Here is a 288,358-nt window from a genome sequence, read left to right as displayed (position 1 = left end):
TTTAGAATGTTTATTTCTACATAGAGTTGAATGAAGGGAGAAATAAAAATGTGAGTATCAATATGTATATTCGTGAACGAGCTTGTACACAAATATAAATACGTACATACAATGAATCATGGTGGTCAATTAATTTTAACTGACATCCACCATTTATTTTAACTGACATCCACCATTTATTTTGTGTACGTTTTTATATGCGTATAGTGTACAAGCTTGTTTATCTATACAAATTTTAATATACGCATATATTGCCAAGGCATTCAAATTAAAAATTAGAATTTATGGATCAATGTTTCGAGACTACAAAAGAAAAAAGAAAAACAATATCGATTCGTTATTTCCTAAACAATTTAATCCAAAAAAGAATTTTAGGCATGGCTGTCTTTAATTTCTCAAGGGAAAAATCTCTGGACGTGTTTCCTTCTTCGAACTACCGATTCTATTGGAAAATTCTTACTCTCTGTCCTTCTTGGTCCCTACCCTAGTTCGAAAATTCTTGTAACGACGAAGATGTCCAAGAAATTCGAGATTTCCTCGGACGCTTGTCCGGTTAACAGGAAGACACTGAATCCCTCCTCCCGCACCCTTCCTTTATTTCAACGAAGTTGATTCAAAGTTTTCAACCTGGCGAGGACGCCGTTTCTAATTCCTGTATTCGCGTTAACCTGCGAGCGTAATTCAATTTCTTTCGAATTTCAATCGGACCGATCACTGACAATCGAGAACCCGTCCAAAGTTTCGAGAGCGCGGCGAGATCGATTTTCCGCTGGACCAACGCGCGCGGCGGCAAACGCTTCGAGGGATCGAGCACCGGAATACAGGGTGGAGAGCGTTTGAAATTAATCGGTTAGACATTTGGATAGAAAAAATTATTTAAGTAGACACGAATGATATTGTGTGTCGATTGTAAAATATTTTTATCAATTTTGTTTTTTTCAATTCGTTGGTAACGCACACGAATTAAAAATTAGGCATTTAGAACTAATCAACTAGGCAGTTTAAAAGGAAAAAATTAGTTAAACAAACTCTAAGAATACTCATTGTAAATTGCAAAAGATTTCAATCATTCCCTTCATATTGTTATTGAAGTCGCTATATCAAGACATTCAAATTAAGAATTTAATTTATAAATAAAGCTTTTGAAACTAAGAACTGAAACTGAATCAATTTTATTTATTTTTTTTTTTTTTGGAAAGATGAATGCCAATCGATTAAAAATCAGTAGAGCTTCGGCTGTGGTATAGTGCAAGGCATCGAACGTTCCCTGTTATTTATGGGTTAAGTGGCGACAGTTTTATACAATTGTATAAAGATAGTATATGTGGCACACAGCGTATGATAGACGATATTTGTGCCGCTCCGATCTGCTTCGGCGTTTACTATATTGTTTTCGTGCGAAGCTATTCAAGGAATTATCTTTCATGATAATTATTTCACGTTTAACTAATCTCTTCATTCTAAATATATATTTATTCGAAACGTAAATGCATAAATAGCAAATGTTTATGCACTTCGAAATCAATTCGATAAAATACAAGTTGCACTTTCATACAAATTTCAATTTTTAATGCAAGTATGTAAAAATAAAAATTTGTACAAATATCCAGAGGCCACTTATAAATATAAAAATTACGTGGCACGGCGCAAATTAAATAAAGGATATAGGCATATCCTGGAATTCAGCATAGGAATTGGAGCGCGGGACGATTAGGCGACTAATAATTTGGACGTTACAGGTCGGTCTGTACAGTTACTAGAGACAGGAGCGAAGCTATGTCGAACTGCCGGTTATTATCCCAAATAATCGAATAGATTAGCTTGTGTTACGGTCGAGTAACTGGTTTTCGTGATGGACCGGTAATTAACCTCGCGTGTGTGAGCCTGCACGTGTGTATATATATACGAGTGATTTAGACGTCAGTTTCCAGGAACCAGGAACTTATCAATCGCGTAAAACATCCCAATGGTAACGTTCTATTGCTCTATCGTGCAGACGAAGTGTGAAAGTTTGTTTTGATAAATTACGAGCAAGTGAAAAATAACAATTGACTCTTTAATTAATCAATCCGACCAAGTGGTCGCACGACCCTCTTTAGGAAATTATATTTTAAACGAGTACTTCTGTCCGAGAAGACGGAAGATTGCATATTATGCGGTGGAAAAGGAAAAATGCTCCTCGTGATGTTTTAATCTTATTAAGAAACACTCGTTGGGGAAAGTTTACTGTCGTCGATGGCGAACGCATCGAAAAGGAAACTGGGTGCTTAAAAGCACAACTGTCTGAAACGAGCGAGGCAGATTTTATTACTTGGTATAAAAGCAATAATTCAAAGCGATACGAATTACCAGCACATCTAGTAACTGATAGTACTAATAACACTATCACAGAACTATGATAACGAGAATCAGGTGTCATCGTCACCATCGTCTCTAGAGTAATGTCACTACACTAGCATTTCCAACGCGATTGAAAATCGTGGCAGTAGATGAAGTTCATCTCCAAGCATATTTTCTCTAGAAAGAGGTCTGAGTACGTAAATGTACGTTTCGATTAAGCTAAACTGTCCAAGCCTCTCCACAAGAGCTATCTCTCATCGCATGGTCCGATAACTGGCGTCGGCCAGAATTAGAACAAAGTAATCTTGTTCGTTATTAATTTTTTGGCGATTCGTGAGATCTTCGACGGAGTATTAGCTTCTAATAAACGATCATGGCTTCCAGTGGTAGGGATTCTACGCTAGCAGAAGAAGAAAAGCTTTTGCGTCAAAGGACTTACATGAAGCTATCGCATCACGTCAGCTAGATATAATTGTCTCTTTGGAGCACCGGACGTGGAAATAATGGAATTTTGAGGCTTAATAGCAATGCTGAAGAGTAATTAGAACAAGCTAAATGACATCCAAGCTAAATATGGCTAAGGTAACATCGGCAGTGGTCACCTTTAACCCGTTCCCGTCTATGGTATCGTTTTCGACATGAAACAGTTCCAGAAAATCGCACTTTAAGAAAACGTCCCCAAAACGGTATTCGTTTGAAATTCTAGACCGGAATACTCCCTCGAACCTTTAAAATAAATTTTCACCGGTAATTTCATTCTTTAATTTCATTTTTGCGTTAAAACAGCGCGTGGTTTCGGGCTTCTCTTTTAATTTAATTTCTCATCGTGCGTCGATTTATCGCCGCGACGCATACTGCCGATCGAAAATTACAACAGATCGGCGCCGACCGAGTGCGTTTCTACAATGAACCCGCGATAACGATTTCAGCTCTTTGGCGCCGGTCACGGCGATAATTCGTTGCCATTTTAACTGGCAATCGCGTAATTGCTTCTAATTTTACGCATTTTTATCGGCTATCGCAAACGCGCCGATTCGTTTTCTATCGTCGACGAAGAGCGAGCCGTGCCGCGGCATGGGACGCTCGCGTGATTTATGGGTCATTTCACGTCGGATCGATCGCTTTTGTCCTCGATGTCAGGGATTTCGTTCGAATCGTAATATGTCGTGGCCAACGCGAAAATAGAGGGGGTTTAATTCATCGTTTTGCTGTTTTCGAAGTCGTTAAAAGTCCACGAGCCCTCGAACATTCACGAATCCTGAAGAAATTTTATTCGAATTATTATTATAATTAATAGTACCGATAGTTCCCACTGTAGTAGTTTTCTAAAGCAAAAAATCTTTGCTAAGATTTTATTTTGCATCCGTGGCATACTTGTAACAAAGTCGCGTTGGAGAATCCGAAGTCTCTGCTAATGAACGAAGAAAAAGGATTATCGGGCCGAATTCGCACGAATCGCAGACAACGCAGGGTCAAAGCTCGAATCGCGTCGCATCCGATAGAAACGAAATGGGCGTAGACCTATCCCGGAATTCGTCGCTGCGAACGCCGTTCCCCTTGTCGGTCCCCGTTTCGGTGCTTCCCCCTTGGAATTATTGTAAATTATTGTAAATTATAGTCGCCTCGTCAGTGCGCGATCCCATTTCGTTTCGCGAAGGACAACGTCCAGTAAAACAGTGGTTAACGAGAGTGTTCGAAAGGGTTCCACCTCGCTTAGGGCTAAGGTTGAACGGAATCCCATAACGCAGTAAGGAGACGAGATTAATTTTTCTTTAACACGTTGATCGCCATGTCGTCGTATATGGTGTGCTTTTCATTCGAGAATTAAACAAATTAATTCTAAAAGTCAATGTAAAAGGAACTGAATTTAAATAAAGATCACGAAGTTTGATAAAGATACAAAAATAAATACTACGATAAACGTTTGATTCTGTAGTCATCGATAGTTTAAATAGTATTTAATATTTATTCGCCTGGCAGTCAACGTGTTAACTCTAGGATTACCGAAAACGGTAATTTTGATCCATTCCAGAATTTCACAAGGAAGTTTACAGAAACCGTTTACATTTTCCGCCTAACCACTGCTTTCTAGCCCCCTCTATGAACCCCCTGTGCAAACTCTTTATTCACATTCCAACCCTTCGCTAATTAATTCCACTAAATCAACCCCACATCATTTCAGTAACAGAAATCTGATAAATCTCCGTAAACCTAGGGTTAAAAATCCTTTCGTCCGTCCTTCGCGGGAAGGAAATCCCGTTTCCGTACTCAAATCGCGAAAGAAACGGTGGAAAGCCCTGACAACGGCTGAGATAATGATTCAAGCACAATCTTCGCGACAGCTAAAAGCTATTTAATGATCGCGGTGGCCGTCGGAGTTAGGCGCGCGATTACCATGCAAACCCCATTTCCGATTGCATTGGAATGCTTCTGAACCGCGGGGAATTCTCTTTGTGAACCGTCTACCTAAGTACAAGCTGCTATCGCCGAGCGATTACTTTTGGGGTCTCTTGCACGACGACGCTTGCATTCCGCTTAATAGTCCTATCTTTCTACGAATCAGTGTCATTCTGGAAATTTCTGATGCAACCGTTTCGCGGTAACACTTGACGAGGCTTTTTTTTTGTTTGGGGTTATATACATTGATTATTTAATGATACTTCAGCGATCTTCAGCTACATTAGGATTATGCAACCTGTACTTTTCTGCTAATCTGTTTATTTCTAGAAATTTCAAGTACAGTAGCTTCGTTATTTATACTTGACAAATATAATAGCTTTGTTATATTTATAGTTGACGAGTTTCTATTTTTGGTCTGGCTTGTATTTTATTCGCTGAATTTTATGATTATGCAACGTGTATTTCTCTGCCAATCTGCTTTATTTCTTCAATGAGCCTAAGGAGCTCGGGTACCTCGGGTTCGCCAAACCCGTACTGCATCTGTACCTTGGTCACAAAGCTTCCTGACCAGGCACGGACGCAGCCCCTGAGGGCTTACATCTTTCTGCAAATCTGTATATTTCTAGAAATTCCCGATGCAACAGCTTCGTCATTTAAATTTGACTAGATAGAATAAGAATAGCATTCCACGCAGCCACGATGTCATTTTCATAGAACCCCTCATTTCTGATCGCCTTATATTCAGATTATTTGCTGATATTCTATACGCGGATCTCCACCTCCTATCTTCAGCAATTGATTACGTTTTTCCTAAAGGCAGCTCGCGAAGCATGAAAATCTTTTCGACATCGTACCGCGCGTGACACGCTTAAAATTTCAATTACGATTAAAAGCTCAGATAACGAGGTATCTCCGCCATCGCCACGACGTTTCCCTTACATTTTCTTTTCCCAGTATAAGGGAAAAACTTTACGGCAAATGAATACTTTCGCGATCCATACGCGTTTATAAATTTTCTATGCGAAATCATTCCGTCCCCGAAGCTTTTACGCGCTCGTAGCTTCCTTTAGTATCATACAACCGAAGATGTATTTCGAAATGTCACGGCGTCGTGTACTCGTTAACGCACACGGCTATATGTCTCGCGAGTACGCGTTATGAACGATTTTTTTTCTCGCCACGGTTGGACAGGGTAGAATGGAATGTTGTTGTCGAGCTAGAAGGCAGAGGTTTACGGTTTACGGGTCGTTGGCAGCGTAACGCAAAAATTTGTATCAACAAGGAAATTTGAACGGAGAAATTTGATTAAATACGCAGGAAGATCGTGCTCAAGTTGAACAATTTCGCACCAAACTTTCGTCGTCCAAGTTGCCGAAGAACTTCAAACTTTCAAATGTCAACGGTAGGCGGCAGATGAATTCGAGCAGGGCTCGCGAACAATCGTCGAACTCCTGTATTCGAGTATTCCAACAATTCGGACGCTGGAATACTCGAATACTGTTCGTGTAGTATGTAGCATATTGTGCTTGGATAGTGTTTGAATATTATTTAAATTCTATTACTCGATTCACGATAGTGATGTATTATGGGTGCATGATGGTATTGGATTAGGTGATGTATGATAGTGATGTACGATGGAGATGTTTGATAACGATGTATGGTGATATGGTGATGTAAGGATGAGAATACTGTTTTATATAAAAATGACGATGATGTTGATAGTAGAACATGTATGATAATGATGTACGATGATGGTAAAGGTATCATGATGTATGATGATGCATACAAAATTTGGACTTGTACGAAGTAATATAAATCCACGCAATATTCGATCGCGTAACGAGTTTCATTTTCGCGAAACACGCTTTTTCTTTTACTTATTCGCGGTCATGAAACGTCGCTATCACTTCCCTCCTACGGTTTCTTCGACGACCAGTCGTGAGGGAAATAATAACAAAGTCACGAAGCAGCAAATAACATTCGAGAAGCCGACAATATTGAATTCTGCGCTCGCGATAGTGGGAAATCTATTATGCTATCCCGTTGGAATTTTGAAATTATTACATGTATGAGTATATACATACGCGCGCGCGCGCGCGTGTGTGTGTGTGTGCTTGCGCCTGTGTTCACGTGAGGTGAAAGTATGCGGGTGGTAGAACAACAATTTTCACTGGGGGACGATGGAAGTATTTCTTTGATGCGCACGTTAGGCGCGCCATGTGGAAAGGGAAAAGTTGATGAGCACGTTAACGTCAACAATTATAGAGCAGTACCGCGTTATTTTACGGAATCAGATAACACTAATGGAAACCGAAGTCGTACGTTCTAACGTGCCGGTGCAATTTCTTTTTTCCCATTCGTGGAATCATTCGTAGGCGCGTTTCCACCCGAAAGAAATTGCATCAGGCTAATCAAATTATGGAATTGAGAGGAACTGTTCTTTTTTTTTTTTTATTAGCGCCTAGGGAATTTTTGACGATTTTTCCGCGGATTTTTGCTCGAAAATACGTGAACGCTTTTTTAAATCTAACAACTGGACTGCGGATATTTACGCAAATTCATATTTTTACAGATTCATATAAAGAATTGAGATTTAAGTAAAGGTATATTTCGCGTAACATATATTTTATTGTTGATAGTCTGTATATTTTTGCATTCGTGGCACATCCCCGTACGATGCGTAAACATCCGTAGTCTACTAATAACTCTCCGAAAAATGTAATTCATAAATTTCGCTGATTTCGCCTACTTTATTTTGTACCGTAATCAAAATATATTTAATACTTGAATTTCGTGTGCATATCTACGTTGCACGGTTGCAACAATTATGAGATTATTAATTTTATATTATATTGTTTAATAAACAAATATTAATCTGCGGTTGCGTTATTTAAAAACTTGAAAAAGAATAGTGTAACGCGGTAACTGAACACAACGCGATAGTTATTATTTAAAAGACAATGGAGTACGATAATTCGTACAAGATAATAAAACAATAAGTGAAATTAAATTGTCACTCACGTAAGTCGCGATGCTCACTTCACACTTTCGCACACCGATCCGTCCTTGCCTATGTTTCGCGTGGGACTGATTTCAGCAATTCCAAACTAACGCGATCTCCCCTCTCCTCGCTATCGAGGGTCAGCCATCTGCGAGAGTAAAATTTGAAAAGACGTTCATGTTTACTGCTCGCAACGACCTACGCGTTTGTGTATGTATACAAGATTCTCTCGAATTTTCGAGTTGCCTGCTCCAATTTGTTTACAATTTACCATACACGGTGCTTCGTTTAAATCGAAATGGTTAGATATCATTTCGTTTTCTACTTCATGTTTTCATGTTTTCAGACCTATTATGAATAAATATAATGGTGTACAGTGGAACCACGCTTGAGAAGGCGTGAACATCGCATAGAATGTTCTTTTACGAAGACTTTGTTTGAGGATGTTTCAGTGGAACTTTGCGTGGAACAGTCTACGGCAAAATTCCCAAAATTTTTCAGATAACTTGAGATGAACCTCGAATGCCACGGATACCAACCTTTCCGAGTGGCATGCACACAAGCAAACGCATTGACCACCTTTTTAGTTCAGTCACTCTAAAATATTATACGAACATTTCCATCAAACACAGTTACTGCAAATATTTGTGTCAAGTCATACTTTCAAAAATTATTAACCAATATTCTTGTTCTTCGTCAATGGATATAAATATGGAAATTTGCATAAACATCGTCAATCTATTCATAAACGATCCCAAAGTCGGAGTGTTTTACATAAATATTCTGCAAAACAGATTTAAATAATGAAACCCTCGGAAGATAAATGATCCCTCAGCCTGTCGAAAGTTTTCATTTCTCAACGTGTACCGTGGTTACGATAAAAAAGAAACTAATCTTCTCTTTTTTTTTTTTTAATTAAAACAAAGTTAAGCTCCCGCCTTCGGGGGAGGGAGGGGGGGCGGAGGCGGGATTTTCTTCGCGACGTGTAATCTTCGGGACGGGGCTTAACAATTTTCGGTGGGGGCGATACCTCGTCAAAATTGGGGGTGAAATTACGCCGAGTGAATTTTCACAAGCCCGACAATTTGCATTGAATTTGCATGATAAGTTACGTTAAACGCAAGGCGTTAGAGTGTAATGACGTCTCGCGAAAAGGACACCTTTGGAAGTTCTCCTTGGAGATCGATTCCAACGCTTTCCTTCTGCGTTACACACCGTTACCCAAATTCACGTCGTCTTGTAACTTGGTATCGTTGGATTCGCAGGGGTGAGGGAAGCACTTTGACAGGGATTTGTCTATTGAGGAAATTCGTCTATGTTAAATGATAAATTTGATGCTTCCAAAGAAATGTTTCATTATAAATATATACATGAATTATATTTATGTATAACAGTTATTCGTATATAAATTCACGTACATATTTAGATATCATAATTATTCACGTAGACGTTTATAATGAAAAATGTATCGTATTAAATACGTTCAATAGACATATAGACAATTGTATTTCTCCTCTATTTAGCTAGAATAATTCTGAACATTTTTAAATTTCTTTCTTCGATAACCCTGGTTAGAATAATCCCCGAATGGAATAACTCTTTAAATGTATAAATTTCTTCCTCTTCCATTATCCCTTTGTGTTAAGATCTATTTCCCAATAAGCATTCGTTTACGCATTAACGCGAAATGTAGAACGAGCGGTAATGGTTGAGCGTCGAACGAACGAGCGAAGAACTACGCAATCAGTTGAACGAATCGCGCGCACAAAAGACTGTTAATTTAATGTCGATTGTATTCTGAAATCCGTTTTGAACGTATAATTGCGCCTGAATCGTTAAACTTGTACGCCCTCCGGGTGATATTCGAATCATCCGCGAACGTTGTCAAAGTCCTTTACCCTCGACGAGCCGACGCGGTATTAATTTTACAAAATTTTATTTCGGGTAAACCAAGCAGTTCCTCCAATTAATACTAATTATTTCATATAATTTAATAACTTCACAGAATCGTCATATCGATGGCTGTACATTCGCGTACGTTCCACAAAAAGAATGAAACGGAAGAGTGAAATAGGAAGATAAATACATACACAGGTGCAACTTTAAACGCGAATAGCGTCCCCGTGTCGCAGGCCACGGCGATAAAGGAAGCATATGGTTTTTCTACCTCACTTAGCCGTAAATAGGATTAAGTCCAAGAAACTAGAAGCTGTTGCCACCTTTACTGCAAAGCGTCGCATCCAATTACTCTTCGCTTAGGCTAACACGTTTCAAACCAAGGCTCTCGTGGCCACCGGCACCAAAAATGCTCTGGAAACAGTGGCCACGTATGAATACTGTGTAACGACCCTATCCGCGTGATCAAAACGCCTTTAATTAACATACGATACCTTCGTACGCGTTTGCAAAGCGTATGGAAACACGCCCTTTTCCAAGTACGTAAATAAAACAGTTTATCAAGCGCGCATCTGGCGTTCCGTGATTTTATGAACGAATGCTCGGGGTGCGAAAGTAATCCGTTTGACGAATGTCCAATAGTATCGTTATTAATACCAAAGCGTTTATTTGCGTCGAGGATAAATCACGACGATCCTCGGCCAGGTTGAATCTCTGAAGGCGCGAAGATAAAAAGAATCAGTGTCGAACAGATTTATATCCTTAGGTTGGAAGGACACTGATATTTTTCCAAGTTCAATTTCTTTGTGTTACATGTTTTCAAAGATACGTATTTCAAGAATGTTGAGCTGATGGTAAATGAAAATTCATGAATTCCGTTTAAATTCCTTTGATGCTTGACATTTCATTTTACAATTTTATATTTATCATTTTACATTTTACAATTCATTTCTTTACTTCTTTAGTGAAAAGCACTGCCACTCATACATGCGTGACGTGGCGACCAACGCGTTAATAAATAAAACTCAAGACTTTTATAAAAAAAAAAGGAATGTACCAGCTTGTAAAACGATAGAAAAAATGTACAAATCAATGGCGAACATTTCGTTACATGAAATAATGTTTTGAAAAAGTTCTGAGTATTTGTATCATATTTCCAAAAGCCTAATGCTTAATATTTGATGAAAAAGCTTCCAATGGACTCCAATCTCCCCCATTTCAAGAGTCGCGTCGAGCTACTAACATTTACGAACGCCGACTGAAGTGAGTTTACCTGGGCGACGCGATAAATTAACCTGCCTCGCAGCTTCCCCATTCACTGTCCATCGCGAGCTCGAGAGTTTTCTTTGGTTCGCTTAAATTTCGCGAGGTAGTACAGCGTCTTCGAATTCAGTTTCCCTTCCGCGAATAATTCGAGTCGCTGCAGGATCTTCTCACCCCTGCCATTTTCCCACCATTTTTAGACACTCGATCCGTTTGGAAAAGCTAACACGGCGTGAAATTGTACCTATGTTCATTTGCCGCGACGAGACGAACGGAACTAGACGAATAGAAGCGAACGTGAAAACGACAGAGAGGAGATCACGGTTTACCGAAGCGGAAACCGCACTTCGCCAGGGTCCATTTTGGTTTCTGTGGGATTATTATCTATGGGAAATGTAAATAAATAAACAGGCCACGGATCGTGTCAACAACGATACGCTGGGCAAAGTTAAAAACAACGATGCGCGTTGTACAACAAAAATATTCGGAGAATGGCCATGTTTGGCGTTGACGCTATTCACAGGTGGTGAAATAGGAATTTTTGCACACTTGGAATACAGTAGCGTGCGAATGTCTTAGGTCACTACGCGAAGCTTGTATCGCGCTTTAATAAATTTTTACATGCACTGGTATACTATATGTAAGCGTAACAGAATTGTAAAAAATTATTTAAAAGATTTAGAAAAATTAATTTTTAATTAAAATGCTTTCATTTGAAATCATACGGTGCAATGGTTGCTGAATTGTCTGAGAGGGGATGAATGTAAAAAACATTTTCTACCGAATGGATAGACCAAGAAATTTAATGAACTACATATTAATTAAAGTCCTTCGCTATTATGTGTTCGTCAAAAAATTCCGTTTCACCAAAGGGGTCCTTGGAGAGACGAAGTTTTCGAAACACTGATACAGATAATGGACTGACGAGAATGATGAGGAACATCCGTGAAGCACCACCCTTCCCTCCCCTTGGATTTTAATGAAACTTTGCAAGTATTATAGAGCGGCAGAGGACGGAACTACCCTTCGAAGTTACGATATTCTGATGCCATCTTCAGAACTATTCGATATACTAGGAAGACTTTCGAACAAGTTGGGTACGGTTTTCGAAGGAAAATAATATGGTGCGTCGGTACAAGAGGACCGATGAGAGCTCTTTACAGCTAATTTTAATTGCCACGCAGGCAAAACGGGGGCGAGTGTGAACAAAAAAAGAACGAGAAAAAAGACGAAAGACGTGGAAAGTGTTTAATGTCCCGTAGTGTCGCGAACCGTTTCTTTCGGTAAATTAAATTCAGTCACGTGCGAGGGCTGGTAACGGCGAGCCACCCTGTGTACTTACTGTTAAATTAAATCGCAAGATTGCGTGTTCAGGGGATAGATTATGAATGGGGATCTTTTCGGCGCGACGCACAATATGACGACTGCATATAACTGTTAGAAACAAGATTCGTAACTAATTCATTTTTAACCTACGACCCCTACTATTTTCTTCAGGAGAATATAAAAGCGTCCACGCCGATGCATACAAAAATGTACAGTTTTATTCGAAAAAATAGAGGTGACTTCGATTGTTTATCGAATGAAAATGTCTCTCCAATTTTTACTATTTCGGTACTCCGATTTTCCTTTCCAAAACAGAGTTTTGGCTAAAGTAACCAGCCTTGTACAATCTACCAAGCAAGAGCGACTCAACAAGTGTCCAAACGGCAAAACGCGCGCGTTGATCTCGAGGGGCAACGGCATCGTCTTTTAAATTTCCGTCGCATCTGCCGAACGAAAATTATGAATGTTGATAAAAAAAAAAAAGAGGTAATAAGGACGCGTGGAACATTGGGTACCAAACGGTACAATATGTCTGCATTATACAGTATCGGCGTGAAAACGAGGATCCAGCAAGTGCCCACGTCCTGATTGCGCTTTAACAGGGTAGCATTTGAATAACCGTACCATTTTTCTGAAGGGTACGCTACACTGAGCAATTTGCTCAATTTTTTTCCCTCTGATTTGCATGTTCACGCACGCAGATCGTCCTCGTTAAGGATATCGTGCTGGGAACTATTTCTTAATAATTTAACGAATCTGTCTAACTTGGGAGTAAAGGTAAATAAAAGTTTCAGACTACGTTTAATAACGTAATTTTGTCATAAATGAATTTTGAATTTTTGTCAATATTTTGAGGGCTCCAAACTAGGGGTGGACTTTTTAACGAACTTGGGTTCGCACTTCTTTCAAAACGTTAACAATTGCAAGCAGAATTCCATCGGTATTAATTAAGTTCGTTATGGTAACGAGCTTCGTGCATTATTTAATACGAAATCGAAATAAATATTATCCCCTTGCAGTGCTGAATTAATCCGTGGTAGGAAAATTCTATATGCTGCATTAAATTCATAATTTATTTTTTGATAATTACGCTTTTGAATACTACAAGTAGAATTCATTAAATAAGGAAAGAATTTGAAAAAAAAAAAAAAAAAAAAAAATAAACGTATTTTTTTCAATATGAGAATTTGAAAAGGTTAATGGTAACCAGAAAACATCTTAATGCGTACAATTAAAATGTAATTAGTTTTCCATGAAAATTTTGCAAATTTCTGAAATTTGAAAATGTGTGTTTCGAGGCGTTGTTTCCCGATTTTTTAAAGCGTTCCTAACGCGTGACGACGCACTCGGTTATTGAAAATGGAATCATATTGCGTGCAATCGCATTCTGTTTGATTGCATAAATACGTTTGATTTAATTAATTACTCGTTATACGGACGCTCGCGATGAAACCCGTTGGTTCTGTTGCTACAAGAACAACGCCAGTTACGCAATTACCAAACATTAGTGGAGCTTTAAAAATTTTATTGTCGCGATTAATTAAAATTCTCCTTATAACGATAATAACAAACTTGGCGCTTAAATGTTACTGTTTAATCTACATCATCGAATATTCGAATATATCAATATTATCCCTCCAAACCAAATTTGAAAGAAACGAAGAGGGTACGCGTCACCGAAACGCCGTTTTCTTTAAACAAGTCGCTTGTTTAATCTATTTTGGCGAGTGACACGATGCTGCCAGAGTAGGCGATGCCTCGTTCTTTTTCATAAGAACTAATAACAGCATCCGAGGAAACGTATTTCCCCCGACGGAGTTGCAACGATTAAACGTTACGACGTCGGGGCGGGAGAGAGAAAAATACAGTCGAAGGGGGAAACGAACAAAATTAATTCTCGTTTAGCAACTGAGACCCGTTTTGCCGAGAGAAATTAAATATTTGCTGGAACTCCGCGGACAGCGGATTTCCTTTCTAGACGAGGAATTTTCCAGCGAATTCCTCAGATTCGGCACTCTCGACGGAGGGAGGGGCGGGGTGGTGTTCGCGAACGATATTCTTCTACAAAAAGAATTTTGTTTTTTAACTTCTTGAGGGACGAATTTCACATGGATTCTTTTTTTAATTCGTTTCAATATTCTCTAAGCGAATCGAATCTAATATCCCTGGAGAGTTTAAATGGTATGACAAACATTTTATGGTCGACAATAAAAAAAAAAAAAAAAAAAAACCGAGACAAATACCTTGCCCGTTTCGACTTAATACCAAGTTCCTTATTTGCGCAACCGTCAAAATGATGTAGTAGGAATCGTTTGTTCTTCGGGGAAGACTTCCCAGAGTGGAAAGTAACTGCTAAAACTTTTTACGGGGAAGATATGAGCGCAACGCGTCTGGTAGAGAAATATAACGATTATCATAATATTTCACGGTTTGTACGGTGGATTATATTTGAGTTTGCAGGGCTACCGATGTTATTACTTGGAGCTCCCTTATGTATCGTCGTATGTCTGCCTCATCCGGGCTTCGGAATCCTCAACCACTCGAAATGAACCCCAATTGTCTTTCTTTTCCGTGCTCTCGGGAAGATATCTCGTCGCGATACACCCACGATACGGATATATCACCGGTAGAGTGTGTTTATAATTAATTTGCATAAATATCCACGGTGACAAATTTAATAAAGAGACACGAGCGATGGGAATTAACGTCTACTTAATTGGAACATTTAATAAATGAACATTTAACGGAAATATTTCGCAGATGCGACGTTTATTATCAGGAGCAATAAAGATTTTAATAAATGAACATCAATCGTAGAAGTGACAGCAGGAGGAAAGGAGCAAATCAATTACCGCGGACAGAAATCAAATTTAATAATCGCTAATTTGCAAAATAAATGAAATAAAAAGAACATGGCGGCGCGTATCGTTTTCATTGCCGAACGGTCAGCAGGAGTTAATTGCGACAGGCGCGTATGAGCATATACCGATAATACACAACCCGTTTCATCAAACATTGATGGGATGTACCTTTCTCGTGTCAGCTTTGACGTGATTGCATTTAACGTGGAAATAGCGATTCGAGAACGGAAGATAGACTGACGGAGGAGAGTTCTTTGAATCTCTCTTTTTCATTAAAATACACATACATTTATCGAAGTCTATGTTTAGTTGATATCTTTTTCTGTTTCGTATCTTAACGACACAATTCCTTCGCAACGCGACGTCAATTTTCTGATTGTTATTGGACTAATAGATAAATATTTATTTAAGTCTCTATGTTCAGTTGAGGTAATCCCGTTGCATCGTTCGATGTCAGTGTCATTGCCAGCGTCAGCTGATCGATCAATCAATATCTTGGCATTATTCATGTTAGTAATTACCATTTTTATACGTTCGTCAAGAATATCAGTCGAACGACGTCGCGCCCGTAGGTGTCTATTAATCAGTACCGGTACTTCGATCAAAACAGCGTTAATTCAACGCTTGAGCATTTTCTTGAGAAAGAAAATACGCGATGAAAATGAAGATTAAGAAATTAAAAGGCGAGAATAAATACGTGACCGAATAAATACGTCGCGGGCGACATTTTAATCTCGTCTGGTAAATTGCAAATGCAAATTCGCGTTCAATGCCTGCGCACACGCGTCTCGGGTTTTCATGTGAACACTGAGATGATCTAGAAGTAATAATAACGTAACTCAACCTATTCGTTGAATTAATTTCGCTGTTTATTAAGTGTATGCATAAGTCTTACGTGCTGAATTACTTTACTAACCGAGTGGAATTCATATATTTTTAAAGAAACTAGAAATGATGTTACTAGAAAATTGAATGACTTCAATTAAAGCCGACGTGAATAACTTGAGGCGTTTCTCTCTGGTGCCAAACAGTCGTCATTCAGGGTCAGATGCATTATCGATAAATCAATATTGCAAATTAATCCTTCTGGCCCTTCCACAAGCGATAGATTTCCGGTAATTCGACCCTACCTCACCTTACAGTGACCGCCATACTGACCGCCGTTAACTATTCTAGGAGTGCACGATTCGGAAATGCGCTCTGCGTGACGCAAACCCGAAATATTCGATAGCAGAAAATAATATTTAGCTGTAGAAATTAATTCTGTGGCTGTAACTGAAAATTCTTGACGACGTGAACGAGTGCTTTTTAAATTGTAGGAAAGAGTTGCAATCTCTAGTACGGGAAAAATGCGAAATTAGAAAATGAAAGTTTAAAGAAATATTACATACAACGGTAAAAAATTCATAATGAGAAAATGAATCCGCTCCCACGTGTACGGAACAACTCACGAGAGAAAAGTTGATTAAACTAATTCCATTAAAATGCAAAGTTCAAGTGGTTTCTGAAACTTTTGGTTAATCTCTGCCGAAATTGAGAAGTCGGTAATCATTCGAAATTAACTTTCGCCAAGGTGCTCCGACGACGACCACGGGTTTATCATATGACGTCGACCGCGAAAAATTGCTTGATACATGTGAGTAGGAGGGGGCGTGATTTGCATACAGAACGAAATCCGCGCTACTTTTGTCATTTTTCAATTAAAGTTTCCGTACTACGTGTAGATCGCGATAAATACGAATCGACTTGCGCAGTCTCGTTAATAAATACGTCACGAGTACAAAATTCGCACAATTTTTACGACGCTCGTCATTCGATACGCGCGACCAACACGAACACTCGATACCTGGGTACAAAATCGTAAACGGAAAAGACTATACAATTTTTATATATTTTTTGTTTATTTTTATTCTACGATTCTAGTGAAATAAAGTGTTTTCCTGTATTTTTAAACAGTATTGGATGAATTTTTGGTACTATGCTTTTAGGGATGTGGAAAGTGATGAATATGTCATGACTGCAAAAACTGTCTTGATAAAACTATACAGAAAACTGGATGTTGCTTCTCGAAAGTCGACAGATATTCATTTTGATACTTATACTCCCTCGAATTTATTAGCCGTTGAAATTAAGTCTGTGCCTTTACATTCGATCATTTATAAGTGTAATTTCCTAACGTGTTGCAAGCGTAATTTTATATTTTTTTCTCGTAGACAACATTGCAACTCTTTTCTAAAATTAAAAAGAGGACGCCCGTTCGCATCATCAATAACCTTTTAGAATCAGGTCTTCGAGATGTCCAATTAATTATTGGAACGACCGTTGGATAGTCGGTCGCAAGTGACAGAGCTCTAATCTCGCTGAAAAAGCAGTCGTAAAACGTGAACGCGGTATTAGCGTCGGCATTAGATAGCGCGAATTTGCATTTAAAGGATTGCAGGATATCGTCGGAAGTACCAATCGCATTCGTGGATGTTTCGACACGTATGGAACATAGTAACGCGCGCACCGACAATTTTCTCCTACCTCCCTCGTTAATGGCCGCCCATCTTTCCAATATCCAACTCAACAGCCAAAAGCGAACCCGACTTATACTTTCGGTGATTCTATCCAGTGGCTATCAATTTTATTCCGAGCAGAGATTCGAGTCACGAGGCATTAATTTCATCTATATATCTTTCCTCCCCCGCAAAATGGCGTCCAAGGGGCGCGTGGCCCTTCTGCCCTCAACGCGAGATTCTCTGGAAGTTTCGTTAACGCGCGGCGAAACAGAGTCAATGTTTGAAGGTTCGAATTGGTGTTAACGAAGCAGACAAGAAGCGCTCGCGAAGTTGGGTTTGTTTTAAAGTTAAGCAAAACTGTACATTTAGGTTAATCGGGGCTTGTGTAACTTATCGCGCGCATCGGCCGAGCAATCAACGATAAAGCAGCTTTTACGTGTGCTCTAGCCGTGAACTATTGTCGCGGTCGCGATGGCGGACGTAATTTTCTTCGTTTTTTCCGCCTCGCTGGTGTTAATCAACTTTCCACGGCGAGGTCGGCTTTTAATACGAGAGTTTTTAGGAGGACTTAAGGCTACCGTTGCCGGATCATGGGAAAAGAGTGCACTGGGGCGCTATTTAAGATCGACGGGGACGAATACGTCACTGTACTTTCTGACACATCGTGGTTTCGAGGATCACTTGGCAAAGTAGTGAAGTAATTGGAAAAAAATATGGAAATACTGTCTGGAAAGTCCATGCCGATTTTTGGTAGACGGTACAGGTCTGAATATATCGGAATGGCTGAAAACAAATAATACGTGTACATTCCTTAACAGGTGAAAAGGTCGTGGAACAAAATGGTACATACATAATTCAATAAATATAAATCAAAATTCAAATATGCATTTGAATTTTTCTTAAAAATAGGCATGAACTTTCCGGACAAGTCAATAGTATAACTTCTACAACCGCACATTTTCGTGTATTTTGTTAGACAACGAAGACATTCGGATGATTTCAAATTTTACCCCATTTTCAGTTACTTCGTATTCGCCGTCAAGCCTTCATCCCATTCCCATCGCTTCTTTCATTTTCACTTTACACTCCCCACCCTTTCAATTTCTCATTATTTTCATCCACTTTCCGGCATTGTCAACTAGCACCCCACGCAGCCTTTAAAACATTTTTAACCGCGGTAATAGCACACCCCCGCGACCCACGCGACAGCAAAGCGCAAATTGAATCCCACCGAGATATGAGTGTTGCACGTGCCTGCGCGTCGTTCCCTCCGTGATTACAGAGACGTTCTCCATCGGCTAGCGAAGTTACAGACGTTTCCTACATTTACAAAGGTACAAAGGAGCCCCCCCCTCGAAATTCCTTTGTAACGTTCGATTAATTACCGATAGAACCTTAACGCGTTTCTCGGCGTTCCTATTTCCCGTCTGGCTGCAAATAATTTCACGCCTGTTGCCTCGCGGAATATTTTCCCCTGTTCCCAAGGCTTTCTTCCACTCTCGATGTCGTCACCGTCGACGCAATTAAGGTCTCGGCTCGCAGACGAGTTTAAGGTTTACTTTAAAACGGGAACGGCAGGGTCACGAAGCCCGCGGTGATATACACCCGGGAGCTTTAAAATTGCATACCTCGACGTTTAAGGGGTGGGTGTACTTTCGTGATAACGAAAAAAATTGATTTTTTATCTCGCGAAGGAGCGAAGCGTTCCGATCGAGACGAAAATTTTTTAAGACTTTGTCTCTAATCAAACGTATATAGAAATTTATAAGTAAATTATCATACGGTAGAAACTGCGGCGTGGAAATTAATTCTGTGCCTTTACATTCAATCGTTTATAGGTATACGGTATAAACATAGCAAGGAATCGCACAGATTCCAAGGGAAGATTAAAAGTTGTGTGATTTTTCTTTATAAATAAATGGTAAGTTTACCTTAGAAAGCAACAGAATTAATTTCTACAAAATGTTATTTTAATATTCTACGTTATTAGCATAAATTATTCTAAACTTTCGATTGTTATGAAGTAAATTGTTAGGTCTAATTATCGAGTAAAGATGATCGTGGTCACACGTTTCGATCAAGTGTCATTAGTTATCCTTAATCGGAAATAGGATCAGACGGATATCACGCGTGTGTATGTATGAAAACGATAAACTTTAGAACAAACTCAATCATAAGTTGTCCTCTAGCCTATGCACTCGCCCTGTCATCGAAACAGGCTTTGTTACCGTCTTGTGTCTACAACCGACATCACTATCGTTTTCATTCTCCCGTTAAAGGATCGTAATTCTATCGATAATGTCGATACTCCTGCTGTTCCCAGAATAACATCAGGCTTTAGCGCTCGAGACGATTCTAAACGCGACAAACATGTCTGGAATTACGTACACCTATGACGAGGGAAAGTCGAAAGCTTTCTCAATTTTCTAAGGAACATTGAAATAATATAACACTCGTAGAGTAAAGTGTTGCACTCGAGAAAAAAAGTTCTCTGAAACGTGGAATAACTAAAGTAATATTAAAATAATATTTTGTTTCGATTGCACACGAGTAACCTAACGAAGACTTAACGAAGACCTAATCAAATATATATTTTCCTAATCAAAGCCATTTTCTCCTCTGAACGCGCAACGGTACGGTTGATTCGTAATTTTCTTTGTTCCGTTCCCGCAGTAATGGCTGATCCTATTTCCGCTCGTTTCGCCATTGATTAAAATTTCCTTTTTTAACGTTCGCCAATTACAAAGCATCCACGGGAAAGAAATACGGTGATAAAGAAGGAGAGGCCAGGAATCGACCGTCGGGTTCGCGAGGGCGACGAGGCGGGCGTAATTGGAAAGCCGGCGTGACGGCAACCCTAAATTACCATGCGCAAATTAAGCCCGTAGTGTTAATGAACCCGCTGATGACGACGTCACCGACGACATCGACGGCGATCGTCGACGTCTGTATCGACAGGTCGACCCACATTCATTCACTGTCGAACTTGACCTTACTCGTTGGTTGTTCGTGCTGGACGTTCTTCAACTAAATAAGCGGTTCCCCAAAATGGAAATGATCTTTCTAAGGATTTCAATTTCTAACTCCTTAAGCGGAGAAGCCACATCAGGAGATCAATTACAAAGCATTTTTCATCATTTCTACTTTTGAACAGAAAAATTTTCTTCGATTTATTTTAACTTTGAGAATATTTTTGGTGTGTTTTAAACTACATTTGGTAATTTTTTCGATTCATTTCGGTTATCCGAAACCGTCAGAAAGGTTGAAAATTGAATTTTGTTGAGAGTGTTTAAAGAAAATATATCAATTTTCAGCATTCTTAGTGGAGTACAAAGAAGCGGATATCATCTTCGAGTAAGCTGATAAATCTGAGACGAAGAAGAGTAGTGTAGTTAGTGTACCTTGCAAGGGGAAGGGTTATAATGGCACTTCCATCAGAGAAGAGTACCAAACGAACAGATACCCCCAGACCGGATGTTAACAGTGCAAACAGGCGTGGTTCTAAATAGCTTCCTCATCTCTGAAATTTAGCTTCTCGCGAATCACTATCCGACGCAAAAACCAAAGTGTAGCCTACGTGTCGTTTCGACGGCGAACCAAAAATTCCGGAACAGTTCCCTATCACTGTTTCGATAAAAATTCTGAATACATCTTTCGTGTAGCCGTTCCTTTGCGTCGCGCGTTATTAACCTCAATATCGCGCGGGATAAATTCCAAAACAGGCTGACTCTATTAAGCAGTGTGGTCTCCTTAATATTAAAATAGATGTGGGAGACTAATATGATCCGATATGATGCCATATTGTTTCAAGAATATCGTCATTTATGATAATATCACCCTACATCGCGAACATTGAAATAAAATTTTAATACCTCGTCTGACGTACCAGAGCACGTTTTTACATAATATATGTGGAAAGCGAATTTCGAAATGTTTTATTCAATATGAAAGTTCTTTTACGTAGAAAAATGCAACGGCCGAATCGAGCATGTTATTAATTAACCGGGATATCAAAGGGTCTTGTAGAAGGGCTTTTAGGATTTTGTTTTTTAACAAAAATACCAATTTTCCTTCGGGAATTTAATTTTTAAGTTTAGAGTCTCAACGCCCCGTTTACTTTACAAAAGAATCCAAGAGTATGGCCTATACTAACTACTCGTCTTTCCTATGTTTCAGGTAAATTCAACACTCGTGATTGTCACAACGATGACAATTATCAAAATCTTGGTATCTCTTTTGTTAATCACCGTCACGTGCGGACTACCTGTAACGTACACTAGATACGATGAAAGGGAAGTGTCCCGCGAACGGCCGCCATTTTTATTACTGGTCAACCATGAAGTGCCAGAACTAGAGGTATGGTAATTTTTAAAACGCTTCCCGCGTTTCTACCCCAACTAACCGGGAGGAATAATTCTATCGAGGGAGGATAAACTTCCGAATAATAAAGCAGAGTATCGCTACGTTGCACGCGAGAGTGAGGTCTCCGCGCAGAGACCTCACTCTCGCAAGTTATAACAGGTTACGCGACTTTGTGTGCGTACTTCGGTTCCTCGTACGACTATAAATGCCATTACATGGCTGGCGAAGATTCACCACGTATCGATCCAGGTATTGGCTCGATGTAAAGCCATTTCAGACATTTCATCGCGGATACAATTCAATTCACGCACGTGTGAATCGAGAACGTATCTCACCTGAGTCACACACGGGACAATCAAACGTCAGCGCTGGATCTCCCTTCCGTTTTATTTACCACCGTATAAACGGATTATTGGAAACCCATCGATTTTGCGCACCGAAAATGATTACGTTAGCCACGTAAATGCGACTCTGCATGGTTACTCGTTTTTCGTTTGGGTCGAAAAATCGATTTTTCTTTTGTTGCTCGCGGTCTTTAAAATACTTCTACCAAATTATACGTGAAAATTTCAAAATTGACAAAATTAAATTTAAGGAGATCTTGCATATACATGTATAAAGAAACGTACCATGTTTCGATAGTTTATGTCAAGTACTTGGACTACAATAAAATGATGGATGTGAAAAGTTAACTCTTTTTTCTTTTCAACAGAGACAGTTTTCATGAATTATTTGCAGCCACAGTGCTTTGCACAAACTTTTGAAATTTAATAGGTTTGTTTGTACATTTATTTACAAGATTATATTAAATCTACAACACATTTTCTGTAATATACTGTGGCTTTATGAGACTTTGTTACTATCCTTTACAAAACGTATTTATATACTTTTGTACTCTTTTGCATTTGATATTCTCATCACTCTATTTTCTCTTATCAATGTCCCTACAAGCTCGGGTGCCTCGGGTTCGCCAAATCCGTACTGTAGCTGCGCTCAAAAAGCACAGCTACAGCCCCTGAGGGTTTGAATCAATGAAAAATGATTTTGTTCCATTCGTTACGAACGTGATTACGGTATAAACTAGAATGAAAGGTATTAAAAGAAAATTAAAAGAAAAATTTCTACCTTTTGTAACCCAACACAAAAAAATAGTATTTTTTTACATATCAAAAAATATTCTATTCTAATAATATCAATTTTCATTTCTTTCCAAATAATTTCAAGACAGAAAAATCCATCTTACGACCCAGAAAAAAAGACTAACCCTTTAATATATTTTCTTCGTGACCTAGGTCTTCTGGTTGGGACACGATCAGGTTCTCCCATATACCTCGTGAATCGTAACGAAAGGACGACTAATTGAAAACATAATTAGAACTTCATTTAGGAACGATTTCGTGCATTCTAATCAGCCACGATGGTGACTGATGTATATATGCACAGCCAGGAACAATGAAGGAAAATTAATAGCGACAACTGAACGATTCCAGTGGCGCATATAAATGTCGCGTTACCACTATCTGCGGTACCATTTCGACTATTATCTGCTCCCTGGTCATAATTAAAACGATCTCGGAAGACGGTCACCAACTGCAGGGAAAATATTCTTAATAAACCCTCTGCTTCCCAAAAGATAAATACAGTCAGTACCATAAGTGTTCGTACCTTCTATTAAAGTGTCTAAATTAATTGACAGATTCGATGGTTTCAAATAAATGTTCCATTATAAGTACGTATATATTTATCACGAAACATTTATTTGAAGCCATAAAGCCTATAATTTAATTTAGAAAAATGTCTTCAATAGACGTCGAGAGCACAAGTACTCATGGGACTGAGTGTATGTCAATGCGTGGGTGTTGCCACAAAAAAGAAAGTCAGTAATAAATTGAATGAAAAGACCTTATTTACAAAATTGCATAGGATGCAACACGAGATAATGCCAACAGTGGGGAAATTTTAATTGCTGCACTTGAAATTCATACATGTAACGCTCACAGAATCCTCCCGCGCGAGTCGTTTCGCCAGTCGGCGAGTTAATATTCATACGCGATACAGATCTCTTCGACTTTTAAGCAATTCTTATAATCCAGCGCGTAAATTACTTGCGAGAAACGCGTGTAAAATTCCAAGCATGGCTGAACACAAAGAATTCCGAACTGCCGGTGGGTGTATCTCTTTCAGAACGAGCTTCGAGACTTTTTCTTCATATTCTTGAGCCCGTGTTCCGTAAAAGTGGCAATAAAATGAGGGAAATATCGCGTAGGGGATAGACCGGGCAACCTGAGCGTTGCACATATGAGGACCGTTTCCGTTGTTTTCTTCCCTTCATTTTTTTTTTCTTTTTTACTCTTTCTATCTTTCGCCTCGCAAGTATGCATTTGCAGCTTGGGAAGCGTTTTAACCGAGCGTGTAATTTTTCTTTTTACAATGTACCATTCTTTGCCACTTTTTCCCTGATCGATGGAGAACGGGGGACGTATCGCGATAATGATGTAGCGATAAGAAAAGATATATATATATTTATTAATTATTAATTTTGATTCAGCAACCTTGAAATGGACTAGGCTTACGACTTTACTTTTATTGAACTTATTCGATAAGGAAAGATAGGCTTTCGATTACTTGACTATAAAATAATTGCATAAGTTTCGAGCTGCGATGAGCATAATTAGATTCGAACAATCGATAATGAACGATATCGACTCATAGTAATTTTGAAACACCAGTTTTGAACTAATTTTCAAATTTGTTCGATATAATTCGATAGAAATAGATTAGAAATATCTTGAAGATCTTATCGAGAGCAACAAAATCTATTTTTTACTCCCGCCCCTTCCCCACAAAAAAAAAGTCCACACGTTTAATATTAAAATAGCAAATATTTTCGCGTAAAAGAAAGTTATGTTGCATGAAAACACCCACTTTGCTCCATTCTCGGTAAAGTTATTGGAACTTTGTCTCCTAAATGAGACAAAACAGAAATTAAGTACTCCATAAAAGTGGAGACTGAGATCGTATAAGAATACATACGCTTTTACATCAGACGAAGTCAATCCACTAGCTTCACGAACCAGTTTTGAGATAATTGATTTTGATCTGTCGAAGTAGCTGTAACAGAAGAAAAATTCTCTCTGTAAAAATAATCACGAAAAACGCTTAATATTTGTCCTGATAATATATATGTACTACCTTGAAATGACACAAGTTCTGCATCTTGTAGAATGAAATGTTCGACTCGGGTAACGATCCTGGATCGACGGTGGTACGAACGAAGCGCATCGGATCCTTGTCGATCGTCAACTCTTTGGACGTGTTACGACAACGAGTACTTCTTGAGCTGGCTCGACGCAAAGCGATGCAGGCTCAGCGGCAGGTCGACGCAAATCGGCGCTATTTGGAGACCATCGGGAAGAGATCGTTGCCGCTGTACGCAGCCGGCTTGTCGAAACCGATCGACTCCAGATCGAGAAATGGTATCGAATACGCGATCGAACAGGATGGAAAGAATCACGACGCAAGTTTATCGCCGGACAGGATGCCCGAAAAGGTCGAAGATTGGTTGCAAACGAACGACGCTGCAAGGCAAGACGATCAACCGCGAAGGGTGACTATTTCTATCATGTTTCTTTCTATTACGTCTATTATTATATATAATATCTATTCTTATCTAGTATTATATATAATATGCAAGATGGTCACGTAATAGTGGCGGGATTAGTTTTTGTTCGCTAACATAACTTAAGAATATTTACATTTTTATACTTGTTTTCAGGTGGAGGCGAACGAACTGCGTCTACTCTAATCTACTCAGAAAATTAAATCACCGCTGTCGCTATTACGGTTTTTTATCTAACGAGCCAATTACGATATAGTTTATCTATTATTCGTCATATTCCTCAGGTTTTACCATATACCCCATGTATACATTTTGTGTCGTGCAGAGTCAACAGTTTAATATCGTTTTCACCCGTCAACCCTGCAAATTACTCACGTGTCGAGTAAAAATCAAATATAGCGCGCATCAAGTTCCCGCCCGCGTAGATCAAGAAATTTAATAAACAGAATGTTTCAGTATTTTTTTTTTTTTTAAGTATGAATCGTTTTAACTAGTTTAATTAAACGATATCCAGAAAAGGAAAGAAATAGAAATACGATGAAGAATAAATTTCGTTGTTCAGAATTTAGCGAGCAAAGAGACACGGTAATTAGTCCAGGCTGTTCGTCCTCTACTCATTTTCTATTTTTTCCTTTTTCGATAACGCAAACTCACGAAACAGAACAGTATTATATGTTGTGATTTATTTCTGTCTAATCGATAACCATCATGCAAAGCGTTTAGCATTCAACTATGGATGCGTGTAATTTAACATAAATGTTTTTTCGTATTGATGTTAAGTTTTAAGAATATAATAACGAAGACATTGTAAGGCATGCCATTGTAATTATTTAAAGGTGAAAATATTCCAACTTCAAGATCAAGCAGAAAAACATAAAAAATAATGATATGGAATTTTAGCTACCGACTGTACAGTAACATTTCTGAAACAACTACGTTCGCGTATGATATTTTATCGATCGTTTTTAGCAGAAATTAAGTGTTATTTGCAGAATATCGGTTTGAAGAATTACAAATTTTATGTAATGTAACTACTTCGGTATATAGTTTTCGTTTAATCAAATTAAACTTTACTTGTGAAAACAATAAATGTTTCAAATATATGTCTATACCCGAGCTTCTTTTAAATCAATTGTTTTTTCTTCTGTTGGATATTGTTTTCATTTATGTTAATACTATTACGAATGCATTCCTTGATTTCTATAATAATCTTAAAAGACACGTGATAATGGAATTGACTGTATCTTAGTCGGTATACCAAAGAAATATTGTATTATGAGCAAGTACTCAAAATAGTCAGTCAAAGGTTCCTTTTGTATGTGTATAAATTAATATATACATGCTGTGTTTAAAACGCTGTTCTCTAAGAATTAGGTATATAGCTGCGTAATACATCGAAGCGTAACTAGTTTTATGATTATTTCAATTTTGGTCTTAAGTAAGCGTTTTTGTCATGTTCAACGTGTAAGACAAATAAATACCATCGGACCGTAATATACTACAATGAAAATTTAATCAAAACAGAACATTTTTTTTTATTTTACTTCAAAAACTAATTATATTTAAGTTTATATTTACCCGTTTCGTTTAGTTTTTCCAATTATTTGTCCACTTGTACACTGGACATTCATTTACAAATGATTTCTAAAACTATTTTAGGAACGCGTGAGAAACATAACGATGTATGTAGTAATGAAACACATGTTAACGCTTCTGATGTTTACGTTACTATTAGAACATAGGTATAACTATACATACTATTACTATTATTATTATTTACACAATATATTTACTTGTATTATACAACTTGTGACTAGAAGAAAAATGTATATGAATCCTAAAAATACTGTGCATAATGTAGATGTAAGTTATTTATTTAAAGAAATAGAACAATATTGTTATTTATGTACTTTAATTAAAAAATTTTTTTTTTATTTCGATGACTTGAATTGCACAATATGTAGTTGAAATGAAATAAATTTCATTTAAGATAGATTCGATGTACATTCTAATCTAACCTCTCTTATTAAAGTATAATAAGAATAAGTCATGGTACTGTACTGTTCTTTAAAAAAGTTTATTTTTTTTTTTTTACTTATTACCGATGTTTATATAATACTTAGTATTATTATTTTATTTTATTATTACAATTACAACATATACCCCATTCACTTCTCGTGAATGAATATTGTATTTTACTTTTTTCTCTGGAAATATAATGTCTGTCGAATTGTTTCACTGTACAACGCGTCACAACTGAAAATACTAATGTACAATAATTTTTTTTTTTCTGAATTTTTCAATAAAACGTCGGGAAGAAATTTAAAGAAAAGCAACATTTTTCAATTTACATTTATCATTGAAATTCTTTTGACTCGTATTCCAGTCCTGTACATAAATAATTAATGCTCTTTCAAACAATATTCAGCATACACAAATTGCTGAGAGAACTGTATAACGTGGCTAGTATTTTGGATAGCAAAAAGTTGTACCATAGTAAAAAAACTGAGGATAACTTAGAACCGTGATTAGTTCTTGAAACGAAACATAATCTATTATTTAATTGCGATCACAGTTTACGTAGGTCAAGAACAAACACGCTGCCATCGGATGCAGAAGCACCAACTTTATCCCCTCGACTGTTCCAACACACTTCGAAAATTCCCCCAGTACCTTTGTAACTGTGCACCAACTGACCACTCTGCATACATAAACGTAAGGTAAAAGGTTCTGTAATTATTGTAAATATTATAGGGAAATATAAGTATGATTGCCTTACCTGAGTGGACCAAATATGAACACATTTGTCGAAACTTCCACTAGCAAGAAATTTACCATCTGGACTAAACGCTACGCTATACACCGGCTCTGTGTGTTTTGTAAGTGTATGTATACATGCACCTCTTTCAACATCCCATAACCTTACGGTTGAGTCAAATGATGCACTAGCTAAAGTTAAGTTCATGTTTGGGTTATGAGTTCCAGGTCCAGTTGGTGACCATTTAATTGTATATATTTCTTTGCTATGAGCTTGAAGATCATGTACCCATGTATCATGTTTCATAGACCAAATTTTAAGACTCATGTCATCCGAACAACTAGCTAGCAAATTGCCTTGAGGGTCCCATTTAATAGCATTTACCTCATTCTACAATTGACAAAATAAGTAAAACTTATGTTTTTATAAAAAGCTGAATATTTAGTTATGTATTACTATTTACATACTGTATGTCCTTGGAAGCTCTTGATTGGTTTATCAACATTCAGTTTGCATACATGAATACACTGATCTGTGGAACAACTAGCAAATGATGTATTTGTTTGCCAATCAACATCCAATGCTGGTGCACAATGAAAACTGAACTGTTGGGTACACTGTCCACTTTCCGCGTCCCATATGATTGTTGTTTTATCAACACCTGCACTTAATATATAGTTTCCACGTTTATTCCACTTTAACGCGAAAATCGGACCTTTATGTTGACCTAATGTAGATGCTAATCTACCATCTGTTGTCCAAATTCGTGCATAACCATCATAACTTCCAGTTGCTAATAAAGTACCATCACACTAAAAACGATGACAAGTTTGTATTATCCTTCATTTTAGCATGTTCACTATGGCGTGAAGAATAAAATCTTAAGGTGTTCTATAAAGTGAATTAGCATACCTTCCAGTCTAACGAAGTAACATCTTTGTTGCTTGGTACTTCGGTACCACCTTTCTGTATGCAATGACGAAGAACTAATTGATTTGGTGCTTGAGAGTTATCAGACATATCCCAAATACGAGCCGTGCTATCTCCCGATCCAGATGCCAAAAGATCAGTCGTTGGATTCCAAGCACATATAAAAACTTCTGATTCATGTCCACGTAATTTTGTAGCTTTACTTGCTGGGATTTCAACCAAACCAGCATTAGTACCTCCACCTGAACCTTGTTGTTGTTCATCTACCTCCATTTCCGTTCTATCTCCTCCCCTCTCATTTGTGCTTACACCTTCATTGGAGGTAACAACTACAAATAGGTTAACAGTTATTAAATTAAGCAGTTTCTTCTCCTTTGTATAATTATATATGATAATAATATTGTTCGCTTCTAGATCACAGACATGTTATATATTTAATACTGAGCTTTATTCTACTATACCAGGGCATATTATAATATTGATGAAATACATTTCTAAGTTAATAAAAAATGTTAAGCCTTATAAAGCTTAAACAGAACTGGTATAATAAAAAAAAGTTCAGCATGTAACAAATCCATGAACTAAAGCAGTCCTTTAATTTACCTGGTATGGTAAGGAGGTCTATCAAATTTAATTACTTTCACAGACCAGGGTGTACCAGGATATACAAATAATTAGTAGTTTTAGCATGTACACTTGAGGGCATTAACTGACAATTGCAATTTGAAATATGAAAGAATTTCAATGACATTTGGCTAAGTTACAGCAATTTATATTTTAATAAATTGTAAATATAAAAAATGTTCATCTCGTTATTTTCTATGGACAACTAAACTGCTTGATCCTACTTCTTGAAGGTGTGTATATATATATATGCCTTTACAGTCAAAAGGTTAATTTACTATCAAGTATGAGTAACAGAGGACATTCAGTTGACAATCTGTATTGTTATCAATCTTAATTCTTCTTTTTAGCACTTATGGATTATTCTTTACCCACTAATATAAACTGAGCATACTGTGCTACTTCTTGGTATAAATAGGTTAACATAAGAAGTAATTTTACCTTCTTCTCCATTTGTATCCTGCACTTCCGTTTTCACCTGTTGTTTTTGCTGATTAATTTGATTCTGCCTTGATGCAACAACATCTGGCATAACAGCATCGATAAGAGATAAGGATTCCACCATTCTTTGCTCTGTGCCATCTTCACCTATCGATATCTCTGCTTCTGTATATTGTAGTCCTTTTTGAAGTATTGATAAAAGTGCAGCTGGTGGTACTAATGCTCCATTTATATTACTTTGTGATATATGTGATTCTATACCAAATGTGTATGCAGAATGTTGAAATCCTGCAAAAACCAAAAAAAGACCATACATTAATATTACTTTGATCGAAAACCTAAGCAAATGGACAAAATAATTTTAAAATATCGTCAATTTAGGTAAATAATAGCGGGAATAAATGTTAATTTACATTCGAATAATTATTTTTTCCCATTTCATTTAACCTATATTTCGTAATAAATCACAGGTTAATAATGAATTCATTAATTCCGATAACTGTTCTAATGAGAGTGTATTCATTATGTAAGAAATAGGTGTACATAAACAGTAGGAATTCAAACTTTGTTGCAATTAATCAAGAAGAGGTTATGAAACGCTTCGAGCACATACCGGATTCTTGAAGGTATCGGTAAACCAAGAAATTGACTTCATCGCTAGAGAAGCTCATCGTTCTTAACCTTCGCACACTAGCACAACATATTTATAGGAAGTTGTGCCGAAAAATCGTGTTTATTCACGTCGGACGCTAGATTTGCCGCGTCGAGGGCGCCGCAGAAAGGAACACAGACACACGCATTATACTCAAGTAACTCAAGGCATTACCATTGGCCATGGAATACGAACAGTGGCGTTACCAACTTTGGCACATGAATCTAAAGTATACAGGGTGTCCTAAAAATGTTGTAACACCTTGAAAGAGGTGGTTCGGGAGGTGATTTGAAACAACTTTTTCCTTAGCGAAAATGTTGTCCGAGGCTTCGTTGAGGAGATATTAACGGAAAACACTGACCAATCAGAGTGCGAGGATGCCGGTGGAGCGGCCGCGGTAGCGTATGAGCGAACCCGGCTTAGCGCATAGCCTACGCTCGACCAGTATCCGCGTGCTCTGATCGGTCGGGGTTTTCCGTTAACATCTCCTCAACGAAGCCTCGGACAACATTTTCGCTAAGGAAAAAGTTGTTTCAAATCACCCCCCGAACCACCCCTTTCAAGGTGTTACAACATTTTTGAGACACCCTGTAGAGCTCAGTTTCGGGCTGTGTAGTTAAATTGTAAGACAAAAGGGGAAACAAGCTATAAGCAATTTTCGGCCATCTTGGTATGGTCATCAGATGACTCGCTGTAATGGCGCAGATGAGTTTATCCCTCGTATTTTACTCATGGTATTTTTTCACTGTTTGCAAACTTTTGAAGAACAAAAATTATTTGGATATTAATACTTTCTTTATGTGATTATATTTGTCAGTTCAGAACTGGTTGTTAAAACACAAATATGTACATATAGCTCGATAATATTTTGTTTAAATCTACCGCGAAATATTACGTTAAAATTACCGCTGCCATAGATGGCAGCAGTAATTGATCAGACAAAGATGGACGAAATACCCTGTATCTATATATCTAGCTTACATATATATATCTTTTAAGTCTATGCTCTAACATGACTTAGTTTAGAAACAAAAAAAAAAAGATGATTTGACCGAAAAATCATGAAGTATTCTTGTACGTATTAATCGTGCAAACAATTAATACACGTACTTGTACGAGAATATAATCATGATCTAACATAGACAGAATAAAATTATATACAATGCTTTGTCGAATAGAATACCAGTACTATACAGCGAACATTACGCGATTGCTTTTAAAAGTGTCGAGTATTCCAACAATGTCCATCATTTACAGAAATATGTCATTACGTCTACATCAATTAACTGTACTAGCAAGAAGTTCATTGCTTCATAAAGGTTTGTATTGTAGTGCTTGCAGATTCAATGTATGTACCCATAAATATTCCTTAAACACGATTAGGTTGAAGAGGTTAATGATATGAGGTTAATCTTAATTTAGAAAAAAAGTTAATCTTTACGTGCCAAAACTTTAACGTTGATTTCATTCGTGTAATCTCTATATTATTTCTACAATTATCTCTGTACTCACGCAATCATTCTCCATTTACTTCCATGATAATAATGCTATCACATTTTCTTAATAATTTTGAACCACGTAATAGTATGATGTTTTCACCAGTTTTCACTGTTCGAGTTTAGTAAACGAACTATTTATCATTTTATTTGATAATGCGTTTCCTGCCATTAATTTGTATAACTTGAACCAACTTATTTGGTTTATTTGGTTTTTATTATATTATACTATAATATTAGTTCTATCCTCGATATATTATTATATATGTTTAAATTATTTGTATTTTCCTGCATTAAAAATATTGTTTTGATTACATACTCCCCCCCCCCCCCCTCCCATAATTCTCTCTTACTCTGTTGGGGGCCTACTGGTCTCCCTATAGCTCGGGTATCTCGGGATTGCTAAACCCGTACTGTAGCTTAAAAAACACCGCTACAGCCCCTGAAGGCAAGATGAATAAAAAAAATCGACAAACAAGGAGCTTTTAAGTGCCCCAAATTAAAGATTCCCTAGTTTCATGGTAGATTCGCCCCTGCTTCATAGAGTAGAAGCTTCACGTTATTATAATAGCATAATTATCAAATCCGCTCGCCGAAGAATCTGATTGGTTAACCCAAGGTCACGAAGTGTGATCGTCCATGTCTCAAAGGAACAAGCGATGTGCCGCTTCTGTTCTCTTTGCGGTATAGTTGCATAGTTGTGAGGAAAGCGCGGCAAGACGGATCGCGTTGTTTTTTGTATTATCGGAATCGTTGTTTGATTCCACATTATTTGTCACTTGTTATAAGATTCGATTAGAAGAATGACTGTGGAGATCGACAAGGAAGAATTAAAAAAACGTTTGACACCGATACAGTGGCACGTGACGCAAGAAAAAGGCACGGAAAGGTACGTCTGACGTAAATTTAATATGGAACTGGATGTGTATCAAATTATTTTATAAGTCACATATACTGACGTATACGACACTGCCTTTTAAATGAATTCGTTTTTCGTTAAATGTAAAAGATTCTTTTGCATCTACTAAATACGATTCTATACGTGTAAACAACACTGCGGTTGTATACGAATATTTGCAAAATCAATAATGAATAAATTACCAATTACTTATTTTTGCTCAATGTGTGATACATTATTTATCGATGTTATATTTTTGTACTCTGTAATCACGCGTACATGATCGCGATTATGTATAATTATGATCAGCTGATTTGATTTTCCGAGTTTTGGTCTTTTGTTTTTAATGGTTCTTGCGTTCAAATACTGTAGTATTAAAGTTTTGATCGAGCAGATTAAAATGAATTATAATACTCGTGGTTCAATTTTCCAAAAATATAGTTGGTATAGAGGATACTGGTATGCTTTTAGTCGATGTGAGACCAAAATAACTTTTTCAAGAGCATATGTTGGCTTGACTTTGCGTCATGACCGAGTGGTTTAAAAATAAATCATAGGTGTTCATATTTAACTTCCTACTCTGCATGCTTCCTGACGCATCTAACCACTTATGTTTTCTTCCACAGACCATTTAGTGGTTGCTACAACAAATTCTATGACAAAGGCACATATACATGCATAATCTGTGATCAAGAATTATTCTCTTCTGACACAAAATATGACAGTGGCTGTGGTTGGCCTGCATTCAACGAAGTATTGGAACAGGGACGAGTCAAGTTAACCAAAGATACCTCACATGGTAAGCAAATGTATAAATTTTACTTTAACCAACAAATTTTTTTAGAATTATGCTCGTATTTCTAGTACCAATAACACAGTATTTATTACATTTATAGTTTTAAATTTGTTAAAAGTATCTGCTTAAATGGTACATAAATAAACTCTTCATTATAAAATTTAATTTGTATGTGATGATAACAAATGATATCTTGAATTTAAGAGATTTATTTATTTACCATTTTCATATATTCTTCATTTTTTCTTACATTCATACTGTCACAAAACCTTTCCTGAACTTTTATTTCTGCTGTTCCTAAGCCTTCCATAGTTAATAGATACTTTAATTTGAACTATTCTTTATTATATTTTACAAGTTACATTTTCAGCTATTACAAAATGTTTTATTGTAAAACATTTTATTACTTTCTGAAAATTGTTATCATCAATATAATCTTAATACGCACAAATAAAATAATTAGCACAAGTGTATGATTATTATCATTATAATTTTATTCTATTTATGTTATTGTATAAGGAAGGCAATATTCCTTGTATCCTCTACCATGCATGCTAATGCTTAGAGTGTGATTGTGTTAGACTCACATTGTCTATTGTGTGAAACTAAGGTCATAGTTCTACATTAAAAAACCATTTTTTCTCTATTATGTATGAAAGAAAAGGAAATTAACATATCTTGCTATTTCATCATATTATAGTTTTTAACATATAGCTTCTGCTTTATGTAATGTTATAGTTTTAATAAAATTACTACTATTATAATTTTGAGCTTAAATTATATTTTATGTAGTATTGTGAATTATTAAAAATTTTCTGTTTTATATAAATTGGTTAATTATGACATACTACTGGATGCTGAATATTACATGCATTACTTAATATTATAAATTAGTTAAATAATACTGCATATTATTTATAAACAAAAAGATCCCAGTAATGGTATAAGAAAATAATTTGTACAGAATGTATGATTTCCATATTTTACATAATTGAGAAGGAAATTTGATAGATATCTTTCACTTAATTTGATAAAATTATTTAGCTCAGAGGTTTTGATATTTATTGTAATCAATCTACTGCTTTTAATAATATCAATTTACTTTTTTGGTGCTGCTATTACTGGAAAGCATTTAAAGTGCACACAGACAGGTGTTTGTCTGCGTTTAATCACACTCTATTATTCTATTTCCTTTGTCTTCCTATTGCTCCGCTACCACCACTTCACTCTCACCATTGACACACGAAAACTGCGTCGACAATTGACGCACAGTTGGTGGAAATCTACTACTGCTGATCGCAAACCCAGATATGGTGCGGACTGAAGTGACCTGTTCGAAGTGCGGTTCACATTTGGGACACGTATTTAACGATGGACCGAAGCCCACAAGGAAGCGTTTTTGTATCAACTCTGCATCCATAAACTTTCATGCAGCAGGAGAAGAAAAGAAGTCAACATCATAAAACTAGCAGAAAAAAGATTTAAATAAGAACTTTGAAAAGTCCAATTTAATATATATTAAAAGAAGTTTATATTTCTTAACAAATACTGTCTCCATATGATATTTTGAATTACACTTTGCTACTATTATAGAAACATTTTGTTATTCTTTAACAAAATATATGCAATCTTGAGTAATAAGAGATACATTTATGATAAATATTACTACTAATATTGTAAAATGTACTCTATATTTATTATAAATAACTCCTATTTGGCTCCATGAATGTTAGAGTTATTTCCATTTGTTAGAGGTCAAGATTAGCTCTATAAAAAACAAATATCTGTATTTATACATACTACAGTGATAAATCATATATTAATTTTTGCAACATTGTCATTTTAGGGTAGATCCAATTCTGTAAATACACCCTAAATGAATAGAAAAACTATGCAATTAATGTAATAATTACACAAAATAATTTATAAAAGCATTCAGTTAGTTTTGCATATTACATACAATGGGCATATTATGTAAATAATGATTAATATTTATTTGTTTCAATATATGGAGTAATGTAAGAAATTTGTTATTTGCGTATAACAGTTAATTACTTAAAACGAAGATGCAAATACTATATCAAATTTACGTAAACTTCTCATTACCTATAAAATAGTATTTTGCTACTTAATGCTAAAGATAAGGAGGGAGAATCGCGTTAGAACAACTTTTTGTTATAAAATGTTTCCTTATATTGTAACGTTTCAAAACAAACTAAAAGGTGTTACAGTACAATATATATGCAAATTCTAGGCATTATTTTTACAATAATTCATTATCCATTTCCTGCTTTCCCTCATTTTTAAATTCGACACTGTTAAGTTAATTAGCTTTCCTGAGAAACCAGATTTTTACCAATATTCTCCTGCGACAATAAATGTCAAATTTCATACAAAGAGGATAACGGTAAAATGGAATATTTTTCATTCAAACTTGGAAGCTGAAAACTTTAATAAAATACGTAAATAATATAACGGCTTCGCCGCTAGGCCTGATGTTTTTATATTGAGATCTCAAAGCATTTTCAAAAACATCGTAAACAAAATTATGAAAACGGGTATACATGCTTAACCTGGTTTATGTAGGAACCTATTTTATAGTTTTAAACCGACAATAATACGTTTCTTATGGGAATACATAAATGCACTTGGAACGGTAATCGAGACGTAGATGCAAAAACAATTTACGCTTGTCCACATTTTTCAAAGAGTTTTCATTGAAGCAGTATATCGTTATGATGTTTCTCGATATTAAAATAATAACAATTACGTCAATTTTGCGAATAGCGCTTAGTTTATTATGATAAGGCATACTGATACAACTTTTGTACTTGTGTTTATTCGACAAATAATTAACGAACCTCGTTTAGAATACCCATATGCCTAATCATTATCTGTATACACTTGCGTAATATTTAAAAAAAAATATGGACAAGTGATCTTGCACCCACGATTTGCCTCGATTTGCGAATAAAAGTAAATCTTATAGATAACTGCTGTAGTTGAAATATGCTTAATTATCTGCCGCAGTAATACGATGACGTAAAATGGACGTTACTTTTTTTCTTAAAAGATATTTGTGAAAATGCAGGACCTCGTTCAGTATTTCTGATCGAGTTAACGTCAATTTTGACCCTGGATCGCACATTCTTTTTACACAAACATATTTTTGTATTAATACTAGACGTGCAATTATTTTTGTTCTCTATACCTCCTAACATTGCTTACAATTCCCAAATAATTTAGAGCGCATGCTGAAATGGAATAATGCAAGAGCTCTTATTCTTACTATCGAGACACGTATCATACGATTATATATTATAATCCCTGATTCTTTACAGGTAAACATATTTACCCTTCAGCATGCAATTCCAAATTCAGGCGTAAGCGTGATACAAACTGAGCCGCTTCGTCTGTCAAGTATAATTAGACATTATTATAAAAAAAAAACTAATCAGGCTTTTTAATAATATTACGAAAACAATAAACTCAGTAAATAACGAATACATTATTATATATATGACTTTTTATTACCAAATAATGTATGCTTTCCTTTTTTTTTTTTGTTTTATATGCAATATATCATTAACTTCTTCAATATCTAGTATACTCTCACATGGCGTCCTTTAGCAGTACTTTACAACAAAGTTCTATATATAATGAAGATGAAAAGAATAAAAATGACAAGTTTGAAAAACTGCGTTCCTTAAACTAAAACGTTCAAGGTTTCCGTTTCAGTAATATAATATGTTTAAGGTATAATACAATTAGGAAAGACATTAATTATTAGGTTTAATGTAGTACAACCATATAGAAATCTTGTCTTATACAATCGTTAACGTAAATTCATGTATACTTTTCTGTTACTTTGTATGTATTTTGTATACTGTTTCTGCTAGTTTTTAAACAAAATATTAAATTATTCCGTTAAATGGTTCAAGATTATAAGGAATCTAGCGCGAGTTTTTTCACGTCTCTAAACATGACAAGACAGGCACTTTATAGTGTCACAAAATGCTCCTATATCTGAACCTTGTTTTAAAATTTCGTCGCTTATCCGTTCACTTCCTACAAGACACGTCAAAAGACATTTTATCATTTGACCTGTATCGGAGAACACACGCAACTGGACATACGTCCATAGAAAGATGTTTTTCTTTTACAACTAATATATTTTTATAACAGGATCAATGTCTCGACGTGTCTCATCGGTGATGCAAATGAGAAAAAGTACTTATCTTGTATACTTACAATTACAAATGAATAGCATTAAATAAGATTCGCGTGTATTAAATTGATCATAAACTTTGCTATCTGTGAAATCAATTTATCGTATTTATATACATTTTAACGTAATGCAAGGATTGCAATATCCGAATACTAAAAATATCTGTTAAAACATTAACTTGATGCAACGTAATGATGTCCCCTAACATTCAATGACAAGAACGCGATTCTTGAGAACGTTTAAAACAAGTTAGGCTATCGCTTACACATCTACGTCATACTGACAGACCAAAGACTGAAAACATATTGCTCTGCTCTCCATAACTTCATTCGAAAAATATAAGTCTGACATGAAGACCAATTTTCTTTTTTCTACGATTTCTTGTTAAACCATAATAATGTATTAGAATAGGTCCTATGTACTTGTTCACATTTGTTTATGGTATTATCTAATAAGGTTTTCACTATAAATAATGTATGTTTTTTTAGCTAACTCTGATCTTCAATTTTAGAGTCAGTAATACTAGTTTTATATCTTTAGAAAATAACTGACAGTCGTTTGAGAATCCTCGATGACAGTTCCACATTGGTACAAGAGCTCTTCAGGCAACAAACCACCCCATACAATTTACTCTTTTTCTCTTTGAAGACTATTTAAATAAGACATGGTGAGCTCTACACGACCAATAAAAACTCGTCGAGGATCGCAAGATTTCTGCCGTCAGATCGTTCACAGTTCTTCTGATTAACTTTGTTTCCTCGCAACATGCGAGAATCGAGCAATTTAAAAACTTTGAAACCATTTCTCGATACTTCCCAAGGTATCGGATAAGTTCTATCTATCTATGATCTATATATATAAATATGTATATATGTATATATTCTATATATGTGTGTGTATGTGTGTGTGTGTATGTGTGTATATATATACATATTTATATATTTATATATATGTTTATATATATTTATATATGTTTATTTATTATTTATTATATATTATTAAATTATTGTGCCGTTCCGTTTTGGGAGGGTGATTCATTTTTTTATTTGCAAACTTGTGTTTTCTGATCATATTGCATGGCCAGAAACGCCAATAAGAATTCTGCCGCTAATGACCTTTAGCAGCTTCCTTTGCCGCCATTATTAAGGGTGTTAAGGAAGCAAGTGGCCTTGCTAATTTCAGAAAAGGATGCTGCAATTCATCATAAAAAGTACACGTTTGATTAAAATTTAGTTCATTTGTTAATTCAAGCCTGGCGTATAAAAAGTGAATTACTGTATTTGCATAATGCGTGTATATTGTTCGTATTACCTTGAGTAATTCCGAAGCTGCCGATCGTTTCTCCACCTCAACTTCTAAACACTGATCTAGGAAATCTTGAAAAATTGGCGATAACTTGTCCTTCTCTTTAATTTCGGGTTTTCCATTTGTTGCAATCAAATACAAAGCTCGTAATGGATTTTCGTTTAAATATGGCGGTTCCCCTTCTATCATTTCAATAGCCATTATACCCAACGACCAAATGTCAACCTACATATTAAAATTTAATTATAAATATCACAGTATGATAAATTCTACCTTGTCTCCCGTTTGTCAAATACATTTACCTTTGGGCCGTATTGTTTTCTCGTAACTACTTCAGGTGCCATCCAATATGGTGTACCGACCATAGTAGTTCGTTTACTTTGTTCCGGTGAAATTTGTGCACAAAATCCAAAATCTGTTAGCTTCACTCCGCCGTCCAAACCGAGCAAAATGTTATCAGATTTAATATCTCTGTGTATAACTTGATTACAATGAAGGAACTCCAAAGCTTGTAGGACTTCTCTACACACTGCTGCTATTTGACCCTCATCCATACAAGTCTCAGTCACAACATCCGTCAAACTACCACCAGGTAAATATTCCATAACTACCCACAATTCTTCTCCTACAAGATAACTATCCAAGTAATTTACAACGTTCGGATGTTTGTTCTCCCGCATAACTAATATTTCGTTTATTATTAATTCTTTCTTGGGTTGTTGCGAAAGATTCATTTGTTTTATTGCAACTTCCATCCCTGTTGATGTCTCGATTGCTGTGTACACTGTTCCCGAAGCACTGAAACGTAAACATACAAAATAGTTATACAGCGTGAGTTGTTAACTATTGTCACCTGAAGTAAACTTGTTATCTATTGATTTCTGAAGAAATTGTTTCATATAAAATACATTGAATTCGATGACATTTATTAATAATTATTGTTCCACGTATTTACGTTTCCATGGTTTGTAAAAGGTGATTCATAACTAGATAACATTCTTTGAACAAAACCAATCATGATGTTACAACGCTCATTCATAAAATTCTACTCGTTTGTGATATAGATAAAAATTATAATGATAGTAGTATACATATCTCACTTGTTCGGGTAATATGAGATTCTTATGAACTCTGGAAAGATTAACGACTACAGATGCTAAAATTGCAACTTTTATTGCTTCTCCAATGAACCAGTATCGTATCAGTTGTTTCTATATTCATGTGTCGTATTTTCTTATCGCGTATACTATTTTGTAATACTGATTCAGAGTCACAGACCTGACAGTTTATGATTTCAAATGACCTTGACATCTACACAGTATGCATGATTTCTTTACAAACACAAGTATTTAACAATTATTAAGACTCTAGTAAATAATCATTTTATTATAGGTTATTAAATTTGTTTCTTTGTCGGCAACAACGTACTGCTAAGAAAAAAATTTTTAATTTCAAGGTCACCTCGACATCTCGAGAAACACAAAAGATAACAGTAGTTATTGACTCACCCTGTATATCTCAAGAAAATTTTTCTAAGCAAAGTTTATAATATAACTTGTCGCTTACCCTTGTCCAATTTTTTCCATTTTTGTATATTTTCTATTAGGATCTCCTACGCTTACAATTGTTCTTAGTTTTTCTAATATCTCGTCATCCGACATCTTTTTCTTTCTAGCTTTATCGCTTTGCGCTGGTCTCGTTTGATCGGTTGTCGTTGATGTAGGAGTTGCTTGATTTTTGTTTCTGTCCAATTGCGATTGGTGTGGTTGTTGCGGTGTACCATTTCGTTGAGGCGAGCCTAACGTTGTTGTTAATGGTGGAGGCGGTTCTTCTTCTATAGGCTTTGTATACTATTGGAAAGAATTGTACGTTCTTGACACACGAATGAATGTATACTTATACTCTGTGTATATAGGTGGTTACTTACAATTGATTTTGTACGTTCTGGTCTAGCAGAAATTGGCGGTGGCGGAGGTTCATCCTCTTGTTCGGAACTAGTTGCACAAGCATCCGTTGGCGTGCTACTTGGACTACTGCTACTTACTCTGTAACGTTATTGTTTCTCAGCAGACATTTAAATGCAAATCTAGTCGATTCAGGTAAAAAGTGTAAAAGACTCACCTGCTGAGCGAATGCTGAGAATGAGAACTTCCAGAAGCTTGTGACATTGCTTGACCACGAATATTTCCTACTCCCGTCCCAACACTTATACCCATGCTTCGAGGACTACTTGCTCTTTCAATGGGAGCTAAAAATCATGTTTCCAAATGTACATTTATAATAAATTATAGTACCGAAAATATAAGCTCATTTTTACGTAAGTATTTTCAACTAACCGACTACTCCAACCATTTTTGTTGTTGTCATATACTTGGAACCTTTCGTTTCTTTACTACTACTGTCATACCAGTTCAAAACGTCTAACACGGCTTGTGGGTTCTTCTTCTGTTCCTGTTTACTGATATTACTAGACATAAGCAGCCTCGCCCAAGCCTCTGGCATTCCCTAGGATAAAAAGTTATGTTTCAAAATGATCGTTGTTAACGATATACGTATATGTTTAAGGAGGAAATAAGTGATACAGGGTATATTATTCGCAAGGATATAATTCTCGAAGTTTTTAAATCTAAGAGAACATCGTGCAAATGTAAAATATTTGAGAATTCAATTGATGTATGGAAGAAATAGTAAGATTTTAAGCAGTCGAACCAATGTGATATTTTATTTCGCAAGAAAGCAATAATATTAAATGCAACGTTGACTAAAGCATATATTGGTCTACTGAAGCAGCTATGCCTGTAGTCTATAATAAATCCTAAATTTCGAGTAAAAAAAATATAACTTAATTCCATTAACCGCAACAAAAACATACAGTTAAATCATGTGTATGTATAAGAATAAATGCAGGCAAACTATTTTTGTGGTCATTTGAAGTTACTTACTTTTAATGGCAGCTTGAAAGAAATACGTGTCTAGTTAGTTTTTCATGTGAAAAAATAATAGGTATAAGAAGCATCGGACAAATTACCAAATTACTTTTCCACAATGTCCATACACATGTGAACAGGTGATTAAAATTTCATTTCTTTTAGGTACGGAAAATCCATCTAAATTTTTCTCTTTAAATAAATGAAGGTTACTGCCACTAATATTTACAAATACATTACTAGTTCATTGCATGATTTTATGTATTTTAAAAATAAAGAATTTTTTAAATAGAATAATATATATACATATATTAGAAATATATAAATATTTTGTATGAATTCTAATACTACACTGTTCTCCATTTTTGTTGTTTCTCTTTCTATTAGTTAATAAACTGTAAAATAAATGTTCGTTATTAAATGCTGATAAATATTAATTCAGTATTATACTATAAAGAATAAAGATTGTATTCAAATTTTAATTAAAGGTGCATTATCCATAAGAACTACAGTCTTCCATGAAAATTAGTAAAATGTATGCAATGTATTGTAATATATTGGCACAAAGGAGTATTCATTTCTATTGTAATGCTTGTTTGGATACTCCGTACCATTGTATAATAGCAAAGCAGGAAGCGAGTGCATTTTGAACGATAGTAACAAATTGCAAAAAGCAAAAAACTTACCGTAAATTCACCGGTAACCGCATCAAATCCAACGTGTACCGTATGTTCAAAATTGGTGGGGTAACTGATGTTGGGTTTATCTTTGTTCTCTTTTACCTTCATTTTGCTTTTTAATGTTTTTTTCTTACGTTCATCAGAATCAGGTTCTTTAGGCAATGGACGCATGTCCACTGGCAAATTAGGTGCCGATTCACCTCTGAAACATTAAATTTATTATTACTTAAGTACATTATCAAATATGATAAAGTATTTCATCCTTATAACAATTATGAACTGATTTGTACTTTAATTATTTTGATTAGGTATTTATTTACTAAATTAAGATGATAAGACTTTATATCAATAAAATGTATGATTATTCTTTATAATTTTATAGTTGAAAATGAGTCTTTATTTTCATTAAATATATACAAAATACTAATCTTTAGTTCTATATTGATAATATTTATGTGTAAATAACATATATTTTGTTGAGGCATGTTAGTTTAGTTGTATAGAGACATAAAAGGGTGGTCTCCCACAACAGAATGTCATCGCATCTGAACTGTAGAATTTTATTTTTAGCAACTACTAAATTAGTGTCTGTTCCTCTATTTTAGGGGAGACACGTATCTCTGCATATTGCAAAGAAAATAATAAGAATATAGACAGTGTAATAAATTCATATCAGTCTCAATATTGTAGAAAAGATAACAGAAATTTCCTCTAATATCATATTGATAACTTAGAATCTGCACAATGTAAAAACAAATCTATATTAGCAAAAGAACTATCCTTCTTAAAGAATTATTATTACCATGCTCACAAAATAAGTATAAATAATAGTTTCAGATTAGTGATGTCTTTATTATAGACACACATGTTTCAAATAATATATACACATCCCTTTTCAGATGCCTAAATATCACAAGTCTTTAGCCTCATAATTTTACTTCATTTATACAAGTTCCTTCTATACTTAAGCATCTGAAGACAGTTGCAAATAATGATTATTATGTGTTTTTTTTTTTTATAATAAGAATATCATCATTCCAGAGTTACTACTATTATTTATGTTATAAAATTCAAGATACCATGACTATAGGAAACAGTTGTAGTAATGTATTACCACTGTCAAATTATGTTGCATACAAGAAATGAAATTACATATACTTGAATTACCTGTTCGAAGTAAGTCGCACAGGAGGTGCGGGAGGTTTGTCTTCTTCATCTGACATGTTGTCCCTACTCTTGTCTCTTTGTTGCCAGTCTACTCTAAGTTGCTGCGTTTCAATACTTTTAAACGGATATCCACTTAACTCTACGTCCTCCTGCCACGGTCCTGCTCAGTCGTTGTGACGTTACTCGAAAATTTCAAAAGACTAAGGGCTCTCTTAAATCACAGTATATACAGAATTCTTCACGTTGACAAGACCGCCAAGTTCTCTCTTGAAAACATGAGAACCTAAGATCCATTCACTTCTGTTATCAGGAGAAGAGGTGGATTTTTTTCAGTCTGGTGGACGTTGTATGACCGATGTTTCTAATACCGGCTCTGTATCACGAGCACGGATAGAAAGACTTTCGACGCCCGGTGGAGGACATGAAAACGAAACGGAGCAGGAATGCCCCTCCTCGTGGATGACAGTTTCGAACGGCTAATCGGTACTAGTCGCTTAAGGTCTTGTTCAATTGCAAACCAGCGTCCTCGATTGGGTCAATGTCGTGAGTATAGGGTGTACTCGAAAACGGGGGACAGACGAGCGCCTCCGACGCGTGATTCACGCACGGGTGCAGAGACACCGCGCCGCATCCGCGAATCTCTACCTCTCTTTCTCGCTCTCGATTCACTTGTGTCGGCCTCCCTTAGTGTCGGGATTTCTCTTTCGTTCTCGCGACGGTTTCCACTCCTCCCTTTTTCTGTCTTCTATGCACTCCCCCGAAAGAAAAAAAAATACGATTATATATCGTGTATGTATATATACATATATACATAAATATATATGTAAATGTATATAAATATGTATATATATATATGTATATGAATATATATATATATATATGTATGGCGCCGCTTTATCCACACGTCCGTGATGTGCCGCGAATCGGGCACGGCGGAGGCGGAACCACGCGGCGCTCTTAAGTCTTATCAATGACACCTCATTTCGAACATATAATCGACGCCCGATGTCGACGAATCACTCCCAGTACTTCACCACGACTTTTTCAGATTGATAAGGAGGTCTGAATCACCACCGCCGCCGCCGCGGTTCTCTACCACTGCACAGTACTTTCCACTGAGAAACACACAGCCACAGTGATTTGTCCCGTCAAAGGAGAAAGTCCCTAGCTTCGGCACCAATCAAGGTTTTTCTTTCTTCGGACAATCGTTTCGATTGGTGCTCGAACTGGGAACTTTCTCCTCTTATGGCACGATCACCGGTTTTCATGGAACACCGTTCACTCGACCCCCCACTATTGTTCTCTTTCCTTTCTCTCTCTTTCACTTTACACTCAGGTCGTCACCTCTCTTTCCTTCCTTTATACTTTATCTTTCGCTTCGTATACTTACAAGGTCCGATCATTAGTGAGCACACATGTACATCGGTCGGACATGAACGAATGTGCATATGTGTTGTATAAATGTACACATGGTTTAAAAAAAAAAGTTAGAATAATATAGGTTCGAGCCGGTGGTAATACTGCACCGAATCAATTACAGGTCAGCCAACATATTAAAAGTGAGAATGTACAACTTCACGTTGGAACTTCATGATAATTTCATCGAAATCAATCAAAATTGAAATCTTTATTGAATTGTATCATTTGTTAAGGAATAAATGTCGAATATTTGTGTTTGTAATGTATTATTTCCTTTTTCTTTATTTCGAATGTATTTAGACCTGTGATTAACCTTCCAAACCACGTAAAGATTTTAAGATTTTTAACCTCTTTGACTAATGATACAGATTTTCACATTACCTTAGTTGTTACTTTACATATTCAAATATTACATATATACTGAACAACATTGCATAAGTACACATTCTGTTGTCGTATGAACATTAATATTTACAATTCGGTACTTAAATTTCACGTGAAAGAGTATCTCTGTTGCACCATAAACAATCATAAGAAATTCTGAATGCTAAAACTTCGGCTGCTATTTCTATAAATTGTTTGTTTCACGATCAAATTAATTTAAATACTATGTGTTACAACATTTTACTATAATTTATTAAATTTTGTTATTATCCATGCTGAATAGTATTGTCAATAAACTCCTACCTCTTCAATATGGTGCATAGTAATTAATATGAAATATCATTTCTTTGTGCTATACATTTTGTATGTGACAATCTAGTAATAATATAAATGTATTTGTATAACATTTGAGTCTGCTATCATTCAGTAAACTTCGCGTAATCAACATTCTAATTTATCTAATCTTTCAATGGCGCTGTAGTGGCCAGCGGTGACCAGTAGTGACAATCAGTGACAATAAGTGTGAAGTTAGCTACTAGCAGTTCATATTTCCATAGTAAAAAGTGGAGAGTATCGTAATTTCTATATCGTAAGACTGTTTACTATCAAGGAAATCGTTGGAAGTCGTCGTCTACCTTTGAAACGACCAATGTTTTTTTTTGTATAATTAATTTTCTGATTGCATTTAGTACCGTATATCGTTTGAAAAAATACTGTTGTGTTTTAATTGTATGTTACAAAGTCGCACCTATAATCGTGATTCATCGAACAGTTTCGAATAACCTCGATATGAAATTTGACATTTGACCACGCATTTGACGTATGTTTATGATATAATGCCATCGTGAAATTAATGGATCTTGAACCGTGCGACTATATTATACTGAACTATGATTTGTTACAGACCACAGGGCCCATCAACCATTCGTTACTAGAGAACGATTAATCTAAATAAACTTTAGGTTTAGTATTACCAGTTCAAGATGAAGAAAAAGGTCCATAAATCTTTTATTTATACAAAATTGTAGCATATACTTTTTTTGATTAAAGGAGTATAATATGTTAAATATTTCTTAGGTTCTGTTAATGGGTAAGAGTGGTTCAGGGAAAACGAGTATGCGTAGCATTATTTTTGCTAATTATATTGCACGTGATACTCGTCGTCTGGGAGCAACAAGTAAGCAATAATAATAATTCATTGTTTTAATTGTTTCAGTCAATAAATGCTCATTTGTTTGTATTTATTGCAGTCGATGTTGAACATAGTCACGTTCGATTCCTTGGTAATCTGGTGCTAAACCTCTGGGATTGTGGTGGTCAAGAAGCATTCATGGAAAATTATTTTGCATCACAGCGTGATAATATATTCAGGAATGTAGAAGTTTTGATCTATGTTTTTGATGTAGAATCAAGAGAATTAGATAAAGACATGCATTATTATCAGAGTTGTTTAGAAGCCATATTGCAAAATAGTCCAGAAGCGAAAATATTCTGTCTAGTACATAAAATGGATTTGGTGCAAGAAGATCAACGAGATCTGATATTTAGGGAGAGAGAAGAGGATCTGAAACGACTTAGTTTGCCCCTTGAATGTACTTGTTTTAGAACTAGTATATGGGATGAAACATTATATAGGTACATCTTCATAATTGTACAGTGATTATAATTTATAAAATTTTAGGATTTCATGTGTATTGTTACATTTAGAGCATGGTCTTCGATTGTATATATGTTGATTCCTAATGTGAAAGAACTTGAACAAAGTTTGAAACAATTTACAAACATTATTGATGCCGATGAAGTACTTTTGTTTGAAAGAGCAACATTTCTAGTAATTAGTTATTGCCAAAGACAACATCATAGAGATGTACACCGATTTGAGAAAGTTTCTAACATAATAAAACAATTCAAGCTGAGTTGCAGGTAAGACTAGTTGGATAAGAATACAAATTATAAAGACATTAATTTGGACATATGTATAAAAAATCATATTTTTTTAGTAAACTGGCGGCGCAATTTCAAAGTATGGAAGTTAGAAATACGAATTTTGCGGCTTTCATCGACGTATTTACCTCCAATACTTATGTAATGGTTATTATGTCAGATCCCGCAATCCGTAAGTATTTATAATTAAATCTTTTTCTAACAAGTACTAGAATATCTGTTCGCCTTGTTTCAGCGTCAGCGGCAACGTTAATCAATATTCGTAACGCGCGAAAACATTTTGAAAAGCTGGAGCGTGCTAGTCAAAGCTCAGCCTTAAGTAGATAGAAATCAATTCGACCCAGGCGCGTTGTCACCCGGGTCCAAGGTGTTAATCATTGTTGAATCTAAGAGTCATTTCGAAATGAAGTCACTAGAATGAGAGTACAATTGCACGAGAATTGACCAAACTGTATCGATAAATTTGTCAACGAACATTTTATATGGTAATTGTCAACATAAGAATAATGTTTTCAGACCTGTATTGGGTGCTAAAAACGGAACTTCAAAAGCACTCACTGTTTCGTTGGTATAAAATTTAAACGGAACATATGAAAAGATTTTACGTTATTGATATCGTATTCAGTCAACACTTTATATTATTCAATAAGGGAAAACGCTCTCGTTCTTGGCTCTTAGATCATGCATGGTTTCCTGGGTAAGGAATTTTCCTGGTTCCATGTTATTATACGTCTCATTTCTGTACAGCAATTATTCTGGCCTGTTTCAAAGATATATATATTTTCTTACGTTATATTCGATTAATATAATAAGCCATAACGATCATACTTTATTACAGCAAAAATTAACGTAACTGAACGTCATTATATCTCTGAATTTATATAAACGATAATATGGGTCGTACGCTATACTTTGTAAGAAATTTCGATTGCCCAATATCTTTTGACATAAACGAGCAAACATTAAATTTGTATGAATTTATTTACAGCTATATTTATGAATAATATTAGGCAACAAATGTGGAATAATAACTATGCTTAAGTATGTATCATTAAACTGTATTTTTTAAATGTACAAATAAAAGAAAGAATAAATACAGATTTGTGTCTAATGAAATGGGGACTCAAATGGGAACCAAATTGTGGGAGATTGATCTAAATTTTACTAAAACGAGTTCTATTAAACTTCAAGCGAGTTTAAATTTTCCGCCACTTATTCGATAATGGCGGAGTTATGTATTCGTCATTTCATGTTGACAAAGTGTAGTTGGACAGGGACTCAGTTGGACAGTTCCCAAACGTTACCATGGATAGAATAATTAAAGGGATAATGAAATACAGAAAATGCCATAGAGAAGGAATGGTGAAACAATTTCAACAAGTTCGAGACCATCCTGAGGTATGTTAAAACCATTTTGTTTAATTCTTTGTTGGTACTTTCGTGTATAACCGTGTTTATTTCTTCGTGACGATACTAAAGGATCTTAATTATTATTTTAATTGAAATTAATTTGAATTATTATTAAAAATATATGGTGAAAATGAAAACGTTTTCATTCATGAAATTTATTGGACAACGAATACCTTTTTTATCATAGTACTTTTTACTTAAAATAACACGTTTGTTCGACTGCGACCCATGCTATGTCCTTGATCCAAAGAAACATTGATAAGAGAAAAAAAAAACACGTGTATTTGAAATCTTGTAGAAGCACATGGCAGCAACGGTATATCATCAATTGTTCTAAATCGAATAATTCAATTTATGTTTAATAATGTATCGCACTGTCGAACAATGTTTCCATAAAATATTTCTAATATTTCTTAAAGATTTTCCATTTTTCCAATAAAAAATAATTTCCTAATTTGTAGACTGTTTCTTCGTTTTTTCTGTCCATGATCGCGAATTATTCAAATGCGTTAATATAAATATAAATCGATGCTTACCGAATGCTTTTCTTTATTATTTACGCGGCAATTTAAAATAAATGCTCATTCGAATCTGCAGATAGCGTTTGTTTTGCTCGATTCGATAGCGTGAACGAATAATTTTGCGGCGTAAAAACGTGTCAAGAATTGTTATAACTGGTTTTTCTGTAATTATAAACGAAAATATTCCAAATTTTTTGCCCGAACTGCAAGCTATGTATTTCCAAATAAAAGAATTCTAAAATCCTCTTTGTTGTCTCGTTATTTCATAATAATTTTGTGACTTACTGTACATACACTCTTTTTCTATTATAATTTATGAAAACACATTTAAACATTTTCGAAAACAAGAGACAAGATTGTCGATCGGAATAATCGTATGTTTTCCATTCTCTTGTCTTATTAATTATAGAAATATAAATTGTGTATGCGCCAATAAATGTAATAGTTCCCAATAAATAATAATTGTCGAAAGTACAATACCAAAGTGCAATTTAAAAACTTGTCATATTAACAATATTTATCGCGCAATATAAATAATTACTGCCGTTACTCTTATCACAGCCAAAGGCAGTATTCTTTACCTGCATGGACTCCCGGATGATCCCAACTAGATTTACGGAAACGAACGTTGGGGACATGTTTGTCGGTACGAGATTTCACTATGGCATCATTCAATCGAATATGAAGCCTGACTTTTTTGGCATTTTTACGTCGCGATATATTTCACTATAATCGCATCAACCATCAATGTTCATTATAAAAGAGAAAAAAAAATAGTTATTCTCGAATAAGTACTTCGGTTGTGAGAAGTTTCGCTAACTGAATAACGCGATTTTACAATATATGCAATGTCGTATATTACAATATATAAGGTGTCTCACATAAAGTGTTACTAGCTGATTTAAAAAAAAAAAAAAAGGTCAGCAGAGTCGTCTTATTTTATTTTTTCTTTCTCGCATGTGAGACTTAACACTTTACCGATCGATAGTGCGTGGGCATATAATCAAATTTAATATTATTTTATACTTTTACGAAATTGGTATTGTAGAATGTTAATTTTGTCTATTAGAATCGTTTTCAGATGATTATTTGTATGATATTTTATAATTATCATATAATGATGGGAGTAATAGATAACAAAGTATTAGCTATCATGGGAAAATGGGTTACCATTAGAAAATAAGTTACCATGAGAAAACAGACTACCAATCGGTAAAATCTTAAGGATTATTTCTAAGTTCAATATTTTGTTGAAAACGCAGCATCTGTTCGGAAAAGTTTTCTTTGGTGCTTTTCTATAATTCTGTATCTAGAATCATCACTTTTTCTATTGAAACGGGAATTACACAATCTCTAATAAAAACCGTCACGTGACATACGTGGTGCCACCGTTGGCGCCATATTTGTGATATCGAAGAGGGGATTGGCATCTCCTTTATGTTTTAAACATGAAACAGCATTATGAATTATTATATGTCTGGAGATCGTTTAAAAATAAATAAAGTTTATTGGAAACATTTTTATTTATTTGGCATAATTAAAGAAAAATTACACTGAATATTCTCCGATAGAAAAACTGCTATGAGACCGAATCGAACACGTTAAAGTCAACTTTTCATTCGTCAGAAATGAATATTTAAAATATTATCTATGCAGCTGTAATGTTTATCTTTTCGTTTATTATATTTCAAGCATGTTACAACAGCATGCATATTAAGGTAATATGCATTTATGAAAAGACAAACTGCCTTAACAGTATTAAAAAAAAAAGTTGAGAACTATTCTAAGTACACGCACATTATTTTATATGCGAAATAAAATGTGCGTAAACCGACTGTTTCAAACAAATGTTGCACCTTTCAAAACAATTATAAAGAAAAAAACGCAATTATTATATGCTGTTTCTATTAAACACATGAAGGAGCGCTCGATTACGATGTCTGAAAACGAAAAGAGAGTCTGATATATAAACCAAAAATTGTTTGTCACAATAATTAACGAGAAATCAGCTTGTAACGATTTACACGAGACTCACGGTAGAATAAACTTTCGTGTATGCAGTCGCAAATTTTTCTATTTGTCGTCATTTTCGAACGACGGCATATATTTTATTTTTTTTTATTTTTCAGTGAGAAACGCCGGTAACGTCGTACCTCATTCTCAACATTTTCCGGACGAGTTGACAATGTGCGAGCCTGCAGCTTTAGAGCTTGGCTGCGTGGTGAACGACATAAGGCACGTTATAGTGTGCGGACACAGCGATTGCAAAGCTATGAATTTGTTGTATGCCCTGCGGGACGAGGAATTTGCATCTAAGGTTTGACAATTTTTACCGTTTTTGTTTGATGCCGAGTGCTCGATACTTGACATTCACAGTTGGTATCGTTTGAGACTTTCGCCAACGTTGCAGCTCTAGTTTAGCGATTGACATCAGGATCAGTGCATCTTTAAACGCTTGGAGAAATCGGCTGCAATGTCGGCAAAAGAATACTTGTTTGTCAAATTTTCAAAAGATTTTTCTTTGACTTCTAGGCGAACAGAAGGATATCGCCATTGAGAGCATGGTTGTGCGCCCATGCCAGCAGCAGCTTAGCGAAGTTTCAACAGCTCGAAATCACTGGCTTCCGCCAGCCAATAATCTTTCAAGCTGAGACACCGATGAGGAAGTTCGTAGCTTACATTGACCCCGAAGATAAATTTTCTATCGAAGACAAATTGTCTCAAGTTAGTAAAACTGTGACCACGAACATTGCCTTAACTATTTGCAATAGACTGTACTGTACTGTTCTAGATGTACTGTAGAAATAGCTAATTACAGAAACATCTTTCAATTCCAGGTGAATACATTGCAACAACTACAAAACGTAGCCTCGTACGGGTTTTTGAAGAAGCGACTGGAAAGGCACGATCTGCACATTCACGCCCTGTGGTTCGACATTTACACAGGCGACATTTATTATTTCAGCAGAGCGAACAAAAGATTCGTCGAAATAAGCGAATTGACGGAAACGCCTTTGCTCGCTGAAATTAAAAGATACTATTCCTAAGTTCCATTACTCTTGAGCGGTGCAATCTCTGGAGATGAAAAATCTCATAATTCTGCGGATTAAGACTGAGCAGTTCGAATACGACGAATCTTTGAAGAATGTTGAAACGTATTTTAGCCGTGGTTTCGATACTCGTTCAACTGAAGACCATATAATGTACCTGGATGTGAAAGTAGTAAATTCCCTTCCCCCACCCCCCACCCCCTACCCGTCCCCCTACCGCCCCTGCTTTATTAAGATTGGTATTACAAACTTGTTTGCACAAAATAAACTACGACGATATTGTCGGAAGTATTTACAATAAGATTAGTCGGTCTAAGTTTATATCTTTATTTATACACAAATGGGAGCGAAGCGTGTGTCCACTGGCGTACAACGCTTAGAACCTAGACATTTCTTACTATGTATTTAGAGATAACTTTAAATGAAATGTTATTTTTGAAACTGTATAAACGTTATGATATTTTATGTACTGTTATACACTATAAAAAGTTTATTCGGAATATATATATATATATATTTTTAGCGATTTTACACGACTCTTTATATAGCTGATCGTAGGAATAATACGAAACATATATTTTTCGTTTCCTTGGAATTCTACGTTTCGTTTCGTTTCGTTTAACGATTCGCTGGATACCCCGACGATTTTGATCGGTATACTTTGCGCGTGAATCGCGTAAAATTGAAGCCGCAGAATAAGTGGCGGAGGACGTACCGTACCGACGGATGGACGGTTTCGTGGCCAGGCGAACTAGAGCATGCCACTCCCGAAAGAGAAAGCAAAACAACGAACCAAGGTGTAGAATTAGGATGATGATAAGTATGGTATCGGACGTTCGAGTCAATCTATTGACGCAACCTACGACAGGTATTCGCACCTGTCGCGGCTATTTTTATGATAATCTATTCCTGAATTGCGGATTAAGAGGAAGCGACTTTCACGACAATAAAGCATGAATTCATTCGATTGATGGAATTATTTTCAATTGCTTTGCAATTCTGTTAAAATAACATCATCGAATTGTAGTTCTTCGTGTTCTTTTAGTACGGCGAATGCTAAATTTTCTAATCTAAGCGTAGAAGGTGTTTCTAAAATTTAGAGCAGAATCATTTGAATAGATTTTTGTAACTGGGATTACTTGAAGTGGACGAAGCCCATCTAACTGTTTGCCAGAGTAAACGAAGAATCCACGTCTAACTATTCTTAATTAGGAAACAACGACGATGTATTAGGTTGTCCCAAGAGTTTCTTTATTAATAAGTAATACATGCACAATAGTTTATGTTTTATGTTACATTACGGAATTGTGCAACGATTCATTTTGCTCCGTTATTGTTACACATAATTATCTATAGAATTAGATTGTCTATTTATATAAACACTGCCACGCAAAATAATTGAGTGTAACAAGAAAAAGAAACTTTCGGGACAACCTAATAGTTTTGTTTGCTAATTCGGTGAATTAGGATGGAAATTCCCAATTTCTCCTTTCAGTTCCATAATTCAATGGCTTATGGTAGCGTGTCTGGCAACGTCTACGAGCAATCTTGCATCTGCCACGTTGCGAGCCACTCGCGTATTCATGACGTCTCTACTGGCGAAAAATGGTTCAAGCAGCTCGCGCTTTTCAGTGTGTTTCACGGTAAAAGTGAAGAGGATTCGCTTCTCTGTCTAGGCGAATCGTTGAGTTGGGCCGGTTAGGCCGGTCTAAGAACTGTGACGAACGCTGGCATAGTTGCCCCGCGAACTGGTAGCTGCGAGATCAAAGAGACGGAACAAAACGACAGGACAGACAGTTCATTCGGATCATGATAGGCTGAGAGTCACGGTGCAAGTAATAAAAATCGAGCTGTATGATTTCACACACACACTGGTAAAACAATGTGTGTATTTCTTTATTTGTTTATATCACAGTGATTTTTAGTCATGCGACTTTTTGTGATCCTCGATCTTTGCTGTAGTTCCGTAAACATTTACTTTTATAAGTAATAATACTGTGATAAATAATGGAATGTTGCATAAAATTATGTAATCAACCATGATTTTACACAATTCTATTTCGGTATCATTAGAATTGTAAATACAATAATTAACAAGAAGACTGTATACAACGTTTAACGATTAGTATGGAAAGGATCAGCAACGCGAGTGCTTTACTTGATATACAGCTCCAAAATCCTGTTCCGTTTTTATTAGTGGGATTATTCTCTCTCGAAACGAACAGCGTATTACGAGGTGTACTATCATTTTGTCGCGCACTGTACTCGGTCTCCAGAGACGTTCAGTCTTTCTTCTCTTTCCGTTGGGTATCTCGCACCCTACGAATCGTGGTGGCACACTGGCCTGGATCACTCCGCGGTATCTATGACGGTGGAAGCAAGTATGTGCCTTAAATACACCGTAGGATTCACATTAAAAAGTAAAATCGCGCAACTTCTTTTACATCGTTCGACGTAAGTGGGATTTAAGGAGAGAAATTTTTACCGAACGATTACACGTTTACCAGGAAGAACGAATGCGTCATAGAGGATCCTCCGATCGCAAGGATTCGGAGAAATTGTCGCTACCGTAAACGTAATCGGCGTGCATGACCCATTATCGCGCCGGCGTTCCACTTGCAGAACATTCGCTGAAATATTTTTTTTATAGGCGCATTAAACTTAATTCGAATGCATTTCGAGACCTCGATAAAAGGTACTGTAAAATGGGGTAACAGAAACAATTTTTTTAAACGCTCACATCGGGGGGTCTTACGATTCGTCTGTACTATTAAATAATTACACAATGTTCAATCCAATAAAGATTATCAAAAAATAAGATGCTGTTTCCATTTACTCAGAAAACTGAGGCGAATAAAAGCACTACTTTAAAAGAAGGAAAAGGAGACTAGAAGCGTTTCAGTAAATGTTGAGGACGAATAGAAACATCGATAAATTTTCATCGATTCATACCAATGAAACATAATGAAACGAACGAATCATAAGTAATCCTGCAACTTCAAATAATACAAATTAAGCAACTAAAACAATATATTTTGAAGTTAAGTCTCTGTTCACCCTATTTACTGTACGTGTTCTTTAGAAACTTTAAAAATTGTCTATCGATTTAATAAATTTGAGTGCTTCAGGTCCGTCTAGCGCCGTTTGACAATAATTGGTCTACGTTAGACCGCCTTCGTCCAAAGACGGAAGTCGCAACAAGCGTTTTGAAGCGTGCACGCCGCGAAGCTTCCGTGAAAACGGTGTGTCACCTTTTGAATTAGATTCGGTTGCGAAATTCGGGTGCACGGTAGCTGACCGAGTCCGTTTACCTGTCCCGTCAAAAGGTAAACGTTGTTTCCGTGGGATTCGGGTACAGTTCGCGCAGTTTTGTGGCCAAGGGGTCGAGTTTTGGAGCCCGACAGAGCCACGGGGGGTGCGGCTCAGGTGAACCAGGAAGTCCAAAGAGGAACGATCCGTCTTTCAACCCCTCTGTTTACCGCAATTCTTCGACGCGCCGTTTCCGCGTTCGCCTCGGCTTTTGTTCCGCAACCAGTGGAACGAGTTTCACCGAAAATATTGTGCCCGTCGAAAAATGTGCGAAAATCAGGGAAGATACGCCCCCCCCCCTTCCCGCCCCGGCATTCATTTTGCCTAACGTAATAACAACGGTGAACGGGCTTTCAAAAGAGGCTTTGTTTTTCGATCAAATGCAAATGGTATTATATAGTAAATAATATTATTCGACTATAGTCGATACACAGTGTTATGATTCTATTGGGTTGTTCAGAAAGTTCGTGGCAATTTTTAAGAAAAATTCAAAGGCACATTTGAATTTTGATATATATTTATTGAATTATATAAGTACCATTTTGTTCCGCGATCTTTTAAGGGATACACCCATGTTAAATGTTTTCAACCATTCCAATATAAACAGACGGTGTACTACCTACCAAAAATCGGCATGGACTTTCCAGACAGTCCAATATTAAATCTTCGATGTGTTTGCATAATTACGATTAAACGTGGAAAGTGATGTATCCATCACGACCAAAGCCTCTTTTGGAAACCATTTGTACGAGTAATTGTAGGATCTCCGCAGTACGCCTTTCCCCTTTAAAAGAGTTTCAATTTTTGATGGTGGTACGGTAACGATGTCACGATTTCGCACGATCTCATTTCTTTTTCTCTTCTTTTCGTTTTAGACTGACCGAAGAAAAAGAGCGCGCGGCCAGTGGTGTGCGTCCAGCCATAACACGCTACAGCCCCCGGCGGCATTACTACTTCGTTACGCTCGTGTATTTTTCTGAAACCTTATTCTTATGGCTGTTTCCCCGCAAGAGGAAGACCCGTCGACCGTGGAAAAGTTAACGACGTCTTATCCGCGTAATTAATTAACGCGAGGAAATTCGTACGGCGAATTATCCAATCCCGTCTACGAAAGTAATTACTCTATACATTGGAATTTTTAACTCAATCAGCAATTATATATTGTATATTCGTACCATCGGAATTCCAGTTCAAACTAACTCAGTCGGATTGTCCCTAAACATTGGAGTAAAAGCATTGGTAACAAATGACCAACATCAGAAAAAAGTTAGTTGGTAGTCTCAGGCCGATCGCACACGGGCGCAACTTATCGGTTTCAAACCACTCTGAAACTAGTTGCGTGTGACCATGGATTTAGGTAAAACAAAATAAGTGGATTTAGGTAAAAGAAAGAGCGCAAACGGTTTGCAACACTAATTTCAAATCGGTTGCGGCCGTGTGCGTTCTGCCTCAGCGTTAAGGAAATAAATAACGAAGGAGCAGGTGACAGAATCTAATTTGATAGTTCGTAGGCGTGAGTTTGACATGCCTGGTGTAAGCTAATAAGTCAGCGTAAAGGGGCCCGACCGGCGCTACATTCGGATAACCCTGCGTTATTAATTCGTGGAACGTCGGAGAAAGGGCGAAGGGAAAGAGGGAGAGAGAGAGAGAGAGGTTTTTCGTACGTGTTGCGCCACGATTATACAGTTAAACGTTAGGCTAACGGTCGTGCTCAGAATTTCGGGCATTTGAAGCCGCGGAATGGTCACGCACGCGGTAGTACGAGCCCCGATGACGGGACCTACACCTTGACATTCGACTGACGAATAGAGGAAATTGTGTCAAACTCGCACCACTCGTGACTTCCTCGACCTAAATCCATCGTCGCGCATTAACGGACTCAGCGCGAGGAAACGACGAAACGGAGAGGCAATAGATCAGTGGTGGCCAAACCATGTCGCGATAGGAGCCATCGATCGCCTATTATCCGTTCCCAAGGGTTCAGAAGAGCCATGCGCAGGATCACTATTGTTTGTACGGTTTATTCTTTAATAGACTTTAGAATAAATGCGGGTCTAGAATAAATTAGGGGATGCCACAAGTTCATGGCACTTGTTCCGCTATTCAAATTTATGTGTGAAACGTATCTTCGAGTGTTATGAAAAAAATGGACTAATTCTCTTCTCCAACTAGGGATGTTAGTAGTCTCGTAAGGCTCAAATGGCCTCGCAAGAGCTCGGATTCGTCAAACCCGTACTGTAGCTGGGACCAAGCACAGCTACAGCTTCTGTGGACTTGTTCGCCATTGCGATTGTACGCGTATCGTCATCGTTTATCTCCTCCTCTCCATACCTCGCTCTCTTAATTTCATTAGAGACGCGCGAAGAAGTTCACGGGACCGTGTGCGGGTTCTTGTGTTCCGGGATGTATTTACAGCGTTACATGCCGTTTATCTGGGACTCACTTTTACTCGAGCACGAAACACGAGGCTCGAAAATGAGCACACCGCGCGCGAGGATTCTGTTCGATCGGATCGGCGCCGGAAACGAGCAAAATTCTCGTTCGGATGAAAATGTCCTACAACGAATGGAAAACAAAACGACGAGTTCGATAAAAATTCCGACTTCAAACTTCCTGCAAACCTTTTAAATTACCTTAAAGTATCCGAATCGTTCTTATTTTTCTGAATCAATATCACTCGTTTGTGAGGTAATGATATTTGAAATCCGAGCCCGAGAACCGACATTATTAATTTTCTTTTAATATGTAGAACGTCCTTGATAAGTCCTTGCGGCGAGGAACGTTGCAGTCCGTCGAAGGACTCGCTGGTCGTCTCGCTTCGGTTCGCGTGGAGAAATAATCCTCGTATTTGTGTAGATTAGCCGTTGACCAATTCACGCCTAGCGCGGTGTGTCGAATGTCCCCCAATGATATCGTCTATTTTTGCGCTGGGGCTCGCAGAACGTAACGGTGGCGTAGCCACGGCGTAATTATAAAATGTTGCAACGACGGGAGCCGGTGCAACGAACTCACGAATGTGCCATAATTCTGCCGGCGAACAGTCCAATTGTTATGAAACATCTTTCCATACGTATCGCGAACGGTTACCGGCACCGAACGATCCTATTCGTCGAAGACGATATAGCATTTTATCGGGGACTACCTCTGAATTGTTCGGGAGGATAAATGGTTAAACGCTTGGAAAGACATATCGCGTTATAGCTTAATAATATCTCTAATCGAAGGGAGTGCTACATGTCGACTCTAAAATTAAGTCGAGGTTACTTGACCCATGTACTCCTGTCGAAAACAACGCGTTTAACAAAGGGATTAAGTCATGTCCCGAGACTTTGGCAATTAAGGGAAAGACGTTAATCGGGTTTCGTCAATTCGCGGTGCTTTCACCTGTGCACGCGTCCAACACGCGAAACCGACATAAGGGGACGGTAGTTCGAGTGATTAACAGGCATCCGCGTGATTCGCAGGGGATCTTTTTGCGTTCGTCCATAAATGTATCTCGGGCGACCGAGCGAGCATATTTTGCGTCGTGGCGCAACGCGTGGCTACACGACGTTATGTAAAATCCGAGCAAAAATCGCGGCCGCGATGAAAAAGCGTCGTTCAGCCGTTGGCTCGGGTACCCCGAGGATACCTACTTGCCTACGCTACCGAGGAATTGGGCATCGACCTGGCCGATTAGTCACGATCGTTCGTTCGTGCCTTCTCGAGTCACCGCTTCTTTTTTCTTTCCTATCGCGGCGCGAATTCGTTGTTGCAACACCGTTTCGTACTCGCGCATCGCGCCTTCAACGAGACTTTAAACTTTACACGCTGATAGATAGAGATAGATAGGGTACCACGGTGTTTTTTCTCTTTTTAATTGCGCTACTCTATTTATAATACCTCGATGATGGAAACTCAATGTTTTTAATTTGAGCCACACTCGACTAAATTGTAGAGAATTAAACCAACTGGAATGGAATATCGATGAAACAAATATGAATCACGTTTTTCATCTCAACGCACCATCAACTTCGAGGGATACTTCGATAGATATCATCGTACCTCTTAATAAGGAAGACTGGTTTTGCTTCCTCTGCAATGGAACCTCGTATAGAAAACATGATCCAGTGCATAAAATGAGCATTCCGAGTCCATGAAAGTTGCGGAGGAAATTTACGACTGTCCGCCAGCTGAAACGTGTACAATGAACATGAATACGTGATTCCATAATTCTCGACAATGTTCAGAATTTCTTCCGTTTCCCATTCATGAGATCTGTTGACGTTAAGCACAATAAACAGCACGTGTCTGTTGTTAGAAATCTAACAGATTGTACATACATACGATAATCATATAAAATAGTAAAAGTTAAAAGTTATCTCTCTTGATCTATACGGCCACAAAAATCGGTGCGATTTTAGATAAAAGAACAGCCTTGAAGCTTTGAAGAACAGCCTTGCTAGCGAATTGTTAGTCTAGCGATTTCGTATTCTGCTTCCTAAACGGAAAACCAAACTCAGCGTCTAGAAGAGAGCGCGCGTCAGCGTTTGTATCGCGGAGACTTCGATGCGGGCATAGGGCATGACTCTCGACGGTGTGTGCCAGGCGATGTGTGCCACACAATAATGAGCTAGATAATTCTCAGGCACGAATTCAGGAAGATTCAAACACGAATGCAGACACTTCTATCGAGACGTTTCTACTTATCTAGGTGCACAGAAGAACCTTGGAATATCGCGGAACGAAGGGACGCGAGGCAAGAAGGCATTAGCACAATATGGCGATCGATCAAAGGCGATGGGAAGAGAGGTCACCGCCGCCTGCTTCCCCGCAGCCCCAATTTCTCCTTATCAAGGATCGGAGTGGTTTTCTCCGTGGGTCGCGGATGTAAAAGATACGGGGACTGGCGGACGCGTGTGGTGCGTAGGTCGTCGGTGCGTGAGCGTGCAAGTTCAAGAACAATGGCACTTCACGATCTGTATAATGTAGGTACGATTTTGTCCAAGCAACGTTGTGTTGCCGGCGCTCATTGTGGTGTCGGCGGCGGCGGTGGCGGCGGACAGCTCTCGTGCCACTGACCCACAAACACACTTACCTATGTTATACTATGCTGCTATATACGCCGTTCTGTCGCTGTTGGCTTTAATGCCCGTACACAACGCCTGCAAAGCCACCGGCGGCCATGGTGGTGGTGCTCGTGTACGTCGTCCTTGGAAGATTTACTCGACGGGCGTGATTCGTATTCCCGATGCCAAGCTTCGTGAATTTTTCATTCGTGCCCCGTGGCTCCGCGGGCCGAGAGCAACTCCTCGTCGAAGGGAGCACGGTGTAATTGTATGCTAAATAACCGTAGAGTGGATCACGATCGCGTTTACGGGCTGTCTCTCTGTGTGGCTCGACCCCATCCGAAAGAGATTAGAATTAGAACCACGGAGCGAGCAATATTTTACCGGATGTGACACGAAGTACCAGTTTTACGCGGACTGGGCTGGTAACGTGGCTAGGTGGACGTGTTAGTCCAACGTTAGCTTGAGCGTTTTAATTATTCGCACGTTTTTCGACTGATAAGTCGACGAAGTGGCAAGTGGAGTCCTTTACACGCACTCCTCTTGTTAGAATTTCGAAAAGAAAAGAGATCAGAGCATAAACATCCATATTGAAATATGAAAAGCTCCGCATTTCTTCGCACCATGGAATATGTAAGACGTACACACTCCTCTCGTTAGAATTTGAAAAAGAGAAGACATCAGAGCATAAAAATCCGTAAGCTTTTCTCGGTTTAGCATCTGTCTAGCTCCGCCTTTCATCGGCGCGAGAGAGGAGAAGTCACGTCAGACGAGTAGCAAAGAGGCTACAGATCCTAAACGTTGCGGACTCGGGAGAGGGAACCCCGCAGGAAATTATATACCGCGAAAAACAAGAGTCCATGAAAATTGCGGGTATCCGCGTAACTGTGCTCGCGGAGACACGGACGCGTGTAATCCGTGTCTACGTACGCCCGCGTTTTACTCTCCATCTCGATTGGCCCACTTGGTAAACAGGACAAAACTGGAAGAGCAAGGCTGGTCCTGTACGGTCTCGTTGCGACGGGGAAGGAGGCGAGGCCGATCCGCTCGACTTTTTGCCATCGTCACGAGTCAGAGACGAGGATCGCCGACGTGGAAGGAGGCAGGAAGCAACGGGACGGAAGAGGAAATCCACGTTAAAATCGTGAGCAGTTCGTTATCGCCGCCACGGCCACGAGTACCGCGACCCACTCTTGGTTTCTGATGGCAAACAAACTGGAAACGGTATTCGTTCTGGTACTTCTTGGTAGATCTCCGGATCTCTGTTCTCCAACGGAGTGGACAGCTGAGAATAAAAGCTTTGGGCTGTCTTCATGGTGGATCGGTTCCTATAGAATCTCTGCGAGAACAGGAACGATCCCATAAATATTCGTACCATCACATCCTACCAAACACTAGACGATCATTCCTTCCTCTTCATCCACACCAACGTACCAATTGCACCCATCCGAACCACCCAAAATCCTATTTCTAGATCCTGGTACACAGTCCAGCCCAGCTCGACGGTGTTTCGTTCCACTTCGATCTAAGATCGGGATTAATAACCGAACGGGTGGGGGGGGGGGGGTGGCGGCTCTCCCTTCTCCCTTCTTTTGTGCACGGAATTTAGGACACTTTTTGTCCGACGGTTACCCGATAAAAAAAAAAAAAAGTATTTTACGCGAAACTAAGCAGCCGTCGGGGTTATTTTTACGATCCCGTCACGAGCTACGGCCGCATACCAGAATCGCGGCTCCTAGTTCGTCCACGGGTTTTTCGTTCTGTCGTCGTTGAACCCAACTGGGTCACATTTCCTTCGCTGCGGCTAGGGCAGTAGACGAGCCCGGACCTTTACCTAGTTACACTTTTGAGAATTGAGGGCTCCGACTCCGCGGGCCCGTTCGCCCAAATTTCTCCCACCCCTCCGACCTCGGCGATTCTATATACCCAAATCCGGAACCTCGTTTTCGTGTACGACGCGGGGGCCCCCCGTCCCGTCCCCTCCTTCCATCGCGCTCGCTACGGAATGTCCTCATTTTTTTTGGGGCCTCGGGGTCTCCGAGGACCGCGTGACTTCCTCAACGTAATAACCGGGAGCCCGCGATGTAGCCCCCACGTGATCGTCAGATCCGTCTTCTCGAATTCCGTGTACGTGTTCTGGCACAACTGTTTCTTTTTTTTTCTTTTTTAAATATATCCTCCGTGGGTTAACCCTGAGCAATCATGAGCGAAACGCGTTGCACGAGTGATTGGAAGCTCATGGTAAAGGGCCTTTGTTATATCACAATTGTATCGTTCCGTTTCGATCGATTTCAGGGGAGTCCGAGTGGCTGGCAGCGACTACGTACTTATACTTTATTTTATTTTTTTTATCGTTATCCTTGTTATGTACGGTCTAAAAAGGTTATCTTTTGCTTATGGGATGCTTTGTATAAAAACACAAAGTACCGATTAACCAGAGAATGTTATAACAATATCTGCGGAACTCTACAATAATAATTAGAAACCAACTCTGCTAGCTAACGAAATCCCCAAGGTTGAACGAAATTGTTCCAACCTGAAGCCTTACGAGACAATTGCTCCCCAGCGCGGCGGCGTGCTCGTCTCGGCGCGATAAACAATTACGAAACGGATTGTTAAAAAAGGAAGCAACGCGCCTCGCGCATATTTATGTAACGACCCCACGGGCGCAAGTAGCCACGAGCGTGTAACGGCAACGCGAGTAAGTTTCCTCGTAAGTTCGTGTAACATCCGTGTCCGCGGGTGTGTGCACGCGCCACCCAGACCACCGTCTACCTGTTCCTTCTGGTTGGCACACCTGCACAGCGGCACGTATACGTCGTCCACGTGTGTTTGAGCGTCACACTTAAGGGGGGAAACCACATTAGATGTCCAAGTATTAGTAGTGTTACTTGGGATCTTTTTTTTCAGGGAAGAATTCACGCGGAGTATTTTTCTAACTTTCAGAATTTTTTAGGTATTTCTTCAAGTGCCTTTTTACAATTCATTTTGAAAAAAATTACCAAATATACTTTAAATCATCCCTAGAACATTCTCGAAGTTATACAAATATTTCTTACCTACGAACAGATATCTCAAGAAACGTTTAATACTTGGACTCCCAATGCGGTTTCCCTCCTTAACGCTCTATCTCTAAAATAGTCGTCGACGATCGCTGTTGGATAGCGTGATGCTCGCTTATGCACGAGGAAGTTTCACTCCGTGGCTATCCTCGGCTCCGATTCCTCGATGTTCGCGTACTGTACGTGAACACGTACTGTACGCGCACACCAGCCCGTCGCTTAGCCGGAGAACGGCGGAGGCAAGTCCTTGGCAAGGCCGATCGAGACATCGTCCCTGCCACCTTTTTCCAATTAACAGACTTCTGGTAATCGGCTACGCACTTCCTACGAACCGCGCGCGTGTATTACTGTCTCTGAGAGACAGATCCAGCTCGCCTTATGCGGATATTGGCTAGAGGTAGCAAGCATTCTCCTCCAATGGGGATAACCGGATAGACACTCGGATGAAACGTAGTTATCGGGGAATTTTCTTCAAATTAAACGATCGATGGATACTGGCACATATGTGTTCGTTTAGTTTCCGAGTTGTTTTATTTATTATCGCGTGGAGAAGCTCGAATTATTGTTCTCTGTTTATGAAAATACGAATCTTCGCGACCAACCTCGGAAAATTTGTCCCGACAGAAATCTTCGAGGCCGAAATTATGCAATGTTCGCTGACCTTGGAAAACGATTAACGCGACGGGCAATAAAGTCTTCCGAGAGGTCGGTGGCTGATGAAGAAGCGCGGGGGTTCCGATTTGCGAAATTTATGGTGTCTACTGCGAGGGCCCGCGGGGTTCCTCGTGGTAGGCACTCGTTGAAATCGAATTGGCTAAGTGCACAGCTTCCTGGGTGTTGTAAAATGCCAATGAAAGGATGCTCGGTGGCCACATCTAGGCCCACAGACCGTTTTCGGTCGATTTACTACGGTGAAGTTTTACAACGGAGCGAGACAGTGTCTTCTCGACTCTCCGTACTTTCGAGCCTGCGGTGTCGATGAATCTGCAACTACCATAACAGAAAACACTTGGAAGTTTTCCTATTTCTCTTAGCACGATCCGGGTAAGATTAATTAAATAGCTTCCGCGAAGTATTCTATAAAATATTCCCGTACAAAAATGTGAACGACTTCTTGAAAGTTTTAAGCACATACAGACAATTAAACAAATATTTTCCCATTATTTAAGATACGAACAAACGTTGCGCAAAAGGAAAAGTTGAGACGTGCGTTCAATTCTTTTGAATTAATTCGCGAAGAAGACTCTGTTTCGGACACCAATCTCTGTTTGCTTATTTTTAGAATAAGTTTAGAATAAGTTTCCCATTGTAAGTAGTTGGAATCTCGCGAGCAATGCTCTTTTACGATATTTTATGATATTCGTTGTGTCGCGTTATCCCCTGGCCAAGGTCGCGAGACATTGCATTGTCAGGTGGAAGCAGAGAGTAGTCGTAATGGCGAAGCGGAATGGTTCCAGTGGCCACATCGGGGGCCGCAGGACCGTTCTTCGTTTCCCCAAAGCCACCGTAAATTTTCACCTTGCGTGCTGAAATGCTTCTTGTATTGCTTGTCACGAAGCATCGCAGGATTTAAGCGTCATCGAGACCTGTCGAATTATTTACGGTCTTCTGTTCAAAGTAAACGGGGCGACAGCCTCCTACCTGGGACCAAACAAACCTCCAGAAGTGGAGGCGCGCTATTTTATTTTCAGTGTGATATGGTTTCGTGGCCGGTAGCTACGATTGTTGCATTTCTGTATTTTAGAAGAGTCGCTCACTCGCTTTCCAGCGTTAAAGCGAAAAAAATTCGTACAATTTCTAGGCCGGTTTTCACTATAATATTAAAAACACGCGTGTTTGTCTCCGCAGACCGCGGCGCTCGTGGAATACAATTATACAAAACCGCGATTCACACATGACTTTTTCACTCGCGTCATTTTATGTATGCGGAACCTACTTTCTTAGCGTCGTAAATTTTTGATATCTCCGCGCAACGATAGACGGTCCACCGTTTCGCCGTCGACTTTCTTCCAGACACGAATACCGTAATCAGATGACGGTGCGTTCCATGTGAAAAAAATGCATCGATTAAAATGACATCCCGATGAAAACACCTGGCCTCGCGAATCGCGCGCGGCGAACTAGACAGGTGAGATTTATAAAGTCGACTTTCCTGTCCATTCCGAAGATTTCACTCGTATCGAATTTGCGGATCAAAGGCGGGACGAATTTGGGCGTACAAAGAAAGAGGAAGAGTCAAGAAGCGAAGAATCAACCAGTATAGATCTTCCTACGATGATTAGAAATCTGAACAAACTCCAAATTTCCAGAGCACTTTTCTTCGTAACTGACTATCGACTAGCAATACCAAAATAAATGAAAAACCCAAACGCAATGCTACGATTCAATATATTGTTTGTCTCTTATCTACGCAATCGTTCCAATTTGCTCCCGTGCTGGAGCACTTTCTAAAGCGGGCGTCTTCCCACGTCGTTCCTAGTATCGCACTACGCGCCCTGAAGATCCCCGAAGACGCAGCAATTCGTCTTCAGAAGGGGTCGGAGCCATTTCTCAAGCGTGGCATGACAAATTCCGGGTGGCAAAATATTTTCGCTCGAGCAGCATGGAAACTCCACGGGCCAGTCGAGCGTAGGAAATCGCGCCTCGCAGTATTTAGACTCTTACTACTTGCGCAGGCGAGTCGTCGGGGAGGCGACCGATTATCCACGGCCATTTTCGACTCGTGACGCTCGAGGATGGACCCGGAAGACGGTTCCTTTCCGGGGTTCGTTGCACCGACAATGGGGGGAAGTCTCGGTGCGTTTCGCAGGTAGCAGTCCGTCCACCGCCTTTAGCCACGCTGGGAACTTCCGGGTGGTCCATCGGCGCGCACTTCGTGTCCTGGGAAACTAGATCAAATCGACGTTCACGGTCCCGATGAACACGCCTTTTGAAATATTGCTGGGACCTCTTTTTATGCGATAGAAGAGGCAAAGGCTTGGTTTACGTTGAAAAATTAGGGATAAATTGCATGATCTTCTTGGTTCTTCGTAAACGGAATATCAACTTTATTATCATTCCGTTGTGATTTTTCTTTACTCTCTAGATAGATCTTTTTACGATTCCGCTTTCAATTGTCTATTTTCTGGTTCGTTTTGACATTCTTCGGTAGCTAAATTTTTGTCTACGCCAATCAAAAATAATTCTCGATGAAAGTAAGCCTACTCGACGAATAAACACCGACTCTTCCGACCTCAGCGAGTTTTATTGCCTTCACCTTGAGGCGCCTGTGAATTGTTTAATCGCTTCGACGATTATTCGAGTCGCCTCGATTTGTTTAATTGTTTCCTTATGAGGTCCTTGTTGCCTCTCACGAGCAATGACACGAGGCTGGCGTATCCTTCGCCATCTTTTTTTTATTTCTACGTGCGTCGTTCCATGGTTTATTCTTACGTTACGATCCTCGCAGTTGGTTTTTCATTCACGGTTCGTTTTAAACATCGTTCTCGTGGCTGGGAGTTAAACGCAACGGCCATGAAAACTAGGTCGCGCAAGTAAAGCCTATTTTTTAATTAATATTGTAATAAGGTCTCTATGCATACGTATTATTTTACAAAAGAAGAAAATACATTGAGTGGACATTTTAAACCATTCCCCCATCACTGCACCGTCAAACATAATTTACGAGTACATTTTTAACGTGTCCAAGTTTCAATGTCACCAGTACACGCTTGTGCAATAAACGTGTTCATCGCGTTCCACGAGGCGAGGTAAAATGACACTTGTAGGGTACAATTTTACAGCGCGAACGTCCATGGGGAAATACGGGGAATCGCATTAGAATTCCGTAACGCGTGGAGGAACAATGTAAGAAAGATTTGTCCAAGGGTGTCCTAACCCCGAAGGGAAGTTGGGCGTAAATATTTTGAGGAGGTCGTCACGCGTGTCGACGCGTGGCCATTGTACGGTTTGAAAGATTCGCAATAAATACCGTCGAAGTTTGGGGCACACGTGTTCCCCGTCGTCGGGGCACGCTCCTAGGGCCCGCTCGCTTCGAGGTAACGTCCACGTGTCGTCAGTTGGCACTTAATACCTAGGCGTGTTTCTGTACAATGCCTGCAATTCATCTTCTCATCAACGGGCACAGGTATACCAAATGTTGCTGGGGTTTCAGGCTTCGCCGTGATGGCTCTATCGTGCCAAAAATGGATAGCGTAAATGAATTACTTCAGTATTGCAGTTCCAGACCCAGGTAAATATGCGAAGATATATTATGCGAAGAATATGCGAAGATAAATTGTGAAAATAATTATAAAATTATATAATCGTGTTACATTATATAAACGGTATATAAATTATAAAATTTAGTTTCACGCGTAAAGAGGCTTTTAGTTAAAACAATTGTTTAGAGAGACTTGCAGAATAAAAGAAACAGCTCGATACGTTCTGTTATCGTATATTCCTCATGGCAAAAATGGCACACCATCTCGATTGCCTTGTACGAAGAAGTGTGTGCCGTGGACGTACCCAGGTCGCAAGGGTACCCAAATATTTTGACAGCGCCACCTTGGGACACCCCGAGCCATACAATATTTATGGCGCCCCCTTTGCGAGTTCCGGGGGCTACGCTCGTCCGAGGGTTCCCAAAGGACTTCGAAACGTCATTGGGACCGTTAGGATTCTCGCCGATTGCAGGCTTTTATTGCTGGCAATAAACGCGTCTTTACACTGCCGTTTTCCCGACTTTTATGAAAAATCACGAGACCCCGTGCCCCTTTTTCAGAAGGACGATCCTCGCGTCGGTCGTCCAGGAGTAATTTTGGCCGAGATTCGAGTAGTTCGGGAGCTTTTTTTTTTAGAAGTCAGAGAGGTTTATTTACTCGTTCTTCAAATTCAATTAATTCTTGCTTCAAGTTACTTTGCATTTGCTTCGCTTGCGTAACTCTCTTCATAACTCTCTGGTAACGCCATTAGGGATGCCACTAGTTTTTCGGGGCCCACTGACCCCACTATAGCTCGGGTACCTCGGGATTGCTAGACCCGTACTGTAGCTGCGATCATGCAAATCTACAGCCCCTAAGGAGTTGTTACAGTATACACTCTTGTGGTAACAATTTTGTTGTACACGCTACAATATTCAAAGCAAGTATACAGGAAAATCGAACATACAATCTAATTTTTATTAGAAATTTCCAAAGGTACCACCTTCCTCTCCCCTCGCGATACTCTCCCATTTTTCCAACAAAGATATATATCGAGTACTGTCACGCCATTTTGTTCTAATCGAAGCATCGACGGGAGGTTTCCTCGATCGCTCGGCATCGCCATCTTCGAATCCAAAGAAGAGCCTCTCTCACGGTTCACATACTTTAAAATAAACTTGGAAGCAATTAGGTCGATCTGGTTACCGATCCCCGGCGGAGGAGGAACGCGGTCGAGTGGTACCACTAGTCGCAGCAACGAAAGTGTAACCGATTCCGCGGAAGAAGTGGGGCCCCCTCGAATCGTCGGAAAGGGGAGCCCCCGACGACGATCGGGCTCGTTACGTTGCGTCAAGGTAAGAAAAAAAAAAAAAAAAATGAAGAACATCTAGAACCCTCCCCTTACGCTCGCGGTGGGGGCGGCGGCGGGGGTGGGGGCGAGGAGTTCGACGTCTAATTAATCGAAAGTTATACAACGATTATTATGACGCAAATGGCCGCGATCCGTGACGAGTGCGACGGTTATGCGGTTGTATCGCAATCACAAAGGGTAATTAAAGCTTGATTCCGCCATGCACGTTTTGGCATAAATTAGGAGAATTCGAGCAAACATAATTGTCGGGTGGAATCTTGATTTATGGCAAAGTATATACTCTCTTAGTTCAACTCTGTTTTTTTTTTTTTTTTTGATATTAAGGTAGGGGTTAGGTTTGAGTTAATGAACAATATTTGACGAAGTATGTGCTTCCTTGTGCATCCGAGTATACTCTCTTCCTTTTTGTTATTTAAGCTTGGGTTAGGTCTGCGCTATATTTCTTGCAATCTTGAAAGAGTTAAGCCGTCGCACCTCGAGGACCATTAGCGTCAAATGGGTATTCCGAATCCCAGGTTACGGTTTCAACTCCTGGAGGAACGGGAAAAAAGTTTGACCTACGTTTCTTTCGTCAAGGACCGTGTCGACGGGACAGTTTACTGTATTTTGCAAAGTAGCGGTAACCAGCATTTTTTTCCGCGTCCCTGGAAGTCCCGTTTTTCATCTGCGCGGGATAAACGTGACTGTCACGGATTTGTAGAGTAACTGTAAAAGGATTTTCCCGCTGAAGGGTTGCCGACATTTTTTTCCTCCGCTGTCCACCAGGACTCGCGTACCTGGTCTTCGATTTTACTGCCACGACCACCCGAAATCCGAGAATTTTCTAAAGCGTAATTCTACGGTACGTGTATTCAACTTAATATATTCACTTTTGACTCAAGATAAACGAATCTAAATCTTTCTCGATAGAGCAACCAACCTCGACCTGTCCATTAGAGAAGAACCGAGAGTTTCATTTGCTTTTATCCTCGCGATTAAATCTGGAATTTTATTCTTTATTCGGAATCAAATTTGCTCAACAACCGCGCACATCGGACTCGTTATTCACCGGTTTATCGCGATCGTATCGTTAGATGCATCCACGGTCGCGACGTATCAGCGATTTTCAACCTGAGAACGAAGCAACGCCGTCGAACAAAAGAAATTGTTCTAAATGGACGAGCGTAAGGAAGGGTAATGTACGCGTGCATGCGCTGTTTTACGCGTTTCCCTGCCCATTCGCTAGCCCCGGGCGAGTGTAGGTGTCCGTCGATGTGCCCGGTGAAGGTAAAAATTGCGAAATTCCCGTCTATGCCAATTAAACTCAAAACTCGGACACAGACGCGCCGGAGTAACCACGAATTCCTCGTTGGCCAATTGGCGCGCTCGCGTGTTGCCCACACGCAACGCCCTGCGTTGTTATGCCCTGTTGTTCGCGAATTTTACAGGTGCCAGTTTTATCGAACGTCTGTGGCGAAATGGGAGTCTATCGGCGATTATCCTAGCGATGGGATCAACGAGTTTCGAACAATTTTTGGAACCCAGATTTGCTAAGAGACCGAAGTAAAGTTTTAATACGAAGTGATGTGGCTGTTGGTATGGTTTAGGGAACGAATGAATATCTCAGATGAAATTGCTAGGCTCCCTTGATATAAGAGCTCCGGTGGACTTGGCTAGTGACGTTATATCGAGGGAGCTTTGCACTCAAAATACAAATATTAGTGACGCTATATCGAGGGAGCCTTGCACTCATAAAATACAACTACTGACTTATATCGAGGGATTACTCAAAATACTTGCGAAGATTGAAACCTATTCGATCCCATCGCTGATTACCACAACGAAACTTCCGTCGAAAGCGTCGGACTCGCTCGAATCACCGTTTCAAGGTGTACCTCGCAATTCAATTATCGCGCTGAGCGATTTGTCGCGCTTTTAATATCGTTCGACGCTGACTAATTTGATCTCGTGCCGGTTTTACCGAATGCAACACGCCGCGTACGGGACCGTTTGGTCAGCCAGCTGTTTCGCGCGTAAAAAGCTTCTGGACAGAATTTACCACAGATTTTTACGTTACACGGCGTGTATACGCTACCTTCCCAACGTTAAAACTCATAAAAATGTGTTCCGGTTTCTATAGAAAAAATTCAGCTTAATTTCTTCTGTATCGAGCTGGAACATTTAGAAATTTATACGAAATAAATTGCACTTTTTGATAAAAATAAATAATATATGCCATAATTTACGTCAAGTTTTTATCTAATTCTCGTGTACAAATTATTAAAAGTTCTCCGGTATCCGTGCTAGAAGACTATTCGTTTCTGTGTTCAGAATTTCTGCCTTTCCTCTTGTTTAATTACTACCAGATCACAATTCTAATCGCATCCTGTAATCGTAAATACAATCAACAGAATTTAATAACTACAAAAACGTAGCATACTATCCAAATTCTTAACCAGTATTAAATTGTATCACCTCGTTCTTGTTTCAAATCGTCCGGAAGCACGAGTGTCTAAGGAAGGTCCGAAACCATTCAAACAAAAATCGCAACCCATTGCCTCCCCCCCCCCCCCCAAACGTCGGACCATACCCAGATAACGATCGATTCCCGAAAGTTCCTGAGGTTCGATACAAGAAAAACTGAGTTTCGGAGATCCATCGGGGTACCCCGTAGCCCGAGTCCGAGTGAATCGGTGGATGGCGGATCGTGGAGCGGGTGGTGGTGGATGCTCAAAATCGGGCAAAGGTGGTGGAAGACGAGCAAGTCAACAGGAGGAGTGTACCCACCGGGGGAAGGAGGTTGTCGATTCGGGGTGGGGGGTCCCACGGGTCCCCCCCAAGCTCAATACTGCAAGGAGGCTTCACGAAGTAGGGGTCCCTGTCGGTCGGTACCGCGTAAGGCCCCTCGCAGTAAGGGCCCACAGGCCATCCAGTTCGTTTCTTCCTCGCCTACTTTTAGGAATTAGTCGCATCTCGTCGGCGCCAGGCGAGCGAGGCCTCTCTCCTGCTCGTGCCAGATCGACAGGGCCTCCCTCTCCTCTCTCTCTCTCTTTTCTCTCTCCTCTGTCTCTGTCGCCTGTCTCTCCCTGTCTCTGTCGCTCAGGTTCAGCCGTGCACGTTATCGGCAGCGAGCGTCGAACCGATCAAAAGTCGCGGGACAGGAGGACAAGGAGAGCGTCGAGCGTGTTTGGGGCCGTCGATGGTCCCGTTCACGAATTCCGCGCGACAGTGACCGTATTCGACTGGGTTGACGTTTGAAGTTCGGGCTGCGCGCGAGGTGGAAACGAGTCGCCTACGTATCAGTGATCGTGCCCGAGAAACCAGGACCCCGTTTCATCCAGCAATCCGCCGCGAGATCCGGCCCGAGCCACGTGCACCAACTGGATAACCAAGACGCGCGACGAGGTAACCCGTCCAAGAGAAGGTGGCCGATGAAGAACACGGGGAGGCTGATGTGCTATCGGCAGTGCTCGTGGAGGCAAGGGAGGAGACTCTGGGCAAGGTCAAGGACCCTGTCCCGCGGGAATTCCTCTTCCTGATCCGCGTAACGACCGATCGCCGTCGTCTATCGACGACCACACGGCGGATGCAGCAGTGACACACGAAACAGAAGAAAAAGGAAGACGATCGGTGAAAGTTTTGTGGTCCTCGCCTAGCTTCCGGTTTTCGCGGGGGAATTGAGACTCGCGGTCGTTAATCGACCCTGATACGATACGATCAGGGCACACACGCGAACTGTACCTGTGATCTTGTGTCCCACGTCGAAGGAATACGCGCGGTTGTTCGATTCTGTTTTATTCTTTTTCTTTTTTTTTTTTTTTTATATTTTTTTCGGAGGTCAGTTTCGTCCATTCTCGGCCCGAACCGATCGCCATTTTCTCGGTGCTGCGCCCGCGAGAGGTGACACGTCTATTTGATTAAGTGATCTTGATTTCGTTCGTCGACGGAAGCGGATCCACAGGTGAACAGTGTCTCGTTCTGTGGATAGATTTATAAGAGGAGGTCCCGAGGACATCAACAATTCCACTCTGGATACCACGCTGCTCATATGTAAGTTAACGACCCCGACACGTTTCAAGCCTTTCCTTTCGGCTCTTTCCCCGGTAAACCTCCACATTTCGACGTTTCTTTCTCGCTGTTTGCACGTGAACGCCGTTGCGTAAACACTTTTTTTTTTTTTACCCGTAAACGGTTTCTCAGGGCCCAGTAGTAGCCCATTGCCGGGACGAAATGTTCGTGGATTCGCGCTGTCATTGTTCGAAGACGATCGTATAATTACCTTGGATATTTCTGAGAAATGGTTCTGACAGATATTCAGGATAAGAGCATTCGCCAGAAACATTCGCAGCAAATATTAGTATAGTAGTGATATACTTATTTTGAGTGATTATCTATAGAATAGTTATTCGCGGCAGATACTCAAAATAAATATTCACGAGAAACATTTATCACAAATATTCAAAAAGAATATTAGCAACAGGCACTTGGAATAAATATTCACAATACACAGGAAAGATTCATCGCAAAGATTCGCAACATTTTCCCGAGGGTTATTCGAGTTTTCCTCCAAACGGAGCCAGGGTAGCGAGAAGCGTTTTGCAAACATCGTTGCATTTTTATGAATCGATTCCCCAGCGGAGAATTTCTTGTACCACATACGTCACGTCGAGTTACCACGCTTTCTAACGATAGAACCCGTGTCTCGTATTCACGATCGAAGTTGCGAATTCCGGCCGACTTTTTCCCCCTACGACGAAGCGGCGTGGAAAATTCAACGATGGACGTAATCGAGTCGCCACGAGAATATCATAATCGATGCGGCATGGGCCCATGTCCTTGGCCTTTCGCAACGCCGCTGGACGATATCGTGAGGGAAGGTCAGGACTACTTGTTTGAACGGTCTGGAATTTTTTCCGGAACCAGGAGGAAATTCTTTAGAGAGCGCCGCGACCCAGTAAGAAGTCGAAGACACTAGAAATTGAGAAATCGCGGCGTCGCGACGCGCGAGCGTTCCAACGATCGCTGAAGATAATCCACTATTTTTTGGATTTTTTAATGCATACACATTCGAACGCGTCTATCGCATACACGAGTATTCGCGATGATCCTTGAGGATATATCTCGCGTCGAACACGTGGGAATCATTTCTTGTGACGTGTATATTTGCATACGTGCGCTATGTGTATAGCACAGTATAATCACACACGTGCGTTGTGTGCACGGTTGAGGAACTGTACGATGCTTTTTCTCAATACATTTTGCATGATTTATTTTCTACGTTTTTTTCACGAGCCTATCATTTTTGTGCGATATGCGATACGTACTTGAACTTGCGCGATATGATAAATATAAAACAGGACCATTATCCGTCACAAACACTCGACTTCTGGTTTTTCGAGTCGTCTTCAGACTCGTAAATGTTGCGATTAAAATTCTACAAATAGCTCGAAATTCGTTGGTAATGGAAGCAAGGTTATTTCCCACATCGATGCTTGAATTGGCAGCAGTTATGAAGTTATTTTTAATCAACGCTCATCGTTCGTGTTGCGACTTATATAAACGTGAAAAATTGCAAAAGGTGAATAGGCAAGGATTTTCGTAGCGGAAAATTAATAATTTCTGTTCGAGTGGGAATAATTGGAAATATCGCGATCCTTCGGCCTCGAGAGACCGCTCGCAACGTGTCAGTGGAACCTGGCACTAAAACCTAACAGTTAGTAACGGGTACTGGTAACCGTGTCATAAAGGAGGATCCTCCGTGGCACGAAAGCATTTCGGTATTTCGGCGCGCGCACCCGGTGTATTAACGACTGAACCGCGATCTCGCCACAAAGATCCTCTTCGACCGATCCAGAAACGATCGCGGGTAAAATACCCAGGTAGGCGAAAAATGGCGTCTTTTACTCTAAATGTACCAGCCACTAAAAAACGACTTTCCATACTTGGATGAGGATCCACTTCTCGGGCGCAATTGGCGCAAACTATGGCGATATATATTCGATTAGGAAATTCGCATAGGGGTGACAAATTCGCGGGATAATAACGAGCTGGTGCTACGAGGAATTTATTCTCCGCGAATCCTTGGTGTCGCAACGACGACTAGAATTGTCGCCGTTTCTAGAACGACAAATCATGAGACTGTCCTGGAGGGAATGTCGACGAATCGTGGCGAGTAAATTTTAGTCGAACGAGCATAAATTCACGTCCCAGACGAAGTCTGTGCAACATTGCTTCTCGATTTACCGTTGCATGTATTTTCCTTGGTGCGGCCTTGCCCTTGCACGACGCCATATTTGACTGGTTACAGATTCGAATAATCGCTATAAACGATCACACGTTACCAAGCATGCTTCATGGCCAAATGTTCACGTTTCAATTTCGAATCCATTTTTGAGATTCGTTTATTCCCAAGTTTTCGCGGCAGCTTTTAAAAAATCCGTGTGATCGCCATTGTATGGCGCGGAACTATGAAAGCTAGGTGCTTCTTTGACATTTAGAAGCCTACTGCAGAGGTGCTGGGAACGAAGAAGACGCAAGCTGTGACTACGAGAGAGGACGAGGACGGAGGCTGCTCGTTTCGCGGTGAAATTTCTCCAGAACGACTTCCTCGGCCATCGTGAGCGGGGAATCGACGCGTTGGAGGTTGCAGAATTCTCTCAACGCGGCTCGTTGCTCCTCCATATCGATCCACGATTGGTCCTAGCCGGTGTCAGCGTCAGATTCTCAGATCCCAGTGTTTCAGTTTTTCAAAAAATTCACGCGAAAACCTCCCACCTCGTTATAGAGCCTGCTTCGGTGGCCAAATCAAGCTCTATATCAAGGTGGGCTAGCTGAGCCACTTACTCTGAGATTTATAGATCAAAGTCAGGATTTGCTTTCATTTTTCGAAGGTCCTGTTTCGAGGAATCGATTAATTTCCTTCAAAGTCTCGCAACTTGTGACTAGATGCTCGTTTCAGCGGAAACTGTTATCGGAAACCTCCTCGGATCATTCTTTTATCCTCTTATCCTTTTATCTTCTTTTCGGAAAAGCCTGAAAAACCGACAATTTTCCAGCTTCCTGCGAGATGGTGCTCGATATCGATCGTTGGACGTTTCATATTCCCTGTTTATCGCTGGATGTCAAGAGCGTATCAGTCAGTGTCAACAACAGTGTCGTTTCTGAACTGAAATCTCGGATAAACACTCATTACGAAAGGTAGCATTAAAACAAATGGGCAGAACTCCTTTCTGAGAATCAAAGTTGTTAGGGTTGTTTCCCTGATAAACTCTAGTTTACCATCGTCGAACTAATGAAACCAGTGAACACGGTTTTACCCCCAGCATATCTGGGGAAACCCCGTGTTTTATCGTAGGAATTCTCGCGACACGGGACACGACGGTAATCAAATTCTACGACTTGACCGAAAGGATTAATCTTCTTCTCCGTGTTTAAAATTCGTTATCCAGATGAGGATACTTATTGGTCCGTCCGTGGGGTACCAACAGGGGTACCAAGAGAAAAGGGGTACAGCGCCGAGGAGGGGGGAATTCCGGAGATGCAGAAAGGGAACGCGGGAGAGACGAGGAAAGAGAGAGGAACAAACCGAGCGAGACGGGACATGAGAGGAGAGAAGGACGAGAGAATAACAGTGTGGTGGGGGACGTTCGCGGTGATACCGCGGCGGCTGGAGAGTAGGTCAGTGTACCACATTAACCGGTATTCCAACCATGGCAGGCAGAGGGGAGGGGGGCTTCCGACTCGTCAGTTCCGCAAGCGACTATAGATATCGCCGTGCTCTCCGTCCACGGTCGCGTCCATGCTCGCCTCGCTTCTGATCGACGAACATAACTGCTTTGTTCGGATGCATGTTCGAATACCGGTACTTCACCGGACTCGTTTAACCGCGGGCTCGCGGCTCCAGACCCTCTCGGTCCATGTGGACTCGAGACTTATCCCCTCACACTAATTTCGAATAACGAATAAAATTATTCGACGGGTCACTCGGTCGAGGAAAACGTTCGAATTCTGGAGTAGGAAACGATGTTGCGTTGGAATGCAAGCTTTGAACTAGCGTATATTCGATTTTATCAAAAATGCATCAAATCTGCAGTCTAGTTGAGCATTATGTGCACGAGAATAGTTGAGAAAGAATTCTCATATTGGACAGAATTGGTATGATAAAAAAGAGTAAAAGATCGTTCTCAGTTATTCGAAGCAATGAAACTTTCATACGTTCGAAAGAAAGAAAACTATTTGCTTGAAATCTGCACTGGTGACATATGGGAGTAAAATATGATTAGTATGGTCCTATGAATATAATGAGTTACGCGAAAATATTACAAACGCGTAGAAATAATTATTCTTCCTCATATTTCGTAACTACGGATTTAGCATAGATAGTTTTCTTTCTTTGGAACACGCGATAGTTTCACTACAGGTGGTTAAAAAAGAGGAACATTTATTATTTTTCATTACATCGATATGTATCACACACTTGTTCACTCAGAGAATTTTCTCCTATTTATTTTTGTGTAGATTATGTAAAATATCCTGTCATTCTAATTGGTAAACCTTATAATTGTCTTCGCTAAATTAGACTCAAAAAAATACATAGGCGAGTAGATGGCGAGGAGTTGCCCTGCAATTAAGCTCGGGCCATTAATATCTCATATATTCCATGAAATCATTTCTCGCATTAAAAAGGAGTAAATTAATGGGAAGTTAAGTAGTAAAACGATCACCGTTTCACTGGCCATCGTCGACGACAGTGAATTTAAATATATTAAATCTGGGATTGTCAGTCATTGTAGCTTCTGATACAGTTTTTTAAAATAAGGTCTTCTTTCCCTCACGAAAGTATCAAAATATTTCGTTTCGTTAGTAAGTAATACACATGCGATCCATTTTACTTTGTTACCGTTGTAACATCAACTTTTAAAAGATAAGGTTGTCTATTTATACAAACAGCTGAGTGCGAGCTGCGAAGGAAACTTTTGGGACGATCATTTTTGTCCCGAAGAAAAATGGAGATTTTGAAAAAAAGAAAGAGTTGCCCGTCTTTTTCGATCGCAGGTTCGTAGACCTCCGGCTTGCCAGCCGGCTCCTCCGACTCGCCCTCGTCTTCTTTAACCTTTACCTTAACGATTGGCGCACTTTCTCCGGTCGGCGGTGCGGTGCCAGGTTCCCTCGCGTACGTTCGTGCCCGCCTATGAGCTACGACGCATTTTGATGGCGACATTGAGGCAAATACCGGAGCACCGCCGAGGGGACTAATTTCTCCAGGAGTGGATCTCGCGCGCTGATAATTTCTACCCGATCGAGCGAGTCGTCCTCGAGCCACCGCGAAGACGATCGTTCCGTCCAGAATGGAACTTCCCGTTGCATTCGCTTATTGAACGCTTGAAACCCCATTACCCGAAACGAGCCACGCGATCCGCGCAAATTACAGAAACGTAAAACTCGAGGTGAAAGAAAAATGTAATCGTAGGAAAAGTAATTAAATGGAAAATAAACGGAGAAGGAAAAGTAAACTGTAAAAAGTAAACGGAGTACGTGAACTTTCTTCTTTCGTGGAATTTGGACCCGTTCGTCGAGAGTAAATAGTCGAATAAAGATCGAATAAGGATCTGTCTTGCAACTCTTCTTATTCTTCGAATTAAGTTCCGCGAGTTACCGCGTAATAGACTCGTATCCGTCGTAATGTACCCGAGAATTGTTTCACTGTTATACCAGGATCCCATTTAACGGAGTATAACGACTCTTAATATATTAATGACTCGTTACGCGAAGCCATGACTCAAACATCAAGCATTTGCGCGAGGAATGCGAAGAACACCACGGGACGTTACCGCCTGTGCGGCCGTTGAAGTCTCCGATTTCCATACGCGCGTAACGATGTCTCCGCCCTTCGGGACCTAAACTGGACAGCGATTATTGCACGATTATCCCGATAAGCGGTGGCTAATTATAAGCTACTTCCGTAATCTGTAATCATAAATTACGAACCATTAGTTTGTAATTTATTTCTTCTTGTTATTAATTTATTCTTGTGGTCGTAAGAGCAATACAGCGTAACCCTTGATTATTTCAATTCCGGAGTTTCTCTGCTCTATCTGTCGTTCTAATTATTCAAATTTCCCTAACAACACTTCTCTTAACTGATTCTCTTAGAGTCAGAGTCTCGGAGGCATCTTTACCCACGTAAGAATATCGCCACGTAGGTCGGCTGGAATCGGTGTGTGGCGAAGAAGGAAAGTAATCGATCCTCGACAGAATTCTAATGTTTACGGGCTCGTTCCTCTGATAAGTCTCCCAAACCCACATAACGACGTTAATCGCTCGACGAGTACTAATGAACGCGCTAAATATAACCGCGTTCGAATATACCGCTATAATAGATAAAAGATAGTGCCCACATTTCAGGCGTGTGCCTTTAAAGCGTATTTAATGCGAAAGTCGACAACGAGACTGATCGCCGGGTGTAGCTGTTACTGTCCTGCATTCCGCGCCATTGGAATCTGAAACAGTCGACCTAAACCGACTTCCGCCGACAAGAAAGCAGTTTCTCGCTCGCGTTCCCTGGGAAATTCTCCAAACTTTGCTACTCGCCATCCAGAACCATCAACCAAGCCCACGACGGGTTCATTACGGATGAAACTTGGACCGAGTTGGAGGACAGCCTCGTTCCCTGAACGTCGCCATCTTCTCCTGCTGCGATACAGTGGGACAGGTCTGATACTCTAGCTTTGTTTTTTAACGAGGCTAGTAAGATGAATTTCATTTAGATTGCAGAGTTTCTATAGAGTCCAACGAGGCAAAGTTTTCTTCTATACCCTGTTTCGTTTCTTTAACAAAGGATTGAAGCTCGGTAAAAATAAAAGCGCCCGCTTAAAGGGTCCAGGTACTAAAAGAAAACCGACCGACACTCGCGCGCGATTACCATGAAATTTCGCCTGATCTTAAAAAGCGAAAGAACGAGGTCGAGCTCGTAAATTGGTCGAACATGGGAATCGAGATATTCGTCAGTTGAATTTCACGTTTGCCCCCTCGTCCTTGGTCATAATTCGTATCTAGATAAAGCCGCCCATCTCCGCGTCCAGTGTCCATGGGTTACGGCCGAGAAAACCCCACTGGGACTCGTTTCCCATATGTGGGTCACCGCGGGGAACCGCGATTCGCACGCGCCATTTTTCGCAACGAAAAGGAAAGCCATGGCTCACGCTCCTAGCAAAATCCGACTGGTTTTGCGTAGGCCTCCTCGCCGTCGAGCGCAACGCGTAACGGTGCTTCGACCTACTTCCGTTCCCCACTGTACGCGCGCTCGGATATAGTTTAACCGCGGTATAGTAGCGCGAACAAGTGCGCCCGTCCACGACAGGGTTGGGGACCATTTGAATAGTTCACTTATCGACTCATACTTTGAATACTCGACGGGCAATCGCGCGATGGGGATGATCGAGTGTCTGAATGTTCTCGAAGATTACTTACATCGTCTAAATGCCACTATTTGAATACCAGTACTCGAATTACAACGCTTCAAGCGAGTGAAGAAGCCCCTATCATGCGAGCCCCCTTGTCATACAGCTCCAATTCAAAATTTCCTCTAAAATTCAGCAAAGTATTTTCTTAATTTTCCCAACTGGCACCATCGATGCAACTATAAGCCGATTTAGAGAACAGGAAATTTATCAACGAACAAGAGAAGCGTTCTAACGCTCGTGTATCAGTCGGGGCAGAAGTGGGTCAGCGCGGAAACCATGGCTCGCACGAGCCATTTTTCACAACGAAAAGGAAAGCCATGTGGGCAAAATCTAGCCGATTTGCGTAGGCTTCGACCGTGCAGCGGGCTGTAACGGTGCTTTGGCCTACTTCAGCCCCCCACTATACTGGACGCGGTATAGTTTCGGGCGTATAGTCACGGGCGCAAGTGCACGCGGACCAACGATGCAGGCCCCCTTCGATGTGGCCATTTTGTTCCTGGATTTTTCATCGACAGAAAAGAGTCAACGAATAAAGAATAATTAAAAGAAATATTTTTCTGTCTATGATCTACAAAAAAAGTAAGTCGAAGGAGTAATAATTTAACGATTTATTTTCAAGTGAATAAAGCTTTCGCGATCCGACAGATAAGTCACGAATAAATATAAAACGACGGACGATTTTATTCGTAATTTGGCGCTCGAATAAACCGTTCCCACATGTCCCCGCGATAAATATCCTCCAGCCCAGCCAGAGGATCTCGTCCAGGTGGTAATTTAATGGCGGGCCTCGAAGGTGGGCATGTCGTAAACCTGGATGGCTCCGCGTGCAAATCGATGCGGCCGAATTGGTCGCGTCGCGCGGATACCCGGTGATCCCATTGATAAGTGGCTCACCGAGACATTGTCGTAGGCCCGAAAAGTGGGCCCGTTGCGCGAGTTGCGGGCCCCACGACTCGACGAGACTCGCGGGCACGAGGCTTCCACGATCGTGGCGACGCCGCTGGATAACGGTACCCCGTGAACACGTCACGGCTCGACGGGACCCCCTGTCCTCTCCGTGAGGCCCAGAAGTGGGGACCTCCAACGCGTCTGCCACTGGCAATCGACAAGGACGGGCTCTAACCGACGACAAGGACGGACGCGGCACGTTCGAAGCCGCGTTCGACGCGGTGGGGCCCAGAGGAGGGCAAAGAAGGCACCTCGTGGTGGACATAGCCGGACCATACGTATGGGCCCGACCATTTGCATGATTCCCATGATGTGCCTCTGCGGCCACGCGGATGTGTCAATCGGAACAGAGGGAGAGGGAGAGAGCAGTGAGCCTCGATTCGCGTTTTTCGTGGCAGGATGTGGAGATCGCGGACTCTTCTGCTTGAATGGGAATGAACGTCCCTTTGTCTGGTTATCTCGGGGAGATTATTCGTTGATAAACGCAACCTATAGAACGCGGACACGTTACGCGATCATTTATTTACAAGTTTTCGCGATGGACGCGCTTCCATCGTTTTTAAGAAAAGTGGGTTTATTATTTTAACCTTGTAGGATGGTCGTATGTCCAGCTGTTTGGCTGTAATAATGATTATTATTAGTTATATATTAGTATAAGTATATCCCTCTACAATATTATTTGTTCAATTTTATGATGCTGCATGTACAAAGAGAAATACCTGGGGATATCGATGGTCTTGGTTTACCTGGCGATGTTACCTCGTACAGGATCTGCGAATCGAACTTATCAGTTAAGACTCGTCCGACTCGATTCAGACAGGATGCTGTTGATCGTCCGAGTAATTTGTTCGGATCAATCGCGTACTGATACACATGCAAGTAATTCGAGACTCGTCGTACGATTAATAACATCAATTGGCAATAAATATGTTCACCTCTCAGATCCTTCAATGACAATATTTTCATGTTGTTTCACCTCTCCCATCAACAGCCATCAGAGTTGTTTTACTTGTTAACAGATTGTTGCCTAGACCCATGGCTTGGCCTCGTTACATTGTATAGTTTCCATCTGAATAGGATTAAATTTGCTTGAGTTACCAAGGAAAGTCATTGTCTTTTAATTATTTCCCAAGCATTCAGCGCGCGGTGATCTTCTGAATAATCTAACCAGTCCAGCTATTCAAATCTAGAACAAGAAAAGCATAGCGATCTTGTTTCCTTGCAAGAAAATATTACCAAAAATATTACTCGTTAAACAAAATGAAAATAAAATAGTTAAGTCTTTTTTTTTGTTTTCGATATAATTTAATGGTAGATGACTCGGGGCTCACAGGGATCGTGAGAAGAGGCTCTGGTAGAGGTTGAGGATAACTCGTACACCTCTGAATTCGTTCTCCTCGCGTTTGAAACTTTCTACTCAAGAAGATGAGCGTGCATTCTTCGGTCTCGTCTGTTCCTGAATGAATGCCGTCTTTTTTTTTTTCCTCGAGGGTGCCCAACGTTTCTTCCTTTTCGGTCGCCTAGAGGTGGATCGGACGATGGCTCGCTATTTCCAACACGAAAATGTATTTTTAAACGCGTCAATTTGGTTGGTCGAGTGTACCCGACCGTGGCTGGCTAGCGTGCCACTAACCTAGTTAGCGGGAGCAAGTCCCTTTCTTCTCGAGAGAAGTGGTATCTGCCTCCTTAACTTCATGATACATGCTGATATGTAGTGTATTTATATGTACCTGTGGTCTGTTTGCGTGTTTGGGTACATGCATTGTACGCGTTTGCGTGCGCGCGTACGCATGATGTACATTAAGGTTAGATTGTACCGTAGAGATTATCGTTACTTATTATAAACGCTACTTACGAGTCTCGGGTTTATTCCGTTTTGGAAGTCCATGGTGAATGATTGCGAGGTGGGTCTCTGTTTTTTTACATCAACTCGGTAGCAATTTGTCCGAAAATGCTCGATACGGGTGACATCGACGAGTGGAAGCCATCGTCGTTATTAGACTCGTGAAAGAAAGAAATTGAATCGGTTACTTGTTTCCCTCTTGAAATTATAATAGTTTCTATTAAAACTGAAGGGTGTCACTTAACTTGCAATAATTCCGATTATATTTAAAAAAAAAAAGATATTAGAAGGTTGCTTGAAACTTTGCACGGAGACTTCGATGAGTAGACGCCATGGTCGCCGACATACTTCCTGAGAGAAAGAAATTACATTAGAAGGTTAGAAAAATGTCGAAACACTCGGAACAAAGTTTCTTCGACTTCTCGTCTAGCTTATCCTCTTGTAGCATTTCAGGAATCGACTGTGACCGACCAACCCTCTTCAAATTCGCAAATTTTTTCTGTTCCAGGTCCTCGCGGCGCCGTTGGCGGTTGCAGCACCCCCGGCAGTAGAGTGGATCCCTGGTGGAATCCTGGTTCCCTCTTCCCCTCGACCCCTGGGCCCCCAAGGATCGACGAGGGGGCACCGGATAACGGTAGCGGTGGTTTTCAGTTCTGCGGTCCGCCGAATCGTAACGCGAACACACCGTCGCAGCAGTCGCACCAGCATCAGCACCACGCGAATCCACGGCATCAGTCGCACCACCAGCAGAGTCAATCGTCGCACGGTAGCAGACACGTTTGTCCCAGCTACAGCATCGCCCCGACCTCGTCTTCTTCGTGCTCGTCGTCGAGCCTCGGTCACGTGGACACGGTAGCGCGTGGCGCTGATGCCGTAGGTTCGCCGACGAGCGCATACGGCATCGCATCGTCGTCGCCGGAGCCCTGTTCGGCGAGCAACCTGATCCTCTCCGCGTTGTTGACGACCACGTCCTCCGCGGACAGCAACGGCCAAAACACGAGAATCGCCACGACGACCACCGGCCACGGGACGTCCCTCGTCTCGTCCAACTCGCGCAACATCGGCGTCGCGTCGGCTGATTCCTTAAACGGAATCCTATCGTCTCTAAACGTGCGGATCAAGACGGAGGAATACTCGAAAATACGTTCAGAGGAACGAAGAGCGACAAACGCTACCTTATCGTCAGCGTCTTCGTCGCTGTCTTCGTCCTCGACCACCGCCTTCAACGCCTCCCTGTTGAGCTCGTTGCTCTCCACCTCGCGGATCTCGGCGGCTCCCTGCAGGAACAACGACGACGAGAACATCCTCGTGCGGTCCTGCATCAAGCTCGAGTACCCGTCGCCGGACGGCCAGCAGAGCCAGGACCAGGAGGAGCAAACGGTGGTGCGCAGCATAAAGGTAGAGTACCCGCTCAGCCAATCGTCGCAGGACGTTCTGGACGAAGAGGAGGAGCTCGCCGCGACGTCGCCTTACGATATCATCGGCGGGAATCCCGGCAGGTGTTTGCAGAAGCAGAAGAGCCAGGCGGGTTCGTTGGCAAAGGACGTGATCGTGCCACCCTGTCCGGTCGTGTCGCCAACCTCGGATATCGTCATCGACATGAAGTACGAAACTCAGTCGGGTCCACCGACGGCGCCGCCACATCTGACGTCCTCCGGAGTGGAGCCACCTCACAGTAGTCAAGGGACGGGAATCGTCGTCGGTGGATCTCCGGCGGAGGTGGTCGGCGTGGACAGTTTACTCTTGTCGCCGTGGGGCGCCACAGGGCCCGACTTCCTCGAGCCCCCCGATGTCAAGCAAACGGCAGCTGGTCTGCAGGATGCGTGGGATACTCTTCTCCTCGGCTCGTCGGTCGGCGTCGCGTCGGCTCAGTCGCTGGCGGAGCTCAAGCCTCTACCTCCCTTCACGGGATACACGGGCCACTTGAGTATCAACGGAATACCTGGTCATCACTATCACACGATAGCGTCCTCCGCGCAAAGGCCGTCGCTACCATCCTCCTCGCCCACGTCTTCCTCGAACCAAGAGTACTACGAGTCGCCGGTGGTGTCTTCGAGCACGCCTTGCCCCCAGGGCAATCAAAAGCAGCAGCAGCAGCAGCAACAGCAGCAGCAGCAGCACCACCACCACCACCAACACCAACAACAGCAGCAGCAGCAACAGCAGCAGCAGCAGCAACAGCAACAACAGCAACAGCAGCATCATCATCACCAACAGCAACAGCAGCTGCCGCAGTCCACGCAGCAGGTCGACTACGACATCGAGGATATCGCGGAGATCATCGGCTCGGCGATAGCCGACACGACGGTACCCGGAGGTGGAAACGGAGCGGGTTCCGAGCACGACCCGGACGCGTCGCGCGATTGGATCGACATCGCCGAGTGGATCGACACCGCGTGCTCGCCGAAAGCACAAGAGACCACGTCGCCTAGCCCGTACTCCCAGATCTACGCGACGGCGACGCCCTCGTCGCAAGCCCAGCAACATGGCTCGACCTTGCAGAGCTTGCTCACGCACGGCTACGCGCCGCTGCTCAACGCCAGGTTGCAGTCGGCCAACGCTGGCCTCCAGAACGCGTCCTGCGGCGAGACACCCTCGTCGACGAGTCCCTATCCACCCGTCAGCCCGCCAGGCAGGGTCTCCACCTCCTGCAGTCCCGATCACCTCTTGCACTCGTCCTTCGCCGCGCCCTCGCATCCCAGGAAGAGGTCGCGGCCTGCCCCTGGCTCGCAGAATCCCTCCAAGAAGAGCCCGGGCACAGGCGCCACATCGTTACCCTACGGAACGGAGTCGGGTCTCATAGGCGGCAAGGAGAAACCCGTTCACAGGTGTTCCATCTGCAACAGAGGCTTCCTGAACAAGAGCAACATCAAGGTCCACCTGAGGACCCACACCGGCGAGAAACCGTTCAGGTGCGAGGTCTGCGGAAAAGCGTTCAGACAGAAGGCCCATCTGATCAAGCACCAGCAGATACACAAGAGGATCGGTAGGGATTAGATTCGCGGTGGTTCTTCCCTCTGTTGTGGGAGAATGTTTTGGATGTACCTAGATTACCGTAAGTACCTATGGCGACGTCGAGAAAGGTTGGAGGATCGAGGACGGGAGATGAGAACGACGTGTCCAATCCCTCCCCCGAGTCCGCGAATCAGATTTAAACCGTCCCGAACGACGTCCTACCAGCGAGAACGTTCTTTGGCCGTGCATAGTCCCAGGTGCAATATGGATAGGAGGATCGAGACTTTCGTTGACAGGTATGAAACCTTCTCCATGGGGGCTCGATCAGCGGTTCTTCTATGGGGCCATGGATGACGCGCGCGAAGAATCGGGTGATGTGAGATTGATCTCTCGTGCTGTGTTACGACGACGACGACTCGAAGGGAGCGAAACCCACTGTCGCACGGTGTGTATGTACATATACGTATCGATAACAGAGCACGCGTACGCGGGTACGTGCGTATGTGCAAGATGCACCCTGACGCGTAGCCAGCCGTTTCGGAGATGGATCGATGACGGTAAGATTGCGAGCAGAGATCGTATAAACGTGGATCCTAATTTAACGCGTTGGTCGCCGTTTCGCTCAAAAATCAGCTTCATAGAATCTTAAACATGTCCAACTACGCGACAGGACACACGTTTCTACTGTCATTCTTCGCCGTTTTCGCGTCCTCGATCGACCACCGAAGTGGCTCCCACGCGACACGGCGCATCCTGTACGTCTACATATATATATACACGTAGAGCGAAGCGAGCGTTTAAATATAAAGAGCTAAAAAAGATGTTGAAAAGAGAAAGAGAGTATATATACATTTACATGTATACATAGTTAGGTGTAACATATACGCAGACGTAGAAGGAAGTGACGAAAAACTACGCGAGGCGCGGCCATGATAACCTGGCCGCGCTACGGATGTACCTAAGCCTCTTCCAAATACGTTTTATTTTCAGTAGATTCTATCGCTTGTTCTTTTATTTATAACGCTTTTATATTATACGTTTTCACGGTCTCATTGTCCGCAGTCCTTACTTCGTTTCTTTGTTATTTATTTTCGTCCCTATCCACACCCCCCACCCCCATTGCCCCCCTCCCTCTTCCTATTCTATTTGATTTTATCTTTGTAAGATAGTCGATCGTCCGTCACTTCTTATTTAAGTTTCCCATCCTCTCCCTGCTCTTCGACCTCTCCCCCTGACACCGTCCCTGTTAGCTTTTTGATATCTTTGGCGCACCGTATGTAACACGTACGACGACAACTTTTTAGGGAGCGTTCGAGGACGTCCTCCTTCAGACAACACGAGGACGTTCCGAGGACGTGTCCGTCGAGACCTGTTCGCCAGAGTTGGGCGGCGATCGCTGCAAGATTGCTCTTAACAATCATCGTTCACGATTCGTCGGGTCGATACCAGCTAGCGATCTTCCAGAGCTAATCGCGTCCGATGGTTCCTCGATCGTTGTCCACGATTACTCATCGATCGTTAACCGTGGTTACCGATCGCCAGGTAATCGTTAAGCGTTACGCCCAACGCTGCAGTTTACGGGCTCCTATCGTCGAAGGTGAGAATCGAATCGAAGGCGAGATTCGAGTTACGCGTACCTAGTTTATCTTTGTTTCCGGAACGTCGTCGAGGACGCGTCCGCGAGCCTGCGACGGATCGATCGACGGAGGATGATCGGCCCTCCCCTTACGTCTCTCGTGTCGCGTGCACATTCAGAGAAATACTCAATTACCATACGACGCCGACGATCGAGAGACCCTGATATTAACTTATTCGAACGGTTCTTCGTCGCTCGATCCTCGCATCCCCGTCGACGCTCGCCGTCCTCTGTTGCAATGGTGGCTACGGAATTGTAATTTGTATAAAGTCAAAAAATGTGGATTATTTAAAAACTGATGTTCGATTAAATGATTGTTACCGTAATACGAAGTTTACGTTTCGTTTTCTTTTCATCTTAGTACCCTTGCGTCCCATCTTGACCCTTTGCAGACCCGCGGGGTAGCACGCGCGTCACTCGGACCAGCGTTGGAGGATTCCCTCGTTAAGGATTCGATCTTCGAGCCTCGAAACTTCTTAGAATCGTGATTCACGCATCGCTAGTCCGGATGGAAGCTCAATCGAAGCGGAACAAGTCGCTTGGTGAAAGTTTCAAAGTTTTCGTCGAAAATAATCGGGCTATTTGTTTACGGGCATGGCCGACCGAGGAACCCCTCAAACGTTACTCGCGATCGATTGTTTTTAACATTCTACGTAGCTAGTAATTAATTATGGGAGAGCTTTTCAAACGTTGTTAAAATGTTCAAATCAACACCACGATCAAACTAAACGTACGATAGATCGGATAATCGCATTGCAAATACGATTTCATTTGTATCTTCGTAGAATTTTAAAGATGTCCGACCACTCGCGCTCGAAGCATCATTAAATGGCACCATCGAGACCTGCATTCAAGAGCTTGGATCCTGTAGTTTCAGTGACTCGACGCGAAGTAACAATAGAAAAACAAGCGGCACGAGATCCTGCACGCGATTCTCCAGAGTTAATACATCTCGCGAACGTCTCCACCTAACATTTCTAGAAAGCATCTCGTTTTTCCAGTATGGACGTCAGTTTCCAGCTCGGCAACGCGTCAAATTAGCCGGAAGGAGACGACAAAGGTGAGGATTTAATAAAAAGGAAGGGGTCCGGAGCAGCTTCGGAGGCGTGTTACGCGAACGGTGCATCGGTCGGAGCTGAAGACCGCGGGACCATTGTTAAAATTTAATAATGTAACGGGGATACGGTCGCCAAAGGTTGTACGGTCTCTCGTGACGTTGTCTCCGCATGAAAACACGGAACGGACAAAAGAGGAAACGAGACGGGCCGATCTTCTTATTTTGGTCCGAGTACGGAGACCCGTTAAAACCACAGACGCAGATTACAGGTACGAAGTATGAATGCTTGGCGCACGGTTGCTCGATTAGTGTCATCGGGTCGGGCTTAATGTTAAGGGGCAGGCTTGGGCAGATTTTATTCGACGCGAACAAAAATAACAATCTCGAACGACGAACCGTTTCCACTGTTTTTTTTTTTTTTACCATTTCTATCTTGGCATTTTATCTACTAGAAGACCTTATCAACCTCTGTGATACCGGTGTCCACGTGCAGAAACTCATTAATTGTATCGTTTGTACACTTATAATGCTCGCTTCGAGGAAACAGACTCAGTACATAGAAATTTCAGTTTTGGACCGAGATGGACTCAATCCTACATTTAAATGAACGAGAAATTGCACAAAGAACCTAAACAAATTTCTAAATCGTGCTGGTCATCGTGGAAGGCAAATTACGTCCGTCTTTGTTTCGGAGTCTATTCGTTAACGACGCTGGGAATTATTTACACAGCTGGTCGTAATAAACGTGGCGTCCAGGGTATCGGGTCGAATTAATCGGGAAATAAGGAACGCCGGCCATTTAACCGTCTTAAGTCCCAATTAAGATGGTAAACGTAGGAGAGGAGATAAAAGGTCCGACGCGAGGACGAGGAAACAGGAGACAGAGCGAGGAGGACAGGCGACGGAAAGATCAGATGAACCGGCGAAGGTTTGTGATGCGAACAGTTAGAGGCTAAACCGTGGTGGCAAGAAAGGGTTCATGGTACCACGAATCCCGTCGCGGCCTACGTAGCCAGTCCAGGCCAATGGCCTACATTTTTCGGGGCCCCGTTGGACCAGGCAGGGCTTCTTCCTACTCGAGATCGCTCGGGGTCGGGTTATAATGCGCGTGCACCTTCTCTAGGAGACTGGTTCCTTGACTCCCGAGCGCCTTTGTAACGCAAGAGGATGCCTGACGCTTCTGGAAACCAGAGACACGGAATCGATGACCCGGCTCGACGCCTCCACCGCAGCCAACCTCGGTAGTGGTAAATCGTGTTGCTCCGTTTTCGCTCCGTCACCAATTTTTCGTCAGGAATTTAACAAAGGAGCCTCCGAAATTCACAGACGTGAATATTTCGTGACTTGGTGATTGGTAACTGATAATATACTAAGCGGACTGGAAAGTAATGTCGTTTCTTTTACATTAAATTCAAACAAGTTTTTGTATAAATTTCTATTTTTAATTATTAATTGTATAAATCGCTCCCGTTATCGATAGTCTTTTGCCATCTAGTGTGCAAACTGTCAGATGTGCGAATGCCAGATCGATAAAAATCAATGAGCTGATGAACGATAAACAAGTATTTAAAATTACAAAAACGACATTATCTTCCGGTTCGCCTAATACGTATACGATTCATTGTAACGTTTATATAAATATATACATACGGTTTAGTGTAATTTGTGTACAAGTATAAACATATTTTTATGTTATTCAGAATAGGATCTTAATAGTCAAGCATTTAAAGAGTATTCAAATTGTATTCTAAAAGTCGTGTACTCGAACACTATTCCAATAGTCCAACATCCAAATATTGTTCCAACATCCAAACATTCTGATAACTTTCTAACAACCAAATATTCGGACGGCCTCCTAATAATCAACCATTCGACCACTGCACCGCTAATATTCCTCAAACATCGAAGCCACCATCGAGCGAAACGCTCGAACACCGAAAGAAATCCTGTAAACCCCATCGAGTCACCCAGGCCCCCTCATCATCTTTAAAACCCCGACGCTTTCATACTCGTCAAGTGTTCGGACCGCTGGCATCAAACCCTTCCGCGTCAAGTAGCTATTTACCCGAACGGCCATTTTCTCTGAAAGGCGAGCATCCTTCCGTTTCCGGTGCTTTTACCACGAAACCGTCAATTTGCATGACGCCTCGCGACGTTCGATGGCGGCGCGCGGAAGTCGGCAAGGATTGCATTTTCAGAGAGGACGCCGATAAAGGAAGGAAGGGACCGTGCACGACGGATGCGTGGAAGATCGAAGACGATTGTGGCCTTGTCGAGAAGACACAATGGACATCCTCCTCCTGGTAGTTCGGCGGACGGGTTTTACCGTCCGGTTGAACGCGGCAGACGGTAGCGTGCAGGCACTCACTGTAGAGCCTGGTTAAAGAAAGTCTTTCACCGTGTACACGGGTGTCGGCAAGGGGGAGTGCCCCCGCGAGGAGGAGGAAGAGGTGGCGAACGAGGTGGTGGAAGGGCAAAGAGGAACGGCGAAGGAGGAGGACGCTGTTATACCACGTTGGTATACTTGATCGTCGGTACCAGGCAGCGATGTTCCACTTACACGGCACACTTAGCAACCCGCCTCGGTTCAGGATCCTGAAGAGTGGGTCTAAGTATCCTACGGCTCCGATCGCGTCGCTCGCCGCTCAGCCGTGGTACCGAGACTGCTGTTCCGACGTGAAATTCGTGATAGAGCCAGCCGCGACTCAAGAAATTTTATCCTACGCTAGCTTCAAATGTAAAGAGTTACGTCAATATTATCGGTATCATCAATATGCGAACATTATTAGGTTGTACCGAAAGTTTCTTTCGCGAGTTGCGCTCAATTATCTTATGCGGTCGTGTTTATATAAATAGACCATCTAATTTCATAGATATTCATGTTGTAACAGTAATGGAGCCAAATGAATCGTGCACAATTCAGTAATGTAACATAAAACATCAAATATTGTGCATGTATTACTTATCAATCGAGCGAAAGAAACTCTTGGGACAATCTAATACTATTCGGATATACCTAAGCATTCGAGTAACACCGTTTGAATACTTGAGTATTCGGGTATTCGAATGACGATTGATAGTATCATTTATATATTTTTATATTATTTCGAAAAGTATCCCAATAGTCAAGTATTCAAATACTATTCTAACGATCAAGTAATAGTAACAAACATTGTTTACTATATAATTCGATTATTCTTCTAAAAATCCTGTAACGCGTAAAAATTAAGGTGATCCCTACGAAAAGTGTATGCGATTTTCATGCACAGACGAGCCATTTCCCACAGATTGAAGGTTCTAGGGCAGCGCAGTGTTTCGGTACACGAAACGCGCGAGGGTAATTAACATAACAATCCCATGTCGCAGAACGACGACAATGCGTTCTTGCTCCAGTGGTTGCGTTTCTGTACCGCCATCTTTCGAAACGATGCACGTACGTCGATCTATCGTTGCATACACGGTGTTTCGGAAAAATAGTACTACCACCTCTGATAATACCACATACGCGAATTGAAATAAGAACAAGGATAGGCGCGAGTAAAATAAATCGCGTTCAATACGGAAACGGCGTAGAATTTTGCGTGGAACTTTCTTTAAATGGTCGAAAGCGTGTCGAACTTGAAACGAGCGACTCGAGGTAATTTCGATTTCTCAGCGGGAATTCGAAATATCTTGCCGTTTCATCGCGACACCGTGGGCCCGTCAAACGCCACGGGGACAACAAAGTCGTCATCGTCGGTGCTCGAGTGGCAATCGTCTACCCCGAAGAAATAAACGCTCGAATTCGAGCGCGGCCAGCCTGCGGAAGTGTGTCAAATTTCGACTTGGCCCAGTTCCTGCATAATCTTCGAGACGCGACCAACTCGAACGCCGCCATTCCCTCGATCGTCGATCGTCGATGCCTAACCACCAAAATACTGAAAGGATTATAGATGACTCGCGTACGGGAACAGGATAAAGTTGAGTCTGTCTTCGTTACAAGTTTAATAAGAAAATCAAGTAGCCAAATTACTCGACTTTAAGGTTTCGGAAATGAATTCCAAGGAAGCGGATGCAAATCTTGATTGTTCCCTCTGCGCGATGTTTATGCGTACCTTAAACAATACAGAAATATTTTTTTGGATTGAATGTATATGTATCGCAATTGAATAGAAAAAAGATGTTATTCATTAGCCTCTCCCCTTGCTCGTCGATTGCACCGCGAGGTAGGCAAAAAACAATTTCGCAAATGGCCGAATAATTAAAGACGATTCGGATCATGTGAGTGGTACTGTTCACACAATTACCCGTTTTGAGCTCCTCCTCAATGGACGTGTCGCACGTGTATGCCCCGCAGACAAGAAGAGCCCGCGTACATGCATACTTGTACGCGTACTTACGCGCACTAAGCTCCCGCATCCATACGTCCGACACCGTAATAGGATTCTCCATTCCCGTGGTAAAGTTCCCATCGTCTGCTGCATCGTTCTTCGGTCCTTTCGACGCAACATCGCCCGGAGATTGTGTCAAAAGATTCGTGACACGGGTCGCGGTCGTTAGAACCTGAAAAAAGAAAAGAAAACCGTCTAGTACATGTTCCCAAGTATGCTTCTTTAATCTATCGGGTTCGACGAAGTGTCTTTTGATGGTTTTCATTCGAGTCGGATTCAATGATAGTACAATTCAATACCTGATGATACGCTACAATTTTATAATATCATAATTAACACCGATAATCTACATTTTATATCGATTCTATTCTGAAATGAATCAACATAATATTTTCTTAAAAGATCTATTGGAATACTCGAGCATTTGAATTTGAATGGAGTATTCCAGCAATGCTCTAATTATTCTCATACGCAAACATTTCAATAGTACGCAAATAGCGATGGGAGCAAGCCAGTTGTTATAATTGTGCATCACCTATAAAAAGAATAAGTTTCTAAGAATCACCTATCGATCAATCGCAGTTTCTACGGATTTCGTCATTTTATGGGAAGACCTGATGCAACAGAAAAAAAAATGTGTTACAGGAGTAATGGAGATAGTAACATTAATAACAAGTGAAAATAACAGAACTTTCGATAGGTAACGAGTGTAAATTACATCTGCAGTCGTCTAACTTTCGAATTTGATTCAATTAGGACTTTTTCGTTCGCCTCGTGTGATCGAGAGAGATCTTTCGCCGTTTCTTCGCCTAGTATACATTTCGTGCGTAAGGTAGCGGGCTAGATGTAATCGCTACTGATATACATGTACGCATCATGTTTCCGTTGATTTCACCGTCGATAGTAACTGTCATAATAAAATCCGACGCGGCAGTTTCTACTATGATGTTCGCGATACACGCGTTAGACATCTTTTTCAATTTCAATTCGCGAGGCATTCGAGATCGTGTGAATATTCGAAAAATATTAACGAGGACAGATAAATATAACTTATTTATTTAAGTAAATATTATTAAAGAAAAGTAACGAGTGACGGAATTAATAAAAATAACGATGACACTTCTTTAAAAGCCACTGAAGCGATCCAATACTTACTACGAAACCACTGATACGATTTCTTGTAACATTGGCTCATAAAACACAGTTTCCTATCTCTCGCGGTTTTTTATAGACTCGAATAACACGGTTCCTTATTACGGAACGATTGGAAAAATTGCATCGATTCTCGTGTCACGTGGGGAATTTCGCTTGCGTAATATGCTACAGACGGTTTCCAGTAAAACAAGCGACGGGGATTCCCAGTGACGCCAACGATTAGAAAGGGGTGTATCGATAGTTTCAGAAGAGTTAAGAGGGTACTTTCCTTTCTGTGTTAAAAAAATAAACTCTTTTGTTGATATTCTTGTCAGATGAGGTCTTCGAAACGTTTCTATTTCAAACATGATAAAATGTATTAAAAATGTATCAAAACTATTATCGTTCATGAACTACAAACCTCACGAAAGGGTCCTGTAGCGCCGGTCACCAGTGACTCCCACGGCGTGTCTATACCTTATCGCTGGCTACCGGGTGTTTTGGTTGGTATCGCGTTATTCTTTCAAGTTTCGTCGCAAAGCACCGCGCGACACGGTGCTCGTTCCTCTTCTCGGATCTATACCGGTCGTTCTTGTGAACGCCAGAACAGCTTCGAACGCGGCTAATGGGCCGAGCTCACGTCGCGGCTCGCTTAACGATCAAGTTCGATTTCTCTTGGCATCGTGGCCGCCGCGCGTGCACGCACACACGGTGAAAATCGTACGGGGTTCGCCGACGAAAAGTATCGCCGTTTAGATTGATACGTGGACGGACCACCTTCCGCGATTAGGTTGCCCTAAGCGCGCCGCGCGGGAGTCATCGATCCCGATTCAATTTAAACTTCTCGCGTTCCAGCACCGTGGGACGCCGCGACCGTGACTCAGAAATCACTATGACGCCCCACTGACTATTTTCTAGCGATTTCGAAGCCCCTTCCGTTTCATTTCTCCTTTGAGTTGGATCATTGGTTGAACTCCTTTGGCGATTAAGATTTTTTCTTGGTACAGTTAACGTTTCTTTCTGTTTGGAGTTCTTGGCGATTCTTCTCTCTAATTTCCTTCAGATTAAATTGTGGAAAATAGGAAGCCTATTGATTTTCGTGTCGGAATCGTGTTTTCCTCGTCGATCGGTCACGAAGTAATTGTCGGCGTAACGTTTTATTTTGAAAGTGTCGCGTTACGGTGGATCGCTTGCACGTTGCTTTCGGGATAACTCGCGTAAGCGCCTGCAAACGTGCAGCCCGAATTACACGATCTATTTTAGCGGCAGTGAAAGTATGTATGTACATTCTACGCCTCGCAACATGGTCGTTTTTGAAGATCGCAGGCACAAGTAAGCCATTACACCATTGATCATTCCAAATACGCCAATGTGACGTGAGCCGAATGTTTGATCGCGTTTCACACATTTTCAAACGATGGAAAAATGGTTGTCATTCCGTGCCGGTTTTGTTGAGATTGATGACCCTCATTTTTTAGCGAAACGATAGTAAATCATGTTAATACATGATATTACAATCACTTACAATTTAATATAACATATAATATATCGATATTATTAGATTATTACTACTCAACTTATAAGCAATTTATTTACTTCACATAATGTCTCTTCTTGTGCCTAATAACTTTTGTAACAACAGGTCTAGGATAGATTTGCACGAGCTAACGCACCCACGCGACACTGTGAAGTATTTTCCTTACTATCCCGGCTACCTGTCGCGCGATATTGCCAGGTGCGAAAGCTTCTCGTTATTAACATAATATCAGAGTCAGAATCAATGTTTGTTACACCACGCTACGTTTAGCGTTATTACTATAATCTGTACAATAACTGTACTCGCGGTACTGTTACCACTAGTCCAATACATGCAGCGCGCCTGGTGCCCATCATTATCGAGTCTGCTATTCGAACGGACCTCGAAATCGCGGATCGATAGTCGATATCCAAGCCGCAACTATTCGAGCTGATTCGTTCATATTCGAGTGTTTAAATTAAATTCGAATATACGAGTGGCATTTGAATACCTAATCGTATAGTAATCTCTTTTTGCGATCCTAAAAGATTCATAGGATGCTTCAAGACGGTCAAAAGGTCGCGCGTGAAATATTGACCATTGTTTGTAAACAATCGAATGGGAGTCAGTTATATGCGCTACCTTGTCCAACGAGTTTCTGCGACACAAGCACCCGCTATAACTCGGGGAAAAGGTTAAATAGGTCGTCCATTTATATGACCCCTATCGACACTTTGTATGTGCACCATATTTACAAGATATCTGATTTAGATTATTCTAAACATTGTTGCTCGAAATGGTTCGATAGAAACCATACAAGTAAATGGCTCGTTACGACTACAGTTAGCGTTACTCTATTTGCCTTCTTGTTTCCGTCAAATCGCGCGCTATTGTGCTTATACACTCTCTCACACATACGCACGCGTAATTCTGTGTGTGTGTAAGCGCGTGTATGCGAACCGGGATGGAAGTACCAAGCGCGCGGCTCGAGTCGAGCGTGCTGTGTTCTCTCGTGTTCCTCGTGCTTCTCGTGCTCCTCGTGCTGGTGGGACCTTGTTTCATGACCCACATAAAGCAAGGCCGTTAACACTACTCACGGCTCGCGAACGTATGGGTGCGGGCCTCTACGAGCTACTCGCCGCTCTATGGGACCCCACGTGCCCCCACCGCCCCGCCATCGAATCAAACATCGGAAGGCCCAATCTCCCCCACCCCGCGGACACGCTACCTGCATGTACCTGTACGCAGCGATGGGACTGATACGATACTTATTAACCACACGAACTCGTGTTCGTATTCAAGCTGTCGCTCGTTCGGTGTCGATTATATTTTTGGGCCAGTTGCGCAGGCTTCTGGCATTAAAATTCAACGAAACTGTGATGCTATAATCAAAATTTCTATGAATTTTATTACTGAAATTTCGGTCGTTTCTGTCTGTTACAAACAAGGTCCGCGCGGTGTTAATCCCATCGCTACCTGCGCGTACCTTTACATCACCGTACACTAACGCAGGTGTCTGTAAGATGAGCCATGGAAGACCGTGTTCCAAGTATGCGTGAGACAAGTGCAACGGTGTACGGTACACTCGCGATGTGCTCGAGTCGTTGTGTGAAGATTTAATGAAAATCACCGCAAGATAATCTTTGATACTTCTCTATGGATTATGCATCGATGCGTATCACACTGGGCGGCTCGCGGAATTTGTACTAATTACCAGCTACCGTGAGGAAAGCCGTGAAATGCCTGTGAATCGTCCTGAATGCAGATATTGTATCCGCGGATCGATAGAAAGCGAAGAAGGGAGAAGTGTGATGCTGCTCGCGGCGGGGATTCCCATTACGAACAGTAGTTTTACCAATCAATTAGGCGTGAAGCTCGATGTTTCGGTATTTGGTGTATGCGCCCTGGGCATCTTGCCATTCTGTTTAAATATCGAATTAACTGTAATCAATTTTATTCCACGTTCTTCCTCATTTCACATTCTTCAGACTTCATTCAACATTCCTCATTCTTCAGTCCTCATTCTCCGTTCCAACTTCTGAACCAAAGTCATATAGCTTCCAAATTCATGTCTCAAGTATATTTCACGCGTATCCATCAGTTTCTAAGTAAAATATCGTAGGAGTTTAAGCGAGATATACGACACAGATATTCGAATCCGCGATCCTTGGGTCCGCAATCGACTGGTTCATCTACAAGACCGATCCCTACCACATATACATTGTGGCTCCTTACTCTTACCTATAGGAATAAAAAGTGCATATAATATCGTTGCATAATATTATCCATGTTTTATGAACCATTATCATACATCAACGTACCACATAAATGTCCAAGATCCATCTACTCGTAAAATGGTCAGAATCACTCCAATTTCGGAATATTCCGGTTCGTCGAAAACCAGAAGCTATAAAGGATACGTAAACCGAAAGTTGAGCGGTAGGGGTGGGAGGGGAAGTTCGCGGTCCTGAGTCTTGTTCGTGCACTTATGTGGCACTTATACGATGTGTGCGCTGAATGTGCATCCGCGTGCGGCTGTGTGCGGGCGCCTGGACAAGTTAGTAGGTCACGCAGACGTCGAGACGTAGTGGACGTCGATGTGTGAGCGCGCGGCATTATCATACTCACAGGGAACTGTGACTCCAAACGAGGCTTCATCAGGTACCTTGATCTTGACTCGATACAAGGTCCATTTCGCTGTCGTCGCGCATTCAATATGGCACTGCTCCTATCTGGTTTCACATTGTTCGCATTGGTGCCACATGTCGAACGACAAAGATGGGCAAACGTTCTTATCTAGATAACAATTTCGAGTAACGAACACGAACTGTTTAGAACATTAACCGTTATTCGAAATAATCCTGTTTGTTTTCTTTTTTTTTTTTTTTCAAGATGCATCCAACCAATAAGTAAACGTACAGACTCTATTGATTTTGGTAGAAATACAGAAAACGACAAATGGTTTGTTTCGGGGGATGGCTTAGATATTGGCGTGTTGAACGTTGTGTAATAATAAGAATAATAAATATAAAATAAAAGCAATCTGTTTGCAAGTGACTGTTCCATTTAAAAAAAAAAAGGAACAGCATCGAATTCAAACGTTGGTTGAGTGCATCAAGCACACGTTGCGCCATCTGACGAGAACGTTCTGTACTAAAATACCCGTAGTAATTCCGGAAACCACAAGCCCGGGACATTTGCATAAATCACTATGTAATGTAATCGATGATCCTCTTCTTGCGTCCGGTTTTTGCATTCGGCCAGATGCTATCGCGAAGGCTAAAATTTGAATAAACGATTCACGGTGCCGCAGGGCCAAGGAACTCGGCATTCCCGAGAACGAATCGCGTTTGAAGACCTTATCGGAATCGTCAAGATCATCCTTATCGCGTATCTATGTCCGACGGAAACCTACAAACATTTTGCTCAAACAGTATTTCCATATTAAATAATCGAGAAATCACTCCTTTTCATTGAAGAACGTCTCTCAAATCTTCTCTAAATGATTCTGCATGTTATTCGATAAACCAATTATTACTTAGTAACTAAATTCGATCGTTACAATTGAACTTATTAATTTTAAATATAATTTTCTTTCGTCCAATAGTTCATCTTATTACATTCCAATCTATCATGTTCTGAAATATATTGAACTCCTATCCAACGGGACATTTCTAGCACCAAATTTTCCATGGAAGAGCGAAGCAATAGTTTCACCCTTCGCAAGATGGCGCGGGGTTGTTGGCCGCTGACAAGTTCCTGTTCTATTTGGTTCTATTTAGTTCTATTGATTGACCCGGATTCGAAGATGTGTACACCCTAGAGAAGTGCAACTCTGGGTTTTCTGCTGGTTTTGCACGCGATCTGTAATTAGTGACTGACTACTGCTGGTCACGATGCCCCATACGCGATTTTGTAGTAGTTTAAGAAGGTTCTCACAGGTCATGGAACGAGGGAACGGTATCTGATTTCCAGGGATTCCCCTAATTGTTACAGATTTACATACAGTGTCACTGCAAGCATATACATCTCGCGTAACGTTTCGACTCTAGACGTGGGTCGACTATTAATCGAATATTTTTACATTTGCAATTTTTACCAGGTACGTATATAGCTAAATTATTTATCAAATTCTTTACGTAGAGGCAAACACGAAATCTATTTGCTTGCTATTGTATCAATTATTTAAATTTTGTCCACTTAGAGTCTAAATATTAAGTGAAATATATGTGTTTCGAATGACCGTATACAAGCCTGCATTTATTAACGAGTACGGATGTAAATCATAATCTTTTTATTGTTTCTCGAGCCTTCCTCGTACAGTGACCGTCACAATCAGATCTCGCGTAACATTTACCGTAGCGAGTGTTCTAGATTCTATCGAGACACTGGTTGTCAAAGCGTGTTCGGTCCAGATTATTTATTAACGTGTATATTATTTTTCCCCCACAAACAAAACGTTTACAAATCTTCCACACGTAAGAGAATAAAAACCATAACAAAATGCACGAATAAATGCCTCTTGTTCAGTAGCGCACGTATGGCACGTTCTTGCTTCAGGAATTTTATTTCATTGTTTGGAATGATGGTCGACATTTCTGAAGTCGCAATAATAAAAGTAACGAAACAAGCATAATTTATATCGGAATATCGTAAGTTGGTACTATTCTTGTTCTATTTTCTTCTATTTGTTACACACGCAACTAAAACTTAAGCACTGAAATATTTAAATAAATGACGCGTAAACAATGCTTGTTCCACTACCGTTACGATTGAGATTTGCCATAATAACAAGCAACGTTTACTATTAATTTCTGAAATCAATTTCGTGCAATGAATTATTCGCTGCCTCGATATTGTTTGCAGCGAGTGCGTTGCGCGTAAAATTGATCGACAATCGACGTTTCGTTCGCCGATGACGTTCCGCGACTTGTTGTCCAATCGCTGGTAACGTCGAGAACTTTATTCCAGTGCTGAGACTATCGACGTAGAATTTAGGGTAACGAAATTTTTATTCCTACTAACCTTAACGTTTAGCTAAATGTATTTACAAAATCTTTGCTTTCGTCGTACCTAATTTGTGCGAATTCACGAAGATTTCACGACGTGCCTTCCGCCCTTACCTCAAACCGCGCACTAAATTCATTCGACTCTCTCTCTTTCTCTCCTCTAGTAAATACACACTCACAAATTAATAATCGTCAACTATCGTGCCCATTTCACGTAACAGTAAATTTATTGTCGTCGTACCGATGGAACGATTGATTTTATCGAAGCAGACTTCGATCGAAACCGGAAGGACGCGTAACGTCGACTAACGCGAATTAATGTCTCTGCAGCTATTGGCTGTTACCGGAGAGCGGTCATGTTTGGATTGCGAAAGATTTTTAAACTTACCGGCTCAGTGAGCGCTCGCTAACTGGCGTTTCTGGATGCAGCCAATATTATCATTCGAAATCAATTCCCATTATTTTAGAGGAACGATATAAATATTTCTCTAGCTGTTTCCAACGCGTTTCTTCGATATTTTGCCCGAGGTAAACCAGCGATACGAATGCAACGCTTTTAAAAAGCGAACATGAACCGATCACCGTAGATATACATTTGTTACAGTGGAAGTGTATGGTATGTGGATGTTCCAATAGCGAAAGCGACTAAATAACATCGCAATAGACATCGTTTGACTGCTTCAACGAAAGTGTACACTCGATAGTAATAGTTACCATTCGCCAGCCACCTCCTTTTACTGTAAACATATCTACCAGACAGCGTCAACTATCATTTCTTCGTCTCTCTATCGTTTCAGAATTGTTTAACCATCCAAAGGCAACACACGAATCACACAAACCCGTTCGTTCCGACCCCAAAGAATCATGAGGCATTCGAAGGAAGTCTTCAAACGACAACACCGTGTTGAGCTAGCAGTTGCTTCCTCTGATGAAGGCTCGGTGATTCCGCGTCCATCTCGATGGTTTGAGCCCCGTCGAACGACTTCGAGGTCTTCAAATTATTTAACGCGTTCAGACAATTATTGGTGGTCATTTCCAGAGACTTGGAACTCTTCAACGACGCGTTCGCCAGTTTCTTTATAGTCTCCGAGATGGGACACTTGATGAATTCCCTTTGCCTCTCTTTCTCTTTAACCCTCTGGTTGTCGTCGACGGCCAAAGACTCTTTGGCCTCGACTTCCTCCTCCCTTTCCTCGTCGTTCGACTCTTTGGAATCCTCTTGTTTCGTTTTCTGATCGTCCTGTACACTGGTCTTCGATGACCTGAGGAGGTCTGACGATTCGGTCTGAGCTTGGCGCGACTCTTCCTCGTCCTTGCGGTCGTCTTGACCTAACAAGGACTTGGGTGGAGCTTCCACGTAGCCACTCTCGTCGCTGTCTACTTCCTCGTCCAGGCTGTCCAAAGTCAGAAAAGGCGATTCGTCGTTTTGCAACAGCTCGTGACTCATTCTACCGGGGTACGTCTCCATCACTCGCCTCTCTCTGTCCTGAGGATCGTCGACCCTGCGCAGTATCTCACCCCTCGGTCTGTAGTCGACCACGTCGTCGAAATCTTCGACGTCCTCGAAGTCGAACACGTGAGAGGCCGGGTCCTCGATTTCTTCGTCCTCTTCCTCCATCGACTCGTCCTCCTCTTGGGGTGACGTAAACCTCTTACGACCGATCGCGATCTCGCGACGGTGGAAACGGGGACTACCCGCGCAGGTCATGAAATTCGGCGAGCCCTCGGAGTTTCGCCGCGGTCCCGGACCTCTTCTCACCACCTCGTCGGAGAACATCACTCGTCTGTCGGCCCGTGGCTCTGCTTCACCTGTAGTCAAAACGAAACTTCAATGAACCTCCGTTTCTTTTCTATTATTTTCTATAACTTTTTCTTATGAAGTACAGTAGAACTCCATTTATCTGAATTTAATTTAGCGAACTTCTGCCTGCCTATTATCTGACTTTGTTAAATTGAATCTAGATGAACAGAGTTCTAATGTATTTCATAAGAGGGCCATCAACAGTCACTGACCTGCAGCGTGATTGTCTTCGGGTCCAGGAGCCCTCTCCTCGCTAGTAGCAGTGCTTGCTGTCTCGCATCCGCTGGAAATACTTCCGTTTTCGTCGGATGACTCGCGGTTCAGAGCGTCGAGAAGTCGGGCGAGCCTCCAGCTGTCTTGATCTTGCCAGCTGCGTGCAACGTTCTGCAGGGTCCTCAACTCTTCGAGGATCCTCTGCTGTTCGATCTCCTCGGCGACGATGTCCTCCTCGATCGCCGAGAGCTTCGGCGCGCTTTTGGATCTCTCGAGCGGTGGCCGATAATTGTGGCCTCCGGTACTCAGCAGCAGCTTTCGTCGCGGTAACGACGGATTCTCGTACAGGGCGCTTGCTAGGGACAATCTGTAAATAACAAGCGCGGAATGAATTAAGAATTGCTTGAATCGTTGATCATTCGAGACGTGGGAACACCCTCAAAGAGTTTGCATATCGAGGCCAGGCGACTGTAATTTACCATCTCTGTTCGCACGGACGATCAGACGTATTGAGAAAGAGGCTCGTCGACCTATCGTGATTTTCCTAGAAAGACAGGGTCGAACACACGTCACTCGACGATCGGTTCGACCTAAATCGTGACTCGATCGCCGTGCATCGTGATCCACGGGCGCAACCCGAATCCGTCTCTTCGCGAGGTGCTCGCCATCTTGGCATATCTCAGGCTTACGGAGAGGTAAAAAGAAACAGTGCATTTCTCCGTTGTCGAATAAATGCGCAGAGCTGCTATCTGCATTTTACCTATGGCGATGCACGCGACAGACTGCGCCCGTGTTCTCTATCTTTCAACGAAGTTCGTAAAGTTCTATGATCCTTCGTTGCGAACCATTAGAGAGGCAGATTTATTGCCAATAAATTTCAATCGACGTTAGCGCATTTTATTGATGGTCACTTGAAGATAAGTGAACGTTTCGTACGCAGACGTTCGCGATAGGGAGGCACGCGAATACTTGGTTACTTGGGCGCTATTCGAATAGGCGAGTATTCAGACACTATGTGGATACTTAATTGTTGCTATTACTTTACTATTACTTGAGTATTCGAATGCTTGACTATTTTAACACAGAATTATTGAGACGCTATGCAAACACTTGAATACTATCCAAGCGATTATTCGAATAATTGAGTTGATTATTCCAATAGGATTCAAACACGCGAGTATTCGAATACTTTACGTTAGTCTCGGAAGTTATGATGGAATGGCGAAGATCGATGGAGATTAAATAAAATATTCCGTGGCAGACGTTGACCTATCGTACGGCTTACCTAGCATTTTGCCTGGAGACCTTGTCCCGTCGGAATTCCAGGAGCGCTTGTTGCAGCCTGGCGTTCAAGGTCGAGGCCAGCCTCCTGGCGGTGGACTCCTTGCTGCAGAGGGCGGCGTGGCACCTGAGCTCAGGCCTCAGTCTGCGTCCTTCGTGTCTGTAGACCCAGACGAAGAGGCGCGGGTGAGAAGCAGGTGCTGTACAATAGGTAACCCTGTGGGCCCAGTACTCCGTCAGACCGTGATCTTTCGTCGTGGCGGTCAAACCACCGTTCGTGACCGTCAGCCTCATCGACACGTCCGGCCTGTTGCTGGTAACGTAATTGCGCCATAAGGTCGACACCGGTTTCTCCACGCAGCCCTCACCTGCAATTTCAATCAGCGATTCTCGTAAGACAGGGCGGAAACGTGCAACTTTCTTCTACGTTGGTTGTTAGTTTCTCGTTAAACGTTAGCTAACGGTGTCGGTCGTCAGTAGTAACAACGTAGAGAGCGTACGAGACTTTCCCATTCGATTTTCTAACATATATCTGTCCATCGTTTAATTCAAGTAAGTGTAACACATCGTAGCAGTTATTTGTACAACTAAAAAGAGAAATGAAACTTTTGCCCGATTATTATAACCTGAAGTATTTATATCATCTTGTTGTACCTACGCCAGTTGTCGTCCTATTCGCGTTCTTATTAGTATAATTGGACTTCACCAGAGGGTAATGTCTCTATGTTCTACGGCATTGTAGACACACTGTTACGCGTTCTACCGTAATAATCATGTTACTGTTATGGCGCGGGTATTACTTATTCAACGGCGCCGTTGCGCTATTATTAAGAACGCCATCAGCAGACAACAAGTAATCGGGACAAAAGCTACGTGTGCGCGAGTTTCACTGGTTGTTTCCGCGTATAATTACATACAGTACAATTGCACGGCATATAATACCTATTACTTGTATTACGGTGGAAACAAAGTGGCTCCCCTTCAGGGTTGAATCCAAGACGCGATCCATATATTTGCTATTCTAAGACAGTCCTACGTAAAGTCTGGCACGAATTCAGAATCCTTTCTTTAATCGAGGAAGGCTTCGAAATTTCTTGTACGCGATGTTGGTGATTTTCGAGCATTATTGGTTATCAAATACCATCATTTGAGTATTTGAAGTATTCGAGTATTTAAATATTCGAATACCACGATTCCAGTATTCCTGTATTCGAATACCATTACATAAAAATACAAGTATTCCAATACTATTTCTCGAATGCTGGAGTAGTGGAATATCCATTCTATTCTATATCGAACTTTTCTCGCAATATTTACAGACAATTATTCTCTTTCAACAGAGAATTAATTTGCTTCGCGAATCAGTTTCCTCCTCTTTCCTCTAATTATAAATATAAGTATAATAGCTATCCGTTGAAGTTGACAGTTTTAGCGTGAAAAAAGTTAAGAACCACTGTTCTACGCAAACACTTAGGCCAGAACGTTTCACGGGAGCTCCACAAGCGACTGGAATACACCGATGGAACTAAATCGAGGGACAGGCATATCCTGACCTTCGATACAGTTCGATTCGCCGTTCCCCGTTGCGCTTCGGATCGCGTTACCAATTAAGAGATACAGGAAACGCTGGTACAGTTACTTAAGTAGAGTTCAAAAAAGCAATGGAAGGGCACGGAAGAGGGGCACCAGCGAAGACGATCGGGGTGGCACGTGGAAGCAGGTGAATGTAGGAAGCCATTTCGAGACTGCGAAACAAAATGGACGTAACCACGCTTTGTTATACGACGTTTTTCTAATCCAACGCACGACAACCCCAGCACGAGTTTCAACAATATATATTATTTAATTCCTTGTGGTCGTGATCAATTATTTATCGTTTCTAGTAACAACTAAGCGACATTTCTTTCATTTCAAAATTTTAATTATTAATTCTACTATATAATCAAGTTTGTAATTTAATATTTCCTGTTCATTTTGTTCGAATAATCCTTTACGAGGTAAATACATAAATAACGAATTTCGACACCTGGCCATTTATTTTGCTGTTTCCAATAATAAAACGTACGTTTATACGAACATTGCGTCGCAAATGTTCGGTAATTTGAATATTATGGATTCGACTACACCCAAGCACGGATGAACCATGGCAACCACGGCAACAACATCGTGGTTAATTATAAGTTCGTGCTGAGGCTGAAGTTCCGACGACGAATAAGGTCATGCAACGATGTAAGATACGGGGGTGTAGCTCTGATATACTAAAACACTTAAATATTCAAACAAGTATTTTCAAATTTTAAATACAAATTTTAACACTGGATTTACTGAAGCAATGCTATGGTAAGCGAAGTGGACTTACTGAGATTAATTAGAAGGCTTAGACAAAAATGAATTTGGATATATATTTGTCTTCCTATGTGGATAAAAGTCGGTATAAGTGGTTGGCGAAAAATTCAAGTCCACAAGGATGTATTGCCGCGGATGTCGAAAGTTTGAGAACCGCTGTCCTGGCGCATTCCATAGCTGCCAGAAGATACTCATTTTGCCCGTGTATCATGCGATTCTGGGCACGTTGGGAGAAAGCAATGGCTCGCGTCGTTGACAATGATCGTCACGATCGAACGACACGCGCGCATGTGCGCGGCGGTATCGAATCGCGGGCGGAAAAACGGACGATCTGGAACGACGCGGAACAGGAAGCGGCGTCGAGTGGAGCCATCGGTTCCAGGACGAGTGTATGGCAAGGGAACGCGACCGCTAGGCCGTAACACTACGTTCGGTATTATCCAATTAAAGGTAATGCCGGCAGCCCGTTAATTTTTCTTCCGTTAGTTCCCTCGGCGATTGTGACCCGAACTTATCCCATTGCGAGCCGATACTCGAGCAATGATATCCGAATAATCGTGTATTAGATTGTCCCAAAAGTTTCTTTCGTAATTTGCACTCAATTATTTTGCGCGGCAGTGTTTATATAAATAGACGATCCAATTTCTTAGATGTTGACGTTGTAACAGTAATGGAGCAAAACGAATCGTACACAATTCAATAATGTAACATTAGACATAAAATATTGTGCATGTATTACTTATCAATAAAACGAAAGAAACTTTTGGGACAACCTAATATTTGAATAAGGAGGTTCAAATGTTCGAACAGTTACTGGATTTTGAACACTCAAATATTCGAGTAATGATACGCGGTTACTCGAATCATATTGTTCAAAGGAGACAACGATAAATTTAACATTCAGAATGTTGACAAATATAAAATACGATTAATAAGTATCAAAGAGTAAATTTTCTGTTTCAAGAGTATGAATTCGAAACGAAAATAAGTCTCGACAAAAACGTAACATCGCGGTTCGGATTTATCCAGTTAAAGGTAACGTTGGCAAGCCCGTTAATTTTTCCTCCGTTAGCTCTCTCGGCCATTGTAAGCCAGCTGGCCTCAAGAGTTCATCGTGTTTTCCGGAAAATGGGCGCCACGGCTGGCTGCCAGGATGCGGCAGGCCTGGTACTCGATACCATTCGTTCTGTCGCCGCTGAAAATGAAAAGTTTGCATTCGCTTTGGCCATTGTTGCCGCGGACGCGAATCAATGTTGGCTGAAATCGACGAGAACCGACGAAACCGGACGATCGAACGACGCAGACGATGCGTATGTACTCAGATAGGCCTGCGATCATTTGTTCGGAATTTTCTGTACTTGAATATTTGGGGTGATTGAAATACTCGGTGAGTGTAATTTGAATGTCAGATGAGTACTCGAGTATTCGAAGAATTCGAGTACACGAATACATGAGCAAACCTTATTATTGGAGTAATAGTATAGTATTCGAATACTCGGATACTATAACACATTCAAGCAATTAGTAGCAATAGAATAGTAGAGATGTATCCGAGGGAGGAGGATAAATGAAATTTTCTGCCAACAAGGAAAATTCTCGAAGCAGTCACGTCCAACGAAATTACCATTTTCCTCTTAGGAATTACCATCGTTTCGTTTACTCCGTGATGTTGCACAACAAAAAATTTCGTGATTTAATTGCACAAGGTGACATTAATAACCGTATACGTTATTAATTTTGTGAATTATTGAAACTACTAGAAACATATGTACACCAACCAATCGGAACCAGCCATATCGGAACTTTCAAAGTGCATCCAAGTAACTAAGTATGTTTTACAACTGTTTGCCAAAACCAAACGTTTCCGTAAGGTCGCGTCGACCGTTTTCAAAGCGTGCTTTCAGCGAATATTTATTTAACGGACCGCGAAACGATCGAAGCTTACGACTTTGCTCGTACACGCAACTGTGTAATTTCGATGGATGTTAAAGCACGTACACGCGACCGCTCTTTTGCTTCTCTTATTCCGTTTCGCCGCAAACCTACGTACAGTGAGTCACAAAAGTCTACAAACTGACCGAACCGCGCGAAATCGTTCGCGATTTATGTTTTGTTATCGTTGCTCGTAAAGTGTAACGCGCAATCAGCGTACATTACAATAAGCGTTACCAAACTTCTGGAATATAAAAGATGGGGGTGTTGGCAATAACAGATAAAACTGTTTACTTCTTCGGAATGAAACAGCCGAAGAGCGATATCCCTTTGCCAAGACAAGCATAACTAGACTATCACAGATAGCAACACGTACAAGTTAACGATAGCAGATTCGATAAAACAGTTAAGAGAATTATTATTTTTTTTTGGAGGGGAAGATTGCTACGATGAGGTCAGATCATCGCAGTTCATAGAATTCAGAGTTCATGGGATTTATAGAATTCACGGAATTCACAAAATTAGGTTAAAAATCATTTTTTTTGTCATTTTCATTGATCGTGCTGGGTTCCCACGAAGTTCGAGCACTTTTGGGATTCACTGTAGTCCGATCGATAATCAAGGGCTCGAGTCATGAGATATTCCGCCATTTCAGAAATATCTCCGTTAATTTTGCGCGATTACCCGCGTAACCGTAAACTCTCGCGTCGAAATTCCAGAAAATCGTAAGATTTCGAAGATAACAATCGCGTCTGCATATGTGCTTTCAGTTGTTTCCGTTCCATTGAAAGTCTGCTTCGTTTCGACGATGACCAATTCGATTGCTTCTTCCAACTAACGCCAATAAAGTATAATCGTCAATGAAAACGCGGCGAATCGCGGAATCGTCGTACGTTTCCGCGTACGTACGTCAGAGACGGACGAAAACCGATTCGAGTGGAAGATAACGGGTAGAACCAACGAGTAGCAATTCATTTCTGATGCATACTCAATGACACGTACGTGTCTTTGGCGAAACGCGAATGTCAGAGTGCAAATGTCGTCGAGCGTATATTATGAATATCCGAGATTAAACGGATAAACACTTGTTTATTTGAAATTTTGATCTAGATAAGAATTTTTGCCCATCTCTGATCCATCTACTCCGTTTTCTCGTTCGCGGTATCTTCAATGGAATATTAGTGTCTCGCGGTATCTTCGAGCCTCGGACGTGACCGATAAATTCTTGAAAGCTTCCCTGGCGTGTGATCTGCTGTAATCTCGAGCATTAAAATTACGTATCGGACGCGTGAATCGTCGCGATAAGGCAATAAGTGACATATTAGACAATGTTTTTAAACGACGGAATCCGTGTCGATGAATCCGCCATAAATTGGGACTTGGTCGATACTCGATATTTTTGTAGAATAGGAAAAGGTAAGCACTGTCGTTGTTGACTCAGGTGCGAGATTGTTGGACATTTTATCGATATTTTCCTAAAACGATCGACCCTCGATCTTTCCTATAATTTCCCTAATTTCTTCCACCAAGTATTAGTCCACCTCAGATTACAAAAAAAAAAGAAAAAAAAATGATTAACAAAAGAAAGTGGCCCTTTTATTGCGATTAGAGAACTTTTGTTACCATTTAACGAAAAAATGCGTGCATTGAAAACTGCGAAACAGAAACGTCGACGCCACAGAGGAAGCAACAGCTCAATCTTCCCACTCGGATCTGCATTTAGTTATGACACCTGTTAATTATATGCGCGATAGACAGGTTTCTTTGTTCCCGCGTGATTATAATCGCACCCCGCCGACGGTGTCGTCATCGAGCACACGCGAATAAAGGGGCGTCGTAAATTGTCCACGACGATTAAACAGAGTCAACGAATTCTGATAGTAATTTTGTATCGTTCTTCGAATCTCTCACCGGCGCGGTTCTGCATTTTCAGCACGGTATTCTTCGCAATGTTGTTTTCTTCTCTCTTTTTTTTTTTTCTTTACGTAACGCGATTTCGCAAACCATCACTCCGGGCGAGGGAATTATGCTAAAGCCTGTGCACATGCGAACACGTGCGATTCGGGCTTGGGAAAATCTCGATTAAACGCGCGTTAGGCCAGCAATTCTCAATCTTATTTGCCCTGTTCAACCCTTTCGTCATGTTCCAGAATTTTATCCTCCCTATTAATCAAGAAAATTATTGTTGAAGGGTCTCCGTGGATGGTGAATCGAAACATTGATCGTTACTTTTAATTATTTTTAAATTATTGCTTTCAATTATTTCTAATTCAACCCATGTAGTGTCTTACCAGAGCTTCGAGATAAAAAATTATTCGCAAAAGTAGACCCCGAGATTTACGGTCCACGCATTACATTGGTTCCAGCGAAATTTTAAGCGGCCATTCGATGGGCCAAACCCCGTCATTTGCAATCATAAAACCGAAGAATTTCACCGATACTTTTCGTACGAATGGTACGGGGAGGCGCGCGATCGCGATAAACCGTCGGCAACCGTCGATTAGTTTTCTCTTTAATAGAATTAATAGTAACGACGTGAAATTATCGGGCTACAAACTGTTACTATACCGGCAATCAACGCCAGAGTTATAATCAAAGATTGTAATCGAAGACAAGGCGTGCCCATCATACGCGCTCGATTGACCGTCTTATTTTAAACGCAAAGGAATAGCGTCATTTGCTTGTATAATAGACCGACGACATTTTTGCGTGACATCCTTGAGCACCGCCACTCCAGCGAGTCTAAAATTAACCGTACGACGGATAACGTTTATTTATCAACCGACAATAACGCCAATAGAATCTTAGAATGCAGACGTGTCCACGGTTGTGGTCACTAAACTTTTCCGGAAACGTTCCCTGAGGTTGGAGTTTACTGGAATTTAATCAAAATTAAATTGGGTTTATCGCAGGTTTATCGGGTTTATTGGGTTTATCGCAGGTTTATTGGGTTTATTGGGTTTATCGAATCTACTGAAATTATGCGCAGAGTGGAAAACGCGTAAGACAATGTATTGATCCTCACCGCCGACGAATCTGAATTTGGAAGATATAAATATCCCGGTATACAAATGGTGAGATATAATACGACACTTTTGATTAAGAATGATACAATATCGTATCGTATCAAAGTCGACTATCGGTTATAGAATGATTCGTTAAAAAGAGATAACGATACCACGAAATCGACTAAATACGATTACAAATTGGGAAACCCCTCGACTGATAAGGCAACATGGAAAATTTGTCTTTATCTTACGCGAGTGCTATAAATGTTATTATAATTATTTTAAATATGAATCATTTGCAATGATTATTTTTGACGAGTAACAAAGACACTGATCCTTAATACTGATAATTAAGAGATTTGAACAAATATATTTTCGTTCGTCAATTTTTTCTCTAGTTTTAAATTTCCACGCATTTCTGACCGAAGAAAGGATCATCGTTGAATATTTAAAAATTTTTGAACGAAACGCGAACGTTGGACAGGCAGAAAGGGTTAAAAATGGAGGAGATCGTAGAACAGGACGGAATCTATTTGCATTCTTCCCCGAATGTGGCACGAAGGTCAGCAAGAACGACTTCGAGGCAAAACTGGAAACTGTTAACGTGGACTTGACCCAAGGACCAGCATCGCCGAATCACGAGTACTATTCCACGACTCCAAATTCAAATAATACATCGATAAAGTATTCCAATATTAAATACTCGTAGAATACTATTCAAATAATTACTAAAAAATATTCATGCGTTCGAATAGCGGTATTCGAATCGTTTAAATATTTAAATACTCGAATACTCAGAAGTTCAAACACGGTATTCGAATACCCATGAAGCATTCGGATATTGAATTATCCGAATAGTCCAAGTCCTACTCGAATCTACTGAAATACGATACGTAGCAAAAATTAATATTTTGTGCTGACGGTTGGTAACTCCAACCTTACATATGTATGTACTTACATCACGAACCGCTGGATGCAGTTCGATGGAATTCATTCGAGTCACGCGTCATTCTCGAACGAGTACAGCGAATACACTTGACCTTCATTTGTTACAGATGCTCCGTTGCTCGGTGGAAATGCTTCTTGAATTCGTGTTTCAACTAGGGCGGGACTACTCGAATAACTTACTACTCGAATAACTTACTACTCGAATATCTTATGGGTACCGTAAGACCCCGTTCGATCCACTAAGCTAATCCGGACCTAGCCTAAAGTACATTTAATTTTTTAAGATGCCGAATGGAAACTATACCCTGGTGTAAAGAGTCATCTATGTATTTTTAAATGGCACCGTGTATTTGTAACTTTTCAACGTACCGTCTCATGCCAGTTGATGTCGAGTAGAGTTCAACGACGTGAGACACTATACAACCTTGATCGATCTTGGTCTCAGAATTTTATGTTCGACGAACGGTAATGTTAACGCGCGAGATTTGCTTTCAATTGGATTTCATTCATAGTACCGTTAACGGACGATGGTCTTTAACTCTATGTAAACATGTTTATCAACAAACTACAGATACGTTTAATCTGTTATTCCCGTCCAATTATTGCCACTCAATAACGGATCTCGGATATAATTTAGTATCACATAATGTCTTCAAAGTCTTGCGCAATGTTTAAATGGTTATGACGATTGTTCGATTATAAATCATTGGGTTCAAGATCATTACAACTGCATCTATCACTGTATTCTATGTCGTCAAACATCCCTTGACGTCGGTTAGCACGTCGCGAGGCTAAGAATACTCTATGCTACTAAAAAATACATCGATGACCTTTCGATGACCTTAAGGTCAAAGCTAAACGGAAGATCTACGTATTTTTATTGCTATGTTAGACCTATGTATAGTCTCTTTTTACAATTTTTAGTACGATAGAGACCTTAGGTGTTTCGTCTTTCGCGACTCATTCGGAATAAACGTACAGCTATTAGGTTGATATAGCTATCGGTGTGTGTTACGCAAAAAGTGCTTCCCTCGTGTAACCCGACAAAGTGGACGATTACTGGCGACAGTCTTTTCCTTAAACTCGATTAATCATAGGTCGGGACACATGCCAATCGCCGATCCCAGTAACCTTCTAGACCTAGCCACACCATTTCATAAACCACTCCATTAGTATCACTGGATCTCTGCAATCTTATTTTCTTGCATTTTATATTTTGTTCGAATATTATTTTTTGGGTACCATTATTTGTATACCAATATTCGAATATTTATCCTTGAATATAACTATTTGAATACTATTATTAATATATATATATATATATATATATATATATATATATATATATTTTTATAATTAATGTAATATAATTAATATAATATAATGCTACTATTCGAATATTAGTATTTGATTATTATTATGAGAACATTATTATCCACAAATCCGGTATGATTGCTCTTATCGATCATAAATTAGAGTCTTAAACACTTCCAGTAAAAAGTCGGAGTTATTAGGATAATCATGGAAAATTGATTCGTTTATGATGCAATATCGCGTTACTGTGTTCATCAGTAGCGTTATCAAACGTCCCTAAGCGAAACGGATGAGGATCATTTATTTTTATTAAAATCCTAGTAATCCTTCCCGTAAGCTCATCGTGGATTATGAAAACGTATCAGTTATTTTTAATGTTTTTCCCGATGAAAGTACCGATCTCACTCATCCGATCGCGTTACTGACGAATGGTTTTATTGTTAAATAGTATCTGTTACTCAGAGGTAAATTACATTAGGTTGTCCGAAAAGTTTCTTTCGTGAGTTGCATTCAATTATTTTCTGTGGCAGTGTTTCTATAAATAGACAATCTAATTTCTTAGACGTTGATGCTGTAACAATAATGGAGCGAAATGAATCGTACACGATTTTGTAATGTAACATAAAACATAAGATACTGTGTATGAATTAATTATTAATAAAACGAAAGAAACTTTTCGGACAACCTAATATATGTTAAATCGCTTAATCGATATTGTATCTTTCCTTGTTAAAATCGTAATTTTACAAACTTTAGAGTCTATATGGTTAGCCTTTGAGGTATAGATACTATTCGAATAGGAATTACGAAAAGGTTTGAAAACCACCACTCCAAAGTATTTTCATAGCGAGTGAAGCGCAGGCGCGGACGACGGTCGAGCTAACGGAAACCGAAGCGCGCGCGATCGTCGGTTTACGCAGGACGACCTTCCGCATTGGAAAACTGTAAACAGTCTGGTCACAGGAGACAGACAGGAATTAATTAATCACGGCAAAATGGGCGGTTGCGAATAAACGTACCGTAATAATGGCGTTCCCGATGATTAAGGCCGACCCAGTCCGAGGCAAAGGTATGCAGAGAAAGTAGGAACCCCCTCCGCGTACGCCTATGTCGGGTCGTTGCACCGAGCAGTGGGTACTTCTTTCTTTTTAACCTCTCGAAACATTGGCTGCCGCGAATTACACGCTCACGTTCGATTTTTCATCGAAACTTTTCGCGAATAAGAAACAAACGTTTACTATACCATCTGCGGATGTTATCCGTTCCGAGATTGCACATATGGCGCGCGCTTGAACAATGGATGTATTCGAATCGTAATTTGAATCCGAATATTTCAATTGAACTTCGTTAGCAGAAATTAATTTTTAAATTTCACCATTCAAATACTCCTCTCTGAATACCATTGCTACTGGTTCAAGGTATGTGTGGAGCATATATGTATGTATACATATACGAAGTAAAGAATGAGAAATACAAATAACGAAAGTTAGTCGCAATTACAGCATTGTAAGTGGAAGAAACATTGTTTGAAATTGTAAGTGGAACGTTTAGGAGTAACTCAATGATATATTACATGATGTATTCTGTGTAGATAGGTGGTCGAACTACATGGGAATATTTTCAAAATGAAAAATAGTCATGCAGACACGTGGAAAGAAGTGCTTGCATTCCGAGTCACGGTCATTTTTTATTTACGAGTTTGGCAAGAATGCCTGTCAAGTATAGAGTTACGAGCAACTGTTACTATCCTCTTTCTGCTACGAGAATAATAGCGCAATAGAATTTCTGATAGTTAAAGGTAAATGGCGCTGAACAGAGACAAAGGAAGAATTTGCCTTAATTATGAATTACTTTCGTTTACAACCTCATGGTTGTTTTCCTTACTATTCTAATGAACCATAATTTCTCTTATTCGTTATGCTTGAAAATACGTGTCGAATTTTTCTGAATTTTATAGTTTAATACTGATTCGAGTAATGGTATTCGTTATGGATGAGTACTAGAGTATCGATATTCTAATAATAATATTCGAATAGTTATGCTCTAGTAATGATATTTAAATCACAATACGCGTCCTTCTGAAGTTGGACGAGATCATTTACGAGTACCCTATGTAACGAGGACGGAAGTGAGGGACACCGAGGGTAAGGGACGTGCAATTAACGTTGTGCGAGCATTTCCAGGAAGTGCTGGGGATAATGTTCTAACGTCTCAAACAAAAACAGCACCGACTTCTACGACAACGGTATTGTAAATTCGATTAAGTATTTAGCATTAAGTATGTTGCAATTAATTAATTTATTTAACAATATTTTGGAACGTTTTGTTTCGGATTGTTTTGTATTTAATCTCCAAATAATCGAGGCTCTATCGTTTCCATACTTTTTTCTAAATTTACGTCTTGGGATGTTTATCTGATCGCCAATATGCGTAATTATTCGCAAAGGCCGTGTGTTTCCGGTCGAGATGTATCCGTAGGAATCTGAGCAACACGTTTGCCTAAAAATAGTTTCCTCCTCGAATTTATACATATTTCCTCCGTACGCCGGCTTACTATTTTAATTTTATTCTCTCGTGCGTCACAGGTTTCGCATTTATTAATTTTTCACGAAGGAACCGACCTTTAAGCACGTGTTTCCAATTTAAAAGCAAAAAAAAAGAAAACAAAAAACAAGAAGAACGTAAACCTGACAGAAAAAAGACAAATTTAGTCTGACCAGATAGAAATACGCGTATATACGCTCCGTTATTTTTAGTTCTTACAAGTTTTCGTCGTGTGACGAAAATTTACTCGCAGTATTTAAATTCTCAACTAGTCAAACTTTATTCATAGCATTCGAATACGTAAATACTCAAAGTGTACTCATAGCATTCAAATACGTATACCTTATATTCGCGTTTATTCTAATTCTTCTCGAAATAGCCCTGCTGAAAATTAACTGCAGAAAGTAAACGCTTGGGGGGACGGTCAAGTCGAATAATTGGTTTGAAAAGCGAATGTCGTCGATTAGGAATCGAGAATGCCTGTAGCAAGAAGCTAATCAACGTGCCTTGGCAACGAAAGCGCGTCGGTACTTAACGACCGGGCATCGCGCCGCGTAAAGACAAAGAAAATCAGATAAACGGATTCACGTACCCTTGGCCCATCCAGTGAGAACGTTCCCAAGATAAGCGACCTTATAGCAAGGGTCGTACTCGGTGATGGAGGCATTACCCCTGTGCCTCCTCCACAGCCTGCCGAGACCTCTCTTCAAGGACCTCAGGGTCCGCTGTCCGAATTCCTTGCTGGCTGTCGCGTTCTGTCCAGAGCCGGAGGTACCGTTCTGTTCATCGACGGGATCCGCGACCACGTCTCCCATCGTCTTCATGTTACTTATCCCGTAGTCTGTTCAAACAAACGGAAAAATCGCGATAAATACAGGATCGAGTAAAAAAAGAGTAGAGTATAAACGATACGGGCAGAATATATTAGGAGGTTGCATTGAAAGCCGCTGCTTTTTCGTGTTTTTTAGCATTCATTTCAATAGTAAAGTATATAAAAGTACGAATTGAAATATTTGCCCTCAAAAGCTACTACTTTTTCCCACTTTTCTGGCAAACGTTGAATTCCGCGACGAAAGAACGGTTTATCTTTCGAGCTTATCCATTCAGCAACCCAATTTTCAAGTTGTTCGTAATCACGGAAATGCGTGTCTTCCGAACCATGTTGCATCGACCTGAACAAATGATAATCACTTGGAGCCAGGTCTGGAGAGTAGGCTGGATGATGGAGAATCTTCCATTCGAACTTCACCAGTGTTTCTTTCACAGTTCCAGCAACGTGCGACCGAGCATTGTCGTGGAGAAGGATCACTTCTCAGCGATTTCATGCAATTGATGGTCGTTTTTCCATCGAATTATCGTGTAAACGTTTCAATTGTTGGCAATAACGTTCGGCGGTGACGGTTTCATGTGGTTTCAACAATTCATAAAATACGATGGCTCTCGCTGTCTACAGTATTCGCAGTAAAATCCACGTATACATAAACAGCGGCTTTCAATGCAACCTCCTAATAATTCCAAGCTACGAAGAGAATGAAATTTTGGGTTATCTTAAACGTACCTTGTCTTCGCCTGCCCTTATGCAGTGTCTGGCTAGGTGAGGTGGTGTCCTCGTCTCAAAACAATCGTTGAAAAATCGCGAAGGCCAGGCTACATCGTGCGACTTCCGGTAGCCGCTGTTCGTGGACGGTGACAACGAACGCGCGGAGATACTCAGCCCGAAGGAGCTCGACCTTTCGGCCGTCCCGAAGCAGAGTTATCCGACCAGGTGGATGAGCTCTATCGAGGTCACGACCGGTGCTGCTGATCGAGAGAGGTTGTGAAACTCGAATAAATCTCTCTGGATGCCGAGTCTCGACGCTGCACGACGCCGCACACCTCAAGGCCGACCTCTCCTCGTTATTCTCACGTACGATGTGGAAGGTCGACGATTCCCGTGAAAACCCGGCTATACCTTCCGGGACCTCCTCCCGCCGCTTCTAGCTGGTGCGAACGACGTCTCGGATGTTCCTGGAACAGAAACGACCGTCCAAGAATTAGACGCGAATTTAATCGCACGCGAGCGAGCCCGTGCGTTAATTAACCTGACGAGATAATCGTCGCTCGTGGCCGCTTCCCTTTTGCCCGGTGATAATGCGTTATGGTTCGCGTCGAGACGTGAATTGATGCGACAAATGCCGACTGTTTGCTTCTTTTTTCCACGTTAATTGGGAATAACGATACTGAAATGACCTGACGTGATAAAAAGGTGATACTTAATTGCTTCGCGCCTGCTCCTGGACATAGTGATTTTTTTTTTTCTCGTAATGCGCAGGAAGAGTTGTTTGAATGTTCAATTTGCATTGTTTGTGATTGCTTTGACGTATTTGAAACATTGCGAGTATTCGAGTATTACCATTCGAATAATCAAATATTAAACTTCATTCCTAATATTCGAGCAGTCTTGGCCATAAATCGATGCGGGTGGTGTTGTTTTTCGCGATCGAAGCGCTTCCAAATTGGACACGCTATTTATAAAGTCATGAGCCTCTCTAAACGCAGAGCATGTGCAAAGCATCTCCAGGATTTTGCGTGTGCCATTGTCTACGTACGAGGTGATTCTGGAAACTGGGACATCTGTACTCCCTTTTCCAAACAAACGTAGAAACAATTCGCGGAGGAAAGCTTTGAGTGGAGTGGAGCCAACCTTTTCACTAATTTTTTCTTCTTCTTCGGGTACCACGTTGCAAGTACATATTGTAGAGTAGAAACGTACCAGCTGGCGAAAATAACATTGCCATTCCAATCATTATTCCAATATTTATCCGTGCAATTTACTTTTCCGAAGTCTAAAGTTTCTAAAATCTCAAATCTCTAAAATTTAAAATCCCTAAGATCTAACATCACTAAAATCTAAGATACCCAATATCTAATGATCCTAACGATTTAAAATCTCTAAAATTCCGATTATTTCTCAAAATAAGCATCGACTTGGTACAGCCCCGCGGAAAACAATCAATTCTACCTGGAACGTCTTCGGCGAAACGTTGTTATCAGTCCTGACGATCTTTGTAAACACGCGGATAATTAAGAATACACCACCGTGAAATTTATAGATTAATATACGATAAACCCGGATAAATAATCCCGCGAAACCGCGCGCGGTTCGACGTACAACATTAATAAAACATCGACGATGGAATTCGCGATTCGCGTTGCTTCGAGCATCGAAACCGTGAAATGAAATACCGAAGAAGCGAAAGGTGAGCGGCAAAGTAATTACACTGATAAGGGACTGCCATTGATCTAATAAAACGTCGACGCTAATGGCGTCGTCAACAAAAGACTGAATGCAAAGTGTTTACGAGCGTTTATTATGAAACCGAACACCCCGAGCGGGAAGATAACGGCAACTACACCGATGGCAATATTTTCGCAATTTTTCCAGGTAATGGCGACAAATCGCAAATGAATAGCGACTGCGAGAAGTTAGGTGAACCGGTGCGAAACCGGTTGTACATGCGTTCGTTGTGTTTTATAGTGTTTTAGAATGCAAACGAGCAGTGCTGGGTGAAATACTCCCTGGAAATGGCGAATACTAAACAATTTATTTTACCTCTAAGGCTGATCTATCGCGATCGAGATGGGATATTATTTTATAGCTAGAAGCAATTACTAGTGCTAATTTTTGTCGTACATTAGGGAGGTACTACTTTTTTTTTTAAATGGTTTTATTTTACGTCCAACCTTCAGATGCTGCGCAAATGATTAAAAATCAGTTTATCATGGCTAACACAAAGCGTGGTAATAATCACGGATTTCCCATCTAATTATAAGAAACGTGCGGTCAACTGTCGTCGCTTCGACGCAGCAAATTTCAAAGTACGATCGGAAATAAGAGCGATTTACATCTAATACCGGTTTACACTTAATCATCTATTGCGAGGTGATTTAAAGCCTCCAACATCTCAAGAAGTTTAGCAACTATGTGCCTCGAATACTAATCGTAATATTCAGCTCTTCGACAGGCGCTCAGTGATCCTTTGCATCGCGGAAAGGAAATTATTCAGTAGATAAAGCACGTTTCGATAATTGCGTTGAGTCACCTTATTATTTCTCATATTTTCACGCGAATTTTCACGCGAAAATTCCCTTTAAAAGCCATATCATCAACACAAATTTATTTGTCTAATTACATAATCAACGTGCAATTATCTACGTAAACCGTACAAACGTAAGGTATAATATAGTAAAAGTATAATAAAGTCGTGTTGCTGTTCGCGTCAACGATTGGCGTTTACGTGTTTTATCTGTGATGTAATTGTAAGCGAACACCGACACTCTTAGATAATTGAAAAATAAGTAAACGTAATAGCAATTGGACAGGTGCGACGATGAAGACGAGTTTTTTTTCCTTAGAAAAACGATGACTAACTCTATCCACATTCTCCTTAATCATGGTAACAGTATCTTTTTTAACCCTTTTAGACGTGTTGATGGCTTTTTAAGTGTGTAACATTTAAAGCAGTTGTGTAACGGTTGTAATATAATAGTAATTTGTGGTAGTAGCTGTATTGTAATTTATAGTGACGCGAATTCTAATAACAAACACTAATTAATGATGTAATATTTTATAACAGTGGTGTAGGAATAGTTGTATAGCAATACGATGGTTTACAGCAGATTCTATCTAGTAGCCACAGCATAGCGATTTATACTGATTTCTTGGCGCAATTACTTTAATGGTCGCGATAATTTTAAAACCGATTGGATAAACGTTTTCACCATCCTCGCGAGGTTTCCTGGACTGCGACGCGTGCAAACGGAAACGATTACAAGGATGGACGAGGATTAGCGCAAAACTTGGTACACGGCTTGCTGAATTTCGAGCCCAAGGCTTTCCTCTAGCACTTCGCCGCGGACTGAACCGTACAAATCGTCTAGGTTTTTGCCCGGTTAACTTATCTTACCGGAAATTACGGTTTCCAACGGAAGTCTTGCGGTCAGTTTTGTGTGAAACGTTGCCCAAGACTTTTTAGGTTATCGCGTTCGGAATTACCCCCCAAAACTCGTCCTGATATTTCGTCGTCCGTTCTATCATCGTTCGAAAAAATTGTAAAAAAGGATTCGCGATTCATTTTCAGAATCTTTTAAAATTAAATTAAAGTGGGTCCATTTACTGGGAAGAAATGATTTAAAGCTAAATCCTATTAACAGGATTTTAAGCATGTTATATTTTATAAAAAATAATGTGTCTAATATTTTTCAGTACTCTGATGCATCTAATTGAACAGGTATTTTATTTTCAATTTCGAGGGTGGTTTCACTCCTCGAGTTTCACTACCACTTATCGACGATACAACCAAACTAGGTTCGTGTTCAGGTATATCAAGGTTGAAACTATCGAGGCTCCACTGTATTACATGATCCAGTGCACCGATAGCATCCTATCTTAACAATAGCGTTAGCCAAGCGTTCGTAACGGTATCGTGTGCATTTGAATTTCGATTACGCACAAGGAAGTGTCACGAGTAAATAATAATAGCGTTCTAGCGGGGAAGAACTATCGTGATCGCGTTCCCAAACAACGGAGATCGCGAACAAGTACCATAACTCGGCTAGCGTCGTTGGTAAACACAATATAATCGTAGTCACTTAAGTCAATGCCGCGCAAAGAGACGACAGGTGAAACTATTACAATGGCACAAAAATAGAACACGGATAATCGCGGGTTAGCGTTCAACAATTACGCAAGACTGCTTAATGGGTACCGAGGCATTATGCAGGAGCATCGACAGAATCATTGACGAGAGGAAAAAAAGATCCAAGGAACAAACGGATTGCTTTAGATTCTGTAAAATAAAGAAATAAAAACAGAAGTGAAAATAACCTTTAAAGAGAATGAAATACATTTTTGATCGAATGAAGGAAAAATTTATGAAAAATTTATCAACGTATCCAGACAATCTCGATCCTCGTGCAAAACAATGCGTGAGTCACTGGCTCTCAAGCAAAATTTTTAATAAAATCGCTGAAACGAGTAACGAAGCACAATGAAAGTCACAGTGGGTCTCGGTGTTATCGATTATACGCGATCAATTGAAACGATCGATTGAATAGTATTTTTCTTCGATATCATTTTTTCTTTCGGCTATTACAGTCTTTGTCTCCGTTTAAAAAGGAGAGATAACATGCACACGATGCAATTGAAACTAATTACGAGTTATTATCGAAACACGAGTGTCTAGAGAAGACGGACACCTGACATTGACACTAAAATGTGCTTGTATAAACGTGGTAAGAACCGATGTTCTATTCTGTCCGTTAAAAATAAAACTTTTTTCACATTTAACATATTCCTCTAGCTTAATCAGTTTTTAAAAATTTGATTAAATACGTATTTCATTCGGTTCGAGGATAATTTTCACTCCTCGAACAGAAATATTAACCAATATAAACAAATACAAGGCTAATATTTTCCTCGTTTATTTTTCTTTCGAAGAGTATATTTATGATCGTGATGTTAGTGATCTATTGAACATTAACGCGTCGACTAAGCTTCGAAGTCTAACTACTATTCGAATAATTCAGTACACGACCAATTATGCATGACTCCACGAAACGTGTTTTTGTCTAAATATATATGTATAATGCACTTTGCTGCACTCGTACATACGTACCCATACATTCGCGCTAAATGGACTTAACAGCTGATAAGTATCCTTAACATTGAAAAAAATACCTCCACCCGATAGGAGTAAACGAATAATTAGCTTAATAACTAATTGCGCCTCATTATCTTGTCCGATGAAACACGACCATTAATTATATTTTACACTTTTGCATTACTGCCGATCAAACGAGGCGTGCTTTTGAATTCAGTTTCTATTGGAATCACTGTTTCGCGTTATACGTGGATGAATGATACTTTTTCAACTTTTTGTGATCTAACAAACTAAAAAAGAGAACAAAAGAAAAAATTAAAAAAATAAAAATTCCATTCGACGTATAGGAAAGAACTTATATAAAATAATGTACAACAAAATCGTCGAGTGGGATCGTTACATCGTATACTAATTGTTCCACGGTTCGACCTCTCGTCGATTATGTTAAATACGGTAATAGATCATTCTTTTTCACAACCGTGACATCATTTTAGTCGTGTTTTTAACGACATTTCAAATTATCGTCGATTGATAACCTATTCCTAAAAAAAAAAAAAAGAAGAAGAAGGAAAGAACATATATGTATATAATATCTGCATAAGGTGGCAGTTCGAGCGACGGTAAGAAAAATGCAGCTCTTATTCAAAGACGAACGTGACTTATCCTTTCACGATCAGCGCTCTGCGTGCCGTAATCGGGTGGAATTTGCATTTTCAAGACGGTCTACTTCGTTATGAAACCTACATTTCAAGCGGCATAGTTTTTCTACGTGGAACACGAATGTCGAGGTCAGGATAAAATTTCCGAGGAGAATACTTTGTCGTGACGCTATTTTTTTTTCCTTTTTTCTTTTTTTTTTTTTTAATGATTCTGGAAGGGATATACGGTTAGCTGCCAAACGTCAGTTTCGCAAGAGTGAAGGTTTGCGTTTAAAATTTCTCCTTCGCGTGGTTAAGAAGTGAGGTGAGGTGACGTAAGGGCCATCAATTATAAAATCACATCGATCACGGAGCGAAGCAGAAAATTCTTTAGCGAAATACCGAATGGCTGACTGCTGATGCGAAGAAGCAACACGAGTTAAAATTATTTGAAAGTAAAACTTCAACAGTTTATCTACTGGTCTATTTGTCGGCAGTTTTCAAAAATGTTATCACGGTAGAAATTTTCAAGAGCATTGGTCTGGCAGTCAACGTGACAAAGCAACAACAATCAACAAAGAAAATTACTTTAAATAAATTGCGCATCTTTACCAAGTGACCCATTTCCGATTCTTTTGAAACAATTCCACGACAAATCCTTTCCTACTGAAACGAAGATTGAACCAGTGCTGCAACTCATTTCCCATAACACGTTTCCATAAAAACGGTGTCGTTTACGTAATTTGCGAAGACGGGAGACACGCACGGTATAATAACACGGCGTTACCCTCGATTCTCTTCGGTATCTTCTCAGTGGGTTCCATAAAGTAGCCAGTGTTCCGTACTTTTGTTTTCCTATTCTCATTCCCCGAGAAATCTCATGCGTTCTGACATCTAGCACCACATCTTCGCCGCGATTCGAAATGACGAAAGCGTGGTTGAGTCTTCAGACGGGTGATACAACCGAAGAATTTTCGATCCTACGCTCTCGCAACCGTTTTAGCATACAATCGTGGGAGGTTCCGGGACGGCTGGGCCTCGCTCCATTTCCCCTGGGACTCATCTTTCCTTTCTTTCCGACCGTTTCCGTCTCTTTTCCAACCGAGGCGATAATTACCGCGATGAAAACGCGCGCGACTTTTTTTCTCTACCGTTCACGCTTTTCACGTTCGTTTTTTCCGCCGTTCCATTAGGTGAGACCCGCTTTCACGTGAAAGACAGAGGAGAGGAGCGACGCGAGTTACGCTAGCGATGATGGACTGCCTTGTATAGCGGGTGGCGCGTACGTTGCATGTCGTTTGATCATAGACAAACGCGGGTCACTTCAGAGATGGGCAAAACCCTAGGCTTCGAATAAGTCTGAAGTTTGCCGACGTGTTTGTCTCGCTTCCTTCTTTGGAAAATGTTCAAAAGAGGAAACGAGACAAACATATCGGCAAACTTCAGATTTATTCGAAACCTAGTGTTTTGCCCATCACTGGGTCACTTTATGCTTGGTACATCGTTTTCTTTACTCGAGTCTTCAGTTACAAATGAATGTAGGAGTTGCGATCCTACGATGAGGGAATCGAACGATACTTTCGTTTCAGTGGGTGTGAATACAGCAGATACGCAACAAGGAATAATTTATCACGAAGCAGTGGGATGATCGAGTGAGTATTAACCGTGTTTCATTATTCAATTTTCATATTTCCTGCTTTGCCACTCGCGACAATATCTGTTCTACCGAATGCAGCCACTTTCATGCGTACAATTTAAAAAAAAAAAAAGAAAAATATATAGAACCTGAATATTAGCATAATTTGCCCACCTGGCGAGAACTTGAACGCTCGAACGGCAGATAAACAAATTCTAGCGAATGTCAATCGCGTAAAACGACTAGGTTGTTGCGTAAGAAACGGTCGATTTCGTAAGTTTTCCATAATTCGACAATTTATTAACATGAATTGTATCGCCAAATGGTGGACAGTATCTAAACACTTTAAATATCAGTTTCATACTGCATTCAAACCAAAGAGCACCGTTAAAGATTTTTGTTCAGCAAGTTAATATACCGTCGCGTGGATGTGCTCAAAGAATTTTCGTATCGTCCAGCGAGTCGTACGGAGAAAGTTCAGCCTCGGACGTAATATTTTTTTTTTAGCATCACACCCAGCCTCATTAACTCGATTTAATCCTTTCACTGTTAACGAGATCTGTTAACCGATCTCCGCTAGGAATGCAGTTTCGACGTTCTTTCACGTTCCCCGCCGTGAATGGTGTTTGCCAGACATTTTTCTATCCGTTCCTGGCAAAAAAGTTCCCGCAAAAAGGCGACGCGAGAGATAAACAAATCACGTGATCGGTCAGCCGCTGCACTGCGTTTGCGAAAATGGTGCCAGGAAACGTGTCGCTCGGAATAGTTTATTTTTATGTCGGGGAAAGCGACATTTACCCCGAACGATAATTTTCCAATCGAGTTTTAGCACGATTAATTCGGATAACTATTTGTCACGGCCTTTCGAAAAGCAAATTACATAGAGTAAATTGATAGCCTGAGTGTTCGTTAGAAATTTTGATGGATAAGTGAAAAGAGAGAAGCGTCCACGGTATATCGGGGTTATGTTAACACTTGAATGGAAAAATTTCATATAGACGTTCGTACAGCAGGGACCCCATGAGAATCGGAATTCAAATCCCTCGCATCGGATGCTTCTGAATGCAAACATAGTCCCAGATAGCCGACATTTTTGCCGACGTTGGCTTCTTTCGACACATTTCTCACAATGTCAACTGACTTTGCCAATCCAAGGCACGTTCGAGGTCACCTGAATTTTACGAGTGCGCGACAGGTTGTTTCACGGAAAACGGGAAATTAGAGGTCAAGCTTCGTCCTCTTATGATTTATTGCCAGGAAAGAATCAGAGCGATCATTCATCGTCTCGACGTTATACTCGTAGATCTTGGCGAGGTCGTAACATATCTGAATCATAGGATAATAAATCCAGTCAGGCGAAAAAATTGATCTCATTTCGAGACTTGGGTTAACACGATGAAGACCAAGTTAAGAGCTTACAGTTACAAAGAATTAAACGTGTAGGCACGGATTAATTGTCGCACCTAACAGACTAGATTCGAACGGATACTCGAATCATAAATTGAGATAATATCAGTGCTCCGTGTTCATCGATGGAGAACGTGAAAAGAAACAAACAACAATAGCTATCCAGAGGAAAAGAGCGAGACTGTGGTCTTCGGGAGTTGATTCACTGTTTGGTCAGGAAGACCACAGTCGTTTCTCTCTTTTTACATTCACGGATCGAATGTTGAATATTGAAAACGAAAACTTTCATCGCATGAGAAAATACGAGGAAACGGCGCGAGACAGGAATAATACGAAGGTGCAGCGAGGAACGTAATAAAACAAAAAAAAAAAAAAAAGAAGGAAAGAAGAGAATCACAAGTAAATACACTCGCGCAATAAGCGTCAAAGGCCGTTGACTCCGCGAAACTTTCGCTCGACGCTTTCATGTGGAGCAGACGTAAAGGCCTGCGCCCGGAACACGGGAAAAGGTACGCGACGAATATCAAAATTTGTCATCGTCGCCAAGTGCAACTTTCTTTATAATTTACACGCTTGGCGGAATTTTGATACGACCGTCTGCGAAACTTGCACGCACGGAACGTCCCGTTCGAGTCGCGGTCGTGTAGGTTTCATTGGTAACGAAAGAATATTAAGATAAAAACTTTCTGCGATGCGGTAAGAGGACGTCGAGAAATCCTTGCATTTGTAATAAAGTTCGACGGATTCGGTCGGACGTCTCTCAAGGAGGTACTCTTTTATTCTGGGCCAAAATATTTCTATCGAATTATATTGAAAAAATGTAAAAATCGACAGTTAACACGCCTAAGCGCTTTATCCCGCACAATTTTCGCGAGCACGCGAACGAAATTGGTATTCTAAATAAACTCTGACCCTGACGTAATCAATTAAACGCCGCGAACAGAGCTGCCGACGCGAGAGAGGGACGGAGGCGGAGATTTCTTGGATCTTCTCAAGGAAGGAAGGAAGGAAACCCGCGGTTCGTGCCAGGACTTTCTCACGACGGAGGCATCGCGCTATCGCGAATCTCTCGCTGGATCCTAGTTGCAATCTCTGACGGCCCACCTACGAGCAACCGCAGTCATTTAAATTTGTGCCATTACGCTCCGCGCGTACGACGGAGCCTTCTGGGACGTGGGACGACAAACATCGGGGGCCCGACGAGAACATTCCGCGGTTAAAACAGCCTGATGTCGATCCTGACGTCGCACAAAAAGACCAATAAAACTATACGACACAATTACATCGAATGTATAATAATACAAAATAAAACATTTGTAAGCTTCGCATCTATTTACCCCATTTTAAGGTATCATCAGTGAAGTTGCAGAGCATATGCATCTGTACCGATTTATGGTTTTTTTCTTTAAGAAGCGTAGGTAGTTTCTCCTTGCCCAGGCCACGATACCTCTTTAATAACGCGTTGTGTGCTTACTTTCCTCGAGAGATCCCTAATTAGGTAATTAGGGTGTTCGATGTTCGCTAGTTTATGTAACGCGAACAAAAACCGCGAAACACAAATACCACCCATTGTGAGGAGGAGTTAATTGATTGGGAATCAAACAGATGTTACTTTCCCCTATTACGCGGCGGACGCTTGAAAGAATTCTACGAAACACTTTCCACGTCGAAAGTATCTTATATCTCGGTTAAGTGTTTTCTCGATCAATTCGGAGCATGGTTGGCATAAATGAATAAATAAGACTGATAACTCTAACGTTTTCTCGGGAAACTTTTGATCGGGTATTTACTTGAGCGTCGGAGTATCGGTACTCGAAGCATCTAAGTAGTCGAGTACCATTATTCGAGCGAACGAGTAGCGCATGAACCAATCGAATGGTTCTGTCGATCGTTTACAACGTCGAGATATAAAAATCGATTCGAGCGATCGGATGTCCCCGATTCAAAAAATGCCACCGCAAGCGGCTTTATGAAGAAGTTGCTTGGCAGAGAACGATAAAAAATCAAGACCACTTTCTACAGCGTCTGTTCCAGTTACAATCGAGACACACTGTGTCTTGGTGCGGTTATAAAGCGATCAAGGTGCAAGATCACGGTTCGTCTGACAAAAGCGACCAACCGATCTCCGTTGCGCTTCTGTTCCCCTTGAGTAACTTCGGGTGATTCGCTAAGGGGGTCGTTGCATTTATTTCGAGCAATTTCACGAGAGTAGATACACTTAAGGCTGAGGTACTTGAATAAGTTTCGAATACTTGAGTATTCGAATAAAATTTCTTCAACATTTCAGAAGTATCGTCTATTCAGTTTCTACAAATAACCGAACGCATATTCAAGTATTCGTACAGTACTCAAGTAGACGGTTATTCGAATATTTAGATCGCGCAAGTGTTCGAATATTCGAGTACAAAAAATTGAACGCGTAGCCTCGGCTTTAATTCGACAAGCGATTCGCAGCACTTAGCGAATCATCGTACCGAGCGATTTTATTTGAAATTAACCTCGTGCGAGGAGTCAAGATCATTTTCTGCAAACTTTCCCATCGGTGGAGATTTCATACATCAGGCGAGGTTGCAAAAAGATCAATGCACGGGGTCAACGTCCCCGAATGGACGGACTCACGTGTAGACTTGCTCGTCGACTTTTATTTCAACGAAGTCGGATCGTTCTCGAAGAGGTCCAAGATTTACTTTTAATTTAAAGATTCGATTCCAGCATTCGGGGGAACTTAGTAATCGATCATTACTATTTGAATATCATTAATCGGATAAATTACTATTTGACTCGTATACTTGATCGTTCGAATTTTCGATTTTAATTTAAATGATATTATTTGAATGAATCGAATCGAGTATCGATACTCAAACAAATGACTAGATGAACAGAACTATTTGAACAGCATTACACGAATGTTTGATCATTCGAATAACAGAATGCTCGAGTTACAGACAAATCGCGAACGCACTGGAATCGAGGAAACTTTCCAATTTCGTGTCTGATTGCGAATTTCATTAGGCTAGTGCTGGGTCTAATGGCTGGAAGGCAGCGAGGGAGTAGGAAATTACTCGGTGTCTATTGCAGCGTGTCTTCGTGGCCTTAAACTCCGGACAGGATGGCAGGTACAAGTGGGTGCTATCAATGTTCCGTAACGAAAGGAGCGAGATAGGAAACGTCAAGTGTGTCACGCGAGTAAAACGTTTACTTGGTTCATTGTCGTACAATTGTGTGCCAATCCGTGCGACATTCTTCGGTTGGCGTTCGCTCGCTAGGCCTTCGCTGTGCCATCGGCGTCACTTAGCCCGCCTGCTCGTATCGGATTTTATTGATGTTAATACGTTCGTTCAAAGGACTACGTTGCGTTTGCCACTCGACTGTGAGATTGGTTAAATTTACACCGCTATTGCGAAGGAGAGGTCAGGCTCTTCGCGGAACTTTGATCCGCAGAATCAAATGCCTTGACGATGAAATTGATGAGGCGATACGAAACTTTGTCTTCGATACGTCGTGTGTATATTCTTGGAACGATACGAAACGTGTCGACGAATATTATCGCGGATACTTTCCTTCGGAATATAAAGAGCAGGTGAAATAAAATTTCATTTGGATCGGGTAAAGGTCACGAGGGTTGTAAGAAAATTACAAACTCACGGACTCTCGCGCCTTCGAGGTTCCTGGCACGTTAATGTATAATGCAAAGAATCGCAACGCGTGTTAGAAAACGCATAGGATACAAACGCGTCGTGACTAAACTCTCTTAATCTTTTTCCGGTTACCCGACGCACCTGCAGGAAAGACTGTTTCGCGCATTTAGCGTTTTCACACCTGACAGGAAGGTATCATTAGAAGTGCAGTCGCACAAGCTTCAAATCGTTCGGTATTCAACCTCCGGTTCCCTCAACGTCGGACGAAACTCGGTTTGTGAAATTTGGAAGGCTGAGGTCGTATAACGCGAATTACGCGCACAGACTTTATTACTATACCGGGTTGTGGCATAATCGCGTGTCTTCTTTTTAGATAATCCTTAATAATTCCTGTTAGTAATTGAATTCTTATAATTCTTTCCTCGATAGAAGAACATCAGGAGACCTAACTAGTGATGTTATAACAAGGTTTATCATCTTATAACTTGTAGTCTAGCACTACTCGCGCTCTGACCCACTGAATATTTAACGTCAATACGTAACAAGCAAAATGACTGCTGATTCGTGTTGCGAAAGAAGTCCAAGCAGACTAAAAACGGTTACGTAAACAATTCATATGCAATATCGAAAAACGGATTCGCGCCGTTTCGGGGTTCACGTCTTCGGTTGTTTTCTACTCCGTGAAAATGTAAATTCTAATTTCTCGAGTGTCATACGCGGCTGCTTCCGGCTCGATTTAAATATCAGTCACGATTGTTGAACGTTTTCGCTTGCCACTGTAAACGGTAGACGGCGTTAGAAAGTTCGCGAACGCGACTACAAAAATTTCTTATAAAACCGTGACCATCGCGTGAATCGTTTTTGCCGCGTTCGAGCAACATCGAGTCTTTATCCCGCGAAACAATGCAACGGACCGGTGGAACGCACTCGCCGGGAATGCAAAAATCCTTGGAACGACGATCGATTATCCGTGCAAATGACGTCCCGAGCGACGATGATTAGAAAGTGCGGAAGACGACAGGAAGTATTCGGCATTCAAGGATTTCTAGACACTTTCAGACCCAATGCCAACTTGGAGTATACATTTCGTCCATTCGATTCCTTCGAATACCTATTGAATACTCGAATACCTATTCAATACTCGAATACCTATCGAATACTCGAATGGAAAACCACTCGAATACCAATTATTCGAATACCAAGCCACTCACATATCCAGATTCCAGAGTCGATTCTCCCCGACTTGATTCCTAGTTCATAATTCTGATCTGTAAAAAGGCAACAGCGAGGAGGATAGACCGAGGAGGTATTCTTCCGCGGTGCGAACGGGAGCCACGGCTGTTAACCGTTGAAAATTCACGATTAACATCCTTGGAAACCCCGTGAGAATATTTTCCGTCGCTCGGCATGCGACCACGGACCGATAAGAATCCCGATTTTAATTTCCCCGAGGATGCTTTCGATTTCCATCCGGGGAGATGCGCCCCCGACACGCGTGCACGTGTATGCGCTCCGGGAGCGCGGGATGGCACGACTCGCGCATGTACGTGTATCGTTAAGGGCGGGACTAACTAACGTCTAATCGGCCCGCCTAACGACCCAACTAACTATACGCGATACGCAGCGCCGCTAACAGCGGCAGCATCTTCGCATAACGATCCCTACCTTACTGCCTGTTAGTCATCGTTGAATCATGATCCAGTGATACACGACCTTCCGTCGTAAAAAACACGCGTTGGAAGACTTACGATACACGCGATAGATACACCCTGCAGTTTGTCCTTTCAGGCTACTTCCGTACGTGCACCCGGCGGCTCACCTCTTGCCGGGTCAACAACCACAGGCCACTTCGAATTTACAGCCCGGTGCGCTCCAGTCGCCGTCGCGATACTTTTCTGAGTCGATTCAAGGAGTTACGCTACTTTAGACGTTCCAAAATATCGAATTTTTACTTGCTTAAAATACTCTCTACATATATGAACGGCATTCTCAAAATCGATCGGTACCTATTTTATTTTAAATACACGTTATAGTCACAAAGCTTTCGACCGAACAGTGGTGTTTGCTTTTTTAGTGCTGAATTGTGGAGGGCGCCATATTCGAGTGCACGACTTAGACATAACGTAACACGTGTCTTTCTTGCTGCCTTCTTACTTCATTTGTTTATACGAACGTAAATTAGAAAATCATTTCTGCCGCGCACATGTGAAGTCGGAGCCTCGTAAGAATCCGCACGTAGCGGATATGTGACGCATGGAAGCGAACGTGTTAAAACTCCCAATGATATAACATGACGACTATGTTACAAGGCTGACAAATCCGATAAATCAACTTCGGTAAAAAATTTTGGTTAACGTCAAATAAAATAATACGTTAAAGTTGTTTCTCTGGCGGGGGATACTTTTCGTGCGATCCTCGGGCTAAAACTGAGTAAAAATTCAATTGTCTACTCGAACGAAGAAGGGAAAATTAATTGTCCGTCTCGAGGCGCAACTTAGAAACAAAGTGTTTGATTAGAAAAGCGAAAATCCAGCATCACGCGACGCAACGTTCAGCAATTTCAATTTACATGCACCGAGGGGATCATGGATCCTACGAAAGGTAGATGGAAATTGTTATCACCGACGAGGGCCTATATCAGAATAAATTAACGCGTATGAGGTCGACGGCAAACGGCTTCATCGTGTAAACCAGTGTTTCTCAAACTTCACCTTTACATTCTCTCGATAAACGAACATCTTCAGCATACTCTCCAGAACGTAATTGAACTCTTGTTTCTTTAAATGTGATGTAAAACTTTTTTTTTTCAAATATATGTGTGTTTAAAAAAAAACTTGTATCCAACTACGATAATTCAATGTTTTTCAAAATTTAAACACGAATTACTTGTATATCAAAATACTTCACAACTATTAGCTATTTCCAAATCGGAAAAACAAATAGCCTAACACTAAAACTACGGATGATCGACGCATGTCGAGAATGCAAGTATTCGAATACAAGAGTATTTCATTACACGAAGCATTTTTCCAAAATATCATCCGAGATCCGAGGGAGCCCGGTATGAGAGCTTCTGGTGCAATTGAGAAAAATGCGTAATACAGCGTCCCGTGGCGCTGGTCCATCTCCGCCGTGTGTTCGTGTTGTTAATGCATAATGCACCAGCGCGCCGCGCGTATACGAGCTACCAGACACGATCGTTTTCCCAATCATTAATCGATCGTTGGGGCATTAGATTAAAGGACGATCGTCGCCGCAGCTGCTTACGATTTTCACCCCTGTGTATTCGCAACACTGTGTATTTTTCTTCCCGTCGTCGTCGAAGCAAAACGAAGCAAACGAAAAAAAATCTGCGAAAAGGTTAAGAGATTCCCCGTGATTTTGGTGCTCCTTTTCGCTGAAAACAGGTATTACCTGAACCGTCGTACGCGAAAAGTGGAGCAAACGTGTGTGCGATGAGAGATCGCGAGATATATCTACGTGTCTTGGGCTGAGAGACGTCTCAGAACGAGTCAACAGTAACGCGTTATCGTTTTGTCGCGATTTAGAATGTCAATAACGATGCCTAGAGAAAGGCTATTTTATATATTTACGTAGTACGAAGTTGAAATATTTATCTATCCTCGGAACTATAATGTTCGTGAATCGCGTTAGGTCGCGTTTTCAACGTTACAATCGCGAAGACAGTGGCAATTCCACGCCGAGTCATAGATTTCTCGCGCCTAGCACGGTTACATGTACTTTACGACGCTTTTTACTCCCTACTTCACGATCATTTTTACGATCATCGTCGCTGTTTACGGCTAGTTTTATTTCCCGCATTCTTCGCCGCGAACAATCGTTGCGCGTCTATCGATATCTTCGATCGCAACAATGTGGGAATACCCCTTTGCTGAAAACGTGGACGTGGACTCCATCGTTTTAACAAAAATTTGATGACTCTGGTCTAAACCGAACTCATCCATGCAGCGACGACACGAGGAACGAGAAGATGAAATCGTGGAGATTAATGGGTCGATAATTAAATTTATCCGCGCAGGACGAGAGGTTTTCTCGGCGGTCATAATGACCATGCTCAATGGCACGAATAATTCGACGGCGGAATCGGGACGTTTTTCCGTCCCCGCCGCGCGCTCTTTTATACGCTTTTCAGAAAGGTGAAAACGCTGAGACGACGACTCGGCGCGAGAGAGAACCATTTTTTTTCTTTCTTTTCTCCATTTCTTTCTCTCGAGGAAAATAAATTACCATATAAGTTTTACCGCGGCAATTAATTTAATTACTTTCGTACCGTCTACTCCTACGCCTCGTAACTTTTTCAATTGCGCTTCTCCTCATCAACTCGATCTTAGGAATTGTTAATCATCGTTGCTCGATGCGTTCCATTCTGATGCTAATCGGACGGCCGCACGCGTTACTAATCCTGTTGACTCTAAATTGTAATAATTGGATAATGTGTCTTTGCGTCCCACGCGAAGATACACGATTGTTTCGGTTGCGTGGCTCGCCATGTTCCGGTTTTCTATTTTAGAATAAATTTCTGCTACTATTTCTAACTGCGGGTAATTTTCCAATTTCTGGATATTCGAATACTGGAATACTGTAGCGCGATCCAAACATGTGTAGGATACGAATACTTGAGCTTCCGAATACTATTCGAGTACAGACCACAATTTTTGGTATCGGGATGTTTGAATATTCTTTCCCGCGAAACCATACACTTTCTCGTAAAAATCCCGTTTACGAAGGAAGCCTCGCACGCATCGAAAGATCATGCAGCTAACGTGTATCGGAAAGTTGCTATTCGTGCTTACGTACATTACACACTTGGTTAACGGTATACGAACATTTCGCTAGGTGGGTTATCTGGGGCGTATTGACAGTGAGCCATTTCTTTGTTCGTTTCGCGTAACGAGTTTGCTCCTATTAGCTTTCGAACGGGAATGAAAACTATCGATAAAAGAAAATGAAATACTTTATAAGTGTGCTCCAATTTTGCTCTGATCAGACCTGGGCAAATAATTGAAACGAAAGTAAAAAAGTAGCTAACATGTACTTGTATACGCAACTATTTCGGTTATAAAATAAAATAAGATATCAAATAATGTTATTTGAAGAGTGTTTACAGATATGAAAATAAGTATGAAGTAAAATTTGAAATATTGTTTCGAATAACACGTCACTGTTGAATGATTCGAGTATTGGAGTATCTTTCAAAGTATCGAAATTTCTCATTTGAATTAAAATAGTTTGCGAGAGTACGATTCCGCGACTAGGCAAGGATCTTTTTCCCTACCCCTTCGTGGGACGCGAGAAATAGCGGGCATAACTGTTGTGCAAAGTCCTTATCTCGTTGTCAGTCTACCGTAAACTTGACTTTACGAGCGTTGCGCCGGCTGCCAGCGAGCCTTGGCGCGTAGCTTTTTCGCGATTTCCTCTGTATTTTGCTTCGTCTCGCCGACGTAACGGTTCCCCGTTGCAACTTGTCCAGCTAGTACCCACCGGAAGATCGAAATTCACCGTCGACCGACTCGCGATTTTTCCGTCTAAGAAGTGTGCCATAGAAAAGCGCCACCGGTTCTCTCTCTCCCCTCCCCCCCCCCCAACCCCCACCCCTCTCGCCATTGATATCACGCGAAATTTAGGACGACTCTTTGCGCAATTCTGTTCACGTGCGAATAATCAATTACTCCCGTAAGGAATGTAGAAAATTGCGAGAATCTAATTTGTTATTCATAACAAACGGTTTTCTGTTCACTTCTAACACTCGTTCAAATAGTTGTGTTCTAATACTCAAGTATTCGAACGATACTCGAATAGCGGTATTGCAATACTCGAATATTGTCTGCGCAAGATGAAAATAACCAACATGACGTAATGTCTGTTTAAACATCCTAGCAACTTAATGAATTATTCACGCATTCCGTTATTCACACGAGCTTTCTATTAATTACATTGTCGCATAGTATTCTATGTTTTTGTTTAGATAACGAGTACATCGTCCCATCACCTCGCGAGCTTGAAACGATCTCCTCGACGGTCAGTGTCGAGTCATTTATCACTTCTCGATCGAAATTAACGCGTGTTGATCTTCGACGATCTTGAACGCAATTTGTTTTTCCGTCGTCGCGTTCGCCCATTTTCGACACCCGCGAATTTCCCGTTAATCGATTTCTTTCTTCCGCTATCACCAACACGAGTATTTTAGGTGCAAATGATAAACGAGCCACTTCATACACCGGGATTAAGTTTAAGTATGTTTACGTCTCACCGGACTATAATTACCGCTCTCGTATCAGATATTATTAGAGGCATCGTGAAAACGTTATCAGGATGCCTCGTTTGTTTTACACCTTCCGTCGTACATAAAAAGGCATTTCTATGGTTTTCCCGGATTCCGCTATTTATAGGATAGATAACTCCGTTTGATTTATTCTGCACTTTACGCGAGACCGTTAATATTAGCGCGCGGTGTTTGTCTACTCCGTAAATATATTTCGGTCCATCTAGGATATTATTGCATCCCTTTCCAGAATATCGAGCTTCGACATCACATCGTAACTGATATTTCAAGGCTGAGGCTCTATGAATATACTTCCGCGCATTTCTATCTTTTCTCGGTACGTTGCGAGATCTTTAAGTCAATAACGAATAAAGGTTGAGCAAGTGAGGAATGCTTTTCAAGTAATGGTACCGATATTGCAATATTTCAGAAATGATGATTCGAGATGGGGAGAAGGCTATCATTGGAAAAGTGATAGTATTAAAATACTCGAATAATTGAGTAGTAGTGTTCAAATACTTAAATATTCGAATAGTGATTATAGAGTAATGATACCTAATAATTACACTGCGGATCTTGATGCATTTATAGGAAATTTGAATGTGCAAGAACCTACAAAGTAAGGTTCCTTACTTAAATACCTTGAAAGTAAACGTTCATGCTGTAACATTTGCAGAATAAAATGAATTCCTATATAGGTTCGATTTTTGTAGGCACGTTCGCGAAGATTTTATTTTGCATAAAGATTCACGGTCTACTAATAGTGATAGATAGTGGTATCGAAATATTCGAATAGTAAATATTTAAGTATTCGTAATCGATTGCTGAAATATTAATATGTTAGCGACAGCCGTTGAACGGTTAAAAAATATTTGAATAAATCCGGCCGCAGTTCCCGGTGAATTTTCGATCCGACGACGCTCCCCGTGCGCTTCAGCTCGATGATCGCCGCTCGTTAGCTTCCGCGGTTAATTACATCGCGGCCAGTGACGTAAGGCAGAAATCATCTGCATGAAACTCGCCGGTATGCGCGAAATTATCCGGGAATATTTTTCGCAGTGGTCACTGCGTACCGATTCCACTGACTGCGCAGCGTAACAAATTATGCGACGATCTCTCCGCCCCGTTACAATTAGGCGGTTTATCATCGCGTTTCGGGATCGTTATTAGCAGACGGACGCGGATTATCGCGAAATACGCGCAAGCGTGCAAGCTAGATTCTAACGGCATCTAACGACGCGGTGATCGAATCGAGTGTCTTTATTTACAAAAGGTTTTCCGAGAAGTCTTTAGGTTCTGCTTCTTAAGAGCAAAATAAAATATCCACGTAACGGTACTCGAATTTCTATTTGATTGAAAAACAAAATCTTAACGTCCTTTTCGGAAAACCACATGCGAACCGTTTCGTACGTCTTATTGCGCCAATAAGAGATGCACCCTCCGCGGGATACGCGGATAATGGCGAAATTAAGCGTTCAGGCGGGAAGAACGGGCCACGGAGTATCATCAGATTCTATTTCAGTCACAACCAGCGCATCAAACGCTTAATAATCATCGCTCCCGTATCCATTCCCATCCGACGTTCTCTCCTCGAGTGTAATTCCAAACCGTCGTACGTCTTTTCAGCGATTATTAATTGGAACCCGACGAAGCTGATTCCCTGCTTAACTCGCGAGTTGCGCACACGCGATCGCTTTCGATCTCGCACCAGCCAGAGATGGACGAAATTTATTCTCAGAACAGAACGAAGAACAAATCCCACGATTTATTCGCGACTAACCGACAGCCTTTCTGTATTCCCGGAGTCATTCTTTATTCTTTATTCACGAGCTTCTCAAGTAATTGGAGTCGGATTTATCCGGATAACACTTAATTCTTATTCGAAGGCAGAAACGTAAGAATAAACGCTTCGAAATTATTATGCATTTCTAGAGATATAACGTAGTTATAATCTCACAGAGAACGTTGTGCAACGAGAAACGATTTCATTCGCGCCACCCGTTCTAAACTGGGGTAATCGAGGACCCCACGTGCTAACGCAGATATTTCTCGCCCCCAGACACACAGATGTCCACGTGACAATGTTAATCAGAACGTGTTGGAACAACGAAGCTCCAACCAGCGATATTAAGTTCTCAATCGCGATGAGAAATGATTCAAAGATAAAATAAACTCTTGACGGAGTCCTCTATTTTTCGAAGCAATTTTCATAATTCTTTGCGATCGGAGTAGTTGACTTAAATTTACAACGATCCCGTTCAATTGGTTATAATATTCTACGTACGGAATATAAAAAATATATATACACATTTGCTTTACTCAAAAGAAAAGAATACACCTTTAAAGTTTCTTGTTCGTCAACCTGTCTGCAATATAAACTGTTATAATTTGGCAATTTTGTAATTTGTTCAATATTTTAAAGATTTCAATGAAAAAGTATATCAACCAAAGAGAATCTATTTTTCACCCAGAAAAGAAGGTATTCAGATAACAATCGTTTAAGTGATTGCGTTATTCCGCAGTATTTAACGCTTCCGGTGAATTTCTAATTGCATTGCACAGATTGTTTACGCGTTTCTGTAATTCCTGGAGAATTTCAACGGGGAGAAGGTCAGATCAACCGATACGGTCTCCTGGGATTCGTTCTAATAGTTCCTACGTCTGTCTCAAAGTGTTCGTTCGTGATGCCTGCTGGAACATCAAAGTCGCAGCGTTTCGAAAAGGTCAAGACCGTGAATTCTAAATAGAAAATACGAGGAATTTAATAGCCGTAAAATTTTGTATTTCGCGTATGAGGACGTTGATAGTTTAACGACTCGCCAATCGATAAAAAGTGTCCTTGTTTGAGGTTACCCGTGATTGCGCAACACTAATGGTATTTCGAATGTTTAAATTTGTAGCTTTATTTAAAAGTTTGTCAAATTAAAGCGAGGATTTACGCTAAATTTTTTCTTTATTTATCTGACTAGGAAATCAGAACTCGCGATAAGTGGTCGGCAAACTCTAATAACGTTAATCAGTTTAATATAGATAAGGAAGTCTAATAAATCTATAATCCGAGATTACTTTGTATTTAAACGAACCTTTCCATCGGAAACAAATTAATAAATATCATCGAGGAATTTACAAGTTCCAACAATAATATTGCTGCAGTAAAGGTTCCCCTTGAAAAATCTCGTTCGAGGCAGTGAAATATTAGCGAAAATAGATCGGTTCCAATACGGAGAAGCTATTGATGTGGCCATTAATAATTTTGAGAAGACAAATTGGCATCAGCTGAGAGCCTAGCTTTCAGTATGCGCATATTTAAACGACGCAATGTAAAACTGTAGCCATGATTCACTCTGTTCATTCAGTTTTATTAAAATTGCATGCAATGCGAGCCGGAGCATGGTACCTTGAAATTCGATTCAGTTCTATCGATTTTCTGAGTTACGAAATTTTATCCATACAGTTTACTTTTTATTTCTTCGAATCAAAGACTTTATTCTCATATTCAACGATTATTGCACGATGCAAATACGTTTCTATCTACTGTAATTTCAAATCTCTTTTTATCATCCGAATAAATCTGATCTAGATGATGTATTTCTGTAGTTAAATAGATTAACATCAAACATGGTTTGCGGAACAGACGGTGCAGAAACGAAAACGCGATAACTCCTTGAATTTTCGCTCCGAAACTATTTTTAGATCGATAACAGTAACACGCGTTCATATCTGGCATTTTTGCTATCATCTGTCGGTATTCTTCTATCGCGCCTCTAAACGAATGTCAATTGACGAATTACATATTACACCCGATGTAATGTGATCGTTTACGTCGCCACGGATCAATAATTTCTTATCGTACGAAAAAATAAATTCCTGTACCCCAATTTCGTTACGTTCCGGCTCCCAATTCCATCCTCTCCAAGTAAACCAATCATCCCCAATTGACACATAATTACTCGATAATGATCGATACCGTTACTCCGTTATTCGATGTTATATTTTTCCTATCTAGAAGAGAGTGTACGTAATAAGTGACGTAAGGTAAATGTCCCAATAATTAATACTTAAGCACATAAAACTTTAACACGTAGAAAAACGAAATGTTCCCTCGTTTCTTATCAAAGAAATTAACTACGCGGTATTAAATTAATTTTAAATGCGAATGTAAACGACGCGATGTGTCGATACATCGTCAGTTAAATATAACTTTGACAAATAGTTTCGATTTCATGTACATATCGCTACCAAATAATCGACACTAAACCTATCTCTACCAATCAAGTAACTGATCTTACATGCACTTTTTTCAATTGAATGCAAAAATACTGTACGCGACAACTGTACACAAAAGTTTGAAAATTGTCATTTGACCGATCGTGGCAGGTTTAGTGTCGCAAAAATGAACTATTCCCCGTACTATGTTCGCTATTAATAGTAAGAGATCGCCTACCAGTCGTGTCGCAGATTATGGCACTGGATAGTTCGGCAGCGATCACAGAACTGTTGTTCGCGGTAAACCGTGAATCGACTCCCGCGACAGAGTTCACCGGCACAAGTTACGCGTAGGACGCTCAAGCACCGACTGGCGCGTCTGATCCGCTCGCGAGAGACGTCACCGTTTCACTACGAACGGCGCCTATTACGCGCCACACGATTGGTCGACGACTGACCACCTTGCACGTATACGCGCACCGTGCACCTTGCTAAATTGCGCGGGACAGTGGTGTGAGTTTTGCGCGACCAGGAACAACGGTGGTGGAACTGATACCATCAAGACTATTTTTTTTTCTTTTCTTTTTTTTTTTCATTTTTTCTTTCAATGTTTTTTTAACTCGAGTGGAATGAATGAGACGCGCTGCGTGCACGGCATCCTCGATACGCAGTGACGCGTTGCACCTCCGTAGAGCGAATAGAATTCGAAGAAAAAGAAGAATGTTATCGAATACGATTGCATTGAAACAAGTGCGAAGAATGCTAGTGCTAGAATTAATAGAACAACTCAAGCTGTACAGGGAGATATCTGAGCATTTATTTCATGATGTTTTCGAGTTGAATATGAATTTTCTTAACACTGAATCTAATGATATTTTGAAGGGTATGGAAAAGCAAAAACAATCTCTTCAAAATAGGATATAAAATTGTATATAAGATATTGTATTATTATATAACCTTTTTCTACTTTCGTGTGCTCGACAATTGTAAATCCATGGATTTTTACCAAAGCGGAAAATTGACGGCAATACGATTATGGACTCTGTGGCTATCACAGACAACACAATGTAAAGGAACTAGAAACAAATTACAGTCGATTGGTGTCTAGGCCGTTAGAAATCGGCGAATTGTGTTTCGAATCGCAGAGGTCAATTTATATGAATTCGAGTCGTCAAGTGACGATTCGCGCAGCTTCGAGTTGACTTCGATTTATTTGTTGAATTATCGAACTTCCTGCCTCTCGAAGATTTACAAAAAGAATTCGGTAAAATCCCTTCTATCCAGATCTCAATTTCAGTCCTTGAAACTGATATGATATTGAAATCAATTCTACCACCAATCTAAATCTATCTTACTTAAGTATTCAATAATGGTATTTGGACGTATTCGAATATTCGAATGCTTGAATACCAGTATTCGATGCCCAATAGTAATATAATATTCCAATATGCACCTGCTTGATAGATTTAGCGTTAATGAGTTTAATTTATACGAACAGCCTCAGCTTCAACCTGAATAGGCGAGATTCCAGAATAACCGTGAGCACTGCGATCGAGAAATACAAAAGGCACTAAATCTAGCCACGCGTCCCTAATATTCGCTAGCATCCATCCGCACGTGGCGTTCAGCTGGCAAAGAGTACGTGGCTCGATGCACAAAGTATGCAAACAAAGAAATGAATTCCTCGAAAGAAAGCTCCCGTGAACGTTACATAATCGACGACTGAATTTTACACGACGACATAAAGGATAACAACTTTCGCCGTACGTCATTTATAATTTGGTGAAAGCGCGCGCGGGGCATCACTCCCAATCCCGAGTTCCTCCTGTTTCGAAGACGTCTACCAGTCTTTTCTAAATACGAATTCGAACTACAGCTATGTATTCGATTAACCGAAACAAAAATGTTCACCATGCCCTGATTGCCACTGGGTTAAACGGCCATAACATTCCTCAACAAACACGTTTCCGTTAATTACATTACGAAATCGAGTAATTTTGAACCATCGAAAGAAGACCGTAAAATTTAACGATGGAGAGGTATGAATAAACTGTTTAGAAAGACATTACCGACCAATTATTTTCCACCGACCGACCGTTTGAATGATGAAACTAGAAATTGATTTTAAATTTCTTGTTTATCGTCCGATGCAATTAAGCGGGCAGATGCACGAGCATCGTCATGGAACCACGACTTTGCGCAATTTTAATCATTTTTCCCCCTCATTTTTCATCGACACGGTCACGCCTAGTTTTTCTTTTCCCATGTATTTTTCATTGTTTCACCGTCTGTTTGATCACTGCCGACCGATTGTAATTAATTCCCGCCGTGCGCACGCGAAGTGCGTTCACCCGAGTGCCCGTTAATACAAGTATCATTGCAAAACCACGAAATCGCGAAACAGTCGAGCACTGCGTGCGGAATATCACGCGAGGATACGCTGCGTTGCACGTAGAAACGACGAGAGGTGCCCAGCTGAATGTTAAAATAGAAACGACGATTTTCACTTAGTTTGCAAAACACCGAATCATTCGGAGTCACTGAATTCGATCGCTCGAAAACGGATATCGAAACTGGGGACACTTCTGAGCAAACATAACGATCTTCCAAGCATGATTCGTTTTATTGGAAGCATAGTACGCGAATGAAACTGAATATTGTTATTAGAACAGATATTACTCAGGTATTCCAAGAACGGTTTTCGAATACCAATAATGTTATAATATTACAGTGTGAAGCAATGGTGTTCGGTACTCAAATATCGCAGTAATGGTATTCGAATATTGAACATTGAAATTGTGATACCACTATTCAAGCAATTTTTATCGGTATCATCAGTGATTTTCAAAACGAGTTTGCAACGATATACAAGGATTACTTAAAAGTACTTGAACCGCATAAAACTGTTTGAAAAACGTAAACATTATTAGCGATTATGATATTACGCTGAGGGGCAAGTACTCCTCCCGCGCCTGCCCTGACCGTGTGATAGATCAAGAAATTATGGATATTTATTCAAAATTCTAGTATCACTTATCATTTAACAATGTTTAACATAATGTAAAAACTACATGTGCAGGTAATAGCCAATATTCGCCGTGGAATTGAGTACGTAATCGACTGATATATTCAACGACGAATGGAACGTGATCCCACCGGTAGCAATTAATACGTGTTATTATCGTAGATTACTGTGCATAAAAAATGACGAGGTGTAGCACTAAGTAGTATTTACAAATGCTGATCCAGATGAGGAGAGACGTCATAATCGTAGAAGACCGAAATTTTTCCGTTCTTGAAGGTAGATGAGTTGAAACGTTCGAATAGTTAAATAATCGTTCAGGATTACCATTGGAGAGGATTATCAGCGGAAGCTGAGAAATACTGTTCCAATAAGTCCTTCGAAGTGAAGGTATTATGTGAACCAGGTTTCCATGACACTGTAAACAAACGCCAGACAGAGGCCCGACCTCAAACAACGTTTGTGCACGACGGTCTTACAATTAGTAGTTACGTGCCAAGAACGGAGGCAAAGTAGATCCAACTACGCGACAAGGCGACACAGCAGCCAATAGATGCCACTGTTTACAGATTCCCTTTTAGCCACAATAGTTGCAATAGTGCACTAAAAATTCTGAACAGTACCATCCGCGTTCCTCTCGGAATAATGCATAATCTAAATTCAATTTAACTTTAAAATTAATTCATATCGAGTACAGTATTTCAGTTCCACAATTCCGTTCAACTTCGAGAAGCGTAAACAGAGATTTGCAAATGCGTTGTTGTCGTGTTACTGTTATTCAATGTTTCTCATTATAGGATACGTTGAGAGTGAATATCAAGTACGTCAATAAGGTTTTAATCCGCTCGAACACGATAGCGTGACGTTGGCAATCGCAGGTAGGTATCGGATAACCATAACAATAACGATAACGGAAGCTTGAACCCTCGGCAAGTGAGACCGCTTCAAATTTATTTGAGTTGCGCTTAGGGGAGACTATCGAGATAAATTAATTTTTTATGTTGCACTATCGGAGTGTCGAGTACTTTTAATGAAAATAATCACAATTAAGGTCGATTCAGACTATATGACACGGACCGTCACGTTCCGGCAACGACACGTACCGGCACCGATACGACAAAACATTAAAACGTTTTAAGTTTGAGCGTTTTAATGGAACTATTCGCAGTATTCCCGTTGACGGAACGTTCGGGACGGTGTCTGTTAAGTGTGAATAGTTCCATTAAAACGCGTGTTTTAACGTTTTGTCGTGTCGGTGCCGGTACGTGTCGTTGCCGGTCCGTGTCGTATAGTCTGAATCGACCTTTAAACGTAATACAAGTTCCAGTACTATTTGAATACTATTCGAATACTTCCATGTTCGAATGTTGACTTGATTTCATTATTTCATCGTCGGTTCTAATTGCAACCGGAAATTGACGAATAATTGGGCCACCGTTTGAGCCAGAAACAGCAGACGAGGACGAAGGAAAGTGAAGTAAGACGAGAAGAAATTCTCGGTCAAACGAGTGACCTCGTGTAATCGAGTTGACCCCATGGGACAATTAACCAAATTGAAAGGTCTTGCGAAGACTGAGTCATGACTTCTCCTTAAAGTTCATGATCGTTGACGTTGTGTCGATGTGGCGCTAGCAGTGATAGTATTCGAATACAGAGATCGAGCAGTCTCGGCTCTACTGGCGTACTTAGCGTTCATTTGGCAAACAAATACTGATTCTAGCAATAAATTATCATACTTTTAACATAAATATCTTGGAATGCAGAACAGGCTCGTTTCTTGGAGCCAAATAAGGCTTATAAAAATACATTCTAACGATTGCTCGAGTTCGGAGAACAAAGGTTCATCGACGTACGCCGCGTCGTCGTCATTATTATAACTGGGTAATACGCGTCGATAAGCCCCAGGATCTTGGACTCAATCACTAAGCAAGCAACCTGTTAGTAATTATGTATTTTCGCGTCACCTGTTATCTGCGTATGTCGGAAGGTTGTCCGCTATCGTTGAATCTCTTGTTTGCGCGCGGTATTTATAAGACTTAGCTCGCGAGCAGAGGAGCGTCCCCTAATCGGACCAGGTATCAATTATCGTATTTCGGTCGTAGTGTACAAAACGGGAGAACTGGTTCCCTTGGGGCAGTTTTCAAGCGGATGACGACGAAGGGTCGTGTAAGAAGTGCATAAATTACGCGAGTCTCGATTAAATGCAACACTTGGCTCTGACAGAGAGTAATGCCGGTGTCGCCATGAGACTGAGATTGCAACCGTTCCTGTTATGTTAGGGATACACTGCCACGGTTCGAGATACGTACGAGAAAACGCGTCGCATAGTTAGTCCTCGATGATATAGATTCCCTACGCGATATGTTGCAAATAGTATTCAAGTATTCGGATGGTATATAAATAGTGGCCAAACCTCCAAGTAATCGAACTATATTCATCGAATATTTACACACAATAGCCAAACTGGGAAAATTAATCATGGAACCGATAAATGGAGTTAATCTCAATGTAAATGTAAATGCAAATGTAGATGTAATCATATGTAATCTCAATGTGAATGTGGTCAGGGATGCGAAACTCTTGATCACATAGTATGGCGATGCGAATTGTATAATGCACAAAGACGTAAACTAACGAATTCCCTACTTAGTGTGGGCCGTCAACTACCTCTTAATATAGACACACTCATAGCGAAGCCTAATGTTAAAGCTTGTACAAGTATCGATTCCTTTTTCAAAAATTGTAATTTACACATTTAATGTTGACGGACCTTGCTATTTTATTTACTTGTATTATATCGTATCCTTATGGTATTACTAACGTATTATGTGCTATGGCATTCAATTGTATTATTCTTGTAAAGTAAAATAAACCCAGAAGGGTTTAAATCCTTTAAAAAAAAAAAAAAAAATGGAATTAATAAAAATACCGAGAGTAATATAAAACAGTCGCAACAGCTTACGAGAATCGGATAAACACTGTCCGCGGATATGAATGTCATCGAATATAAACAGAATGTCCACAATGGCGAGCCGCGGCAACGTGAACCGAACGACACGTGGCACGATTAACAGATAAATTAATTCATCGATTAAATTGCAGTGAAAACGTATGCTTCGTCAGGGTCTGCGTTGAAAATACGAAATCTTTGTATCGACTTTCATAAAACCGGGGTGGTCGATTTAAATCGAAATAGATTCGTATGATTTATATTCGATCAAAGAACGATCAAGCAACGTTTCATTAAAATCCTCCATTAAATAAATCCACAAAATATCACAAAATAGAGCGCCTCGAGAATCGAAGGTAAATCGCTGCTTCCTTGCGAACAGAACAAATTAGGCAACTTTTTCATCCGGAAGCGTTAACGTGTCATCTAGTCAAACTTAGGATTTACGTCTCGGCCCGACCTTGTTCCATCTTTTCGCGAAGGACACCCCCGAAGCTTCCACCGCATTGTAAATTCTCGCTTTATCCAAATGACCTTAAGCTATTCTAAATGGCTATAACATCGAGTAACGCGTTGCGCATACAACGGGGCTTAAATATGCTTTGTGTTCGATGTGGCGGAATTGGATTATTCCTGGAGTATAATGGTACGTTGTATCATGGTGTTTAATCTTCCGAAAACAAAAGAAAAGGAAAACATTTTGCTCGATCGCTGTATATAAAACAACGATGCTCGAGAGGGGTAGGTCAAGCGATTTACGCAGAATCGATCGTTCGCCAAACATTATCGAGATACATTGGACAAGACGTCCACGGCTTCCTGGATCACACTTCCGTCAACTTACGTAAGCCCTGCCATATTTTAAAGTGTTCCGACTTTCAAAGTCATTAACCTCGTTGTAATCTGTAGCTTTGGAGGATAACCAGTTTAATACAGGACTGGAAAGCTTGTATCAATTACTTGATTTTATGAACTCATTTACACGGAGTGAATGAGACAGACCATCCGATTAACTTCCTTATCTTAGACATAGAGGAAATAGAAATTCCGTAGGATCATACTTTTTTTATCCAAGTGGATGTACCGAAAACAGTTCAAGACTACTCGTCACTTTTAATCCATTTAGAACATCCATAAGATTATCCTTCTGAGTCAAAAACAAGTCTAGACCACCAATTATTTTTAATTCAAAGTAACATCTACAGGTGAAGGCTACTCAAGGCTATCGAAGGTTATGCACAAACGAAAATATTTATTTTCGACAAAAACGTAAGACATCTGGGCATTGCGGTGCAAATTTTTTAATGTTTCTTTGTTGATGCTTGCGAGCCTTAATTAGGAGCCAAATAAAAAGTTGTATAGGTGTCCAGTTAAAAAAATGTTTGGTAACCTTCGACTGACCCTGGCGCTTCCTCCTGGTGTTAAAATCGTAACAAAAAATGGCAGCAAACGGTGTCCACTTCGAAACGAAACAAGTTCCACCAGAAACATGTATCTCTATGTTTCGGGATAAAGAAATTATTCAGGTGGCCTGTTTCCATAGTTTGTCCTTGTGTCGAAGTAAAAAGGAAGACCATAAAGACCTCTTTTTATTCGACAACTTCTACGTCTTCGACGCCGCGATAATCCGTGAGATTTTTCATTTCGAAATTTTCTTCCGTCCGGGAGCTCCAGGTGAAAGTAGTGCAATCGAGTGAAAGTCAAATTTATAACACGAAGCCCGTAGGATCACAGATGATTAATTAAACGGATCAACAGGTTAATGAAGAGTCTAAATGAACGTCTGCTACCTGAATTCTTAAGACAATATCAAAGAATGTAGAATTACTTAATTCTGAGTAAAAATTTTCCCTTCGACTTTGAAATTTCCAAAACATCCCCCACTTATAAATAAAGGATGTGCACTGCCCAATGTGCGCCTTCGAATCGTGCAACTTTTGTCCAGAAAATTGTTTGAACAAGCTACTGTATAAAATACAGTGCATACATTAGAAGTAAATCAACGTGGTAAAATTTCGTGGATCACCCTATATTTTTCAACAAGCTCGTAAGACGAATACAACGACCCGCGGGTTCAAGGTTACCCCAGAGTCGCATTAATACCTCGCCGCGTCGATAAATACCGGTTCCCGTGAGATTTCAATTTGATATCCCCGTAAAAATCGCGATCGATGAGAATTAAAGTCCGTTCACGCTTGCACGTCGAACCACCTTCTATCCGATTGGACTTTTCCGTCGCGCACGAAACTGTTCAAATATTAAAATTAAACTCGCGGCGAGACGTCGAGGCAAGAACTGGTTTGCAACCGAACGGATACTCCCAATCGGTTATCCGTAGATGGAAATCTCTTACAGCTCGGTAGCGCGTTTTACCGCGAAATTAATTATCTCTAACTTTCACTCCTTGTCGCGAATAAGAGCAAGCATACTTTCGGTCCGCGAGCTTCGCGAGATACGAATCGCACGATGAAACGGACATAGGTGTCAGCTTTACGATCACGTCGAGTGCCAACTTGACTATAACACCTAATGCGCCACTCAGACCTGTATTATTTTTTTTTTTAAATTACTATGAAAAAGAAAAATTCCTAATTTTGTACTTTTCGAGAAAAACTGATCTTTCTTCGTGTGCACGAATAAGGACAATCTAATAAATATTTATTTAGGCGGCATCGATATGCAAATGTTTGAAGCTGATCAGAATTTGGAGCAGTATGAATTTCTCTATTTGAAACACTTAGTTGAGTGATTAATCTAATAAATATTTATTCAAACGACATCGATATGTGTAATATGTTGTAATGTGAATGTTGAATGAATGTTAATTGTGATGTATTATAGCGTGAATATTGAATGAATGTTAATATTTAAAACCACTAGGTATGTTTATACGTTTTATAGTTGTCAGTTATGTTTGTGTTAGTAATTTATCAATTATTCATTCGTTTTGTATTTTGTATTGCGATTTGATTTTGTCTATGATATGTTGTCTGTTGAATATTGACAGTTTCACGCCGAACCTCGATATAAATATCCACAGTTATAAAACGTATAAACATACATACATGGTTTTAAATATTAACATTCATTCAACATTCACATTACAACATATTACATATGCAAATGTTTTAAGCTATCCAAAAGGTGGAATAGTTGTTAACCGACCTAATGATTATTGCACCGATACGTTCGTTCCAAGCACGCTCCGTTGGCGTGGTACCCAATCAAATCACCTGGCGTCGCTGCGATCGTGATCGTCAGGCCCCTCGGCTATGTTGGGGCCCCGCATTCCACCTGTCAGAAGGTGGGTCCGTTCTCTCGCAAACCGTAAAGGAAGCGAACGAACCCCTAACGGACGGAAAACGAATAGCGTTTCAAAAAACTTCTTTCCCCCTCAAACCGTACCATCGGGCATTTTGCGTAAAACGATCGTTTTCAATATGGCAGTGGGCATTAGGTCCCCCCGTCCCGCTATTCTGTCTACATACCTCTCTAATGTCCATTTTCCGCGAACGATTCGCACCGCATCCCTGCTCGATTCGTTGAGAACGTTCCGGCAGGAGGTATCGTTCACTGATAACGATCGATCTAGATCCTCGAGGGGAAGTTATATGTTTATGTGTTCCCTGACCAGCCAGATCCTTCGCGCTGGATACCACGCGTGGGTCTGGAATGTAAATGGTCTCGACAAACGAGATCGAGGAATCCACGAAAGAGTGTACTCCGATTTTGACGACTACTCGCGCACAATCGTCGATACGACGCGGTGCTTGTATCGCTACTGGCAAACCGAACGATGCTACAGGATCAATCGCGACGGGAAATTTCAAAGGAATCGTTGCCCCAGCAACGTTCGCCACGACAACATAACTGGACACCGGTAGGTAGGGGAACTGATCCGTGGAGGTACCAGGGGGTCCAAGCTCGGATGTAATACCTTGAATCCACGTTCTTAGTTAGAAGGAGACAGGTAGGAGGCGCTAGTAGTCGTTACAAATATACATACTGTGAGCAGGGCCGACGTGACCTTTTGCGGGGCCGGGTTCAAAAATTTTGCGGGGCCGGGTTCAAAAATTTTGCGGGGCCTAAATTCACATTCAAATTCTACACTTCAATTTAATTGGGTTTTCCGGAAAGTTCATGCCTATTTTTAAGAAAAATTCAAAGGCATATTTGAATGTTAATGTACAGGGTGTCCCAAAAATGTTGTAACACATTGAAAGAGGTGGTTCGGGAGGTGATTTGAAAAAACTTTGTCCTTAGCGAAAATGTTGTCCGAGGCTTCGTTGAGGAGATATTAACGGAAAACATTGACCAATCAGAGCGCGCGGATACCGTTGGAGCGGCCGCGGTAGCGAATGACCGCGGCCGCCTATCGCGTAGCCTACGCTCCACCGGCATACTCGCACTCTGATTGGTCAGTGTTTTCCGTTAATATCTCTTAAATGAAACCTCGAAGAACATTTTCGCTAAGGAAAAAGTTGTTTCAAATCATCTCCCGAACCACCTCTTTCAATGTGTTACAACATTTTTGGGACACCCCCTGATCGATAGATCAATAAGATCCAAGCACAGATATATCGAATCCATGATTTCAAATAAAAAGTGTGAGGCTAGATGAGGAAGATTTGCAACGAAAGATGGAGATATATACGAGAGATCTAAACACCTACTAAACTAACTACATACCCAGGATATCAGTGAGTACCATCAAAGCTACCACGAGTATGACGATACCACCGTTGGTAAACGCGCTAGTGTCGCCATCATGCGTAGCGACCTACAAACCGATTGCTATCAAATAGAGTGATGGTAAATGAGTATTGTAATTGACTGAACTTTGGATACCATTGGAGAAACAGTGAGGATTTTACGATTTTATGATGTTCGGTGAACTGCAAGAAGAATTTCTGAAGCATGAACTGAAACATAGTAAACAGAATTTGATAAAGTTTGGTTTTTCAAACACGCCAAGTTCATAATTTTTTGATAGTAGGAACAAGATTGCTGAATTAATGTTTCCAATTCCAATTTCGATGTCTCAGTTGAAAATGTTTTCCGGATTTATTGTTCTCAGATGTAGAGTACGTTTTAGAACAATTCATTTTTTTACGCAGTCGGTATATCTAGACGCAGGACACGATCGGTAAAAGTTAGAATTAAATATATGTCGCGAACTGGGTTATTTATTTTGGAACTAATACAAATTTCAATTAATCTGGATTGTTCTTTGCATGAGAATTAAATGTAAAGAACAATATTTCTTTCGATTATTAAGATCAACAACAAATCAACAAGGAGTTTGTACATTGATGTATACTATGGGCCTATGGACCTAAGAACGTATTCTTATATAATAAAAACTGTATATATTATTTAATAAACGAAAATATATTTAATAGTTTTCCTTCATTCTCATTTGTATTGATGTATTTTATCGTTGAACACTTATGACATTGATGTACCTAACCTCATTAGCAAAGTTATTAGAAGCACGTGTAGCATAGTGTTACAAAGGTACAACATGGCAACAATAATAGAGTTAATTAATTTTTACGATCATAGTTCAAAAGAATATGACAGATTTTTGCAAAACTTAATTTGTTCTAACGGAGATGTTCCATTTAGTATAGAAGAGGTAAACAGAAATTTTTCAAATTAACCTTGTATTTTAAAGCTTAAGTTTTCGTGGAGATCTTTTTGTCACTATTAATTATAAAATATTTATAAAATATCTTTTTATCAAATGTAAGATTTTGGTTATAGGTTGATGAAGCACAAAGTATAATTATATCAACTGTTAATAATTATTTAAACCGATCACAAACACGATATAATGGTTTATTAATTTTGGATAAGATTTTGTCCCAATGTTCAAAAGATATACTTCTAAAATATTGTATGTTATGGATGTCAAAAGCTACACAAATATTAGAAAGTATTCATAGTGCACCACAAGAACTAAGTATCTCTTGTAAAGTTCTTGGACAGTTAATTATACAAACTAAAAATATTTCTGATATACAAAAACAAATATCAATGCAAAATGTAAAACAACTTGTTAATGCTATTGGAAATTTAAGTCCAGAAAAAAATAGTGGTCCAATCTATTATTTGCTTGCTGTGTTATTGCATCAATATCCTGAAGTCTGCGAACGTTTTCAAGTAATGGAACTCTTTTATTACGATAAAGAAAAAATAATAGATGGGACATATTAAAGTTTCCATTTTTTCAGATTTCCATTAGAAAAATTATTTTATTACAAATTGATTCAACTCAGGAGAATTTGGTTAAAACGAGTGCAAAGTGTTATGCTCTTCTAGCTCAAGCAACAGAGCGTTCGTTTAAACCACCAGTTTCAAAACCCTCTTATACTGGTTGGTTATATCACCAAGCACTTATTTGTAATAATTTACACACTATAATGGATGTGTTGTTTTCTAATTTGATAGAATTAGAAAATGTAAGCATCTGGGATAAGCTAGACTTACCAAATATATCAGAGGAGAATATTATTCAATTCTTTTTCAAACAAAAACAAAGATTTTTGAATTTATGTTCTTATTTAGCCTACATGCTGCAGTAAGTGAGTTTTATTTGAATATACATTAATGAAGTACTATTGTATGTATGATATCTATTTTATAGGGGGTTTGACAAAAAAAACTCAGTATTTCCTCATGAGATTTTGAAAATTTTATGTAGAGGGTTGGCAATACAGCCTTCAAATTTGAAAAATCGTAACTCGATCAGAGAACAGATGCTATATTTGATTTTACCACAATTACATATTGCACTATTCAACGTTTTGGATGCATTAATAGATGGGTAAGAATGCATTCAAACAATGGTTTAATAACATTGACAATAGTATTTATCAGCTTGAAATATTTAGATTTAAAGAACAGTTAATACCATTTGGTTCAACAATATTACAACTGTTTCTCCAAACGTTACAATGGACAGAGATTGTTTCAGACAATCACATAACCATTAGTGGTAATAAGCCATTCAGAAACGTGAGAATATCTGTTTATAAATGTCTTACATCTTGGCTTGTAAATACTAATTCGTTATCAGGGGTAGAAACAGTAGCAAATGAATGTCTTCCTTCTATATTGAAAGATATAGTACCAGAAAAAGATCGTGTTTTATTGACTGTAAGTTTAAAATATATCAAGATTTTATTTTAATAAAATATGATTTCAACTACTGCTAATGAGCAGATATTTCAACATATGTGTTATAGATTCAGAAAACCAACAATTTATCAAAACGAGCGTTAAAACGTCTTCGAGATAGTCAGTATGAAAAGGGTACATATTTGAATAATAATGGAATAGCTTCTAGCAAAGAATACTATCTGGACGTGGATGTCTGTAAAGAGGCTCTTATTACTTTGCAAAATATATTTTTTAATAGTGGAACTCTTTTAAAGCAAACGTTCTTTAGAGTAAGTTTTTTATTTACCTGTAATTATTAAATTCAATAATTAATACAATAACAATGATTCTTTTCAGACTGTCCAAAATATTATAATACCTCTTTTATATGACTGTTATTTGACTTCTAATGAACAGAAATTTTATAAAGACAGTTCCAAATGTCGTTTACTATTATTAAGAGTTTTGAGAGCTTTGCAAATGAATCCACATTCTTTAGTGCCTTTACCTACTCAATATTCTCTAGAAATATTTCAAATGGCTTTAATCGATAGTAATGTATGCATTACTCAAGAGGCTAAAGTAGCATTAGCAGAACTTGAGAAAATTGTGCACCCTCATGCACCATCTATACAATTAACTCAAGTGGAGTAAGTTATAAGAATGTGCATCTATTTATAAATATTAATATTACAAGTATTATTGTAATATATTATACGTTAAATTACGTATTTTTTAGAACGATACAAGAGCAATTTGTTGTTAGCGACCAGCATATGGAACAGACTGAGGTATTGGAAGATGTGCTCCCACTTGATGCTGAAAATATTACAGATGATACGCTGCCGTCGTCAAATAAAAAATTAAAAATAATAAATTCTGATGTTGATGAGACTGTGGAATCTGTTATAAATGTTACTGATGTACCAAATACCGAACCAATCAATCAATCATAATTATAATATTATCCAAAATTGTTTTAACATTATTGTCTATAACCTCTCTACAATATTATTTATAAGATGAACATTGATCATTTATTCTAATACAATTTATCTAAATAACTTATAGAGTGTTATAACTTGAATTATTTCAATATGTCGAGGTCTTGAAGTAATACTAATAAATAAATTGATTTCACTAAAGTTGCTAAATGAAATGCTCCATTACTAGCTGTAGCTATCATCCAGCGTTTCTTCCTTGTAATAATATTTAGTTCAAAAATATATATATTAATTTAATAAAATTTGTTTGATCTGTAAAGTGGAACAAAAAACATATGACAAGAAAAAATAAAAATGATAAATAGTGGATTGTTTCATTCAAATATTTTGGCGGGAAGCAGTGTAGCCAATTAGTTACGTACGACAGACCAACTTCCGGCAACTTCTGCCTCTGTTTGATGTCGGGTTCACTTGGTATGTGGCCTGTAATTTTCTTCCTCTTGAAATCCGCTAATATAAGTAAAATTAAAATACATCTAACGTAAAGAAGTTATGATTAGAGAAGTTTGGTCGATTCTCTAGACGTTCTAATAAATATATTTAATTTATTAAGAGAAAATAGTATTACATTTATATAGTTTCATTTTGAGGTTATATTGTGCAAGTTACAGTCCATAATGTCACGTTTCGTGTTGCTTTCAGTGCTACAAATAATTAATTAATTTAACGTATTGCATTACTTTTGCGTAGGTATTAAACCATGGGTCGTGTAATTCGTGCTCAGCGTAAAGGAGCTGGGTCTGTCTTCAGATCTCACACAAAAAGGAGAAAGGGAGCACCAAAACTTCGTTCTCTTGATTTCTCTGAGAGGCATGGATACATCAAGGGTGTTGTTAAGGTTTGTATACTGTTTAAAATTTAGAAATGTATTGAATCCTTTAATCGTACATTGACGTGAAATACAACTGTGATGAATTCTAGTACTGCTTTAACTGAATACAAATGAAGAGTAAACACTAGAGGCTCTTTCTGATGTGTTTCGTCTGTTTCATAAGATAACACCAGTTCCAGTTAACTTGTTGTAATACTTATTTATTTTTTCTGTAGGATATTATTCACGACCCTGGTCGTGGAGCACCCTTAGCAATGGTACATTTCCGTGACCCGTACAAATTTAAAACACGCAAAGAATTATTTATTGCCCCCGAAGGAATGTACACTGGACAGTTTCTTTACTGTGGAAAAAAAGGTAAATAAGCTTCTGTATGTTAAAGTTGTATGTTAAAAACATTTTTACTAAGAATAAAATGTCTATTGCAGCGAATCTTCAAATTGGAAATGTGATGCCTGTTGGTCAAATGCCTGAAGGTACCATTGTTTGTAATTTGGAAGAAAAAACTGGCGACAGAGGTCGATTGGCCAGAGCATCAGGAAATTATGCCACAGTTATAGCTCACAATCCTGATACAAAGAAAACTAGAGTTAAATTACCATCTGGTGCCAAAAAAGTTATTCCATCGAACAACAGGGCAATGGTAGGAATTGTTGCTGGTGGTGGACGTATCGACAAGCCGATTCTTAAAGCTGGTCGTGCTTATCACAAGTACAAGGCAAAGAGGAATTGCTGGCCTAAGGTACAGTATTTGATAATATATAATATGTAATGTACTAGCGAATAATGCCAATGATGTTTTCAGACATTTGAAACCTGAATAATTTGTTGAAAATTTGTTTACTGAGCAAATCCAACTATACCATGCGTTAATACCATCGGTGTATCGTATTTGAAACATTTTTAATATTTGCAGGTTCGTGGTGTTGCTATGAATCCTGTTGAACATCCTCATGGTGGTGGTAACCATCAACACATTGGTAAAGCATCGACAGTTAAACGTGGAACCAGCGCTGGTCGTAAGATTGGTCTTATTGCTGCGCGTCGTACAGGAAGAATCAGAGGAGGAAAAACCGACACCAAGAAGGACGATTAGATTAAATGCTGATTAAATTTTGGAACTTACGCAATAAAAACACTAAAAAAATGACTATTTGCGTATCAGTTATTTGTATCTTATGTCAAACATATTAACTCCATTGAAAATTTGAATTCAAAAAGTATCGAATAATTATTGTAATTTAAAAAAAATATTTAGTATGATATGGTCTACTCAAGAAAGAAGTCTAAGCCTAGCTTCGCAATTTACTCTAAACATTTAAATGTTGTCGATATCTCGAATGCGTATTCAAGGAAAGTAAATTAAAAGGGTAACGCAAACATGTTCAAGGTTACGTTTTTATAGCATGTGTAAGATACAAATCTACAATTTGAAATTTTAATACACGAGAATAATGGGAACGACAAACGCCTAGGAAATTGCCCAGTAGAGTGTGCTCCGTTAGTTTTCGCAATATCCGGCGGAAACAAGCTGTCAGCCATCTTGCTAGCAGTATTTCGGCGCTCGGCCATTTTTGTTGCGTCGACGTCAAGTGTGGCCAGAGGCCTTTCATAGTAGTCCAGTCTTCGAATTTCCTTTGCATCGAAGTAGCGACAGGCAGAAACTGTAATTATAATTAACTTGACTTAATCGACGAGTTTCGTTCGTAGATCAGCAGGGAACGAAAGGAGAGAGGATAAGAGCGAACAATTGAAATTTTTTTGCTTGGTGATTGTCTAGGCGAGAGAAACAGCTAAAGAGCTTCTGCGGCAGAGCCACGAAAAATACGCACCGAGGCGGAGTAATATGAGTAATGCAGCCAACCAGAATGGATCAGGTCTAGAGCAGCAGGTAAAATCTAGAAACAGTATTAGTGTCATGTATTACTGACAACCGTTGTTTCGATGCACCATCTCTCTTTCCTTCCTTTCTATTCGAGTATCTTATTGTTCGACCTCATCAGTGAATTCGTGTAACGTGCAACGCATTCGTAGGTGTAATTTCATAACCTATCCCTTTCCGAATTGTTTAATCTCGCGATATTTTTTCGTACATAAAAAGCATTATAGACTAGGGTCGTTCGTCGATTTCGTTTGTGACGTACAGCTTTGTAATGGCGGCAACCAATTCTGAGAACAGCATGCCTTGTGCCATGACGCATTCGCACGTTGATTTTTTATCGTGCTCGATATCTCATTCTTAGTCGAATTATACGCGTTATACGCACTTTACACCTTTCTTTTTTACAGTCTATTTAATCGATTCCATAAAATTACACATTTATCGCATTTCCAAATTTTTATTTAATAAGCATGATTATCTATGTGTAAACAGTTTACAATTGTAATATTTTTAAATCAGTTAACGGAATTTTTAACATGATATTTGCACATCCTATCTTTGATGAATCAATTACCAGCCCAGATTGGTTAACATGTTAATGATACTAATTATGAGGAGGAGTGATTTTACAAATTAGATGTCTTACATTTCAGTTAGCTGGTCTGGACTTGTCGGGCTCCCGCCAACCAAGTGGGGGCCGCTACATACCACCACACCTACGAAATAAATCTGGAAGTGAGTGTCAGTATTAAGATTTACTATATTTATTATTATCAGACATGCATATTTATATTTTTATAGCATATTGACTCTTGACTTTAAAGTAGAAAATTAAATTGTAAGAATTTACATTGAATTTAGTTCATGTATACATTTAAAATGAAAGAATCATTGTAATGATTTTCAATTTAATACTAAGTTTTCATGATGTAGAGGTTATTGCTACTGAGAGAATTTGTGAGTCAGTAGTACCTCTTGGTAATACTGTCTGTATTATCCAGAAATATTGATGATAATGAAATAGTAGAAAAAACTGTATCAGCAATTATTTATAGGTAACGTGCCTTCTGGCGGAGAACATCATTCTTCTTCCAACTCAAGATCATATTCTGAACGAGATAGAGGAGGCGACCGTGTGCGAGACAGGGAAAGGGAGCGAGATCGTGATGGCGATAGAGGAGGTTCAGGGTATAGAGGGCCAGAGCCACAGCAACGAAATTCTCGTGATGGCGATTTTGGAAACTTTGGAAATTTTTGTGCACGCAACAGGCGTAGTGGCAATCAAGAAAATGGAAGAGATTATAGATACTCCAATTCCGAACGCGAACGCGAACGTGATCGCCCGGTTAGCTCCGGTAATGATCGTTGGCAAGAGCCTAGAGGAGGAACAGGAGGTCGTTGGCCAGAGAATAGGAATGATCATAGAATTGGCAGCGGCGGCGGCAACGCCGGTAGATGGAAGGAGGATAGAGACGGAGGAAGAAGAAATTCCGAAATTGACTGGACAATTCCCACTAGCAGGGATGAGCGTCTGGAGTTGGAGCTATTTGGTACTGGGAATACTGGCATTAACTTTAGTAAATATGAGGATATCCCAGTCGAGGCTACTGGAGATAACATACCACCACACATCACATCTGTAAGTTCTATAACATCCCAATTAAAATAGTTTATGTTAATAAAATAATGCATGCTTACACTTGATTTATTTTTTAGTTCAACGAGGTTAAGCTGACAGAGATAATAAAGAACAGCATTGCTTTGGCTGGTTATGATAAGCCTACACCGGTACAAAAATACGCGATACCGATTATCATTGGACGTCGTGACGTTATGGCCTGTGCCCAAACGGGGTCTGGTAAAACAGCGGCCTTTTTAGTGCCAATATTGAATCAGATTTATGAAAGCGGGCCACTTCCACCGCCAGCGCTTGGCCCTTCTTCTGGCAAGCGTAAACAGTATCCACTGGGTTTAGTATTAGCACCTACAAGAGAGCTTGCTACTCAGATATACGACGAAGCAAGAAAATTTGCGTACAGATCGCGTATGCGCCCTGCTGTTGTTTATGGTGGTTCAAACATAGCAGACCAAATGCGAGAATTAGATCGTGGCTGCCATCTTCTTGTAGCAACGCCTGGTCGCCTTGTAGATATGCTGGGACGTGGTAAAATTGGCTTGCATAATTGCCGGTATGTAGTGAATTTTTATTAAATTCGGGCTTTATCTCCGCGGGTCCTTACGGTTAACTGTTTCGACGTTAACGTATGTTTTAGATATTTAGTATTGGATGAAGCTGATCGTATGTTGGATATGGGTTTCGAACCACAAATAAGACGTATAGTCCAAGAGGATAGAATGCCTCCGACCGGTGAAAGACAGACACTCATGTTTTCAGCTACTTTCCCGAAAGAAATACAGATATTGGCTAGGGATTTCCTTAGTAACTATATCTTTTTAGCTGTGGGCCGTGTTGGTTCTACATCTGAAAATATTACTCAGAAAATTGTATGGGTAGAAGAACACGACAAACGTTCTAATTTGCTTGACCTTCTTCAAGCTAGTAATGCCAGAGATCCTTGTAAGTTGCAAAAATTAGTGTATACGTGTAATCCTAACAGGCTGTATTGTATAGATGTAACATAATTTATCGCACTGATACTTTAGCTGCCGAGTCATTGACTTTGGTGTTCGTTGAAACAAAGAAGGGTGCAGACATGTTAGAAGACTATTTGGCTGAAATGGGCTACCCAGTTACTAGTATTCATGGTGATCGTAGTCAGCGTGAACGAGAAGATGCATTACGTCGTTTCCGCGCTGGTGTAACGCCAATACTTGTCGCGACTGCCGTTGCTGCCCGTGGACTCGATATTCCACATGTGAAACACGTGATAAACTTCGACTTACCAGGCGACGTAGAAGAATATGTCCATCGTATCGGTCGTACCGGTCGTATGGGCAATTTAGGTTTGTTTCTTTTTCCTCTTTTATTTCGATTCTATTTTACATGTGTGTGATGATAATTTTATTCCCACAACAGGTCTTGCAACATCATTTTTCAATAGTAAAAATCATAACTTGGTGCGCGATTTGGTGTCTTTGCTTAATGAGGCTAACCAAGAACTTCCATCATGGCTGGACCAAATGTGCGGTGATGTAAGATATTCTGGAGGTGGATCCCGACGAACTGGTGGAGGTGGTGGTAGTACTAAAGGCGGCCGATTTAGCGGATTTGGTGCAAGAGATTATCGCCAACAATCTGGCTCTGGACCTACTCGTAATAATGGTTCCTCCAACAGACCAGGCAGTTACGGAGGTTAGTTGGTAACTAACTAAATCATTCATTATTTTAAATTCAATTAAAACTCTTTAGAATTGATAAGAAAGTAAAAGCTTACGTATTATATGGATCGCTTTTATTTCTATAGGAAATTACGGCAATTACGGAGGTAATGATAGTAATTCATCATTACCTCCGCACAATAATTCTGCTAACAACGGCAGCATAGTTGGCTCCGATTATTGGTGGGAGAAGCCATGGCAGAAGTAAATCACCATCATCTCAATTTCCACTTTTACCATTATTACTACTGTACACGTAAATTCAAATATATGTAAGAAAGACACGTACGACATACATCGGATACAACACGCACGTATCTGCGCGCGTATTACATATACACTACAAAAGACAGACAGTATCACGTATAAACACATCACGTTCGCTGACTGCCTGAGCACTACAATTTTTCGAACGAAAAAAAAACTGTTTATTCAATTCCACAAATACTTTTATTCGTGTGCGACGAAACGTTGGCAAATCCCAAGTGCAATTCCAGCATTAACATCTACGAAAGCGAAACGGAATAACGTGGACGATAATGATCCCGCTTTGAAAGCACTCGGTGAGTGATGATAAAGATTTGTCAGGCATTAAATACAGATGTAATAAGATCCATCCAAAGTTTCGTTGCCGTGCGTGTTGAGGAACACAAGTAGTATAATCACTAACGAATCAAATCGTGAATGTCTAGATAGGACGTTACGATACAACACATAGTAGGTGAAGAAACTTAGTGAAATTGTTTAGAACTCCTGTCGAGACTATGGAGCTCGTTGTGGCTTCATTATTTAAATTTTTGGAGAATGTGATGGGCGTATCTTCGAGAATTGTGGCGTCTAGATTCAAGTAATTATATAGCTTTAAATGCACAAGTGCTTCATTACTATTGCCTGAATGGCCAGTAACTTGTGTAGTTTCAATTAAACTAATGGCGTCATTTTTTTTTATTTTTTTTTTTTTTTTATTTTGTTAGTTTCCTTTTCTTTAATGTAATTCATATATTTAACTAGGCGCCCCGGATACGCCATATCGCCATCGCCATAGATTTCGTGACGATTCCTGTTTTAAATTTACTATAGTCCAGCGACGAATGGTACTTTGTTGTTTTGCCGTCCCCAGACACAGACGACGTTGCGCCGGCAATATCATGGTTTAAATCGATTAAATCACGATAAAAATTACCAATAGTCGACAGCTTCGATACTGTAAAAAAGGACACAGGCTACGTCTTAGGCTACTTTTAGAAATGCTGTTTATACTTATGTCGGGTTCCGTTCACGGTATGTACATTTCAAAGTTAGACACTGTTAACTTTATCGCTTTCCTCTAATTTAATTTGAATGGTTACGTAAATTTCATTTCAAACTTTTTGGTCACTATGTATATCGGATATATATTTGCTGTACCTGAATTTTTAATGTGCTCTAATTAGAATTTCTAAACGTAACGAAGACGTCCTGTAAAAAAAAAAAAAAAAAAAACAAAATGGTACGGTGCGTTATAAAAATCTAAAATCGCAATAGTGGGTGCGAGTGCTCTGGAACGAAAGCTAACATTATAAAAACTTAAAAAAAAAAACACGGGTAAACAAAAAAATATACGGTTGCAGTTACAGAGGGGGGGTGGGGTGGGGACTTCGAAAGAAAAGAACAAAAGAGCAAACAAAAATAATACATGCACTGTTAGTTGGCTCAACTTTCCGGAAATGTTAAACGAGAGAAAAAGGATAGAAGAAATGAGGAAAAATATACAAGGAAGCAAGCCCTTTGGAACGAGAAGGCAAAAGGCGCACTCATATTTTATAACTCTATTTATCAGTACGCTATATATAAATATATATATACATACTAAGTAATATTCGTAAATACATAAACATTAAAATAATTGAGAAACGACTGTGATATCGAACGATCTTGTGACATTCAATTTCCATGCGAATTGATAAAATGAACAATTTAAATGAAATACAAATGCTGAATGTATTAATTAATCGGTATTGAATGTCAAGAAAGCATAAAGCTCAGTTGTTTGAGCCGAGAGTGGGAAATATTAAGTCGTTAAAGCAAATACATCAAGAACTTAAGTGGCTGTTGTCCGATCGGGGAGGGCTGAACGCTAGCTCTTACAGTCCTGAAAACACGTTTTTGGGGCATTGTTTCTACTTTAAACAAAAAAAAAAAAAAAATAGAAAAGAAAATGTAACGCGCATTAATGATAGACGATAAACGGCGGAACGCGTCATTACTGGTTGATGATGTTGGTAGGGCTTTATAGAATGTCGATATCTTTTGTGCAAACGTCGGATTCTTACCTAATCTATGTGAGAAAAAGTACAAATTCGATTTGCGTGACAACTGACAGGATTTTTAGACATGTCATACTTATACCTGTTATATTAATAGATTTATAGTGCAATCGCGTGCGTGAATCGTATGCCGTGTGACCGTGGACCAAGGTGTGAATGCCTCTTAACAGAGGGATAATTATTTCAACTAGAACTTTCAAATAGTGTTACGAGTAAATATTGTTGGCTTCCGACCGTTGTGCGTGTGGTTTTCAAATTTCAATATGATTCTCTTTTTATCGTCGAGTTCCTTTGTCAACTCGGAGGCCCTGCCAAGAACATTACAAGAATCCACAGTGAAGAGTGATGATCGAGATCACTTTCCGTTCATAGAGTACAACATTTACGGCAACGAATTATGCAGTTGGACGTTCAGTCTGCCAAGAGGATAATAGATCTTGCCGTAATACTACTAGTACCACTATTGCTATTATCCTTATTTACTACTATATTACTATTACTATTCAATTTTTTTTTTTTTAATATATACAACGTCTACGTCAATTTCGTAGATGACAGTGTACGCGCAAGCTTTTGTACAACGGCTTTGCTGTATTGCGTTACATTATTTTATATTGCGATAGAAGAAGAAAAGGTATAGGGTGACTTTTGGACACTAGTATCCCGAATGTGTGTTAAATTTAAATTTTCACATCTTCATTAGGCAAAATTAATCAATCAATTCGAAAAATCCAATAACTATCGTGAAAATCGAGTGAATTCCGGATTCTATTGCCCAATTGTCTACCAAGGCAACGAATACATATGACGCGTCGATGTAAGTTATTTAGTCCTGTGCAGTTGGAAGTAAATATGTTAATTTACGAGTAACATGGTGGACAGAAATCATGCAAGTAACGACAACTATACGCAAAAATATTTTTATACTTGTTTCTCTCCTAGTTGTAACGATATTTTTATACGTAACAGTGTTGGTCGTCGAGCAGTCACGGGTATCATTGATTCCATGTATTTTTTTTTTTTTTTCTTCGTTTTCCATATTACGAACGAATCACGATTCAGCTATCACATACATTTCATATGAAAGAAAAAGAAATGAAAAAATATAACGACGATTGATAAATATATTTGTGCGATAGTCAGATGTCCACCGTTTCGTAAACCGGTACACGTACAAATTCAAGTACGGCATTATGATTTAGAACGTATTAGCACCTTTAGAGGAAATAGGAGGATGGTATAATAAACAAGACTATTTATTAACGTGTTAAGTATTTATTTTTTTTTCTGTTCTATCAGAAGGGACAGTCGTATACTTGTACTGTACGAGTACCTTTTTAACGTTATGTTTGGTCCTCTATTGTATATCGGACGAGCAGCCTTAGGAAAAAAAAAAAAACAAATGAAACATTTACGGATCTACGCAGAGTGGAACGATTAGACAAAGATCAATATTGTAGTGCGAAAGAAACTGGAGCGAGAGGGGCTACGAATAGTAAAACGTGTATTACATATTGTGTAAAAAATGAGAAAAACAAAAAATGATGTTTGACTGTGACTGCAATCATTACTACGAAAAAAGAATGCGCAATTTACGAAAGCACACAATACACACAAGATAGAAACATATTGTAAGCCAATAATCGTGTAAGCGCAACGGGATAAAACAAAAGCAAAAAAAAAAAAAAAAGAAAATCGGAGCACGTTGAAAGCGTCGCCGAACACGATTTTGTTGTCGTCGCGTGCTGTAGGTAATAGTTTACTTTTTATCTTTGTTTTATACATATGTTACGCATCTTCGACAAACTTCGAGTGAACCGCTACGTTTGTTGCAATTTGCGTTCGTTCGATTTTGCTCTTTTTCGCAAAATGGAAAAGCGAAATTTCGCGTGGCGCTTATTGTATGCGAGTGTGTCTACATCGAGCAGGTATTCTGTTGAAGAGGAAAACGGTAAAAAAATCGAACTAATACTCAGAAGAAGAAAAAAAAAGATACAAACGAGCGCGAGCGAAGTCAATGCGTAATGGGTGAAAGTAAGAGCACACGCGTAGGTTGAAACAAAATTTTGTAGGCGAAATGAGGTGGGATGGCAAAAGAAAAAAAAAAGATTTCTTCTAACTTTAACGAATATTATTTAAATCGGGAACGCGTCGCTTCTCGAGTCGAAAACACAGGCAAGGCGCACCGTTGAAAAAAAAAAACAAATATGTAAAGGAAGTATGTAGCAATATTGTTGCGCTTCTGAACAGCGAGTCTCGATGGCTGTGTTAAATTTTTTTCCACAGCCAATGATACACATCCGTATCATTAAATTGTAACTTTAAATGATACCGCTATATGTCTATTTCACTGTAATATGGTGAGCAAATGGCAACAGAGAAAAAAAAAGAAAAGAAAAGTTTGAAGAAAGAGTTAAAGAATCGGAACGGTGAACGTACCATTCTGTCGGTCTCTTATTAGTAATTGCACATTTACACGCTACATTAGGTGAACCGAGAAAAATACGAGAAGTAGGATAAAAAATATCTGCAAACAACTGTACGTCGTACGGCTATTGAATGAATAAATAAAAATAAAGTGTCTGAAATTTAAACGAGGAATGTCAACTTAACCTTATAAAGTGTATGATGCATACATATATGTATATCTATCTCTATATATATATTTAACGTGCATACACTTTTGTCATTCATTAGCAATAAGTGTCGGTTCCATTGCGGAAATGAGCGCATGTGCATCTTGTGCTTAGGTAAAGCCAAACACGTGTGTTCTTGTGAAGAATGATGTAGAGTGTCGGTTGTTAAAAATACCTCATAAGACACGATGGATCACGTATATTATTTAAATGTTCATTCATTTTGTGATTCATACGTTTATTTATAGTATTATGCAAAATGACAGGAGAATTCTATAAAACGAACTATCTAATAAACAAGGGAAAAAGATTATGCGATGATTTATTTTGAATGGTTGAATAACGTACTGCAATAGGTAGATCTTATGCTTTTCAGAAAGCAAGAATCATGTCTGAGAACATATAAATTTTCAACAATTTTATTACACGCGACTCTTTACAATTTTATAGTCGTTTAATAACCTTCGCGAGTGAAGCTTTGACATTATACAAAAGATATCGATACTATGACATTGCCAGCTGGCAAATTAATTTGTTTTATGTTCTCTATAACGGCATACTTTACATAGTATAAAATAAAGTTCCTGGTAGGCGTCTGTCTATTTGTTCGAGCTAATCTGTAGAACTATTTGACGGATTTTGTTGCGATTTTCAGTCTTTTATAGATTTGATACGATACATACAAGATACATACTTTGAAAGTTTGTATCAACACTGAGCTTGGTTTAGTAGTGGTTTAATACTGGTAGCGTCATCGGTGGGAAAATGCCCAAGTTTGTAGTAAAAATAGTTCTCACTGTTGTTGCTAGATTTCGCCACTGACTAAACTGTCGATAATTATTGTTTTATTAAAGAACTATTCATAAAAATGATAAATTTTACATATTAATTAATATATTGTAGCGTTATGAAGAAAAGAATCTTATTAATCATGCATTTATGAAAAATAAAGAAAGATTGATTAAAATGTATTGATGGCGTCATCTCTATAGAGATGGTGGGAACTATTTTCACTATAAGCTTGGGTGTTTTGCCACCGATGGTGCCACTGGTGGTATCAGATTATCAGATAATAAATGTGCCCAATGGTGGGAGACCAATTCTGTTGAACCAACTTGGACCAATCGTGTAAGACCACGATCGCAATGGCGCCGTGGCTGAATAGTTTTGTGTTATCTGGTGGTTGAGTTGAACCTTGTGAAGCTAACGAATCCTATTTTCTTATTTACGAAGTCTGTATTGCCGTGGCTCAATTTTTTATTTAGTCATGTATCATTGTGGCTTGTTATTAGTATTATTGGATCTGTCTTTAGATGGTATATAATCCTAACCTTTAGCATCTTTAATACAACTATTTTAGGGTATAATTTCTAATAAGCTCGTGTTTCAGTGGTTGGGAGTGTTACTCAATTAGAGATTGACAGGCATTTGGAATTAGGTAAAGAATTTCTAGCTAAGGGTCAGCTGCAAGATGCTTTATCACATTACCATGCAGCTGTCGGTATGTTTTACAATTAATTGTTTTTACGTGGTTTTATTAATTTATTTCTATAGTAGATTTACAAAGAGTCAGAACTGTTAAATTTCATTGCAGAGGGAGACCCCAATAATTATCTGACATATTATAAGAGAGGCACAGTATACTTAGCACTAGGTAAAGCAAAATTTGCACTCCTGGATCTTGATAAAGTTTTGGTATTAAAGCCAGATTTTACATCTGCAAGACTGCAGAGGGGTAATGTGTTGCTTAAACAGGCTCAATTTGATAAAGCTGAAGCAGATTTTCATGATGTGGTAGGTATAATTTTATATCATATGGAAGTATGAATATTTGTAATTGTATACAAAATTCTATTTTGGAAAGTTATATATTCCAAACATTACATAGTTCTATTATACTACAAATGTTTGGTATTGATTTGTTACAGTTGGCAGTAGAACCACACAATACAGATGCTTTAAATGCTTTATATAAAATAGAACCTGCACAGCAAGCTCTGGCAGTTGCAGAAAATTTAATGGGAAATGGTGACTACATGTCTGCAATGCACACTCTTTCCACAGTCATCGAAGTATGTCCATGGTCTGTTAAACTTAGGGAACTTAGAGCTGAATGCCATGAAGCACTCGAGGATTTCATCAGTGCTATTTCTGATGTCCGGTCTACAACTAAGTTACAGTCTGATAACACTGAGGGATTTTTGAAATTAGCTACACTGCATTATCGTCTTGGACAAGTAGAAGAATCATTGAAGTGAGTAGTAGCAATCATTTTATCTTTTCAAATATATTTTTGCCTCATACTGCTGATTATATAATTAATACTGGAAATCAAAATTTATTTATTTAAAGAATGAACTGTCAGCCATCCATATATTGATTAGTATTGTACTTGTTTAGGGAAATTCGAGAATGTTTGAAACTCGATCCGGAACACTCAAAGTGCTTTTCATTTTATAAAAAAATAAAGAAAATAGCGAAGTTATTAGCAGACGCAGAAACGTCCGAAGATACGAGAGATTACGATGGGTGCATAGTTTCTGCTCAGGCTGTATTTAAGCTTGAACCAAGTATAGCAAATGTACGTTTTCTCGCTCATCAACTTCTCTGTAAGTGCTATACTGGCAATTCGGATTCGACTAAAGCAATTCAGAATTGCCAAGAAGCTTTGAAAATGCGAAAAGAACCTGGAGTGTATTGTGACAGCGCGGAGGCGTATCTCGCCGCCGAGATGTTTGACGATGGTAGGTAACATTTGTGTAGCGCAAAAATTTTTCATTGGTGTTACAATTTAGTTCCTTAACCATTCTTTGTCCAAACAGCAATAAGGGATTTCAAAGAAGCTTTAGAAATTAACCCGAGTCTACAAAGGGCGAAGCAGGGTCTTCATAAAGCTCAACAACGCCAAAAGCTCTCGGAATCGCGGGATTATTACAAAATTTTGGGTGTGTCGAGGACAGCATCGAAACGGGATATTATTAAAGCATATAGAAAAGCTGCACAAAAGTGGCACCCTGACAACTTTCAGGAAGGGGAGGAAAAGAAACGAGCGGAGAAAAGGTTTATTGATATCGCAGCGGCCAAAGAAGTATTGACCGACGATGAGAAAAGAGCGAAATTCGACCAAGGAGAAGATCCGTTAGATCCAGAATCAGGGAAACATCAACAAGGTTTCAATCCCTTCCAAGAATTCCATCACTTCCATGGTTCTCCCTTCCAATTTAAGTTCCACTTCAATTAGTCACCTTTTTGATCTCACGGTACTAGCCCAAGTAAAATTTCTAAATTATCATATTGTCATTTTATACGCGACATAACCATTTCAATCTTAGCTGAAGTTTAATTTCGCTAATCTACCTCGACGGTAGTCATACGTCTTGCATATGCATTGAACCGGAAGACTGTACGCGGAAAATGTTAATCACTCGGTAAGTTGGATAGCTGACCAATAATTAGTCACACACGGTGATGATATTCGCGGCATTTTCAAATAACAAATAGGTAAACAAATAACTATACGAGTATGATTCATCTTTATGTTAAGCGTTTCGATCTTCGGTTTGTTTCTGAATCATTGGTTCGTTGATATAATTATTGAAAGTTAACCTATAAATAATATCTACGAATAATTTCATACTATCGCCATAGTAAATTATAATAATTTCGAGGCAATTGATTTACTGAACAATATATTTTATTCCTCGTATATGTATAACTACGCTGATCAGTTGTCAGTTAGATGAAGATTTTTTACTAATCAATTTCGTACCCTCTATAAATGAGCCGTGTATTATGACTGTGGCGAACCCATGTATACCCTCTGCTTCATGATATAAAAAGTTTGATAAATGCCAATTGCCTCGTATGCTTTTAGCGACTGGTAGTAAAATATTTCTTCTATTATTACAACTGGACATAAATCATTTTCATAATGAATGCTATGTTGGTTCTATGTAAGAACTGGACATGGATTGAAGTGATATAATAAAGAAATATTTCCTCTTTGATATAAAAAAAAAAAAAAAACTTGAACTCACATCACATATAATGGACGGCTCATCTGAAATAAAAGTGATTAGAATCGCAATTAATTAATGCCATAGAATATACGGCGGCGACACTGCCATCCGAGTGTTACGGCAGGCTGTGGATCGTTGAGTTTAGCTTGATACTGTACGATGATTGCATCGAATGTACACTAGAAAAGTCATTTTCGGTAATACAGTAATCGAGTGCACTTGTTTAAAGTGTGAATAGCGTAGTATAGAATGCAGTGGCCGTTATGTGACATTAATACAAAGTTACGTAGGACAGTGCTGTGTGCGTGTTGTACTTGCATGAGTGCGAGAAGAACTTTATGTAAATACTGTATCTCTGATATCTGTTTAAATATATTTGAATAATTTATACAAACACACTCGTATCATTTGCATAAAAAATGTGCGAGAATTTTTATAATAAAGTACGCGAAGGGTGTACATAGCGCTCTTCAACATTCGTTATATTTTATAAATTTTCTTAACGTACATCGATCTAGGGACATCAAGACTTTCTTCCAAATAGTGATTCTGTTCCTGTACCTGTTAATTTCTTTGTTAATTATTCGTGTACTCGTTTGCAGATGAGTATACTGAAAAGCGTTACCGTGTTATAAAATATCGACAATTTATTTGTGCTAAAACCAAGAAATATAAAGTTATTTCATGCATAATATAAGATTCTAAGATTCCATATCTATCTCTAGAATTAATTTAGCTTCGTATTTTTATTGCACAACAGTCTATAATTTTATTCCCAGTTGTAGACGTTTCAAAGAAATAAATTATTATATTTTCTTTTATTTTCTTTTATGTTCTCTGATACTTGTTCACCCCATTGATTCAAGTATTGCTGGATAAAATGTTAATATAGAAATGTAAAGTTTAATTTCTTCTCAGGAAAATGCTAGGAAGAAAAAGATATTGAAATCCCTAATATAAAACAAGTTGAATAAAACGCTTAATAAAGCAGTGTAGTTAAAATAAAAATATTTAATCGAGGAGTTTAGTAAAGTTAATCGAAATCAAGTTGAAGTCGTTGAAGCTAGAAATATTGTATATACAGTAATAGTTTTGTATAGATTTATTGATCTTACTTGCTATTACGATTATATTTATGTACATTTTGAACACATTTATGTAAGCATTGTATTCACGAAAGACGGCAAAAGAATGTAAATTGCGCTATTGCGATTAGAAAAAAAAAAGAAAAATTACATACAATTGTTTCCGTGCAAGTAAGTTCGTTATAATTGCATTCAACGTACATACATGCTTTTTAACTGTGCGGTAACACGACGTTCTATTAGGAAAGAAAATATGCTCGATAGAAATATAATCACAGTTATTAGGAACAACCCCTACTAACTTAAACTTCTGTATCCTATTTAGTCTAAATTGTACTTTATCGTAAGGATATCATAGAATAAGTTTTATACGTCCACTTTGCGATATCTTATCTATGATATACACATATACGCTTTGATAATAGGTTTTCAGTTTTAACACTTACACGATAATTTTTGTACCTGAATAAACTATACGTATATCTCATTGCCACGAGGAATAAAATATACAAAATACAACCATATTAAGCGTTCAACGAGTGCCGAACTTCCTTTGTCGTTCTATTAATACTTTGACTGTCGCGGGAAATATTGTTCGGAAAATAATTTTCTTTCTTTGTTCGCACAAAAACTATCTTTTTTTCTGATACATAAATATTTTATCGAATTATGTGTTGACCACTTGGATCCGATACCTTTGGTCACCTTTGTGTTGATAGCATAACTCTACGTTCATAAATCAACGTTCATAAACGTTTAAAGTAAATGTTTTTCTTTGGAACAAATAACAATTGCATCGAATCACCTGAAATTGCCAAATAACATGCAGCTGCCAAAAGGTTAATTGTCTCGTTTCGTTATTTTACCTTTTTATTGTCTTGTGAAACTTGCATAAATTTTTGTACTATCGAGACCTTCGCGTTAGAACATTTTTTTCGTATTCTCCGAAACGTTTGTATATACAATACAATGTAACAAATGAAATTCCATCGACAAGATACGCGCAGCGGTACTTCTGAGTATATTGATTTCGCTAAATGATTATGCGTTGCCTTAAATACATTTCAACGATCTAACAAATTTATGGTCACTTGCTCTCCATCTTTCGTCATCGATTTAAGCAGTCTGACATTCTCTTTTATTTACATCGAACGAAAATGCGTTTTAAATGTTCTAAATTCGTAAATTGTTTAACATATTTCTACGGGTTATTCGATTACGGCATATTTTTTGATTCGTTGCTCTATAAGCTTCTTGGCAAGTTTGAAAAAAAAAAAACATGGCAAATACATCTAGTCGCGAGTCTAAGAATAGATTCTGTACATTAGACGAAATAACTTGTGTACTCGTGCGGCATGACGCCTCTTCGCGGATAGAACGTGTGAGTCGTCGAGTATTCCAACAGGTTTGTGATCGAGCTCATGTAAATATCGGCGAACCTAAACAGTCTCCTCGAAAAGTACGTGGGATTATGATACGTTCGAAACACGGAGCCGAATTGTTTATTGAATACACGTTTTATCTCGTTACGTAATTGGTCTCTTTCGCTGATCCATTCGTCGAGTACCTCTTGTACGTCCGGCCCTTCGAAGTCTTGGTGCTCCTCGATCAGTCCAGTCAACATTTGCAACCAGTTCGCGTTTTCCTTGAACTTTGGATCGTTCAGTGTGTTTATTTCGTGCTACAATGCCAACAAGTGAAGTTAACATACGTAGCAAATTTAAGAAGTAGATTTGACATGTATTGATCTCCACCAAGACTACTAAATCCTTCTATTCAAAGTGCAATGTATCAGACGCTGTATATTTACCGTCAATTCTTTAATTATGGCCCCAGTTCGCCAACCATGTTCCAATGTCACGTCAGCCAAATCGCTGTAGGGATGATCGCCAAAATATAATACTTGATGACCTTGCCAACCGGTCATATCTTGCAACTGTTTAACCGTGCCCTGTGTTTGGAATTATTATCATTAATAATATATAGCTTTTGAAGAGAACCGTATAAGATTCAGCAAAAATGAAAACAATTATTTTCTTTTGTTTCAGGATGAAAATGACCGCACTTACTTCGAGATATATAACGCCCTTTTCAAGCTTGGTCACGCGATCCCACAACTGGGTTCTATTTACTTCGTCATAAATTCGCAATGGACGCGACTCTTCGGTAAAGAACTTCGGTTTCCTCGCTTGGACTATCACTACGTCGAAGTAATCTTTCCAATTATCACCAACTAAAAATTTCATTCCAGTGTCGCTGTAAAGTAATATTTAAGTATTCGAATAACGTTATTCGAATATTTGAGTAGTCAATTAGGCGCTAACAAGTTCCGATACTTACACGAAGTGGAAAGGACTGTTGGTTACCAGAAACATTTTTTTGTTCGCATTCTTAAGCCGATCAAAGAATTTTTTTAAATCTTTGTTTTGCTCCAAATAGTCCGACACGTTCTGCACTACCATTCCATGCATAATGGGATGACAACTTTGCACCGAGTTCTGAATGAAAAAGCAGTAATGTTTGTTCTTTCAGGGAATGTCATTATTAGTACTATTCGGGTATTTTAATATCTTTATTTCAAAATTCGAGTACTCGAGTATCATTATTGAAATTATTTTTGAGAAAAGTTATTCGGAAAATTGTTTTCTTTTTTTTTTTTTATTTCGCAAGCTTTTATGGTTACCTTAACGTCCCTGAAGAGTATTTCGGGGTGATAGTCGATGTGATTTCGAAGAAAGTATTCGGTGACGTTGCATAGTAGGCTCATTTCCGGTACCGAGAATAAATCGGCCAGTTGAACCATTTTCGTTCGATGGAGCGCCTCCTGAATTGAAATTTCATTTTATGCACGCGTTCTCAGGCGAACGTATACATTTAACGGTGGTACTCACTTTCTATATGTTACGTTGGAAAAATCCATCATGAAAAACATACGTGTCGACGCATGCAAACAAACAGAAGATGTTTAATTCGTTGCAAGTTTTTCCAGTTTCTGTTTGGGAATGCAAAACTTAGGATACGTGTGTGAACTAGGGCTAGAACTACTCGATTAATTTAACATTCGAACATTCGAGTACACGTTCAAATACTATTCAAATAGAATTCCAGTAGTCAACTACTTGAAATTTACTTTAGTATTAGGTTGTCCCGAAAGTTTCTTTCGCGAGTTGCACTCATTTATTTGATGTGGTCGTGTTTATACAAATAGACAATCCGATTTCATAGATATTCGTGTTGTAACAGTAATGGAGCAAAATGAATCGTGCACAATTCAGTAATGTAACATCAAATATTGTGCATGTATTACTTATTAAGGGACATTTTGGGACAACCTAATATTTGGTATTTACTATTCGAATAGAGAAAAATTCGACAAATAGTCCCAGCCTTCGCGTGTATGTACAATGTACATGCAAAATGTTAACCGTGAAAAAGGTCGAAACAGTCATGCACACGATTACATCGCAAACGTTACGATACAATTTTTGTATTATTCTTTTGAAACGTTTCGTCGCATATCGTACCCTCGTTACTCCGAATTAAAACCCGTGTAAACAGGGAACGTGTTAAACCAGAATTACCCATTCTTATTCAACAAAACTCCACTCAAGGTAGAAAATTAATTTCCCACTATTATATAACAGTATTCCACTCAAAGTACACAAATTAATTTCCCAAGGCAACTAATAGGATTCCCCCTCGAGCGAGCGCGCTTACGTGAGAGTGTTTATGAGGCGCCTCCACGTAGGCGATCGGTATTATCCTGTTTTTATAGAGCCTGAGGACCTCGTCGTCGGGTAACGGATGCAAACCGCGGTAAACGGCGCCAAATTGAATTTGCAAGAAGCTGTCGAGTTTCAGGAGCAGACCCTTTTCGATGTCGTAATGGAGGCCACGAACGGCGAAATCCTCCTTGTACTTGAGGCTGGCGATTCCCTCGGGGTACTGTACAGCCGATTAAACGGGTTTCGCGTCAAGTTTCAATTGAAATTCTCGTTCCAGGGCGTAATTGTCGCTTGATTTTCGTGAAAACGCCGCCCGACGAGAGCCGAACTCGCGAGCAGAAACGAGTTAGGGAAGTTTCGTTCGCTCGTTCGAATTATACAGTCTCGTCGGGACGACGTCGGCACGAAACTTTCCGTTCCGTCGTTTCGTCGACGATATAAACGCGTCTCGCGATGAACGCCGCCCCTTGCTCTCCACCCATCTTCGAACAATGATTTACGGGGGCAGAAGTTTGGCAACTCGAAAAAATTCAGAAAACGACCTTTTCAGAGCTTGCAGAAACGTGGTGTGGCCGATGAGAATTTTTATTTAACAAAGAATTCTTAGGGGAAAGTATCGTTTTTCTCGTTTGTTTTTTGTCTTGAGAAAATGGAAGAAAAACGTATTTGTTTTGAACGAAAACGTAAACTTGTATAATACTAAGTGTACCACGAGATCGATGTCTTGCACGTACCTTGTACTTTTGGATGAGCATGTCTCGGCCAAGATTGTAGAGCAAGTGGTCCATGGACTGCTTGTAACAGGCCAAAGTGTAATCGTAGTCGAATCCATAGACTTGGACTTCCTTCAAGTCGAGTTCGTTGCAGGCGAAAACTCCTTTCGCATTCACGTCTTGAGGGAGCTTCTTAGCTGAAGTAGGATTAGTTTAGGTTTAAATATGCCAGTTCTGTTATCATATACGAAGTATAGAGTATGGAGGACAAGTTTTTGAGGCTATATACTAATTAATTATATTTTAGCATTCAGTATTCGAATACTACTCGAGTATTCGAATATTCCTATTGAATCCTCAGGGGCTGTAGCTATACTTCTTCGTCGTAGCTACAGTACGGATCTAGCGATTCCGAGGTACCCGAGCTATTGGGAGGAAGGGCAGTAGGCCCTAATAAAATGGAATCCCTAATGGGGACGAAAAGAAAAATTGTTCAGTGTTCGAATGTTTGAGTACTCGAGCATTAATAAACGGAAAATAGTTTCCTTTGAAGTCATTCTTAAAATAAATCCTCGAAGAAGACTTAATTTTCGTAACACCGCGTACTTCCACCGCTCCACGATTTATTTATCTCGCACGCCACAAAATATTTGACATCAAACGATACAAGCTACTGCGTAGTTTGGATGCGAATAATCAACAGCGCATGCATCAAAAGGCTTGACGTTACGATTATTTGCACGGTAGTTAATGTTTTCTACTTTTCTTATCGCATTATGCATCGGCCGCGGTATAATTTAAAAACGGCCCGGCGCTACTCTCAGTTTAATGTTTCGCGTAGCCTCAGATATCGCGTATCAAGATGAACGCGAGCGCAGAATACGATCCACGTGCACGTGACTCCGCACGCGGCCTTGTATCAGGACTATACGTGCGCCAGGATAACGCGTGGCATTATTCCTCTTATTTCGATTCACGATAAGTTTGTGGCCTCCTTTTGTTCCAACAGATCCGCGATAAGAGCTGCATTTCACTGTTTTCGAATTTTTCCCAGTTTCTTTTTAAAAATAAAGAAAGAGAAAGGCATTTTTCCAAAAATTCAACGAGGTCAACGTCACGCATAGAGAAGTTACTAAACCAAATATCACGATGTTCAGATAAATCAGAAATTTATGCCTCGTTGTCAGATTCATTCTTCTCGCTGCCGAACGGTACATACAGAAATCCGGTGGCCTTGTCACAATTTATTGTTCGTTTATTCTAAATTAAATCGTCTTAAGTTTGATTGTTCATCCGTCGATATAATTAATATTGCCGATATTCTGTCCATCCCGAAATGGTCGTTTTGGAGTGGAATGGTCCATCATATTGTGTTACGCCCAGAGATTTTGGACGCACGCCAAAATAAAGCGAATGGTGATAAAATCCCGTACGCTCGGGCGACAAACGTGCGGATACTTTCGGGTGAACGCATTCGCGACTACTTGCCAGCAATCTCGCCTTTAAGATGAAGCGTAAATCGAACGCTTCCTGGAAGGGGGGGATTCATTGGCATATCAATTACAATTTCCGCACCGGCACGCGATTTACGTGCTATGTATCAAGGTCTCGCGCTAGTTGCATCGATCCGAAATAAGCCTGGCAGAACTTGTCGAAACTTTTTATCTTCGAATATTTGACTTTCGGAATGCTACGCGACCAATTGACTGTTAGAATACTATTCGAACATTTAAGTATCAGAACATTGTACGGGGACTTGATTAATTACGATAATACAGGGTTAATTGATTATAGTAATACTATTTAAACAGTTTATTAGTAGAACACTGTATGAAAACTTGATTATTAGAATAATACAGGGTTACATGATTATCGTAATACTATTTAAATACTCCATTAGTAGAACACTATTCGAATACTTGACTAGCAGAATATACAGCATACGATTATTGGAGATAGTTATTAAATAAACATTGCTAAACAATATAAAGTTACAAAACATGTATCTAAAAAGTAAAATCACGCAATAAATTTGAATATTCATCTCTCCGTACTTTATTCGAACAGCCGCATCTTCGATTCGAAATATCGAAGTCGAGGCCGTGTGCGCGCATGCGCGTGGCGCTGCGCGCGTAGAAACAAGACGGAACGCCAATCGTTCAGTGTGCGCGAGAGAGGAACGACGACAAAATGGCCGCAGCCAGTGCTCGTACTTACACTTGTACTTCTCGAGGACCTTCTTGTAATTCTCGAGCATGACCTCCCGTGATATCTTGATATGATGGAGGGAACGTTCACTCGCGAAACGCGATGACGTGACACGTTTTCCCGAAACACGGAACAGCAACGACGGCAATACATTTTCGACGATTAGCGGCGATGCTGCAGCGACAGCGAGGGTCCTCGTGTGCAGCATCACGGACGATTGGCGGGTTACGCACCCAAGAACACGGTGCTCGTCGATTGGCGCTTCGCCCGGCGGGAAATTCAAATCGGTACGCTAACGTCTTCGACGCTTAATCGTTTAATTGCCTCCCCAGTCTGTGTGAGCGATTTTCAGTTTATAAATTGCTGATATTAAGTATTTACGACTTATTAATATTGGTATACAGAGTTTTCCAAAGAGGATTCGTGTCGTATTATAAAAAAATCATGATGCCTCTTTCGGAAAACTCTTTTGAAAAAGTCAGTTTCGATAAGGGGAATTTATCGATGACTCTACGTATCAATTAAAAATATACGCTAGACATTCGAATTTTAATTGGAAGGTTACTTAAAGCGGACCACTTTGAACACTCTCTGGAATTCTGATACCTCTGACGAAGAAATAGAAAGTATTTTTAATGATTAGACTGCGGATTATCAGATTCTTTTACTTGAAAAGTTACAATTCAAGAAACAGTTCTCGAGTGGTCCAACTATTCAACCTTCTACACGAATCACGTCTCACATGGAACTAGTAACAATTTATCGAATAGATATTCGAGCAGAAATTTCTCGAACGGGTTTAACGAACCCAAGTTTCTTTATCTCACGCCTAATAATCAATTCGGCTACTCGGGAGTTTATCTTCGGTGTTATTCCACGATTGTAATCGAGCGCGTCGACTTGCACGCACTCTAACAATAAGATAGAGATCCGTTCTTCGTTTATCTCCCTCTTTCCCTCGCAAGATGCATCCCCTGGTTCGTCGGCCACTCGCTATTTATACTCCCGGCGCGTTCTGCTCCTAATTGTCCAAGTTGGAGCGTCGGCGTGAATTCACCACGACTTCGTCCGAAACGACGAGTGCACGCGCGATCGAGTGTGCCGCGTTCCCCGTTTTACTATTCACTGTTTGTCTTCGCATCGCCTCGTCGCGAGGGACTGAAGGGATCGCGTACGATCGCGGTTCAATCATGCCGCACGGTCATGCGGCGTCGTTGTCGAATAATAGATAGCGAACTGTCGTAAGTGGGGAAAGCAGTGATACCTGCTAGACGAGAATAGACGTACGGCGTCCGAAAAAAGTAGCCACACCTGCGCCTTCTCGGACGCTCCGCGTCTAAATGCCTGATCGCTCGCTATGCAGAATATCGTATCGATTATCGGAAATCGATCTTTCAAACCAAAATACAGTCACGGGCGTCCCTGTAAACGAGACGTTGGTTTCTTAGGTTCTGTTATGAAATTCTCGAGGTATACAATTTTTTTCTGTTGCCTTTCGTATAGAAAGTACGTAAATGATCGTAATAAAGGCCTGCTTCCAATTTGTCTGTTTCTAGCTATTCGTTTTAAAGGAAGGTACTTAGCACACATCAACGTTGGCGAGTTTATTTATATTTTCGAGTCTAGATATTTACAGGAAAGACGATCGACATCTCGAAGAACAGCTTAAAGAGTATCGGATGAGTATTTGAATTCGAATAGAATTCGATTAGACAAGTATTCGAGGGGTATTTGAGTAGTCGTAATATACATGTGAATATATAAATGTAGTTGCATACTTTATTAGATCGTATCGTAATAAAAGTAAGTATGATTATTATTGTGTTAGTATACACGATACTCGATAGAATTAGAATCATTTCGCTGAAACAGGTAGGAACTTAACGGGACACCCTGTAGATAATTTCTCCGTGATTACCTTGTGGTCCTGTGAAGTTTAAAATTGTTATTGTTCATCCTCCGGAAATATTTACCGACCCCTGGTCTGGGTTATCGCACGGGTTATGAAACATACCTTAGGTTATCATACGACTGATGTAAACTCATTTGAAACCGACGTCACGGTTGTCTAACAGCGATAATTTCTCATTTTACATGAGTAATTAAAATCTATTATCGCTCCACTCACCCGGAGACACAACACGAGGCAAAGAGATTAAAAGGCAAATTACTTTCCGTTACGCTCGCAATTGAGAAAGAAAGTGTAATCGAATTCGAAGCGACAAGTATGGAAAGTAATATTGTAAAATTGTGCCGTATATAATGTTACGATACACGGTTTCCTAAATACCGATGTCGCAAGATTAGAAAAGAGGTTGTCGTCGCACACGTGATCCGTATCTTCGCGTTGTTGTTGGTTAACAATTGCAATTTATGTCTCGCGGGTAATCTGAATCGGTGATCTCGATGAAAATGGGTTAATTAGTGCTCGAATCCGAGGAGGCAACCTCGAATTGCTCCGAGTCGCATGCGTTTCACTCGCGAGGGACAATGCTGGCGACGCGTTACAGGTACGAAGCCTGTGTATTCAAGTATTCCGAAGAGTATTCAAGTACTGGAATAGTATTTGGATACTCCAGTGTTCCAATAGCACTTGAATACCAAAGTACAAGTAGAACTTCATCTATAGTAATAAACTTAATAAAATAAACTTAGTTCTCGTTCAGATAAGTGGACTCAATCACACTTCTAGCTCAATCATCGGATTATAGCGATATTTCAATCTATACCAACTGGTAAATGACTTGTAGGGACCGTAACTTGATAAAGCTTGGTAAAGAAATTGTTATTGTTTACTAAACTTGAGATATCAAGACAAAATGTATAATTAAATATTAATCATTTTCATTTAACATATTGAGCGCCGCGTCACCCTCATATGGGTGACAAGAATTTTCACCAAGCAAATAAATAAATAAACTGTGAAGGCGAGATGTTAAAGAAACTGAATCTAGGTAGAACTGATAAAATTTGGGATGGTTCTAAAAATAAGTACTACTGCAGATGTTACATTCTATAATATCTAATGGTATAAAAATAAAATTTTACCCACGTAGCCATTTTCATAATTATTAATCTGGCAGGCAACGTGTTAAAGATTTTAGAAATTCAAAAAACGGAGAGCTTCGATTTGTTCGGTAATTAATTCATTATCACTAAATCGACCATGGTAAAATTCCGATGAACAATCTTTAGATAAATGAGCTTTTACTATCCTCGCCTAAATCGACGATATTCTTCGATGTTTCGACGCGCACACTTCACGGTTGATTGTAATCGCAGGAAACGCGAGTTTACATGCGCACGCACACAGGTGTGCGCCCGTTTAGATATTCAATTTGCTCGTATTCGAGCCTCTGGTAAAAATAGTTGCGGTCGCGAGACAGCCACGTCGATGTTATGATTAATGATCTACCGCGTCCTTCTGACGGTCGCTCTCACGTTTCAGCTTCCGTGTGTTATGCTTGGTACCGATCTGCGCAGTAGCTGCTACGCATCTTTCTTACTTTCACGTTCTTAATAGAAGGTACCGATACGATCGAGGCCTGCTTCCAATTTGTCTGTTTCCAGCTATTCGTTTTAAAGGAAGGTATTTAGCACTCGTCAACTTTGGCGAGTTTATTTATATATCCGAGTCTAGATATTTACAGGAAAGACGATCGACATCTCGAAGAATAGCTTAAAGAGTATCGGATGAGTATTTGAATTCGAATAGAATTCGATTAGACAAGTATTCGAGAGGTATTTGAATAGTCAACATACATGCGAATATATAAATTTGGTTGCATAGTTTATTAGATTCGCTAATAAAAAGTTCTATTTATCTCAGTGCCTCGAAGTTAATGTAATCAATGTTTCGTTGCTCGAAAGAAACGGGTCACCTTGATACCAATTAAGAATTGAACAATTGCATTTTTATACGATAGACCGAATAAGATTAATATAATTAACGAATGGTACAGAAAACTTTTTCTCCGTAAATTAGAGTTAGAAAGTGCATCTCGCCGACCATTAACAAACAACGATCCTTTCTAGTCTTATCAGATATTCAAGAGATGACTTCACCGATAAAGCTGTTAGTCGAACCGTTCAACGGCGAGCTGTTCATTCACTTTCTTAAATAACCGAGACAATTCAAGGCGATGCAGATTCCTTCGTGAATCGCAAACAATCGTTCACTACAGTCGAAACGAATTTCGTCAAATCAGTCGTGTGTTCTTCCTTTATTAATGCTGACATCTCTAAATCCTTCATTTAAATTTTGAGTTGCCTCGATAGCATTATACACAGGCTTGAACTCGTGCAGAATAATCACTCGAATTTCTTCAATTATTTCGTAAACAAACGAACAACTTCTCGTAAAGAGCAGGCATCTCACTCTTTAAATCGACATTGAAAGTGTCATCATCCAGCTCAATGAAGTAACGAAACGAAGATAACTTCCAGAGGTAGAAAATTCGGATATTTCGTACGCGGCAGCCCGATATATCTGGAATTCTGATTTTCACTTAACGGTAAAGCAGTCGTTGATTTTTATTCGTAGATCGAATTTGTTATCTAGATAAGAATGTTGCTGGTGCGATTTAAGGCGGAACGGCTTATACGTAACCATAGCATTGCCATCAGTGGCACGTGACCTCGTTGCCTTAATCTAGCCAAGTCGTCGGTCGTCGTACTCTTCTTAATGTTTACGATCGAGTGTGCGCAATGTAGCGTTTTTAGTCAATTAAAGAAAAAACCAACAAAAAATGGAAAAGAAAGAAACGAACTATTGGGAATCGTTGCAACGTTTCACGGTGATTCGTTTCACGTTCGCACATTCCGTCGCGCGAAACGGTGAAAAAAGAAAGAGGAATACGCACCGACTTTCCATTCTTTATGGAATGCAATGCAATCTCGTGATACGAACTTTCTATGCTCCTCTGCACCTCTCACCTGGCTCCACCCTTTCCGGTCGATTATCATTCTTCATCGGTTCTTACGTTTTTCACGGTCCATTGTGGAGTGTCGAACGTTCGGCCGATTCTTGGACTCGATTCAGCGCAACGAGGGAAACCGCGCTTGTCTAGTTTCGTCGTCATTCGTTCCATTCGTCTCGATTGTTTTTAATCGAGCGAATTGTCCCGGTATTACGTAGGCATCGAGACAAACACGTTACTCGAATCATTGCAATCGTTGCTCATCATCGAGCAATTATCAAAAGTCAATTGCCGCTCCGTATGTAGGTACTGCTTTAATAAGGGTGCACTCTTTTTCTTCAGGATACGAAAGTATTTAAGCTTAAAGCGCCGCAATTTTCTTTTAATCCCTTTTTCCCCCTAATCGTACTTGAATTGATATTATCAAGTGAATCGTTCACGAATCGACTCTCGCGAACCACGGATGATTTAAGCGAAAACTCGAAGCTGGTCCTAATGCTTTGCAAATTTGTTCGAATTAAAGCGATGATGGAGCCGCTAAGCCGCGTTCGACGAGCACTTGATAAAACGCGGGTAGTTTGCATCTAAATATAGCCCCGTGTAATTTATTTTCCTTCTTAATGGCCCTAGAAAGTAGGTAATAAACGTTCGAGGATGCAGGATTATAATAGATTCGCCTGTTTCGCGAAAAAGTACCGCAATTAAACTCGATGTGAAACGCTTCGAGCACGTGCCGTGTATCATCGCTCGGATTCGTGAAACTCGTGGTATAGCTCAATTAAAAAATTCCATTTCCGAGCATCTTACGCGGTAGTGATCGCTGTTTGATCAAATGTTTGACCTCGATGGTGGATAGTGACGTACGGTCCCCTACTGCTCGATGCTTTATTAATACAGAATTGCTTCGTACAGATTATTCCAACGATTTCCTAATAGCGCCACGTCTTAGACACCATCTGCCACGAGTCTCATCGATGAGTCTAATTGGCAAACCTTGATCGTGGCGATAGTTGCTCTTTGTAACGAAATAATCGAGGTAGATCTCTTGTGGTGTTGTGCTGATCTTCACCATAAAGAAATAAAGGAGAAACGAGGCTTCAAGTATCCATCATAGACGAATTGTATAATGAAGAAAGGATAGGCTGTTCAGTGGTCCTCAGACTTAAGTGTTTCGAGGCCTCGGAACTCTTCAGATCTATGCAGAAAGTAGTTCTGTTCAAGCTTGACTTCATGATCTATCTGAAGTTCTCTCGTTACTGTTCATGTCGCCGTGTCTCATAAGTCCTTCGAGGCTTTTGCATTTCTTTTCACTTTTCATCTATTCCTTGGCGTTTGGATGCCAGGGTACTCATCTACAGAGTAACATCCCTTAACTCTAGACCAGTGCTGCTCAAACTACGACTCATAGGTTATGCGAGGTCCTTTTTTTTTAAATGTTTCACGCCACCTCAGTTAATCCATCCATAGCGTCGCTAGAAGATGGTTTTCTCGTTGATCGAATGAACCAAGTCGAAGACGGTTGTTTGAGCCAGATGACATTACCTGGTCTCCGACTCGTTTCTTGTCGCACATGGTCGGCGTGCCTTTATCCGTGCTCACGTGTACGCGGGCACGGATCGCTTGAATGTACGTAGCACTGGCAAACCGCGCACACGGGCACCCGAGGAGCCGAAGAACGCAGATTGCTAGAGGCGCTGTTCCGGTGACCTACTCTACGATTATCACTCACTATAGCCGCTCGCCGGTGCAGGTGCGTGTGCGTTAACTAGCGTTGCCAACTATACCTCGCCGAGGAAAGGAGGACGCGGCGTGGGGAACGTAATCGAATAAATGTTTTCGCCCGTTTTGTTCGTATTAGCGTCGCGCCCCGGAAGCATCCCACCGATTAGGAGCGTTTAGGATGATCTGTCCGTCTTGGTACATCCATTTAATTTAATTAATTCATCGAAAATGTCGATTCATTTTCTTTTGCGTTCTATTTAAATTCCTCTTAAAGAATCCTCAATTCCAACACAATGTCTTTTATTCCGAATTTCGGAATTCATTTTTCCGGGAGAGATCGTCCCCTCTCGAAGCGAATCGGACATTTTGGGGCATCCTGTAGAGCACCATTAAACGCCGAGAGTTATGCCCTGCTTTTTCGTTAGAAAGTTGACGTCTCGTTTGTTTTTCTTCCTTTTTAGCGAAACGTTCAAAGTGACGCGAGACGTCAAAGAGGAACTTCCATCGAGAGACAGTTCGACTGAACGTTAATATTCCATATCACGTCTACTTTGGAATACGAGCAGGCGACATTCTTCGCAAAATTGCTCAACTTCGTTTTGTGCTTTTACCTTCAATTTCTTCAATTATTTCTACCGGCAATTTCGCCCGTAACGTTCCGTGCACAATTTTACTCGAGCAGCAGCGTTTGTTTCTACGATATCGAAATTCAATATCGGATGCAACGGACGTACGTTTGCGAGCATAATGCATATTTCGTTGCCCCCTCCATTTTAATCCACCTTGGGTAGATTATTTTTAACGAAGTTTGGTCTAATTGAGAGGATCGAATTACGTCTGATGCTCCGAAAACTCATTTTTCAGGAAGGAGGCAGAGTGGGCTAAAAAAATTTGCATCACTTTATTTCACAATACGAGAAACGCGTCAACTAATTTGCATCAATTTATTTGTATATTATGAGGCGATGCGTTATAGCATTTGCAGCAATTTATTTCGCGAATAGCTCGTTTGAAATTTTAATTTTATTTTGCAAATCAAATGCAAATGTAGAATATATTAAACGTACATTATGTATTATATATTTTACGTATATTTTCTATACTATTGTGCATCATGAACGCATAAACACTCGCCGTTTGACTATCACAAAGGATTCAATTTAACAACAAAAAGAAAGTAATCCCACCAGAACCGATTAATCCTACAAGAGAACACCCATCCCCAAAGATCTCTCTCCGAAACAAGAAACGAGTAACCAAAAAGTTAATTCAGATCCCGAATTAACATTCCACAATTATAACTTTCGTGTTCCTTATAAATTGCCTCGCGCGTCACGCCAAATAAAATAGCACAGCGACGGCGCGGAGCGCAGAGATTGATCGGACCAAATCGTCGATCAGCAAATAACGATCTCGGTGTGCGGAGCCCGCATGCGCACGCGCGAGGACCGAACGTATTCGGCACACATATGCTGCCAGCGGGAGACAACGAATCCTCTTTCGCTCGTTTTATTACAGCCGTTTCTTTTCTTCATTTCTTTCTCACCGCGGCTGAAATGAACAGTTAATAAGGAATCCCGTCCGAATAAGCGGTGAACGTCGACGATTTTTGGCAATCGACCGCTGCGGTAAAAGTATGGCGGATCGATTTCGCGATCGAGCCAACCAATCGACCGTGGATGGACTCGAAAGCGAGCATTTGCTTTCTTCCTTGATCTTATTAGTGGCGCCTTAAGGGGTACTCTATCCTGTAATGTCAATTTTCAAGGATATTTTTGGATTTTTTTTTAAGGGGATCATACAAAAGACGTTCCCGACGATCTTCATTCGATTCGTAAATACGCTTGCTCGTAAACTCGCCGTTATTATTCAGAGCAATAACAGACTCTAAATAAAGCGATACGTTTATAACGCGACTATTAATAGGTTTGTCTTCGAACGTGACATGTAAACGACTTCCGTTTCTGATTAACGTTGCCAAGTCGTCAAACAACGTTTCGCGTTACACAATAATAGTTTGACGACTCGATATCATGAACGCCTTGGTCGTCAAAATGTGACGCACGCCTGCGTTTGTTCTTTGAATTACCAGATCTTTTTACGTAAATTAATTTCTTGTCATCTGAACCTGCTTTTTCTATGAAGCTTGAGCATCGGTTTCTTCGTTATTACCGAATTAAATGCAAGGATAACGATCGGCCGTTATGCCAGACTACGGTCACGCTAGACAAGCGGAAACAAACGCATACGAACGAATTAGAGAAATTTCAATTTACCGATTTTCGAGATACTTCAACACGGAACCGATACACCGAACGATAGCGGCGGTGCTGGTCACAGCAGTCTGGTAAAAAGTCAGTGTCGAATTTCCAGCGAGTATTCGAATGGGACGGCTTTTTGCTCGCTAGAAAGTTTTCGAGCCGCCAACTTGAGCGGAAATGGAGTGAACCGTACGTGTCCAGAGGCGTATGCCATAAAAACAAGAAGATGGTTGTGTACGTTGAAAAAAAAAAAAAAAACAGATATAGTCGATGAACACGTCGACAGCCATGCAGTGTCTTTCATGACCGTGTCCGCGACATTTGCGCAAACTGTAGCGTTGGAGAAACGAAATATTCGATGAGGAATAGTATTTGAATAATCAAGTATGTCAACAAAATATTCAAACAAGTCTTTCGTTATCCCAATGCACTAAGATTAAACCGAAAGGTAACCCCGAGAATTTCCATTCGGCCAAGAATTTTGCTCATATTTGGCCTCGTCGTGTACACTGGCACCACAGAAACGTGTTTCTTACTAGTTTCGTGATTTCACAAACGCGCCACGCCGTGCGTGACATTCTTTGCACGTCATATCAGTCCGACAGGGTTGCATGCAATATGTTGCGTCTACGATATGACATTACACGCGACACATGCTTCTTCCGCGATATTACTGCGTGCAGCAATATCACAACCGGCATAAGCTACGCCGGGCGCGTTTTCCTCGTTTTCAAGTATTTAATTTTATTAAACGAGTCGCCTGTGAATTTTGTCTGACTCGAGCAGATTATTGGATAAGCATCTCGGAATATTATTTTGCAGCAATTTAGCTGTGTTATATAAGAGCATCCTTTATCTATTGTATGTATATTATTTTAAACGTTTCTTGCTTGTTTGCAATTAAATCATTGAAGCAAGGACCATTTTAATATATGTAGATTTCTTTTGCGCGACGATTGGGACTAAAATTTGTTTTTAAATTGGCCATGGGAAAACCCAGACTCCGCAGAAGATGGAAGACTCGACGTCAGGGGTTAATAGGCGCGTCTAATGTCATAGTGGATGGGAACCTACTTCCTAGCGGTTGTTTTCCAGGTCGAAAAGCAACCTTGACCCAGTGAGGTGGCCACGTGTAGCCGGATCGTCGATCCCAGGAAATGGTATTTTACAGTATCTTCTGGAGGGGGACTCATCCCGGCGCGTTTTATCCGCTCTAGCCACAATAGGGACGCGTTCTCGTATCACGCAACGTAGAGAGTGCCGTGACGTAAGAGGCTCGATTATTAATTCCAGCCGACGCTACGCCCTTTTCCGTCTTTGCTTTTCGCTTTCTGTCACGTGCTCCAAATCGAGAAGCTTCGTTGTCGCTTTTAATCGATATCGCACGGGTCGATTCGTGGATCATAGCACCCTGAACCGTGGATCACGAGTTGTCACGGGGTCGTGTGAAATTTCTTTAGGAACGAAGGGAAGAACAGAATTTACTAATTACTAGTATGAAAGTTTCTTTATTCTTAGCTTCAGAAAATTCGCAAATAATTCACAATAGCTTTTATAACTACTTTTTCGTCGACAGTAGATCAGACAGATAGACAAAAACTTTAACAGATATCGACATATTTTGAACTGTATTGGCAATCTTGTCAAAATCACGTCGAGATCTCGTCGAGATCGTGATCATGTATTCGAAATCGTCGAAAATTCGAGATCGATATGCACGTTTCGAGATTTTTCGAGATCAAGATCGTGATCGTAGAAATCTCGTCCCGTCTCGTTCCGTGCGCATCATTACCGGTTAACCGAACGTTTGATTATTCGACGAGTGTCAGTTACACGAAATGAACAACTCGAGACAGCTTTCAGGAGTGACTGACGTTTGTAGACCATCGCGAGCCACACGAGGATGCTAGGCCTATGATTATGCGGAACTATGAATGTAGATTCACCGGTGGTGAACGTACGGTGTAAGGCTCGAACCTGAAGAAATTGAATAAGTTGATCGATCGATGATACAGGTATCGAAAGAATGCAAAAGAGAATGATAAAAGTAATGTACACATTTCTTATTTAATTTTCTGTCTTACAAAAGCATTCATTGTAGTATTAATTCGAACGTTTCTACTATCTTCCAAATGAATGTGTTATCCAGGTGACTCGCCTTCACCTAGTTCCACAGCGATAAATTCCAATAAAAAAACAACGAACATTGTCAATGCTGGGGTAATCTTTCAAGACCATTTTGTCAGAGTTTGATTTTTCTTCCCACGAGACGTATCAGACGAGACGATGTCGAGTCGGCCTGTATACACAGTGGAAACACCTCAAAGTGGCGTGTCTTGGGAGGGACGTGGACCTTGCGAGCGGTCAAAGTCGTGGCCTACTTCACTTCCTGCCTTCGAAACTTTCTCCTCGTGGAGTCGTTCGTGCGTTCACAAGCGCCGCTGCTGAAGGTGGCCTCTCTCGATTCGATCTCGGCTACGTGTGCCACCTTCTTCTTCCCACACTCGTGCGCGTCTTCCTGAAGAAACGACAGCTCGTCTTCGTCGCTTGGACATACACACAGGGCTGGCTTATGGCACGGGGGCTTCTGGAGTTATAGCAACAGCTGCAGGATCAGCTGAAGAACAGCAGAGGATGACTATTCCTCGCTTTACGTAGCCTCGCTTTGCGTACCCTCGCGTTTCCCTATCTTCAACCAATATTACTGTGAGCTCCACAGTATCTCCAACCAGAAATTAGTCAAACCGTTGTTACTCCATTATTAGATACCACCCAAAATTAACATCCATTCGATTGAAACCATTTTTGTCACTCTGAAATACTTCATTCTACAAAGATTCATTTTGTATTCACAGAGACTAATGCATGAACGATCTCTATGTCTCTCATTCGTTATTCGAAATTTATGACATGTGCAAGAAGTTTATGTATTTGTTCGTAGTCCAGGGGTTTAAGCCGATCATGCGTGAACACGCTTGCGTATGTATCTCCGTTGTTGCGTCGAACGAGGTGTCGTCGCGCGTAATTATTTCATGCCCCGTTCATCATCGTTTCTCGCGGTAATCCGGATGATTGCGTCGCTAGTTGGCGTGTAAGTAGTGACCGATAATAATCCTCAATTATGGTAACCGCTTCGCGCGCCATGCGTTTTCCGTCGTCAGGTTCGGTAATCGTGTATTTACGACTATCGAAATCCCTCAGGACAGACGAGCCAGTGGTTCTTAACTTTTTGGAGCTTACATATTCGGATTACACGATTTCACGCAATGCTTCAAAGATCTATATGTTCCTATTGTAGGAGTAAAATAATTATTAGCAATCGTCGCGGTAAAACGGTTATCGAACCCGGATCGCGAGTCGTCTCACGCGTTTTTGCCCGCAACGCATGTTTCCGAATTGTCGGTCACCAGCCAATTCGGAAACGTCAACAAAAGCGACAGGTGAACGGCCGTAAGGATGAGAGTGTGTGTGTGTGTGAGAGAGAGAGAGAGAGCGAGTCAGTGCGATAGAATGTAAGTGCGATGACCCGCGAATATTAGTATTTAAGAAATTAATTAGTTTTAAAGAGCAATTACGAGTTTACAGAGTTTATTAAGAGTTTAGTATTAAGAGTTGTGTTAAAGAGTATTTTAATCGCCAAATACATACTTTCCTCAATAAATCCCACACTATTTTTATATCAACAGCCCATTTGTGATAACTAAATATTTGCTCGACATCGTAGGTACTATTTTATCACTGGATAAAACAAATTCTACTCTTCTCGTTATTTTCGACGATTCACGAGCATTTTTACGGTTACTGAAATACGATCGAACGAACTTGTTTGTCCCAATAATAAACGAATATGGATTCGCTGGTTTTCTGTTTCCTTAATTTAGTTTATCGTTTCGGGACCATTTTTGGCAACAACGTTCCAGCAATATCTTCGACGATAATAATTCAAATTTCGTTACGGTTTGCGTTTACTTTTTACCTCTGAAAGCTCCATTTTATGGAGTTTATCACGACGATCGCGTTACCACTCGGAATCTTTGCGTGCCACGCAGTACTGCTTGAAAACTACAAAAATGGCACTTTCATCTTCTCTCGCCGTTTACAGCGGCGGGTTGCCGTTACAGCTTGTATTTCAATCACGGAACAACGGTTTTACGGTTTCGCCTTATCATTACTGCACACTGGTATTGTAAGAATAACTTCCTTTTTCTTTTTATCGCAACACGAAGGCGCTACGCGTAAATCCAAGACTTATTCTGCGTATAAAAAGATGATAGAGATAAAAACAACGTTGTGCTGTGGTAACACTGCAACGCGCTCATTTTCATTCATGTCTCGTGTAATATTCATCTTTTGTATAGTGTGAGAGCTAATACTTTGTTAAACTGTAAGAAACTTAAATTATTTATTGATAACAAATTATTAGATTATTGAAATCAGACTTTGGACGAATATTCGAGTAGTATTTGATTTGTATTTGAGCGGTGTTTGGTACGATTGAACATATGAAGTGCCAGCAACGGATTTTTCCGTAAAATTCTATTCGTTTGCGAACATAGTTTTGGCGTTTCGCTTTTAAAGGGACGTGATTACGAGTGGTTTTCTGAATCCTTGTGGATGTAGGATGCGCAACTAAAAGTATTATTTGGGACGTTCCATTGGCCGAGTATCCACCGCATCCGAGCGCGGGCCACGATCCATAAACTCTGTACACGAACCGTGCACTGGACGCATTATTTATATTTTGGAAAATTCCGTGACACTCCATCTTCATTTAAAAACATTAAAATACGTTCGTCAGTTTTCACATCGCAAGAATAATAATACGCAATGCCAGTCAAGAATTATTCCAAAAAAGGTTGATAATAGCCTCCGTAAACTAAATGACAGCGGTACATTTTTACAAAAATGCAGTTAAATATAAATTTCACCTCCACAGGGTCTACCAAACAACGTTCTTTATTCTGGTGGTTCTTAAAAGCTCGTGGTTCGGAGAAACACTGACGTTACGGTATAGCGTGCGCAAATAGAAATTGCAGATCTTTTTTTCCACGAAATCTCCTTTCATCTTTGTTCCCTACATACTCGTTCGACTTTCACCCACTCGAGCGATCGGTAAATCAATAATATTAATAATTTTACTGATACGCGAATCGTGACAACCTTTCTCGTGTTTTCATAGTTTTTTCCCGGATGGCTTCTTATCCATAGCTGTTCATCGAAATGCATTTTCGTATCTTGTTCAGGACGAGATCCCGCCGATCGCCATGTTCTGATTACCTGAGGAATCAGAGCGTCTTCCGCGCTGGCCGCAGTAGATTACGTTTTAGCAAGTCACTACCATCGCTTCAGCTACCGTTTCATCACAATGTTCTTGCAATTAGCCACCGGTGAATGGACTCACGGTATTCCTCAACCGAGAGGACAGAAACGGAGCCTGCATAACTGAGTACACGAAGAATATTTCACTAATTAAGTATTCGAAGAGTATTTGAGTAACCATGAATTCGAATAGTATTTAATCAGACGAGTATCGAACTTAATTATTCAAGAATTTCAGTAGTATTTCTATACCCAAGTGTTTTAATAGCATTTGAATACCAAAGTATTAATAATCGAATAATATCTGAACAATCCAGTATTTTTACAAAATATTCGAATATTTCTTTAGCCATCCTAATAAACCAAGATCAAATTTTAAAACATTCTTCGAGCATATGTATTCTTTTTAAATGCTTTGATCTCAACAAACTCCATTTTATCCAGGCCCCCATAACGCGCCGCTGGCGCTAATCGTGCATGCAAATTTTCACATAAAATCGCGCATCTATCGCTCACGGACGAGCCAAACGGCGTTAGTCTACAAACGGGTCTAATGACCGATGATGAGTTCACGCCGCGTGAGTCGGTGATTGTATCCTGTTTACGTATCTCGAGGCCCGTCGATCGATTCCGGATGCGGCACGCGAAAGTAGCCAAGAAGTGGATACGATTCTCTCGGAGAGGCGGCGACGACGCAGCTCGAATTCCACGCGGAGAAAAGCGCATAGCTGTCTATTGTTGGCCAATACGACGATCCAGCCGGACGTCGGTGAAATCATGGATGTTTTACGGGCACCGAGAATCGTGCACCGGGAAATTCCGATGTAATACGCGGTGGTCTAATATTCGAAACTCGATTCATCCTAAAGTCAGGCTAGAGATCAAATTGCACTCGTCTACTGCTCAAGATAAACATTGAATTATACGTAACTGTAACTGTGGGCAACCTTCGAGAAAATGGATTTTATTTTGAAACCTACGGTGCACAAAGTGCATTTAGGTATGGAGACCGTAGCGAAACGCACAGACAGCGATGAGTGAATGATGTACGATGTTGATATAGAGATGAGCCGCGCAGAAAAGATTAAGTGATGGATACAGACAGGTATTAGTAAACCGGTTGACTGATGACTTTCAAATACACCGATGGAGATACCAGCGATTTAATGGCTCTTTTTTGAAAGTTTTTGTTTATGACTTTGCAGCAGTGGAATAGGATTGGATGACACCGTGGTCAGACTTGGTGCTCGGTGTGAATTAAAATGTAAATGTCGTACATGAATGTAAGACGTGTCAAGGAAAAGCAATAGTAGCATCGGAAATTTTAGAAAAAGGCCGGGAGAAAGCAACGATTAGAAAATTTATCGAAATAAAAATGGAAAAACAGTCTGAAACTCGGTGGACAGTTGAGAAATCCTTTAACGCCACAGGAATGTTTCGAACGGGCGGTGAATAATTGCTAAGTATCCGGTCTACCTCCTTAGGAGCGTACAGCGAATAAATAATTGAACGTTAACGCAAAACTCGGCGAGCGTGGCATTCTTATATCCGTTATTTAAAAGCGGATGTTCGACGAGGAAACGGGATATCTCGCGTTCTTAATAAACGACGATCATTGTTTGTTGCACGTGTACTACGTGAAAAAAAAATCTTTGAATTAACTGCAAGTATTTTTTAACGAAGGGGGCTTCTTGTAAATAAAGTTTATTCCACAATTTTTACTTAGATTCATCAAGAAGGAAATTAATTAATTAAAAGTATCGATTTAAATATTATCGTTTAAGTCACAATCAATGATAAATATTACACTAGTATTGTAAGCCACCACTTTGGACAGTCTGCTTTGCATCCCGTATTAAAGTGCACTGAATTCGAAAGGGAGCGCTGGTTTATGGCTGTGGATTCCGGATGCACAGGAGGCGGCGGGTGAAAGTGAGTTCAGGGGCGTAGCCTTGCGTCGACAGATTAAAGGATTGCTCTCCTTTGGAGGACAAAGACGGGCGGGAACGCGAAAGGAAAGCGCTCGATAATCTTTTCGATCGGGGTTTTCGATGACACGGTTCCCATTTCGTTTGTCCACTTACTTAACACTTTGTTGGCCGCGCGTTTCATGCAAACTACTCCTGCGACTTTCCCCAGAGTCTCGATGCAACGAGAGAATCCAAAATAACCATTGACACAAAACATTTTCAGTCAGCGTTTTACAATTATTCATGTATTCCGGTAAGTGTTTTCGTCGTTAAATAGAATTACACAAGGTGCAAGCATGTGAATAGTCATGTATTCAAATAGTATTCGGATGGTTAAGCATACCTCGAATAATATTTGACTATTTACCTACTCGAATTCTGTTGGAACATGGTATCCAACACACGGTTGCTATTCGAATTGTTATGTATTCGAGTAATACTCTCTCGCGCGCGATAGGTTAAATTAGATTAAGGATACAAATGTAAAAAAATAGTGTAAGGATAGTGTAAGGATAGCGGTAAGAGCAGGCGTTAAGTAACATGTAAGGGATTGTGAGGGGAAGGGAAGCCGATGAAACCCCGTGGGGATCATTGAATAAATACTAGCATGTATTCGTGTAATATTTGAGTAATTCAACATATCACGAACACGAACGATGAACACCGGAAGTACTGACGCATGATTCATCGAATTTTTGAAAGAAGCAGCAAGGGATTGAGCAAGGGAATGACGTACGTAACAAAAATAGGCGATGATGCAAAGAGAAATGTCGTTTGCAGGGAGAGCGAGAGTGGCATGGCCCATTCGATGGATATTAATCTCCCTCCGTATTAGGAGTACCGGAACCGACGACGCTCGCATGCAAAGACGACGACCGAGAAAAGTGAAACACCGGGAGTGACTCGATCCCGCGTGTCGCGTTATCGTCGCGAACAATTTCAAAATTGCACCACGTCGAGAAAGTAAGAAGCCGGAGGTCCGGTCGGTGACTCATTGTCACGCGAATCGTTAACGGCCGGGAGAGCTCGTTCGGACAGAAAATTCACGCGTAGGTGGTGAAAGTGAGTGGACGGACGACTTAACGAGACCGTGGTCGCCCAACGGATGCTCGGCGAGCGAAAATAGAGCGAATATCAATGGGCGACAGACTCGAGACCTCCGAGGGTAACGAAGCATAAGTTGGGATTGTTTGCATAGCATTAATTTTCTCTTCGACATTTTCATTATCGGATGCCTTCCGCTGATTTTTTACGAATGTACCACAATTGTATCTACGCCGTATATATTTTTGTAAAAATTCTATCCCCGCCATGACGAGAATAGGTGAGTTTGCCATAGCCGATACAGTACCCAGGTGAGCACACAAACCCAACGCGTAAAGGGAAACACAAATTAGCGTTTGCCGTTTGTCACGGAGTTGTTAGACGACCTCCCTCTCTTGGAGCAACAACGGACAATCGTTAATTTCCGCGACGGCGCGTTATCGCGCCGGTTCCGTCAACCGGTCGCGATTCTATCTCTCCGTTAATGAATTTACACACTTTTTTTTTTTATTCGAGAGTAGTACGGCCGTAAATATAAGCGACGTTCCTACTGTAAATACGCGTAACCCGCGCTCACTGTCCCATACATCAAGCCTTTGTGTCCTGATAATTATTCATACAGTTGCAGCGTTACCTCGTAATTCGTACTCGTCGGGGCCGCGACGAGTAATACCGTTTATTGGCGCGCTAAAAGTGTTAAAAGCTCAGCTTCCTCAGGTATCCCGCCGTGGAGCCTGATCGCCGTAGGCGTCGATACGTCCAGGCTTAAACTGCTCTACGGCACGATTAGCATATAGGCACACTGACATACTAAAATCCTCTATTCTGCTTTCCTTTTTTTCCTGTCTTATTTTATTTTTCGACCATGTTTCGTGTCACCCGAGCGTCGCGACACCTGGGACGATTCAGCACGATCTGCTTCTGTAATGTATCGAGCATGGCACGCTTTAAAGCGGATCGCATCTGTGTAAGACCTCAGGGATCTTGTTGGAATTCCAGTATATCGTAGTTTACGTAAAATTAGGAAAGGTTTAAGTCATCACTTTGCTGTTCTTAAAGTGGTTTGAATAACACAGGCTTCCGAAGTTGATAATTGTCAGTTTGTAGCGCCATGTCACGGCAACACAAGGTGAATAATAAATTTTAATACCGAAAGGATCTGCTTCCAGTGAAATGATTCGAGGCGTAGGTGGACGACAACCGAGTACAACTTTCACTTCGTTTGAGACCACGTTTGCCCACGCGAAATATTTTACCACGCGCATGATTTTAAAGCTTGAGGTTTAATGGCTACTAATCGACACAGGTTTCGCAGTTCACGTTTGGAACACTTTTCTGAAATTCTTTCGCTTAGACGTACTTCGATTCCTTTATAATGCCACTCGCGTTTCGACACGGTTCGAGGCTGGGTTTGAAAGCAGCCTGTGGCTAGGGCCTCGCCTTCGCGCAATTATGTCAGTAGCTTGGTATGACATGTACACTTTCTTCTAGTTTGTGTAACAAAGACGTTCGACAGAAAGAAAAGGGTGTGTTTCGATTCTTTCGTCTCGATGGGTTGATTCATACTTAGAAACAAACGGCGTTAAGAATGTCGTTTCTCGAAACAAATAAAAATATTGTATGATATAATACAGTAGCTCGAATTATACATACCGAATAATTGCATCGCTGAAATGTTCAAATAATCGAGCCATGTTTGTCGCCGCAATAAATTCACCTAACTCCGCGATGCCTCGCGCGATAGTCCTGCGTCCTTCGTATCGGAGAAACGATAAGTCTTAACAGGATCCGTACGTCTGACCACGGTGACCAACGAAGATTTATATCCACTCGCGATAATTACCAACGCGCCCAAACTGGACAATGACGAAAGAGGAAGAACTTGCGGGAGACAAGATTTGGGAAATAATGGGGATTAATATGTAAATTCGGAGGATTTATGACCCTCATAAGCAATATACAGTAGTACCTTACGTAATACTTAAACATCGGTAGCGCCGGTTGTCAATATCCGAAGGTGGAGAATCTCCGTACGTAAAAATACATGGTTGGTCAAGTTTTATTTCATCATTGCCAGTCAATATTATTATTTCCCGCGCAATTTAAAAAATACGACGTTTCTTCTTTGAATCTCAAAGAAAAACGATCACCGCTGCTTGAATTTCATTCACACAGCAGACTCGAAAGAGGCACGGTGGAAAAAGTGCGATGAAATAGGCACAGCGTCCCAGTGCGCGTTACAGGGGACTACACGCGCGACATCGTTTCGTTCCTCGCAGTTCACCTTGAGCCAACTTTCTCCTGGCGTGTAAAATCCGTACCTCTTCGCTCGCTAATTAAGATGCACGTTGCAAAGACGGTGGTGGGGGAAAACCGCGCGCGGGACATTAACGGGCTAATTGCCCATGGGCAGCTCGCGCCTGCGATTCCCTCGCGATTCCTACGTGCATAGAAGAAAAACCACCCGAACAGCGAGCCGATGCCGCATCGAGGGCACACCTGGATGTGCTCGATTGTTCGACGGCTCGATCGTGCGCAAACTGCCGTCACCACTGAGAAGACAATCGCTCGTGGGCGGTTGTTCGTTGGAAATTCGCGAGCGATAATTTTGGGTCAATGAATCGCTACCTTTCTTTCCCCTATTTAGCCCCTATTGAATATAAATTGATATTAACAGTGGAATTTGCGTTGCAATACGAACAACTTGAAAATGTTGGAAGAAATGAACCTCTTAGGGACATTTCTCAGAATTGTTGATAAATAAGACATGGGCATAATAAAAATAAAAATACCACAACAGGTAACCAACATTGTTTGTATACCGATTTCGTTGAAATTTGGAACAGGTCTTGTGATGTTAAAATAAAACTTAAATTTAATGTTTCATTGAGATCCGTTTAGTAGATAGTGCTGTGATCTCTAATAAGCGGCGCCTTTTGTTGCGGCGGGTGTGCACGAGAGACTGTCTAGCGGAGTACAATTGGTTAACCCAGGAGGAGGGGTTTATGGCACTCTTCTCGCGCGCTTTTAATACCAACCCCTTAACGACGGTCCGCGCCATATGGCGCAATCGCAAAATCACTGTTGCGGATACGCCGTATGGTAAGCGGCTTAGTTTCCCTGAATAATTGTTCGCAAATCGCACTAAATGAAGGTTACCTGGTGTTTATAACTTGCACGAACAGGATGATAAATACACAAGAACGACAAAATTCGATATAGGCAACTCTGTTTCGGTATGGAAATTGTACGGGTTATATTGTTAATTATGCGCAAAAACATTTGGACATCATGGTATTTTTGAGGCATGAAATTGAGACCTGAATGAAGCTCAGCTTTTTGTAATATGAATACGAAAATAATGTGATTTTTCATTAAATAAAATGTTTGAGCAGTCGCAATATTTGAAGCGGGCTCGAATTTAATTGTGAAACATGTTGACGATCACATGAAGTATTTTTCATCGGGTTTAAGTAGAACGGAGAGCTAAATTTTACACTCTCGAGGAGTTCAATACGCAACCATACATCCTTCTTGGAATTAAGGTTGCTATACGTTGTATATTGCTCGTTATTTATAACCAAATTAATTTGCGTCAATATATTTCATCGTAGAGTGCAAATGACGTCTGTTAATAAAAATCTATACTCGTTTAAAAAAAGACGTATATTTGATTCGGACATAAATGTCAATATAATATTGCAACCAGTTTAAGCGATTCGTTAATTATCTTCGCTGATATTAATGTAGAGAAGTTCGCATTCATTTTGCTGCACGATTGATGGCTGCGAAACGAATTACTTGACATTTACGTTATTGATTACAATGTTGGTGTACTACTTCACCCGATGTTTCTTGAAGGTGATACACGGGCTCGCTATGTGGGTTAATCCGTTTTTCCATAACGTCATTGGTCTCCTCTTTAAACTCTCATCGAGTCCTCATTGATTTTTAACACGGATCAACAGTGAAGCCCGTTTTCGCGTTAGTCAGAAAATTTCAAAGTGGCTACTTTAATATATTACCGCATGGTCATTACGTCGATTTTCAGCAGTCGATTACTCGCCTGCATCGTTCGATTTGTAATGATAAGTTTTCCTGGGCGCGGTAGAGCGAGCAACGTCCAGAAGCGCGGTTTTGGCAGTGGAAAGTATGCCATAACTAAATCTTCCGTCCGACTTAACCCGAAACGAGCGATCCAAGTTGCCGCCTCGAAATTGACTGCGAATCGACGAGGCACCGAAACGCTCCTCGAATTCCTACGATTCGGTGGTTCGTAGCGAGAAATCGGTCAAACGCGCGATTGGATTGGATTCTTCCACGTACGTTGCAGCCGTGCCTCGGAAATTTCAAGTCGTCTCAAAATACCTGATACGCCGTGCCTTCCCTCCCTCGGAGTGTCTCTCAAATGCTTGCTCTAACTTTGCGAGTACATTCTATTAACCTAAATCGCAGGCTCTTTTTTCTTCGAGTCGCAAACTGTTCAATTTCCTTATATGTGTTACTTTCCAGCTATGTGTTACTCCAACAAAATTAATTACCCATAGTTTGAACAAATTTCTATAGTTAAAAAATCTCCAAACCTCTCCAAACTGGATAGACTTCTCAAGTAGCGATTTCTACCGACAGAATCGTTTCCATCGCAAGGAATGTCTCAGCTTTCCTTCATTTGCGCAACGAATAAACCGACGGTTCGAGCGGCGTTGTATCTAGGTACGCGGATGACAAAGCAAGATCCGTGTGAAAGCTGCTAGCCGGGCGCTCGTGAATGGCCGCTGACGTCAATGCTCGTGGAAAAATTGCGCAATTTCACCGTTTCTGCGGGCGCGAAATTCGTTCGGTTAGCTTTCTTCCGGAATCGGAACTCCGCGGAAGCGTGGCATGCCGGCTAGAGCATCGCTGGAGAATCCGGGGAAATTAACGGGGTCGCTGTTTCGGAATGCGCGTTAATTACGATTGGTTTCGCCTTGCAATTCGCAAATCGCTCTGTAATTTCCCCACGGGGTTGAGCAGCTCTCTCGCAGAGACAATATTTTTAAATTTATCGCCAACTTTCCGCTATCGTTATCACAGCAATTCCCGACGTTGCGTGGCGGTTGTTATTATGCTACATCATAATTATTCGCTGGGTTCTTTAATTAGTTCGAAACGTGACGCTAATTACCGTCGGTCAGAGGGCGACAGTGATGATCTTTTGGAATTATTGAGCAGGATTTTGAAGTATTATAATTAAATGTCCATCATCTGTGCAACTATGCCACTTTATAGCTATATCACTGTAGGACTATGCAACTATCTAGCTATATAACTATACAGTAATATTAAAAATTAAGGTATTCGGACCAAAAGTGTAGCAGGTCATTCGGATTAATAAAAATAATTCGTGGTTATTACGTTCTAGAAGCATTCCGTTTCGACACGTTGCTTTCGTTTTCACCAAATTTTCTACTTTCTAGCATTCCCGTTTTAATCTCACACGGTTCGTTCCCAGGTCCACTTTTTCAACCACTAGAAAAATTCTTTATATAACTCACGGGGTCACGTAAAAGGTAAGCAATCGCAGATGCAGTGTCCAAAAAGTTACAGTGACCGTGAACGTTCGTGGTCGATGACTTTCGCTGCTATCTTGACCGTGTTCCACTTCCGGTATCCAACCAGAGAAAGGGGGAGGGAAGGGGAGGAGCGAGTGCTCCGATGTTCAAATACTACTTTCTACGATTGTAATTAGACATTAACAGAACATAAAAGTGTACAGTTGTACAGTATTATGATTGTATTATGATAGTATCATGATTGCCTTTATGGTTGTAACGAGAGATAAAAAAAAAAAAGGTCCGTGGACGTTCCTACTCGTACGTAATTTTTTTCGGCGACCCTGAAAACACGAGAACTTTCGCTGCTACCAAGAGCCCGCTAGACTTCCGGTATTCGTGGTAGGTAGACCGAGATCGCGCGTCATTCCCCGACGAACTTCGTGATTCAACCTCGCTCCGTTTACGTGCCCATTGTAGCTCTCTTGATGATTAAGAAAAAAGAAAGTCGTGCTGGCGGTGCAGCCTGCGGCCGAGGTATCCTCCAACGCTGTACCCCGAAGGAGTAGGACATGCCAAATTTTTATGAAAATTCACTTGTCATGAAGTTTTTATGGGCTAGATACCATCATGGAGATGTAAAGGGTTTTTCTAAAGAGACTTTCGGATTATGGTATAGTTGTATAGTTGTATAGTCTATTATACAATCATAAATCCGTCGACAGGATTTCAAAGATGTAACGATAACTTTGTAACTTTTCAAATACCGAAGCGATAGCTTTCGATCTTCTTTCCTAAAAAAAAAAAAAAAATGTTGTTTATCGTCAGCACAAATATTCGAATAACACTCAAGCCTACGAGTATTCGATTAGTGTCGAATGGTATTCCAGCGCCCGAGTACTTGAATTCCACGTGTACTCAAGTTTCATTCGAATCTAAAAACGAATTTTACTGTCTACCTTTCGCCGTTTCTTTTTCCCCAGTTTTCTGACAATTGTGACGCGAATTTCGATTTTTCCGGCAGGTGAGTGGCTCGCCGAGGGTTTTTGGTGAAAGCAGACGACCCCGAGAGGGGAGAGTATATAGGCCGCGTTTCGTTTCTGGCGGAGCTCACAACGAACTCACACGGCATACCCGGTCGGTGTCTTACGCCCGTCACGTTTATTAATCGATCACTCGGCACGCGGGACTCCCTTTCGTTCAACTTTTCCCTCCCACACTCGCGAGGATCGCTACGGGTTTCGTCTGGGACTTTACCACCCGTGAGGAACGAGAAGCATTCGACAACGAGAATCGCAAGTGCCAAGTGTGTGTGTCAATAGGATTATATCGAGCCACCTTGCCGACCTACTGGAAAGATCAAGGTTTGTGGGAACAGTTTGTGATCAGTGGTACCCCGGTCTGGTGCGCAATCCGTACGCTGTCCTCGAACAGTTCTGAAGGGTGTGAGCTGAACAGTTCCTCGTGCGTGAGCTGAATTAACATCCTTCGTAACGCGATCCTACAGACAGTGACTATTACTTTATCTTTTCGTAGGGATTGTAGAATCGCGGGAGAAGATTTAAATAAAAGCATAATTTAACAATGATTCGACTGGGTTGAGACTCTGGGGACTTGAGAACAAATTCCATTAATTCCAGGAAAGAATTTCATTTGAATTCAATCGACTTAAATTGAATGCAATGTGTGGAGAAAGTTGAATAATTTTAGTGATATATATATGCATTTTATTAGGGATTTCTTTCACGTATAAAATACAGATAATATATAATATATATTTTTGGAGACTGATCGAAACGAAGTTGTTCCATTCTCCGTTTTCCCGGTTCAACGCCCCACTCCGGCATCTTCTGAGTGCGCGTTGAAAAGGCAAAAGGGTATGTGGGGTAGCGAGTCAGTATGTCAGCGTTCTCACGTCTCTCTTCGTGGCGTCCTTCCTTCTCCGGGTCTATGTCGAGAATAAGGCCGCGTGTAGGCAGAGAGAAAGATCCTCTGAGCGGCGTGGAGAAGGAGAGACCGCCGCTAGAAGAAGACGAATTCATTCTGAATCTCACGAGCGTCGTTCGAGATCCGTACTCGATCTAGCTCCATGGAAGATGGGTCCCGCGATAAATGCCGACGATTTGGTAGATGCAATCGAGACCGGTCGACTTTTCAGGGAACGTGACAATTAGTCCCGTCGTCCTAGAGCGAGGGTTTCTAATCTTCTTCTAATCCTATACCCTGTGGTCAACAATTTTCGAACGTTGTTGAACTGTTTCGCGAACTTCTATCGTCCTCCCTTTAACAACCGAGACGAATATTCACGAAAGTTTCTGGGCAACCACTCGTGTCCACGTGAGATCAATTTTCCGCGGCCCGACGTCGCCTTAATTTCTCGCTTTCTACCCCGTGCTGGCAGGAAACCGTAGACGAAGGAACATTTTTTTCTACGAAAACAAAAGAATTTTTAGTAGCAGCAAAACCAGTCGCGAACGATCTGAAATTGTGTAGGGTCACTCGAGACCCGAGAAGCCCTTTGATCATTTCCTTTGGCACGCGTCTCCTCGACCAATCCACTTTCCAGTTTCCTCTGAAACGCCATTGTGCGATTAACTTTCCGTCGATAAGTGGAACGTGGCCATTACCATGCCAGGGCCATATTTTCTGTTCCTTTCTTTACCTTCGTATCTTTTTTTCTCATGCATGAGCTACCCTGTGGCAAAGAGTAGAGGCCCCGTCGAATTAGGGGACCTACTTGTCCAAGTCCCATAAAGAAATACCAATTACAAAGAAATTGCAGGTAATTGTCAAAATTGTTTAACTTCCTTTTCGCTTGTATTCAACTATAATTAAACTTGTTAAAAGTGGTCCAAAATGAGAGCTCAAAGTAATTTCACTCGTTTGAATGAGATTCTAATTCTAGAGGTTCTAACGAATTAAAGGATCCACCTACTAAACACACATGTGTCGCTAAAATTATTCAATTTTTTCTTTATGTTGTGTACAATTTAAATTAATTTTTATATAAACGCGAGGGCCAAACTGAAGGTCGTAAAAAGTTGGCTACGCCACTGGACTCCCATGTCACTTTCACAACAGTACAGAATTTCGCGCAACACCGTCCACGGTGGTGTTCCGCACCGTGTCGTCTGGCATTCTTATGGGGTTTCGCCTGGCGCGCGTGTGCATCGCGGGTATAACGGTACCTCGTTACTTACGTCACGCGCTCGCACCTGTCACGCTTCGGTTGGACAAAGGGTTGCACCACCGGTCGCCGGCGGATGATAATAATAACAACAACGCGGGAAAAATACGGGCCCGTGGAGGAAGCGGCAGTTGCCATACGATATCTGATTTCCGTGACGGGGAAACTGGGACTCCTGGCCTTCTTGTTTCGTTCGCGCGGCGACGTATTCGGAGCGCTCCGACGCCCAGGGCGACGGCCTGTCTCCAGACCTTGATTATCACGGATTACTCTCGTGAAATTTGCCTTTAAAACTGATACGTTTTATTAAAAGGTCGAATTTTCCTCCGAAAAGTTTCTTGGTCCACGAATGAGTGTAATACTTAGTAGCAGTAAGTAATACTTGAGGAGAATAGTATTCGAGCAGCCAAGTATTCAAGTTGTATTCGAATGGTATTTCAAGGAAGACCTTTTTGAACGAACAAGTGCAAATTAATTTCCAAACGAATAAGTAATAATCTAATAATACGTTCTTCACGAATCGTTACGATTCCCCCTGCAATGATAGGCGCGGAGGTGGTTTAATATCCGTGTTATTCAGCCCAAAAAGTTTCCTTTCTCCTCCGGCGAAGAGGGTCGAAGGACTCGAAAAGAGGTTAAAGGAAGCACGCCGCGGGTCTCTAATAATTGTTGAGCGCGGTTTCACCGGCGTCCAACGATTACTCTTGGTCACACAGTGACTCGGCTGGACGCCGTTTAATACGTGGGTTGTCAATCTAGCGCGATTTCAAGGATTAACCGAGATGAACCCCGTCCCTCCATCACCGTCTCGTAAGATGCTTCGCGGTCTCGATTCCATCAGGTGTCATTTTCCTCGACATCTACGAGCAGTATTTAGGCCGTGGGACACGAACGACACATTCTCGACACGCATGCATTCTTCCTCCGGTTCTTCGGATAAAAGGTGTGCGAATTACTGCCACGACGTAATTGGAGAAAAGCTGGGCGCAAAAAAAAAATTGTCGATTCATTGTGTTTGGAAGGTTCGCTACCACGAGGTTTTGTCGGCGGGAGCTTGGATGGCTCGCATAGCTTTGCGGGAAATGGCTCACCTTTATAAGAGATCGCAAAAAGACGGAAAGTTCAACAATGAACAATAATCATGGAAATGTAGGTGCTCGTAGGGTGGGTGAATGGGACAACTCAGTTTCCCAATACTAGAATTACATTAAAATTCCTAACCCACTTCAACCCACTTCAAATATAAGAATTTCGTTAAAAACTTTAAGTGCTCGAAGCCTTTTAGACTCACGCGCCACTAATTCTGAAGTGGTTAAACGATTCCACCTCGCCTCTCTTAAATTCGCAGATGCTTCCTAAAATAAACCTGACTAGAAATGCTTCTTTTTATGTTGAACGTATTTCTAAGTAAAAAGGCTGAGGTAAAACGTGTCAAGATTTGGGCACGTGGCGTATGTATGCAAATTTAGAATACACACGAGGATGGTCCAATGTAGATTCCTGTCTCTTTTTTAATTTGGGTATTCGGAACGAAATTCTAGGGTAACCTCGTCCCCCTAGGTTCACGATTTTCGATGAGCTATGGCGACGCCACGTTCGAGGATTAATTTTTGGGGCCAGCTTTCTCCTAATAGCCCACCTTTCTACCGGATCCCATTCCGTGCCTGCATCTGGTATTTCAGCTCCAGCGTGTCCGCGTATCACTTACTCGCGCAATATCGGTTCCGCGCAAACTTCTCTGTGGGCTGATTATATAACTGTCGGAAGAGCAGTCAGCGAACTTTGTCCATTAGCCGTTCAACGAACATCGGAATTTGAATCGCTACCGGAAAATCAAAATTTAAATTTCGGAACGCAGATTGAAATTGGAGTTGGACAATGTAAAGTGAAATTTCATTCAGAGGATGAAACGTGAAAATATGAGATAGCGAACGAAGTCTAGAAATTTAACAACGATATGTAGATCAAAATTTAAATTGTAAGCAGAAAATTCAAATTTTAATTACAGAAACGGTTTATAGAAAGAGTATAAGAGACTACGAAAATAGAAATATTTTAAAACTCTTGAACACGATGAAAATGTGTAGGGTCTTTGAACTTCAGTGAATATAAGAAGCCTTTGTGTCGTTCAGGGAATGAAAGGAGAACGTGATGGGAAAGACGAGGGAAATGCAATCGAACCGAGAAAAGTCGACGAACGAAAAACGTACAAAATTCTGCGTCGATTGTATCCGGGCTGTCTGTGCTCGTGCAAAAAGTGCCGAGGATGCAGCACTCTTGTCTTGCGAGAAATTTTAAAATTGTCATTCATGGACCACCATTCCAGCTCTTTCTAAATTTTTCTCTCGCGTGACTTTCATTCACACAACCAAACTATTTATCAATTCCAGTTTTATCAAACCTATAATTTTAAATAAAGGAAGAGCTATTTTAAGGATCACTAAGGGAAGGTTGTTAAAATAGATATTTTCTTTAATTTTTCAGAATCGAACACGAATCTAACAGCGATTCAGGTAATTTGCTGGTAATAGAGTAATTATTCTGCCAACGATTACCGTATCACGAATTACAGAGATTCAGAGATACGCGATTTTTATTTAAAACCTCGAATAACCGCTGGCGAAGCAATTGTACGTTTTTTCTTAAAAGAAATAGTAGAGGAAGTAACTTTACCAGGAAAGCTAATGCTGTTATCGTCGAATTACGAGGTAATACGATTACTATTGGGATTGGCCTTTTAATTAACTCCAACGTTCCATTTGTATGCAAAGGGTCGCGATCGAGTATCCCCCGATACTCCGGGAATTTCATATTTCTTTTCTGAAACAAAAACACCGACGGAACTTCAAATATAAATGAAATTTCACGGGAACAATCGAATGAGAAATAAATCGTGATTGGCTATTTGTGCGAACACATATCCGTCACTCGTGCTCTTTCCTTGAAAATTTAATTCGATAAAAACTGCGAATAATCGATTTTATCCAGAGACGAGTTGAACTTTATTTCAATAATACACGAAAGATAATCTCTAATTTGTTATTCGAACCATCGTACAGAAGAGAATTTCATCTACCTCTGGCATTATACTCTCTTCGTTTTTATGCCCCAGCTTATTCTACTCTTCCTAATTATCCATCTTTGGCTTTATTCGAGTTGGTATCATTTTTTGCTTTTCTTCATTATCCTTTCTACTTTTTTCGGTCGTTCTACTTTTACCTCGTTTCTCTCGTCATCTATAATTTCCACCAACCTTATTTAATTATTCCTTTTTCAATTACATTCTCCGCAAACACTCGTATCCCAGTTGAATCGATATTTGAAGGATTAAAAAAGGGAAATTCCCTTTCTGTTCATTCGTCGCTTCATCTGAAAATGATAATTCTAGGATACCAGGATAATTGCCCTATATTCGTGACAAGTCAGAAAAAAAAAAAAACAAGTGAACGAAGGAGAAACGTTCACTCGCACTTTCTCGTATTATCTGCCGTTTGGCGTTATCCCTGCGTGCAGCGACTACCATAAGCCACTTCCGGATGGACGGGTTAACGTCATGCGGGCGAGGAATCTGGGCCAGACCGCCGGTTCGCGTTTCTAGTTCTCGTTCTTATCGGTCGTCGTGTTACGCAAATCCCGGTTCGCGAAGCCATTTCGAGAAAACGAAAGTATCGTAGGGAGGAAGAAGATCAGTCCTGGGGATAAGGGGAACGCGATGTCGTGAATAAATTGAATGTGATCAACGTCGAGAATTCGATGATTGCAAGGGAACCGCTCGAAGTATCTTTCCAAAATTTTAATTCGTTTTAATACTGGATGACAAATAATAGGTACATTAAATAATTCGAACTTTTCACCCTTTTCTGATACATTCACGTTGACTACACTAAACGTAAACTAAGGCTCTTAGTTTCTTGCATTCCAGTGCTCCAATTTTTCGCCATTACCAATGGACTCGTGTTGACTAGTATGCTGCAAGTATACACGATAATAAATACCACGTAGCAAGTAATTTTTATTCCTCTGTTTCCCTCGTATTTACCATCCGCGTAGACTTCCATGACAGAGATTGATACTCGATATACATTGCGAGCCGTGTTACCGCAATCGACTGTATCTCTAGTATTATCGAGTCGTTGCAACTAATATTTTACACGCGGCAACGGGGACCCGTAATCTACCCTCCTGTGAAAGTAGGCTAAAATCGGAGGGAGACAGGTCGAATGCTTTCCTTGATAGTCGCAGGCCTTACAAAGGCTGACTAATACGTTCGACCCACTCGCAATTACCATAATGGACTCAATTTTTGATTAGTTTCATACGAGTGACTCTTACATATATCTAAAACGGTTATTTATTTTTTTCCTAAACTACATAGTACGAAGAACGACGTTTCTTTTATCTCTCTCGCGAAAAGTTAGGCCAAAGATCGCCCACTGATTTCAAATTAACACGTCTTTACACTTCTTTTCGCGTGCAGCGAGCCGTGGCATACCTCTCGCATGCCGCCTGGTTTATCGGCCGTCGCGATCACCCGTATCTGCGAATGTGGAGCGTTTTATAATAAGCACGACTGGACGTTAACGTTCCCTCGATACATTGTAATTAATAGATGCACGATAATTATGCTAATTATACGGCTCTCGTCGCGACGATTGCAGGACGAATGAAAAACGATGGAAGCTTTCAGCTTGGTCCCAAACGGGGTTCATTTGTTTTCTCTTTGGCGTGCCACGACTTGTTCGGTACACCGAATTTAATTCAAGCGAAATGTCTTCGGACAAAATAATTTATTTTTTAGTAGATGCGTATACACAAAGTAAATTTTATTTATATATTACATCTTTCAATCGTTCATACGGTTCAAACTGCATGTAAAATATTTCCTGTATCGTCGCAATCGGAAGAGATATTTTCCCTAGTAGCACACTCTGGTATCTATTTCTTCGCCAGATGTATATTTGATTTAAACCGACGTTTCGGTGTTTCGGTGGCATAGCTGGAAAGTATTTCAAGCGACTCGTTCCGCCTTGACGCAGCAATATATTTCTTCTAAGCATTTCTGCGCCCAAGCTGGAGTTCATTAGTAATTTTTGCCTCCCGACTACGGAAAGAAGTCGGTTTTATGACACATTTGACACATATGTGTATCTCACTCCGTGTTTATACCCGGCTCGTACGAAATCATGCCAACCGCCTTATCCTATCTTACTTTCTACACAACAGCTTATCCTACTTTTCTGAAATATTTATCTTTGATTTTATTCAACTTTCCACGTATCATTTCCTTTCCTCTTTTATCCTCCCCACTCCAGCCGGTTATTCCGTTATTTCCTCATTCGTTATACCATTCGCTACTTCCTTTAACCTTATCTCGTCAATTTGTGTCTTGTTACTTGCATTTAAACAGCAATTGAAAGCTATTGCAATTTTACAAAAAATATTCATATTCTACGATTTAAATAAAATTATCAACCCTTCCTGATTTAGTAGTAGAAGTATAATAGAAAGTAACGAAGGAAGGAGCCTGTTAGAATAGTCCTGGTGACTATAGAATAAATTACAACTGTGTTTCGTACAAAAAAACCCCTCGAAAAATCCTTTACATTCATCATCAATCGTCCCATAATTCTCCTTTCTTGTTTCATTTTCAATTAAACTATATTCCCCCTTTAATCCTTCCATTCCTTTACTCGAACCGTTTGCGTATATCGTGCGGGAAAACGATCAGGTGCTCGAGATTTTCGTGTCGTTCTTTTTCGAGCAGAGTCGCGAGGAACGCGTTTATCCGGTCTCCGGACGGTGAAAAATGGCGGAGCATCGACGATTCGACTTATAGGAGAGTAGCACACGCCCTCGTTTTGGTTTTCTCCTCTCCTCGCGATTTATTGAAATCGAAGCTAGTCGAACGAAACGATTCCATCGTTCGTTCGTACGGTGGGCTCCTTCCCGTCCTGGTCTGGTTCGCGCGGATGCAGCAGCGGTTCGCGCGAGCGCCCATTATTCCAGTCACGATCGGCGTTTCGTTTCACCTGCGTGTGACAGACAACTGAAATATTTTCCGGGCGTTTCTCCTTCGCGTTTTGGCCCACGGGGCCAGCTGACGCTTGGGCGATATTGTTACGCACAGAGCCCGGTTGTTTTGTTACGTGCCTCGCCGTAAATGACTTTCCTCGCGAAAATCGCTTTTCCCACCCCCGAACGGGAACAACGCGTTGAAGCTTTCCGACGGGCTAAAACACACCGAAACGTGCTCGCAGACGCGGAAAGAAACGCGGTCCGCTAACAATTAGCGCGTTTCCCTTGTTTTGGACTTCAGCTTGTTCTAGGTTTTAAACATCGACAAAAATTCACGATTATTTCGGTGAGAATAAATTTCGTGTTTATCGCTATGTAGTTTTGCTGTGTAATATATATAGTCTCAACGTACGGGCACGCTGTGCGCTTGTCTTCACAAACTAAGGGGCCCACCCTTTTTAACAAGAGTGCACAGTTTTGCTCTGGGGCCCGCGATGCTGTTAAAACGACCCTGGCTATTGAATTTTCTCAATATTTGACAGGATAAATGTTGTAAAAATGAAGAATTCATTGAGTAAGTCACATCCTTTGGATGGGGTACTCAGACGTTCCGCCAGGATTGTAATTAGCATTGCAATTATCGTCAAAAATCGAATGATTCTGCTGACCACCGCTGACTATCGCTAACCACCTCTGTACCGATAAAGAAACCCGTCAAGTTTCGAAACCACTAATCGCCTCCAATTTACGACGTCCACATGCCACGGGTAACCCCGGGATCGAAACGAGCTCATCAAAAGTTTCGGCGCATTCCCCGAAGAACAACGACCACCGAAATAAACGCTCTCTCTCCCCCTCTCTCTCTTTCTCTCTCTCTCCCTCCACCCTGTTCCCTATTTAATGATTCTCGCGCCTCGCTCGAAGCGTCTTTCACCTGTGCACGGGCAGCATCGTTCGGTGGGATAAAGGAAACCACGAAGTCCGAGGAAGAGAGCAAAGGACGCGATTATGAGGAAAAAGAAGGAATGGAAACGGTGGCAGAGAGCGGTCGACCGAAGGGTGGGGGTACCGCGAGCACGGTGGGCCTGTTTGGGACTTGACGCAGGCGGAAGGAGCAGGAGGAGGGGGCGAGCGTAGACCAGGAACGATCGAGATCGTCAGTAGGTCACTGGGACGTGGCTCGTGGCCGAGACGAGCGTGGATTGCACCTTCAGTCAGTCCCCGTTGGCCAAGGTAGCCACCTCTGGGCCCGTCCAGTCGCGGCAGACAGCCAGAGTTCCCCTTTTTCCTTTTTTTTTTTTTTCACTTCCACGGGAAAAGGAAGCACCGCTCGCGCTCGGGCCCGATGACGAACAACTGACGCCGCGAGTCACGGGGTTATTTCGTGTGACCGACGACGTGCTCCAGTGGGGGGCGAAGAGGGACCAGCACGAGAATTTCGAAGATATTCGGAGGATCTTCTAGGTGACAGTGCTTCGACACCGAGGACACGATCGAGGTGCATCGATCTCTTCGCTTCCGGTCCGTTCTCGTTTCCCCCCTCGCCTAGGGATGATTGGACGGATTTCGGAAACGAGCGCGTTACGTTTCGATGGACGATTATTTCGGAGTCTCCGTCGAGCTGTTTACTTAAGTTTGAGTGCTGTTTACGATAATAATAAATCGATGATGATTCGAGGCTCACGAAGTACAGTTAGAAATTGAAAGTATAGTAGGGATTAGTTTTTTGGGACAGGATCAAGTTGTGATTTAAAATTAACTGTGAAGGGAGGGGGGTGTGAAAATTCATTTGCATCATGAGATTCTATATATTTTTTGTGATTTTTCTTGGTATTCATTTTATGTTGTAATTGAGTTCCTTTAATTTTAATTGACTATTTTAGATGTTTTGTACGATTAATGTGTTTGAGAAGATCTAGAGGAGGATCTTACGATTTTTACTTTTTTGTTAAACAATAGTTCGAAATAGTGCGATACCAAACTTGCTTTATTTACATTTCAATTCTTTGTCCTTTATCTGAATTTTTTTGTTCAGTGATAACATTAGATCGTTTGATTGAATTTTCGGGAATATATATAGAATTAAAACATATAAAATATCTGTGCGAAAGGCCAGAATAAGTAACAGCTCGTTCGAGACTTCAAGTTATCATCCTTTGTACATATGAAACTTCGTTCATGATTGTTTATTACGTTTCAACTCGTTCACTCCAAGCGTTCATTTCTATCTATAAATTCAATATTCACATTTCTATGTATGAATTTTTACATACTACAAATTTGTCTTCTATCATAAAATAAAATATTAACGATTTCATCAATTTTAGATAAAACATCTAAATCGAAACGTAACAAATAGCTCATCGAAATCCGTCCAATCGTCTCCCTTACATCGACACGTACAGTTATTAATCAGTTAAACAAAAAATTGTTACCACCATTAAGAGTGGATTTCTGAGGATTTCTTATTCGTCATCAGTTTTATTCGAATATAATTTCGCTCGTCTCCGGTTCCCCGCGTCTATCATCGGTCTTTCTTTTCCGTGCTTCAAAGTTTCGGTGTTTTTCGATCGCGCGGCTCTTAATAATCCTCCCCTTTGATGTCTGGGCTTTATTCAAACTACGAGTTTACCAGCGTTCCACCTCCGGACTCTTTCCTCTTATCTCCGGTGCTGTGCGCGAAATTTAATTTTTTCTATGTATTTTTTCTACCTCCTCGTCGTCGACTTTCTTTTTTCATTGTGTTTTCTTTCATTTTTCACTATACCGTTAAACTTTATTTCCTAGCCAATTTCAGCCAGAAACGAAGCTCACTCCGCGCAGACTTTGAATCTCGCGAGATTGAATTTCCTAGCGGGTTGTGGGAGCGGTTGAAACTTTTTCTTTCGGTGCGTCGCGCTGTACCCAGAGCGACTTTTTAATTAAGAAGTTCGACTTTCGGGGAATATGGTTTATATGCTCATTGCGTAACGTCTTTCGCGGAACCACGAACAGCCAGTGCCCAACTCGTCCGTTCGAGTGGTGATAAACGAATTTATTCTGTTCGTCGTATGCCTGGACGCGTCCCTTCGCCACTTACGTCGAAGTTAGGGCTCGCGATTAGGGCTGGAACTTGTGGAACTTTTTTGTATTCGAGTTGCCAAGTAATCGAATAATTATTATTCGAAATTGAAACCAAAAGTTTACAGTCTTGGGTAGAAGTATTAATTTATTTCACACGTTTCATGTCACAGATGTCAATTAAAAGAACTTAATGAATATTAAGAAGCAAATTAATACTTGCATTCGAGACAGCAAAGCTTTGATCTTATTAATATATCACTGAAAGGATTCCAGGAGTGAGAATATAATAGAATTCGCACGGAATTAAAATGTCTCGTTCTCCTTTTTCATTACAGAGAGGACATACGCATGATGGAGTGGACGTGGTGGAGTATACGGAAGACAGCTTTAATTTTGTTGCTGCCTTTGCTATTGGCTGTGAGTACTCGCCGTTCTAGTCGTATTTGTAAACACGACGATGATGCTATCCGTTTCGATCGATTCACTGTAACGAAGCAGAGGAAGTAAAGATAACGCGCGCCGAAACAAGTAGAATCAATCAGCAATGGACAGACACGCTCGGAGCATGTATGACTCGACGCCCTCGCGTGATCCGTAACACCGTCGGAATCGATTTTCGCGAAAACGAGGCCTAGTGTCGAAAAATTGTATCGCATATTATCGATTCATTTTCGCGTGCAGAATCGATTTATTATCGGTTTCAACCGCCATTTCGTAATAGTTATGAGAATCACGAATTTTCCCACGGGGAACTACTAGTCCCGGGTATGCACGGCCAATGTCCAATTAAATTTTACTCCGAGAAAACGATTCTTGTCGCATCACCGAGGAAACATCGTTCGGTTCCCTTCGAGAGCAGGTTGCGCCCTGGCAAATAATCGATTCGTGCGTTGCCGTGATCGGTATTATTAAATCGGCGGGCACCAATTTACCGTCGAACGAACGGAGATTACTACTCGCGGTTAGTGGCTTGTTCTACTCATTCGAAGTGACAGACAGCTCGTGCACGGTGACCGTTATGCCGCGCTGCGTAAAACAGGCGATTCTCTATCGGTGCGTCTGTCCGAGTTCTCTAACTCGCATTGTCGCGATGCGTGCGCGACCACCGACTGTTTCCGAGATCCTAGTCGACGAAATCTACGGAGAGATAATTTAAAAAATATTGGGATGGATCGTGTCGTTCATTATTTTCGTCCGGGGTTGGTGTTACTCAAATTTGTTAGTATTTGAACATTACTATCTGAATAATTCAGTATTTGATTGTCACCACTCGAATATACGAGCACTCGAACGCTACAAGCACAATTCAAGTAGTACTGTCTGATTCTTGGGACCGTTAAAAAATGTCGAGAGTTCTTCCAGGAGAAAACGAACGAGCGCGTTTCATTGACGCCTAAACGCCTGCTGGTTGGACCGCTATTCGCGGGCCGCACGTGTCGGTTGAGACGCAACGCGACGTTAATGCTTAAGAGGAATCACCGTAGCCGCCGGGCATTTTCTGTGCCACACATTGTCGTCTGATATGGCACTGATCGTTTCGAGGTAAATGCCTGAGTGAAACGGTTACCACCCAGAACTATTCCCGAACGAAACCATTCTCGAGCGAATCGCAATTTGAGTATTCGAGTAGCATTCGAATACTGCAGTACTTGAATAGCAATCGAATGAAATTCTAAGGTCGCAGTATTCGGATAGTGTTTGAATTTTCCAACATGGACCACGTCGCGAAAGAATCGAAACTCTGTGACGTCGACGCATGTTGATACTTTTTCCGTCCGGTTGAATAGACGATTGTTCAGCAACGAACTGACCGATTTTGTCCCGTCGCGCTTATTCAATTTAAAGTCTATTTGACATTTTATTAAAAAAAAAAAAAAAGAAAAAAAAATTGAAAGCCACGCTTTCACAGCTTTTATCGTTTAATCCGACCGAACCGCTCGATCGTTATTCCATCGATTGGATCGTCGTTTCACATCGATTTCGACGCAACTTCGTCTACAGGGAGACGCGACAGATTAAACGCAAGGAAATTACGCGATGCGTGCCGCGTTTACGCCGTGTTTGCATTCCAGTCCGCAGACGGTAATTGTCCGCCGCGCGGATCAATGCGTTTTTCCGATATTCGTGTAAACGGGAGTCGGAATTAATGCAATTAATTTCCACGGGAACACGCGCGATACTTTTCCCGGAATCATAAATTCAAACTGATGAAACGCGATGTTTTCGTTATTTAACGGGGAGTAATTAAATCCCGCGACGTCGCCGTTAAACACGTGCAATGCCAAGTATCGTTGCCAGATGGCCAGATGTGTTTTGGCAGATGCTGAGATTGGTAAACCTTGGTAGGAGACAAAAAGTGTATACGGCTTTCGGGGGCGTAGTTTACCGATGTAAACAAGTTTTCAAATATTTCACTAATGTAATAGTTCTCGAAGACCTCAAAAGTTCGACAATGGCTTATCGAGACCTTGGGAAACGATGAATGAAGGCTCCCGATGCGCCTGGTAGCACCATAGCGTCTAAGGTGCGCGTAGAGTGGTACCTGCAAGCGACACCGCACAGTAGTCAGCGTTAACTATACACAGCCGAGCAGCCCAAGCGAAGATAGTAGGTCATCGCGCCGGACGCGTTGCCCTCTTTCGACTATACTCTCTAGACGATGTTCTTTCTTTTTCTCTCGTACTCTGAGCCGCGGGTCTCCGTCTCCGTCCACTGGTTCCCCTCTTTCTCTCTTTCTCTGTCAAGGGAACAGCCCGCGATACGATATATAGCGGGTCAGATTCTAGTCGAGTTCCAGCCAAGGATTGACTTCTTTTCCATCGGCAGCTTTCTTTCCTGAGAAACGTCTCGCCCTGTTTTCGCGTTGTTCCGTCTCGACTCGACTCGACTCGACTCGTGTCGTCTCGTCTCGTCTCGTCTCGTTTCCGATTTCGTAGGCCTCTCGACACGTCGACTGCCATGTCACTCGAATTCGAGTGACATGACGACCCCCGTAAGGGGCCTTCGTCGCTCGTACTCGTCGCGACGTCGCGGTCTGACACTTACAGGACGGGGGACTCGACTACTTGTCCAGTTTTTCTGTATTCGAGTAGTCGAAGATTCTGATAGTTTATAGTAGTGACGAGTATAGTTTGAATAGTGTATGAATGTTTGATTATTCGAGTGCTATTCGAATACTTAATAAATACTTGACTATACTTGAATCGATGCTACCACCGTCAAAAAACACAGTTCTCCCAAACGCTACGTAATTTTGTGCAACGAAACAAATTTAAAATCCGACTCCTGGCGACTGGACGAGACGTGTCGCGGGCGAAATTAGATTAGGCTGAAATACGTTCTGGAGGATTAATGCGAACACGGAATAGCCCGTTGCAAAAGGGAAAAGTACTGTTCGCAGACCATGTAATCGTTTGGGGATATGAATGCAGCTGTCGTGGCGTGTCAAATAGACGAATCTTCTTTGCAGGTTCTATTCAATGTCACTTAATCGTATTTACGACTGTTATTTTTAATCGTATTTACGTATAAATAAAATTGCTCGGCTAAGACTGCTTCATTTTTTATCTCTGAGTTCTTTACGAAACTTGGTTGCTGCTACGTCAGTGAAAGCTCATGATTTCAAGTAGTTCTTCGTGCTCCGATACCAAACCGCCATTGATAAACCCCGGCGAATAGGAAAATAACACTCTCCTTCGTCTTGCGGCCGCTCGGAACGTACAATCTTGCGGACGACCGCTGGCTTTTCACTGCACTCGTTCTCGCAGAGATGCAACCGCCTCTCGATCTCGTAATTCGAGATCATCCTCGTGATTCCCATCCTTCCGGACAATCCAACGACAGTTTGAATTTAAATGTAAGAAGGTATTCTTCAATTCCGTCACAAATGTCGTTAGACATGCCTGCGTTAGACGAACCAGCGGAATTGAAACGAACGGAAGCCGTCCCCCGTGGACGACCGACGGTGAATTCGTCGCGTCCGTAAAACAATTCGTAGGGATGGAACGGAACGATGCAGTTTGCCGGGGGACGGGGCAGACGTTTACGCACTCGATGCACAGTCGTTTCGCATAGCAGTACAGGCTGCCAGTGTTCCTCTTTAATTAAAATCCCACCCCGCGAGATTTCTTCGACAAAAGAGCGCGTACGCGCCGACGGTTCTCAGCCTGATTCCCACGGCTGCGGCTCGCCGTCCTGCTGATCGCCTCGCAGCAATTAAATTGCCCCTTGGTTTTCCGGAAGCAACAATTTCGGACGGAAGAATGAACAATCTTCCTTTCAGATCGCCACAGGAAGACAAAAACGAGGTTCTTTAACCTCTCGACTTGGAAAACGGTGCACTTCTTAATGAAAAAGATGTCACGTACTGCTTCAACTACAGCTCCACATTATGCTTCCTCACTTTTTATTATACATAACACGATCTTTCTATATACTGATATCTTTACATGCTCTTAAGGAATACTTCCACGAAACTTGGAGAACAAAAATGCAACGTATCCATCGACTCGAAAGCGGGTAAGGTGTCGTTGGAAAATTGTCCACGGTGTTATCCAGCTTTCTGTGGGCAGTCGTGTTATCGAAAAGCACGGGACATGTAGGCACCCGGTCGTTCGTACCGACCCGACCCACTTTTTCGCCGCCATCATCGCAGCGGGAGGAGTCGCGTTACGACGTCGGGTTTTCACTTCGTAAAATCTGCTATCTTATTTTCGATAGCGCCTGTCCGTAGCACGTGGACCCGCAGAATCGACGGAACCGTGTTGCTTTCTAAACGGGTAGAAACTCGGCCGCTTGGATTCGTTTCCGTGGCTTTTATTTCGCGTCGATTCGTTCTGTTTTCCGTTCCTCCTCGCGATCGACCTTCAACTTTTCTCATTTTCATCGGCAACCGGCTGCAGTTGCGCGTTTGGTTTCGGATGGACGTGTCTCGTTACATTGAATATCGCAAGCAGGGACTCGCACTCGCACTCGTTCCTTTTTTTGGAAGGACGCAGACATTTCTCCGGATAGAATTTTATTCATGAATTATTCTTTGTACTTTTATTGTTGAGAAGTATAGAGTGTAGTGCTTTATGAAATATTTTTGTTCAAAAGAACATATATACAGCAAATATATATATATACGAAGATTTGTTCGTCTTCTTTCTGAAAACTACCAAACATTCTCATTTAACTTTCATGCCACGCGTAGTTTCGAGTCTCCCAATTATATGTAAAAATCTAATAAACCAGAAATTGGTTTTTCGAGATCCCTCGAGCGGAATACCCATTTAAAGCTAAATCGCTGGCCGAGTCGATTGCTCAATTAACGAGCACGCTTTGTCCTCGGTGTTCAGCGAAAGTGTGCTGTCCAACGCGAACGGATGGGCTTCCCACTGGACGACAATGGGAAAACGAAATCAGTCTCGGCCTTTCTATGGCTGCTGTGCTTCCTTCGGACACCGTCGGTTCCGGCACCTGGCTTCTCCCATCGGTAGGGATGGAATCGAGCCATCGGTATGGCCTCAGCAATCCAAGACGATCTCTACAACCAACGTTCGCATCGTCAGTTCCAAAAATAAGGTTTTATACGAGGCTTTCACATCTTGGATTCTTTTTATATTCGACACTGATAGAAGTTTTATGATAATCGATATTTCTTTGACGTTTGAACAAGTCGCTACACGATTCTTCCGTATACTTCTGTTGTCTTCTCAGAACCATCTACAGTAATTCGTTTAATTCTGAATAATTCCCACGGTAGATTTTCTTACGTTTTCGAAATTTATGGAAGTGTGACGCATTCGATCGTGGCTCGAGTGTTTTTTTTCTTCTCCTCTCGTCGATAGCTGCATCGCTCTACGATTTCGTTTCACGCATCGACCGGTTCCGCGATACTTTTCTGTCCAGAAAGTCCTTAGACCAGATCGGGTGCAGGTGCAAGTAGAACAAGAAAGCGGACAGGTATGCGTACGGTCGACCGACCTGCCTATCGGTCAGGCGCGAACCGTGCGTTTCCTGTTGATCCTGAATCGGTCGTCTCTGTCGATCTCACGCGATGGGAGGAACGACACGTGACACATCTGTATTATCATAACAGGAGAATTGCTCTTATCTTGGAGTGTTTCTCGTTTTTTACTCCTGCGAATGTAAATTTGAATACGAATCATGATTCGTACTCTGCTAAACATAATATGAATTCCACTTTGTAGAAAACAAACTTCTTTAATAAATCAAGAATTATACCGGAAAAAAAGTTTAGGACTGTCAAATATGGCACCGTTCTTTATACGTTATTTGAAGTCCAGCTTTAAATTTAAACGACAGAGAAGACAAATTACTTTTGTTCGTGTTGAAGGAACAAAAAGTAAATTACACCTATCGTGTACCTCTAATGAGACATAATTGACGAGTATGGTGCTTAAAAACCCGTCTCACGTGTCCATGCGATTTCAAATTGCACATCGTTGTGGCGTGTTACCGCGCAATTTATGGTTTTATCGCGTATAACAGAGCGTTATAGCGAAACGATGATGACACCGTAGTGTCCGGTAGAAAGAGACGCTTGAATTTCGTAACTTTTGTAACAGGAGCTCGTGTAATTTCGGGAACCTGACTCCGCTGGTACAGTTACGTTCAACTGTCCCTATACGTGATGCTTTTTCGGTATTCTTATCAAATGTACATAGCGTACTCTCATAAAATTAAACGAAAAAGTTTCGTGAAATAGATCGACTGATTAAATGCTATGATGCACCATTTCATTGGAAAGCACCTGACGTTTTAATAACTGTTCCCGTAATAAGTGTTTTCGATAATCTTCAGGCCTAATCAAAAATATTTCATTGCCCTACAATTAAAGAAAAACACTTCGCGATACGTGGAGTTAAAGTAGGGGAGCAGTGAAATTAGTAGACTTCTAGTGAACACGTGAAATGTAAAATCATGTTTCGAACGGGAACAAGTTATATCGCATTCTACCAGCACGTGGTCGTCTTATAAACCAGTTAATGTGCATCCCCGGTATTACTTTCTGCCTTTTTAACGTGTCACTAACCCGATGAGGCAATGATAATATTATTATTAGTATTATAATATCGATTCGTTCAGTAATACCACTTTTTCTCGAATTAAGAAGGTTAAAGATTGTTTAAATTTCTTCTTCCATAATTAATCTCTGTATTGGTCACAACCTGAGAAGAATATGAAATAATTATAGATGGATCTCAGTTGTAGTTTTATTTTTGATAGTTCTATAAACCATTGCTCGATGTAGCGTTACCTCTGTGGCCTATTTGCTGGCGCCAGTGCGACGAGTAACGTCAGGCATCATTTCATCCAACGGCACTGCGGCAGTCAACTGTTAAAGTGCAAGGAAAAATGATAAACGAGTAGCACGTGGCAAGAAATCAGCCTTTTTGCGGTACTTTCAGTGTTTTCAATATTTCTCTTTCTGACGTTTGAACAGGTCATTGTATGATTCTTCCATAATGTTTCCTACCTTTATTTCTGCCAACTTTATCGCCGGTAATTTCTTCAATTTCGATGAACTTTGTAGAGAACGATTTATCTTAGAGAAGCATCCAACTTCATCTTCTTGTAAATCCGTCAAGGTCGAACCGGTCGACGTCGATTCGCGGGAGAATTCCACGGAATCTCGAGCACCGTAACATCGAGTTCGATCGGCGTTCCGTGAAAGGTTGCAACGGCGAATGACGTTCGTGGAATTCATAATGCAAACACGTTTCTGTACACCGTGCCCCCGGTGGTGGCGTTCGTCGTCATTCATTGTGATTCCAGAAAGACCGGCGCCTCGACGCCGTTTGTAGATGTCGTAAAACAAGAGAAAAATAAAGCAGAAAGGAAAAAAAGAGGAACAAGGAGAGAAAAAGTTAAGAGAGGAGGCGGGGGAAGTGGCTCGTTTTCCGGTGCTATATTTTCGGTTCGCCGTTATGGCTCTTACCGTGGATGGCGTTTCGAAACACGGCCGGTTGAATTGCCTTTATGCATACGTGCGGGGCCTTGAAAATTCCGTCGTGAAACGCGTCCGTCCATTTTCCGTTAAGTGTCGTTCGCTCGTCTTTCGAGAAATTCCTCTTCGCTGCGCGCGTACGGTTCTTCGACGTGTCGCGTAAAAATTGGGTCGTTTCGTGAGCCGGGCGGTATTTAACGTCAGAATTTTCGATCTGTTGGTTACTATACAAAAATTGTTAACGCATGCGTGACAGTGCTATATTGCCTGTATAGTTGCAATGGTTCGAACAAAATATTTAGAACTTAAACTCTGAACTCTGAACTGAATTGACGAATTGTCAATTCGATTTGAAATCTATCAAGTATCAAATATGAAACCCTCTAGTAGTAGAAACAATAGCCTATTTGAATCTACTAGACTCTCGTGGAATGTTTACGTAGTTTCTCTTGGCATGACTTGGGTCCACTGCGGCACTAAACACACCGAAGGCTAGCGCAGAATTTTAAACGATTCCGTTCTTCCAACTTCGCTGGCAGAAGTTTGGAGGAGGGCTTCTTCGTCATCGCAGGAACGATGCTCCTCACCGAGAAGCTACGTGTGCACAGCAGTGGTTTGTTAAGATGGAGTTGGGGAAGTTGAATAGCTATCGCGGAGTTTTGGCCTGAACTTCGTGGAACAATGTGGGACGAGTTGGAAAGACGACTTTGACCCAGGTCGAAACGTCCGACGAGAATGATTGGGTTCACCGAAGTTCTTGAGAAGTATGGCGGACGATTCTTCCAGCTAGGTAGTAACACGTGATGGAGAGTCTTCAGGACAAGGGAAGAAAGGCAAGCAAGTACAGCGGGCAGATGGTCGTCGATTATTATACATTCTACGTTTCACGTCATGAGTTACTATTCGACCCCAAGAATGGCTGGATAGGATGATGTCGAAGCAGTAAACTGCACGCCTCATATCGTCGGTGCTTCTGATCCTCATTAGGCTCATGAGAAGCCCACTTTTCAAGCTTTCTGACTTCGCCAATTTCCCTTAAGTGCTTGGAAACTGTTATAGCACTTACGTCGAGTTGTCTTGCAAATTCCCCGGCAGTTTGATGTGTACCAAAGTCGTTTAGAATTTTTACGAATAACGATATTCGAATACTCAAATAATTGAATAATGATACTTGAATGTTGAATATTGAAATTCTAATACCTCGAGTATTCAAAAATAGTACCAACTTACTCGCCGTTCAACTTATTTTATCGAATCTCGTAAAAGTCGTTAAATTTTGTTTAGATCCAGAATTACAGTATTTCGTATAGTATGGTTTGTAGTTGTTATAGCCTGGTTAGCTTGTCACGTGCGAATTCAGGCCATTCCACGTATACGTATGCATGCGATAATAACACATCGAAGAGTTCATTTTACAAAAGGATACGCGCAGATTTCATTACGGAAGTACGCTGCAATTAGTATAATATTTCGCAAATGATTACCGCAGCCATAATCGTTTTCGGTCATTTTCAACGGTCCACTACCGCATAAGCGACCGCAGCTAGTTTGAGCTCGATTCGACTCAAACCACGATCGATTATTGTTAGGCATCCTGGTAAACGAGCAATAATTTACTACGGCATAGCATCGAAAAGTAATAGCCAATCAAATTATTGATTCAATTATCTACCCGTAAATTAGTAGCAAAATTAAAAAATAACGAACTAATTAAATTTCTTTCTACGACAAATTATTAATTAAATTTGTATCTGTATTTTCCTCTTAATTACTGATAGAAATATAAATAAATATATTAGTAATATTTATAGTACAATTTAATGTTTCGCTACAATTATTTATTAAGTTTATCCATCACTACCAATGTCAACGCATATACTAATCGGGTAATTGAAGGATTAGTAGAACTCGGCTTACGTAATAAATAGAGTCAAAGAACTCGTGTCAGGTGAATTCCACGAGTTGACCGAAATGTTCAACGATGTATAAAGTACGAAGACTGAGAAAGAATTTAGCTTAAGTTCCCCCTAGGAATTCTGCTAAAATTAAAACCATGCCTAATAGATCGAAATAATTATTAATCGAAGGTGGGGGTAATTGTAATTACACAAAACCTATTAACGAAACAGAATTCACGGACGAATTGATTTAGGCTACAACCGTTGGATGTGCTCACGTTCACGTATATCTAGATCGACTTGCCAATAACCTGAAAATCTCCTTACCCATTAAAAGATAACAAGAAAATTCTATTTAAAAGAATCTCACTGGCATTGTATGTTAATATACAGCGAAATCTATAGAAGCTATTTAAAAAGACTCTAACGTAATTTCTTTTCGTTCGTTGCAGAGAGTAAAATGCGACGCCCCATTGGTCGACAGCAGCGCGCTGCCGTTGGAGCACAGGTCCGTTTACGGGGCCCCGGCACAGTACGGTCCCCCGGTGACGCACGGTGCCGAGGAGAACTGGCCCCTGGCGTCTCCTGACACACCCCAAATAAAACACCTGCAGGTCCAATGCGAGAAGACGCACATGCGCGTCAACATCGAGTTCGATCGACCGTTCTACGGTATGATCTTCAGCAAGGGCTTCTACTCGGACTCTCACTGCGTTCACTTAAAGCCGGGTACGGGCCACCTGAGCGCAACTTTCGAGATCTTCCTGAACTCCTGCGGGATGAGCTCCTCGGCTAACCACAACGTGGCGGCCTACGGGGCGCCCACGCCGTCGGGAAGCTACGTGGAGAACACCATAATCGTTCAGTACGATCCCTACGTGCAGGAAGTGTGGGACCAGGCGAGAAAGCTGCGTTGCACCTGGTACGACTTCTACGAGAAGGCCGTGACCTTCAGGCCGTTCCAAGTAGACATGCTGCACGCCGTCACGGCGAACTTCCTGGGAGACAATCTCCAATGTTGGATGCAGATACAGGTCGGCAAGGGACCGTGGGCCAGCGAGGTGTCCGGCATCGTGAAGATCGGACAGACCATGACGATGGTCTTGGCCATCAAGGACGACGAGAATAAATTCGACATGTTGGTGAGGAACTGTGTGGCTCACGATGGCAAGAGGGCGCCTATTCAGCTGGTGGACCAGTATGGCTGCGTCGTCAGGCCCAAGATTATGTCCAGGTGAGTGGACGTTCAGTTGTTGCTTCTACGTGGATAGTTTCTTGGTCCAATACGGCGACTTGAAAAGTGTTCAATCATTTTTATGAGCACTAGAATCGATCAGTTTGGTAATAGACTCTAAAGCCTAGATTTGGACTGTTTAGGCTGGGATGTCTTGTTAATGATTAATGAAACTCTTCTTTCCTCGCAGGTTCCAAAAGATAAAGAACTTCGGACCAAGCGCTTCAGTCGTCAGCTTCGCCTACTTCCAAGCTTTCAAGTTCCCAGACAGTATGAACGTCCACTTCCAGTGCGTCATACAAGTCTGTCGCTACAACTGTCCAGAGCCTAAATGTGGACATCCTGGTTTGGAGTATGGCGCTCCCGCCAACGGTTTATCTCAGGAATACGCAGCAGCAGTGCATCAGAGCCTTGGCTCGGAATATGGGGCGCCTCCGGTACCGGAGTACGGCGTACCACCGGCGTTTGCCGATCCCAGACACCCCAGCGGACCTGCTGGAGCGTACAGGTGAGTCCAGATCGATCCAATTGGAAGGGGGTACTCTTTTCCTTCTAGATCAGAAAATGGGATTTTTCCTTTCTTGATACTTCTATCAAATTTAAACAATGTCAAAATTACGATATACATATTATTTCAATTTATAAATGTACAATATGTACAAAGTATACGTATAAAGTATTATGTAAATTATGTAAATTTCTTATTTTAATAGAATCTTGTACAAATAAACGCACAAAATTTCGAAAGTTACAAGTGCATTTGATTCAAGAAAATTATGAAAATTAAAAAGAGCATTCCCTTAACGGCAATATGGCGTCTATCCGAGGGACGTCCCGCAGCGAGTCCCTCTAAATTCAATTTCACCCTGGATTCTGACTCCGTATCCTTTTTGGACAGCGAACCGAACGCAGACGTGGTGCCGGCGCCGCAAGCGCAAACCTCATCCTCCTCGCCCAGTTCGACGCCTGGTGACGCGACGGCCAGCAGCTCGCCGCAAAGTCCACAGGATAACATTCACCTACCTCCACCCCCTCTTCCTGGTCACCCAGCGGCTGCCTACCAGACCGTGAAGAGAAAGGGAACCGCCGGTTCCGAGGAGCTCGAGGGCAACCTGGCCACCCTCGGGGGTCGGCCGAGGTCGGTAGAAGGTTTTCCAGCCGAGCTTAGGGGTGCCAGGAGGCGAAGGTCCGACGACCTCGATCATCTGGAAGATGACGATTCCGTGAGTATCAGTTCTAGCCTATAGTTCCCAATTTGAACGATGGTCCTTACCTTGAAGATTTTTAAAAAATCTCTAGGTGTAATAGAGTCCTCTGAATAAAATGCTTCTATAAGGAGTAGGGCCTAATCATGGTTCACCTTTAAGGAGTAGGACTAGTTTCTAACAACGTATCTAAAACATGAATTACTAGTAACCCATATACCGATCTCTAATACTCATTTCCTCGATATCTTCTACAGAGTATCTACCGAACCGTCACCTTGGTCTCGACCCACGTGTACAAGCGAGCAGCCCAAGAGATGACGGACGTGAACACCTCGAGGACGATTCAGGTGGTTGCTCCAGGCGACGTGAACTTCGCCCTGGGGACGACGAACTCCAGCAACGACACCACGGTGGTGATTCAGAACGCCAGCGCCTCCGCCGATCCCGAGACGATCTGCATGAGCCTCCCAGGATTCGTCGGTGGCTTGGTGATGCTTCTCCTGGTGGTGGTCGTCGCCTCGCTGGTCGCGGCGTTCCTCTTCGTCAGGGTGCGCGCCGTAGACCGGAAGAACGTCGGTATGGCGGGCACCAGCTTCGTGCATCCGGCGTACGCAACGGAGAACTGCAGCGTGCCCAATCCAGAGTTCGTGAAGGTGGCCAACTGAGACTCCCGCCGAGATGATCATAAGATTAAAGGTCGCAGATTAAAGGAACTCAGTGAAGGATGACGAGAGACACTCGAGGATGGGCGATCTCTCGAGGACAGACCGTGCTTGGATGTTATTTGATCGTTGTGCCCGCGTCACCTCGTACATTCTCTTCGTTCTCCTCCGCCAGTTCTCTCAACCCGCCGTTCCCATTGGATTCTCATTCTCTTCCGGCTCTCTTCTCTTCAGGCTCGGCCAAACGTGTGCCTCCTCCCCGTTCGGCAGAACGAGCAGAATGTTCGGGTACCGTGTAAATATGTGCCCTAGAAACGCGACTCCACGGGAGAGAGAAAAAGAAACATGGAGGACGAATCAAAGATCGAGAATGCCGGAGAATTGTCGCTGCTGCGGGATCGCGTGATACTGGTGGAAGAAGCAGTATCTCTGGGAACTTTCTACGCCAGGGATGGGCAACTGGTGACCGCTTCGACTGGTGATCGATGGTCAAGATACGAAAACGCGATCTATATCGAGGTGCGAGCCGCTACATAGGATTTTCCCAGTGTGGTACTAGTCTTACGACTATAGAACCGTGCCGGTTAAATTTAGGTTGGTTGGTCTATCGTCTTGGGACGTCTAGAATTGTTGTATCTTGACCATCGAGTATGCCAACGTCCATGACTCTAACGTTACCTGCGTGTATGCTCGTTGGTGGCTCACGAGTTGCTCATCCTTCATCTTTGCCATCCTCCAATGAACCAACTACTATTACACCTCGAACCTCAGAAATAGCAAAATTATTTACAACCATCGTCTGAGAGAGAGTACCACTCCGTCCTCAACGCTAAAAAATTCGTACCCCAGCAGCGTAGACTCCCAAGCATTCCTTGAATCGGACTTGGTGGCACGTTGCGATCGCAGTAGAAATGAAGCTAGCCTAATCACGCAGTAACCAGTAAGTAGCAGCGTGTTGCTAAGCCAAGGTTCGTCGAATGATCGCCAGAACAGTCTCGGAGGGCATTGTAAATAAGTCGAGAGTAGTCAGACGGCCCTTCAAGACGTGCGGGGTCCCTTCGAGTCCCGCGTCCTCGATTCGCGATGCGCGTGTGTACACTTGATTATTTATACATATATATATATATACATGTACGTTTCGTGTACGCGAAAGGTATTCGTTTGTTTTTCTTCCAACATCGTTTTACCTCATTGTCTCGCGGCGCCATGGGTTTCGCGTCGTCGACCTTCCGTGGTGGAAGGTCGCCGCGACGCTGGACGTCACACGTCGACGTTCACGGAGTTCGTGGTTGATCGTACGCTCGCGAAGCGAGCTTATTTATTGAACCCTTTAACTATCGCATCGTTTCTAACCCCCTTTCGATCGATCTAACCCTAATTTATTCATCGAAATTATTGTCAAGATATTCCGTTCCCCCTTCCATTCTTTCTTGGTCGTCTAACTTCGTCCTCCTCTTCGCTTAGTACTTAAGATTTTTAAGGATGCATATTCCCCGAGTGGGGGATATGCTTAAGTATGTGTCGTTAGCACAGAAACACACAGACACGCGTATACAGGAAATGTATAGCGTGGAGTTTGGGTGTTGGGTTCTGGATGGAATGCAGGTTCTATTGATCAGACGGAGATTCGCAGCAAGTATTATGAATTTATTTGTTGAGAGCTCGCGAGCTCTTAACGTAGAGGAGAATCAATTCCCTGAATTGCTCTGACTGTAGCCCGCTTTTGCTTTCGCGAGACAGGAGTGAACCAGAAATGGTGGAGAAAGCTTTTATCGTATAGGTCGAACTCGAGCTTTTATCGTATAGGTCGAGCTCGAGCTTTTAACGAATAAATAGATGGTAGAAGATGATAGCTCGTCGCATTCCTCAGGATTATACATCCGATCTCCATGCTCTATGTGGCAGATTCGATTAGATCATGGATCCATACACACGGACACGCACTCGCGCGCGTCTCATATTGTATACATCGTTACACTGGCACGAGGAATGTATACATTAAGACAAGATTTGATTATCTCATAATTATTTTAATTACATACTCATTTTTATTTATACCTGCGTTCCTCTTCTTCATCCCTTCAACATCCCGTGACGTTTCTCGATCTCTCGAGCAAACGTCTTGATAGTCGAATCATAGCTGAAATTTTGTGACTAACCTGGGCTTCAAATGTTGTTTTCGAAAGTTCGGTTGTTTTTAATAAATTTAAACGAAAAAAATATTTAAGATCCAGTTTCTAATCGAAATCAGAGTTCGATACATATTATTCAGCACGATAATTGCAACACTACAAAATTTGTCGACAAATGAAATTCGAAAACGTATAAACACAAAAGTTTGAAGACAAATAAACTCCAGTTACCACGGACGACATCGAGTTTTCAATGATTTCCACGAATGCAAGTACGGTTTATACTTGGCGATCATGAGTTTACGTTGTCTGGCCGCTTTCTTAACTTCGCGCAATTCGTTGGCTAACTTGTATAAACTACTGTCCGCTTCTAGCTCGGATGACAACAATTTGTCGAAATTCCATCTATCGCGAAGAGAAAATTTTGTTAAATGTTTCACTATCATCAGCGTAATTCCAGATAGGTAGTTTACCCCAACATAGCGTCTTTGGAACTGGTGTCCACGAAATACGACCCCACTTCCTTGTTGAAATCCAAAATCGTGCCCAATTCAATTCTGTAAAGAAATTAATCGTGACATTAGCCAAGATAAATACTTATGTAAATCAGATTCAATTAGTCGATTGTACTCCATTTGTACCTAATACTCTTTCCATTAGCAAGAAACTGAAGATTGATGTTCCTTCGATTCAGGATCCTCAAGCTGACGTAATCGGTTAACTTCATGCAAATTGCTTTCAGGTGACAACGTTCTTCAGGATAATCCTGAAGGTCGTGTCTGAAATTTACGAAGTAAATAATAAGCTCTTCCACCATAATTATTTAAGTACCACTATTTGAACGATGATTTACGTGGAAGAATTAATTGGTTTCGCAAATAGCGACGATATAAAAACGAGCGACGATATGAATGTCGATATAAAATGTCGCCTTATTGATTCTGGCGCCATCGAATTGGGCATGCCACTGGCGCCAATAATCGTTGCACGTGGAAACCTCGGTTCAGTTTATCCGGATAAATTACTGAGCATACAGCGTTCATTAACCTATTTAGCGAGGCATGCTGTGACGCAGCTGGCGTCGAAGATGGTCGGTCGTTAATTGAAAAACTCGATTATTAACGTTTCGCGGAGTGGAGCGATCCCGTTGTAATTAGTAACCCCCGAGTACAATTGTACTACTTTTTTCTTTGACGTACCCGGACTCGACCTCTTCTTCGTCGTCGTTTGCCACGACAACAGGTTTCAGTTCCGCGACCTTCTTTTCCTTATTTCGCGAGCTCGCCGGTGACGTTGTTGTTTTGCCACTTCGGGAACTAAACGCACTTCAAGTTAATACTCGTATCGATGATACAGATCATCGTCATCATATCACCATAGATCATTAGATAAAGTCGCAACTTTAAGAAACAAAATGCACAACCTTTTCATCGTAATGTGCAGTTTGAAATTAAATATTCTTCAAATGTTTCGAATCTTACGTATTTGGTTCATTCCCAAATTCTGTGATTTATCGTTACTAAGGGGTGGACTATGATTCGTTTTTCTGTGAACCCTTCAGGTTCTTACCTCTTTAACGCAGACCTCAGTGGAGGGCGCAAGAGTTTCTCCAAGTGCGCAGCTGGCTTCTCCTGGGAGAGAATGAAATATCCAAGTACTTAAGTATAGAGTAGTATTCGAGTAACATTCAAATAGTCAATTACTTGGATGGTATTCGAATACATGACTTCTAGAAACAATCCAGGTACTCGACTGTTCAAATGTTCGAATACATTATATACTAGTCAGCTATTCATCTGGAAATTCGTAGTATTTGAATAATATTTTATCCATCTTCGATACTAACCTCGTACACAATCTTGACTATCGACTCCTTCTCGTCGATGTCCCACTTCCACGTCAGCGGCGGTCCTGCCGGATTATCCCTCCAAATTCCTCCAATCTGATTGTAGGACAGCCTGTAGAAATAATTGGAAACTTGAATTGAAGGTGTCTCGACTTCCCCCGACAGTAATTAAAAATTCCTGCGAAATTCTTTTCGTGCACGGACCTCGTCGCGCCGTCCTGATCGAAGACAACACCGCTGCCCGTGGTGTCGAACATTGCAACAATTTGCGATCTTCTCGTCACACCCATGGAATCCTTGCCTCCTGGGGTGAACACAGTACACATATCGTCTTGAAATCGATTTCAACGATATTTGTACCATCCCTCTGTCTTCGCGACTTCGTCTTTATTAAGCTACTGAGCTAGAAGCTACTACACCAATACCCTTTCGAGTGACAATTTTTACAGCGAGATAAAGCGATAGAATCACATTACCTCTATCTATTTTCTTTCAGTGGCGAGTTTTAAAAGTATACTTCCACTTGTGCTGATTATTATTACTCATCAATTTCAGTGAATATTTAATTATAATAATATTTATAAATATATTAAATATCGATGAATATTGTTATAATTAAATATTCATTAATAAGCATCGTTAGAATTGTTTTTATTTAGATTTACCGCGATTAGAATAATCACGAAATTAATTCCGCCCTAAGTTTACGTTTCTCTACAAGAGCATCGATTCCACTTAGACTAAATCGGTATTCTGCTATTATGATTACATTTTCGATGATCCAGTCTCCAGACATCGATAGCCAATTCCCCATTTGGATAAAACACTTGTCCAGATCCATCGGTACGGAAATGGAGGAAAACGGCGGAGCCATCGTTGTAATACACTTTCCCATCGTATCTGTGCTTCTTGAACCTGCCGAGAAGATTAATGATTAATCGCCAACGAACTATAGAAGTTACCCCGCAGGAACAGATTAGGACAAGACACCGTCTGTGACGTCGTCTTGTTAACTTTACGCTTCGAGCTAATAGTTCCCTCGTTACCACTAATCTACCAAGTTTGTCCCAGAGTTGGCTATTATTGCGAGTTAGTAAATTTTTACCATGTTTACCGCGGCGTGTGTTCGAATTAATTTCTTATTAGCGTCGATAGAATGCAAAGTGGATAACTTCGAAACAGGGTGAAATCAGAGGTGAATTTATGAGAACTTTCTTTTTTGTATCATTCTTAAAGGGGTGTTCGTGCGCTATGCGACACCCTGTATACTTATCTGGTAATGGTTCGATGCGTTGGGAAATGTACGAGCTCGCGTATCGTTGCCATCGGGATAACCCCCATGTTAGTATTACGAAGTCGATTCGTTGATGCATAACATTTAACGAGCTACTTCGCACGATCTAGTACCACGGATGACGTGGTCCCCTAATCGAACTCAGCAGCGTGGCCAATAACGCTAGTTTAAATACAACGATGAATTCCGATCGATAAACCTAAGTATTCGATGAAAACACCCCGACTTTTATTTTCAGTCACCTATACCGTCCACCAGGTTGATACTGATGCATACAGATTCATCGTAATAAAAATAATATTGAAAACTTACAGTTACAAACAATCGAATGTAGCCACAGAATTAATTTTTACGCGTGATATATTCCAGGATTTTCGAATCCGTCTCTAATAATCCTAACGCCGCTAAGGGTTGCCACGCGTAATATAAGAAGGGTGCTCCACCGCGCGAAATACCGGATAATCTGTGCTATGGTTGCGGCAGAATTCACAGTAGTCGCTTCGCATACCAGTTCAGATGAGGTTTCGCTGGCTTTGCTTGGTACTGGACGATTTTCCTCATGGTTTTGGCAATCGGCAGTACGGTCCAGCCCTGCTCCACGAAGTGCTGGTCTGATAATTGGTACTCGATCGAGCTCCGATGGTCTGGAACAGAGGAATTCCACGAGGATGGCGAACTTGGCGTACCGTACATACGTAAACCGCATTATTTGGATACGATACGATAATGATGACTGAACGTTCGCGGAGGCAAAGTGTTCCCCATTAATGACGATTTGGTATCGGACTTCAATCGATCTTCATTGTATCAGGAATCTCTATAATGACGCCGAGTTAGATATCGCCGTTGCCAAAACGAGATATCGTACTCGAAATCAGTTCAAGAGTTTGCTAAGGGTAGTCGAATATTCGAATTGTATACGAATCGAATTTGGTACTTAAAATTCGATAAATATAAATCGAAGGTTATCCTCGGAATATAAAGCCACAGCAAAACCAGTTACTCTGTTTCTCTATCAAATTCTCTCTCTCTAAAAATTTCGATAATTTCGTTTCTCTTAATTTCCTCGCGGAAATAAGAGGGCAATTGTTCGTCAATTTGAAAAAATCGAATTACTCTCGTCTCACCAGTTTCGACATCGTGTAGCCCCTTAGCTCTCGCGTTCCTTTTGCGATAACGAGAACCATTTATCTTGCTGTAATCGTCGTCCGTTCTACTCGAATCCAGCAGTCGGCGTTCCTTCTTCTTGCTAACCCTGTTCGTCTCCTTCTTACCGTGGCTCTCTGAATCAAGCGTTGATTTATCCGTCGCGCTCGTACCGCGTGCCTTACCTTTCGCATGCAAGGGGAAATTTAATTCCGACATTATGCTTATTGCTCCATACATCGTACGCGAGACTTCTCGCCGTCAAAGGAACGAGAAGCCGTGAGTGCTTCACTTTTAATTCTCTCCTCGAGTCCTGGGCTTCTTTATTAACGCAATATTCAAGGGTTCCTTAATATTTTAACAAAACCGGACTATTTCTTAATAAAATATTCGACTAAATCTTCGTTCAAATGCAGTGGAATGCTATCCGAGTGCTCGATCACTCGAAGTTTATTCTAATATTCAAATATTCGATTTGGATTCAAGCACTGATCTTTTTAACTCTCTCACATAGTAGCACCCAATAATCTCAAGTTCCAACAAAATGCACCCACCGGCTTTACGTTTTCTCATTAAGTCAGAATCAGTTCCTTCTCGTTCTTCGCTCGAGCGACCTCTCCGCTTTCCATCACCCTTAAGGGCAGTTTCTTCTTCATCAAGGTCGTTGGAAGACGTCCCCTTCCTTCTGCTGTCAAACGCATCTGACTTTTTCTTCCTTCGCCCTCGTGTCCCTTTGCTCTCGCTTGTATCCGCCATTTCTTCCGTTCCGTCGTCCTTTCCTCTTCGGGATTTCTTTCTGCCTCGTTGGCCGGCCGTTCTCCCTTCGTCCTCGGTGTCGTCCATCTTCCCGACACGTTCCTCCGTTTGACTATCCGCGACGGCGTTCCTGGAAGAAGCGAGTTCGAAGACCTTCAACCCCGAAAGTTCCATGGGGAAATTTTTGACGCGTAGCAAAAGTTTCATTTAATGTACGGGTTGTATATTATGCATGTGTACACATCTAACCTCTCCAGGGATGAATTTCTATTTAAAACGAACAAAAATTCAAACAGATGTTGCTGTTGTTCGATTATACTTATTTCTTTACAATTTTAGTGGTTTCTTTTATCTCACAATGTCGAAAATAAATCCATAACTAAATGTACTCGTGATGAAATGTGACGAACACCTGATCACTCACCTGTAAAGCTTCTTTCGTCTTCCAGGTTCCTCAAGCACCTTCCCATTCTGATCTTTCTTCCCTCGACTGGATTTCTTCTTGCGTCGCCAGAAATCATCGATCTCGAATTCTTCGTCATCGGCAGATTTGCGATTTCTGTCATATCTCTTCCCCGCTGTTCCCCTCCCCCTTGTTCGCGATCGAGCAACTCCACTTTCATCCGTGTCTCTGAGACTCCCTGAGACCTCGTCAACTTCACGCTGACGCCAATCAGGGTCCTTTCCCGTGACCCTTTTAATTTTCCTCATTTTTCCAGCAGATCCTTCTTCGTCCTTGTCCAACGTCTTCGTTAAATCCCCGTCGAATTTATCCGATCTCCGACTCTCTACTCCCAGCTCTGCTTTTTTCAAGGGCACTCCAGGTCCTGCTCGACGTGTCGCACTTACACCACGAGCTGAACGTTCCATCGCTGGCCTCGGATCACCTGATCGTTGCAAGCTGCCATCGATACCTACGCTTTTATCCTCGTCACTGGATCGCGCATTGTCGGAATAATAATCCATGACGCGACTGAGCTGCGACGCCCGGATACTGATTGGCACTTGGAATCGTTTCCAGTCCTCTGGATAAGTCCTAGCGTAATCTCTGTCGGCGTCTGCAAACGGTCCGCTCTTCGAGTACTTGGATTTTATTCCCTCGTCGCTGGACTCGTCCTTACTGGCGCCCTGTTAACGACAGAAGCTTATTTACAGCTCAGCGTAACGTTATATATACGAAACTAACCGATATCGACTGCTGAAGAGTCCACTCCTCGCAGATGGTGTTGTACAACTGCGCGCATTTGCAGCAAAACGTTCCCTGGAAAAGAATTTCAGCAAATATTTCTGTGGAACATGAAGATATCCGAGGTGGTAATAGTTATTGCCACAGCCTGTATATTATTTTAAAAATATTTCAAAGCTCTTTGTCTGAAACTTCACCCACCCATCGTCGAGCCGTTAGGTTGACAACTTGATCGCAAAATCTGCAAACTCTGACGCAGGCTCCCGTTCGAGGCCTCTTCTCGCTCCAGCTACGAATAAAATGGTTGACCAGCCGCAGCAGCAACTTCGTTTGCGCGCAATGGAGCCGTTCTACGACGTTATAAAAATTGTATAAAGCTCGAGAATTAACATGCCCGATGCGCACTTCGTTAGCGACCCCCGTAATCTCATTAGCGATGCGAAGAAAAATCCTTTCTGGGATGCAACGCGTGTTAATTAACCTTACGCTTTACGACAGCTAATTATTTAATGTGCCATATTTCTAACGACTTTTGCTATACCAATGGTTACTCACGCTTTTTATAGTCCCTACAGGTTCAATTATCGATGCAATTACAGAAGAACCTCGATGTTTGCGAATTTCGAAACTTTCGTGCTACTCGGTTCTGTTCTTCTTGCAACTATCGAGATTCTATTGAAATACAATCGTTATATAACGCAGACATCACCTTCTAAACTTTGGTTACAGCAAGCAAGGTTTTTGGTTATTTCTTTTAGAACGAAGGACAAAGTTTGAAGTCTCTCTGACGTGGGACTTGAAGGACATTCTTCCAGGATGTACATAACGTCTTTTACGTCGTCTATGACGCTCTCGATCGCACAACATTTCTGCAGGCATCTCACGAGTGTATTTACCTGGTTATAACAATAATTTTACGAATAATGATATATCGAGGATCGACCGCGCAAGCAAGAATTCGTTGTGATAAATTGTTGAAAATACTTTGTGAACGATACAATCGGGCAAATCTTCTGTTTCTTGACGTTCCACGCAAGGAAACGTATTTTGAAATAGTCCAGGTCTCTGTGTCTTCATTGCCATGGTCACGACATCTAAAGCTCCGTGCAAAGGAATCCTATCGTGATCTATGCAGCAACATCCGCTCACGTGGAACCTAATTTTTACCACACATTTCAGAAGATCGGTGTACTTTGTAACGGTCGCTAATTAAGTAACTGCGAACAGACCTAAAGAAGTCCGTGAAATTTGTTAATAAACGATGAGCTCTCAAGAACATTCGCAGCGCGAGTGCCAGCCATTCGGAATCTTCGATTAGTCGATCTTTTCGGAAGGAGCAGAACTTCTGGCACGGCATTGCGACAAGGGTCTTCTGTTACTTCGCTAGAATCCCCAAGGATAGTTCCATTCAGATTGTAATTAACCAGGTTCACTGTCAAATATTTATTGTCTTTCGCTTCTTTACTGAAGTAAAGGAAAGAAGAGCATCATTACTCGAATATGTTTATTCCAATAAAATTCGGGTACTTGAGTATTTGAATATTATTATTTAAATAAATTGAGAGTTTCATTTACAAATGAGATTTTAAATGCATTTCAAATGAATTAAAAAAGAACGTAGATGCAAGCACGGAAGAGGTTAACACAATCTCTATTTAAAATTAAATTGGGTGATATAATAATGTACACCGTGCCAAAAAAAAAAAAAAAAAAAATTTAGTTACTTCGACCGTACCAAAGTTAATTTCAAAGTAGCTTCGATAATTACACGTCGCACCTGGAATCTCTTTGGCGGATCAGTCCATTTGTTTCTATTCGCACTGACATCAATCACCCCGGTCTATCATCAATACCCCTTGACAGTTTTCATCGCACGGCCGACAGTTAACAACTGACATTCGTTGCGTCGTACAAGATATACGCGGTACGGTTGGTAACGTACAACGATGTTTTATGCAGTTTCATATCGATGTACGCGACACTTTATCGGCTAGCCCGTTGCTTTTATTTATGCGACAGTAGTTTCAGTATAAAAGATGCGCTCGCCTCTCTGCCGATAACGTAAAGGCGATACCATTCCCGTGAAACGATAAATCGTTGGCGAGTTTTCATAAACCAATGTACAAGAATTTATTTCAGGAAAATGACGTTGTCGCAATTTTCATTTGAACATTCGCGCGGTGAAGTTGTTCAGAAAAGATTATAGCAGATATAATAATTTATGAAAAGTTTAAACGGGGATTATAAAATTCCATGAAAAATAAACGTTGTGTTCGCAAGTGAAAAATCTCTGCCTCGAGGGTTCCTCTTTTTTTTTCCTTTCCAGGATTTCTTTCGAACATTTATGCTTTTTTCGTCCAATAAAATTCTAGAAAAAGACATAACGGAGTAACGTATGAAAATTTTAAATGGGGATTGCGCTCGACTACCCCGACAAATAAAAATTGTGTCTGTAAGTGAAAATCCTCCTAGCTTCGAGGGTTATTTTTTTTTCCTTTCGTCACTCTAACTGATTACAAGGAACATCCAGGGTTGTACCAACTCACCCTTGTATTTATAAAAGTTTCCACGGCGCCGGATATAATTTATCTGGCGGCAAACAGAATCCCGCACTTTTATGTACCAACTCGGTTTTACCTAACTGGAATATTCATTTGAATACAGTCGTGGGAGGGGCTCTGGTAAAATCAACGCCGCGGCTAAACTTTCCCGAAACGAAAAAGCTGTAAACGTATAGACGTATATGATTGCTACGAAGGGTTCCGCGAGGACTTTCTACGATATTTATGGCCGCGGGTGCTGAATGGGTGAGCGTAGACATAATGATAATTAATCATCGATGCAAAGTGTAATATAAAATCAAGAATGGTTTTAGTAGTGTTAATCTGGAATGGATAATAAACATTTTTCTTGAAGATTTCATATGTCTTAAGCAGACATAATGCAGCAGAAATTTATTAGAAATTAGTTTGCCTCTTTTATTTAATTCTTTACTCAAATAATTAATTTTCCACTTTATTGCAATAGTGACTCGCATTTCACGTAAACCCTATGATCACAAAGCTGTCATCTGAACACCGGCGTCTCTCTTTCGACTCCTAATTCTTTGTTTAAATATTCGATAAAATATTTTCGAAATTTTGATATTTTGACATTCGAAAGTTGGAAAACAATTCATTGCATAGTTTCTTCGTAAAAATTTTCCGAATATACCTCTCTCGAAAGTGCCCCTACAGCGTCCTGTCCCCTTAAGGGCAGGATCATCTTCATCCCCCTCGGCCACGATAATGGTCATAGAGCAAGAGAAAGTCCTCGGCGCACGATTTACGATATCCTTCCGGAACAACGTATTCCGTGCGTGCGCTGTATTAATATAACATCGCGACACGAGATATTAATATCGTCGCGAGAGTGCAGCAGCTCGGTATGCGCCATATGAGGTGCTTTCTGTTCTATGCGCAATAATCGCGAGGGGTAACGAAGCGAGTCCCTGCGCCAGTATGCAAAAGCGGGACAATTTCCGACGCTCGGAATTTAAATGTTCTCGTACTTGGGTCGTTGTGTTTTTAAATCGAACGCCACCGACGGGAAGACGAGAATTTTATTCGCGGGGAATATAAATATTTCGTGGAAAATGAAATGCGTGGCGAGTGTGGCGCGTGAATTAAAGGCACCGGGTCAATTGCTCTCAAGACAGTCACTTTTAGAAATTATCAGGTGGAGAAATTAATTATGCGACTGTGTATTTTTAAAAATGCTTGATTTTGTGGATATCTGAATCTGGAATACAAAGGTATTGATTTTTTTTTTTTTTTTTTGAAGATGCTTATTCTTTCTATTAGGTGGAGAAATTATTTATGCGCCTGTATATGTTTAAAAATTCATGATTTTGTGGATATCTGAATCAGGATTACAAAGGTATTCATTTTTTTTCAAGATGCTTATTCTTTCTATGTATGAAAAATTCGTCGATCTCTGAAGTACGTATGAAACGTCGTGTAAAAAGACAGATGTGGGATTGCGTTCGTTCCACCGGAATTAATTCCCAAAGAAAAGTTTATTTTGGAGCAATTCGTCTACCTGGTTCCCTTAATCGGATGCATCGGAATTGCAAGTTTCGAGCCCCGGTGGTGAGATTGGCCAGAAGTTGGAAAAGTCCCCAGCTGGCCAGGGGATGAATAACACCACCAGATTAGATTCACGAGCTGATGGCTCCTGGGCAATGCTTCGCGAGTATGAAATTGCGTTAGAGTTTACTGCGTGTCCAACGCGCTGGGAACACTGTGTATAAACGAATGGGTTCACTCAGTTATAACTAAGATTGTCGTAACTAGACTGCCAACGTTTAATATATAAGTTTAGTTATATGCGATATCAACAATATCCGAATTGTTCAGAAAACCGTTGTTCTTTCGAAATATAATTAGAACCCTTTTGCAACCCTTTTGCTATATGTATAAAATATAATATATATATTAATAATAAATATACATAAACATTTGGAGTCTAGCCACAACTGAAATCTATCACGTAATTGTAATCATTTATTGTATCAAGTCATTCCTTCTTGTCTCAGATTGTGTTTATATTTTATAAAAAAAAAAAACAGCACAGAGAGTCGATCACATTTTTTTCATAACACTTAAAGGTACGTTCCACACATCAATTTAAATGGCAGAACGATAAACAGCACGAACTGGTGGGATGATCTAATATTTACCGCGACGTAGAACTCGACATGTGTTCGATTTGGTCCCCCTGCATTGCTATCGAATTGAAACGCTCGACATGGATAGTTAGGATGCTGAAAGTATTCTATTATTTCGCTCTCTGTCCCTCTGTTCAACTGCTAACGAGCAATTAAGTAATCATGGCTGCTTCAAGCCACATCTGTTCGAAACCAACGCACTGATTTTGCATTCTGTCGGGGCTTTGGTTGTATTTATCTCGAGGATCAACGGGCTCAGCTCAGATTACGAAACATTATGCCCCCGCGTATTATACAAATTCGAGCTCGCGTCTCAACCCGAATGACAACGAGACCGAATATATTTCCAACTATTGCGATATTTCTGGTCACACGCCTCGTTACTTTCTCCCAGAATAATTACTGGCCCAGCGGTAGCAGATTTCGAATTCTTACGGCCATTTCCGTCGCTCGCGGTTTTCTTTGCAGCGCGTTTCGCGAACATCGCGGCAATTAGTCGCCGAACAACGAGATGAGCGGACAGAGAAACGCGGAAACGCCCAAAGGACATAATTCCTCGAGGCGACTCTCAATTACTACATTTTTGCGGCGTGTCGCTTTCCAGGGGGCGAAAGAAGATCGCAATTAGAGAAATTTTCTCGCCGCGGCACGGCCTTGAAGCGTTTTCTGATCAAAGCGCGCCGGGCTAGTGTGATTACAGATAAATTCGTATTTAAAGATGAGTTTAGGGTGCGCATAAATTGTCGGTTATTGCTGGCGAGCTCTTTGAGCGCGATTCGCCTTGGATCTTTCGCCAATTAACGCGACGGACCCGAGAAATTGCGCTCCCAGAAGTTGACGTATAAAGGACGCGTCACTCGGCCCGAGGGTGTTCATCCAGTCGTCCTGAAAGCGTAGGAATTCCTCGAGGGGGCCTTTGAGCCCGATTCTCTCCCTGATTGCAGGTATCCGTACTCCTAGGCGCGATTAAACCACCCGCAAAAACGATGATATAAACGGGACATGGTTGCCATAGAATTACTATCCCATTCATTTGCATTATTTTGTGATCCTGAACGCACTCAAATAAAGTGATTGCATCACAGTTCTCCCGTTGCGAACTAAACGCTTTATATAAGACTGTTAAAATAGCATTAAAAGTATTTCCGCGAGTTTGTTAAATGCATTCCGCCCTCAAAGTCAGCAATCATCTCTTTTTCAACGCTCCACAGGAGTCTCCACTTCTTAACCTTCCTGGAAAAGGTCTACCCCTCCTAAACATTTCCCAGTTCCAATGAGGATTCTCAAGAACGAAAGCAAATACAGATAAAAGAAACGCTTCAGCCATGGTCAGTACGTGGACTGGCAGACCAAACGGGAACCGATTCCATCGCCAAAGGATTACCGTAATTACGTCGCGGAGAAAATCCGTCTAGCCAATTTGATTTGTCTTCGATCAAGTGGCCAGACCCTCCCTCACGCCCGCTCGCCCAGCAATTCCGCGCATCTCTCAGCCCGGGGGTGGTCTCTCGATAAGGATAAACGTAAAATCTAACTGCCGGTCGGTGGTTTTCCCGCGCTCTTTTCAGCGCATCCCGCGGGCGAACACCTACGCCAGCCGTGTCGGGCGAACATCAAAGCCGCGCGAGTGCACTTACACGAGATGAGCTTTTGCGGCTGAAAAGCTTCGGGGAAAATTGCAAAGATCCCGACTCGCCGGTAGAATGCTTTCGGAATGGCGTCGAAGTACCCGCGCCGTGGAATACCCCGAGCTCCTTTATCGCTTTTCATCAAATTACAGTCGAACGTGCCCCATTTTGAGACGTGCGCGACGGCCATCTTGTTGCGACGCGGGTTGGATTTACTGGGAAATTCGGATCGCTTCGTCCATGGGAAACAAGGTTATGAAAGCTCTAGGTGAAATTAAACGCAGCTGCGTTCCGCTTGGAAAAGTCTGCGTATCTCCTTTCGCCATCGTTTGGAGGGTGGTAGTAGTGGCTGGGTGCGGAGTCAGAGTCGGAGAAGCGATATAGTTTGGCTTAGAATCCAAAGTTGTTCTCTGTTGTATCGACAGAACGTGGAATTCCCCTGCTTTATCGATGGAGAGCTCTGCCTTCCCAACAGAGACCTCCTCTCGATCTTACCTAACGTCCTTTCTTACTCGCATACTTCGCATCATCCGATCAAGAGTGGAAAATAAATTTTACGAAATGATAATCTTCGAGACGACCTACTTTACGCATGAAATACAAGTCGCACGACTGCACGCAACTTGCTCCGTTATTAAATTCAGTTATTTACGCAAAACAACTTGTTCCGTTACAAAATTCAGCTATTTATACTGCCAACGTACAGCAAGCATACAACCGTTTCCCTCGCAATTGATATCGCATCTCCGATCAAATATTTGCTCCGCGTTTTTATCGCCATTTCAATACCTTCGTGAAATTCATTGCAAACTGCCACTGTAAAAGCGATCTCAAATCCTACGAACGTTTCCTATCCGCCCAATAATGCCATTCTGATCGACGACTTAAATCCTCCAGTCCCATCAGCGAGCATTCGTTGATAGCATCGAATTCAAGGGATACATTCAAACGATCATCGCGAGACGACTCGGATATGTCTCTCGTCGTATCTAGAATATTTTTGTTTGAAACGAATTGAAAAAATTGCCAAATGTAAAGTGCAAAGTGCAAAGTGCAAAGTGTAAAGTGCAAAGTGTAAAGTGAGATTAGATTTAAATTAGCAGATTTAAATTTGCAGACACACAAAAGTCGTGTGTAAAATTAAGTAATATCCATAAACACATTTCGAAACATTTCGAAAATTACCGTTTGTCCCGGTAGATCGTTGAAATGTCACGCTGTGCGTCGCGGCTCGGTTATCAATAAAATTAGGCGCAATTAACGCATCGATTAAATTATCGAGCGATTAAACTTTCATTGATATACGACCAGCGGCGTGTACGCGACCGCGAACAATTCAGGCATTGTTTCCAGCGTAAATATCGCGTTGCCGTTTTGGCGTGAACTCTGGACGAGTGCCGCGGATAATCGAGGCGTCGCGACATTATCAAAATCCATGGTAATGGCCGGCGGGACGATAAAATTAGCATGAACGAGACTCCTGCGCGGGTTCGCACCTGCAGTTCAAGAGTAACGGGCCATGAACGAGTGCGCGAGAAATGGCGCATGAATGGAATACTTGGATACTCAACGACAGCTCATGGGATTTACACGTCTCGCAGGATCTTGAAAACTGACGGGTGGATTGTTGCTGGATCTTACGGGAGGAACTTGTTGTTTCGATGTCGCCGAGGGCTACAAGATATCCAAATTTAAACGAAATTATTTGTATGATAATTGTACAATAAATAGAAAAATCTTCAGCTTTTTTGTTTCAAGCATTCGATATTACAACCATGTAAACGTTCCCGCGGAAACGTGTTTCCGTTTCAAGTAAGAGAGCTTTCGGCGCAAACCGGGCGCAAGATGATTCGCTTAAACCGGTTCTAGGAACTACTTAGCACACACGATGACTATGATCCTTTAATTCAGGGTGAAACGTGCCACGGGCAGCCGACGATGCGAATAACCGGATAGCGGGCAGAAAGTGTAGCTGATAGCGGCGCGGCCAAAGAGGGGAACGGAGGGAAGGGGTTGTCTCCGGTTTAATAAGACGCATCACCCGTTGAACGGTTTCGAACTTTGGATCGACTATGATTAGAGCATCCTGCTAATGACAGGGGATCGACCGGCGTTTAATCTAATATTCAAAACTGTCTGGGTTAACTCATCAGGAACAGAATATTGGCCTGTCGGTCTACGAGGCCGTTGGCATATCTTCTTGGTCGCATTCGTTGATCCTTGACGCGATTAGTCGTTTTTCCATAAGCGACGCCCGAACAGACGTCATTAGGACTGCTCGTGTCGTCTAAATCTCGAGAGGTATTTCGCATAGAGCACATTTGTCTTCTTAGACTACTAGACTTCCAAAACATCCTTAAAAATATTTATTAGATTGCAATTAGAGAAACGAGTTTACGTTATCAATCGAACCAAGCCGAATGGCAACAGAGCATCCCAGAGTGTACTTTCGCGTGTCGCTGGTGGAAGACAAAGGGATGTCCTTACTCCGAATCGTGGCTCCTCGACCCGAAAACGTTTTGTCATTGCGTCGACTTCTGAAACATTTATCACCTGCCTCTTTCTTTCCTTCTCGGCAACCTCCGCCCCTAAGCGTGCTTCCTCCCCCCTCCCCGCTCAAGTGGCGCAAAAAGAGAAAAAAGGAAGACTCGCTCGAGATCCTTCCTCCTCCTTTCTCTTTTCTACGCCACTCGGATCGGGACCATTTCTTTCCGTTCCAAGTGACAAGAAGTAAACGAGAAAATGCAAGTTGCACGACCGCGTGGGCGTTCGCGTAAGCGCCCTTGAAATATGATGTCCAGGACCGTGTAATTCCATCGGTGTATTGTAAAATACGCGATCCCCAGCGTTTATTCTTCTACAACAGCCAGCGGGGGCAATGGCAGCGAAGGAATAAGACGGGAATGAGGTGAAGTCGAGTTATTGTCCGCGTTGTCTAAGCAGCTACGATTTATTGCATATTATATATTTTTCATGTATAGAAATAATTTTCAATTAGCTTGTGAATATTTACTTGTGCTATATTTCCTAATGATTTGCACTAATTAATATTGCAAATATATATATACTAATATATTAATATCCTTCCATTGAATGTCCTTTATTATGGGCATGTATTCTTACTACATAGTTAGCAGGTATTATTACTATTACTATTATTGTTATTTTCGTTATCATATTAATATTATGAAATTCATGACAGTTAATTAATTAGCCATTAGAATGTATCTACTCCTCGAGTAAACAAAAACGATGACGTGCACGGTAAAAAATTAAATTTAAAAAATATTCAACTGTAAAGATCCAAATAGCTAAGATCAGAAACATTCCAGAGGACAAAGTCGCCGTAAAACATCGATCATTGGTTCTATAACTGTCCCATATCGACCTCAACCCTCTCTATGCTTCCACATGGGCATGATTTCCGTTAACCCTGAAAGTACCAGATTTAGTAGCCATTCCGACTCGAGGCGGAACAAAGCCACGGAAGGAAAAGGAAAGTGTACAAAGTGCGCGAGTCTAGAAGGTAACAATGAGATGTAAGGGGTTGGAGGAGACAGAGAAAGGGTGACTCGACTCTTTTATTACTCGCTGTCTCTTGATACGGTCCTTACCACTAGCGAGCCAAGGAGACTACCGAGGTTAGGGATAGTCAGATGGCATTCAGACAAATTTCGAGCGAGCCAAGAGCTCGTAAAAGCTCAGCCTCCTAGCGACCCTCGCCGTCTAAGCCCATCGGGGGTGAATGTGATCCGCCAACGGCGTATTTCGACGACACCAACAGGGGGGTTAGGGGTTGGAGGTGTCCGTTCATCCTATACCTGATTCAACCCCCGCCGTGCGTCGTAAAGAGCTGCAAATTGCTGTCCACGAACGGACGGAATATATAAAATTTGGCTGGCCGCCATTTTCGCTCCATCCACTTTTCCACATGGGGAGCCGAAATCTCTGCTCGAATGGCCGCAGTTTCATCAATGTTTTTTGCAATTAGGAACCCGCCACGGTGCATTAAACTTGCTTCGCAGAGAACTCGTCCATCCGACGGGATCAAGCATTTATAGTAAATATTTCATACCGGATGTGTTTGGTTAAATTGGCCTTTTAATTCTCTTTGAGGATCACGCAGTTGTGGCCCAAAATTCTAGAATTTTTCTTTATCAAATTACTTGTACCACAATTTGTCTTTAATTTCAATTTAATATATACAATTTTTATTGCCATTATATGCTATGTTTTGTGGGATGTATCTAAAAATGGCGAAGATACAATAAAGAACCGTTCACCCTACTCCCTCAATTTCTTCGGCATCGCAAAATCCCGAGTATTTGGCTAATCTCGCAGCATCTATAAAAGTAAGAGCGCTTGTCGTAAAGGGGTGTTATTACGGGGTCCGAATCGATTGCTGTAATTTCTATACGGTTTTACGAAGGCGCAAACTTTCCTTCGAATTCGTGCGTATACACCGAACGCGTTTATCTTCTTGGATGTTTGTCCGCTCAGCAGAGGGGGCGCCCCTTATTGTCGAGGAAGTTGCGACGGGGTTGGCTACGGGTTAAAAAAATATCGGAAGAAAGAGGGTGAATTTATAGTTTATTAGCTTCGAGCCAACTAGGAAGAGCAGACTATTGGGTAAAGTCCATTGAAACTTCCCTGCCTCTAGGGATAATAAAAGAAAGTAGGGAAAAAGTGAGCGAGAGAAAGAGAGAGAGAGAGACGGACAAGAAATAAAAAATGGAGGAAAAGACCGTGGCTACGGTAGACGGGAGGATCTCGTGAAGTTGGAAATCGCATAGGGACCGAGGTATTGTTCTATCGAGAACATTTCGGTCGACGATGAATAAGGACTGGGATACCGCGAGTCTATTTTTTACTGTGCGCGCAAGACGTAGAAATATTCCGTGGGTAATGGTTAGTTTTCTCTCTGAAGTTAATTACTCATTGTTACGAGGGTATTTATATAATTAAACTGCGGATATCTATGCGAGTTCATATTTTCACGGATTATTGGCGAAAATGATAAAGATATGAATTTGCATAAACATCCGCGATCTACTAATCACCCACCAGATTTTGGAGACGAATCACGGCATGACAGCACGGAACCGTTGGATTGATACACAACCATTTCAAACAGATTTTAATACGATTGTTTGTTCAATATGATCGCGCAAGAGAAGAAAATAAGCCGAGTGTCTTAACGGGAGTCACGTAGGGGGGCTTAAATAGCAAACAGCTTCCCCGTCTGTCGGGATCTATTAATTTAATACCGTGAAATCGCTTTGTTTTCCTTCTAAACAACTTCATGATGCAGTACGACAGCGGAGACCTGTTTCCGCTTATCGAGCCGGAAAATATCGAGACAGCTTACAAATTGCATGCCAGAGTGTTCGACTCCCAGCTGGAATTTAATTCCGCGCACACTCGCGCGTCCAAGAAAATCGTGAAAGTTATAGAACGCCGGGGAGAAGCGACGGGCTTCCTTTTCGAATAGAATTAAATAAGCTTGTATATTATGCAAATGCTTCTCGTACCCTCTAGCGCGTTACCCTCTTATTACTCGAGATCGGGACGTATCTATGAATCTTTAAATCGAGCCGTGTCTGCCATTGACGTCGAAAAGATTGTGAACCTGGGAATCTCATACGAAAATGTGGATTACTTTTCATTCGGTTGGCGAAGATTCGATTTAAATAATTATGTATGTACATGCAATAATATACTAAATCAATAGGATATCGTATTGTTTGTTTTAGAGAAATAAATGCAAACGTATGAAATATAAATCGATACCAATAATATTCCAACAAATAATACCAATATTAAACTTCCAAAAAATACCAAAGCCTTCGTAACTTTAACTTACATCTCGAAAAGCGTGCATGCATTTTAATATCAAGACCAAGAAGACTCGTTTGTTCGGAAACCATCGCGTTCAATTTAACATATGTCTGCATTCGAAGAAAAGCAAGTTCTAGACTCGGGGACGCTCGAAATACTCCCGCGGAGAACGTAAATATCGGGATGGCAAGTTGCCGCGGCACCGGTTGTACGCGAACGACGGAAAGTTTCGCGTCGAAGTTCACGTTTGGGAAAACGATACTTCACGCGACACATGAACCTAACATAACGAAGCGGCCACCGCGCGGGGGAGGCACGACTGACACGTTCGATACACAATTCAAACTTTGTGTTAATCCGGCTGCCGAGGGTTAGCTTAAAACTCTGTGAAAACTCTTTCGGCGTTCATATGTGGAAATGTAATCAATCGGAATCCCCTACTGGTGTTTTCGAGCACGTACACGAAGTTGCAACATTTAGCAAGTTTTTTTGGCACCCTCCACCGTGTTGATTACCATTATTTATTATTGGCTTTAACATCGTATCGATTCATTACCGACATTAATTATGAACTATACGAGAAAATTCTGCAGTGCAGAATTCTTTCAAGAATAAAAACAAATGTACACATACGTTTCAATATCTCTCAAGAAGTTAACTAAATGTCCATGTTTTAATTCAGCGATACAAACAGTTTTAAAATATAACCCTGTTCCACTTTCTACTTTGCAAAAAACTTCATTCCGCGAATTCCGTCTGTCCCTTCACGAGGAATCGCCGTCTGGGAAAGGAACCACCCTGAATAACCGCCCGGCTCGTTCGTTTCGTAGCTGGCAAAGTGATTATTCGCGCTCATCGCCTTCAAATTTCCTCGTCTGTGCAGCCGCGGGCGATTCGTGCCCGGTCTCAAAGAAGCCACGAAGCGAACGTAATCTAGGCGACGCAATACCTCTCGCTTCCGCGCAATTATCAGCCGCTGCACGCGGAAACAAAGTGTGGAATCGTATTTCGTCGTTCAGTCAATGTGGCGGGAAGTGATAAGACCGCCCTTCGACCTGCCCTCCCTCCCCCTAACCCTCTAGTGTACGCTTACGCGTCTCTACGGGGTGATTTACAAGCCCTCTGCAGAAACTTGACAGGACTGTCCGTATGAAACAAAGAAGTACAGAGAGGAATCAAGTAATTCATCCCTGGGGCGAAAATGAATTTTTATTGTCGAGAGAGGGTAACGAGTTACCACCTTCAATGAATGATTTGTTGCTATAAAATCTTTTGTTGCTATAAAATCTTTTGTTGCTTTCTCCGTTATTAATTTTGGAATTCGTCCAATCCTTCCACTTCTATCTGAATTCCAAATAAGAAATCGTAGGTTAAAGGAGGGTAAAAATGAACGAAGCTCGTTATAAAATCGCACGTGTGAACGTTATCAAGTCGAAGCTGAAAGGAAAGATAGAGTAGGGATGAACTTCTCGCCAGGTGTTGTGGCGTTTACACAATGCTGCCAGTTCCCGAGAAACGAGGTCGCACCATTTACTTCTAAGACACACCTTGCATATTAAGTATATTAAACCTGCAGTGCTACCACGTATACCCCAACTGTATATCTCAGCCATGAAACTACCCTCGGGAGGGTTGAACTCTACGTTAACTTATTTTCATTATGCCTGGTCATATTTTCGCACTATTTACTCGTTTCATTGTTTTTAATATAAAGAACTTCCATAGATAATGCTGATAAACTTCGCAATCATAAACAACAAAGTGTTATTTCTTAGGTGTTCTAACAAGACGTTGACGTCACGGCTGACGAATTTCTATCGAAATTATTCGAAATTCATGTAACGATCGAAACCACCTTCCTCTCACTTTGTATTCGATTACCAGGTGCTCCGTTCTAAAGTCTCGTTTCAGTCTGAAATTCGCGTAATCAATTAGCACCGTGCATTTGCTAATTAGACGCGGTATCGCAGGATACAAAACATCCTCGAGGTAGTCAGAATAATAAATTAAATAATTGCCAACTACAAGACAACAAGACCGGTTGGTTATACTCAATTTTGCAACTAGTTTAAACCAGATATTACGATAGATAATATTGATTATCTATAACTGGACACGTGTCCATAACTGGCTCTTCATTACTCTGCGCACACATATTTGTGTAAGCATCGATAAATGAACATTGTCAATGTTTTTCCGTAGCAAACACCGACGCTGGTAAACAGATTCGAAGTTATGGAGCGCACGCATTGATGCCCCGTTGAATGTTTGCGCTGTATATTATTGTGCGTATTGTAAACTATATTCAAACACGTGCGCATTCTCACGAAAATACCGTACAATTTGCAAACAACTTGAATATAAACCGAAATAAACAAAAGAGATTCATGAAACACAACAAACATTATAAAGTATCTCGTAAAAATATTAAAAATCTTTCATGATATTTCAAAAGTTTTTCTAGGCGTAACGAATCCATTCCAGACAGTTACTCGAAAACGTACACCCGGTATGTGACAGAATGGTCTCTAGCATATTGTGGGATCCTGGATCCTTTCCGTCGTGGGGTGGCTACCCTTATCTTTAACAGACAGCATTCCAATCGAAGCGTGTGCTCTACTTTAGTCCTTATAACCGAGCGAACAGCTTGCTATGACCCACGCGTTACCCGATTGGGGTTCGCGAGCCTTCTTCTGTTTCGTCCCTAGGGACCCCCTATCGAATTGATCCGGCTAAGATTCACCCGATTATACGGTAGCTTCTTCAATTACAACGCGGTGATTATAATTACTATTTCACAAATAGAGGTATTATCATTCTTTCTGTGGATAGACTTTCGACTCGGCCTGTACGTAAAGTGACGCACATGCGTTTTAATACAGAGATCTCTGGGTGCATTAATTAAGGGTGCTTTCTCATAAATTATCGTAGATAGCTGCACGCGTGATATCTCGCAGCAGGCAGAACTTCCGCGGTGTTAAGTCGTGCGCGGCGTTTCCTTTGTAACTTTTTTTTAGATAAAATCCTCATGGTTTATACCACGACGACGCGTTCTGAGTTTTGACAAACCACTTATAAACGAGCTGCGAATAGTCAGATATACGTAAAGACTTCAAATTGACCTCAGCTTTTCGTCATAATTTGACCGTGCGGTCGTACAATTAAATATATTATTTTATTATTATTATTTTCAGCAAAATAAACAACGATTTCCTGGATACAAAATAAAAATAATTCTTCAAAGAACCGAGTACATTATAATCGACGAAAATTACGTTCACCAACGTTAGGTACTACCTCTGGACAGATATGTTAACCATAATTCGATTATTAAGTCACGAGCCCATCGCGATCAGGATGCTTCCTCGAGCTTAATTAATTACGCTCGCGGCAAGCTGTTCAATTTTCAGATACGCAGCTAACATCATAGTCCCTCGATGAGGATACAATGTACGATCAGGAAACGCGCGGAAACTGCTACGGTACAAATTTAATATTTCAAAGTGCTGCGCCGCTCGAACGCCCCGGCAGAATGTCGCTTCGACAGGTCGAGAGGAAAAAATTTTCGCTATCTGGACAACATCGTTGGCACGGTTCGCTGTAGAAACTTCCCGACATCGTCATTCTCCTCGGAACAAGACAAAAGGTTACTCTATCGTTTAACGAGAAAACTTCGGGAACTCGAAGATTGTGTAATTCTTTTGACGGTTTGATTGTGTGTGCCGTGGAATCGATATGAATACTCGTCTTTATTCTTTTGGCACGTTACGCGTATATTTCTGTTGCTGGGATAAAAGTGGATTTTAATATTAGAATGATATAGATATTCGAATATAATTATGCAAACAAATATGAATATCATTATGGAAGTAGTTAAATAACAAATAAAGAGTAATCTTTTCCTCGTTATTAGAACCCTTCATCCAGATAAGAATTTCGCCTATCAGTGCCCCATATGAGCAGCATTCTACGTAGACATAAGTATCGACGTGCACGTGTGGGCTGGCGTGTGTGTCCTATTCGAGAACTGAAGTGAGTTACCGAGTTAAGGGTCAACAAGTAGAAGGGTGTTAATTCTCTCGTTATATTCTCCTTTGCATCCCCTTTCCGGCGGCCTCTTTCACTCCGTTCCCTGCGACCCTTGTTCTCTCTGTGGAGAGACCGATAATGGACTTTTAATGCGTTCGATTTGCCAGTCGTAGTGGCTGGGTTCTCCCTCCCACGCTCTTTATAGTAAGATTTCCATATTTCCAATTCCCTCTATTCGAACGAATGCGTGTAAAGACGTCGTTCTTCCCTTTATAAAAGTTTTTATTACAGACGTTTAATAACAATTGTCGATCTGAATGTACGATTTTAATTTAAATGGTCATGGATCCCCTGTACTCGCGGCAACATTTTAGTTGGTCGTCGAATATCGATTAGGAGGGAGTGGTTTGTAATAGTTTCGAAATGCTAAATGCTCTTTAACGATAAGATATCTTTGCAATTCAAGGCAGGTAGAGCAAACTAAATCCGTCGATTGTAATAAGTGTTGCAGTAATTGTTCCTAAAAATTGCAGTAAAGCTTTTTAGTTATTCATTTTTAACACTCGAGCGTCATTTTAGTTAAACTCGATGACTCGATAAACTAGATCGATACTAACTGAGTATTTGAACATCGTCACTTGAAGAATTGAGTATTCCAGTACCATTGAAATATCATTACTCGAAGAATACTCGAATGTTGTTAATCAAATAATTGAGCGTTCGGATGTCATCGTATAAATGATCGGATAGCGAACGCCGAAAGTCACCGGTTCTTTCTCGTTCGAACTTTCAATCTAGATAAGAATTTTACTTACGCCGCCATGTGTATGGTACGTCCAGTATTTTGCAGCCGTATAATCCCACAAGTTCTCCTAGTGAAAAATAGTCACCGCTCGCGGGACAATTCCGTGAGGTTGACTCATTACTAAGGGGGAGACTCGGCGCAATCCTGTGGGGCTTGACGCGTTCATTCGATATTCTATCGAGTTATGTCTCGGCAAATATCGATCGAGCCTGATACACGTCAGTGTACAACCCTCCCCAATCGAACCACGGTAACATCATCGTATCCTCGTCGAAACCTAGCCGGTTGTACGGCGGTAGTTGGCGGTCCTGGCTCGCCCCGAAAAATCTGTAAAACTCTTTCAAAGCTCATTCTTTCGCGCTGTCGCTCAAATGGCTCGTCCCGGAATTCCCCATGATTTGCTTGGCCTCCAGCGACTGCGCCCGTCAGAACAGAAAATCGACTCGATGCCCCCGAGCTGCGAATGTCATCGTCCCTCCGAACGGTCAGAAGACCCTGAAAATCCGAAAAGCTGACAAATTATGCTTTTGAAAGTATCCTTTCGGAATGCAACATGAATGGATATTATATCAATTATGTATATAGAACGTTTCGAATTAATTTAAAGATATACTGCTACATATAGAAACGTGCCATTTAGATGTTATCAAATTATATTTAAAAGTTGTATATTTTCACTAAAAATGTGCATCTTCTACCTTACAAAATGAGATCACATTTTAAGGATATCAACTTAATCGAAGTTTATCCTAAGAATCCTGAAAAGTAAATATTACTTCCAACAAGCTTTATGAAATTCGAAGAGGACCGAAAACCCAATGGCCCGTACAAAAAATGCCCATTCCCGAATTCGTAGTGTCAGATCACATTTTCAAGAGGAAACGGTCGAAAGTGCCTTCAATGATTCAAATGGATTGCTCGCGTGTTTCAGGGACGGCCATCGATTCTATTTCTCCTATTTGCTCGGCATGTTCACGTCGATTGCTCGTTTATTTATTTATTTACTCAGAAGCAATTACCATTCGCCATTTGCCGAAGGCACGTTCGAGCGCTTCTCCTATGTCAAATGTAATCCTAAAATATTTCCACCCCCGTAAATGTATCGTGCGATGTTATCGTTTCAGAGCGTTATAAACGATAATTTTTTACTCGTGAAAAATAATTATTTATCGAAAATTTGGTGTTTGTCTACGTATGCTCTTTTGGAATGCGTGACAGAAGATTAAATGCTGCATATTGTTTCTTTTCGAATAAACGATAAATTTACGCCTTTGGAAAGGCGTAGATCTAATTTCTAATCTAATCTGGACCTAATACATAGAAGATGGCACCCCGTAGTCGATATACTTCCAACCTGGAACTGTCTAAATAGGCATTCGTTACAGGGAACATCGCCGAAACAATCGACGAGTTACTGCGATCGATTTCCAATCATTATTAATTATCGGAGTTAATGATCTGGCTGATTGGAAGGGAGCCCGTCTCGAGGACCTTGTTAGTCCCACGGTGGCTGCTTCTTCGATATAGATATTTGTTCTTTCGGTCCTGTCCGTCGCGTCAGTTTGGTCGGGTGTCCTCGTGATCGTTAATTAAATAAATTCACCGCTAATTGTGTTCGGGCTTTTCATTACGAACGTGTCGGATCGTTACCGTTCCCAGCAGAGTCGTGAGACGGGGACTCCCCCGTCTCCAGGGCATTCTACATGCGCGACACTCGCTTTCTGGCCCGTCTTTCCACCGCGACGTTAAAAATTCCCACTTCCATGCATTTCCATCGTTCCGATACCACGGTTCATTAATTGCACTCGATGCTAATATATCATTTTTGCACGGCGCATTATTAAATTGTTAAAGTAGCAATCCTGGGAGGGGGACGGGAATTACTTACAGCGTTAGGAAATATTTATTTATATATCATTATTTCACTGCGATAATTGATGGAGTACATGAAAATAATTCGTACTTGTGTAAATATGCAGGCAACAATTGAGAGCAATAACAATCATTGCTCGTTATTTTTACTCAGAGTTCTACGGTTAATTAAGTGTCATTACAGCTGACGCTTTTCGTAAGCTCCTCATCGTCGAGCACCCCCGATACCGAGTTACGGAACGTTGCACTCGACGAGCGACCTTTGTTGCTACTTTGACAATTTATTCCGAAGTCTCGACGCTTTGTCACCTGATACCTTCAATTAACGAGATCGCCAATTTTACGGTAACGTGATCGTCAATCGCGCACCGGCATCGAGTGACGCCCAACTTATGGCTGGTCTTTTATTTACAAACCCTGAAGCAAATTGTTTATTCTTTCGGAAAAAGATTCTACAACGGAGAGTCGAAACGTGAAATCAAAAGCTTGCATGTAAGTAACAAAGAACACACGTGTGTCACATCGATCGAGACATGAAAATAATAAAAAAAGATTACGTAAACATTTTTTTCCATTCGCTTTTATTCAAGAGTTTCTCTAGTGGCGCGCCATTCTCCTTCTAAGAGACGCACGTTTCTTTAATTTACTCCCACTTGCAAGTTTCTCATCGAGTAAATCGATTCTATTTATTGTTTTTCATTGTTTTCACATATCCAGCCATATTCTTCCCCATTAATTGGTAAAGGAGGTTCCAAAGTTCCATTTCGCCAGGCTTCGCCACTTCACTCGGACCTTTATTTAAATAATTTTTTCATTTAGATGCCACCGATGTCTCCTCGCGACACGTACACGAAGCAACGTCTGCCCAACGTAGAATATTTGACACTGGAATACGTCAAAAGGGAGCAAGAGGAGAATACGATAACTCAAGTCAGTGTTCTAAAAGCTGCAGCGGCATCAAGTTGAAATAAGAGGAACGACGATGAAGAAATGTAAATGTAAATATTAATACAGAGAGTCGGATACTGTATGATGCCTAAGAGCCGAAGGGAGGTTTCTCTTGGGATCATCCTTCCCTCGCTTCTTTCGACCGTTCAAATATTTAATGGATTTGGCTACATCCACTCCCGCGGCTTTGTACATATTCGCGGCGATTTTGGCGCGCGCAGCTTTACTCGCGCATCCGCGGTTATACGCGTGCGCGACACAACGGGGAATTTCGCAGGCGTTCGTTTCGAAAAATCATCGGGAAAGGCCCGCTCGTTTGGCTCCAACACCGAGGAATGCCGATGAAAGTCTTCCGCTTGATTAATTGACAACCGATGTGTATAATGTTATACATTTCCAGATAGACGAACCAGTGTTCCTGCAATCCTACGATTCTCGAGTATTTTATTAGGGAGTTTCGACCATTTTGACGAATTATGTGTACGTTGGAAAAGCATGTTTCTTACGTAATATGAATATTCAAATCAGAAGATTTAAGATAATATTTATATTGGAATATTAAAAATATTACAATACTAAGAGTTACACGACACTCAAGTATTTTATCGATGAGTTAGTAATTGTTCGACAGAGATATTTTCATGTTCATTCACAAGCCAATCCGCGATATTTTTATATTATATTTTATCAATTTTGAAAAACTAGAGAAATACAAAATTCGTTGTAGTTCCCGGAACATTTAATTTTACTCCATCGTTTTCGACCACGTTCTTTTGTACGTACTGCAAGAGACTTCGATGAATTTCTATAATTTAATAAATTCAATTACCGTCATTTTCTCGATTCCAAATTATGCTTCATACGGCAGCGAGCAAGGCGATGTTCAGGGGAACAGAGAGACGGTACAGAATTCGATGGGGGGAGAAAAAAGCAGATCGACCATTAATTAGTTACCAACCGATTCCGATCAACCCCGGATGTGTTCCGCGAGATTTCACGGAGTTAATTAATTCCGCCCGTATAATTAAACTTCCGTTCTGCTGCACACGTGCTCTGTTCGATTCGAATAAATAAGGAGATATTCGAACCCGAAAGCAATTTAACGAATGCAGTCGCGCGTGCAGAGACATTTCACAAAACGAAAGACTTGTATCTACGTTTAACGCGGAACTAAATATTTATTATAAAATTTATAAAAAGTACGAAAGTGATTGGGGGATTTAACAAATAAATTTTTGTAAATGGAATCTCGTATGTTCATTCATAATAAGAAACCATTATTTTAGACAAAATTCATCGATTTATCATATGCAGCTAACATTCGTGCGCATTATTAAAAAGTATAGTAGATGAAGAAACCGGCAACACTAATTATATATAAAATTATGAATTAATGAATTAAATATTTGTTGCATCGTTCAATACTTTCTAGGTGTATATCAGAGGATAAATTTTGCGTTGGAGGGTGGATGGGCAGACAGGGAGAAAAAGTGAAGAGAATACCGAAGTCCCGTTTCGCAGGATTTGACGGAATTAATTAACCCCGTGGTATAATTAAAGTCCCGTTTCGCCCGACGGAGAACGCAACTATCCCATGAAAGTTAAACCGACGAAGATCAAATCGTGAATCCTAGTCGCAAACTGTGCATGGTGTTCGCGCAGCCGTGCTGCGAAAGAGCGGAGGAATCGTGCGAAATGAAAATGGAAGAGAAAAGGGAAACAGCCGACCGCGGGTCGTCGAGGGAGGGGGAGGAAGAGGATTTAATGGCTAGAAAGAGAAAAGACTTTAATTAAATTCGACCATTTTCGAACCGGCCCCCCTGCTCCATCGAATTGTCGACGGAAAATCAAAGACCCGTTTACAAAGTTTAATATAGTTCGAGAAACGAAGATTTTAAAGCATTTGTTCTATTGAAAATTCAATTTATTTGTTCTAGGTAAACACGCGCCACTGTACAACGAATTGTTTCGACGCTCTGGCACGGCTAAAGTATCGACGACTACGATTGGAAGAAATTGCTTATCGGATTTTCAACAAATATTTCACAAACGAACACACGAAAATAACTTGAATTGCTACAAATTTACAAATAATTTGCGTTACTCTGTTCTTGCTTGGGTCTTTGTTACAATCTCTGGAGTACTGCTATTACTTCGCACCTGTTTCCTCGTGTTACAACCAGACTATCGCTCTGTTCCCTGTTTCTGGTACCATGATGGGGCATTACGGTGTCAAGGGAATTTACTGTCATAGGAAACTTCTGGCTCACGAGCGAACGTTGGATATCTCTATTCTAAACCTACCCAAACACCTCGCCGTGGAAGCGTCTTAGAACTTTGAAACTGGTGAATTTGAATTGACGTTTAACGAGACTTTGTTTTCTGAATTGTACATCTGTCTGTCTGTATTTTTGTATATTTATATTTGAAACATTCTGTACGATTTTGTACGGGCAGTTAATATTAGCACAAGTAAGGCAAATTAATATTAGGTCGTTCCACAAGTTCGTGCCGAAGACTGTGTCGAAATTTAATACAAAAAAACCACAGAAATCTTCTAGTAACGGTATAATGACTATCTGCGAGAGGTGAGAAACTATCGTGAAATGAGACAGATTATCTTTTCTTGTGACACTTAAGAGTATGTTTCACATATTAATTTGAGAAATAGAAGTACAAATGGCACGAATTTTTACGACGACCTAATATCATTAAAAAATATCATTAAATTTTCTTCTGCTTTATTTCATGGAGTTATCCAGTCGTCTTCCGATATTAACAATTACCCAATACTTTCTCAACTCCAAAACGAGACATCCCGCTCAACATCAACCTACTCTTTAATTCCTAAACCATCAAATTTCATTTTAAGAACAATTCTCTTAAAACAGGTAAAAAAGTGGAACAAAAGGATGGGAGAGCTTCGTGGGAATTCCACGTTCCCCGGACATTTCGCCGATTCTCACGTCGCACCGAGATTCGCCAGCTATCCGAAGGTGTGACTTACACTTACCGCGTTTCGCAATACGTACGCACAGCGTGCTTTATCCAGTGATTCGTCAGCCGTTTGCGTGTTCGCCGTCGCACCCCGTCCGCGAGCATGCGCGAGTCGCGTGTCGTCGTCGGGGTTTCCCAGTCGCGAGGGTTGGCCGTTCAGTTGCGTCCCGACGTCGACGAGGAGTTGGCGCGTCCTTTCGCGGTCACAGACGTCACGCTACGACTCGCGTCTGACCACGACGCCATGTGACCGTCTCAATCTACTTGAATCTGACACCACGATGGATGAACCGTAACCGAGCTCGCTCCAATCGTGTCGCATTCTTATTTGACCGCCAAATGGTTGCGCGAACCAGCGATTGCCGGCGCCAATATTTTTAAAGTCGGAGCGGTAATCGAAGAATCGAACGTTCGACGTCGAACGATCGAGGCTCGCGCGGCGATCGATCGTGTCGATGATCCGTCGCGTATCGAACGGTGTCGAACGATGATCCCCCGCGTAAAAGGAAAACGAGTGAAGTTCGCTAGTGACTGTCGACTGGCTGTCACGTGTTTGGGATAGAAAAAAGGCCGCGTGCTCGGGGCACGGTTTACGCGCGTGTGCGTGATGTTACTATGTGAGACAATGCGGCGGGGTGTTGGATACTGTAATCTGTTGAGGTGCAAATTCTTCATCCTCCTGGTCCTGGTCGGGTGCAGCGATGGATACCTGAACATCTTTATCAGCCAGTCCCAGGTCATGAAGCTCCTGGGTGAGTTTCTCAACGAGATTTTTCATTATTACTTTAAAAAATGCTATTATGCTTCCTAAAGTGAAGACCCTTAAATTCGTATCTGTTACAGAAGCCTAAAGAGATTTAAAAAGAAAAATGACGTATATTTACAAATATAAAGAAACATGTGTATGTGTATTTCGCTTTGCACGTAAATAAGTCATGCATGCACGTTCCATTAGTGTTTTCCACATTAAAAAATGTCATGGCGTAGAATACACGTTCTCCAACCTTCAACTAAAGTTTGAAACCGTTCACGTTAATACCTTCGTTGCAAAAAATTCCCAAAGAATACCTCCTTTCCGTTCCCGAGCGACAATGGCCCCTTAACTCGTTCCTTTCCGCGTTGAAGTTAAAAATACACGAGAACTTGGCGGCCCCTTTGACGAAAGTTTTCGCGCGCGTCGTTCGTTAACAGGTCCCGTTACAATTGCAACGCGATGAACGTTTTAGTTGTCAGGGCAGAACTGCGGAAAGGAAAGACACGAGATGAGGGAACAATGAACGCGTCGAATTAGAGCTGACCATTGTATCGTCAAAGTGTCAAAAAACTCGGGCGAGGAAAATTTTATTGTGCGTTTCATGGGGTGCGAGCAAAGATAAATAACCTTTGATTAATTCATTTTTTTTTAACGAGAGTTTGGAATTACATAATGTTATATTTGTGCATTCGTGTACATTCTCGCATATGTCCTGTATTTCTATGTTTCATAAGTGCACGACCATTCGCAGTAGTTACAACACTTTTAGCCATAAACATCAATACGAGCAAAAGATAAAATCGTCTCTAAAACTAAAATGCGAAAAATGTGTCGACGAAGGAATGTCGAAATTGGCCGAAACACGTATCGTTGGTATTAATGGGCAATACGTCACGGGGCTAACACACAACGGTAAACAATGTTATTTGTACGCGAGTCGGGTCTCGAAAACAACGTTATTTAAGAGATAAACCGATAAATTCGCATCGGCGTATCGTAGATTTTTAATTGGAAGTGTGGCGCAATTGTGCATGACCGGCTGGTAACGAGTCACGGCTGCGTATAATTGCCGAATTAACAATGGCCGTGGTGAACGAGATCGAATTTAATAATGCGCACCTGTGCAAATCACATCGAGCCTCCTCCCCCGTTCGTCCCGTGGTTCTTGATACAGTATTGATCAGCGTTGCGACGAAAAAACCAGAGAAAGAAAAAAAAAAAAGAAAAGGAACGCCGCGGTCGTTTTCATTAAATGGGGTGCATCTTAAATGGCGACAAAACCGACAAAGCGGTTTATTCTTGGCGGGGGAAATAAATCGAGATTAAGGCCGCCACAATTTTGCAGAGTTTCGTCGACTGTACAGAATGTCCGTGTTGTTGTGTACTCGGGTAAAATAATTATATTTTTAATATTAATAATATTGAAATATATTACAATATACTCTTCTAAGTCAACAAACCAAAAACATCCATCAAAATACATCATTCGTTGACTCAAAAATACACTCTAAACCACACAAGTCGTAATTTATAGTAATTAAACGAACGTCTGCCTCGATGATTGTCCAATGATATAACAGAATTGCGAATAAATCGCTATCCAAAGTTTCCATTCGCTATCTGCGCCTCGAATGAAATTCTTAACGCTCCGCGGAACAGGGATCGGAGGGAATAACTGCGCGACGCTTAAAAAACAGCAGCCGCGTCAGTTAGAGAGAGAATCCCGGAGCCCACCGGCGTTACCATGATCGTTGCAATTGCTCTAGCAATTTGCGGCGCGAGGCGTCCGTTTTTGGTGGTCAACAGCTATGCACACAGGCACCATTTACGCACCTGCATGTACTTAGTCTCTATTCCATCCGATATCACTTTACGGCTCCATGATTCATTCGCCTCTATCCGTCTGCATATACAGCTTGGCCGTTCTGTGTGCTCAGCTTGGTAGCCGTCAGTTTTCTGCCAGCAGAAAAGGGGGAAAAAAGTGAAATAACTGTATTTACGAGCTAGCAACCGTTCCGTGACTATTCGAAAATCGAGCCAATCGCGGCGCGTCGTCGCGTCCGGAATGGCTCCATCGCTCGTTTCTGGTGTCAATGGTCTTACGCTCGGATATCTACGCGTTTTTCCACGGATTTGCGCTAATAGCGACGTGCCGCTATGCGAAACAGGGGTAGAGCGTAAAAATTGCACGGAACGCGTCCGATTAAAGCGACAGCTGGCTTCTTCTGGGTTTTCCGCGGTGTACTCCCTGGCTTAACGAAGTACTAGTACTTCCAAAAGGGTCCTTTTCTCATTGGATCGAGTGTATACTATTATTCAGGTTAGCGGGATAAAAAATGGCGTAGCTGCTGAAATTTAGATCGAATAGGATATTGCAAATATAGGTATTATATCGTTTTATTACTATACGTTTTATTAATATATGAAGTATACAATTGATAATATTAAATACATTATCGAATCAACCAATTTCTTTGTAATGTATGAAAAAATTTGCATCAACATTCCCAGCCTACTATATTATCGACGTTCAGATGATATCCCCAAAGATTCGATAACAATTTATTCCCGCAACCCGAGACGAAACTTTCCCCCAATTCTTTCACGCCTCATCGACCTTAAGCCTATCGAACCCACCCCCAATCGCGACACCTCGAATTCATCAGTCTTCGACTCGACAAAGGCGCACCCGCGACGTTTCTCGAGCACAAAAAACGACGCGGCGCGGAAAAATGCCCGTAGACGATGCAACTCCGAACCGTTAGTCTTCGTCCTCCCCTACGGTTGTCCGCGGCGAAGGGATATCGAGTCGTCGCCGCGAGGAGCGAAAGGCGAGCCCGGAGCCACCGAGTCGACGGAAAGAATGGTGGCTTTCGAGTCGATTTCTCAGGTGCCTAAGCACCCGTGGAAACCCAACGGACGACGTAATCCTCGTTAGATCTCGAGTGACGGCGGAACGGTGCCACTAAAGGCCCCGCGACCGGGAGAGAAAGGGTTGATCGGGTCCTCGCGCGACCCGATCCACCCGGAGGCGAGTTTAGTCGTCGGGGCTCTTGAAAGTCACTTAACTTAGATTGCACCGACGAAATGACTTTAGTTCTCCCGGAAAACTTCGTTCCGCTGGCGGAGCATTGCTTGAAAGCACCGAAAAAAGGGGTCGCCAACCGGGGGATGGGAAGGAATGCACGAACGCCGGGAGAGCTTGCCGTTACAAGGAGGGTAGGAGAGGACGAGGGAGCGCGCGAGCCTTGGCCTGGAGCTACCAACCCCTCCGGGGGGGATGAAAATACAAGTACACATTCGGCTGGCATCACTCATCGCGCGGATTCAGCACGTATCTCGCGAGAGAAGTTTCGAAAGCTCGTACCTGAGAACCGACACTGATTGGCCAGACGATTTCTAGAACATTGCAACTGAGTCGAGGAACGCTGATCACTTGGGATCTCGAAGTTTAAATTTAAATCGAACTAATATTTAAAGGCTATATGTATAAAATGCAGATTAGCAATTTAACAAACAATTTATGCAAAATCAACGACTTTGTAGCGCGCAAGTCATCCGTATCAGGTCCGCCAATGCGAATGATGAAACTCTTCGTGATATCAACAATTTCGATACTCGCAGCCCGAAAGCCCAGAAAAGCCTCATACGTCAAGTTTCGGGCGAATCTGAAAACTTTTACCGAGCAGCTCTCTTTTTGACCAGCATTTTGGGATCCCGCCCCGACGGCGGGGTCGCGAAAACTTTTAGAAAATGGCTTTCGCTCGAACTCGTCCGCCCTGTCCGGTGGAACAGCCGTCCGAACACTTTCGAATTACCCGCTCCTGAAATTGATTTTTAATTTGCACCCAGACACGGCGGTGCGTGACGCGCAATCGTTTGCCCCCCGTCCCCTCCTTCTCCATCCAGCGTGTTTCGCCCCGTCTGGACCGACAAACAGCCAACATTTTCATTCTCGTTGTCTGCCAGGGCTGACTGGTGAAACAACTCTCGCACTATAGTTCGACTTGGACTCTGTCGATGGAAACGACACGTTGAAATCGCCTGCCGTAAGTTTCGTTGCAAATACAGGGTCTGTCGCGAAACGAATGAGGAACACTTGGTGATGGCAATGTGTAATATTCTGTTTTTTCTCAGATATTATTGATAATGGGAGGAAAAGTTGAGTCGTTGATTATTTAGATTGATTTGTGTGGAAACAAATCTTCCCGACTATAATATTTCCCTTACAAAATAATCTCTTTCCAATGTTCTATGAACGTTAATTTTCTTATCCGCGACGATTATTAAAACTCGAATCGATGCGCCATTGTCCACCCTTTGAAGCGGTTACTTAAACGTACGTTCGAGTGAAATTGGGGAAGCGTATTTTGATAAATTTACCGCACAGATAATAATGCACGGGTCACGAGTGAAAATACCACGAAATATTCCACTATGCGTACCTCTATTAAATTGAACCCAGTATGATTAGACCGCATGAAAGCTTATTCAAACGAGCGGGCAAGGTACTTTATTGTGCTTTAATGCGTTCCGCTCGTGTTGGAGAATTATCAGCTATATGGACGGGCATTCTTCCTTCTCGGTGCACATTACGGTGTACTAATGTGCGCGGAAGAGATTAGGCGAGATAAAGAATCAATTTTAACAGTTATATACTCGTGAAAAGTCTGCTAATTTTTTTCTTCGTCCTCTGTGGTTTTATATTGTACATTTAAAAGCCGTTAACGTAACATTTACCCGTTGCCATGTATTCCATGGTGCCTTATAAATAATGTAATACGACATACTGTTATACTATTATTGGATATATTGGATATATTGGATATATCTCCTTACTGGATATATTGTAATCCCGTAGACAGTGCGTATCACACAAATATTTGAACCGCAGAGATACCATGTGCCACAAGCGAAACCTAACATTTATTGTTAAATATCGATTCAAATATTTGTCGTATGCGCGAACGATCGAACACAGGGCTAATATTTTATGGCGCACCGTTCGCATACGATATTTCATTGAAATCAGTGCGTAACACTTCACGTGGTTCCCTTTTCGCCGTCCCCCTTAACTCACGCTAATCAAGATAAATGTCTACTGATAGGACCAACGACCGCGCCAAATATTTTAGCGGACCAATTGAAGGGTGGATCCCGTTGCAGCGTCTAGGTGCTCCGCTGCATTTAGACCTATTTTCTTATGGAGAACCCAATACATTCGAAAATTGCATCGCCGCGTCAAGTTTCCCCCCAAAATGTGGTCTAATCAATTCGGGCGATGTTCTTGGTAGGGTCGACGAACGTCAGATCGATCGTAACGATTGCCCTTCGACGGCCGCGGAACACGTTGCACGTTCGACGACGTAGACGTCTTCCGGTGGGATCATTTATCACCCCGCCTCGTTGTAAAAATATTGACAAAAAAAAAAAAAACCCTTGGCACGTCGGGATGAGCCGGTGCGTGCGCCCAGGACACCACAGGGCGCGCCGGTTTCGGCCCTATCAATTTCCACGAGCACACAGCCTGCAAGGAGCGTTAGCCAAATTGCAGCAGTTTGCCGACGGGTAGATCCGGCCAGACGATAACGTAAACCGCCATGGTTTATGGCTGAGCGATCTCCCGGCGTCTCGTGTTTGTGTACACGGTCGGATGCGTGCGAACGCGCGTTTGTACCTGTGGATTCACATATTCCCAACGATATGTGCATAAATACACGGGGCACACGCAGACGCCAGTGCAAATACATTACGTATTGATACAGGCAACGAGAGCGGGACTCGGCCGGTGCAACTGACACGCGTACGACGTAAATAAACTACGAGCAGCTCGGCGAAAGATTGAAATTTCGTTTCTTAATCGGCGGACGAGCGATTATCGGGGTGGTCGGCTGCGAAAGTTGCAGGGAATTCGGTGCTGAATTGTTGCAGGAGACGACAAATCGACTGGACTGGCGTATTCAGAGCCCGATGTTTTTTTTTGTTTCAGAGTAAATTCTTGTATTCTGAGCTAGGTATCTTTATTCTAGAATAAATTCGTCTATTATCATCTATTATCAATTGCATTTTTCTATTCCAGAGTAGATTCCTCTATTACGATTTAGATTCCTACTACACACCTGGGTAGATTCTACTATTCTAAGCTAGATTTCTTTACAAGAAATATATATAAAAATGTTAGTTGCATAAATCTCACCCCACGTATTTTGGCTAATTCATCCGTGACAAGAAAATCATTTCGTAAAATTTCGATGTAATACTCTGAACATGAGCCCTGCCAAAATCGAAACGTAAATTAACGTAAACGTCTTACTTTTTATTCAATAATTTGTTCACTCTCAAGTGTTACCCTTTGATTCATCGTACATTCCCTTTTACTACAAAGTGTATACCATACGCGTACTTCACTGCAATGAAATGTATATTACTAAAACCGGTTAATTACTATACCCGTTTTCTATCGAATCAACTTACTCTATGCTCGAGCTGAAGTTAGCGGCTGCTACCGGTTGAAGAGTCCTCGTGACGTGGACATTGACGTTCAAGCGAGTGCCGCGTATATATCGCGGAAAATTGCGATGGCTATGAATTCAAAAATGAGTGACATAAAATAAGCGAATTTCCTGGTAATGCACCGTGAACCGTGCTCCGGATGAAAGGGGGACAAATTACGCGTGTCGGGCGGTGGGGTATGCATTCATTTTTGCGGTAAAACGATTTCCAGATAATGCAGTTTTTCGATGAAAGTCGGCTCCTGTAACGTTGTTGGACACGCGGTTGAGCAAATGACGTTAACCGTGGAAAAAGGAAGCATCAATGAGTTTTCGATAAACGTCCCGTGTTTATCGAGTTTATTTAATCGCGAAACACACTTTAAAATTGTAAAGTTAATGGAGTAGATCGTGTTTAGTTACTTGAAAGCGGGATTGGTAGCGGCATAGATACTTGAAAGTCCGGGTTGATAGCGATCCTGTCGTTGCAAAGCGATTTTTACCACGACCTGAAGCCGAGAAAATCTTGTTGCAAGGTCGAGTTCTTCCCCGGGGTTAAGAATAATCTACTAAAGGCCCAGACAGTCTAACGCGTAATTCTCTGCGCGTGTGAGCCGAGTCTAGATTGGGGTTTATAGTACAAACGCTCGGAACGTGCTATTTTCTAGGAAAATCTGCTCTTAATTGCTTTAAGCGAGTAATCGAGTTAGGGATTAAAGCTCTAGAAAACGGTTCGTTTTCGCGAACTTTGGCGTGTCTGGCAAACGCATAGCTTTCGATTAGCATCCTAATATCCTAAACTAACGAGTTGGAACTTTTATTTCCTTTTCATTCTTCATGAAGCTGGTACAGTAATTCCTGGATATAATGACACGAATCATAGCTGCCACTGTTTATTTTTAATTATCGCGAGCTACCCGTCGACTCGCTTGGCTGGCGACTGAATAAATGAAACTCGATCGGCTACCAAGTAAACAGCGTTCGATTAAAATGTTTATATTCCTGAATTTATCTTAATGAGAGTATTACCGTACATCCGTTAAAGAAAACCAACGATTCGCAATTCTCCATTCGCGATCCCAAAGATAGGAGTTACTGCGCCCATCTCGATTTGAATTTTTCGTTTGATAAATACATTTGTTTTACGACGCCCGGACCGATTTACTATCAGACGTTATTTCTCCATTATCGCGCGCCGCCGGACGCGGCACGGAAAGAATTAATACGACAGCGCGCGGTCGTTATTTATCGCGATTCCGTCGCGCAATAAATAACGACCATCGAACGACGCGCGGGCTGCGCTGAGCCTTTCATTCTTCAGCGTTCCGCAAGACTGGAAAAATCTCGTCGGGGGAGGGGTGTGTAAAAAATTTAACAATGAAACACTTGAAATCTCTGTCCTGACGTGAAACGCGCGACGACCGGATGTCCGACTGGGACTCAATGAGTTTCGGGATACATAAAATCCGCGTGATCGATGGGAACGAGCATGGCACTCGATTGGTCCCAAATTTTTAAATCAGGTTTGAGAATTCCGGTATTTGAATATTTGACTCTTGGCTATCGTGATAGTACTCCAGTGTTTGGCTTTACTTTAATGGTATTAGATTCACCATTTGCACAAGCTCGTCGGTTAGCGCCACAGAAAATGCACAGGGACGAATTATGGGGTGGGTTTTAGGGAGGCTCTTCGATTTACTTCGTTGAAAATCGGTAGAGAGAGGTGAATATTGATTTTTGATGTTCTATATTTTTTAATTAATTTATGGTAAGACTTTGGATGTCTAAGCAATTCGAACCTATTCTCACCTATTCGAATACGTATTGGACATCTGCCTAACAGGATACTTAACTATTTGAATACTCTTTCAACATTCATCTATTCGACTACTCATCGAGCACATACCCATCCGAATGCTTCTCGAATATGTACCTAATCGAATACCTGCCAATTCAAATATTTACCTACTCGAGTACCTGTTCGAATACTTATCGAATAGAAACCAATCGACAAGTAGTCCCTTGCCCAATACGAGCAAACACGATCGCCCACCAGTTTCCCGGCGAATCCCTGTATATTTACACGTGTACCCCAGCGTCGTCGTTTGCACGTGATTTACGCAACACTCGCGCGAGCCCGGGAGACGCGTAAAAATTCATCCCGCGGCGACCGCGCTCGGATATCGCCGATGGAGCGGGTTAAGCCTCGGCCGCGATCGTCTGTTTGCACGGCAAATTAATATATGTTCATCAGCCGCTTCTCTGTTTGCCAGGACAATTTCGTTGGCCGATGTGCAAACCGGTTGTGTTTGGAAAGTCCCGACCGCGGTTTTGGGGAATATCGCTCCTCGAAACGAGAATAATATTAATCCTCTGACGAATATAAAATGTATCGCGTTCAGCGACGAAACGCGAAAATCGGCCAAGTTATATTTCCCACCGTTTTCCCAAAGTTGTTATTTGCTCTCTTGGGCCGCGTGGATTTTATTATGCAAATTTCTCGTCGGGACGCGTTTCGGGAACAAAATTTATTCCTATGTTGGACGTTCATTAATCAGCACCCCCCCCCTCTTTTTTTTTATCGAAATTGTTCACCTCTTTTCTGTACGAAGCATCCTAATTCTTTGTCAGCATGGAAAATAATGTTAATTATAGTTGAGTGTAAATTAAGTAAAATAGAAGACAATAACGTACGAGACACTAAAAATTCAATAATAATAATAGAATGTATATATAAAAATTTGATGTGCCATATTGAATAAAAACGGTATAAGCAGAGGGTTGACTATAGTCAGGTTGTTAACGTCACTTGAAGTACACTTTCGCAGAGGTTAAAATTTACATGAATTTTCGGGTTGTCGAGCTCTCATCTTCGTTAGACCATGTAAAATTGTTGGAGCATGATAGGACGTGTGCAGAGTGCAACCTGGAGAACCTCGACAAACGTACAAATAAATTCGAAATGTCGAGATTATCACTTTTTGGGATTTGCGGCGCGCGCCATTTGCGCGGAAAGTACGCTTCGTTCGATTCGAGAAGGCATTCCATTCTGAATAGGTGTTCGCATTGAGTAGATGCATCGCTCCCGCTGAAGTGGATTAGAATCCAGGGATCAATAAACCCTCTAATGGCGAGGAAAATGGTATTAGGGATTTTCCTTTAATCCGCAACCTAACCTCATCGTCTATAGAATGCGAGACCAAAGGCGCCGTCGTTTCCTGATATAATTCCTCGAATACTTTGCTTAATTGTTTCGTTCGCTACAACTGCTCGGAATGGTAATAATCATTGAATTTGAATCGGAGTAAGGATTCTGGAGCGGTGAATTTTTATTAGCGTAGCAGCAGTGTAATAAGCAGAGTAATATAGTAATACAAGAGCAAACTCTCAAATATTCTCATATTATCTTTATTTGTTCAAGTGTCAAATATTTGCTGTTCATCACCTACTGGACGTTTAACTCAAACGTCGAGCTTCCCATTCTATCGGAACGTTCCAAGGCAATGCGCGAAATTAATATAAAATATTAGAAAATTGCGGGACTGCGATGAAAGATTCAAGATTAATATCGCGCGGTAATATGATTTATTTACGTTTGGAATCCCATCAAGCTCACTCGACGTTTTTAGGACCATCGATCGAGCCGAGGTGCCATCGGTTTCCGTGTGACATATGGTACGTGCCAAACGCATGGTGCACGCATGACGTCCAAAGTGGTTTAGCACGTTTGCACATAGACGTATATGTATGCAGAAATAGAGAGGGCGGCGGGCGAGAGAGACGGGACGGGGAGGGGAGAGGGAAAATTTATACATATTTGAACGTAGAGTTATAACAGAGGTTCGTAAAGTTAGCGCGACGGGGCTTTCCGGGTGACAGGAATATACAAAATGGACGCTGCGAAATATCAAACGAAACTTTCACCTCTGAAGTTCAAACCTTTGTCTTCGTATACTTTATATTAAATATTCGATCGAGACGGTCGGGATTCCTGACAAAGGAACCCGGAGGAAAAGTGTTTTCCCAAAGCAACGATTTTTCATTCTTCGATGAAAATTGTTCACGTTGCTCCGGAGAATACTGGCGATCGGGGCTCGTAGATTCTTAAAACAGCAGGGAAAACCGTGGATGCTTGTCGGTCCAGTTCTATGCGGGTCTTGGGATACGGAGATGAGCAAAATTCTTATCCGGATAGAAGGTTCGAATAACGAAGGTGATCGACCTTTTTATTTTGTGTACGTTGAATGTGTATTATGTACGTTCTTCTTGCTCTATCAGTACTGATAGCACAGAAATGAGTAAGCTATCTTAGACTTCTACTTGCGTAACTGTTACAAAAGAAAATCATATTTCATATACATTTACCTACAGAGTACTCTCAGAGTATTTTTTGTACAAATGTATTTGTCTTTCGTCTAATTTCCTATTTCTGTGTCATCGAAATATTTGCTCAAACATCCACAGTCTTACCATAAATTAATTAAAAAATATAGAACATTAAAAATCAATATTCACTTCTCTCTACCGATTTTCAACGAAGTAAATCGAAGAGCTTCCCTGGAACCCACCCCATAATTCGTCCCTGTGCATTTTCTGTGGCGCCAACCGACGAGCTTGTGCAAATGGTGGCCTGGGAAGTGCTTTAACTAGTAAAATATTAGACTTGCCGCGCGCGGAGTGCTTCGAGGGCTGTAATGCACGCTCCAGGGGGGAACGACGGTGACCGTCGAGCATCGGCGTCGAAAAAGCGCTACTTTTCCAGCCGGAACGGAAATCAGAATGCGTAGAAAATCGCTGGACGCCCGTGGCTGCCGTGCGCCGGCACATATTGCAAAACGGTCGTATCTGTCGAACTCTATCACCGCATAAAATCTGCCTGCAGGCGTAATACCCGTTCCACTGCATTCGATGGAAATTGCTCGTGATCCTCGAACATTTTTTATGTTTCTGCCTCTCTGCACTCATCCTGCCCGTTTATCCCGCTTGCTTTTCTTTCCTTTCTCACTTTTTGTTGGGAGGCCATTGTTCTTTTCCTAGCGTTTTCGAAGAGTATTCATTCTGATGCCGTATAGTTTGTCGTTTTTCGCAGGCGATTAACAGTAAGCCGGGGAAAAATTGTTGAGTCGTTAGATTGATTGCTTGTCGAGGAATCGTTTCGCTATCGTTCAGAATTTGCCGTTTCGCGTCTGCGATGGAGGAAAGTTCGTTTGATGCAGCGGTGACTCGATGTCCATCGGCTTGAGACGAGAAGTTATTCCCGCCGCTTCTTCTCTTGTCTATCAACGATTGAAAATATGTTTGATAGCGTTTGTACAGGCCAACTAAATTTCCAACTCGATAACTACAAGGTCTTACTATCATCTGATACACCCCTAACGCCAAGATGTCCTGTCGTCATCCACGCCAGTAGCGTGCTATACACCTAGCAAAACTCGAAAACTCCATTTCGGGGAAACAGTGCGGAGAACTCGCAAGGATGCTTACCAGATGTATCAATAAGATAGAAGAGTGCTCCCGTGCGATAAATCCAGCGTCCAAAGTCAGAGACGCAGCGCACGGATGGAATCGTCAAGAGGATTGTGCGAGACGTATGTTGGTGCATCACCGCCTGAAGTTGGCAGGATTACGTCGGGCCAAAGACGGGTGGAGGAGCGAGAAGTTCTTGACGTCTGAGCAAGGATCCTTTCGACGCAAATCCAATTCGACAAGTCTCGTACATAACCTGCTACGCGTCGTTGAGGAAATAAATCCGGTGACGAGTGTCTGAAACAGCCGCGGTGGTTAGAACAGCACGGCGGGATTTATGGGAGGGCATCCGTCGTTGTGAATGGGTAAATCGCTTTGGGTAAAGGGAGAGTTTGGTTTTACAACCTCGGAAATCATAATAGTTTGCACAAACTAGGCAATTAGATTCTCCAATGAACATGTAAGAGGACGCATTATAAACGTTTCAGAACTAGATGCAATCTCAGCTATAAGAGATACATAGTGTGACATTGCTTGTATAAGCCAGTCGATTAAAATTTCCGATAAACAACGCCAAGGCTGTACGAGATGCTTCAGTAAAGAAAAAAGGTGTGAACGCGTTAATTCCAGTTCCAGCCGTCAGAGTGATTAGCTTGATTACGGATGAAGTTCCGATTCGTTTTCCTCGCGTTCCCTCGATTCGTACGAAATTGTTCCAGCAGATATTCCCCGATTAAAAATTCCGGCCCGCGGAGCTCGCCTAATTATCGCCGCTGCAGCTGAACGATAGGATGGGCGTCTTAATCAGCGATGGTTAATTAAAAAGTCGTGGCAATCATCGCGGAATTTCGACGACGAGCCGAACCCGTCTGAAAGGAGCGGCTCTTGTACACGCTTCCGCCGCTGCTTCATTGTTTTTCCATCCGTCGACGACGGGCAACTTTTCTTTCGTACCCCTTTCCACGCTTTTCCTCCTTTCACGCAAACGACGAAGGGGAGCGATCGAATCAGATATGGATTTCCCCGACTACGACGATGCCGCCTGTTGCGAATCGACGACCATATCCTCCAGACAAACTGATTGCCTGGTCTCGGTGGTCTCGTTGCCTCTCTTTCCTCCTTCGGGGTGGCTGGACTTGCTATAACTTCCGTTGCGCGTATTAAGATCCAGGGAGTGAAAGAATTTACTCCAGGAGACATTCCGTCGGTCGCTATCGATTGTTTCATCTTTTAGTGGCTTGGTCACGAAGCTGGGATGAGCGGAGAGCATTCAACGAAACTAGCAACTTCCCGGAAGGCCTTCTCTTGCCAAGTAGATTTTTTTTATTTGGCTCCAACATAAATGATACTTAACTACATCGAACAATTATCAATCACTCAGGTTTTTCTATCGAATACGAGTCCAAATGTTTAATTAAATATTAGCAATAGCTCGAGCATTATCAAACATAAAAATATTACCAAAAAGTCCGCGCGGAAAATATACTAAAAGCTCCGCACGCTTCCGTTAATCGTGGAAAGTGAAAGTGCTCCAGGAAATGCGCGAAAGAAAGCAACGCTGACAGTTTAGCCCTCCCCCACCCTTTTCGCAGCTTCAACGGACCGTGAATTGATACGAGCAGATACAATTATTAATGCTCGACGAATCAGCCCGGTTAAATCGACGCGTCGCTGTTTCCCGCGTTAGACACGAATTCGAATGAACGGAGGGGCGCGGATAATTGTCGATAATTACGCTTCGTGTGTCACTTTTTAAACCGGTCGGGAGCTACTGTCGCCTTTTTTCCCTTACCTCGAACGTTGCCCACCCCCTTTAACGTTGTCCTCCTAACGAGTCGTCGGAGTTTCTGTCCATCTAGCTGTTTTTCAATTTCGTACTCTCGTTTCTTTGTTTCCTTCAGCTCGTGGATGTAGTTGCTGAGAATTGGGCACGGCGAGCGGACGAACTAGAGGCGCCACCGATTGCGGTGCTCAATGCTCGAGTGAAACTGATCACGAGTGTATTTTTAATGATGGTTTCCTCTTCTTTCGTTATTGCTAATACTGCAATTTCCATGGTCACCCCTGTATCCCATTACAAAAAAGAAGATACAACAGCGAACTTAAAAAGAAAATAAAACGAATAATAATAATTCGCCTCACTCCAGGACGTTCCACCGTAATTTGTCTAAGTGTGCCCCCGTTCGAGTCGTCTTTTTTTTTCCCTCCTCCGTTCCTTGGAACGTTTCCCACCCCCTCAGTCGCCATCCACCTAACGAGCCATCGGTGTTTCTGTCCATCTAGCTGTTTCTCGATCGATCTGGCGCGAGTGTCGTCGCGTTGATTGTGTTTCACGACTCGCACTTACCGAAACCGCTCGTATCTGGCCGGGGTTCGTTCGAAGAGCAATCGAATCGATCAACGGGGGCGACCGTTGCTCGTGAAAGGACGTTTAAACGAATTTCATCCGATTCCTTCGTTGTTCGGCCGTGCGACGGGAGGCGCAGGCTACGCCAACGAGACGCTCCCTCCCTTTCCTCAGACTAGTTTAATGAGTGTTTTCGTTGATGTTCGAGCTCTCAAAGGTTGGCGCACTCGAAAGGCACTCACCGCGCGAAGTGCATCGCGAGGATGGTAACGATCCGAGGGATTCGTCGGTGAGGATTTGATTGGAGCTTTCGTGCGACTGATATCTCGATTTTATGGCGCTATCAATTTGCGGAGACGTCGCGCGGTTATAGGATTCACGCGAGATTACTGCTCGAGTTGATTCTTTTCTACCCCCTCCGCTCATTCACCAGACGATCGGTTATCTCTATGGGGCAATATCTGAATTTATTTTATCGGTGACACTTTTTCACAAGGGTTGAAATTATTACAGGGTTGTATAAAATGATTTTATTTTCATAAGGGTGAATGAAACATATCCACCGATAGAATATCATTTTTATTATTTTAACCGTTTCGAAGCAACAGTAAGGGACTTTATTATTTAAATCAAAGTAAACGCTAACGAATCGCGATCATCGTTTCTTCTAATTGCCCTCGGTATCTTTCCCGCAGCCTTTAAAGAAAGTTTCCCTCGAGCTTCTCAATTAGCCGTCACGTTCGTCGCTGGCAGCGGGCTTTAATTCACCCTGGCGCGTCCTCGTGTCGCCATTTTTCAAGCGGGGGGACCATTCTTGTCGCGTACACCAGGTGTATCGCGGTACCTTGCCCATTGTTCCTACCGAGAATCAGTAACTGGTAAATAATCGCGGCTGTAAACACCGACCAACCACGAGAATGGAGAAGAAAAGCGTTGAGGGCGGTTACCCGTTGATAAAAACGGGAAGGATGAACGTGGGGAAGGAAAAAGGGACTCCAGAGTTTTTATTATAACAGCGACAGCGTTTTGTCGAGATGTTTAACGTTTGCGCGAAGAGCGAGAGGATAACGTTCAGGAATCATTCCATGGTTGTTGGAATAGTTGGAATAGGAATACATGTTTTTTTACTCAATTCGAATATTTAATTATTTAATTATTGAATTCTATATATTGTAAAATATGATACGATTATTACATTATTATAAAAATTTGAAACACAAGTTGTAATCATCGAATTACTTGACGATTTAATTTTTATATTTTAAACAAAGATTATAATTAATGAATTGTTCAAAAATTCTATTTAATAAATTATTGAAAGATTGCAATTCTTATTTCTGCATAACAATCTAGTTCATAATTGACCAAACATTCTAATTCGTTCAACCTCATAAATACCAGTAAAAGCATTGTATTCTATCTATCATATCTAACAAACAACCCCTTGAACCTGATCGAACCTTGCATTCCTTTTCCTAAATCATCCGTCGATTAGAACGACGAAGTCGTAATCTTTGAGGATCGATTTCCAGCGACGAACTGCCACGCGAGAAGCCGTTTTCGCGACTCTTTAAAAGCACCGCGGAATAATTGAATATTAAGACTGCTGCTCGACAAACTGGTAAGTGGTTGAGCGGCATAGAGGGGGAGACGGGGCGGAACGGCGTGGCTCGTCCGGGGTGGAGCGAAGGGGGTGAGTTGTCAGTGCACGTGAAACGGATTGCGACTGATTTTAATTAAAGACAAACATCCCTCTAACTCGACGACGCTCTTTTGCGGCCCACTCGGGGAAACAATGATTCTCCCTCTGGCACCGTGGCCTGTTCTCTCTCTCTCACTCGCTCTTTGGCTTTGTCTCCACCCCTCCCGCACGTCCCCCGACCGTCAGATTTCTCGCGGCACTTCCTTTTTACTTTCTCCACAAACGATCCGACGCAACTGCAACCCATTCGCGAGAGCGTCGAGAAACGACGGAACAGGGAGGAAGGAAATTTTCCAGAGGGGTTGGAAGGGGACAGAGGGACGAACCGCCGTCGGACCGGAGCAGATAATTTTCAGACGAAGTGCTCCGGGCTCTCCGGCGGCGAGATAATTTGCGAAAAGTAACGCCGGCTTGCTGAAATGACCCCCAACCCTTTCCACCGTTTCTCCTTGTAGCTAACCATCCCCCTTGTGTCGGGTACTCTCTGCGTTCGACGTCGAGAGTAGATACACGATCCTAAATGGACCACTTTGGGAGTACACTCGAGGCTGGAATAGACCTAGCTGGCTGCGAAACTTTCACGAAGATTATGAAAGTATCATGGCCGCGATTACGACGGATTAAGAGAATCGTGGTTGGGGATGATATCGGGTACGCGCGGGAGTAGCGTTTGGCCCGCGGGATTGTGGATTTTCTGATGCTTAAGTCGGGGGTTGATGCATCCTCAAAGGACGGAGTGTTGGGGGAGCGATGCTGTTTACGACACGAGGTTAATGCTGCTTCTTTTTTCACCTGTTTCGAGGTAATTTTCGTTATTTTGCGAAGTCCAAGAATTTATCTAGTAGTCCGTCGACGTTGGAATGCAATATTAAAAAATTGGAAACGACTACGGAGGGTCGAAACATTTCAATCAATTTTTCGCATTTGAAGTTTGAATGTTTCAATAAAAGAAATTTCATTTGGTCGTAAAATGAATGGAGGGATAATTGCAACAAAGCTTAATTCATCGTTTAACAAACTTTCAAAGCAGCGTTTTCGCTTCAATTTCTTGGGTGATTAGAAACAGTTTATTACTTGGTTAAACATTGCCCAAATATTTAATAGTACAGTTCAATGGAATGTTAATACCTGCAATTTGTGGTATTTGAAGATGAGTATGCGTACCCCAAAGGCGCAAAAGTATATTCTTCCTACGTATTCTATTTTATGGTAACGGGTTTAATTTAAACGTTTGAAAATCAATCGTCAGCAGGCAGAAAGTCGAGCCGAAGGAAGGAATAAGTTTGAAGAGCTCGGGATCGTCGAAAATTGTGCGACGCTCGGTCGGCAAAGCAAACTGAACCTTAATGAATAACGAATGAGAAAGGAAAACGATGAGAAACGGAGGAGTAAAAGATTAGCCGTATCCCCCTCGTTTCATCTATCTTCTTTATTACAAATTCGACCAGTCAACGCGACTCGGGGCGCCGGGTTACGACAAATGAGTATCCTGAAATTCCATTCGGCGCCAGCGGGAGCGCAAAAGCGTGAACCGTGTCGCGATAAATGACTCGGATGAAATAAGTCGTGCGCGCCAATGGACATTAAATTAGCAAGACTTGCTTTACGCATGGTTCATTTTCATCCTGATAATTCCTGCGTCCCTTGATAACGTTATAATTCATCGTTCGAAACACATCAGGTAGCATCCACCCTTAAATATTTTGTTCATTTTCTCCATGAAAGTATGGTCTTCTACGGATAATAAAAAAACAGAAGACATAGAAAACATAGAAAACAGAAGACATAGAACATAGAAAATCTAACACAAGAAACATTACAGAATTTGTTTCCTATTTACCACCTACTTTCCGATTTTTACTTAGTTATAAACACTTCGGAACTTACAGGAACGCATCCATACCGCAGTTGCGATAAAAAAATTTCACCACCTCTCATAGCTATTCGATACGTGATACTCGGGCTATTTCTCGCTCGCAGTCTTTCAGCGGAATCACGGGCCACCGATCTCCAAACTTTTCCGGAATTTCTCCAACTGTCGCGTCGACCGGCACGAGTGGCGAAAACTTTCGTTGATTCAACGGAATTTAGTTATGGCTGACAAAGTTCGGAGAAAACCGGCGACGCTCGCGTAACCGTTGCCCCGTTACATTTTCATGAGTCGTCCAACCATCGCGGCGGCGTGTAATCGATAGATGTTAATTTCGTTCCGGCCGATTCAGGTGAATCTCGTTATCGCGACAATCGCTGGAACAAGGAGGAGTTTGCCCCGGTCTATCTTGTTATCGCTGTCAACTTTGTTTCCCGTCGACGGGCAAACCGCGTTCCCTGTTTGGTGTCGTAATTACCCACGGATTCGCGAAAGATTAAGCGTACTCGCGACACAGAAATTAAATCCCGAGTGGGATCGATACGGTGGACGAATCGTTGTATTGAAATGCACGAGGCGAGGATTTTCGGTGCTTTTATTTGAAAGAAAAGTTGTGCTTATTAAATTAATTGAAGATTTTAATTTACACTTCGAACAGATCGTCACTGCCAAAAGGATTGCTCGCACCTTTGTCCAGATTTCGGGCCGCATAGTTACATAATTAAAACCCTGTGAACTCCATCGAACCGCGTATCTCCTTCGTCTTCGTGAAAACGAAGAAAGAAATCGCTTTCAGAAACGCGATAGCTTATTCCCGTTCACGAATCCCGCGAGATCCAAGCAATTTCCTCTCGCAACATTCCTGTTTCTCTTCATTAACGAACCTCCCGGAGATTTTCATAGAAACGCAGCGCGAAGTAACGAGGTTCCGAACATTTTATCTACCCTCTGCACGCGGTGAAAACGACCGGGTCCATTCACGAATGGATAAACAAAAGGAAACTCCCGCCAGAGGAAACAGAGTTTACAGACGTGAGATTAGTCGTTGAGGGTGTGCGGCGGCGCCGAAACCAACCCTCCCACGGTGGAGTTTTTCAACCCTCGACTCTCAAGACGCTTCGAATTTCCGTCGTAGACGAACGTATCAGATCCCGCTCCCCTATTGGGCCGGGATATGCTTCCTACCAGGGACGTTATGTCCCTAATGTGTTTACCTTGGCTCCTGACCCTGATTGAACCGCTTTCCGGTCTCGCGTTTCGTACGTACATCCACGCGTGAGATGTTTACCCGTCTTCCTGATTGGTTCGCCTTTAGAGGAACAGAAAGATATGCGAGGGCTGTGGGTTCGTCGATCGATTGCTTAGGAGTTTAATTCTATGATTAAATGTGAGCCTCGAAAGCAGACTGTTACAGAGTCTCTTGAGTAACGAGGTGCATGGGGCAACGGAAAGTTACCCTACGGTAAGGTATGCTATTCGGTCGATAGTATAGCGTATTCTATCGGTAAGGTTCGCTAGTGCAGAGCCCTAATTGATCGACAGTGTGCTACAGCGCAGTCTGCTTTACCAACTAAGTGTTCTACATTAGCGAGTCTTACAGACTACTCTGTTTTAAATCAGTTTACTACACAGCAACGTAACAACTTAAAGTGGTCGTGCACTCGACTCAAGTAACTCGAGGACCCACGATTAATAGAGCCTTAATCCCGCTCCTCAGATATGGACGTCCGTAAATTATCCAAAATGGCTCCCGATTCGATCTCTATAAATTTCACGTTAATTAGAACCTACCGGCTTAGCACTCAGGTGTGGAAACCATCTGTAAATTTTCCCAATATGGCTCGCCGAATCGCACCCTATAAATTCCACGGTTACTATACCGCGCGTACAATGGCGTTGTCGGGTCGTTGGACCGCTCGACACTGGCATCGCGGTCCATTGAAAGCTACGTAACCCACAAATGGCAAGACACTCGATGCAGCTTACATCGAAGCTGGCGAGAACACCTGCAATCGGAATTGCTAAGTGGCATTAAATGGCTCCTTCGAATCAACTTGATGTAACTCGGCGAACTGCATCGGGAGCCGTCTTGGCCAAGGTTTCGACAGACGTTTAACGATGCAGTCGCTCCTTCGGCATTAGCAGTCCGCCCGGCACTGGTTGCCTGTTCATACGGGAGACATGATTTTCTACTTAGCACTGGCAGAAGAGCCAGCCATCGACACCCAGCTGAGAGGAATCCATAACCCGTCTTCCTGGTTCCGACACTCTTCCCATATGCCGTATCGGGTCCCGCGGGAGGGAAACGCGGCAATCCTCTTTGCGGATTTTTCCACCCGCGGTCTCTCGCCGAGCTAAATTGATAAATCGCTACGTGACCCGCTGAGCGCTCGATCAGTCTATACTTGGGGGAATTTGAGGAGAGCGTCTGATGGATTTGGCTGCGATTTCATCGCGAAACACCGTGGTGTATTAAGGGACGTGGAAGAGTGGGTGGTTTTTATTAAGATTTATTATATTTGAAGAGGAGCGATGTAACGGAAGTTGGAGGTACAGCTTCAGTTCCGTGTATTTTTTAGTGGCTTTACTGGTTACTTAGGCAGAAACATGGTTGGGTTGTTTTGTTGGTTTGTTAGAGGACAATTGTGTAGATTGTTATGAGAGTAAAAATGTTTCTTTAATGTAACAGGTAGACTGTGGATGTTTATGTAAACGATTATGTACAAGATTCAGGAAACGATAAAGAGAAATTGTTATCTAAGAAAAGATTTAAAAAGCCCGATGGAAGATTGAATCTAAAAGTTGGATTCGCGATGAATTTGAATTACCTACTTGCCATGTCAACAAATGAAAATGTCTTTGTATCACTTTAGCAAATCTTCGTGTCTTTATGGAACATGTTACATGAAAGACACTCTTTATTCAGAGCAGCATACAACTGTGTTTTATGTTTGCCTTTCATCTACAGAAGATATCGTGGAATTTGTAATATTCTAACACACGATGACAAGCTGATAACCGTTTCCCCTATTTCATCCCTCTGTGAGGGGTGGCTCTCCTTCAGAGAGACTTTAATGTATTTCGTCCCCAGTGAATTCAATTTTGCATGCATATTTGCCCTGGAAGATCTCGTCACGAGGGTGAATACATTTTAGCCACGCTAAAATTGTCATTTTCGATGACGAAATAGAAATTGGCGATTCTTACCCTGTGGTAGATTTTATTTCTGGTGAAAATTCACGTGATTCTGTGTGCTGTTCTATTCTGGCAATAATTCTCTTTGAAAAATGAGAAGTGAACTTAGGTAGGAAACTCAAAAATGGAGTGATGGATGAGGAGAGGAGAATCATAGTGTTTGTAAAGAAAAGAAAAAATAAGGTGTACCATTATTTCTCACTCTACCATGAAAGCAGAATTTTATTTTTATTCGTATCGAACTGTGGAATTTTGCTTTCTTAGAAATTACTATTTAGCTTTAAAAAATATTATAGATGTATATTACGTCGAAATTTTAATTTGTTTGCATTCATTAATGAATCAATTTCAATTGATCGTGTTTTACAAATAACCTTCGAACAGATGCATTGGTAAATAAACATTAGTCATCTGCTATCTCATTTTAGGATCGCTTATCTCCACAAATAAAAACTGCCACCCTGTTTCGATTAAACTGCGAGTCTCCCCTATCAGCAAGTCCTTATTCCCCGCGAAGACAAACGAATTCCGGTAAGACAAAAATACACGAATGGACGGAACGGTAGACGTTGCTCTAATCTCGACAGCCTAAGGAGGAATTCGAATTAGGGGGTCGATTACTTAGGTAATAATTGGAACGTCTTTTCAACGAAAAGTTCGAGGGGTATCCTCCTAGTCCAGAACTTTCAAAAAATCAATTTTTTGGGGTATTTTACCACAGCAAAATTACCTGATAAATTTTATATTTTGTCCAGGAAATCCAATTAAAATGAAAAAAGGAATTTACTTTTTTAACGCGTTAAACAAGAATTCTTTTAATGCACGCCGACGCTTCGCAACGGTCTGCATTTTGATTGCGTCCGTTAGTTGGCCACTCTCTGTTATGAGAGTTAATCCAGTCGAGGTAGTTGCGCGTGTTTCTCGAGGGATCGCCCAAGATTTATCTTCGTGAAATATTTTGCTGGAGGGTGCGAACGGACCGTCGAGTTCTGCAGTGTCAAAACGTGGCCACGCAGGCGAGCACTTTTTCTCTGATAAGCTTCCCAGTGTACCGTCAAGAGAAGGAGAAATCAGTTCCAGGTTGAGTGCGTTTTTATCCTCAAATTGTGAGAAAACGTAGGTATCTTTTTAGGATGAAAAATAACAACCCAGCTTATTTTTATTTAAAATTTTCTGTTTCTCCATGGTGAAGAAAACTACAGTTCTCAATTTCTATAATAACCCTCTATAATTACGTACGTAGACAACACTCTCATTAATTACTTATCGTCCCACGTAGCCAAAAATTAGTATCATTCGTCCCATCTCGGCGAGATCTTGCCAAACCCTAGACAACACCTTACTTCCTTCCGTGAGAGCCACAACCCTTCCGTTTTATGCGCGTGGGGCGTTCGCGGAGGCATTTCCTGTTAGGCGCTACTGATAAACCGACGTGGAAATATGTCAACGATTGTGCATCGCGCGTATCGCCAGACACGGACACTCTGGCGGCGTGAAATTCCCTAAGGGCAGAATGGAATTATAAAAACGCGACCAAGCCTCTGTGCGTTGTGTCTTCGGAGCTCGTGACGCGATAAACTTCTTTTATGGGATGCAATTCGTCGCGCGCCGCCGTCAGAGTGAAGATCGAATGCGATGTGCATGAAACAGTCATTTGTTAAGTGGAGTTTCTACGTGGAAATTCAACTGGCGCCACGATTTGTCACGAGGCCATCGCGTTAGGCCAGGAAGTAGAATAGGTGCGAACTGGTCAGACAAGAAATAAAATTTAAATAAAATAATAAAGCTAAGCAAAAGGTGGGATAGCTTACAATTCACTTTTAACTTCAAAGAGTTAAATAAAATTGCATACGAAGGACATTGTGATGTTTTATAAACAGCATTTTCGTCGATTTCAGTGTCACGAATGATCTCGAGGTTTACGGATCGCGTTTCCGTTTCGCCAATCGAACACGCGACGATGGAATGAAATCCTGGGCCGAGTGATTCGATTAACGCGATGCTCTGCTTGATACTCCGCAAACTGTCATTATCAGTTTCTCCGCTTGATGTTGGTCTTTCGCTCGTAAGAGCCCCGCCACCGAGTAAGAAGTTGCTTAATCTTCTTACTGCGCTTACCCTCGTCTACGTTGTACCACGCCGCCTTAACTCCGCGTACTAACATCCCGCTGTATATATATATATATATATTATATATATATATATATATATATATTCGGAAAACGTAGAGCTAATATTGAACGCCGTGTTATAAATTGAACTAAGTTGTTCCGGTAGCTTGGGACGGGTGTTCAGGGAGAAGTTGCGCAAGAATTTCAATCAGATTCTTTTTATCGTTTCCCTTTCTTCTGCGAGGCCGGGAAATATTTTTCTTTGTGCCGTTTGCAATGATTACTAAACGGCGGGGAACGTAACAAGTGTAGGGTATTCTTCTCGAACAGGAATGCAATTAATTTTAATTTATTAGAATGTTATTAACAGCACGAAGCGGAAAATGTGTGTGTAAAATACGCTGCCTCGGGGGAAAGACCGCGATACGAGGCTTCTTTTTCGATAAAAATTTTTTGAGATTTACTTTAAAATATATATATTTAGATACTAAAATTTCTACTGTTCCTACTTAAAAAATTGTAAATATTACAATCAAAGAGAAAACTCAATCTATCCTTTAAGAGGCAACATTAAAAAGTGAATATTCTAATGAATATTCGAAATAACATTTTCGAGATATACTTGAAAGTATATACACCGACGTAATAAGTTCTGAAAAGAGTTCAATCTTCAGCAACAGAACCACCAGGGCTCAAAGAGTTAAACTGCTTAATATTGCCCTCGGATCGCAGCCCATCGGATGGCGCGACTGTTGGCCGAGATTCATATTCCCAGGAAAGACACTCCATTCACGACGTGATCTACATCGTCCAGATTTCAGGATCGTTTCTCTTCATCCTCCCACTCTCTCCACCCTTTCACCTCGGACGCGTACGTATTCCAGACTCTGCATATTTCCCATCCTCAAAGGCGTCTTATCGCGACACTCGTCTCCGTTCCGGTGTGCGCTCGTACTCTTCGACCGTATGCGCGCACGTGGACACACGTACGTACACGTACGCTCACGGATTACCAAGGGTTTGGGGCATGTCGCGAGCGTGATATCGAATTGCGTAGTCATACGTGAAGCCAGACGAATGACGCACCGATCGCCGGAGAAAAATTCAGATCGCGTATCCGGGTGTGTCTACTAGATTTTCCTGCGGACGAGCCCAGAAACGTGTGCTACGAAAACTCCTCTGCCACTGCCAGAAGTATAGATCATGATCCAGAGTATGCGACGAGGTCGAAATAGAGGAGGATCTGGAGAGATCGCGTTGCGAAATCCGCTGGTGGAATAGCCACGGGATTCTTTTTTACAGAGAATTTTTATAAATGTTACTGTATGCGTTATAAATGTTTTTATTTAATTCGGAGATATTAATTTTAGTTGCATGTTTCCGGCTCGGACCATGTATGATCTAATTCTACCGGCCAGACTAGGTCTTATTCTACTTTCTGGTAGATGATTCTACAAGTAGATTGAGTCTATAGCAAGTCAGACGACGTATGACCTTACCCATTACCTTACCCACAAGTAGAGTTTTATTCGCCTGACTTGAAGAGTAGAAAGGGAACGTATCGAGTCGGACAAGTAGAGTTCTCTCCGTCTGACTTGCTGGAAAAGAAGTAAAGGGAACATATTTAGTCAAGCAAGTAGAAACATCAACGATTGATCAAACAAGTGAAGTAGAGACACCGCGCGACGTTTATTCTCCTGGATTTGTTTTGGATTGGAGATTGATGATTCGTTCTGTTGTCTCAGGACCTTATAGGCATCGCTGAGCCCCAAGACGATACCACCAGTGGAACTCATGGTACTCGTGTACCGTCGAGATGGGATCTTATCGAGGGGGCAAACGTAGCGACAGTAATCGTTGGATAAGTTTCCACCAGGGGCGGTTTGTTAGCGAAGTGACCGTATCGGGATTCAGGGGTTTGCTCTCCGGGGTCCTCGCATGGAAGGATTTCGCGGGTTCAGGATTTCGGGGACAAAATGTGAAACGCGGATCGAATGAAGCTTCGTTCCCTGGATGGATAATTATTGAGCGAAAACTGAAAATTGGGGAAGGTGCGAGTGGGGCTGTTCGCCTTGACGCGTGATTAAATTATGGTTTGAGGGTGGTGCCGAGTTATTGCTAACATCTCGCTACTTATTTCAAACATTTCTTCTTTTTTTAATAATACATATCTCGAATTGATTTTGAATACGTATCGCATTATAATTATTAATCGTCTTGAGGATGCCCGTAATATTCATCCGCACGTTTGAAGCACGTTGTTCTGGTCAATATCCTTCCCCAAGAAACGAAAGTCGCATGTGTCGCATAGTTTATTCAGTGGTCTCGGAAAGACGAACGGAGAGGGAACTTTTCCTTTGTAATTTTACGTCGCCGTTGTAACTTATCCATAACTGAACCCTCGACTGAAGTAATGTTTATTTTTAGGACTCGAAGCTGAGCTGTACTACGTCAGAGAAGGGGTGGTCAATACCTACGCGATGAACTTTGTCGTTCCTGTGCCAGCGAACATCGCGGACCTCGAATTTTCCTGGCAGAGTCTCGTTGGACACCCGGTACGTACATTAGCAAAGGGTTTCTTTCGAGAATCGATGAGACGTTGATTACTACTAACACATGAAATTTATTATCGTTTATTTTTATGTACGTTTCATACACTAGCCAGACTAGGTACAGTCTCATTCTACTTCTTGGTCAGACAAGTGAAGTGAGTCCATGGCAATCCAGACAAAGAGTGTATGATCTTAGGAGCCTTTCACTATTCACTTAAGGATGATTTTGATCCCTTTTGACCTCCCTATTTATTATTAATTAGATATATAATATAATATAACATAGAAATATAATAATTTTTTATTATATTTTATCCTTACATTCACGCACGACTATAATCAACAAATTGGCAATAACGCAATTCGCAATAGCCCAACGACATTTCAAAACCACCCCTCCCTTCGGCATTGCTAGTATCCGTACAACCCTCGACGTTCTCATAACGACTTCCTTCACGCAACTCCGTACGGCAAAGGAACATCCTATTCAATTACTATTAATAAGCAGCGCCTGGCCCCTCAAGACGCCAAACCAACAATTACGTTCGGCAATAAAGTCAAGCAGATCTGCCACCCCCTACCTCGTCAGAAATTAATACGGAATTCACGGTAACCGAAGCGCGTAACGACAAGCACGTAGGCTCGATTTCCTTCGCGTTTAACGTTCCCGGTCGAGAAGAGGAGGGGGCCGCGACTTTTCGTGTTTTCACCCCGTGTTCCATCGTTTGAGAGGGTTTGGGCGCACCGTGGATTCGGTTTCCTTGGCGACCAGAAGGGAACGCGCCGCGCTGGTTCGCATCAACCACCCTTTCTCCGTCTCCCTTTCGAATACTGGCTGTTTGTATTTCATATTGATAGAGTATTGATACAGCCCACCCCGTGACCCCCTCCCCTCGGCAAACTCGCCCCCTTCGCCGGGCGTTGCGAGCCACCCGTGACGGACGCTATCCGTCCCGGTCTGGGGTACGCAAACGAGCACGCCTCTGCGAGTTGCCATTTCGGCCGAGTCACGTGTTTACTTTGTTCCGCATTGTTGCACCTCGCTAATGGTCGGTGCGAGTATTTTCCTCGGCACCGGAGGGCTACTCGGTAGAGGCCCGCGCAAGCGCATCGCGTCCCTCGATAGCGCGGAGGACCATTTTATCCCGAATTGGGAAAAGTTCACATAAATGATAATAACAATATCCTACGTACAAAATATACGAACACCTCAATCGCGAAACTACTCCCATCAAATGAATCACATTGTAGCCAACATTTTCGAAAACACCTCCACCGAAAGTTTCTCTTGTCAAACGCCGGGCGTGTTTGCTGAAAGCGCGTCCCCTCGACTCTGTGTAACAGTTACGAGCCCGAAACGAACGCGAAATCTCTCAGCCATGCGAACGTCTCCCCGTGTAATGACATCCCCATGGAACGACAACAGTGTCGCCGCAGAATGCGACCAGCAAATTTGTCGAATCCTCGAATTTCCACGAAACGTCGATGGCGGTTACCTGTCGTCCTCTAGTAAAATTGCCAGCCATTTCGACGCTCGTCGAAAACCGAGAGGGTGGCGGGGGGTGGGTGGGTTTGTACGGGCACTCACACGGTGGCATCGTTCCTGTAACGCTTTATCGGCGTCGTGGGAACGACGCAACGACTACGACTTATCCAGCGGGGACCGTTCTCCGACCCCCCTTCCCCCCTTGCGTTACTCGTTATCTCGTGGATTTCGCCCGTAGGTTCGTTAACCGCGAAATCTCTCCATTCTCGCGGTCACGGAAACGCCGTTTCTTCTTATCTTCTACGCCCGAAGACAGTCTCCGCGTCCCCGCAACGGTGCCACGGATCGTTCCGGCGAATCCCGGATCGAGCGGAACTGGAATTAGCGCCGCGGACCAATTTCTGTAACAAATGCGCCTCGTTCCGACCCCGGAACTTTCCGGGAACTTATTCCTAACGAGAATGGGACACGCTCGGTTCCTTATCTGGGCCGGCTTTATCATTTCACTTCGCCCGTTGGAGACACTTGGGTTGGTGTATTTTCTAGGTTTCAATTTCAGTTACCGTATTCCATTTCAGATTTTTACCGGGGTGGTTATGTTTCGGGGTGGCTCAACCGCGCCGGATCGCCTGAATGTCTCTCATAATTGCGATGATGCAGCAACTATTTCGCATGCAATTTAATTTCCGAAACAATTTTTATTTTGGAATGCCACTTTATTTTGGAATTTTCACGGTCTTCTGCACTATGAATGTATTACTCAAAAAATTGAATCGAACCTTCTGGCCTTTAAATAACCTACGAGAGCATACCAAACATAAAGACGCTTTTGTTGCGGCGCAAATGTAGTCCGGGCGCGAATTTACATCGGAATCGTTCGACACGATCGAACGGAAAAACCGATGGAATCCAAAATGCGATCGTCGAGAATTGTCCGTCCAATGAAGCGAAACATATCCAATCAGCGTAGGGAACGTTGCGTCGTTTGGCCAAGATTTTCCGCCGCGACTCGCGCGCTTGTTCCCGTGCAATTTACCGATCTCGATTACAACCTAACCTCCCCTCGTTTAGGGGGACGAATCCGGTTTTTCGTTCGCGGGGGAAGTTAGTCCCGAACTTGGAGAAAAGTACCGACCTTCGTTGACCTGACTCACCCGCGTCCTTCTCGTCCATATATACATACATCTGTGCCCCGTGATCGCGTCGAGGCATCTCGAGGATCGCGAGTAATCCGATCCGATCTGGACCAGAAACTTGGATCGTACCCTCGTGACTCACGACACTTTGTTTCTTTTATCAGCCTCGAAATTCACCCCAACAGGGGTGGCCGTGATTCGGTCGGCGAGGTTTGCTGGAACTCGTTGATGCTTATCTGAACATATTGGCGAATGTGCTTTTGTTTGATACGGTATCGTCGTTGAATCGTGTTCGTTATAGAGGTAAGGTGTACGAGGACTATACGGTGTGGTTTGTTTTAATTGTGACGATTGCACTGCGGATGTTTATGCGTTTGAAAATATAAAATTGAAAATTCGAAATTGAAGAGTAGAGAGAATAAAATTTGTAAAATGGAAAAATAGAGCGGATAGAATGGAAGAATTGAGAAAGCATAGAGAGAGGATATAATCGAAATAGCGTACACCGAATTCAAGGAAGCAAAAACGGGCTGTTTTTCAACGATCTCACCCTCGATTACCTCGATATTCCCGAAACAACCGAGTTGAGTTGTACCGTTTTACTTTCACTCCCTCCCCCGTCCGTCCTTTTTCGTCTTTCTTTGTTTTTCAATTCAACGACGCGAGCAAAAAGAAAGTTATTGGTTGCCACGGACCCGGGGTGTATAGACTCGAGCGAAGTTTCTCGTAGCGGGGGTGGCTCGCTCGGAATTGGGGATGATTTGTGAATCATCCACTTGTTAGGCGAAAGTTCGTCGCTACTTTTTCTCCCTCCCTCGGGCCAGTTCCCCGAATGGCAAGCGGGGCGCGCCACCGTTGGGGCGTTTCATTCTAGAATTGCGGGGGATTGCTCTCTTTCCACCCCATTCTTCCACTCCATTCTTCCACTTGTCTATTACTCCGTCTATGTAGGTTACCAAACACCTACAGTTTCCTTTTTCGAATGGTCTGTTTTCCTTTCTCGGGTCGTGGAACACCCCTTGCTGCAGAGGATTCATAAAAGTAGGGGATGTAGCTATTCTAGATTCTGGAAATACGAATTTTTTTACAACCCCCGGTTGCGAAGGCGATGCATTAGGTAACAGGTTGATCGTTAGAATAAATCCTCCGAAGCTAGAAATACATATCCCTTTTCTTATTTAATATTACAGTATAATATATATTATAGGTCCGTGATTTACCATCTTAAATAATGATATATTCGAAGTATCATCATATTTAGAAGAAACGTATCTT

General features: G+C 41.2%; 15 protein-coding genes across 30 annotated transcripts in view; 10 read left to right on the top strand and 5 right to left on the bottom strand.

Annotated features, from left to right (window-relative positions):
- The first annotated feature begins 21,764 nt into the window (after nucleotides 1-21,764).
- LOC128895823 (diuretic hormone 44) lies at nucleotides 21,765-27,564 on the top strand. Its single transcript, XM_054158760.1, has 3 exons — nucleotides 21,765-21,944; nucleotides 25,174-25,557; nucleotides 25,726-27,564. Exons 1-3 carry the CDS (start codon nucleotides 21,795-21,797, stop codon nucleotides 25,753-25,755), a joined length of 564 nt encoding a protein of 187 aa, XP_054014735.1. The 5' UTR covers nucleotides 21,765-21,794; the 3' UTR covers nucleotides 25,756-27,564.
- A 339-nt stretch (nucleotides 27,565-27,903) lies between these two features.
- On the bottom strand, nucleotides 27,904-32,714 carry LOC128895819 (F-box-like/WD repeat-containing protein TBL1XR1-B). 2 transcript variants are annotated; one of them, XM_054158754.1, is made up of 6 exons: nucleotides 32,487-32,714; nucleotides 30,323-30,610; nucleotides 29,240-29,586; nucleotides 28,795-29,139; nucleotides 28,349-28,717; nucleotides 27,904-28,270 (listed from the first exon to the last, which is right to left on the bottom strand). In XM_054158754.1, the coding sequence occupies exons 2-6, from the start codon at nucleotides 30,444-30,446 to the stop codon at nucleotides 28,139-28,141; spliced, it is 1,317 nt and encodes a 438-aa protein (XP_054014729.1). In that variant the 5' UTR covers nucleotides 30,447-30,610; nucleotides 32,487-32,714; the 3' UTR covers nucleotides 27,904-28,138. The 2 variants fall into 2 exon arrangements, with proteins under 2 accessions (XP_054014729.1, XP_054014727.1); XM_054158752.1 differs by lacking the exon at nucleotides 32,487-32,714 and adding an exon at nucleotides 30,936-31,369.
- Nucleotides 32,134-36,424, top strand: LOC128895822 (methionine-R-sulfoxide reductase B1). 2 transcript variants are annotated; one of them, XM_054158759.1, is made up of 4 exons: nucleotides 32,134-32,293; nucleotides 33,260-33,359; nucleotides 33,995-34,167; nucleotides 35,473-36,424. In XM_054158759.1, the coding sequence occupies exons 1-4, from the start codon at nucleotides 32,137-32,139 to the stop codon at nucleotides 35,625-35,627; spliced, it is 585 nt and encodes a 194-aa protein (XP_054014734.1). In that variant the 5' UTR covers nucleotides 32,134-32,136; the 3' UTR covers nucleotides 35,628-36,424. The 2 variants fall into 2 exon arrangements, with proteins under 2 accessions (XP_054014734.1, XP_054014733.1); XM_054158758.1 differs by having other exon boundaries at nucleotides 35,437-36,424.
- A 1,682-nt stretch (nucleotides 36,425-38,106) lies between these two features.
- On the bottom strand, nucleotides 38,107-45,802 carry LOC128895818 (serine/threonine-protein kinase Pak). Of its 4 annotated transcripts, none has more exons than XM_054158749.1 (10): nucleotides 45,449-45,798; nucleotides 44,472-45,223; nucleotides 43,311-43,506; nucleotides 42,034-42,202; nucleotides 41,819-41,945; nucleotides 41,625-41,742; nucleotides 41,264-41,547; nucleotides 40,000-40,495; nucleotides 39,704-39,922; nucleotides 38,107-39,583 (listed from the first exon to the last, which is right to left on the bottom strand). In XM_054158749.1, the coding sequence occupies exons 2-10, from the start codon at nucleotides 44,525-44,527 to the stop codon at nucleotides 39,500-39,502; spliced, it is 1,749 nt and encodes a 582-aa protein (XP_054014724.1). In that variant the 5' UTR covers nucleotides 44,528-45,223; nucleotides 45,449-45,798; the 3' UTR covers nucleotides 38,107-39,499. The 4 variants fall into 4 exon arrangements, with proteins under 4 accessions (XP_054014724.1, XP_054014723.1, XP_054014725.1 ...); XM_054158748.1 differs by having other exon boundaries at nucleotides 44,472-45,216; XM_054158750.1 differs by having other exon boundaries at nucleotides 41,625-41,733; nucleotides 44,472-45,802.
- Nucleotides 45,803-46,779: 977 nt separating this feature from the next.
- On the top strand, nucleotides 46,780-49,318 carry LOC128895820 (ras-related GTP-binding protein A). 2 transcript variants are annotated; one of them, XR_008461869.1, is made up of 8 exons: nucleotides 46,780-47,094; nucleotides 47,179-47,269; nucleotides 47,352-47,451; nucleotides 47,525-47,909; nucleotides 47,982-48,197; nucleotides 48,275-48,390; nucleotides 48,454-48,915; nucleotides 49,057-49,318. XR_008461869.1 is itself a non-coding variant. In XM_054158755.1 (7 exons), the coding sequence occupies exons 2-7, from the start codon at nucleotides 47,258-47,260 to the stop codon at nucleotides 48,543-48,545; spliced, it is 921 nt and encodes a 306-aa protein (XP_054014730.1). In that variant the 5' UTR covers nucleotides 46,780-47,094; nucleotides 47,179-47,257; the 3' UTR covers nucleotides 48,546-49,318. The 2 variants fall into 2 exon arrangements, 1 of the variants encoding a protein (XP_054014730.1); XM_054158755.1 differs by having other exon boundaries at nucleotides 48,454-49,318.
- Nucleotides 49,319-49,461: 143 nt separating this feature from the next.
- On the top strand, nucleotides 49,462-53,733 carry LOC128895821 (beta carbonic anhydrase 1). Its single transcript, XM_054158756.1, has 5 exons — nucleotides 49,462-49,616; nucleotides 50,711-50,795; nucleotides 52,279-52,466; nucleotides 52,682-52,873; nucleotides 52,987-53,733. The coding sequence occupies exons 1-5, from the start codon at nucleotides 49,524-49,526 to the stop codon at nucleotides 53,194-53,196; spliced, it is 768 nt and encodes a 255-aa protein (XP_054014731.1). The 5' UTR covers nucleotides 49,462-49,523; the 3' UTR covers nucleotides 53,197-53,733.
- Nucleotides 53,734-101,350: 47,617 nt separating this feature from the next.
- On the bottom strand, nucleotides 101,351-151,771 carry LOC128895536 (uncharacterized). Of its 2 annotated transcripts, none has more exons than XM_054158219.1 (6): nucleotides 151,377-151,771; nucleotides 119,026-119,474; nucleotides 118,060-118,308; nucleotides 105,380-105,743; nucleotides 104,094-104,461; nucleotides 101,351-103,889 (listed from the first exon to the last, which is right to left on the bottom strand). In XM_054158219.1, exons 3-6 carry the CDS (start codon nucleotides 118,289-118,291, stop codon nucleotides 102,967-102,969), a joined length of 1,887 nt encoding a protein of 628 aa, XP_054014194.1. In that variant the 5' UTR covers nucleotides 118,292-118,308; nucleotides 119,026-119,474; nucleotides 151,377-151,771; the 3' UTR covers nucleotides 101,351-102,966. The 2 variants fall into 2 exon arrangements, with proteins under 2 accessions (XP_054014194.1, XP_054014193.1); XM_054158218.1 differs by lacking the exon at nucleotides 151,377-151,771 and adding an exon at nucleotides 142,155-142,696.
- A 1,564-nt stretch (nucleotides 151,772-153,335) lies between these two features.
- Nucleotides 153,336-156,175, top strand: LOC128895531 (proline-, glutamic acid- and leucine-rich protein 1-like). Its single transcript, XM_054158209.1, has 8 exons — nucleotides 153,336-153,526; nucleotides 153,655-154,053; nucleotides 154,125-154,471; nucleotides 154,538-154,717; nucleotides 154,785-155,049; nucleotides 155,139-155,342; nucleotides 155,410-155,702; nucleotides 155,792-156,175. Exons 1-8 carry the CDS (start codon nucleotides 153,413-153,415, stop codon nucleotides 156,006-156,008), a joined length of 2,019 nt encoding a protein of 672 aa, XP_054014184.1. The 5' UTR covers nucleotides 153,336-153,412; the 3' UTR covers nucleotides 156,009-156,175.
- A 146-nt stretch (nucleotides 156,176-156,321) lies between these two features.
- On the top strand, nucleotides 156,322-158,039 carry LOC128895566 (60S ribosomal protein L8). Its single transcript, XM_054158287.1, has 5 exons — nucleotides 156,322-156,470; nucleotides 156,747-156,894; nucleotides 157,104-157,245; nucleotides 157,317-157,630; nucleotides 157,805-158,039. The coding sequence occupies exons 2-5, from the start codon at nucleotides 156,757-156,759 to the stop codon at nucleotides 157,982-157,984; spliced, it is 774 nt and encodes a 257-aa protein (XP_054014262.1). The 5' UTR covers nucleotides 156,322-156,470; nucleotides 156,747-156,756; the 3' UTR covers nucleotides 157,985-158,039.
- A 320-nt stretch (nucleotides 158,040-158,359) lies between these two features.
- On the top strand, nucleotides 158,360-167,009 carry LOC128895525 (ATP-dependent RNA helicase bel). 3 transcript variants are annotated; one of them, XM_054158200.1, is made up of 9 exons: nucleotides 158,360-158,554; nucleotides 158,669-158,779; nucleotides 159,424-159,511; nucleotides 159,826-160,409; nucleotides 160,487-160,959; nucleotides 161,044-161,348; nucleotides 161,435-161,734; nucleotides 161,808-162,083; nucleotides 162,196-167,009. In XM_054158200.1, exons 2-9 carry the CDS (start codon nucleotides 158,735-158,737, stop codon nucleotides 162,315-162,317), a joined length of 2,193 nt encoding a protein of 730 aa, XP_054014175.1. In that variant the 5' UTR covers nucleotides 158,360-158,554; nucleotides 158,669-158,734; the 3' UTR covers nucleotides 162,318-167,009. The 3 variants fall into 3 exon arrangements, with proteins under 3 accessions (XP_054014175.1, XP_054014174.1, XP_054014176.1); XM_054158199.1 differs by having other exon boundaries at nucleotides 158,360-158,779; XM_054158201.1 differs by having other exon boundaries at nucleotides 158,364-158,779; nucleotides 159,424-159,505.
- A 1,164-nt stretch (nucleotides 167,010-168,173) lies between these two features.
- Nucleotides 168,174-171,891, top strand: LOC128895546 (dnaJ homolog subfamily C member 3). The gene is made up of 6 exons (XM_054158243.1): nucleotides 168,174-168,367; nucleotides 168,442-168,552; nucleotides 168,646-168,845; nucleotides 168,980-169,305; nucleotides 169,452-169,795; nucleotides 169,874-171,891. Exons 1-6 carry the CDS (start codon nucleotides 168,319-168,321, stop codon nucleotides 170,290-170,292), a joined length of 1,449 nt encoding a protein of 482 aa, XP_054014218.1. The 5' UTR covers nucleotides 168,174-168,318; the 3' UTR covers nucleotides 170,293-171,891.
- Nucleotides 171,892-172,157: 266 nt separating this feature from the next.
- LOC128895541 (5'-nucleotidase domain-containing protein 3) lies at nucleotides 172,158-180,083 on the bottom strand. 6 transcript variants are annotated; one of them, XM_054158232.1, is made up of 9 exons: nucleotides 180,066-180,083; nucleotides 178,811-179,134; nucleotides 176,615-176,790; nucleotides 175,873-176,100; nucleotides 174,839-174,979; nucleotides 174,496-174,653; nucleotides 174,225-174,411; nucleotides 173,966-174,106; nucleotides 172,158-173,836 (listed from the first exon to the last, which is right to left on the bottom strand). In XM_054158232.1, the coding sequence occupies exons 2-9, from the start codon at nucleotides 179,007-179,009 to the stop codon at nucleotides 173,480-173,482; spliced, it is 1,587 nt and encodes a 528-aa protein (XP_054014207.1). In that variant the 5' UTR covers nucleotides 179,010-179,134; nucleotides 180,066-180,083; the 3' UTR covers nucleotides 172,158-173,479. The 6 variants fall into 6 exon arrangements, with proteins under 6 accessions (XP_054014207.1, XP_054014201.1, XP_054014203.1 ...); XM_054158226.1 differs by lacking the exon at nucleotides 180,066-180,083 and adding an exon at nucleotides 179,470-180,009; XM_054158228.1 differs by lacking the exon at nucleotides 180,066-180,083 and adding an exon at nucleotides 179,610-180,009.
- A 21,759-nt stretch (nucleotides 180,084-201,842) lies between these two features.
- LOC128895532 (cuticlin-4) lies at nucleotides 201,843-226,794 on the top strand. 2 transcript variants are annotated; one of them, XM_054158211.1, is made up of 6 exons: nucleotides 201,843-202,931; nucleotides 214,168-214,249; nucleotides 224,137-224,918; nucleotides 225,109-225,426; nucleotides 225,817-226,141; nucleotides 226,381-226,794. In XM_054158211.1, the coding sequence occupies exons 2-6, from the start codon at nucleotides 214,181-214,183 to the stop codon at nucleotides 226,789-226,791; spliced, it is 1,905 nt and encodes a 634-aa protein (XP_054014186.1). In that variant the 5' UTR covers nucleotides 201,843-202,931; nucleotides 214,168-214,180; the 3' UTR covers nucleotides 226,792-226,794. The 2 variants fall into 2 exon arrangements, with proteins under 2 accessions (XP_054014186.1, XP_054014185.1); XM_054158210.1 differs by lacking the exon at nucleotides 201,843-202,931 and adding an exon at nucleotides 211,132-212,290.
- A 2,349-nt stretch (nucleotides 226,795-229,143) lies between these two features.
- Nucleotides 229,144-234,994, bottom strand: LOC128895579 (uncharacterized). Its single transcript, XM_054158304.1, has 12 exons — nucleotides 234,387-234,994; nucleotides 233,761-234,092; nucleotides 233,188-233,391; nucleotides 232,569-232,704; nucleotides 231,536-231,681; nucleotides 230,971-231,097; nucleotides 230,767-230,878; nucleotides 230,490-230,551; nucleotides 230,120-230,236; nucleotides 229,562-229,699; nucleotides 229,394-229,477; nucleotides 229,144-229,325 (listed from the first exon to the last, which is right to left on the bottom strand). The coding sequence occupies exons 1-12, from the start codon at nucleotides 234,926-234,928 to the stop codon at nucleotides 229,148-229,150; spliced, it is 2,178 nt and encodes a 725-aa protein (XP_054014279.1). The 5' UTR covers nucleotides 234,929-234,994; the 3' UTR covers nucleotides 229,144-229,147.
- Nucleotides 234,995-258,146: 23,152 nt separating this feature from the next.
- LOC128895538 (tyrosine-protein kinase Drl-like) overlaps nucleotides 258,147-288,358 on the top strand; it is a 75,062-nt gene continuing 44,850 nt past the window's right edge. The window contains exons 1-2 of the mRNA XM_054158222.1: nucleotides 258,147-258,725; nucleotides 284,337-284,464. Of these exons, the coding sequence (XP_054014197.1) occupies nucleotides 258,581-258,725; nucleotides 284,337-284,464 (273 nt within the window). The 5' untranslated portion in view covers nucleotides 258,147-258,580. The remainder of the gene's footprint in view (nucleotides 258,726-284,336; nucleotides 284,465-288,358) is intronic.

The sequence above is a fragment of the Hylaeus anthracinus genome, unplaced genomic scaffold (genome assembly GCF_026225885.1).
Source record: "Hylaeus anthracinus isolate JK02 unplaced genomic scaffold, UHH_iyHylAnth1.0_haploid 5, whole genome shotgun sequence".
Taxonomy (NCBI): Eukaryota; Metazoa; Arthropoda; class Insecta; order Hymenoptera; family Colletidae; genus Hylaeus; species Hylaeus anthracinus.
Note: the sequence above shows the minus strand (reverse complement) of the source record. Positions and strands in the feature narration are given on the sequence as shown.

Bases quoted from the DNA above. Each gene is read 5' to 3' on its own strand.
- LOC128895579 (XM_054158304.1), bottom strand. From the start codon at position 234,928: ATGGATTATTATTCCGACAATGCGCGATCCAGTGACGAGGATAAAAGC. The intron at 232,705-233,187 runs GTGAGACGAGAG...CCTCTGTTCCAG, and splicing joins GCTACACGATGTCGAAACTG to ACCATCGGAGCTCGATCGAG. The intron at 230,879-230,970 runs GTCCGTGCACGA...TTATTTCTACAG, and splicing joins GATCAGGACGGCGCGACGAG to GCTGTCCTACAATCAGATTG.
- LOC128895541 (XM_054158232.1), bottom strand. From the start codon at position 179,009: ATGCTGCACACGAGGACCCTCGCTGTCGCTGCAGCATCGCCGCTAATC. The intron at 174,107-174,224 runs GTAAGTGCGGTC...TTCCAAACACAG, and splicing joins AGGGCGTTATATATCTCGAA to GGCACGGTTAAACAGTTGCA. The intron at 173,837-173,965 runs GTAAATATACAG...TTGGCATTGTAG, and splicing joins CCATAATTAAAGAATTGACG to CACGAAATAAACACACTGAA.
- LOC128895531 (XM_054158209.1), top strand. From the start codon at position 153,413: ATGGCAACAATAATAGAGTTAATTAATTTTTACGATCATAGTTCAAAA. The intron at 154,472-154,537 runs GTAAGTGAGTTT...TCTATTTTATAG, and splicing joins TATTTAGCCTACATGCTGCA to GGGGTTTGACAAAAAAAACT. The intron at 155,050-155,138 runs GTAAGTTTAAAA...TATGTGTTATAG, and splicing joins AAGATCGTGTTTTATTGACT to ATTCAGAAAACCAACAATTT.
- LOC128895820 (XM_054158755.1), top strand. The intron at 47,452-47,524 runs GTAAGCAATAAT...TATTTATTGCAG, and splicing joins TCGTCGTCTGGGAGCAACAA to TCGATGTTGAACATAGTCAC. The intron at 48,198-48,274 runs GTAAGACTAGTT...ATATTTTTTTAG, and splicing joins CAATTCAAGCTGAGTTGCAG to TAAACTGGCGGCGCAATTTC.
- LOC128895546 (XM_054158243.1), top strand. From the start codon at position 168,319: ATGTATCATTGTGGCTTGTTATTAGTATTATTGGATCTGTCTTTAGAT. The intron at 168,368-168,441 runs GTATATAATCCT...CTCGTGTTTCAG, and splicing joins ATTGGATCTGTCTTTAGATG to TGGTTGGGAGTGTTACTCAA. The intron at 169,306-169,451 runs GTGAGTAGTAGC...GTACTTGTTTAG, and splicing joins CAAGTAGAAGAATCATTGAA to GGAAATTCGAGAATGTTTGA.
- LOC128895821 (XM_054158756.1), top strand. From the start codon at position 49,524: ATGGATAGAATAATTAAAGGGATAATGAAATACAGAAAATGCCATAGA. The intron at 49,617-50,710 runs GTATGTTAAAAC...CTCTTATCACAG, and splicing joins AAGTTCGAGACCATCCTGAG to CCAAAGGCAGTATTCTTTAC. The intron at 50,796-52,278 runs GTACGAGATTTC...TTTATTTTTCAG, and splicing joins CGTTGGGGACATGTTTGTCG to TGAGAAACGCCGGTAACGTC.
- LOC128895536 (XM_054158219.1), bottom strand. From the start codon at position 118,291: ATGAAGACGATGGGAGACGTGGTCGCGGATCCCGTCGATGAACAGAAC. The intron at 104,462-105,379 runs GTAAGCCGTACG...TGTTATTTACAG, and splicing joins GTCTCCAGGCAAAATGCTAG to ATTGTCCCTAGCAAGCGCCC. The intron at 103,890-104,093 runs GTCAGTGACTGT...TTTTGACTACAG, and splicing joins CGAAGACAATCACGCTGCAG to GTGAAGCAGAGCCACGGGCC.
- LOC128895566 (XM_054158287.1), top strand. From the start codon at position 156,757: ATGGGTCGTGTAATTCGTGCTCAGCGTAAAGGAGCTGGGTCTGTCTTC. The intron at 157,246-157,316 runs GTAAATAAGCTT...TGTCTATTGCAG, and splicing joins TCTTTACTGTGGAAAAAAAG to CGAATCTTCAAATTGGAAAT. The intron at 157,631-157,804 runs GTACAGTATTTG...TAATATTTGCAG, and splicing joins AGAGGAATTGCTGGCCTAAG to GTTCGTGGTGTTGCTATGAA.
- LOC128895532 (XM_054158211.1), top strand. From the start codon at position 214,181: ATGATGGAGTGGACGTGGTGGAGTATACGGAAGACAGCTTTAATTTTG. The intron at 214,250-224,136 runs GTGAGTACTCGC...CGTTCGTTGCAG, and splicing joins TGCTGCCTTTGCTATTGGCT to AGAGTAAAATGCGACGCCCC. The intron at 224,919-225,108 runs GTGAGTGGACGT...CTTTCCTCGCAG, and splicing joins AGGCCCAAGATTATGTCCAG to GTTCCAAAAGATAAAGAACT.
- LOC128895823 (XM_054158760.1), top strand. From the start codon at position 21,795: ATGACAATTATCAAAATCTTGGTATCTCTTTTGTTAATCACCGTCACG. The intron at 21,945-25,173 runs GTATGGTAATTT...TGCATCTTGTAG, and splicing joins ATGAAGTGCCAGAACTAGAG to AATGAAATGTTCGACTCGGG. The intron at 25,558-25,725 runs GTGACTATTTCT...ACTTGTTTTCAG, and splicing joins AAGACGATCAACCGCGAAGG to GTGGAGGCGAACGAACTGCG.
- LOC128895525 (XM_054158200.1), top strand. From the start codon at position 158,735: ATGAGTAATGCAGCCAACCAGAATGGATCAGGTCTAGAGCAGCAG. The intron at 158,780-159,423 runs GTAAAATCTAGA...CTTACATTTCAG, and splicing joins GATCAGGTCTAGAGCAGCAG to TTAGCTGGTCTGGACTTGTC. The intron at 160,960-161,043 runs GTATGTAGTGAA...CGTATGTTTTAG, and splicing joins ATTGGCTTGCATAATTGCCG to ATATTTAGTATTGGATGAAG.
- LOC128895822 (XM_054158758.1), top strand. From the start codon at position 32,137: ATGCTTTGTCGAATAGAATACCAGTACTATACAGCGAACATTACGCGA. The intron at 32,294-33,259 runs GTTTGTATTGTA...ACTTGTTATAAG, and splicing joins AAGTTCATTGCTTCATAAAG to ATTCGATTAGAAGAATGACT. The intron at 34,168-35,436 runs GTAAGCAAATGT...ATTGACGCACAG, and splicing joins AACCAAAGATACCTCACATG to TTGGTGGAAATCTACTACTG.
- LOC128895818 (XM_054158749.1), bottom strand. From the start codon at position 44,527: ATGTCAGATGAAGAAGACAAACCTCCCGCACCTCCTGTGCGACTTACT. The intron at 42,203-43,310 runs GTAAGTTTTTTG...TTTTTATCCTAG, and splicing joins CGGTTACCGGTGAATTTACG to GGAATGCCAGAGGCTTGGGC. The intron at 41,743-41,818 runs GTGAGTCTTTTA...ATAACGTTACAG, and splicing joins TCTCAGCATTCGCTCAGCAG to AGTAAGTAGCAGTAGTCCAA.
- LOC128895819 (XM_054158752.1), bottom strand. From the start codon at position 30,993: ATGAGCTTCTCTAGCGATGAAGTCAATTTCTTGGTTTACCGATACCTT. The intron at 30,611-30,935 runs GTATGTGCTCGA...TGGTTTTTGCAG, and splicing joins CCGATACCTTCAAGAATCCG to GATTTCAACATTCTGCATAC. The intron at 29,587-30,322 runs GTAAAATTACTT...ACCTATTTGTAG, and splicing joins GGATACAAATGGAGAAGAAG to TTGTTACCTCCAATGAAGGT.